We start from the raw sequence: 243,793 nt of genomic DNA on the forward strand, positions 1-243,793 counted from the left end.
CCATTAGCTCTCCTTTGTCTAACCTGCTCATTACCTCCTCAAAGAATTCTAACAGATTTGTCAGGCATGACCTCCCCTTGATGAAATCATGCTGACTTTGCCCGATTTTACCATGCACTTCCAAGTATTCTGAAATCTCATCCTTAATAATGGACTCTAAAATCTTACGAACGACTGAGGTCAGGCTAATCGGCCTGTAATTTCCCATCTTTTGCCTCACTCCCTTCTTAAACAGGGGGATTACATTAGCGATTTTCCAGTCCTCTGGGACCCTCCCTGACTCCATTGATTCCTGAAAGGTCACCACTAACGCCTCCACTATCTCTTCAGCTATCTCCTTCAGAACTAGTCATTTCTACCAAGTGTGACCGCCTTCTGAAACATAGCGTCCAGGTAACTCTCCTCCTCCCGGACGTGCCACAGCGTCCGGAGCTTGGACTCTAGCTTATCAATTCTGAGCCGGAGTTCCTCCTGCAACCAACACTTGCTGCAGATGTAGTCACTGTGGTTCGCAATGGGATCCGCCAGCTCCCACATCATACAGGTACAGCACATCACCTGTCCAGCCATTTCGACTTAGATAATTAGTTTATTAATGAGCTTTGCAGTGTTTTTTCTTTTAAATTTGGTGCAGATTTCCTACCAGCTAATCAGGTCACAGCTTTCCTGTGATGTCACTTTTTCAGTTTTGGCTTCACTTACTCTGTGCCCCAAGGTCACTGCTCCGGTGCTCCTGTCTCCGAGTCTGTTCCCTGGAGACAAGGCTGTGAATCACCAAGGTAAGCTAGATTTATACTCACTGCTCCGGTGCTCCTCCCTCCAAGTTTGCTCCCAGGATTTACTCAACAATCAGCTGCTTTTTCTTTAAAATCCACTTTCAGAAGAGTGTCCCTCACAGGTCTACTGTACTCCTGAAGGCACTGCCTCTTCCTCTCTTTTTTAGGTTTGAGGAGGAGGGAGGGATGGAAATAATACAGCAATGTACTGTTTGGGGTTATTCCGTTCTTTGACAGTGGGTCCTCCTCGATTCCCTTCTAAGTCGCGGTGACTTCTCCCAGAATGCTTCCATCACTTCTCACCAGCGCCCTCTGTTGGATGATCTTCCTCTTGTTGAGTGCAAGAGTCCTTCTCGATTCCCTCCTAAGTCACGCTGGCTCATTGACTTCTCCCCAGCGCCCTCTATTGGATGCTCTTCCTCTTGTTGAGTGCAAAAGTCTTTCTCGATTCCCTCCTAAGTCACGCTGGCTCATTGACTTCTCACCAGCGCCCTCTATAGGATGCTCTTCCTCCTGTCGAGTGCAAGAGTCCTTCTCGATTCCCTCCTAAGTCACGCTGGCTCAGTGACTTCTCCCAGATTGCTTGCGTCACTTCTCACCAGCGTCCTCTGTTGGATTCTCTTCCTTTGTTGAGTGCAAGAGAACTTCTCGATTCCCTCCTAAGTCACGCTGGCTCATTGACTTCTCACCAGCGCCCTCTATTGGATGCTCTTCCTCCTGTTGAGTGCAAGAGTCCTTCTCCTCGATTCCCTCCTAAGTCACTCTGGCTCAGTGACTTTTCCCAGAATGCTTGCGTCACTTCTCACCAGCGCCCTCTGTTGGATTCTCTTCCTCTTGTTGAGTGCAAGAGTCCTTCTCGATTCCCTCCTAAGTCACGCTGGCTCATTGACTTCTCACCAGCGCCCTCTATTGGATGCTCTTCCTCCTGTTGAGTGCAAGAGTCCTTCTCCTTGATTCCCTCCTAAGTCACTCTGGCTCAGTGACTTCTCCCAGAATGCTTGCGTCACTTCTCACCAGCGCCCTCTGTTGGATGCTCTTTCTCTTGTTGAGTGCAAGAGTCCTTCTCGATTCCCTCCTAAGTCACGCTGGCTTAGTGACTTCTCCCAGAATGCTTCTGTCACTTCTCACCAGCGCCCTCTGTTGGATTCTCTACCTCCTGTTGAGTGCAAGAGTCCTTCTCCTCGATTCTCTCCTGAGTTGTGCTGGCTGCAGTGACTTCTCCCAGAATGCTTCAGTCACTTCTTACCAGCGCCCTCTATTGGAGGAGTGGAGCCAGGGAAGGGATCTCCCACACCTGAAATGTTCTCATCGCTACTCCCTTAATACCCAGTAATCTGAACACTGTGATGACCTTGCATATCGGTCAGCGAAGGGCTGGAAATGGGTCCCAGCAGCATTTCCAGCCTGGGCTCCTTTCGGTTTCGTATGCCTGTTACATGACCTATCTTATCTTGAGTAACTGTGGTCTGACTCAGGTAGTTAGTTCAAACAGTTTATTTATACCATCTACACTTTATACATGATGGGCTACTTGGTAGGTACATCTCTCTTGCATACAGACTATTCAACCTGCTCTACAGATCTCCAACATATGACTACTAATATCACTGTTACATATGATCTACACCACTAACTCATTACCATAACTAGTAACCCGTTATACTACACTTTCCTTGCCTCCTTGATGTCCCATTTACATCATATTTTTATTTCTATTTTTAATCCTATTTTATATTTTTAATCCTATTTTTATGTTTACAGCACAGAAGGAGGTCATGTGGCCCATTATGCCTGTCCCTGTAAAGGGGATTGATCTACTTGTCTGTTTGCATTTTTTAGAAGGGGCTATCAACAACTCCCACAAAGTATCATTTACAATCCTCTCCTCCAGTGGGCTACTTTTAACACTCTCCTACTCTCCCCTTTCACAAACTTCAACTTGTCTAAAACTCTACCACACATATTCTAAATTTTTATCTCCCTTGTCCTTGCCGATCTCTTCCCTGTTCCCTATATCCCAGTACACTGAGTTTAAAATCCTCATCATCATCTCACCCCAACACCTCACTCCATCCTATCTTAGCAAACTGCTCTGGGATTATACCCCCCTTTAATATTTTGTTCTTTTGAGTCAGTCTTTTGTTATGTTCCCTTGTCCCTTTGCCCCACCGTTGGTGGTAGAGCTTATAGCCACTTTGATCCTACTCTTTCTGGAACTCCCTTCCTGGACCTCTCTACTTTTCTCTATACTCTGGGTCTAAAATCTCCAGAGTTTAGAAGATTGAGAGGTGAACTCATTTTTGACATACAAGATTCTGAAGGGGATTGACAGGGTAGATGCTGAGAGGCTGGGGAATCTTGAATACAGGGGCACAGTCTCAGGATAAGGGGCTGACCATTTAGGACTGAGATGAGGAGAAATTTCTTCACTTAAAGGGTGGTGAATCTTTGGAATTCTCTACCCCAGAAGGTTGTGGATGCTCCATCACTGAATACATTTAAGGCAGGGATAGACAGATTTTTGGTCTCTCGGGGAATCAAGGGATATGGGGAACGGGCGGGAAAGTGGAGCTGAAGTTTCATCTATTGAATGATGAAGCAGGCTTGATGGTCTAGATGGTTTACTCCTGCTACTATTTTTTATATTCTTCTGTTTATGTTCACTCTACCTCTTTCTCCCCCTTTAAAAACCTTCTGAGAGCCAACACTTTGATCAAGCCTTTGATTACATTTCCTAAACTCTCTTTTCAGATCAGTCTTTTTTTTTAACTCTTTATTGGGAATTGTTTTGGGCTGTGCTTTTAAGGTAAGGAAACCATCGATAAACTGTGATTGCTGTAGCTTTAGATACAACTCTACCTAAATGACTAGTTCTAAATGCATGGATCCACGGTATTTCCTAGGCCTTGGAGGCAAATTCCAGCTGAGCTGTGTCCTGTTATCAGTTTTCTTTGTGATTTATGAACTTCTGAAATATTTATAAAATGAAGAATGTATAAATCCCTGCCAGCAATCGTACTGAAGTACAGGGAATGTTGATCTGAAACTGTTACTGTATATAATTGTTATGACCGATGTAGTTGGTAAAGCAAAGTTATTAAAAATCCCAGAGGGAATCTTTAAACAACTATCATAATCAATAATTTTAAGTGTTATGTTTGAGCTGTGACTCTAAACTTAGGAATCACAGACTACTAGTTCGAGGATTTACATTAAACTAAATGAATCATTTTCTTAATTACACAGGTTAAAATATATACACATGGCTACAAATTACTACTATCATAACTTTTAACAAATTCCCAAAGTAATCTCCATTAAGGCAACAGCAATCCACAGACTTAACCAAAACACCATGCAAAGCATTTTCACCGTACAAATTCAAAATGAGGTTATTTCCACTGTGGAGCCAGTTGGAGGCTTGCAGCTGCCTTTTGATCTTACATTGCCTCTGCTCTGCACACCTGGAGAACTACTGAAATTATACCTACCAACCCCATTGAATGTTAATTCTCATTGTATCAACAGCCTCTTTGAACTTCACCTTTTAACAATGAAACACCTTTTATAATACCAATTTTGTTAGTAATATAAACATATTGCTTGGTAGCTGTCAGAAAGGTGTCAATTTTCACCCCACTTCTTGAATGCTCTGTTCAAAATATGCAAATGCATGCTATCTCCCTGTTTACATCTCAAACTAATACATCAAAGCACCCAGACTAGCTGGCTTTAATCCAATTAATACATACCCACAGACTAAATCTCTATTTTAAAAGAAAAATATTTTCCAAAATATTACAGAGATTAATAACTTCATGACATCCCCCTGCTTATGAAAAAATGAACCATCATAATTCTAAAAGATGGCTTCATTTTAATAACCCATCTCACACTATCTCCTATACTTATTACACTATTACATTACCAGATGCATGCATTAACATAACTATTTTATATATACACACACACACAAGTCCTTGGTATCAACAGAAATCACTTTTGTTCAGTGTCCAGTTTTTTTTTAAATGTCCCAATTTCCTTTAAGCTTCAAACCCTTGATAATGCATCTGCGAACATATTTGCTCTTCCAGCTAAATGGATAATACGTAGATAAAATGGTTGTAATAGTCTGAAAAGACTTGCACTTCTGTCACGAACTTTGTCCAAACACTTCAATGGATTATGGTCTGTATAAACAATTATTTCTGATGAATTGTTTGCAACATAAATTTCAAAATGTTGCAAAGCTAACATCAAACTTAAAGTCTCACAGAATCACACAGTGCAGAAGAGGCCCATCGGCCCATTGAGTCTGCCCCGACACGTGAGAAACACCTGACTTACTTACCTAATCCCATTTACCAGCACTTGGCCCATAGCCTTGAATGCTATGACATGCCAAGTGCTCATCCAGTACTTTTCAAAGGATGTGAGGCAACCCGTCTCCACCACCCTCCCAGGCAGCGCATTCCAGACCATCACCACCCTCTGGGTAAAAAAAGTTTTTCCTCACATCCCCCCTAAACCTCCTGCCCCTCACCTTGAACTTATGTCCCCTTGTGACTGACCCTTCAACTAAGAGGAACAGCTGCTCCCTATCCACCCTGTCAATGTCCCTCATAATCTTGTACACCTTGATCAGGTCCCCCCTCAGTCTTCTCTGCTCCAACGAAAACAAACCAAGTCTATCCAACCTCTCTTCATAACTTAAATGTTTAATCCCAGGCAACATCCTGGTGAATCTCCTCTGCATCCCTTCCAGTGCAATCACATCCTTCCTATAATGTGGTGACCAGAGCTGCACACAGTACTCCAGTTGTGACCTCACCAAGGTCCTATACAACTCCAACCTGACTTCCCTACATTTGTAATCTATGTCTCGATTGATAAAGACAAGTGTCCCATATGCCTTTTTCACCACCCCACTAACATGCCCCTCCGCCTTCAGAGATCTATGGGGACACAAGCCAAGGTCCCTTTGTTCCTCAGAACTTCCTAGTGTCATGCTGTTCATTGAATACTTCCTTGTCAAATTACTCCTTCCAAAGTGTATCACCTCACATTTTTCAGGGTTAAATTCCATCTGCCACTTATCTGCCCGTTTGACCATCCCGTCTATATCTTTCTGTAGCCCAAGACACTCAACCTCACTGTTAACCATCCGGCTAATCTTTGAGTCATCCGCAAACTTATTAATCTCTTTTTCGATCGTTGAATATCTTCTCTGTTGTACATTCAGTTTTCGTGAAAAATACCCTATCGGTTTTTCAATTCTAGTGTCATCTTCTTGTAACAGCGCAACCCCAATAGCTATATTGTGGGTGTTAATGGCCAATTTAAATTGCTAGGCATAATTGGGTACTGCCAACACTGGTGTCGTAGTTAATACAGTTTTCAAACTATCGAATGACTTTTGGCACTCCAGTGTCCATTGAAACTTCTTGTTCTTTTTTGATAGTTCAGTCAGTGGAGCAACCACTCGGCTAAAATTTGGTACAAATTTCCGGTAAGACCCACTCATGCCCAGAAATCTCAAAACTTCTCGTTTTGTTGTAGGCACTGGGAAATTCACGATAACCTTGACTTTCGCATCTCTCGGAGCCACTTTACCATGTCCAATGGTATGGCCTAGATACGTAACTTGTGCTTTTTCAAATTCATTTTTAGCCAAGTTCATCACCAAATTAGCTTCTTGTAGTCTAGTAAATAATTCTGCCAGATGCTGTAAATGCTGCTCCCAAGTCTGGCAGGAAACAGTTATATCATCAACTGTCAAAGTACGCTCTTTCACACATGCCCGAAAATGCTGTCTCAGAGAGATTACTGACAGTGTTTCAAAGTTTAGAAATAGAAAAATAAAAAAATTATTAACATGTTCCCCTCATGTGACAATGTCACATGAGATGGGGCATGTTAATAAATATGACTAAAACTTTATTAAAGTTTTTTAAAACAGACATGAAACCTCGGAGAAGTAGTAGTGGGGAACAAAGAAGTGGCGGAGGAACTGAATAGGTACTTTGCGTCAGTCTTCACAGTGGAAGACACGTGTGACACCCCCAAAGTTCAAGACAGTCAGGGGGCAGAGGTGAATATGGTGGCCATTACCAAGCAGAAGGTGCTAGGAAAACTGAAAGGTCTGAAGAAGGATAAATCACCTGGACCAGATGGATTACACCCCAGAGTTCTGAAGGAGATAGCTGAAGAGATAGTGGAGGTGTTAGTGGTGACCTTTCAGGAATCAATGGAGTCAGAGAGGGTCCCAGAGGACTGGAAAATCGCTAGTGTAATCCCCCTGTTTAAGAAGGGAGTGAGGCAAAAGACGGGAAATTACAGGTCGATTAGCCTGACCTTGGTTGTTGGTAAGATTTTAGAGTCCCTTATTAAGGATGAGATTTCAGAATACTTGGAAGTGCATGGTAAAATCGGGCAAAGTCAGCATGATTTCATCAAGGGGAGGTCATGCCTGACAAATCTGTTAGAGTTCTTTGATGAGGTAATGAGTAGGTTAGACAAAGGAAAGCCGATGGATGTTATCTACTTGGACTTCCAGAAGGCCTTTGACAAGGTGCCACACAGGAGGCTGCTCAGTAAGATAAGAGCCCATGGTGTTAGAGGCAAGGTACTAGCATGGATAGAAGATTGGCTGTCTGGCAGGAGGCAGAGAATGGGGATAAGGGGGTCCTTCTCAGGATGGCAGCCGATGACTAGTGGAGTTCTGCAGGGGTCAGTGTGGGACTACAACTTATCACTTTATACTTTAATGATCTAGATGAAGGAACTGAGGGCATCCTGGCTAAGTTTGCAGATGATACAAAGATGGGTGGAGGGACAGATAGTATTGAGGAGGCGGCAAGGCTGCAGAAGGATTTGGACAGGTTAGGAGAATGGGCAAAGAAGTGGCAGATGGAATACAAAGAGGGTAAGTGTGAGGTCATGCACTTTGGTAGGAAGAATAGAGGCATAGACTATTTTCTAAATGGGGAGAGAATTCAGAAATCTGGAGTCCAAAGGAATTTGGGAGTCCTGGTCCAGGATTCTCTTAAGGTTAACTTGCAGGTTGAGTCGGTAGTTAGGAAGGCAAATGCAATGTTGGCATTTATTTCGAGAGGACTAGAATATAAAAGCAGGGATATGCTGCTGAGGCTTTATAAGGCTCTGGTCAGACCACATTTAGAATATTGTGAGCAATTTTGGGCCCCGTATCTCAGGAAGGATGTTCTAGCCCTGGAGAGAGTCCACAGGAGGTTCATGGGAACAATCCCAGGAATGAAAGGCTGAACATATGAGGAACGTTTGAGGACTCTGGGTCTATACTCGATGGAGCTTAGAAGGATGAGGGGGGATCTGATTGAAACTTACAGAATACTGAAAGACCTGGATAGAGTGGACGTGGGGAAGATGTTTCCATTAGTAGGAGAGACTAGGACCCGAGGGCGCAGCCTCAGAGTAAAGGGAAGACCTTTTAGAACAGAGATGAGGAGAAACTTCTTTAGCCAGAGAGTGGTGAATCTATGGAATTCATTGCCACAGAAGGCTGTGGAGGCCAGGTCATTAAGTGTATTTAAGATCGAGATAGATTCTTGATTGGTAAGGGGATCAAAGGTTACGGGGAGAAGTTGGGAGAATGGGGTTGAGAAACTTATCAGTCATGATTGAATGGCGGAGCAGACACGATGTGCCGTATGGCCTAATTTCTGCTCCTATGTCTTATGGTCTTATGGTCTCCTCCTGCCAGTGGATGAGGTTTCATGTATCATCAGAAGCCCGCTGGGGCTCCTGGCCTGCCCGCCAGCATTAAGGTTGGACGGGCAGGGCCTTTAATTGTCCTAATTACCCTGTCAATGGCATCAATTGGCCATTGACAGGTCGGTGGGCGGACAGCTGATTTCGCTGTCCACCCACCTTCCTGAATATTTAAATGGGGCGGGATGACGTTGGGGATTCCCCCTGATGTCATCCCACGTCATTTTCGCGCCAGTGAGCGGGCCCCGCCCCCAACTCACCGACGGAAAAATTCTGGCCTTTGTGTTCCATCCAGGTTCGGTACCAGTACAACAGGTGAACTCCAATTACTGCAACTAGACTCAATGTTGTCATTTTGAAGCATGAAATCAATTTCTTTTTGCACTTACGTTAACTTTGCCAGATTTAATCTGTAAGGTTGTTGCCTCACTGAAGATGATATTTCTATACTACATCATGTGAAGCTAAATGTGTCTTTCCTAACCTATTTCCTTAAATAGGTTTGTGTGACTGCAATAGTATTTCCAAATTGTTTTGACACTTGCTGGGTAGGTAACTCAACTACCATAGGCATCACCCACATTTGCAATCCAGCCATATCATTACCCAGAATAAACTGAACCCCTGCAATGGGCAATTTTTCCAGCACTCCAACTATAACTTCACCAGCTTCCATCTGCTCTTTGAATTTATCTTCCTCAACGGGATAGATTTTGCATCTCCATGAACCTCACTTATTATTACCTTCTGCTGCACCACTCCCTCTGAACAACAAATATCACTATCCCCCAACATTAAGGATTGACTAGCCCCGGTACCGTAATATTTTAACATCTTTACCTACTCCATCCTGTATACGTGGAACAACTTTCATATACAAAATTGTTAAACATTTCTACAAGCTGCTCCTCAGAATCCTCTTGAGTAAACCGTGAACACATTCCCACTTCTTTACCTTTCACTGATTCTCCCCGTTTCACCTGTACACAAACCACTGGTTTCTCCTGCGCCTGAACCTCAGAACCCACAGTACTTTTACTTCCAGAGCTTTTCTGTACCCCAATAATTCCTACAGATTTTTCCTGCAACCTCCAACACACTGACTTTGTGTGCCCCATCTTATTATAATGAAAACATCTCAATTTTTGAATGTCACTTCTACGTTCGGCACCTTCCTATTTATTCTGAGAAAAAAACTTTCTGGGAACTTCCAGCTACTCCTTCTCTTCCCTGACTACCTGCCTTCCTCTTACCTTCCCACTTTCTATCCTTTTTCAATTTGAAAGGGTGACGGGAGAAAGGTTTAGCTCTATGAACTAACTCATAATCATCAGCTTTCTCTGCTGCTTGGCTTGCAGAATCAACTCTCTGTTCCTCCATATGTGTTCTCACTACTGAAGGGATTGAATCTTTAAACTCTTCCAAAAGAATGACTTCCCTAAGAGCTGCACATGTTGTCTCTATTTTTAATACCTGTATCCACCAGTCAAAATTATTTTGTTTTATTCTTTCAAACTCAGTATAAGTTTGCCCAGGCTGTTTTCTCATATTCCTAAATTATTGCCTGTATGCTTCAGGAACAAACTCATATGCACTCAAAATAACATTTTTTCACACATCATAATTCACTCTCATTTCTTCTGAAAGCAAAGCATATACCTCAAGCCCCCTACCTAATAACTTAGGTTGTAACAATACCGTCCAATTTTCCTGTGGCTGTTTCATCTGTTTAGCTAGCTTCTCAAATAAAATAAAGAATGCTTCAACATCTGTTTCCTCAAACTTTGGTTGTACAAAGCTTGTACACTGGGTTCTACTCTGGAGATAAATCCTTCCTCACCTAGTAAAGTCTCTTTTCTAACTGCCAACATTTTTAGTTGGAATTCTCTTTCTCCCTCTCTTTCTCTTTCCTCCTTCTCCATCTTCGTAAATTCTAATTTCCTTTTAAAAGCATTTCTCTATCCTTTGCTTCTATTTTAAGCTTTTTCATTTGCAACTGAAGTCTCACTACCTCCAGCTGTGATTCACTAGTGTCAGGTTGCACTTCCAACTGTAGATGCTGTGCTATTCTTCTAACTATATCAGATTTCCTAACTCCTGCAGGTAACTCCAATTGTAACTTCTCCGCCAACTCTGTTAACTTTTGGTTATTTGCACCAGCCCATTCAGAGATATCTCTTCTACTCTCAGACAAATCTCACCACTTCTAAAATACCTCACCAACTCCAGAATTCAAAATGTTTCTCGTACTCGTAAACTTTACGATTCACCAATTCCTAACCAATTTTAACAATGAAACCCCTTTCATAATACCAATTTTATTAGTAATATAAACATATTGCTTGGTAGCTGTGAGAAAGGTGTCAATTTTCACCCCACTTCTTGAATGCTCTGTTCAAAAAATGCAAATGCTATCTCCCTGTTTACATCTCAAACTAATACATCAAAGCACCCAGACTAGCTGGCTTTAATCCAATTAATACATACCCACAGACTAAATCTCTATTTTAAAAGAAACATATTTTCAAAAATATTATGTACATTAATAGCTTCATGACAATAATTGAATGGTGTTTTGGAGTTCAGACCACCTCGATGGTTCTGCTTGGCAGCAGAATCCATTTCACGTATTGTTATTGTTTGAATAATTTCTCAGTGGCCCACATGGTTGCCAATTAAGTTCGTGCTAGAGAAACAGGCAAATATTTGATTTTGGGGACTATTTTTAATCTCCTCGATTGAGATAAATTAACACAATCTGATCTGCCTGAATTCCTGGAAGAATAAATACTAACATCCTGTTCTGCTTGTGACTGAGAAAATAAATAGGGTGGTTTTCGGAAAACGTGAGTATAGGCATCTGGACATTGCTAGGGCTCTCGTCGTTGTCTCTACTCAAGTGTATTTATATCTATCACGGTCTGATTGCAGCAACATCCTCTCTAGTTCAGTGTCAGTGCATCACAAGTGATTGCCAAGTTTAAACCCTGCTCAACCTGTTGACTGAAGAAGTCTGTGCCTGAAATCTCTTATATTTCCTTCACTTTTATACAAGAGGTTCATCTCCATTCCCTTTCCTCCCTGTGTATTCTCATTCTCTCTCTTGCTCCATTCCCTCTGCTCCCAATGTATTAAGACCATAAAGACATAAGAGCAGAAGTAGGCCATTCGGCCCGTAGAGTCTGCTCCGCCATTCAATGAGATCATGGCTGATCTGATAATCCTCAACTCCATTTTCCCGCATTATATTCCCTCTACCAAGTTTTTGCCCATTCACTTAACCTGTCTATATCCCTCTGTAGACTTTTTGTGTCATCCTCACCACTTGCCTTTCCAGCTATTTTTGTGTCATCCGCAAAGTTGGCGATAGTACATTCACTTCCCTCATCCAAGTCATTAATAGATATTGTGAATAATTGCAGCCTTAGCACTGATCCCTGTGGCACTCCACTAGTTACCGGCTGCCATCCTGAAAATGCCCCTCTTATCCCAACCCCCTGTCTTCTATTAGTTAGCCAATCCGCTAACCATGCAGTTATACTACCCTAAAAACCATGGGCTCTTGTCTTATTAAGTAGCCCTATGTGTGGTACCTTATCGAATGCCTTTTGGAAATCCAAATATGTTATATCTACTGGTTCTCCTTTATCTATCCTGCTTGTTACCTCAAAGAATTCCAATAACTTTGTCAGGCATGATTTCTCTTCATGAAGCCATGCTGACTCTGCTTGATTATATTATGCATTTCTAAATGCTCTGCTATTACGTCCTTTAGAATTAACTTTAACATTTTCCCTCTGCTCCCTGTGTATCCTCACTTTGTCTCTCTCTCTCCCTGTATATTCTCACTCTCTCCATTCTCCCCCCCCTCCCTGTGTATCCTCACTGTACATTCTCACTCTCTCTCCCCCTGTGTATTATCACTCTCTCTCCCTGTGTATCCTCACTCTCTGTCTCTCTCCATTCTCTCCCTCCCTGTGTATTCCCCCCCACCTCTCTCTCTCTCTTTCTCCCCATTCTCTCACTTCTCTGTGCATTCTCACTCTCTCTCTCCATTCCTTCCCCTCCCTGTGTACCCTGACTTGCTCTCTTCATGTGTATTGTCAGTCTCCCTTCTTTCCCTCCACTGGCTATGTATCCTCACGATCTCTCTCCCTGTGTATTCTCACTCTCTTTCCATTCTCTCTCTTCCCTGTGTATCCTTACTCTCACTCTCTCCATTCTCCCTTTCTGTGCACCCTCACTCACTTACTCTCCATTCTCTCTCCTCATTGTGTACCCTCTCTCCATTCACTGCCCTCCCTGTGTATTCTCACTCTCTCTCTATTCCATCCCCTTCCTGTGTATCTGCACTCTTTGTCTCTTCTTACTTCCCTCCCTGTCTATCTGCACTATATCTCTCTCTATCTCCTCCCTGTATATGCTATTTGACAAATTTGCTAGAGTTCTTTGAGGATGTAACTAGTAGGGTAGATGTTATGATCCCAGTTGGTGTTGATATTATTGCTTCTGCTGGCAACTCCTTTTAACTAAACTGAAACTACCTTTATGTTTTCCTCTGTCGCTGTGGGTCCCTCTCTCTGGGCCCCTGTTGCTTGGCAACAGCACTGTGTTTTCTACATTGTTTTAACTCCCCTAAACCACTACCCCACCCGCCTTGGTAACACAGATCTCCACTTCAAAGGTCATAAAACTCATTAAAAATGCAGGTATACGAACAGATTGCTGTCTCCACTCTAAAATGAAACTAAAATTCAAACACCAAAACGAAACCCTTTGTTAACACACAAATACAGAACCACAAATTAATCTTAAACTCCCTAGTTCCTAACACATCTAAGATTATGAAGGATCTTTACAGGCTAGACACTGAGAGCTACCCCTAGCTGGGGCATCTAGAACATGGGGGCACAGTCTCAGGATAAATTGTGATCATTTAGGACTGAGATGAGGAGAAATTTCTTCACTCAAAGGGTTGTGAATCATTGCAATTCTTTACCTCAGAGGGTTGTGGATGCTCCATCGTTGAATGTATTTAAGGCTGGGATAGTCATATTTTTGGTCTCTTGGAGAATTAAGGGATATGGGGAGGGGGCGGGAAAGTGGAGTTGAGGCCAAAGGTCAGCCATGAACATATTGTATGGCGGAGCAGGGTCGAAGGGCTGTGGGGTCTAGTCCTGCTCCTTTTTCTTATGTCTTTTTGACCTTATCTGCACTCACTCTGTCTGCTCTAGTCCCTGTGTACCTGCAATGTCTCTTTCCAACCCCTGCACTCTCTCTATCCCCCCTTACCCTCTATCTACTTCCCTTTCTGTATGTGCACTTATTTCTCTACTGCATCCCAATATTGGGAATTTCCTCAGGATATGTCCCATTCTGCCACCATAGAAGGAACTTGTTTACATATTTGAATGAGATTTCCACTGAAGTTATGGGGCAAAATGGGAGAAGACCCAAATAATTCTGTACAAGCTGGTCTAAACTTTCTCATTCTCATTTCTTCCTCCTTATGTACCTGATCTCTTGTGCCCATTCCCTCTTTCCCCATCTCTCTCTTCCTTTCTCCTCCTTCCCAAATTCAAACCACTGTATAAGTGAAGCAATGTGACAAAATACAGTTTTCTCAAACCTGGGGTCAAATTTTCATCTGGGTGCAGAGGTGCTTTCCGTACATGACTGGCTACACCTTGATTTTTTTTGGAGGAAATACAATTTTCCTCTGCATTCCTGACCCCACGCCATTTCCCTCATTAAAATGTAATTTTTTGCGGGTTAGGAATACCTAATGTACAAAATGCATGCCTGCCCCTGCTGATGTTGGGTACCTACCTGGCATCACACCTGCACTGAAGTTCACACATGATGTTGCTTGATTGTGTGGTCAGCAGAAAGTCTTTCTGGACTGATGGCAGCATCCTGTTAGTGGAAAATACCACTTGTATTGTCACTACATAGCAGCAGCATGAAACGACTTGCTTAACCTTTCCTTACACATCTTAATGCGGTTCAGTTGGTGCTTAAATTCACTATTCTCGACATGCTAGTTGAGAAATCTGCTAATGGTTTCTCCACTACTGTCTACTGCAAGCCTACCTCCACCAGTCAATATATATGCATTGGGATTCATACAGCTCCATGCTATAAGATTGGCCTTATCAGCAATCTTGTAAATAGGGCCTGAGCTATTTATTCACCTTGCAAGCATAATGCAGAAATAGAACACATCAACGCCAACCTACTTCTGGACCTGAAAAGTGTCTGGTCTACCTCAAATTGCCCTGGAAAGGTGAAGTATCTCAGAAATTTGAACAATGGATTAAGCAAGCTGTTTCATGCTGTTACCATGCAGTAGTTACACAAGTGGTATTTTCCACTAACAGGATACTGCTGTCAGTCTAAAAAGACTTTCTGCCTACCACATAATTGAGCAATATCGTGTATGAACTTCAGTGCAGGTGTGATGCCAGTTAGGTAGGCCGAATGTCCCAGTGATTGGCTGATTGAATCAAACAACACATTCCTCCGGCTGTTTATAATAGGCAGGGTACAGACCGTACTCAACCAGCCTGAGCTTGCAAACCCAAAAGAAAGCATCTACTGTTAGATGTGATTCTGTGACTGGGCAGCACTTGTTGAACAATTCTCAATGCGCTAATAGCTACACTAACAACTAATTTAAGATAATCAGCCAAAGATGTAATGCGGCTCAATTACGCTTGCTAGAAGCAACATACATTCATATGCAGGGACCCGTTCTCTGCAAACAAAAGGAATATGTTCAAGCATTGTGACTTTTTTGGATTACCTCTGGGGACCCTATAGTTCTCTATTGCTTTCTCCATGGCAATGCCTCAGCCAATCAAAGCCGACTTGCCAACTAATCAGCATCCTTTTCTCCTGTAGTATAAACTGCTGTGATTGTTGGAAATTTGGCATTCTTGCATTTGTCCTGATTGAGTGCAAGGTAAAAAGCTTCAGCAATATGTCTCTCTCAGCAATATTGAAGTGAAGTATAAGGATAGTGGATAGGAGAAGGTGCAGTTCAGCAAGATAGGGATCTGAGACAATTTAACTGGGCATAGGTAAAAACTGAAGGTATAGCCTCTCCTGTCTATAGGGGTCACATGATGTTCTTGGAGGCTCTGACCAATAAGCCCTAAGCACGGGCAATCCATGGGGTGGGGCTTCCTGATGAGCATTCCTGATCAAGCATGTAGCATCTGAAAAGTTCCCTGTAATGAAGTTTATTTGTTTCTTGTTGAAACCTGTCCGTTCCGTCAAATCATTACATTTGGCGATGAGGGTAAAATAGCTCTGCTGCTGCACCTCACCTTGTTAACATGGGTACATCGAATCCTAAGGAAAGCGAAAAGCCTACTCACCAGTCATGCCACTTTTAGGCCAAATTGATCCTTACGACGCAACTGTGGAAGACTGGAGTCAGTGTGTAGAGTGCCTTGGTTTTTATTCCATAGTGAACGAAATTACCACAGAGGAGAAGCAGAAAGCAACCCTTTTGAGTGTATGTGATAGCAAGACATACAATCTCATCTGTAGGGGAGGTGATGGCATAGTAGTATTGTCACTGGACTAGTAATCTAGAGACCCAGGATAATGCTCTGGGGACCCAGATTTGATTCCTGCCACAGCAGATGTGAATTTGAGTTCAATAAAAATCTGGAATTAAAACTCTAATATTGACCATGAAATCCATCTGGTGCACCAATGGCCTTTAGGGAAGTAAATCTGCTGGCCTGCATGTGACTCCAAGCAATGCGGTTGACTCTTAATGCCCTCTGAACAAGGGCAGTTAGGGATGGGCAGTAATTGCTGGCCTAGCCGGCGACACCTGCATCCCATGAATGAATTTTTTAAAAGCCTGACAGCCCCACACACACCCTATTCTAAGACCTTTGATGAATTAGTAAACCTCATGAAAACACATTCCCAGCCAAAGCCATCTGTAATAATGCAGCGTTTTAAATTTCATTCCAGAGTTAGGGCTCCAGGAGAGTCCATCGCAACTTATGTAGTGAACCTGAAGCAGTTGACAGAACTGTGACTGCAGGGACACATTAAATGAGGTGTTGCGGGACCGATTAGTTTGTGGACTTTAGGACAGTGCCATACAGCACCATTTACTCGCCGAGGTCAACATCAACTTTAATCCCTAGAATCTCCCTCACCATGGAAAGTGCTGAGAGAGATTCGTAGGCTTTGCAGCATGTACAACATGGCACTGTTAATCATGTGGGGTGGGAACCTACTGCTGAGTGTGGCACAAAAACCAGACCCACAGCATTGAAGCGAGAGGCAATGTCCGCTGTTAAAAACATGAAAAGGCCGAGTAGAAATACTTCAGCAGCGACTCCAACATTAATTTGAGCTGACCATGGAGCGGATGCCTGTAGATTCAAGGAGGCAGAATGCCATTACTGCCATAAGAAAGGTCACATAGTAAGGCAATGAAGGGCGAAGTTGAAACAGCCCGTAAAGCAGCAAACCAACATGATTGAATTAAAGAATACAGCAGAACCTGAAGCTGCTGACGCCGACATTTATTCCCTGTATAACGTAACCGCTGTAAAAACAGAACTTATCACTGTCACAATCCAAGTTAATGGGAAGCCACTAATAATGGAGGTGGATATGGGAACTTCAACCACAGTGGTGGGAGAGCACACTTTCAAATACCTTAATGAAGGCAGACAGCCACTGAATCTGGAGCGGTAAACCGCTAAATTGAAGACATATACTGGAGAATCCAGACAGGTGAAGGACATCGCCACAGTCTTACAGGCAATAAACAGACCAGCTTCCAGTGATCATGGTGACAGATGAAGAACCTAGTCTTCTAGGCCGAGACTGGTTACAAAAATAATCAAGCTCAACTGGTCTGAAATATTTCACCTGAGAACAGGAGTTTCTGAACTGCTAAGTAAATACAACCGTGTATTTCGGGTTGAGTTAGGAGAATTGAAGTACCTTCACATGCTGTAAGGATCCCTCAGGTTAGAGTTGGTTCCTGTGGAAAATCACGAAGGGGAACAAAATGAATTTAGTGCCACTCTGAACAAACTGAAGAAACAGTTGGCAAAGAAGACTCAACAATGTTCAATATTCCAGGAGGAAGCCAAGATTTACAAGAAAGCGACTGAAGAGCTCAAGAATCAGCTGAATGAAACAAAAGAGGCTTTAAAGAGAAGTCTTGGAATTTTCCAAAATGCAAGTGGATAATGAAGCCATGGGTAGCTCAACCACTGGACTGAACCAAGTTAAGGTTTTGCCAGAGAGAAATTTGACCGACTGTGGAATCAAAATGAAAGACAAGGCAAAACTCTGCAGCAAACAGAAAAAGAAAAGGCAGAAATCAGATTAGAAAAGGCTAACCTGACACTGGAGCTCAAGGAGCTAGAATGAAGAACATTGGATGCCACAAACATACTGAAAACCATTAATGGGTTTATTCAGTGAGGATAAGGTCATTCTGCCAACAGCATCAGTAAAAATTCAATGCTGGGCTTTGATATTATCTGCATATGAGTATATCTTTATGCACCGTCCTGGCTTTATTAATGCAATTTTTTAAAAATTCATTCACGGGATGTGGTTTTCGCTGGCTGGGCCAGCGTTTATTGCCCATCTCTAGTTGCCCTTGTGAAGATGTTGGTGAGTTGCCTTCTTGAAGCGCTGCAGTCCATGTGGTGTAGGTACACCCACAGTGCTGTTAGGGAGAGAGTTCCAGGATTTTGACCCAGCAACAGTGAAGGAACGGCGATATGTTTTGGGTCAGGATAGTGAATGACTCCGTTACAGAGATTTAGGCCGGGATTTTCCATTCCCACCAGCATCGGCCGTGTTCGGTGGCATGAGCGGACAGTATAGTGCAATCGGTTTCACAATAGCATGAAACAAGTTTGTGATCATCTGCTTAGCCTGTCAGTAGCGGGCCACATTTCCCGCCATTGGATGTCAGGAACGTCATTGTAATACATCAGCAGGTCATTATTAGGCCTGCCCACCGGAATCGTTCCCCTCCTCCCCGGTTGGATCGTCCGTCCACTTCGGTGAGAAAGCCCGCCGGTGTAGAACACGTCTTGACAACTGTGATGTGCAGAAGTTGGGACTTACCTGCTAGAGCCTTGCTCACATCGCAAACGTCCAAGGAGCAGAAGATGCTGGAGCTCGACAGCAGGTACACTGGAGGAACGTGCATGGCATGCTGGGTGGATCCTCATAGACATGGCTTTGCTGTGAAGCAGCTCATGGAAGTTGGATAGTCACCGTTGAGGCTCACAACGGATGATGGTCGAAGGGGTGGGAGAGGAAAGGCTATGGTCGGCTGGGAGAGGAAGAGGTGTTGGGGTGGTGAGGTTGGGATGGGGGAATGAGGGTGTCAGGGTGGGGTGAGGTTGGGAGGAGGGAGGGAGAAAGGGGGGAGGAGGGGGTAACAGGGGAGAATACCACAACTGGGGAGGTAGTTGTAAGGGGTTGGGAAGGTGCAAGGGAAGGACTGCGGAAAGGGGATGGTGTCCATGGGACGGAAGGGGAGCAGAGAGGGGTGGGTGTCTGTGGAAGGAAGGGGTGCGGAGAGGGGAGGGTGTCTGGGGTGGAAGGCATGCAGAGAGGGGAGGGAGTAAGGGTTGAGGAAGAAGTAAGAGTGGATGAAGGAGTCAGAAAGGGGATAGGAGTAAGGCTGGAGGAAGAAGTGAGGCTGGAGGAAAAAGTCAAGGAAGAGGTAAGACTGCAGAAAGGAATCCGGAAAGGGGAGGGACTAAGTGGAGGGGTGTCCGGGGGTGGGGGCTTGCACAAGGCTCCAAAAAGCCTTGCCACATACACACCTCTAGAATCACTCTTGGGTCGGCTGCTCCCTCTGCTGTGATGGGTCTTCCAGGTTGCTTTTTTCCACCTCTTCACTTGAGGAGGATGAGGATTTGGATGGAGTTGAGGGACCAGCTGGCTGAGGGTGTTAGTCACTTGGCAGAGCTCCCTGTGAACCGAAGCAGAGATAATTAGTGCATGGCAGCAGAGTCAAAATCAGGAGAGAGAGCACTCACAGTTGCATTGAGAGAGGAATGATGTGGTGCAGGATCCTTGGTGGGTGTTCGCCACTGACCTCATCATCGCCGCCGACCTCACCACTGCTGCTGACCTCACCATCGCTGCCAGCCTCATCGTCGCCGCTGACCTCAATGTCGCCGCAGGCAGGGCCCACATCTTCACCAGTCAGTGAGTTGGCATGCTCCTGAAAGTGAGAGACGGGCCTAATGTGGGCCACTCCACCTCTGGTCTGGGACCTCTCCCTGCTGATGTGACCCAGCTTCTCCTGCATGAAAACAGATGGAGAAAATGCAAGAAGGGCACATGGCACTGTTTGTGTGGTGAGCGGAGCCATGGACAGGAATGAGGATGTGAGCTCAAGAGGATATGCGCCTGATGGAAATGTGAGTGTGTGTGAGAGTTAGTGATGTTGTCCCTTAAGGTGTGAGGTCCCTGTGGATGTGTGATGGGCTTGTGAGTGTGAGAGTTGAGAGTGATGAGAAGAGTGTCTTACCCTGGCGGAACAGATGAGACCATTTATGTAGCGGCACTGGATGGATGTCCTCTTTTGCATGGCATTGGCGCTGACCACCACCTCCCAAATTTGGTTGGTCATGCCGCAGCCCATCCTGTGGCCAGAGTGGGGGTAGAGGACATTGCGGAGGGACTCCACAGTGTCCAAAAGGCGTTCCAGTGATGTGTCGATAAACCTGTGGGGGGGGGGGGTTGCTGCAGTATTTTTGCCTTTCGTGAACATCTTCCCCGCAGCAGTCATGGGCTGAAAGCACTGAGGTGCGTGTGCGCAGCTGCACTTTAAATATGGCGTAATGAAATGACGAGGTGATGGCAGGCGGGCAAATTGGAGCCCACCTGCCATGTAAACGGCGTGTTTCCCGGGAATGCATAAATAATGTGGCGAGTTTGGGACGATACGACGTGAAAATCCACCATTGCGGCCGGCGGGTAAAATGTCATTTTACCCACCCGCTACCTCACTTAGTGCAAATCTGGGACGATTCTGCCCTTAATCTTTAATTACCTGAAGTTGTATATATGTATATGTTGTTGGATATTCAGCAATATCCATATGCTAAAGTTGGGGTTAAATATATAAAGATAACCATGAGGAGTATAGAAGTTGTAATGAGGAGGTGAAAAGGGAGATTAGAAGAGTGAAAAGGGAATATGGAAAGGGAGCAGATTATTTAACCGATTTCTGTTAAATAAAGGCTTCTCTGAGGATAAGGAAAGTGAAATAATAGGTTGAGAGGGGACAATTGCTCAGAGTTGGTGATGTGCTACAGTTCACTTAGAATCTGTGGCAACATGTACATTGTTGTCTGGAGCTAGTGATGGTAGAGGCTCCAACTCCCTTTCCATCACATGGCTGGCTAGTAATCTCTCCCACTCTTACTGCCTGCCATTAACATGCATTGGAAGGATTTGCACGTTGATACTCCATCTGCTTGGTCTGGAGTAGGACTTGAATCTGGAGCTGCAGGTTCAGAAGCAAGGGACACTGCGTGCTGCACCACAAGACCTCCTCCACTCAGGAATGAGGTGAATATAATTGTGGGGTATGAAGATATGCCAAAGACATTGCATAACTAGTTAATTCAGAAGTGAGAATGAGATAACCTGAAAAGGAATTGATTCTGAAAAGATTAGCAGGACTCAGGGTGGATCAGCCATTGGGCCTTGATGGCTGTACCGCAGCCTGTTGATGGGAGGCAGAGAGGACACAAAGACACTGGCCATAGCTTTTCAGTCCTTAAACTTGGAAATTTTGTGCCATGAGACTGGAGAGTAACTGGTGTGACACCATTGTTCAAAAATGGGCAAAACAATAAACTGAGTGCAGGTGAAGATCAACGCAAACTGGAGGAACAGCACCTCATCTTCCGACTAGGCACTTTACAGCCTTCTGGACTGAATATTGAATTCAACAACTTTAGATCTTGAACTCCCTCCTCCATCCCCACTCCCTTTCCGTTTCTTCCCCCTCCCTTTTGTTTTTTCCAATAATTTATATAGATTTTTCTTTTCCCACCTATTTCCATTATTTTAAAATCTATACCTCTTATGCCCTGTTAGTCTCATTTCACCCCACCCCCATTAGAGCTGTACCTTGTGTGTCCTGCCATCCATTCTTAATTAGCATATTCTCTTAGATAATATCACCACCTTCAATACCTCTTTGTTCTTTTGTCTGTGACATCTTTTGATTATCTGTTCCTATCACTGCTTGCTTGTTCCCACAACCACCTACCCCCCACTTCTCTCCCCCCAGGCCCCCCCCACCTTAAACCAGCTTATATTTCACCCCTCTCCTAATTTTACTCAGTTCTGTTGAAGGGTCATGAGGACTCGAAACGGCAACTTTGCTCTTCTCCGCCGATGCTGCCAGACCTGCTGAGTTTTTCCAGGTAATTCTGCTTTTGAACTGAGTGCGGCCTCAGAATTTTTTTGACAATTTACCATAGGATAACTTTGGGTAATTTTTAATTAAGATTTTGCTTTTAAATTTAATTGATCAATGCAAAGAACCTACAATGTTTGCAAATGTGGATTAGAATAGAACAGATGGTATTTGACCCAATCAAACCAAGATGGTATTCCTCCTATATTACATTAGTTTGTGACAATGAGATTCATGAACATATTTCTTAGACCAAAGTAACTGTAATATGTTGGCTAGCTTCATTCATGCCAGCCATTGGAGATCCTATCAGGGAAGCTGATTCTATGCAAAGTGGTATCTAATTTGATTGGCAGCTCAATAGCCAATTGCTGAGCTTGGAACTTTGAAATCAGAGGTCAAACCTATGGCTCCCTGTCCAGCTAGTAAGGACACATGGGAAAAATGTTCAGAGAGTTTGAGAGCTGGTAAGGCAATCAAACAGAGAGGCGTCTTACCTTAAATGTAGTTTTGGCTAGATTTTATGATAGCATTTGTCAGAAAGTGCATTTAGCTTGCTAATAGGGTTGATGTGTTATGCTTTGTTTTCTTTTTAGGAATCATTGCAAGATAAGATAAAATTCACCAATTGTTCCCCTGTTCACACAAACAAAATATATTGGCCTACTGGTTTATAGTTGATCTAATGTCACTAGAGAGTTCTTTAGTCTGCACATGGAGGCCACTTACAGGGTTACAGTGTCCAGTTGTTATAAAATTGGGCTATGATATTGTTTGGCAATAAAGATTAGGCAGGAGAGTCCATTTTTGGTATGAGCGGTGATTGGTGCAAATTGCACACAAAAAAATGTTGCCAGTTTTGAAAAGTGTCTTTTTCCAAGTTTCCACTCAAATGAATTTTCATCTTGCCAAACAGTAAGATCTCCTGTAAACCAGTGCAATTGGGCAGTGCTTTAGAATGTGAATAAAATGAAAGTCCTTTATAAAGTTATTTCTTGATATGTTTGGGTGGTATCTTGGTGCAGTTTGATGAAACTGAAAGTGGGTTTAACGCCAAAAAGTAAGCATTTTGAATTAGTGACTAGTCACCATATCTGAGTAAACCAACTTTAAAAAAAAAACTGAAATTGACTTTAAAAAAATATACAGGACAAGTTTCTAGTGTTAGTTACTAGTAGTCAGTTTCGTAATAAATGAAAAAGATTACATTCCAAAGCATGCCTATTAGTGTCCTTGCACCTTAAAGAACTACTTTAATTTTAAGAGCCTCAAAGACCTCCAAACAGGCATGGTTTGTGGAAGATGGCAATGGTAATTAATTTGAATTGGGGTGTGGGGCAGGGAGGCCAGCAGAATTTATTTTTTGAAACCAGTGCTAAAGATTGGGGTTACTTCATTTTCCCTTGTCATCCTGTGATCTTTTGCACTGGTTTGGCCAATACCTTTGTCACTTCTAATTTTGATATCATTTGCAACTTGACCAATTTATATTACACTTTGGAATCCATGTCATTGTAAATTCATAGCAATTCCAGTGTTCTCCACCTTAACAACTTCACCAACAAGTATCATCCTCCACCCCAACATCGCTTCTCCAACAAGTACCTGCTCTTTTCTACCTTCCAGGCATTTAAAAAAAACATCCAGTCCAAGGGTTTCTCCTGAATCCCCTTAGCTTTTGATTTAATCAATAACATCACAATCACAACCTTGTCAAAAGATTTTTGGGTTACCACAGTCCACTTTTTATTTATTCTTTCATAGGATGTGGGAATGGCTGGCAAGGCCAGTGTTTGTTACCCATCCTTAATTGCCCTTGAGCCAAGTGGCTTCCTAGGCCATTTCACAGGGCAGTCAAGAGTCAACCACATTGCAGTGGGTCTGGAGTCACATGTAGGCCAGACCAGATAAGGATAGCAGATTTCCTTCCCCAAAGGATATCAGTGAACCAGATGGGTTTTTATCAATGATTGTGTCATGGTGACTATTACTGAGACTAGATTTCAATGCCAGATTTAATTAATTGAATTTAATTTCCCACCATGTTGGGTTTGAACTCCTGTCCCCAGAACATTAAGCCTGGGCCTCTGGCTTTTTCTTCTGAGATTAAGGAGGTTGGGCAGGTAGGAGCTTCTTCTCCAAATCCAGCTGGTTACAGGGCTATTATAGTGTAGATAACCCTCAAATTTAGTCCGAATAATCAAATCCATTATTTTACAGGAGATTGAAATGAGAAGAGTGGGGGAATGTTTGATTTACGAGCATATGAAATAGCAGCAGGAGAAGGCCATTCGGCCCCTCTAACCTACTCCGCCATTCAATAAGCTCATGGCTGATCTGTTTGTGTTTCGAGTTCCACATTCTCATAACCTCTGATTTCCTTGCCTAACAAGAATCTGTCTACCTCTGCCTTAAAAATATTGTGACCCTGCCTCCACTGCCTTTGGAGGCAGAGAGCTCCAAAGTCGCACAACCCTCTGAGAGAAAACATTTCTCCTCATCTCTGCGCTAAAAGGGTGACCCCTAATTGTAAAACAGTGCCCCCAAGTTCTGGACTTACCCACAAGTGGAATCATCCTTTCCATGTCCACTTTGTCAAGACTGTTCAGGATCTTATATACTTAATCAAGTCACCCCTCGCTCTTCTAAACTCCAGTGGAAACAAATCTAGTCTGTCCAACCTTTCCTCATTCCAGGTATCAATCTAGTAAATCTCCCCCGAACTGCCTCCAATGCATTTAATCCTTCCTTAAATAAAGGAGACCAAAACTGCATACACTGTTCGAGATGTGAAAGTGAACAACACATTTTCCCACATCATACTCTATCTGCCAGATTTTTGCCAACTCTCTCAACTTATCTATATCCGTCCTCAAGCTCCTTATATCTTCTTCACAACATACTTTCCTACCTCTCTGTGTCTCTCTCTTTGAATAAGGACACCATGAGAGAGAATGAAAAGAATCGCCGAGGGAAGGAATGGGGCAGAGAGAGGGGAGAAGGCCAAAAATGTATCTGGATTCTCAGGCCAACATGAAAGAGATCGATTACAACTGTTTGCAATATGGCGTGGACTATAGATAATAACTTTCTATTTATGTAGCGCATTTAACATAAAATGTCCTAAGGCAATTCACAGGAACATTATAAAACAAATTATGACACACAGTAAAATCGGGGATGCACAAGAGGCCAGAATTAGATGAGAGCAGATATCTGAGGGTTGTGGAGCTGGAGGAAATTACAGAGATAGGGAGGGGTGACTTACCAAGTCACTTTCAAATGACACTTTCAAATTCAAACTGTCCAGACAGTGGCTCTCCATTCACCACACCATTTCTGCAGCTACTGTTTTGCTCGCTCACACATTCACCTCCACTTCTGATGCCCTAGTCCCACTAAAATCATTACCCTGTCTTGCCCTAGTCATTCCCCCAGGTACGACTCCAACTCCACTCCCTTAAATCCAAGGGATGCAAACTGCTCATTATTCCAGGAATAATCCTGAATTGCAAAGTCAACCCTTAGTTTTGCTTCTCCTCTACAAAATGCCACCTTAAAGTGTGCTTACTTACCCCACCACCCTCACCTCCAACAACATTGGCAAGGAGCTCATGGATAATCTTTTTCACTAAGATTGAGACAACTTGTTCAACTGCCTCTGCTGCTTCTCTCTCTTCTGCCTGACCACCATGTCAAACTTCTCCTAAGATTTATCCCAGGCATCTTTCTCTCCTATCACCCTATATGCTCTCTGTGAACTCATCTTGTACATGAGACCCCCTTGTTCTCTGACCTATTCTCACCAACCTGCTGACTATTCACCTTTCCTTCTTGATTCCTATGTTAGCTCATTTCCAATGGTTTCCTCTCCTCAGATATTGTGCCCCTCACCTTCAAATCTACCATCAGTATCCCGCTCTTCAAAGAAACCTCACCCTTGACCCCTCTATTCTTACATATTAACACCCCAAATCCAATCTCCCTTTCCTTTTCAAAGCCCTTGAATGTGTCATTGCCTTCCAAATCCGTGCTCACATTTTCCACAACTGTATGTTTGAACCTCTCCAACCATGTTCCTGTTCCAGGTGCTTTAAAAGGTGTTTCCCAGAGTTGTCCATGAACAATGTATTTATTTGTGAGTGCGTATATTTTACCCTTGGAATGAGAAGTTCAATTTAAAATAATCCAGCAGCAAAACCTTTTTACTTAAAAAGGAAAAGGTTAGTTTATTTCACCCTATTACTCTGGAAGTTACTTAAAAAAGAATAAAGTTACTAACGCATACACACACAGATCGGCTACAAATGAGGAAAAAATGATACTTAATTGTAAGTCAAATTTAGTCCGCATACAGTACATTTTGAAGTCTCGATGTTGCATTGGTTGAAGTGAAGGTCTTCGTTGTGGAGTTGTCTGTGCAGTTGTGATGGATTCCCCTGTTGAATTGCCGGAGGTTGCTTTAACAGGTGAGCTTAGTACATGGAATCAGATTTACAGGGAGGAGAGAAAGTTCCTTCCTTCTGTTTTGCAGGTGTGGCACTTTTATCTGCCTAGTTACTTAACAGCAGAATAATGGCTGTTTTTAGGTGCTCCTCACTGCCCACCCTGGTTGAAGCTTCTTCAAGATGGTTCTCTGTGTTATAGTCCGCTTCCTGCTCTTTCCAATGCTTTTTGCATGTAAGCCAAGATGGCCACCATTCCATACAAGAATGCAGTGTCACTTTCCACATAAAGTAAGTGATAGTTTGATTACAGTTATCCAAAGTGTCCTTACCTTTTGTAGTGATCAAAAGGATCAAGATTGTTTACAGCTAACAGTGGCTTATCAGTTACTGTCTTTGTGTTTGGTGGAAAATTCATTAAGTCAGTGAGTTTCTGTTTACTCTTTTGGAACACTTCTTGAATTTTAAATCGATATATTTTGAAGTTGTCTCCTCCTTGCCTGGCTGAAAGGGTTTCAACCCAAATCTACAAGAAGAGAGTCAGTTGACCCTCAGAGTCCATTTTGGAAACAATCTTTAAACTCAGTCCAAGGTTTACAAAATGTGACCTTCAAAAACGTTTTGCTAAAAAAATTGTAATATCATGACTGCACACTGTAACACTGACATAGCCCTGAAATAGTCTTCAGTAAAGTCACAAGTTACATCCTGTGCGATTGTGACTATGCTTAATTGTTCCTCATCATCCTTTTATCATTCTCGATGTGTCTGCAGTCTTTGAAATAGGTGACCACACCTTTTCTCCACTTTCTCTCCTCCATTTTCCTGTTGGTTGGTTCTACCCTCACCTGGTTTTATTCCTACCTATCCAGTCATAGCCAGAGATTCTCCTGAAATGGTTTCTCTTCCTGCTCCTGCACCATTACTTTTGGTGTTCTTCCAAGGATCTATCCTTGGTTCACTCCTATTTCTCATCTACATGCTGCCCCTCAGGGACATCATCTGAAGAGTGCCAGTTTTCACGTATTCTGAAGGCACCTGCTCTACCTCACCACCTTTCTTGATCCTCCTGCTAACTCTGATTTGTCCTGCTACTAAATGTCTGACATTGTCTTTGACCCTCGCCACAAATTTTGTTACACAGCTACCCACTCTGCCACTCTTCCCAGCCACTGTCTGAGATTGAACCAGACTGTTTGAATCTTGGTATCCTGTTGAATCCTGAGCTTAGCGACCAACCCCATATCATCTCCGTCGCTAAGATCACCTGTTTCCACTCATTAACATCACCCGTCACTACTCCTGCCTCTGCCTCAATTCAACTCAACTGAACCCTCATCCGTGTCTTGAGTAACTCCCAACATGACTATTCCAATGCTCTTCTGACCTTCCACCCTGCATCTTCTGTAAACGTGAGCTCATCCAAAATTCTGTTGCCTATGTGCTAACTCACAACAATCACATCTGTGCTCGCTGACCTGTGCTGGCTGCAAGTCTGACAGTGCATTGATTTTAAAATCCTCACCCGTGTTTTCAAATCCATCCATGGCTTCAATCCCCCTCTATCTCTGTGACTGCCTCCAGCCCTTCATCTCGTGGAGTTCTTGTGCTCTGCCAATTTTGGAATCTTGAGTACCCCTGATTTTCAATGCTTCACTGCTGAGGACCATGCCTTCAGCTCTCTTAAACCCCAAGCTCTGGAATTCCCTTCCTAAACCTGCCCTCATCTCCTGTGTCTCCTCCTTTAAGACACTCTGTAAAATTTACCCCTGGACCAAGTCCCTGTCCTAATATCCCTTTTTATGACTCACTAATTTTTGTTTGCTAACATTCCTATGAATTGCCTTGAGATGACTTATGATGTTCCAGGTGATATATAAATGTGAGTCATTGCTGCATCCACAAACTGTTAATCATCATTAGGCTCTCATACAGTGTGACTATCTTTTAAAACAAAATCTTGCTCATTTTCTGTTCTTTAATGATTTTAAAAATAAAGAATGCTTTTTTTTATTAACAAATTTACCCAGCCTTTGTTGTGGCCCATATTTTTTTTCCAACTGATTTTCTCCCTTTGTTTTTCACAGAATACAGCTGAAAAATAAAACGCAACCCCAGGATTTTAAGTTGGCAATAAAATCCTGATTTTATAGTTTATTAGGTAGGGTGTGAATGGGCTAGAGCCTATGGTGTGATGTGACGTGACAAGGAAGATAGGATATGTGCACAGACACTGTGAATATTATCTCCATTAACAGTAATTACACCAGCAGAAACCCACATAATATTTGAGGTGAAATTAGTACAGGTGCACTTTCAAAACTGGCGGTCTAAAAACTGGAGTTGTCCGGAAACCAAACATTTTTAGAATGTGCCATGCTTCGTTTATTTTTTATTTCACGCAATTAAAATTAATTGGACAATTTGGCTAGGCACGACATGGTGCCGGATTTTTTATCTCCTTCGGTACTCGTGCACCGGTCTATTCCCTTGACCCCACGTGACCTGGATTGGCCTGAACCACCTGACCCAAAATCTGGGAAAATCCTAAATAGTCATTTGGTTGTTCAGAACTTGAGTATTGCTGATAAAAGACACATTTTGTCAAAACTTTTCATCTTGTACTCATCAGGAAAATTCTCAAGAATACCAAATTGTAAAACGAACAACAAATTATACTAATATTACTAATAATGCTAATTTGTTAAATTGTTGTTCCCTTTACAATTTGGTATTCTTGTGAGTTGTCCTGATGAGTCCAAGATGAAATGCTTCAACAACATGTCTTATTTCAGCAATGCTCAAAACCTGAAATGCTGCACCACCTTGGTCCTGAGGCTGCTGGTTTTGAGAGTGTACTTGTATCTTTATTGCAACAGTACTTCTTTAAATCCTCATTCCACCATTCCCATCCCACCCTTTCTTCCTATGCCATCCCCGTGCCCCATTGCATCCCTCCCATGCAGCCACTGCCCCCTCATCTGTTCCCCTAATGGGATGGGCTCACCATGAGGTCACCCCCCTCCCCAATTTCTCCACCCAAAGTAAGTTTGTTGTTGGGCTCCCCTTACCTCCTGCTGTTCATTAGCCCTACCAACTCCGGCACTGCCACCAGCCATTGGCAGCCACATGTGGCAGGCCCAAACCAGCAAATCAACCCATCAACTGAACAGTGGTGACAGACAAAACCTGCAGGTACTGTAGTCTAGGAGTTATGATACAGGAGTAATAACCTAGGAGTTGAATTCAAATTCAATCATCGAAGTTGTGAAATTGAATATTAAAAAATCTAGGAACTTTGCCATGGGAACTCCCAGATTATCATCAAAACTGAACTAATGATTGTTCAGACTATCAGTGGCCTAATGACTAACCAAGAACAATTGATCTTGGGTGGGGGTGAATGATGTCACTTTGGGGCTTAGCTGCCTATTGGATAAAGATCTGATAATGAAATTTTGAAATTAAATTAATTGAAATACACTCAATAATTCAATACCTGAGAGACAGAACTTCAGGACTTTGGGCTGGATTTTTGCTGCTAAGGCTGGTAGCTCAAGTCAGGAAATTTCCTGACTTTGCAGGCCCGCCTTGATAGAAAGTGCCCTGTCATACCAAATTTTCTCTTCGGGAGAGCTGATGCGTGTTCAGGATAGAGTTGGGCCCACCACCCACAAAAGCAGATTGCAGATGGCCACGGGGTGGCTAAGTGCTAAAGTGGGATGTGTAGAAGGTTCTCTGGAACTTCTTCCCAATTGTTTGCTTATATATTAGGCCCTCTAGCCACCATCCTCCCGCGTGCCACCCCCCCCCCCCCCCCGCCAACCTCCCCATGCTGCCTTCATACAAACTCATGGCACTTCCATAGCATTCATCCAGTATACACTCTGTACAGAACCAATGACTACCCTATAGCAACAATGGCACGTGTGGAACTGCTTAACAAATAGCCATTCATAATTTTCTTCATAAAAAAACTGCTGTTGCACCAACTGGAAACTCCCCTCCAAGCCACTCACCATCCTGACTAAGAAATATATCATCGTTTCTTCACTGCTGCTGGGCTAAAATCCTGGAACTCCTGCCCTAATAGCACTGTGGGTATACCTATACTACGTGGACTGTAGCGGTTCAAGAAGGCAGCTCACTACCACCAATTTAAGGGCAATTAGGGATGGGCAATAAATGCTGGCCTATCCAGTGATGCCCAGATGGTGAAAATGAATTTAAAAAATTAGGTCCTCTAGCCTCTCACCACCAAACCGCCACTCCTCCCCCCCCAATGCCAACTCGTTCCCCCATCCCACTCCCAATGGCCTTCTCAAACGCTACATGCAAACTCATGGTCCTTCCATAGCATTCACCAAGTATACAAACGGTACAGAACCAATGACTGCCCTGTAGTAACAGTGGCATATGTGGAACTACTTAAAAACAGCCATTCATAATTTTCTTCATAGAAAAACTGCTGTTGCTATAACGCTATAAAAGTGTAAATTAACCTGGTCTTTATCAGGGAGGGAGGTGGGTGGTGCTGGCTTACCCAAGCATGTAGGTGACAATTTGGGATAAATGAGTTGGGATGGCTGAGTATACAGGTGACATGGGTATCTGTGGGGGTACTCCAGGATTGTATGTGTGAGTGGCTGCTTGAAGACTCTGTGTGGGTGGGGTTTTCTTGGACTGTATGTGAGGTGTGTGTGGGTTGGATATTTCAGGACTCTGGCTGTGTGGCTGGGGAGCAGTGCTTGGGTGTATGGATGAAGAGGTCTTGATCGGAATGGTGTGTTGAGAGGTGTGTGGGTGGAGTTGCCTGATCTGTCTGTGTGCATGTGAAGAGAGACTGATTTAAAATTAACAACTGACTCAGCGTTGACTATCACTTGTGAAGAAAATATCAAACTTCTATCACCCTTTGTGCATAGAAATATTTCCAAACTTCAGTCTAGAAAGGTCCGGCTCTTAATGTTTAATCTATGTCTCCTTACCCTCGACTCCTTAATCAATGGAAATAGTTTCTCTTTTATTTATCCTATCTTTTATTTAGTTATTTATTCATGAGGTGTGGGTCTTGCTGGAAATGTCAACATTTATTGCCTATCCCTAATTGCCCTTAAAGGTGGTGGTGAGTTGCTGCCTTGAAACTGTGCAGACCTTGTGGTGTAGGTACACCTCGAGGGCTGTTAGGGAGGGGTTTTCAGAATTGTGGCCCAGAGACAAAGGGACCGGTGATATAGTTCCAAGTCAGGATGATGTGTGGTTGGAGTGGAACTTGCAAGTGGTGGTGCTTCCATGCATCTGCTGCCTTTGTCCTTCTAGGTGGTAGAGGTCATGGGTTTGGAAGGTGCTATCGAAGGAGCCTTGGTGAATTCCTGCAGTGCATCTTGTAGAAGGTATACATAGCTGCTGCTGTGTGTCAGTGGTGGAGGGAGTGGATATTTGACGTGGTGGATGTGATGCTAATCAAACAGGCTGCTTTGCCCTGGATGGTATCAAGCTTCTTGTGTTGTTGGAGCTGCACTCATCCAGGAAAGTGGAGAGTATTCCATCACACTCCTGACTTGTGCCTTGTAGATGGTGGACAGGCTTTGGGGAAGTCAGGAGGTGAATTACTTGCCGCAGGATTCCTAGCCTCTGACCTGCTCTTGTGGCCACAATATTTAAATGGCTAGTCCGGTTCAGTTCCTGATCAATGTTGATCGTGGGGGATTCAGCAATGGTAATTTTTAGGGGGGAATACAGTAAGAATTTATTGAAAGGGAATTACTTAGAATCTCCAGGCAGCCAGTACCATCAAGTACATTAACAGTTAAGGGTTACCAGATGAACCTTGCATACCCTTAGAGCCTGCAATCACCAGAAAGGCCTTGGGAGCCAGACTGGAGATGGAGGATGAAAACAAGATAGATTAAGAGTGTGCTTCAACTGATAAGGAAAGGACAGATGGCCCCAGCTTAGATAGGGGGAGAAGGCTCTGCCTGAGTGAAGGGGGATGTATGTAATGAATCAGAGATATCTGTTCAATGTAATATGCTGATAAGATTGGAATTTGAACAGTGTTCTTGTATGTGATCAGTGAGGTATAAATAAGATGCATACTTGTAATTTGGTAGAGTGCTACCTCAAGCTGCTTTGAGGTGGTTCTCTCCTTGCAATTGCTCGAATAAACAATCGTACCCTGTACCTGAGCCTCCTGTGGCTTATTGTCAAAAATACCACAACGGTAATCCTGTAGAATGTCAGGGGATGGTGGGTAGACTCTCTAGTTGGAGATGGTCATTGCTTGGCATTTGTGTGGCACGTATATCACTTGCATTTATCACCCCAAGTCTGGATATTGTCCAGGTCTTGCTGCATATGGACATGGACTGCTTCAGTATCTAAGGAGTTTCGAATGGTGCTGAACATTATGAAATCATCAGCAAACATCCCCGCTTCTGACCTTATGATGGAAGGAAGGTCATTGATGAAGCAGCTGAAGATGGTTGGGACTAGGGCACTACCCTGAGGAACTCCTGCAGTGATGTCCTGGCACTGAGATGACTGACCTCCAACAAGCACAACCATCTTCCTTTGTGCTAGGTATGACCCCAATCAGCAGAGAGTTTTCTCCTTGATTTCCATTGACTCCAATTTTGCTAGGGCTTCTTGAGGCCACACTCAGTCAAATTGCAGCCTTGATGTCGAGGGCAGTCACTCTCATCTCACTTCTGGAGTTCAGCTCCTTTGTTCATATTTGGACCATGGTTGTAATGTGGTCAGGAACTGAATGGCCCTGGCGGAATCCAAACTGGGCGTCAGTGAGCAGGTTTTTACTGAGTAAGTGTTAGTTGATAGCACTGTCAATGACCCTTTCCATCACCTTGTTGATGGAGAATAGATCAATGGGGTGGTAATTGTCCGGATTCTACTTGTCCTGTTTTTGGACAGGGTATGTCTGGACGATTTTCCACATTCCACATTGTTGGGTAGCTGCCAGTATTTTAGCTGTACTGGAACAACTTAGCAAGGTGAGTGGCTAATTCTGGAGCACAAGTCTTCATTACTACTGCCATAATGTTGTTGCGGTCCATAGCATTTGCTGTAACTAATGCCATCATCTGTTTCTTGATATCACATTGAGTGAATTGGCTGAAGACTGGCATCTGTGATGGTGGGGGCCTCAGGAGGAGGTAGGGATAGCTCCAAATGCTTCAGCCTTGTCTTTTGCACTCGCATGCTAGGCTCTGCCATCGTTGAGAATGGGGATGTTCATTCAATCTCGTCCTCCTGTTGACTGTTTACTGATCCAGAACCATTCTTGCCTGGATGTTGCAGGACTGCAGAGTTTTGATCTGATCTTTTGCTTATGGGAGCACTTCACTTTATCAATAATATGCTGCTTCTGCTGGTAGAATGCATGCCATCATGTGTTGTATCTTCATCAGGTTGGTACCTCCTTTTTAGCTATGTCTGGTGCTGCGCCTGGCATGTCCCCCTGCACTCCACATTGAACCAAGTTGATCCCCATCCGATGCTAATATTTTATTCTGAATTTATTTAAGTCGTTGAGTTTAAATTTCTCAGCTACACACAACAGACAGCCCAACTGCCTGTGATAATTGTAAAAGGGAGGGGCCTTCTGGATTGAGATTGGCTGTAGAAAATAAAATTTGACTGGTCAGAAATATTCCACTTGAAGTCTGATGGAATTCCAGAGCTCTTGAAAAAATAAAACACTGTTTTTCAAGATAATAGGGAAAACTGAAGGGCATGCAAACTAAAATGCATGTCGATCCCTAGGCAACAAGGTGTCTAGGTGTACAATCAATAAAGCAGCAAAGTTAGACAAATATCCCATTCCTAGAATCCCTGCCTTGTACGCCAACTTAGCAGGAGGCAAGTCATATACAAAACTAGACATAATTCATGCCTATCAAAAATTGGAATTGGATAGCCCATCAAGAGAATACGTGACCTATGATACCCATAAGGGCCTCAATAGTACACCTGATGACCTTTTGGAGTTTAATCAGCATGCTCTATTATTCAGCGAGCCATAGAGAGTACAGATGTGGTCGTCTACTTAGGTGATGTTCTCCTCACTGGACTGACCGAAGCTGAACATTTAGCCAACCTTGAGGAAGTGGAAGAATTATGGAAGCAGGTGTGTATTTGAAGCGAGAAAAATGCACAGTTCAAGCATCGGAGGTAACCTACCTAGGTCACAGAGTGGACGCTTATGGGATTGCATCCTGTTGAAGACGAGGTCCAAGCAATTAAAGATGCATCATTACCCTCTAATGTGACAGAGCTTAAATCTTTCTTAGGTATGATTAATTACTGGAGCCGTTTTTTTACCTAATCTATCCACTGTACTGGCACCACTACATTTGTTGCTGAGGAAGAACCACCGTTGGTCATACAAGAAGAAGCCTTTGTAACAGCAAAAAAATCTGCTTCATTCATCATGATTGTTGGTACATTATGACCCATCGAAAGAGCTAATTTTGACTTATGATGCTTCTCCTTGTGGTTAGGAGCCTTTTTATCACATCAAGTGGAGGACAGATCAGAGAGACACATTAACTACGTGCCAAGAATACATTCCCAAGCTGAAAAGGCTGCTCTCAGTTGGAAAAAGAAGGGTTGTCGGTTGTATTTGGTGTCAAGAAGTTTCACCAATACCTACACAGGCAACATTTTACAATTGTGTCTGACCATAAGCCACTGACAAGTTTGTTCAATGAAGATAGAGGTATTCCGTCCATAGCTTCATCAAGAATCCAACATTGGGTTTTGACGCTATCAGCTTACGAGTACACATTCATGTACTACTCTGGCTCGCATATAGCCAATGCAGATGCACTTAGTCATCTTCCGTTACCGGGTAGTCTTGTCAATACACCGTTCCACAAGAGTTAATGTTATTATTAAATTTCTTGGATTCATCACCTGTATGTGCCAAACAGATCAAGAATTGGATGAACAGAGACCCAGTACTGTCTAAAGTCAAAGACTTTGTTTTACAAGGATGGCTAAGAATATTTTTATCTGATGCCTTATGGCCACTTTATTCCAGAAATATTGAACTGAGTTGACAGGATGGAATTTTAATGTGGGTTTCAAAAGTCGTGGTCCCATCACAGGTAAGAGAGTCACTCTTGGCAGAGCTCCACAGTGCACACCTAGGCATATCGAAGATTACGATGCTGGCACGTAGCTATGTCTGGCGACCAGGAATAGACAGTGACATCGAGAGCATGATTAAACACTGTTCCCTTTGCCAGCAACACCAGAAGCTACCTGTTTCAACTCTTCTCTATCCATGGGAATGGCCTGGTCGACCTTTGGTTAGTCTGCATATTGACGGTGGGACCATTTCTGGGCACCATGTTCCTATTAATCATTCAAAATGGCTTGATGTTTATGAAGTAAAAATGCCAAATTCAGCCACAATTATTGAAAAGCTGTGTCATTCCTTCAGCATAAATAGTTTATCTGAGATTATTGTTTCTGATAATGGAACAGCTTTCACCAGCATGGATTTTTTGGCATTTTTAAAATTGTAAATGTAAGAAACTTAAGGGGAGGAAGTGTAGTAACTAGATGTATTGTCCTTCCTGCCTGTCAATCGCTCACCAAATGATGCAATTACGGGGGCTTCGGCCATAAGCTTTTTGTGTGGGTAATCCTGTGGGCGGCGCTTCCAACAGGGAGATCCCGTCTAGAGTGCAAGCATCTCTACATGTCTCCTAAATGAAATTTAAACTTTTCTTCACCAAACTTGCTGCGTCATCAAGTTATTACAATTAGGTTCAGACCTTCGCAGGCAACATCAGCAAAGAGCTGATTCTGAATAATATACAATGTCTCAGAGATTGTCCTATCTTTGTACTTTAGTATTGCATCAAGTTGACCTTTAATCTTTGATTCCTCCTGGAGCTTGGAGAAGGATTGATGAAAGTTGCAGAGTAATTTTTTTGTAGCCATTGAACTCTGTTGATTAAAACTGAGGCTCCGGCTCCTGTATCCAATTTAAGTTCTACATTATGCCCATTGACTTCAATGTTCGTGCTCCACTATTGGCTTTTATTTTCTTTTATTTCTCCTAGGAAGGTGATTTCCTGGTTGTCTGGTCCCTGTATCTCTTGGCTGGAGTTTCCTTTAACTGATTTCTCTTTCTGTTTGTAAACCAGTCTTTTTTGAACGACAAAATGTCTTAAACATGACCAATCTTACCACAGCCTTGGCACTGTACGATTCAGGCAGGGCATTCTTTGTACCCGTGGACCTCCTTCCCCCCACAGCGGGGACATTGGAAAATGGCAGTTGGTTCCTTTGTAGCGTGCTTCCCTGGTTGCTGCCACAATGTACTTTTAGTTTTACAACCCACAAACTGAGTAACTTCATTGGGTTTTTCTTGTGGGAATCCCTCGCATATCTTACAAAGAGTCTATTTTGTCTATGCTCTTTGGCCTGCCTAGCCAGTTGTACAGCTTTACTTCATGTTATATCTTCCCGAGATTGTTAAAAATCAGACAGGTTTTCATCTAAAACTCTTATGACTATCCTATCTCTGATCAAGGCTGATGAATCCTGCTTTGGACACCAGGAAGTAGGCTTCTTAGTCTTGAGTATGTTAACAGCAAGTCTTTATTAACAACTCGTAACTCTATACATGTATACAGTAGAGGGTACAGGTATGGAGCTGACTGCATTCTAGGTCTTTACACAGCTCTGTTCATTTCTAGACTGACCCTGGCTCTGGGTCATGTGCTGCCTTACGTCACTGTGTGGCCGGTACTGTACTCAGTCCCACAGTAACCCTGCATGTATCAGACCCTTGTACTACAACGTTGTCTTTTAGTGTTCCGTACTTACAATTGTCAGCCAACTAGTGGAAGTGGTTGACGAGTGAGGCAATCCCTTCACCCTGTTTTTGATCGCATTGATTAAATTTACCCTCTTAATTTTATTCTCTGTCGAAACATCGTATGAGCCAAAGACTCCGATGACATCCAAATAGGAGGTTATCTCTTCATTCACCCAGCACACCATCCATGATGTTACCGACAGCATATAACATAGTCCTTGTTTTCATTACTTGCAAGACCCGAAGCCTTGCAGTACTGGGTGAAACACCTTCTCCAGTTTTGCCTTTGCTTAGCCTGTCTGGGGCCCTCCTATGTTTTAGAATGATTCTGGGAGAGGTAGGGTAGAGCTAATTTCTTACCATGGGTCAAGGTTCCTGTTTCTCGTACAGCTTTCCTTACTAATTGCTGGGCTATCCTTGTGTTTTTCCTGTCTGGTGTGGTTGGCCTCAAATTCCTTCACCCACTGCTGTCTGCTGCTGCTGGACTTCTCTTCAGGCAGTTTCCCATCATTTTTTACTGTTTCTCTGTGGATGTAGTCACTGCTGCCACCATCTGTTATTGTTGGATTGTCTTGAGAGACAATGGGTTTTGTACACTAGTAAGAGATGTTGCTGGAGTCAAGGGCTTTCCTTCAAAATACTTTCATTTACATAAATAACTATGTACAAGATTGCAGAACATCAGGACAGAGCTACAATTCCTCTCCTAGGTGCTTCTCATTCAGCTCTGTGAGTGACGTCACCATGACTTAGCTCCTTTCGCACAATCTCAGTAGCTATCATTAGAGTTAACCTTTCACTCTACAATATATGAGCAGCAGAAGTAGGCCATTCAGTCCCTCGAGCCTGCTCCACCATTTAATAAGATCATGAATGATCTGATAGTGACCTCAAATCTACATCTCACCTACCCCTGATAACCCATCACCCCCTTGCTTACCAAGAATATCCTATGCCATAAAAGTTTTCAAAGACTCTGCTTCCACTGCCTTTTCAGGATGAGAGTTCCAAAGACGCACAACACTCTGAGAAAATATTTCACCTCATCTCTGTTTTAAATGGGTGACCCCTTAGTTTTAAACCGTGACCCCTAGTTCTAGATTCTCCCACAAGAAGAAATATCCTCTCCACATCCAATCTGTCAAGTCCCCTCAGGATCTTATATGTTTCAATCAAGTCACCTCTTACTCTTCTAAACTCCAATGGATACAAGCCTAGCCTGTCTAACCTTTCTTTACTCATAAGACAACCCACCCATTCCAGGTATTAAGCTGGTAAACCTTCTCTGAACTGCTTCCAATGCATTTACATCTTTCCTTAAATAAGGTGACCAATACTGTACACAGTGCTCCAACTATGGTGCCACTAGCGCCCTGTACAACTGAAGCATAACCTCCCTACTTTTGTATTCAATTCCCCTTGCAATAAATGATAACATTCTATTAGCTTTCCTAATTACTGCTGCACCTGCATACTAGCTTTTTATGACTCTTGCACCAAGACACCCAGATCCCTCTGCATCTCAGAGCTCTGCAATCTCTCACCATTTAGATATGTTTCCCTTTTATTCTTCCTGCCAAAATGGACAATTTCACATATTCCCACATTATACTCTGTCTGCCAGATCTTTACCCATTCACTTAACCTATCCATATCACCCATTAATCTTCTAAATTCCATGGAATACAGCCCTAGTTTGTGCAATCTCTCCTCACAATTCAACCTTTAGTGTACATTGATCATTCTGGTTAATCTATATTGTGCTCCCTCCAAAGCCAGTAAACCCTTCCTAAGGTTTCATACCCAGAACCCTTAAGAGCACCCAGGGGCTGGATGTTACCTGCCTCCGCTTGGCATGTTTTCGGTGGGGGCGGGTGACTGGGGCACATAAAATAGGCTAGATCGCTTTCCCACCACCTTCTTGCCCACCTGTCTGAGCTGACCCCCAGAATACACTAGAATGCCGAGCGCCAAAATCAGCAGCCAGCTTGCCATATGTAAATAAATAATTAAAAATCAATTAAGCTAGTTAGCAAACCTATTGGCCTGAATAATGTGTTGCCCATGCCAAAATATGGTTGCCACAGGCAGGCGGGCGGGAGTCTGGGCCTCTGGATTGCTAGACCAGTGATATTACCACAACACCACCATCTCCCCATCCTCCTTCCTGCAGTCCCAACAGTGTCCACTACTGAGCTGTGGCACTGCTGGAGCTGCTGGCCAATCAGATTGGCTGGCAGATCCTGAGGGTGTGACCTCCTCCCACTGAGAGGCGGAAGCTCCTCCCCTCTCCCCACCCTGTAAAATGCAGCCCCATGTGTGGTCTAACCTGGGCTTTATGTAGCTAAAGCATGACTTCTACCTTTTGTATTCTAGTCCTCTCAATATAAAAGTCTGCATTCCATGAGCCTTTTTGAATATCTTTATAACATTTTAATGATCTGTGTACACTGATTGCTCTCTGGAGGGGTGGTTGAGCACTGAGATTGTTGTGCCGTAGGAGGCTGGATCTTCAGTAGAAAGTGCTGTGTCTGACCATTGGCCCCAGAAACGCTGCTTCCAACGGCAGAAATTCCACTGCAAAGTGGCTTGTTAGATGCAGCTGCACTTTATTTAAGGTCTGCAGACTTGACGCTTTGGAGCTCCTATTCCTGCCCTTTTAGAGATGCCAACTGTGATAAAGTGTATTCCGGAACTGTAAAGAGCCCTTCAGGCTGTACAGCTTAAAATGAATGTCTGCCAATGATTGTAATATTCATTGTTTGTACTGATAAACCTTGTGATTCATGTTGTAAAAGTTGAACCTGATTGTATTTTTGTAATGGTGATATTAAAATGGTTCGAAATGTTTTTGAAGATTTAAGAATAAAGTATATTTTTGCAAAAAAAAAGTATTCCTGGAGGTTTCATCATATGACTTGCCCCCATGCTCCAGCCATTAATCAGCCACCACACCCACCCTTGTGACACACTGACCTCCTACACGAATTGGAAAGCAAAAAGACTCATTGCCCAATTGGATGATGCTTGTGTCAGCCACACAACCTTTTTTAATTCCTTTTTTCGATATTTTTATATCTGGTGAAGAGAAATGCTCAAAGAAAATTAGGAAAAAAAAACAATCTTTTCAAACGCCCCTATGATTTTTCTCCAGGGTTGCACACAGCAGCGGCCCATGGAGATTGATCTTCAATTCCTGGAGGCTCCAGGCCAATCCTGGAGGGTTGGCAACCCTCTGTTCTTTGCAGGCGCTTAATGCAGTTTCAGCCTTTTCAAGAAATTGGAGAATTGCCAACACCAACAAAGCAATCAATACTTTCAACTGCATAGATCTGGGCAGCATTACTGGGAGCAGCAACTAATAATCACCAAAACACTGCAAGAAGCCATTTTCACTATTGAAACACACCATGAATCACAACATCATTCAGCTTATAGCTTGAATGCAAGAATAATAAAGATGATTTAAAAAAGCAATGGAAGATTGAGAGCTTGCAATTCCACCTATCACAACCTTAGGGCATCCCAAAATATTCAACAGCCAATTAAATACTTTTGAATTGTGGTTATGATTGTAATGTAAGCAGATGTAATGAGTTAAGTTCAGTTCCATAGCTTATCTTGGTTACGGTATGATGCATGATTAGGTTTTATTTATTAATTAGCAAAATTCTCCTTTTGTACTAATGTTGCTTTGTAGGATGGTGTGAAAACTGTGAAAACTGAAGATTATTCTATCCTCCAAACCTAAAAAGAATGTCCAGGCTGATCAGAAGGAGATGGGTGTAATATTTCCTGATTATGGATTGTACTGGCCTAGTTAGCTCCTTTTGAGGTATTAGCAGTGGATTCCAGGTTGTACCTGAAGGCACTCAAATTCACAATTGGAAGGTACAGTAGCTTTTATTCCCTTCAGGCAGAACAGTATCACCTGACTGCATTAATGCTGCCTACAAAGGGGACCTTAGGGAGGTTTCAGACTATCGACATGAAGGCACACAATTTGTCTTTTATATGTTTATTTTATTACCTAAAATTATCCTCAATGTCTTGAACTTGTGAGCACACTTGGCTTGCTCAATTGTTAGGGGGAAGGGCTGATAACAGATGTGAGTGGACTCACTTGACTGTGTGCAGGAGATCCCACCACATTCAGGCAGCCCCTGAGAGATCCGACCTGGACACTGCTCTGTGTTTTGTCAAACATCCTCCTGAGTGCTGTAGAGGGTGAGACATCAATCTTGCTGCTGCCTGTGTACAGATTCAATGATGGGATGGGCAGCTACACTGCTACATGGGCTGTTTACATTGTGATTTTGCCAGGATGAATCCTATTTCCTTGTTGTGTAAGGATATTACTGAAATGTGGCTGCGACTGAAGAAAATGACAGGTGCGTTTTGCAGGAGCAGCTTCTATCTGTTACACAGAGATCGAATAACTGCTGGTGTTAAGTATCGCAGGAACTGACGGTGCTTCAGAGGCCAGTAATCATAGGGTTAACTTTGTTTGATGGTGGGATGGTTCTGTCTACTCACTAAAACTGGAGTCAAAATATGTAAAGTAAGTAATGTCCTTATCAATCCTGTCATTCCATCCCTGACTTTAGGGCAGGATCTGGCTGTGTTTGAGTGTTGAAAAGGACCTGTCTGTGCCCCTGACCGTGGGACAGGCTCTGTTTGTGCCTCTGACCGCAGGGCGGGACTCGCCTGAGGCCCTGAACATGGCAAGGGGGTGGGGTGGGGGGGCCCTGACCGCCGGAGGGGGGGGAACCTGCCTGGGGCGTTGACTGTGGGGCTGGCAGGACCTCCATGGGGCGCGTAGCATTTATCCTTTGCTGATCATTTCTCCCAATTTTTAATGATAGCTCTTAGTGCAACTAATCACTTCCAGCTATATTAAAAAGGGCTGTAAAAATCCTTTAGAAATACAAACTATAGATCAAAGCTCTAATATATAACTCAAATCTAGGAATTGCATTAAATTTATATCAACAAGCACGAAGAAAATTAATTTATTAGGATGGTCACTTCATGAACTGATGTGCTGCACTAGGGTTGAGTGTGTGTGGGTGAGCGTGAATGTGCCTTCGTATCTGTGTGCAAGTGTGTCTGTGCATCTGTGTATATTCAGCCACCCACTTTCAGTTGTTTCTTGGAAAATGAGGAAATTATTTGGCATGACGTGACTTTTTATGGTAGTCTTGCTTGATAAATGACCTGACCAGTTAGAGTTTGAATAGGGACAAATACACTGGATCTGGGAGGGGTACAATCTGCCATTATTGAAAGAGTTACCTGTGTTACAGGTTTTGGGTCTTGTTTGATATTATCCTTCGAAGCAGAGTTTCTGCTCTGGACTCAAAGTCATTTGCACATCACTGAATGTAAGTGAAACAGCCCAATCAGGCAGCGCAAACAGTTTTAAAAATAAAGCATTTTGCTTTACAAATAATCCTTAATATATTTAAAAGTACAAACTTGGTAAAGTTTGAGTGATACAACCGACAAGTGCATGTATCTTAAAAAAAAGTCACAGTAGCCATCCACTATTTGTGAGTAACCCAATTTTAAATGACTGAAAATGACTTCTAAAAAATATACAGAATTATCTTCTCATTTTATTGCCATCCTGTAGCATGTTCCTAAGTAAATTTAAAATAAACATTTCATTGAAAACTTTTTAAAATGTGTCCATTAATGTCCTTGTGCCTCAGAGTTTAAATATTGCAGCTTCCTTGAAGGCTTACATTGTGTACAATTAACAAAAAATCCCAGTGGTGATTAATTCACCCTGTGCCGCCAGACAGGGAGCAGGACATGTCATTCCCCATCCCCTGGAATGTGGACTTCGAACATTTAGGGGGACAAACTGCGGCCTTGTAGCGCCTGTATTTTTGGTGCTACGGATGCTAATTTGGGTGCAAAATGACATTTGATATGGGATGGTATGGTCCTTACCAGACTTTGGTAGGTATTAGTGTGGGCTAGAAGAATGTGCCAGAAATATGCCAGATAGGCAAGATCGTGATGCTAGTCAGCATATATGGTTGATTTGATGTTAGCGGTGTCACTTTTGACCTCAGTGTTCCAGCTAACACTCTCTCTTAAATAATCACAGCAAGCATTCAACTGCTTGATGAATGCCACCCACTCCCCCCTCAATGTTTCAACCAACACTTTTGAAAGTGATCAACTATTCTCAGGTGACTTCCTGATTGATTTTTATTGGCACTTGCTGAATTTGTAGAACAGTTTGGTTTAGCCCTTTATATGATGCTCGGGTCTCTCTTGTAATTAACAAGAGCGGACCACTTGACCTCAATGACAGGTTCCGTCGCAGTGATGTTAGCCTCAAACCAGTCTAAAATTTTCTGTTCTTGCTTCCCATATGTTAAGAGTGCATTACTATAGATGGTGTCACAAAGTATGTTCCATTTTGTTTCTGCACTCCGTGTGGGAATGCTGGAGAACACCTGTTTGTTCGAGTCGCGGAACAGTTGGTTTTTACTGGGTAGGCAGTAAGGCTGATGTTGACATGAGGACGGCATTCCTACTTTGAATGAGAAAGTTTGTACCCTAACCCTACATCAGGGAGTGATCTGTATCACAGTCAGCACTGTGGTAGCTCTGTGTGTTGAGAATGATGTTGAGAGAGTTGGGTCTGGTGATGATCAGATCCAGCTGGTGCCAATGTCCTGATCTTGGATGCCCCCAGGAAACCTTGTGGTATGGTTTGTTCTTCAAGATGGTGTTAGCTGCACAAAGCTTGTGGAAGCAGCTCAAGTAGTCTCTGTCCGTTCTCATTTATCTTTCCCAGGCCATGAAGTCTGAGGCAGGAGGGCATGCCACATGATCCACGCCCCAATGTTGAAATCTCCCAGTAGGTAAAGATGTTCTGGCTTAGAGATTCTGCTGATAGCGGTGTCAAACTCCTCAGAGAACTCTGTAGTGGAGCACAGCATTAGAACATAGATACTCATGAGGTTAATTGGCCCTGTTTGAGTTGAGAGGCGGAGGGAGAGAACACCTTCTGAACCACTTGTGAGCAATTCTATCATTGAGAGTAGGTGATCTTACTGAAACATATAAAATTCTGAGGGGGCTTGACAATACAGATGTTGAAAGGATGTTTCTCCCTGTGGGGGAATGTGGAGCTAGGGAGCATAGTTTCAAAATAAGAGGCTGCCCATTTAAGATGGAGATGAGGAGAAATTTCTTCCCTCATAGGCTCATGAATCTTTGGAATTTGAGAGAACAGAGGGAGATCGACTTTGATAAGTAAAACAGAAATACATAGTATTTCTTAAATGGTGAGAGATTGGGAAGTGTTGATTTCCAAAGGGACCTGGGTGTCCTTGTTCATGAGTCGCTGAAAGCTAACATGCCAGTGCAGCAAGCAATTAGGAAGGCAGATGGAATGTTGGCCTTCATTGCAAGGGGATTTGAATACAGGAATAAAGATGCCTTGTTACAATTGTATAGGGCCTAGGTGAGACCACACCGGAGTGTTGTGTACAGTTTTGGCCTCCTTACCTAAGGAAGGATATATTTGCTACAGAGGGAGTGCAACAAAGGTTTACCGGACTGACTCCAGGATGGCGGGATTGTCCTATGAGTTGACATTGAGAAGACTCGGCCTGTATTCCCTAGAGTTTAGAAGAATGAGAGGTGATCTCATTGAAACAGACAAAATTCTTACAAGGTGAGAGGGTAGAAGCAGGAAGGCTGTTTCTGTTGGCTGGGAGTCTAAAACCTGGGGATACAGTCTCAGAATAAGGGGCAGGCCATTTAGGACTGAGATGAGGAGGAATTTCTTCACTCAGAGGATGTTGACCCTTTGGATTTCTCTACCTCAGAGTGATGTGGAGGCTCAGTCATTGAGTATGTTCAAGACTGAGTTCGATAGATTTCTAGATCATAAAGATATCAAGAGATATGGGAATAGTGCGGGAAGATGGCTTCGAGGTAGATGATTAGCCATAATCTAATTGAATGGCGGAGCAGGCTTGAGCCGACTCCTGCTTCTATTCCTTATGTTCTGTATTAACACTGTCTATGCCAGGGCTGGGTAGTGCATTGCATTCTCTGTGACCAGAGAGAAATGGGCAGAAGGTGTACATAACTTTGCCAGAATAGCGGGCTTCCCATGATGCAGGTTGCGCGTATGCAGTATTGTGGTCGCCGCCTCTAAATGCAAAGATATATTGCAACCATGAAGTGTTTCACTCTCTGAATGTGTAGTTGATGTGCGACCATGCTATCAGCACATTATTACAGTAAATGCCTGATACCCTGACAACAGTTATGATGCACTTGTCCTATGTCAGCCTGTAAGCCACCACATTAAACTGAGTGGTGACAACTGGCAATGAGAGCTATCCATTGACCTCTTGGCTCATCACTCCAATATGCAACCATAGCCTGCTTGGACAGCATGCAATTACATTGAGCCATGCTCCCATACAAAGTATCACTGAGCAGACCATTCGAGTACTTAGGCAACGCATTCAGTGCCTGGGGCATTCCAAAGTAGCCCTGCAGTATTCACCAGAGCATGGTGATCTGCTGTATCCTCCACAAATTCACCACTCTGAGGACATAGCCCTTGCTATCAGGTATACAGTGAGCAGCTGAGGAGGCAGAGACGGTGGAGGAAACAAGTACATTCCATCTCCATCTAGGCTGTCCATGATTGACCTCCCTAACTGTGGTACCAGTGAGGAAAACCCCAATTCCTCATTCACCAACCGTCCCACACTACCACCCTCCTGTTGCTGACCATCACAGCATCCTCCTAGACCCAGTGCTGAAATGAAAACCATCAAAAAGCAAGCATTCCACAGCAATCTCTTATCAAACAAACAATCTACAGTCCCATGTGAAAGGCAACTATTCACCCGTATGCATTCCCTTAGTGCCTGTCTTCCATGTGATTCTGTATGCCCTAGTGCTCCTACACTGTGCTACCCCAGTGGCTGCAGCACGGCTGGTGGAAGGCTGCTGACTTTCAGTGGGGGAAACTGAAGATGGCCTGGCAGGACAAGCTAGAGCAGCTCTGGGCCTAGGAGATCTGTCTTCAAACTGCACCAACTCAGCAGCAGTCTTGACTGGCTGGCTGACAGGCAGGGCGTGACAGTGTTAGGAGGTTTGTGCTCTACGGAGCCAATGCCACTCCCCTTGGCTGGTGCCTTGGTAACCCTAGCAACCTATTGGAGGACAGATTGGACTGCGGTAAGTCCCTTGGAAGTTCCTTTGATTACTGGCATCTGCAGCCATGGTGGCAGCAGTCTAAGCCTTATGGCACAAAGCTGCACTTGCTTGGCAGCAAACTGGGATTGCCTGATCTTGGTCTGAGCTTCCTTTGCAGTACTCAGACTTTGTACTGCAATGGAAACTGAAATAGTGGCCATCAGGTCTTGTATCATGATTAGGTCCCCGAGTGTTCTCGTGGGGTTGGCCATCACTTCTACATTGAAAAACCTGGACCCTAATCTCTACACAAAGCCCTGTGCCAATCTGGTGCCAGATTCCTCCCCTGCTGCTTGGAAGTGACAGCAGGTTTTCTGGCAGACCTGCCAATGCACCAAGCATTTCATTGTGTGTGGCCATCAGTCTTTATCATCGAAGTCCCAGTCAGAGTGTCCTGCAGCAGAACATGTCTGCACCCTTGTCCACTGGGGAGCTGGGACTTGCGGGACACTTCCTCCTGGACTGTAGGTCACTCATGCCCGGTTACTCACCAATTGCAGACCCCACCTCCATGCTCCCCTCTAAAGTATGTGCATTGCCACTTCTGAACTGGTGGCTGAGAGTTTGAGACTGGGTGACTGTTTCATCGTTATCTTTTGCCTCCACTTATTCCTGGACTTCATTCTGCTGTGCCAGGTGATCAGGTGGCACTTCCTGGGTATCTGGTAGGGTTAAGTCACAAGATTGTGTTGTGTGGGAAGAGGGAGAAAGCAAGAGGCGGATGCTTACATCATCTGCAGCGGGGCAAGCCGAAGAGATTTTGGGATGATGTGAGGAGGATGAATGGGTTGGAACATACCAATCCTTTCAGCCCGCTGCAGGTAGTTTTCTCAGTCATTCCCACCCCAGTGATGGTGATCATACACCCTGTTGGGTGCTGCTGCCTTGGCTTTGACCTTGTCCAGCAGGAGTGGGAGAAATGTGGCACGGTGAGCTGAATTTTAATTTACCTGACCCATCTGCTCCCTCAACCAGAAGTCCAGATTCCCTTGCATGCTGTGGAATTTTAACTCCACACTGGGTGTGAGATTGACTGACAGACCTCGCACCCTTGGACTGAATGGTGAACAGCCCAGAAGAGGCCAGAGAACCAGATAAGTTCGTGCCCCAGGGGGTGGGGGAGTTATTGATCTCTGGGGGGAGGACAGTGCTGGGTCCTGGTGGCTGAGTATGGAGGTGGGTGGTGCTGGGTGGTTAAAGGTCTTATGGATGGTGGGGGTGACCACCCGCAGGGTTTGCACAGGCAGGCAAGTGTAAAAGCACTTAACCATCTGGATATGACTGTCTTCCCTTGCGCTTCACTGCCAGGTTTCCCTGGAAGCTCTAGAGACTTGGCTGTCTACAGTTAAATTCAAGGAGTTGAATAACTCAGCCTCATTTAAATATTTAAAGTGCCAACCCCTGCTTTCGAGGGATGGGTTGGCCACCCATCACCTGTCCTGAGTCCACCCATTGTTGGAGATTAAATTCCTCCAGTGTGTTCAGGTGATGAGTTTGACATGGTTGAATAGCTGGCAATGTACACAAGGCATGAGACATGGAAGCGAGGCTTACAGTTGTGCTGAGCCTGAGAGGGTGAGGTGATGCTATGAAGCCGAGACATGAGTTGTGATTGGTGGATATTACTAGTAGGTGAATGGCGCATTGAGCATTGTGTGAAGATAGTAGTGCAGTTGGTGGAATTAGGCATTTGAAGATGCATTCGCTGACATTGATCACTCATGTGAGGTCATTGAACTTCTTTCGACACTGTATTTAGGTCCTCGGTTACATTCCTTCATTAACCTCCATGGCTATTTGCTCTGATTGTATTCTCACCTTCTGGCTCCCTGTGAATAGAGGACGTTTATCCCCTTGCACCAAGGCCTCATGCGATGGGCAACTTTGGAGCCCCCTCTCTGCCATGTTGTGCCACTCATGTCTTTTCCAGGTTAAAGTCACTTATGCAATGAACCCCAGTACTTGCTTCAGCCGAATTGCACATCCCCTTCAAAAGATGGAGGCTTGCTTTAAATAATGCAGGGTAGCTTGAACCCAAGCTCGAATCTCAAGGTTTTCTACCCACTGGGCATGCAGCAATTCAATGCTCTTAGCACTGATTGCATGCTGCAATCACCTAACTGAGCAGAGAGCACCAAATTTGCATGCTGCCTGTATCAGACTGAGTTAATCACGCAGAGTGATCCCCATGCCTGTTTACAGCCCTAATGCAGCTTCTCCCCTCCTCAAGATGCACAGGGGCCATCCTGGCTCAGTGGGCCTGGGATATGTCAATATGCCCTGCCCTCAATTTATCATTTTATAACAGAAAACTGCCTCATCTGCTCCAGTCCACATTTTCAATGCCTGCAGCAAGTATTTTTTTTTAAATACCTAGAGTGCTTTCCTTCTTTTCTAGCATTTGTTTCCCATCACTAATTGGTCTTAAGGTGGTGGTGAGCTGCCGCCTTGAACCTCTGCTGTTACAGAGGGAGTTATAGAATTTTGAACCAGCGACAGTGAAGGGACAGCAATATAATTCTAAGTCAGGCTGGTGAGTGGCTTGGAGGGGCACTTGCAGGTGGTGGTGTTCCCATGTGTCTGTTGCCTCTTGCCCTTGTAGGTGGCAGAGGTCATGGGTTTAGAACACACTATTGAAAGAAGCTTGCAAATTCCTGCAGTGCATCTTGCAGATGGTACACACTGCTGCCACTATGTGTTGGTGGTAGAGGGAGTGAATGTTTCATGTGTTGGATGGAGTACCAATCAAACGGGCTGATTTGTCCTGGATGATGTGGAGCTTCTTGAGTATTGTTGGAGCTGTGCTCATCTAGGCAAGCGTAGAGTATTCCATCACACTCCTGACTTGTGCCTTGTAGATGGTAGACAGGCTTTGGGGAGTTAGGAGGTGAGTGACTCGCCACAGAATTCCCAGCCTTTAACCTGCTCTTGTAGCCACAGTATTTATATGGCTGGTCCAGTTCAGTATCTGGTCAACGGCAACCCCCAGGATATTGATAGTGGGGAATTTAGCGATAGTAATGCCATTAAATGTAATGGGGAGATGGTTAGATTCTCTCTTGTTGGAGGTGGTCATTGTCTGGCACTTGTGTGGCGCAAATGTTACTTGTCTCTTGTCAGCCCAAGCTTGGATATTGCCCAGGTCTTGCTGGATTTGGATATGGACTGCTTCAGTATCTGAGGAGTCATGAATGATGCTAAACATTGTGCAATCATTAGTGAACATCCCCACTTTTGACCTTATGATGGGAGAAAGGTCATTGAAGCAGCTGAAGATGGTTGGGCCTTGGATACTACCCTGAGGAACTCCTGCAGTGATGCCCTGGGGCTGAGATGATTGACCTCCAACAACCACAACCATCTTTGAGCTAGGTATGACTCCAATCAGCGGAGAGTTTTCTCCACAGTGTTTGGATCAAGGCTGTAATGACGTCGGAGCTCAGTGGCCCCAATGGAACCCAAACTGCGTGTCAGTGAGCAGGTTATTGCTGAGTAAGTGCTGCTTGATAACACTGTTGACGACCCTATCCATCACTTTACTGATGATGGAGTAGAAAGATGGTGCAGTAATTGGCAGGATTAGATTTGTCCTGCATTTTGTTGACAGGATGTACCTGGGCAATTTTCCACATTGCCAGGTAGATGCCAGTGTTGTAGCTGTACTGGAGCAGCTTGGCTAGGGGCGTGGCTAATTCTGGAGCACCAGTCTTCAGTATTATTGCCAGTATGTTGTCAGGGCCTATAGCCTTTGCAGCATCCTGCCTTCAGCCATTTCTTGATATCACATGGAGTGAATCAAATTGGCTGAAGACTGGCACCTGTGATGCTGGAGATCTCAGGAGGAGGCCGAGCTGGATCATCCACTCGGCATTTCTGGCTGAAGATTGGAGCAAATGCTTCAACCTTTTCTTTTGCACTGATGTGCTGGGCTCTCCCATCATTGAGCATGGGGATACTTGTGGAGCCTCCTTCTCGAATGAGTTGTTTAATTGTCCACCACCTTTCGTGACTGGATGTGGCAGGGCTGCAGAGCTTAGACTGATCCGGTTGGTTGTGGGATTGCTTAACCCTGTCTATTATATGCTGCTAAGGTTGTTTGGCATGCAAGTACTCCTGTGTTGTAGCTTCACTAGGTTGACACCTCATTTTTAGGTATGCCTGGTGCTGCTCTTGGCATGCCCTCCTGCACTTTTCATTGAGCCACGGTTGATCCCCTGGCTTGATGGTAATGGTAGAGTGTGGGATATACTGGGTCATGAGGTTACAGATTGTGGTTGTATACAATTCTGCTGCTGCTGATGGCCCACAGTGCCTCATGGATGCCCAGTTTTGAGCTGTGAGATCTGTTCCAATTCTGTTCCATTTACATACAACACAATATGGGGTATCATCAATGCGAAGATGGAACTTTGTCTCCCAAGGACTGTGTGATGGTCACTCCTACCGATACTGTCGTGGACAGAGGCATCTGCAACAGGCAGGTGGGTGAAGATGAGGTCAATTATGCTTTTCCCTCCTGTTGGTTCCCTCACCACCTGCCGCAGACCCAGTCTAGCAGCTATGCCCTTTAGGACTCAGCCAGCTCAGTCAGTGCTGCTACCGAGCCACTCTTGGTGATGGACATTGACGTCCCCACCAAGAGTACAGTCTACGCCCTTGCCACCCTCAGTGCTTCCTCCAAGTGGTATTCAACATGGAGAAGTACTGATCATCAACTGATTTGGGTGGTATGTGGTAATAAGCAGGTTTCCTTACTCATGTTTGACCTGATGCTGTGAGACTTCTTGGGGTCTGGAGTCAATATTAAGGACTCCCAGGGCCACTCCATCCTGACTCCACACTATTATGCTGAGGGTCTCTGGCGGGTCTGTCCTGGTGGTGGGTCAGGACACACTCAGGATGGTGATGATGGTGTCTGGGACATTATCTGTAAGGTATGATTCTGTGAGTATGACTATGTCAGGCTATTGTTTGACTAGTCTTTGGGACAGCTCTCCCAATTTTGTTCTCAGAAGTTATAAGCAGGTCTTTGCAGGGAATGCCATTATCGTTTCTGCTACTTAAGTTGATGCCAGGTGATTCATCCGGTTTTATTCCTTTTCAAATTTTCCGTAGCAATTTGGTACTACTGAGTGGCTTGCTAGGCCATTTCAGAGGGTAGTTAAGAGTCAACCACATTGCAGTCACATGTTGGTCAGACTAGGTAAGGATGGCAGATTTCCTTCCCTAAAGGGCATTAGTGGACCAGATGGGTCCCAGTGACAATCCGATAGCTTCGTGGTCACCAGTACTGAGCCTAGCTTTTAATTCTAGATTTGTTAATTGAATTTAAATTCCACCAGCTTCTGTGGTGGGATTTGAACCCATGTCTGCCAGCGCATCAATCTGGGCCTCTGGATTACTGATCCAGCACCGCTACACCACGGTCCCACTTAAATCTAAGAGCTTAAACAGAACTCATTCTCAAATCCTGTTGTGATGGAAACAAATTTAATTCAAATTCAATTACTCAAAGTAAAAACCTGGGACATTTGAATATAGTATAAGTGAAAGAGTGATATTTGAAAATGCTACCAGGAAGAGTCAGATCTACTAATGAAGGTAGAAACCTGCGTATGGAAAAGAGATGAGCTGATCCTGACATGTTGTAGTATTTACACCCTTTCAGAATGACCCTAAGACGTAGGAGCAGAAGTGGCCATCTGGCCCATCACATCTGCTCTGCCATTCAATGAGATCATGGCTGATCTGATAATCCTCAATTCCACTTTCCTGCCTTTTCCCCATAACCCTTGATTCCCTTACTGATTAAAAATCTGTCCATCTCAGCCTTGAATATACTTAACGACCCAGCCTCTACAGTGCTCTGTGGTAAAGAATTCTACAGATTCACTGTCCTCTGAGAGAAGAAATTCTCCTCATCTCTGTTTTAAATGAGCAACCCCTTACTCTGAGATTATACCCTGTTAAGCCCCCTAATAATCTTATATGTTTCAATAAGGTCACCTCTCATTCTACTAAACTCTAATAAGTACAGGCCCAACTTACTCAACCTTTCGTAAGAAAATCCCTTCAGACCCAAGACCAACCTAGTGAACCTTCTCTGGACTACCTCCAATGCCAGTATATCTTTCCTTAGAAAAGGGAACCAAACTGTTCACAATATCCTAGGTGTAGTCTGACTAGCGCCTTGTATAGTTTTAGCAAGACCTGCTTATTTTTATACTCCATTCCTTTTGAAATAAAGGCCAACATTCCAATTGCCTTCCCTGTTACCTGCTGAACTTGTATGCTAGCTTTTTGTGATTCATGCACAAGGACCCCCAAATCCCTCTACGCTGCAGCTTTCTTCAGTCTTTCTCCATTTAAATAATATTCAGCTCCTCTATTCCTGCCAAAGTGCATAACCTCACATTTTCCCACATTATATTCCATCTGCCAAGTTTTTGCCCCCGCACTTCATCTGTCTGTACCCTTCTGTAGACTCTCTGTGTCATCCTCACACTTGCCTTCCCATCTATTTTCGTGTCATTTGCAAACTTGGCGATAGCACATTCACTTCCCTCATCCAAGTCATTAATATATATTGTAAATAATTGTGGCCCCAGCTCAGATCGCTGTGGCACTCCACTAGTTACAGGCTGCCATCTTTAAAATCCTCCCCTTATCTAACTCTCTGTCTTCTATTAGTTAACCAATCCTCTATCCACTCTAATATACTACCCCCAACACCATGGGCTCTTATTAAGTAGTCTTGTGTGCAGCACCTTTTTGAATGCCTCTTGGGAATCCAAATATTTTTCATTTACTTGTTCCCATTTATCTATCCTGCTTGTTACCTCCTCAAAGACCCACATGGATTCTACATCTTCCGCTCCAAAATCATTTCTTGCTATCGTACTTATTCCATCTCATTCTAACAAAGTGACCCCACCACCCTTTCCTTCCTACCTGTCTTTTGGAAAAGTCACATATACCTGAATATTTAGTTTTGATCTTGTAACCATGTCTCCGTAATAAGACCATTAACCTCTATTTGTGCCGTTAATTCATTTAATTTGTTCCGAATATTAGGTGCTTTTGAGTAAAGAGCCGTTAATTTTGCCTTTTTAACAATTTCCCCCCCCCCCCCCCGCCTTTGATTGTATTTGCTGCTTTTTTTTATGTTTGTACACTCTGTCCCTTCCTGTCACACTCTGGGTATCATTACCTAAATAGCTGCTCTGCAATGCTGCCATATCCTTTTGCTTTGTAAGCTTGCATATCCTCTCTCCAGAATCCACCCCCACCGCCCCCCAACCCTCTATTTAGTTTAAAGCCCTCTCTACAGCCCTAGTTATTCGATTCACCAGGACAGTGGTCCCAGCACGGTTCAAGTGAAGCCCGTCCCACCGGAACAGCTCCCTTTTTTCCAGCATTGGTGCCAGTGCCCTATGAACTGAAACCCATTCTCCCACCCCAATCTTTGAGCCATGCATTTAATTCCTTGACTTTATTTATCCTATGCCAGTTTGCCCGTAGTTCAGGTTGTAATTCTGGGATTATTACTTTGGAGGTTCTGCTTTTTAATTTATCTCCTTTCAGCAGAACTTCCTTCTAACCCTATTAATGTCGTTGGTACCAACATGGAGGATGATAACTGGATCCCTCCTCTCCCACTCCAAGTTCCTCTCAAGCCCTGAGGAGAAGTCCTTAATCCTGGTACCAAGCAGGCAATGCAGCCTTTGGGACTCACACGGCTGCAGAGAATGTTATCTATCCCCATAATTATACCGTCCCCTACCACTACAACTTTCCTATTTCCTCCCCCCCACTTGAATGGCTCCCTGTACCATGTGGTCAATTCGCTCATCCTCACTGCAGTCCCTGCTCTTGCCCACACAGCTTGCAAGAACTTTGTAATTGTTGGACAATTGCAGGGGCCAAGGCTCCTCGAGCACTACCTCCTGGGTCTACATACCTGCCTCACCTGCAGTCACACTGTCCTGTCCCTGATCATAGACCGCATTTGAATGACCTAATCTGAGGGGTGTGATGTCATGGTCATGTAAATGGAAAATAATTTCAGTGGAGACAAGTGTGAGGTGGTGCATTTTGCTAATAGGAAAAGGGACCCACATGCTCCAGGGAAAATAAAAGACGAAATTGGGAATATGTGCAAAAGGATCTGTAAGTACACATTCACAAATCATGAAAAGTAGAAATGCAAGTCCCTGATGCTGTGAATACTGGAAACAAAGCACTGGTGTTCATTTCCAGAAGAATAGAATTCAAAAGCAGGGAAGTTATGTTAAACTTATATTGAATCTTTGTTATCGACCACTCGGTACAATCTGCGGTTTTGTTTGTACTCCAAAGATGATATCGATGTTAGCATGTTGAAAGTCATTTCGTGAGGGATCTTACTAGAGCCAATCTTTGTCCACATTTATAAGCCTGCAATTCCATGGTCACCATTATTGAGGCTAGCTTTCAATTACAGATTTATTAAATGAATTTTAAATTCCACCAGCTGTCACAGTGAGATTTGAACCCATGTCCCCAGAGCATGAACCTGGGCCTCTGGATTGCTAGTCCAGTGACATTACCACTAGGCCACTGTCTCTCTGCCTGCTTCCCCACTACCTCCCACACCCCACACCCCCCCCTGCAGTTGAAGCCAATAATGTAGACACATTTACAAGAAAGCTGAATATAGTACATAAGGGAGAAATTGGTGTAAGATATGTTGATAGGGTAAGATGAAGTAAATTGGGGAAGGCTCAAGTGGAGCATAAACACTAACATAGACATGTTGGGCTACATGGCCTATTTCTGTGAAATAAACTCTACAAAATTCTATCATCAACATTCCCTGCTCTTACACAGAATAACATGATTTTCTGGGAGGCTTAATCAGAGAAGAAAAGCTGCAAGTTAATTCCAGAAAATACACACTGGTAAATTCCCCTCCAACCACTATATCTACACTATCAAATCCTTCAATTATTTTCAACTCCTCAATTATATAATCCCTTAATCTTCTGCACACAATTCTTGTCTATGCAACCTGTCTTCACAATTTAATGCTTTTAGCCATGGCATCAGTGTGATGAACATGCATTGCATTTCCTCCAAGGCTAATCTATCTTTTCTGAGGTGAGGTGCATGCAACCGAATGCAAAGTTCTGGATGTGTTCTATTCAGAGATTTATGTAACTATAGCAAAAGTTCCACTTTGTATTGCAGCCCCTGCATTGAAATGAAGACTAACATTCCATTAACCTTTTTCATTATTTTTTGTGCCTGCCCACTAGCTTTCAGCAATTTCTACGAATGAACCCCTCATCTCTGTGCTCCTCCAAATTGGCTTCTAATGTTCAGAAAAAACTCTGATCTTTCTTAAATCCAAAGTGGATGACCATGCAGTTCTCTATGATTGCACAGATATCTTGCAAACGAAGTACCTCCTAACATCTCCGCTAGATGTATGCTCTGTAACTCTGTAATCTATTCAACTGGAGTATCCAATTAATTTGGATTGGGTCTAATCCTTTCATTGTGAACCTGAAACAATGAAAGTGGTAATTAAAACTCTTGAATAAAATTGAAAGTAGCAATGATAGTCAGTTATAATGGAAAATGGCAACCTGGGGCAATTTAGCATATCAGAAAGTAAAGCCTTGGACAGTTGAGCCTAATGGACATTTGTATAAAAAACAGTTATAATTGTATGTAGTGCCCGGGATACCCAATATAATTGTTTGTTACATCTATGTAATTGTTTTAATTGCCTTGGTATTAGACTTAACTGAAAGCTGTATCTGGGAAAATTATGTGCAGATGTAATTTGGGAAGTTTGCTAATGTTTCCCACTGAATTGGGCAAGTTGTAACAATACCCAAAAATGAAAGGAGTCCCCTGGGATAGTCAGGTGTGATGGGACAATGGACTTGGGACAATGAGCTATTCTTGAAAGGAGTACCTTGAATTTGTCAGATAGAAAAGATAAAAAAGAATATATGTGTCTGTGTATGCGCCTATCTGTGCGTGTGTGTGTGTGTGTGTGTGTGTGTGTGCACGCTTTTGAAATGAAGTCACTGTTGTTAATTAGGAAATGGGACAGTCAATCTGTGCACTGCAGGCTCCCATAGTTTTTTTGTGAAACAAAAATAGAATTACCTGGAAAAACTCAGCAGATCTGGCAGCATCGGCGGAGAAGAAAAGAGTTGACATTTCGAGTCCTCATGACCCTTCGACAGAACCTGAGTGAATCCAAGAAAGGGGTGAAATATAAGCTGGTTTAAGGTGTGGTGGGGGGGGGGTGGTGGGGAGAGAAGTGGAGGGGGTTGGTGTGGTTGTAGGGACAAACAAGCAGTGATAGAAGCAGATCATCAAAAGATGTCACAGACAACAGAACAAAAGAACACATAGGTGTTAAAGTTGGTGATATTATCTAAACAAATGTGCTAATTAAGAATGGATGGTAGGGCACTCAAGGTATAGCTCTAGTGGGGGTGGGGGGAGCATAAAAGATTTAAAAATATTTAAAATAATAGAAATAGGTGGGAAAAGAAAAATCTATATAATTTATTGGAAAAAACAAAAGGTAGGGGGAAGAAACAGAAGGGGTGAGGATGGAGGAGGGAGCTCAAGACCTAAAGTTGTTGAATTCAATATTCAGTCCAGAAGGCTGTAAAGTGCCTAGTCGGAAGATGAGGTGTTGTTCCTCCAGTTTGAGTTGGGCTTCACTGGAACAATGCAGCAAGCCAAGATCAGACATGTGGGCAAGAGAGCAGGGTGGAGTGTTAAAATGGCAAGCGACAGGGAGGTTTGGGTCATTCTTGCGGACAGACCGCAGTTGTTCTGCAAAGCGGTCGCCCAGTTTACGTTTGGTCTCTCTAATGTAGAGGAGACCACATTGGGAGCAACGAATGACTGAGGGATAAATATTGGCCAGGATACGGGAGATAACTGTCCTGCCTTTTGAAATTGTGCATGTGACATTTTACATCCAGCTGACGGAGGAGGCAGGTTTAGATATATCATCTGAAAGACGACACTTCTGACAAAGGCAGCACTCCCTCTGTACTGCACTGGCCTCTGTCAACCTAGATTTTATGCTCAAGTCTCTGGAGTGGGATTTGAATCTGTGACTTTGTAACTTCTTTGCGAGAGTGCTACCAACTGAGCCATATCTGTCACGGAGAGATGTAATTGAAAACAGTGCCTGGCAGAGTGAGCTTGTAGTTGAAAGTCGTAACTGGGACAGTTATTTAGAAGTGAACCTAGTTTCTGGTATATTCATATATACATTGATGGTAGTATCTGTGAGAACATCTATAATTGAGAGTAGCTTTTGAGAAAATCAAGTATAATTAAACATATGGGCTGTGAGAGTGAGCAAAATGGGACAGTTGGATAAAATTGAAAGTACTAACCTAAGTAGTTAGTTACAGTAATAACTGGGACAGACAACTGTGATTAAATTAGCATCTGAGGAAATCACCTATCATGGAAGATAGTTGCTGGTATGGTAAGCCATAATTGAAAATGGTATGAGAGGCAGGCAGATATAACTAAATTATAATTGAAAGCAATATCTTAGTAAGTCTTAAATATAATCAAAAGGAAGGCTGGGCTATTCGATTATAATTGAAAACTGTATGTGGAAAGTGTCCTATAATTGAAAGGAGCAACTGGTATACTCAGATATAATGCAAGTGCTACATGACACACACTATTTGTCACTGTCAGGCACATTTTGAAATTTATTGAATTTAAATCTACATGAGAATTCTTGTGGTTTAGCATCCCTCCCATTTATAGACACAATGTGCTTTAGGACCAATAGTTTTTTTTACTGCTTAGTATCTGGTTGCACAACCGCACCAGACTGAGAAGGTGACAATAGTGAATCCCCTTCTGCATCCTAGAGTCGCACGGGTGTACCACATGCATTTGGCCAAATATTTGAGAGATGGACTGATTAGGGCGATGAGGCCAAATCTATGTCAAGTGTTAAGCAAACAAAGAGGGTAATAATTATAGTGAGATACAAATATGTTATAGTCATGTATTAATATAATATGTCATGGTGGTTCATAATATATCATGGGGATTAATAACGCACCCCATGGTAAGGAGGTCTGGCAGCATTGTTGAGAGTTATTGAAATGCACCAAGGTAGATTATTAATTGCGATGCACAATTCAAATGCCTCGCTATAATGGTGAATTTTTTGGGTTGTGCCATGGTAGTATTATCGTGCAATTTGTGCTCATGTATTTATATGTTGCACTATGGTAATGTATTAATATGATACATCAGATTTTTTATTCATGTATAGCATAGCCTATTCCTTTGCTGTAATTACAATTTTGCCCAACAGGTCCATTGCTGGTGTTTAAGCTCCACACAAGCCTCCTCCTACCCTCCTTCATCAACATATCCTATTGTGGTGCATAACTTGTCTCCAGACTCCACAAAGCCTCTCCATTTACTTTGATTTCTACATTTTAACTTCCTCCCTTGCTCCTAAAACTCTGACCATGGGACCTTGATAGCTGCCTGCTCGATGTCATTGGTACCAATGTGTACCACAACTTCTGGCCCACTCCTTTCCCCCTGCAGAATATTCTGCACCCTTTCCATGATGTTCTTTACTTGGGCACCAGGAAGGTAACATGTCTGTCTGTCCCCCCTGACTATGGAATCTCCAATAATGACTGCGTTACTACGCTAAGCCATTTCATCCTGTGCAGTCCCTTACCCATTTGTGCTATGGTCTGACTGCACCCCTTCAAGGTGTCCTCAAGTTGTCATCGCTCCCAACAGTTTCCAGTGCTGAGGACCTCTTTGAAAGTGGACACACCCTGAAGACTCTTGTACTTCTTCCACTTCTTGATGGCCACTCATCTATGAACCTGAACTCTTCCTGTCTGCAGGGTGGTCGCCTCCAGGAACATGTGATCCAGGAAGCACTGATCCTCTCTGATGCTCCACAGTGACTCCAGCTGTCCCTCGAGCTCGGAAATTCTGAGCTTGAGCTGAAGCAGTTGGAGACACTTCTACACACGTGATCCCACCCCCGCTCAAGATAGGTGAAGTTCCTGAGGTTCGCACATGCTGCAAGATTGGCAAGCAACAGATCTCAGGAATGATACAAAAAACACACCCGCTATTCCTCATTAACAATCCAGTTAGTGCCTTGATAATGGATTAATTTTAATCAATGCCTCTTCATCTCCTCTATTTGGACTCTTAATAATTGGCTCCTTGTTGGACTAAGCATGATTGAATTTTTAAAATTTCACAGCTCCTAATTGGAATGAATGCCTTAGTTCAGAGACAGAAAGAACAAAATACACATCAATCATCAGTTGCTGCTTCACTGTCAGATCATATTTTGATTTTTCTTTCATATGCTGTGAAATAACTCCCAACTCTTTTATCTTCTCACTGGTCTCACTGAGCTCTCACTCTCGGTGCTGTTGTCACTCTTTTATCCTCCAACAGGTCTCACTGTGCTCTCACAAACGGTGCTGCTGCTGTCACACTTTTATCTTCTTGCTGGTCTCACTATGCTCTCACTCTCGTTTCTGCTGTCACTCTTCTATATTGCTGCTGGTCTCACTTTGCTCTCACTCTCAGTGCTGCTGCTGTCACACTTTTATCTTCCAGCTGGTCTCACTGTGCTCTCACTCTTGGCACCGCTGCTGTCAATCTTTTAACCTTTCGCTAGTCTCACTGTGCTCTCACTCTCGGTTCTGTTGTCACTGTTTTATCGTCCTGCTGGACTCACTTTGCTCTTACTCTCGGTGCTGCTGTCACACTTTTATCCCCTCGCTGGTATCACTGTTCTCTCATTCGCGGTGCTGCTTTTATCACACTTTTATCCTCTCATTGGTCTCACTGTGCTCTCACTCTCAGTGCTGCTGCTGCTACTCTGTTATCCTCTCGCTGGTCTCACTGTGGTCTCACTCTGGGTGCTGCTGCTACTAATCTTATCCTCTCGCTGATCTCACTGTGCTCTCACTCTTGGTGCTGCTGCTATCACTCTTTTATCCTCCCCTTGGTCTCACTGTGCTCTCACACTCGGTGCTGCTGCTGTCACTCCTTTATCCTCCCATTGGTCCCACTGTGCTCTCACTCTGGGTGCTGCTGCTGTCATTCTTTTATCCTTTATTGGTCTCACTGCGCTCTCACACTCGGTGCTGCTGCTGTCAACCTATTATCCTCCTCTTGGTCGCACTCTACTCACTCTTGCTGCTGTCACTATTTAATCCACTTGCTGGTCTCACTGTGCTCTCACTCTCGGTGCTGCTGCTGTCACCCTTTTATCCTGTCGTTGGTCTCACTGTACTCTCACTCTGGGTGCTGCTGCTGTCACTCTTTTATTCACTCGCTGGTCTCACTGTGCTCTCAATCTTGATGCTGCTCCTGTCAATCTTTTAACTTTTTGCTAGTCTCACTTTTCTCTCACTCTCGGTGCTGCTGTCACACTTTTATCCTCTCGCTGGTATCACTGTTCTCTCATTCGCGGTGCAGCTGTTATCACACTTTTATCCTCTCATTGGTCTCACTGTGCTCTCACTCTCAGTGCTGCTGCTGCTACTCTGTTATCCTCTCACTGGTCTCACTGTGGTCTCACTCTGGGTACTGCTGCTGCTACTCTTTTATCCGCTCGCTGGTCTCACTGTGCTCTCACTTTCACTGCTGCTGTCACTCTTTCATCCACTCGCTGGTCTCACTGCGCTCAAACTCTCGGTGCTGCTGCTGTCACTCTTTTATCCTCTCGCTAGTCTGACTGTGCTCTCTCTGTGGGTTCTGCTGCTGTCACACTTTTATCCTCCCCTTGGTCTCACTGTGCTCTCACTCTGGGTGCTGCTGCTGTCACTCTTTTATCTTCTCATTGGTCTCACTGTGCTCTCACTCTCGGTGCTGGTGCTGCCACCCTTTTATCCTCCTCTTGGTCGCACTCTGCTCTCACTCTTGCAGCTGTCACTCTTCTATCCGCTCGCTGGTCTCACTGTCCTCTCACTCTCGGTGCTGGTGCTGTCACCCTTTTATGCTCACGTTGGTCTGACTGTACTCTCACTCTGGGTGCTGTTGCTGTCAATCTTTTATCCTCCCCATGGTCTCACTGTGCTCTCACTCTTGGTGCTGCTGCTGTCACACTTTTATCCTCCCTTTGATCTCAATGTGCTCTCACTCTCAGTGCTGCTGCTGTCATCCTTTTATTCTGCTCTTGACACACTCTGCTCTCAGTCTCGATGCTGTTACTCTTTTATCCTCCCCTTGGTCTCACTGTGCTCTCACTCTGGGTGCTGCTGGTTTCTCTCTTTTATCCTCTCGTTGGTCTCACTGTGCTCTCACTCTGGGTTCTGCTGCTGTCACTCGTTTATCCTGCCCTTGGACTCACTGTGCTCTCACATTCGGTCCTGCTGCTGTCATTCCTTTATCCTCCCTTTGGTCTCACTGTGCTCACATTCTTGGTGCTGCTACTGTCACTCTTTTATCCTCCCCTTGGTCTCACTATACTCTCTCTCTCAGTGCTGCTGCTGTTCTCTTTTATCCTCTCGTTGGTCTCACTGTACTCTCACTCTTGGTGCTGCTGCTGTCACTCTTTTATCCTGCCCTTGGTCTCAATGTGCTCTCACTCTCGGTGCTGCTGCTCTCACTCTTTTATGCTCTCGCTGGTCTCACTGTGCGCTCACTCTCAGTGCTGTTGCTATCATCCTTTTATTCTCCTCTTGGCTCACTCTGCTCTCAATCTGGGTGCTGCTGCTGCCACTCTTTTATCCTCTCGCTGGTCTCACTGTGCTCTCGCTCTCGGTGCAGCTGCCTGTCACTATTTCATCCTCCCCTTGGTCTCACTGTGCTCTCACTCTGGATGCTGCTGCTGTCTCCCTTTTATCCTCCCCTTGGTCTTACTCTGCACTCACTCTCACTGCTGTCATTCTTTTATCCTCTCGTTGGTCTCACTTTGCTCTTACTCTGGATGCGGCTGCTGCCATTCTTTATCCTCCCCTTGGTCTCACTGTGCTCTCACTCTCAGTGCTACTGCTGCCACTCTTATCCTCTCGCTGGTCCCATTGTGCTCTCACTCTTGGTGCTGCTGCTGTCACTACTTTATCCTCCCCTTGCTCTCACTGTGCTCTCACTCTCCGTGCTGCTGCTGTCAACATTTTATCCTCACCTTGGTCTCACTCTGCTCTCACTCTCACTGCTGTCACTGTTTTATCCACTTGCTGGTCTCAGTGTGCTCTCACTGTTGCTGCTCTCACTCTTTTATCCTCTTATTGGTATCAATGTGCTCTCACTCTCGGTGCTGCTGCTGTCACTCTTTTATCCTCTCGCTGGTCTCACTGTGCTCTCACTCTCGATGCTGCTGCTGTCACTCTTTTATCCTCTGCTTGTCTCACTTTGTTCTCACGTTCGATGCTGCTGCTGTCACTGTTTAATCCTCTCGCTGGTCTCACGGTGCTCTCACTCTTGGTGCTGCTGTCATTCTTTTATCCTCTCATTGGTCTCACTGTGCTCTCACCCTGCATGCGGCTGCCATCACTCTTTTATCTTCTCGTTGGTCTCAATGTGCTCTCACTCTCGGTGCTACTGCTGCCACTCTTATCCTCTCGCTGGTCCCATTGTGCTCTCACTCTTGGTGCTGCTGTCCCTACTTTATCCTCCCCTTGCTCTCACTGTGCTCTCACTCTCCGTGCTGCTGCTGTCAACATTTTATCCTCCCCTTGGTCTCACTCTCACTGCTGTCACTCTTTTACCCACTTGCTGGTCTCATTGTGCTCTCACTCTTGGTGATGCTGTCACTACCTTATCCTCCTGCTGTGCTTACTGTGCTGTCACTCTCGGTGTTGCTGCTGTCACTATTTTATCCTCCCCTTATTCTCACTGTGCTCTCAAGCTCAGTGCTGCTGCTGTCACTCTTTATCCTCCCCTTGGTCTCACTGTGCTCCCACTCTCGATGCTGCTGCTGTCACTCTTTTATCCTCTCGCTGGTCTCACTGTGCTCTCACTCTTTCCTGCTGTCACTCTTTTATCCTCCCTCTGGGCTCACTGTGCTCTCTCTCTCACTGCAGCTGCTGTCACTCTTTTGTCCTCTTTCTGGTCTCACTGTGCTCTCATCTTGGTGCTGCTGTCACTCTTTTATCATTCCCTTGCTCTCACTGTGCTCTTTGTCGGTGCTGCTGCTGACAGCCTTTTATCCCCACCTTGGTCTCACTCTGCTCTCACTTTCACTGCTGTCACTCTTTTATCCTCCCGCTGGTCTCACTGTGCTCTCGCTCTCGGTACAGCTGCTGTCACTATTTTATCCACCCCTTGGTCTCACTGTGCTCTCACTCTGGATGCTGCTGCTGTCACTATTTTATCCTCCTCTTGGTCTTACTCTGCACTCACTCTCACTGCTGTCACTCTTTTATCCTCTCGTTGGTCTCACTGTGCTCTCAATCTCTGTGCTACTGCTGCCACTGTTATCCTCTCGCTGGTCCCATTGTGCTCTCACTCTTGGTGCTGCTGTCACTACTTTATCTTCCCCTTGCTCTCACTGTGCTCTCACTCTCCGTGCTGCTGCTGTCAACATTTTATCCTACCATTGGTCTCACTCTGCTCTCACTCTCACTGCTGTCACTGTTTTATCCACTTGCTGGTCTCAGTGTGCTCTCACTCTCGCTGCTGTCAATCTTTTATCCTCTCATTGGTCTCAATGTGCTTTCACTCTCGGTGCTGCTGATGTCACACTTTTATCATCCCCTTGGTCTCACTGTGCTTTCACTCTGGGTGCTGCTGCTGTCACGCTTTCATCCTCTCACTGGTCTCACTGTGCTCTCACTCTCGATGCTGCTGCTGTCACTGTTTTATCCTCCCCTTGGTCTCACTGTGCTCTCACTCTGGATGCTGCTGCTATCTCCCTTTTATCCTCCCCTTGGTCTTACTCTGCACGCACTCTCACTGCTGTCATTCTTTTATCCTCTCGTTGGTCTCACTTTGCTCTTACTCTGGATGCGTCTGCTGCCATTCTTTATCCTCCCTTTGGTCTCACTGTGCTCTCACTCTCGGTGCTACTGCTGCCACTCTTATCCTCTCGCTGGTCCCATTGTGCTCTCACTCTTGGTGCTGCTGCTGTCACTACTTTATCCTCCCCTTGCTCTCACTGTGCTCTCACTCTCCGTGCTGCTGCTGTCAACATTTTATCCTCACCTTGGTCTCACTCTGCTCTCACTCTCACTGCTGTCACTGTTTTATCCACTTGCTGGTCTCAGTATGCTCTCACTGTTGCTGCTCTCACTCTTTTATCCTCTTATTGGTATCAATGTGCTCTCACACTCGGTGCTGCTGCTGTCACTCTTTTATCCTCTCGCTGGTCTCACTGTGCTCTCACTCTCGATGCTGCTGCTGTCACTCTTTTATCCTCTGCTTGTCTCACTTTGTTCTCACGTTCGATGCTGCTGCTGTCACTGTTTAATCCTCTCGCTGGTCTTACGGTGCTCTCACTCTTGGTGCTGCTGTCATTCTTTTATCCTCTCGTTGGTCTCACTGTGCTCTCACCCTGCATGCGGCTGCCTTCACTCTTTTATCTTCTCGTTGGTCTCACTGTGCTCTCACTCTCGGTGCTACTGCTGCCACTCTTATCCTCTCGCTGGTCCCATTGTGCTCTCACTCTTGGTGCTGCTGTCCCTACTTTATCCTCCCCTTGCTCTCACTGTGCTCTCACTCTCCGTGCTGCTGCTGTCAACATTTTATCCTCCCCTTGGTCTCACTCTGCTCTTACTCTCACTGCTGTCACTCTTTTACCCACTTGCTGGTCTCATTGTGCTCTCACTCTTGGTGATGCTGTCACTACTTTATCCTCCTGCTGTGCTTACTGTGCTGTCACTCTCGGTGTTGCTGCTGTCACTATTTTATCCTCCCCTTATTCTCACTGTGCTCTCAAGCTCAGTGCTGCTGCTGTCACTCTTTATCCTCCCCTTGGTCTCACTGTGCTCCCACTCTCAATGCTGCTGCTGTCACTCTTTTGTCCTCTCTCTGGTCTCACTGTGCTCTCACTCTTGGTGCTGCTGTCACTCTTTTATCATTCCTTTGCTCTCACTGTGCTCTTTGTTGGTGCTGCTGCTGACAGCCTTTTATCCCCACCTTGGTCTCACTCTGCTCTCAACTTCACTGCTGTCACTCTTTTATCCTCCCGCTGGTCTCACTGTGCTCTCACTCTCGGTGCAGCTGCTGTCACTATTTTATCCACCCATTGGTCTCACTGTGCTCTCACTCTGGATGCTGCTGCTGTCACTATTTTATCCTCCTCTTGGTCTTACTCTGCACTCACTCTCACTGCTGTCATTCTTTTATCCTCTCGTTGGTCTCACTTTGCTCTTACTCTGGATGCTGCTGCTGTCACTCTTTTATCCTCTCGTTGGTCTCACTATTCTCTCACTCTCTGTGCTACTGCTGCCACTCTTATCCTCTCGCTGGTCCCATTGTGCTCTCACTCTTGGTGCTGCTGTCACTACTTTATCCTCCCCTTGCTCTCACTGTGCTCTCACTCTCCGTGCTGCTGCTGTCAACATTTTATCCTCCCCTTGGTCTCACTCTGCTCTCACTCTCACTGCTGTCACTGTTTTATCCACTTGCTGGTCTCAGTGTGCTCTCACTCTCGCTGCTGTCAATCTTTTATCCTCTCATTGGTCTCAATGTGCTCTCACTCTCGGTGCTGCTGCTGTCACTCTTTTATCATCCCCATGGTCTCACTGTACTTTCACTCTGGGTGCTGCTGCTGTCACCCTTTCATCCTCTCGCTGGTCTCACTGTGCTTTCACTCTCAATGCTGCTGCTGTCACTGTTTTATCCTCCCCTTGGTCTCACTTTGTTCTCACGTTCGATGCTGCTGCTCTCACTGTTTAATCCACTCGCTGGTCTCACTGTGCTCTCACTCTGGATGCGTCTGCTGCCATTCTTTATCCTCCCCTTGGTCTCACTGTGCTCTCACTCTTGGTGCTGCTGCTATCACCACATTATCCTCCCCTTGCTCTCACTGTGCTCTCACTCTCCGTGCTGCTGCTAACATTTTATCCTTCCCTTGGTCTCACTCTGCTCTCACTCTTACTGCTGTCACTCTTTTATCCACTTGCTGGTCTCAGTGTGCTCTCACTCTCGCTGCTGTCACTCTTTTATCCTCTCATTGGTATCAACGTGCTCTCACTCTCGGTGCTGCTGCTGTCACTCTTTTATCCTCTCATTGGTCTCACTGTGCTTTCACTCTGGGTGCTGCTGCTGTCACAATTTTATCCTCTCGCTGGTCTCACTGTGCTCTCACTCTCGATGCTGCAGCTGTCACTCTTTTATTCCCTGCTTGGTCTCACTTTGTTCTCACGTTCGATGTGGCTGCCATCACTCTTTTATCTTCTCGTTGGTCTCACTGTGCTCTCACTCTTGGTGCTGCTGTCAATCTTTTATCCTCCTGCTTGTCTCACTGTTTTCTCACCTTCTGTTCTGCTGTCACTCTTTTATCATTCCCTTGCTCTCACTGTGCTCTTTGTCGGTGCTGCTGCTGACAATCTTTTATCCCCACCTTGGTCTCTCTCTGCTCTCAATCTCACTGCTGTCACTCTTTTATCCTCCCGCTGGTCTCACTGTGCTCTCACTCTCGGTGCTGCTGCTGTCACTCTTTAATCCTCTCGCTGGTATCACTGTGCTCTCACTCTTGGTGCTGCTGTCACTATTTTATCCTCCCGCTGGTCTCACTCTGCTCTCACTCTCGGTGCAGCTGCTGTCACTATTTTATCCTCCCCTCGGTCTCAATGTGCTCTCACTCTCAGTGCTGCTGCTGTCACTCTTTTATCATCCCCTTGGTCTCACTGTGCTTTCACTCTGGGTGCTGCTGCTGTCACCCTTTCCTCCTCTCGCTGGTCTCACTGTGCTCTCACTCTTGATGCTGCTGCTGTCACTCTTTTATCCTCCCCTTGGTCTCACTTTGTTCTCACGTTCGATGCTGCTGCTCTCACTGTTTAATCCTCTCGCTGGTCTCACTGTGCTCTCACTCTTGGTGCTGCTGCAGTCACTCTTTTATCCACCCCTTGATCTTACTGTGCTCTCACTCTCGCTGTAGCTGCTGTCACTCTTTTGTCCTCCTCTTGGTCTTACTCTGCACTCACTCTCACTGCTGTCATTCTTTTATCCTCTCGTTGGTTTCACTTTGCTCTTACTCTGGATGCGGCTGCTGTCACTCTTTTATCCTCTTTTTGGTCTCACTGTGCTCTCACTCTGGGTGCTGCTGCTGCCATTCTTTATCCTCCTCTTGCTCTCACTGTGCTCTCACTCTCGGTGCTAATGCTGCCACTCTTATCCTCTCGCTGGTCCCATTGTGCTCTCAGTCTTGGTGCTGCTGTCACTACTTTATCCTCCCCTTGCTCTCACTGTGCTCTCACTCTCCGTGCTGCTGCTGTCAACATTTTATCCTCCCCTTGGTATCATTCTTTTCTCACTGTCACTGCTGTCACTGTTTTATCCACTTGCTGGTCTCAATGTGCACTCACTCTCGGTGCTGCTGCTGTCACTCTTTTATCATCCCCGTGGTCTTACTGTGCTTTCACTCTGGGTGCTGCTGCTGTCAACCTTTCATCCTCTCGCTGGTCTCACTGTGCTCTCACTCTTGGTGCTGCTGCTGTCACTCTTTTATCCACCCCTTGATCTTACTGTGCTCTCACTCTCGGTGCTGCTGCTGTCACTGTTTTATCCTCTCGTTGGTCTCACTGTGCTCTCACTCTCGGTGCTGCTGCTGTCACTCTTCATCCTCCGCTTGGTCTCAGTGTGCTCTCACTCTCACTACTGTCACTCTTTTATCCTCTCATTGGTCTCACTGTGCTCTCACTCTCAGTGCTGCTGCTGTCACTCTCTTATCCTCTCGCTGGTCTCACTGTGCTCTAACTCTCGGTGCTGCTGCTGTCACTCTTTTATCCTCCGCTTGGTCTCACTTTGTTCTCACGTTCGATGCTGCTGCTGTCACTGTTTAATCCTCTCGTTGGTCTCACGGTGCTCTCACTTTTGGTGCTGCTGTCACTCTTTTATCCTTTTGTTGGACTCACTGTGCTCTCCCTCTCGGTGCTGCTGCTGTCATTCTTTTATCCTCTCGTTGGTCTCACTGTGCTCTCACCCTGGATGCGGTGTCCATCACTCTTTTATCTTCTCGTTGGTCTCACTGTGCTCTCACTCTCTGTGCTGCTGCTGTCACTCTTTATCCTCCCCTTTGTCTCACTGTGCTCTCACTCTCGGTGCTGCTGCTGTCACTCTTATCCTCTCGCTGGTCTCACTGTGCTTTCACACTTGGTGCTGCTGCTGTCAACATTTTATCCTCCCCTTGGTCTCACTCTGCTCTCTCTCTCACTGCAGTCACTCTTTTATCACTTGCTGGTCTCACGGTGCTCTCGCTCTGGGTGCTGCTGATGTCACTCTTTTATCCTCACTTTGGTCTCACTGTGCTCTCACTTTCGGTGCTGCTGCTGTCACTCTTTTATCCGCTTGTTCGTATCACTGTGCTCTCACTCTGGGTGCTGCCGCTGTCACTCTTTTATCCTCCCCTTGGTCTCACTGTGCTGTCACTCTGGGTGCTGCTGCTGTCACTTTTTTATCCTCTCGTTGGTCTCACTGTGCTCTCATTCTCGGTGTTGCTGCTGTCACTCTTCTATCCCCTCGTTGGTCTCACTCTGCTCTCACTCTCGATGCTGCATCTGTCACCCTTTTATCCTCCTCTTTATCACACTCTGCTCTCACTCTTGCTACTGTCACTTTTTTATCCTCCCGCTGGTCTCACTGTGCTCTCCCTCTCGGTGCTGCTGCTGTCACTCTTTTATTCTCCCCTTGCTCTCACTGTGCTCTCACTCTCGGTGCTGCTGCTGTCACTCTTCAATCCTCTCACTGGTCTCACTGTGCTCTCGCTCTCGGTGCAGCTGCTGTCACTACTTTATCCTCCCCTTGGTCTCACTGTGCTCTCACTCTCGGTGCTGCTCCTGTCAACATTTTAACCTCCCCTTGGTCTCACTCTGCTCTCACTCTCACTGCTGTCACTCTTTTTTCCAGTTGCTGGTCTCATTGTGCCCTCCCTCTTGGTTCTGCTGTCACTCATTTATCCTCTCGCTTGTAACACTTTGCTCGCTCTCTGGGTGCTGCTGCTGTCACTCTTTTATCCTCCCCTTGTTCTCACTGTGCTCTTACTCTCGGTGCTGCTGCTGTCGCTCTTTTATCCTCTCGTTGGTCTCAATGTGCTCTCACTCTCGGTGCTGCAGCTGTCACCTTTTTATCCTCCTCTTGATCACACTCTGCTCTCACTCTTGCTGCTGTCACTCTTTTATCCTCCTGCTGGTCTCACTGTGCGCTCACTCTCAGTGCTGCTGCTGTCACTCTTTTATCCTCCCGCTGGTTCTCAGTGTGCTCTCATTTTCGGTGCTGCTGCTGTCACTCTTTTATCCTCCCCTTGGTCTCACTGTCCTCTCACTCTGGGTGCTGCTGCTGTCACTCTTTTATCCTTCCTGTGGCCTCACTGTGCTCTCACAGTCGGTGCTGCTGTAATTCATTTATCCTCCCCTTGGTCTTACTGTGCTCTCAGTCTCGGTGCTGCTGGTGTCACTCTTTTATCCTCTCATTTGTCTCACTATGCTCTCACTCTCTGTGCTGCTGAGTCACACTTTTATCCTCCCCTGGTTTCACCGTGCTCCCACTCTTAATGCTACTGCTGTCACTATTTTATCCTCTCACTGGTCTCACCGTGTTCTCACTGTTGTTGCTGTTGTCACTCTTTTATTCTCCCCTTGCTCTCACTGTGCGCTCACTCTCGGTGCTGCTGCTGTCAACCTTTTATCCTCCCCTTAGTCTCACTGTGCTCTCACTCTCGGTGTTGCTGCTGGCAATCTTTTATCTTCCCCTTGTTCTCACTCTGCTCTCACTTTCACTGCTGTCACTCTTTTATCCGCTCGCTGGTCTCACTGTGCTTTCACTCTTGGTGCTACTACAGTCACACTTTTATCCTCTCGCTGGTCTCACTTTGCTCTCACTCTTGGTGCTGCTGTCACACTTTTATCCCCTCGCTGTTATCACTCTTCTCTCATTCTCGCTGCTGCTGCTGTCAATCTTTTATCCTCCCCTTGGCCTCACTGTGCTCTCACAGTCGGTGCTGCTGTAACTCCTTTATCCTCCCCTTGGTCTCACTCTGCTCCCACTCTCAGTGCTGCTGCTGCTACTCTTTTATCCTCTTGTTTGTCTCACTGTGCTCTCACTCTCGGTGCTGCTGCTGTCACTCTTTTATCCTCCCCTTGGTCTCATTGTGCTCCCACTCTCGATGCTGTTGCTGTCACTCTTTTATCCTCTCTCTGGTCTCACTGTGCTTTCACTCTCGTTGCTACTACAGTCACACTTTTATATTCTCGCTGGTCTCACTTTGCTCTCACTCTTGGTGCTGCTGTCACACTTTTATCCCGTCGCTGTTATCACTCTTCTCTCATTCTCGGTGCGGCTGCTGTCAATCTTTTATCCTCCCCTTGGTCTCACTGTGCTCTCACTCTGGGTGCTGCTGCTGTCACTCTTTTATCCTTCTGTTGGCCTCACTGTGCTCTCACAGTCGGTGTTGCTGTAACTCCTTTATCCTCCCCTTGGTCTCACTCTGATCCCACTCTCAGTGCTGCTGCTACTACTCTTTTATCCTCTTGTTTGTCTCACTGTGCTCTCACTCTCGGTGCTATTGCGGTCACTCTTTTATCCTCCCCTTGGTCTCATTGTGCTCCCACTTTCGATGCTGTTGCTGTCACTCTTTTATCCTCTCTCTGGTCTGACTGTGATCTCATTCTTGGTGCTGCTGTCACTCTTTTATCTTCCCCTTGCTCTCACTGTACTCTCAGTCTTGGTGCTGCTGCTGTCAACCTTTTGACCCCACCTTGGTCTCACTCTGCTCTTACTCTCACTGCTGTCACTCTTTTATCCTCTCGTTGGTCTCACTGTGCTCTCACTCTGGGTGCTGCTGCTGTCACTCTTTTATCCTCTCACTGGTCTCACTGTGCTCTCACTCTTGGTGCTGCTGTCTCTACTTTATCCTCCCCTTGCTCTCACTGTGCTCTGATTTTCGGTGCAGCTGCTGACAACATTTTATCCTCCCCTTAGTCTTACTCTGCTCTCTCTCTCACTGCGGTTACTCTTTTATCCACTTGCTGGTCTCACTGTGCTCTCAATCTCGGTGTTGCTGTCACACTTTTATCCCCTCGCTGGTATCACTGTTCTCTCATTCTCGGTGCTACTGCTATCACTCTTTTATCCTCTCATTGGTCTCACTGTGCTCTCACTCTCAGAGCTGCTGCTGCTACTCTTTTATGCTCCTGTTGGTCTCACTGTGCGCTCACTCTCGGTGCTGCTGCTGTCCCTCTTTTATCCTCCCATTGGTCTCCGTGCTCTCACTCTGTGTGCTGCTGCTGTCACTTCCTTTATCCTTCCACTGGCCGCACTGTCGTCTCACAGTCGGTGCTGCTGTAACTCCTTTATCCTGCCCTTGGTCTTACTGTGCTCTCATTTTCGGTGCTGTTGCTGTCACTCTTTTTCCTATCGTTGGTCTCACTGTGCTCTCACTCTCGGTGCTGCCACTGTCACTCTTTTATCCCCTCGTTGGTCTCACTATGCTCTCTCTCGGTGCTGCAGCTGTCACCCTTTTATCTTCCTCTTGATCACACTCTGCTCTTACTCTTGATGCTGTCACTCTTTTATCCTATCATTGGTCTCACTGTGCTCTCACTCTCGGTGCTGCTGCTGTCACTCTTTTATCCGCCCCTTGGTCTCACTGTGCTCTCACTCTCGGTGCTGCTACTGTCACTCTTTTATCCTCTCGTTGGTCTCACTATGCTCTCTCTCGGTGCTGCAGCTGTCACCCTTTTACCTTCCTCTTGATCACACTCTGCTCTTACTCTTCATGCTGTCACTCTTTTATCCTATCGTTGGTCTCACTGTGCTCTCACTCTCGGTGCTGCTGCTGTCACTCTTTTATCCTCCCCTTGGTCTCACTGTGCTCTCATTCTCGGTGCTGCTGGTGTCATTCTTTTATCCTCTCGTTTGTCTCACTGTGCTCTCACTCTGGGTGCTGCTGCTGTCACTCTTTTATCTTCCCCTGGTCTCACTGTGTTCCCACTCTTGATACTACTGCTGTCACTCTTTTATCCTCTTGCTGGTCTCACTGTGCTCTCACTCTTGATGCTGTTGTCACTCTTTTATACTCCCCTTGCTCTCACTGTGCACTCACTCTTGGTGCTGCTGCTGTCAACCTTTTTTCCTCTCCTTAGTGTCTCTGTGCTCTTACTCTTGGTGCTGCTGCTGTAACTCTTTTATCCTCTCATTCGTCTCACTGTGCTCTCACTCTTGGTGCTGCTCCTGGCAAGCTTTTATCCTCCCCTTGTTCTCACTCTGGTCTCACTCTCACTGCTGTCACTCTTTTATCCACTTGCTGGTCTCAGTGTGTTCTCACTCTCACTGCTGTCACTCTTTTATCCATTCGCTGGTCTCACTGTGATCTCACTCTCGGTGCTACTGCAGTCACATGTTTATCTTCTCGCTGGTCTCACTGTGCTTTCACTCTTGGAGCTGCTGCTGTCACTCTTTTACCCCCTTGCTAGTCTCACTGTGCTCTTACTCTTGGTTCTTTGTCACTCTTTTATCCTTCCGCTGGCCTCACTGTGCTTTCACAGTCGGTGCTGCTGTAACTCCTTTATCCTCCCCTTGGTCTAACTCTGCTCCCACTCTCAGTGCTGTTGCTGTCACGCTTTTATACTCCCGCTGATCTCACTGTTCGCACACTCACGGTGCTGCTGCTGTCACTCTTTTATCCTGCTGCTGGCCTCACTGTGCTCACATTGTCGCTGCTGCTGTAACTCCTTTGTCCTCCCCTTGGTCTTACTGTGCTCTCATTCTAGGTGCTGCTGCTGTCACTCTTTTATCATCTTGTTTGTCTCACTGTGCTCCCACTTTCGATGCTGTTACTGTCACTCTTTTATCCTCTCTCTGGTCTGACTGTGATCTCATTCTTGGTGCTGCTGTCACTCTTTTATCCTCCCCTTGCTCTCACTGTGCTCTCAGTCTTGGTGCTGCTGCTGTCAACTTTTTGACCCCCCCTTGGTCTCACTCTGCTCTTACTCTCACTGCTGTCACTCTTTTATCCTCTCGCTGGTCTCACTGTGCTCTCACTCTGGGTGCTGCTGCTGTCACTCTTTTATCCTCTCGTTGGTCTCACTGTGCTCTCACTCTGGGTGCTGCTGCTGTCACTCTTTTATCCTCTCACTGGTCTCACTGTGCTCTCACTCTTGGTGCTGCTGTCACTACTTTATCCTCCCCTTGCTCTCACTGTGCTCTGATTTTCGGTGCAGCTGCTGTCAACATTTTATCCTCCCCTTAGTCTTACTCTGCTCTCTCTCTCACTGCGGTTACTCTTTTATTCACTTGCTGGTCTCACTGTGCTCTCACTCTTGGTGCTGCTGTCACTCTTTTATCGTCCAGCTGGTCTCTTTGTGCTCTCACTCTGGGTGCTACTGATGTCACTCTTTTATCCTCCCCTTGGTCTCACTTTGCTCTCACTCTCAGTGCTGCTGCTTTCACACTTTTATCTTCCAGCTAGTATCTCTGTGCTTTCACTCTGTGTGTTGTTGCTGTCACTCTTTTATCCACTCGCTGGTCTCACTGTGCTCTCACTTTCGGTGCTACTGCAGTCACACTTTTATCTTCTCTCTGGTCTCACTGTGCTCTCACTGTTGGTGCTGCTGCTGTCACTCTTTTACCCTGTTGATAGTCTCACTGTGCTCTCACTCTTGGTTCCGCTGTCACTCTTTTATCCTCCTGCTGATCTTATTTTGCTCTCACTCTCGGTGTTGCTGTCACACTTTTATCCCCTCGCTGGTATCACTGTTCTCTCATTCTCGGTGCTACTGCTATCACTCTTTTATCCTCTCATTGGTCTCACTGTGCTCTCACTCTCAGTGCTGCTGCTGCTACTCTTTTATGCTGCTGCTGGTCTCACTGTGCGCTCACTCTCGGTGCTGCTGCTGTCCCTCTTTTATCCTCCCATTGGTCTCTCTGTGCTCTCACTCTGTGTGCTGCTGCTGTCACTTCCTTTATCCTTCCACTGGCCGCACTGTCCTCTCACAGTCGGTGCTGCTGTAACTCCTTTATCCTCCCCTTGGTCTTACTGTGCTCTCATTTTCGGTGCTGTTGCTGTCACTCTTTTATCCTATCGTTGGTCTCACTGTGCTTTCACTCTCGGTGCTGCTGCTGTCACTCTTTTATCCTATCGTTGGTCTCACTGCTCACACTCTCGGTGCTGCTGCTGTCACTCTTTTATCCTCTCGTTGGTCTCACTGTGCTCTCACTCTCGGTGCTGCTGGTGTCACTCTTTTATCCTCTCGTTGGTCTCGCTATGCTCTCTCTCGGTGCTGCAGCTGTCACCCTTTTATCCTCCTCTTGATCACACTCTGCTCTCACTCTTGATGCTGTCACTCTTTTATCCTATCGTTGGTCTCACTGTGCTCTCACTCTCGGTGCTGCTGCTGTCACTCTTTTATCCTCCCCTTGGTCTCACTGTGCTCTCATTCTCGGTGCTGCTGGTGTCATTCTTTTATCCTCTCGTTTGTCTCACTGTGCTCTCACTCTGGGTGCTGCTGCTGTCACTCTTTTATCTTCCCCTGGTCTCACTGTGTTCCCACTCTTGATACCACTGCTGTCACTCTTTTATCCTCTTGCTGGTCTCACTGTGCTCTCACTCTTGATGCTGTTGTCACTCTTTTATACTCCCCTTGCTCTCTCTATGCACTCACTCTTGGTGCTGCTGCTGTCAACCTTTTATCCTCTCCTTAGTGTCACTGTGCTCTTACTCTTGGTGCTGCTGCTGTAACTCTTTTATCCTCTCATTTGTCTCACAGTGCTCTCACTCTTGGTGCTGCTGCTGGCAAGCTTTTATCCTCCCCTTGTTCTCACTCTGGTCTCACTCTCACTGCTGTCACTCTTTTATCCACTTGCTGTTCTCAGTGTGTTCTCACTCTCACTGCTGTCACTCTTTTATCCATTCGCTGGTCTCACTGTGATCTCACTCTCGGTGCTACTGCAGTCACATGTTTATCTTCTCGCTGGTCTCACTGTGCTTTCACTCTTGGTGCTGCTGCTGTCACTCTTTTACCCCCTTGCTAGTCTCACTGTGCTCTTATTCTTGGTTCTGCTATCACTCTTTTATCCTCCTGCTGGTCTCACTATGCTCTCACTCTCGGTGCTGCTGTCACACTTTTATCCCCTCGCTGTTATCACTGTTCTCTCATTCTCGGTGCTGCTGCTGTCACTCTTTTATCCTCCCCTTGGTCTCACTGTGCTCTCACTCTCAGTGCTGCTGCTGTCACTCTTTTATCCTTCCGCTGGCCTCACTGTGCTTTCAGTCGGTGCTGCTGTAATTCCTTTATCCTCCCGTTGGTCTCACTCTGCTCCCACTCTCAGTGTTGCTGCTGCTACTCTTTTATCCTCTCGCTGGTCTCACTGTGCTCTCACTCTGGGTGCTGTTGCTGTCACGCTTTTATACTTCCGCTAAATCTCACTGCTCGCGCACTCCCGGTGCTGCTGCTGTCACTCCTTTATCCTGCTGCTGGCCTCACTGTGCTCACATTGTCGGTGCTGCTGTAATTCCTTTGTCCTCCCCTTGGTCTTACTGTGCTCTCATTCTAGGTGCTGCTGCTGTCACTCTTTTATCCTCTCCTTGGTCTCACTCTGCTCTCACTCTCGGTGCTGCTGTTGTCACTCTTTTATCCTCTCGTTGGTCTCACTGTGCTCTCACTCTTGGTGCTGCTGTCACTCTTTTATCGTCCTGCTGGTCTCTTTGTGCTCTCACTCTGGGTGCTGCTGATGTCACTCTTTTATCCTCCCCTTCCTCTCACTGTGCTCTCACTTTTGGTGCCGCTGCTGTCAACCTTTTATCCTCCCCTTGGTCTCACTTTGCTCTCACTCTCAGTGCTGCTGCTTTCACACTTTTATCTTCCAGCAAATGTCTCTGTGCTTTCACTCTGGGTGTTGTTGCTATCACTCTTTTATCCACTCGCTGGTCTCACTGTGCTCTCACTCTCGGTGCTACTGCAGTCACACTTCTATCTTCTCTCTGGTCTCACTGTGCTCTCACTCTGGGTGCTGCTACTGTCACTCTTTTATCCTTCCGCTGGCCTCACTGTGCTCTCACAGTCGGTGCTGCTGTAACTCATTTATCCTCCCCTTGGTCTCACTCTGCTCCCACTGGCAGTGCTGCTGCTGCAACTGTCTTATCCTCTCGCTGGTCGCACTGTGTTCTCACTCTGGGTGCTGTTGCTGTCACGCTTTTATCCTCCCACTAATCTCACTGTTCGCTCACTCATGGTGCTGCTGCTGTCACTCTTTTATCCTCCCCTTGGTCTCATTGTGCTCTCACACTGGGTGCTGCTGCTGTCGCTCTTTTATCCTTCCGCTGGCCTCACTGTGCTCTACAGTCGGTGCTGCTGTAACTCCTTTGTCCTCCCCTTGCTCTCACTGTGCTCTCACTCCCGATGCTGCTGCTGTCAACCTTTTCTCCCACCCTTGGTCTCACTCTGCTCTTACAATCGGTGCTGCTGCTGTCACCCTTTTATCCTCTCGTTGGTCTCACTGTGCTCTCACTCTCGGTGCTGTTGCTGTCACTCTTTTATCCTCTCGTTGGTCTCACTGTGCTTTCATTCTTGGTGCTGGTGCTGTCACTCTTTTATCCTCCCGTTGATCTCACTGTTCACTCACTCACAGTGCTGCTGTAACTCCTTTATCCTCCCTTTGGTCTTACTGTGCTCTCATTTTCGGTGCTGCTGCTGTCACTCTTTTATCCTCTCGGTCTCACTGTGCTCTCACTCTCGTTGCTGCTGCTGTCACTCTTTTATCCTCTCGTTGGTCTGACTGTGCTCTCACTCTTGGTGCTGCTGTCATTCTTTTATCCTCCCCATGCTCTCACTCTCGGTGCTGCTGCTGTCAACCTTTTATCCCCCCCCTTGGTCTCACTCTGCTCTCACTCTCACTGCTGTCACGCTTTTATCCTCTCGCTGGTTTCACTGACCTCTCACTCTTGGTGCTGCTGTTGTCATCTTTTATCCTCTCGTTGGTCTCACTGTGCTCTCACTCGGTGCTGCTGCTGTCACTCTTTTATCTTCTTGTTGGTTTCACTGTGCTCTCACTCTGGGTGCTGCTGCTGTCACTCTTTTATCCTCCTACTGGTCTCACTGTGCTCTCACTCTTGGTGCTGCTGTCACTACTTTATCCTCTCCTTGCTATCACTGTGCTCTCAGTCTCGGTGCTGCTGCTGTCAACATTTTATTCTCCCCTTGGTCTCACTCTTGCTCTCACTCTCACTGTTGTCACTCTTTTATCCACTTGCTGGTCACACTGTGCTCTCTCTCTTGGTGCTGCTGTCTCTCTTTTATTGTCCTGCTTGTCTTACTGTGCTCTCACTCTGGGTGCTGCTGCTGTCACTCTTTTATTCTCCCCTTGGTCTCACTGTGCTCTCACTCTCAGTGCTTCTGCTGTCACTCTTTATCATTCCCTTGTTCCCACTCTGCTCTCACTCTCGATGCTGCTGTCACTCTTTTATCTGCCTGCTGGTCTCAATCTGCTCTCACTCTCACTACTGCTGTCACTCTTTTATCCTTTCGCTGGTCTCACTGTGCTCTCAGACCCGGTGCTGCTGTAACTCCTTTATCCTCTCCTTGGTCTTACTGTGCTCTCATTCTCAGTGCTGCTGTCACTCTTTTATTCTCCCGCTGGTCTCACTGTCCTCTCACATTTGGTGCTGCTGTCATACTTTTATCCTCCCGGTGGTCTCACTGTGCTCTCACTCTGGGTGCTGCTCCTGTCACTCTTTTATCCTTCTGCTGGCCTCACTGTGCTCTCACTGTTGGTGCTGCTGTAACTCCTTTATCCTCCCCTTGGTCTCACTTTGCTCCCACTCACAGTGCTGCTTCTGCAACTGTCTTATCCTCTCGCTGGTCTCACTGTGCTCTCACTCTGGGTGCTGTTGCTGTCTCGCTTTTATCCTCCCGCTGATCTCACTGTTGGCTCACTCACGGTGCTGCTGCTGTCACTCTTTTATCCTCCCCTTGCTCTCACTGCGCCCTCATTCTGGGTGCTGCTGCAGTCACTCTTTTTTCCTCCCCTTGGTCTCACTGTGCGCTCACTCTCGATGCTGCTGCTGTCACTCTTTTATCGTCTCTCTGGTCTCAATGTGCTCTCATTCTCGGTGCTGCTGCTGTCAACCTTTTATCCCACCCTTGGTCTCACTCTGCTCTTACAATCGGTGCCGCTGCTGTCACCCTTTTATCCTCTCGTTGGTCTCACTGTGCTCTCACTCTCGGTGCTGCTGCTGTCACGCTCTTATCCTCCCACTAATCTCACTGTTCGCTCACTCACGGTGCTGCTGTAACTCCTTTATCCTCCCCTTGGTCTTACTGTGCTCTCATTTTCGGTGCTGCTGCTGTCACTCTTTTATCCTCTTGATCTCACTGTGCGCTCACTCTCGGTGCTGCCGCTGTCACTCTTTTATCCTCTCGTTGGTCTGACTGTGCTCTCACTCTTGGTGCTGCTGTCATTGTTATATCCTCCCCATGCTCTCACTGTGCTGTCACTCTTGGTGCTGCTGCTGTCAACCTTTAATCCCCCCTTGGTCTCACTCTGCTCTCACTCTCACTGCTATCACTCTTTTATCCTCTCGTTGATCTCACTGTGCTCTCACTCTTGGTGCTGCTGATGTCACTCTTTTATCATCTCGTTGGTCTCACTGTGCTCTCGCTCTGGGTGCTGCTGCTGTCACTCTTTTATCCTCTCACTGGTCTCACTGTGCTCTCACTCTTGGTGCTGCTGTCACTACTTTATCCTCTCCTTGCTATCACTGTGCTCTCAGTCTCGATGCTGCTGTTGTCAACATTTTATTCTCCCCTTGGTCTCACTCTGCTCTCACTCTCACTGTTGTCACTCTTTTATCCACTTGCTGGTCACACTGTGCTCTCTCTCTTGGTGCTGCTGTCTCTCTTTTATTGTCCTGCTTGTCTTACTGTGCTCTCACTCTGGGTGCTGCTGCTGTCACTCTTTTATTCTCCCCTTGGTCTCACTGTGGTCTCACTCTCAGTGCTGCTGCTGTCACTCTTTATCCTCTTGTTGATCTCACTGTGCTCTCACTCCAGGTGCTGCTGCTGTTACTCTTTATCATCCCCTTGTTCCCACTCTGCTCTCACTCTCGGTGCTGCTGTCACTCTTTTATCTGCTTGCTGGTCTCAATCTGCTCTCACTCTCACTACTGCTGTCACTCTTTTATCCTTTCGCTGGTCTCACTGTGCTCTCAGACTCGGTGCTTCTGTAACTCCTTTATCCTCTCCTTGGTCTTACTGTGCTCGCATTCTCAGTGCTGCTGTCACTCTTTTATCCTCCCGTTGGTCTCACTGTCCTCTCACATTTGGTGCTCCTGTCATTCTTTTATCCTTCCGCTGGTCTTACTCTGCCATCACCCTCGGTGCTGCTGCAGTCAGTTTTTTATCGTCCCACTGCCCTTGCTGTTATCTCACTCTCTGAGCTGCTGTCACTCTTTTATTTTCCAGCTGGCCACGCAGTGCTGTTACTCCTGGTGCTGCTGCTGTCAGTCTTTTATCCTCCCGCTGGTCTCACTCTGTTCGCACACTTGGTGCTGCTGCTGTCACTCTTTTATCCTCTCGCATGTCGTGCTGCTGTTGTCACTCTTTTATCCTCCCTTTTGCATCACTGTGCTCTCACTCTTGTGGCTGCTGCTGTCATTCCATTATCCTTCCTTATGCCTCACTGTGCTCTCACTCTCGGTGTTGCTGCTGTCACTCTTTTATCCTTCCACTGGTTTCAATGTTCTCTCACTCTTGGTGCTGCTTCTGTCACTCTTTTATCCTTCTGCTAGCCCCGCTGTCCTCTCACTCTCAGTGACGCTGCCTGATTTTCCTTATTCTTCCAGCTGGTCTTGCTTTGCTATTGGTGAGGTGAGACTTTCAGGCTAGCCAAGGAAATGTTTCAATGCCTGATCAGCTGGCTGAATCTTGGCATGCTGAGGCATGTTCCTGAGGATTAGTAATCAATAGCTGAAAGCCTTTGATATGGTGGAGGATTCATTTGAGCTGCGGTAGCAGATGATTGGTTTTTCTGAACGACTGTGCGAATATTTGGAGCAAGTTGCTCAACACTCTGATTAGATGTTGTTCTCAATTTTGGATAAGTCTTTTCCATTAAAGAGGTCTCTGAAGGTCGTCATATTGTCAGAGCTGCTTCGTCTAATGAAAGTCTGTTCTGCAAAAGTCTCGGAATCAAATATGCTTGCACCAGAGGATGCTTGTAAATGGGGCAAACCAAATAGAAAAGTGGAAATCGAGGTGGAATGGAATCACTTTGACAGTGGACATTACAAAGGGTAAATTACAATAGGAGCACAAGGTTGTGTGGCCATTCAAGTGTTTCCACCATAGTTTCCAAGGGCCCTTATATTTTATTAGAAGGGTGCAGCAGCAGTGCTTGCAAACCTTGCAAAGGTCACTGAGCTGTCAATTTTAATCAAAGTTTTTGCACCCCTTGGAGTGGATGCCATAGTAGTCCTTCCCTTTAAGCAATATGAAAGTTGTATTGCTGGCTTTTATGGAGCAAGTGGGCTGTGGTGAAGATTTAACCCAGATGCCTTCTACATTGAGAAGTTCAAGTCCTCTTATCTGAGATTAATCCATCCTGTGGAGAGGGAGTTAACAATCTACAACCAAGATAAGAATCATGATCCTAATTACAACGAGTACTGGAATGATGTGTGAGAAGGCACCAAAAATGTTGTGTGGTTATAATGGCATATAGGCACAAATCACTCGTAAAGGATTGTTGTGGGTTCATTTATTAATTCTATGCACATGAGAACAGATATACATGGACAGAAAGCTTGAAGACATCAGCAGCAGAGGTGTGTGTGTGTGTGTGTGTGTGTCTGTATGCTCTGCTCAAAAGCAAAATTGAAACTGAGACTGGATCACAAGACAAACTTCCCTTCTAGTGATGTCAAGCTGCTATCCCTCAAAGGCATATTACAACAAAAAACACTTCCAAATACTCGTGAGGCAGTATCAGTGATCCATTCAGTAGCAGATCTAATAACAGAAGCTAACCCTGGTATTGCCTCTATAAGACCTTGACCCATAGCCTCAATACAATCGGGAGCCTGTCAAATAGTATCCAGTTCAATTTGCAAGAGCAAGTGTTGTGCCCTTTTAATAATGTTCTCAACTGAATAATTAGTTTAAAAAAATCAATTCCATGCTTTGTAACTGGCTAAGAGCTGTCTAGGTTTTCTAAGTTTAATTGGTGTATAAATAAGATTAGGGGCTTAGGAATTCCGAGATCTAGAGGTTTTAATGTGTTGGAGAGTATATCCAAACAGGTGACGTCTTTAAAGGTTTTTATTGTCCCGGTGTCTATGTCCAGACCACAGCCAGAACACCTGGGAGCTGTAATGACCATACAGGATCCATTCCCTAAAGAGAAATGTCACCAGCAATCCAGTTGAACTGGTGTATTGGTGACAGTGCAGTTTGCCTTATCTGAACCACTTCCATATTGCTTATACTTCTCCTCTTTATGGCAGATAAGGAATGCCGGATCAGTACATTCCTCCGCATGAAGGAAATCATGTTCCGTGGAGGTGGAATTAGACTCCAAGCATGGATGAGCCATCCAGTTATACAGATGTTGAACCATTATCAAGGCCCTGAATGATCCTGAGGTCTGAATGAGGACTAGGCTAAGGATCTTCCACTGGTTGTAATAGATCTTGGCCTGTTTTATCAATGGGACTGCAAGGAGGATAGCTAGTCTCCATTGGATAGATTCAACAAACCAAACAGTATCTCTAAGCATGGTCCTCTTGGTGGGAAAGGAAGTAATTTTGTGAAGCATTGCATGGGACGTGAGTTTACTAAAGGCTTTTTTCTCTTCTGACATTGATTGAGGAAGTCTTTGTACCATGATCAAGGGACCTGATTAGATTGGAGTTTTAAAAGGGACATGTGAATAGCTGTCATGAGGCTATTCAGTCTAATGCCTTTGTCTGCAGAGAGAAATTCTTGGTGGGTGGTTCGAAGACCAGTGACTATAAAAGATTTCTGGAGCTTAATGAAATCCTCAATCTTCTTGAGGCTGTGATCTTGATCTCTGTTCCATTGAACATAAGGACCTAAGATATAGGAACAGGAGTAGACTCTGTGACCCAGCGAGCTTGCCCCATCATTCAATACGCTCATGGCTGATCTTGGGCTTAAATTCCTCTCTCCTGCCCACCCCCCATGTCCCTTGATTCCCTGTTCAACGATGGAGCATCCACAACTCTCTGGGGTAGAGAATTCCAAAGATTCGCAACCCTTTGAGTGAAGAAATTTCTCCTCATCTCAGTCCTGAATGGTTGGCCCCTTATCCTGAGATTGTGCCCTGTGTACTAGACTGCCCAGCTAGGGGAAACAATACCTCTGTTTTGACAAAGCCTTTCAGAGTCTTGAATATTTTGATCCAACATGAAGACAGATTCTGCTAGCAGCTTAGAAGACAGTTGGAATGAACGGGTGTTCATGATTGTAGAATGTTTCTTGCGACATCAGATGGAGTCACTCAATTTGATGAAAATTACAAAAGACTGACTTAAAGAGACCTCTGGCTCTATAAACATCAGATTGATTTGTCAGGAGAGAAGTATTATCAAATTTCCTTCCAGACAATGTTGAGCCACAAAGATAATATTTGATGGCTTTTGTTCAATTCTGAATTGGTAAACCATTATTTTTTGTAGTTTACTCTTGACTGTTTCCTAGCCAACATCCTTTCACCTGGAGTAATTCTGATGCAAGAGAATTCAGACGTTCTCGGGTAGAAGTGTCATTGGGAATCTGATCATCTTTATAACAGATGTATGTCCCTCCAGAGGATAACTTTGTGATACAAAGAAGGTTCCTTTCTCTGTGTTTTCCCTTGTACCACCATACTTGACCAAGATTATAGTGAATGTTCCCATCAACATCATTACCACCCATACAGATATGAGATGAGTTAAATCTAGAAAAGTATCTGATTTCCACACTTCAGCAGGAAACTATAGTGTGAAGTGGACATTTTTGGCATTTTGCATGCACTGCCCGTGTCTAGAAATCCTTTAACAAGGAAATTGCCCAGTACCATTGGAATTCCAATGGATCCATCAAGCCTATACTTGTCGTTTGACGAATTGGAATTTTTTTGTCTTATACTTGTCAATCGGTCGATTTCAACCAACTCGTCATAACCCCAGGTATTCTTAAAGAATCAGAGTAAAATTTGGAGGAACAAAATATTATTAAATTGCAAGGAAATCCTCCATTTACAAGGAGTAAAATCATGGGTCTGTCGCGGTGCCAAAGGTTGAATGATGGAGCTTAATTAGGGACATATTGCTGAATAGGGGAAATGGATCCAAACACATCTGATCCTTGGAGTGATTTGCAATGATTCTACATCATTCCCTTATAGGAATATGTCTGTGTCTGTGAAGATGTTTTAGCCTTGTGGAGGGGGAAGCAGTGTTCCGAGAAGTCAGGATGTTTTCTAATCCCGTTGATGTAAGGATAACTTTTCAGTCAATGAAGTCCCAATGCCCCACCTGCTCAGTGCATTGATCGTGTTTGGTTTTTTTCACCAGTCTTCAGCTGGATTTTCTTCTTGAAGGTTCCTTGTGGTTGTGTTGAGCCTTATAAACAGTTCATTTTCTGTTAAACTGATTTAATTTCAAGAGCCTTGGTTAATATTGTGGTGCCTAACTCAGCTTGTATGGGCTGATGAATAAAGCCATGTGGTAACACAAGTGATATGAGGTATTGAAATGATACCAAAAGAAATGGAACCTTGGTAAGGATAGGCATGTCGTTATGAGTCATCCCTTTCTCTAGAAACAGTTGTAGAATTTACAGTAAAGTTTGTACTGCAGCTGTGGGAAGGATGGCCTTCTGTCCAGTCTTCTCTCTCTTGAGTTTGAATATAGGCACCGTATTTAACTATGGTCCATAGGGTAGTAGAAAGATAAGTAAAGCTGAAATAAAGCGACTGCATCTCGGCCTTTTCCTGGGTCGAGGGTTGGTCTTGTTATCTGGAAGCTTTGCCTTCCTTTTTTCCCTGCCTGAGGTTTGGGTGGTTTTCTCCTCTTCTTGACCCTTTTCTTACTTCTCTGTTGTCACTCCTTGATCTCTACTTATTTCGTTTGTGGTTTCTTGTGAAACCAATTTCTGAGGCGTTGCCAAGTATTGTGTTGAGGAGTAGGAATCGGTGACACTGCCTGACCAACTGTCGTCAGAAATTTGATCACTTCTGTTTCCGCATTCTAAGCTGAGCCCTGGATGACAGTATTCCTTCTACTGTTCCTCCATTTTGGTATCGCTCACGACACCTTTTTAGATTGTCTACGGTGACAGTTTTAAGAGTTTGCTTGTCATTTGGTTGATCAGTGAGTATTTCTACAGCTTTTTCATTAATAACTGAATGTATTTGCACATTGGGTCTTAAACTAGGTCTTCATTTGAATTTTCTTTCCTGAACCCACTCCTCTTCTAGGGGTTGCCATACTTTTCAACTGTTTTCGCCTATTTGTCTCTCTTATACTCTGATCTATTTGATGAATCTCGTCTGTTACTTCTTGTTTTAAATCTAACTTTTCCTCTCTGGTCAAGTAGTCAGAGAGTGTAGAGGTAATAAAAGAACCATGGTTAAGTGATGTATGCATCTCAACCTCAAACATTATTTCATATGGAGTCCTAAGGAACACTGTCCCTGATGCAGATGTGGACATATTATTAAGGGATAGTTGCATTTCCGGTATGATTACGGTCCACTTATTTCTGCTGATTCTCAACAGTTTGATCGATAGCTTTTAAAAAATCTCCTGGTTTTTACGTTCTACCAGCCCCGCACAATTTGGATGACATGGTGGACTGCGCTCTAACCCAATCCCCTTTTGTTCACAATAGTCTTTGAAGACCTTGGATCAGGCTCTACCTTGATCGGAGTGTAGGATTTTGGGTGCACCAGCTGCAGTAATGGTGTCAGAAATAGCATCGACAAGCGCATTTCCCAATACTGTTTTTATGGGGACCAGCTAGCAGATGGGAGTGCATCCTTCAACACAAATGAGAACATGTTTCTATCCCAACAAAAGGGAAAGTGGTCCAATGAAATCAATAAGTAATTGTTCCTTTGGTTTAGTAAGCTTTACAGGGGCCAGTGGTGGTGGCTTAATAAGTGATGACTTGTTAAATTGCATGGCTCATAATTAGCCACGTATGTGTTAAGCATGTCTGGTCACCAGTACAAGGAAGTTAATTTGTAGAATGCTGCTTTGGCACCACAGTGTGCTTGACCTATACCCTTGTGAGCTTCTTTTACAAGCTGTTCCCATTTGTGACTCGGGTACTTCTCAGTTTCCTTTGTGCAACTGAACTAGTACATTCTAGTTACCTAGTTACAACTAGTACCAGTCGGGGTTTCCGATACTTTGATGGATATCCTGGTGAATTCTCTTTTACTGGGTCTAATAGCCAAATCAGTTCCTCATCCTGATTAGCTGCCCGTTCTGCTCTTGGTGATAACACTAACTTTGGTAGGTCCTTCTCAAGGGGGTGTCATGTAGACCAAATGTTTTGCTTGTTCATCTGCAAGGCTGTTGCTCTTCGAGTGTGCCGTACCAGTGGTATGCCCATTTAGATGAATTATCTTGACAATTTTATTTTTCTGTCCTCAGAGTATGCCCTCCCACAATGATTTAGGTTTTGTGGGTTTACCCTTAAGATTAGTAGATTTTGTTTGTCCCCTGAACACTAAGTCCTGGTTGTATCCCTGTTTACATTGGTTGCTATCCATTCAGGTCGATGTGGGTTTAATAGAGTCTGCCTTTTCTAGAGCATACGATAGTACTGCTGTTTCAGCATACTGTGCTATCTTACTACAAGTTAATTCTTCCAGATAAAAAGAATAGGAATCTCAAAGTCTATACTGTTATCCCCATTCCCAGCTAAGGATTGTTGGGATGTCCCTTCTGTAGTCATAATTGATGATCCATCACAGTAAATGGTATTCTGTAAGTGACCTCATAGCACTTGTTTAATAACCTCCTCTACCATCATCCTCCACGATGGGAAGCTCTAAGTCATTTTTAAGACTTAAAATGAGTGTGGGATTGTTAAGGATGATGCCCGTTTATCATATTGGAACTGGGTGGCTCTTTTTTCATCAGAGGCCATCATCAATACTGACCTCAAGTCATGTACTTTTGTGTAGTTGGTAATGGGGTATTCCTTTTGCAGGGCTGTTGCCTTAATGAGGGATGATAGACATGGCCCTGTCTTTTTTTATATCCCTCTTTTCAACATTGGAGTTGCCGTTAGAATGGGACTGAATGGGCAAAATGTTCTTTTTCATTGTGAAAAACAGCAGCACTTTAAATGCTGTCCTGATGTGAATATTGAGGGGAAAATGTAAGTCTCTCTCTTCCAGATCTGTGGCCATCTGTGCCTGTCAGCATAATTGATTCAATTTTGAGTAATCATCTGGTGACTATGAATGGTCCTTTTGCCACTTCATCCACCCTAGTCTACAGGAGTGCTGAGAGGAAAGGTTGGCATAAAATATCTAGAAAAATTCAGGAGTCCTAAACTTGTAGTATTCTCAAAGTTCCAGGGTATCAAATGGTGGCCAGTTTCTCTTTATAGCATTGAATTAATCCTTTACTGTTTCTGGTTACTCATAAGGCCAGAAAGGAATCCTCTTTCCTAATTAGTTGACTCGACCTGATGTTGATTAGGTACCCAGCAGTGGTAAGTCACAATAAAACTCTATCAATGCCTTTCAAGTGCTCATGGAAATCGTCTATGTAAGAGTTGACATTGGGCCGGTTTTTAAAAGATCAGTGATGTGAGTGGAGAAGAGAATGGGGCTGTTTTGAAATGCCTGGGGCAACCTGGTCCAGCAGTGCTGATAGCCATCAGGTCCCATCATGGCCATGTTTTGCCAATCAGCCTCTTTAATTGGATTTGACCAAAAGCCATTTGTGAGATCAATACAGGATTTCTATTTTTCCTTCTTAATTCCAGAGAGGAGGGCTGTTGAATTTTGTAATAAAAACAGAAAATGCTGGGAAACTCACCAGGTCTGGCAGCATCTGTGGAGAGAGAAACAGAGTTAACGTTTCGAGTCCGCATGACTCTTCTTCAGAGCTAAAGAGGAGTAGAAATGTGATGGAATTTATACTGTTTAAAAGGGGGTGGAGCCAAATAGAAGGTCAGGGATAGATGGGAGCTCAGGAGAAACTGACAAGCATGTCATTAATGCTGCCTTTGTCTTGTGTTCAATGTAGTGTTAAAGAATAAAAAAGGTGTTAATAGTGACATAAAGGTAAGAGCAGAATATGTTAATAGCAGAACAAGGGTCAACGCTCTGTGAAAGCACAACATAGAAACAAGTGACAGATGGCGTGTGGGAGGGTGGTAATGGTGGGGAAAAAGGGAAAAAAATGCACATTTAAAAAAGAATAAATACAAGATGAAAAAAACAAAAAATGAATAAATAAAAAAAATTTAAACATTGGATTAAAAAAGTGGTAAAGATGGAGGAGCGAGTTCATGTCTGAAGTTGGTGAATTCAATGTTAAGTCATGAAGGCTGTAAAGTGCCTCATCGGAAGATGAGGTGCTGTTTCTCCAGTTTGTGTTGGGTTTCACTGGAACATTGCTACAGGCCTAGGACGGATAAGTGGGCATGAGAGCTGGGTGGTGTGTTGAAATGGCATGCGACAGGAAGGTCTGGGTCGTGCTTGCAGAAAGAGCAAAGGTGTTCCGCAAAGCGGTCACCCAGTCTGCGTTTAATCTCCCCAGTGTAAAGGAGACCACATTGGGAGCAGTGGATGCCATGGACCAAATTGAAGGAAGTGCAATTGAAGTGCTGCTTCACCTGAAATGGGTGTTTGGGCCCTTGGACAGTGAGGAGGGAGGTGGTAAAGAGGCAGGTGTTGCACCTTCTGCGATTGCATGGGATGGGGATGAGGTGTTGGGGTGATGGAGGTGTGGACCAGGGTGTCCCAGAGGGAATGGTCCCGACAGAATGCTGACAGGGTGGGTGAAGGTAAAATGTGCTTTGTGGTGGCATCATGCTGGAGTTGTCAGAGGAAGATCCTTTGAATGTGGAGGCTGGTGGGGTGAACAATGAGGACAAGTGGGACCTTATCATGGTTCTGGGAGGGAAGGGAACGGGTGAGGACAGAGGCGCAGGAGATGGGTCGAGCATGGAGGCCCTGTCAACCACAGGGGGGGAATCCTCGGTTAAGGAAAAAGGAAGACATGTCTGACGCGCTGTTCTGGAAGGTAGAATTTTGTTGTTATGCAGTATGCGGGGAGTTATTTAAGGCTGTATAATCTCACACTAATCTACATCTCCCATCTGGTTTGATAACGCTAAAAAATGGTGAATTGCTTCTCGATCCTATTTTTACTAGGGCAATTTATTCTTTGGGTTCTTTGTTTATAAGGAGATCCAATTTTTCTTCATCCTGGATCGGCCATTTTTTTGGGCTGGTGCCAGCCAGCATCAAGTGAGTGAGGTTTGATGCCCACCTTGCCATATTGATTTGGATATATTAATATGTTGATCTAGAAGGTATTTCTCTCCCTGCTTTTGGAAACTGTGATCTAGTTGAGTCTGAATGAGTTTTTGCCTGCCATTGTAGCCTGTGGATGCTTCTGCAGATCTGGTTGGGATTTTAAGGTTGTGTTTTATATCTGGTTATCTTACAATGAGAGGGCAGGCCAATTTTGGTACCCGTCCTACCTCTAGGGTGGCTATGATTCTGAACATGGTGATAGGTATTCTGTAAAATTCAATTATTTGGGTCTTACATTGTGTTAATCCCCCTAATGGTATTTTGTAAAGTGGGCCCCCAAATCTGCCCATGTAGTTTTTATAATTATTGGGTCCATAATGGTGTAATCAGCTCCTGTATCAAATAGGGCCTCCAGCTGTTCACTGGTGGACCAAGTTGCCAGAGCATAGGGGAATTCACAAAGCCTTGGTTGAGTGCCATGTAAGCCTTCAGTACTGAGATTAGTGATTTTCAGAATCCTGAGTTTCATTTTTGGCTTTGTTGACCATTTTGACTGATTTATGTTGCTCCCTTTTGAGCATGGACATATATTTGAATGTAGTTGTTACACCAGGTTAATGCAGGAGCTGAATCTGGATTTAATATCATTTGTAGGAGTTGCCTTAAATGTTCGGCATTCCAGATCCCTTAGGAGGTCTGAAAAAAAAACAATAATACCTGGAAAAACTCAGCAGGTCTGACAGCATCTGCGGAGAGGAATACAGTTAACGTTTTGAGTCCATACGACCTTTTATCAGAACTAAGAAATATAGAAATGAGGTGGAATATAAGCTGGTTGAAGGGGGTGGGACAGGTAGAGCTGGATAGAGGGCCAGTGATAGGTGGAGGCAAAGAAGAGATTGCCAAAGATGTCATAGACAAAAGGACAAAGGGGTGCTAACGGTGCTGATATTAGCTGAGGAATGTGCTAATGATGACATTAAGAGTAGAAAGCAGGATGGGCAAGTGACAGATAGCCCTAGTGGGAGTGGGGTGGGAGGAAGGGATCGAAATAGGCTAAAAAGTAGAGATAAAACAATAGATGGAAATAAATTTAAAAATAATGGAAATAGGTGGGAAAAGAAAAAAAAATATATAAAAGATTACAAATTATTGGAAAAAGGGAGATCGGAAAGGGGGTGGGGATGGAGAAGAGAGTTCATGATCTAAAGTTGCTGAACTCAATATTAAGTCCGGAAGGCTGTAAAGTGCCTAGTCGGAAGATGAAGTGCTGTTCCTCCAGTTTGCGTTGAGCTTCATTGAAACATTGCAGCAAGCCAAGGACGGACATGTGGGCACGAGAGCAGTGTGGTGTGCTGAAATGGCAAGCGACAGGGAGGTCAGGGTCATGCTTGCGGACAGACCGAAGGTGGCCCACAAGGCGGTCACCCAGTCTGCGTTTGGCCTCTCCAATGTAGAGGAGACCACATTGGGAGCAGCGAATGCAGTAGACTAAGTTGACGGAAGTGCAAGTGAAATGCTGTTTCACTTGAAAGAAGTGTTTGGGTCCTTGGATGGTGAGGAGGGGGGAAAGTAAAGGGGCAGGTATTGCACCTTCTGTGGTTGCATGGGAAGGTGCCGTGGGAGGGGGTTGAGGTGTAGGGGGTGGTGGAGGAGTGGACCAGGGTGTTCCAAAGGGAACGATCCCTGCGGAATGCCGCCGGGGGTGGGGGGGAGGTGGGTGGTGAAGGGAAGACGTGTTTGTTGATGACATCATGCTGGAGTTGGTGGAAAAGGCGGAGGATGATCCTTTGAACGCGGAGGCTGGTGGGGTGATAAGTGAGGACAAGGGGGACCCTATCATGGTTCTGGGAGGGAGAGAAGGGTATGAGGGCAGATGCGTGAGAGATGGACCGGACACGGTTAAGGGCCCTGTCAGCCACTGTGGGTGGAAAACCTCAGTTACGGAAGAAGGAAGACATTTCAGAGGAACTGTTTTTGAAAGTGGCATCATCAGAATAGATGCGACAGAGGCGAAGAAATTGAGAGAATGGGATGGAGTCCTTACAGGAAGCAGGGTGTGAGGAGCTGTAGTCGAGGTAGCTGTGGGAGTTGGTAGGCTTGTAATGAATATTGGTGGACAGTCTATCACCAGAAATTGAGACAGAGAGGTCAAGCAAGGGAAGGGAAGTGTCAGAGATGGACCATGTGAAAATGATGGAGGGCTGGAAATTGGAAGCAAAATTAATAAATTTTTCCAGGTCCAGACGAGAGCATGAAGCGGCACCAAAGCAGTCATCGATGTACCGGAGAAAGAGTTGTGGGAGGGGGCCTGAGTAGGACTGGAACAAGGAATGTTCCACATACGCCATAAAAAGACAGGCATAACTGGGGCCATGCAGGTACCCATAGCCACACCTTTTACTTGGAAGAAGTGAGAGGAGTTTAAGGAGAAATTGTTCATTGAGAGAACAAGTTCAGCCAGACAGAGGAGAGTAGTGGTGGATGGGGATTATTCCGGCCTCTGTTCGAGGAAGAAGCGGAGAGCCCTCAGACCATCCCAGTGGGGAATGGAGGTGTAGAGGGATTGGACGTCCATGGTGAAGAGGAGACGGTTGGGGCCAGGGAACTGGAAATTGTTGATATGACCATACGAGGTCTGTTGGACCGTTTATTAACTCGATGATCTTCCCATCAGAGTTGATGTTGGTCTTGCTGGGAATCCCTTGGATCCCTCTTCCAGTCATCCTGATATCCTCCTATGGCTCTTTGGTAATCTTGACTAGTGTAAAAGTTGTCTGCATAGACATCCCAATGTTCTCTGCCTTCCCTAGGAGATCTGCCCCCCTGTTTATCCCGTCTGTCTGGGGAGAGATCTCTCTCTTGTCAGTGAGTAGGGGGCATGGATCTTCTACAGCACGCCTTTGAGTGTTTGTGCCTGGGTGTAGTGGATCTGAGTCTTGGGCCTAAGTGGTCCTTGTCTCTCTACGTCAGAGGTACTACCTCTGGAATTTCTATCATTAGTTTGATAGAACCCATTACACGCCCTGACTGAGTTGCCATGAGAACATGGGCATATACTTGAATGCAGTTGTTACACTGGTTTAATGCAGGAGCTGAGTCTGGACAATATTATTCCTAGGAGTTGCCTTAAATGTTCAGCATTCCAGCCTTGGCAGCACTTTTCTGACTTTATCAAGGTTGGTTAGAACCCAACTGTTTTTCTTCCTGGTTGGTGTTTCCAGGTTTACCACACATGGTGCATATAGAGTTCATATTTACCTGGCCTGGGTGTAAGTTGCTTGTTTTGACTTACTGAACCAACAAGTCCAGCTTTTCCAGCATTGGCATAAACTTGAGCTAGTGCCTTTCTGCATTGGTTATAATGGGCTCTCAGTTGTTTATAGTCTGCCTGAAGATTTTGTTCATTTATTTCATCCTGAGCTCGCCATCTTAGATGGAATTCATGGCCCCCAGCAGCTACTCTGGGTCCTACTCTTTAGCCATGTTTCCCTCCACATTGAGCGACACTGTGCATCAGGCTTCCCAACAGTGTGGGTGTGTACTTTTATCTTTAAGCACCTTTGTGGGTTTGGAGTATTCGTTTGATTATCTAATTGGATATTTTATATTCCCCGGTTCTGGGGATCAACGTTAATTACAGGGGAGGCGATGGTGAGTGGTATTGTCACTGGGCTAGTAATCCAAAGACTCAGGGTAATGCTCTGGGGACCCGAGTTTGAATCCTGCTGCAGTAGATGGTGGAATTTGAATTCAATAAAAATTTGGAATTAAAAAGTCTAATGATGACCAATGAACCATTGTCAATTATTGTAAAAACTCATTTGGTTCACTAATGTCCTTCAGGAAAGGAAATCTGTCGTCCTTACCTGGTCTGGCCTACATGTGACTCCTTACCCACAGCAATGTGATTGACTTTAAATGCCCTCTAAAATGGCTTAGCAAGCCACTCAGTTGTAACAAACCGCTACAAAAAAAGGAATGAAAACGGATGGACCACCCGGCATCGACCTAGACACCGGAGAAGACGATGTCAAACTCAGCCCTGTCGATCCTGCAAAGTCCTCCTTAGTAACATTTGGGGGCTAGTGCCAAAATTGGGAGAGCTGTCTCAGACTAGTCAAGCAACAGCCTGACATAGTCATCACACCTTAAAGAAAATATCCCAGACACCACCATCACCATCTCTGGGTATGTACTGTCCCACCGGCAGGACAGACCCAGCAGAGGTGGCGGCACAGTTGTATACAGTCATGAGGGATGTCATGGCATCAGATCAAACATGGGCAAGAAAACCTCCTGCTAATTACCATGTATCATCCTCCCTCAGCTGTTGAATCAGCACTCCTCTATGTTGGAGAAGCACTGAGGGTGGCAAGGGCGCAGAATGTACTCTGGGTGGGGAACTTCAATGCCCATCACCAAGAGTGGCTCGGTAGCACCACTACTGACCGAGCTGGCCGAGTCCTAAATGACAGAGCTGCTAGATTGGGTCTGCGGCAGGTGGTGAAGGAAAAACAAAGCTGACCTCATCCTCACCAACCTGCCTGCCGCAGATGCCTCTGTTCATGACAGTATCGTTAGGAGTGACCACCACACCGTCCTTGTGGAGACGAAGTCCTGACTTCACACTGGGGATACCCTCCATTATGTTGTGTGGCACTACCACCGTGTTAGATGGGATAGATTTTGAAAAGATCTAGCAACTCAAGACTGGACATCCATGAGGTGCTGTGGGCCATCAGCAACAGCAGTTTTGTACTCGAACACAATCTGTAACCTCATGTCCCAGCATATCCCCCAATCTACCATTACCATCAAGCCAGGGGATCAACCCTGGTTCAATGAAGAGTGCAGGAGGGTGTGCCAGGAGCAACATCAGGCATACCTAAAAATGAGGTGTCAACCTGGTGAAGCTATAACACAAGACTACTTGCGTGCCAAACAGCATAAGCAGCAAGTGATAGTCAGAGCTAAGGGATCCCACAATCAACGGATCAGATCTAAGCTCTGCAGTCCTGCCACATCCAGTCGTGAATGGTGGTGGATTATTAAACAACTCACTGGAGGAGGAGGTGCCACAAATATCCCCATCCTCAATGATGGAGGAGCCCAGTACATCAATGTAAAAGATAAGGCTGAAGCATTTGCTACAATCTTCAGTCAGAGGTGCCGAGTGGATGACCCATCTCAACCTCCTTCAAAGGCCCACCCAGCATCACAGATGCCAGTCTTCAGCCAATTGGAGTCACTCCACGTGATGCCAAGAAACAGCTGATGGCACTGGATACTGCAAAGGCTATGGGCCCTGACAACATTCCGGCAATAGTACTGAAGACTTGTGTTCCAGACATTGCTGAGCCCTTAGCCAAGCTGTTCCAGTACAGCTACAACACTGGCATCTACCCGACAATGTGAAAAATTGCCCAGGTCAAATCCAACCTGGCCGATTACTGCGCCATCAGTCTGCTTTCAATCATCAGTAAAGTAATGGAAGGGGCCGTCAACAGTGCTATCAAGTGGCACTTGCTTAGCAATAACCTCACTGACACCCAGTTTGGGTTCTGTCAGGGCCACTCAGCTCCTGACCTCATTACAGCCTGGATTCAAACATGGACAAAAGAGGTGAACACCTGAGGTGAGGTGAGAGTGACTGTCCTTGACATCAAGGCAACATTTGACCGAGTGTGGCATCAAGGAGCCCTAGCAAAACTGGAGTCAATGGGAATCAGGGAGAAAACTCTCCACTGGTTGGAGTCTTACCAAGCACAAAGGAAGATGGTTGTGGTTGCTGGAGGTCAGTCATCTTAGCTCCAGGACATCAGTGCAGGAGTTCTTCAGGGTAGTGTCCTAGGCCCGACCATCTTCAGCTGCTTCATCAATGACATTCCTTCCATCATAAGGTCAGAAGTGGGGATGTTCGCTGATGATTGCACAATGTTCAGCAACATTCGCAACTCCTCAAATGCTGAAGCAGTCCATGTCCAAATGTAGCAAGACCTGGACAAAATCCAGGCTTGAGCTGGCAAGTAACATTCGTTCCACACAATTGTCAGGCAATGACCATCTCTAACAAGAGAATCCAATCATCGTCCCTTGATGTTCAATGGCGTTACCATCACTGAGTGCTATACTGTCAACACCCTGGGGGTTACCATTGACCAGAAACTGAACTGGACTAGCCATGTAAATACTGCGGCTACAAGAGCAGGTCAGAGGCTAGGAATCGTGCGACGAGTAACTCACCTCCTGATTCCCCAAAGCCTGTCCACTATCTACAAGGTATAAGTCAGGAGTGTGATGGAATACTCCTCACTTGCCTGGATGAGTGCAGCTCCTCAACACTCAAGAAGCTTGACACCACCCAGGACAAAGCAGCCTACTTGATTGGCATGACACCCACAAACATTCACTCCCTCCACCACCGACGCACAGTAGCAGCAGTGTGTACCATCTACAAGATTCACTGCAGGAACTCAGCAAGCCTCCTTCAACAGCATTTTCCAAACCCATGACTGCCACCATCTAGAAGGACAAGGGCAGCAGATACATGGGAACACCACCACCTGGAAGTTTCCCTCCAAGTCACTCAATATCCTGACTTAGAAATATAACACCGTTCCTTCACTGTCACTGGGTCAAAATCCTGGAACTCCCTCCCTAACAGCACTGTGGGTGTAACTACACCACATGGACTGCAGCAGTTCAAGAAGGCAGCTCACCACCACATTCTGAAGAGCAACTAGGGATGGGAAATAAATGCTGGCCCAGCCAGTGAAGCCCATATCCTGTGGATGAATAAAAAAAAATTGTGCCCTGGGCTCTCATAGCTCCATCAACATCAAAGCATTCTATTCCAAAGACACGTACTTAATCTTGTGGAGGTATTGTGGTCAGAGTATTTTCCAGAACAAGCAATCATTTGGATTTCCTAGTGGAAAGACAGGGCCAATTCTGACAGGGTTTGCCTTTTGTCTGGGTAAAGATTTAATATGAACTTTGAGAAATTTCTAAACCTTAGTGCTATACTGAGGAAGTTCTAATTTCAGTTCTAGAAGGCCTTGTCTCTCAAGACTTAAATCTGGTTAAATCTAAAGACTTAAAACTTGTCCATAATGTACCTCCTCACCAAAGTATATTCAGAGATGGGGTTTATGAGTTAGTGATATAGAAGACTGTGAGAGATAATGTAAGTTCTAAACCATATAGAAGTTTAAAGTACCAAGCATGCGATTCACAGTTGATGAGGCCGTCAACAACAACTTAAACAGTTCTTAGGAAAAGACGAAAAATATTATCTTATTTCTGAAAAGAAGTGACATTTTGTCGAAGCTTTTTGTCTTCCACTCATCAGGAGAGATGCAAGAATATTAAATTTCAAAGGGAGCAACAGTTTATACAACATGAGAAAAGGGTGCTGATTGATGGCAAATCGGCTCTGGACTTAGCAACTCGGGTTGTTAAGTTCAGCTTTTCATGACACCATGCTTACCAAAGAGATGTATCAAATGGGGTTGCTGTGGGGTCCCCTCTAGACCCAGCTTTGCTAACATTTTTGTCAGTTTCCATAAGAGTTGTGTTTTCAATGGAATGATCCCAAACCTCCTACCCTTTGCACATTTCCATGATATGTTGATATAGGTGATACATTTGCTATATTTGAATCTGCAGCTGCATGTGAGAATTTCCTTACATGCCTAAATGTGTTCCATCCCGCAAATTCACCTTTGAAATGGAGCAGTCTAACAAGCTGTCTTTCCTCAACATACTTGTTGAGAAATCTGCTAATGGGTTCTCTACTACTGTCTACTGCAAGTCTACCTTCACTGGTCAATATACAAATTGGGATTCCTACAGCTCCATGCGCTATAAGATTGGCCTTATCGGCAATCTCACAAAAAGGGACCAAGCCATTTGCTCATCATGCAAGCCTGATGCTTAACTAGAATGCATCAAGGCTATACTGCTGGTTAATGGCTGCTCCGATCAGATTGTTGCTTGCTGTGTATTGCACAAACTCACGAGTGATCTATGGCACCTAAGAAGTGCCCAATCTACCTCAAATTACCCTGGAGGCTAAAATATCTCAAATGTTTGGGCAACAGGTGAAGCTAGCCATTTCACACTGCTACTATGCAGTAGCAACACAAGTGGTTTTTGCCACTAACAGGATGCTGCCATCAAGCCAAAAAAGACATTCTGTCTGCCACACAATGAGCAATGTAGTATATAAATTTCAATGCCAGTGTGATGGTCGTACACCTTGACAACTGGCAGATTGTATCAAACAGCATGTTCCTTCGGCTGTTCGCAATAGACTGAGTATTGACCATACTCAACCAGCCCATGTTTGCAAAACTCAGATCATAATCTCTGATGTTAGATGTGATTGGACAGCACTTGCTGAACAATCCAAGCGCGATAAGAATTACACCAGCAAACAGTTTAAAATTATCAATCGGCTCGCAACGTGGCTCACTTATGCTTGCTAGAAGCTACATTTTTATGGCAAAAGGAACATGAGCAGGCACCTTGTTTGAACTAAACAAAAGCATGAAGTCAATAGCTCCCTGGTGCATTCACCATGGCAATCCTCGACCAATCACAGCCGATTTGTCAACTAATCAGCACCCCTTTTCTCATACAGTATAAATTGTTAAACCCTTTGAAAGTTGATATTCTTGCATCTGCCCTGATGAGTACAAGACAAAATGTTTCAACAGCATGTCTCTCTATTCAGCTATACTCAAGTTCTCTACTACCAAGTTAATTATAATCTTATTTAGAGTAGAGAATCCAATTTTGAAATCCAAATATTGGATTACAGTAAAATATTTAAGTAGGATAGTCATCAACTTGCAATGTAACATTTAACTTATATCCCTTACTGCACCCTGCAGTACATCCAGGGACACCTAATTAAATCTGGGCACAGACATCCTCCTTCCTTCTGTATTCTGCATGTACTTCTTCCCATACATACAAACTTCTAACCTCCTTTCCATTGCACCTGTGAACTGGGCCTTTAAATAGTTGCAGTGAAATTGTGTCATGCGAGGCCATGTCACACCCATTCAACAAATAACGGAGACGTGAAACTCAGAAGTAAAATGATAAGAAGCATCCCTGTTGAAAGCAGGCATTCCTATATGTCCTGCATTGCTGCCTGTTTGTAGCCTGCTTTCTCCCTACCCTCCTTCTCAATTCCTATCTTTACATCAATATTGAGACCAAATATCTCCAGATCCCCTCACACACTAAAACTTCCTCTTTGCCATTGCCTGGAATTATATCAATGATTCTATTGCCCTCTAACACAATTTTTGCCTCACCACAACCTCAGTGTATTTATTCCTACTTGATGTGGGCCTTTTTTCTCAACCAAGTCCTTTACTCCAAAGCAAGTTGTTTGCTTCAGCGATCTCCAATACCACTTTATGTCCTTAACTCATTGTACCAAGTGTGAGGCAATCATGAAATTTTCTTGCCCAAGTTCAGGGCCTACCCTTTGCATCTGATCGACCAGCTTTCTCTTCAGTCCTTAGAAGTTGATATCATCAACTTGCCCTTGTTCCCTGGTTTTCTCCCGATCTCATTTAAAGTGGGTGTCGTTGTACCCACCCTTTAAAAAGAAAATCTGCACATGTCGCCCACCTTCTCCGGTCGCCACTTGGCTCAGACCCCACTCCCCCTTTTCTAATATCCTGCAAGACATTTTTGCTTTGCAACTAAGCTCCCACCCCTCTCACCATTACCCATTCAAAGCCCTCCAAATCCAGCTACTGCCAAAGCCACAGTAACGGTAGCACAATAATCAAAACCTCCAATCACCACCTCAACTTGGCAAGATTGGAAATTCCCACCCAGAGTCAACGGATGTTTGGCTGCCTCCAAATTTTCCTGTCTATCCTATCAGACCCCTTCAGAATCTTGTATATTTTAATGAGATCACCTCTCATTCTTTGAAAATATAGGTACAATTTACTCAGCTTCTCCAATAGGACAGCCCCCTCATTCCCAGGTACCAATCTAGCAAAGCTTCACTGTAACGCTTCCCAGGCAAGTACATCCTTCTGTCGATATGGAGACCAAAACTGCACACACTACTCCATGTGTGATATCACCAACTACCCCAGATGTGGTCTCACCAAAACCCTGTACAGTTGTAACAAGATGACTTTATTCTTGCACTCTAATCCCCTTGCAATAAAGGCCAACATGCCATTTGCCTCCCTAATTGTTTGCTGTACTTGTATCCTAACTTTCTGTGTCCCTTGTATGAGCACACTCATGTCTGTCTGAACATCAACTTTTACAAGTTTCACACCTTTTAAAAAATACTCTGCTTTTCTATTCTTATGACCAAAGTTAATAACTTCACATTATACTCCATCTGCCACCTTACCAATTACTTAACCTGCTTATATATCTTTGTATCTTCTTTGTGTCCTCCTCAAAGTTTACATCCTCACCTAGTTTTTATCATTGGGAAACTTCGATACATTACTCTGTCTCTTCGTCTAAGTCATTAAGTGATTGTAAGTAGCTAAGACCCCAGTACTTGCACTCCACTAGTCACAGCCTGCTAACTTGAAAATGCCCCATTTACCTCAACTCTCTTTGTTAATCAATCCTCCATCCAAACTAACACACCCCTAGCTTTGCCCTTATTTTGCAGATTATGACACCTTATAGAAATCCAAGGATGCCATATTTACTGATTCCCCCTTATCTAACCTACCAACTGCATCTGGAAGAAAACTCATAAGTTTGCCAAATGCTATTTTTTTCCCCATGAAACCATGTTGACTTTGTTTAGTGATACTATGATTTGAGAAGTGCATTGTTAAGACTTCCTTAAGAGATTCCAGCATTTTCCTGATGACTGATGTCAGACTAAATGGCCTGTAGTTCCCTGTTTTCTCTATCCTTCCATTCTTGAATAACACTGTTTTACTTGCTATCTTCCAACCTTCTCCGTCCATTCCAGAGTGCAGTGTATTCTGGAACATCATAACCAGCGCATCCACTAACCCTGCAGCTACTTCTTTCAGAACCTAGGATGTAGTCCATTGGCCCCTAGGGATTTGTCAGCTTTTAGCCCCTTAAGCTTCTCTGCTGATATTAATTACTTTAAGTTTCTCACCCTTATTAGCTCCTTGGCTGACCCCTATTTCTGGTAGGCAATTTTTGTTTTTGTCACTGTGAAGATAGTCAAAATATATTCGTCCAGTGGGCGGGATTTTCCAGTCCCACCCGCTGTGGGAATCATTGGCGGCGGGATGGAAAATTTGACGGACCAGCTATAAGTCCGTAGATTTCGGTTGGGAATTTCTGGCCCATAGCAGGCAGAATTGGGAAATCCTACCCAGTGTCTCTGCCATTTCCTCTTCATTCCTCTTGATAGGGAAAATGTTAGGATCCATTATTAAATCCATTGTAGACTTTGCCCCGCAACCTACAAGCTCTGACTTTTACAAGGCAGCTTAACCTGAAGATTCAGAACAGCCGTATATTACTGTATTGCTCATTCTCTTGATATGGATGGATATTTCACATTGAGCAGGGCCTCTCAGGCTGAAGCAGCCTAAGTGTTCCTGTGCGGTTCAATGGAAATACAAAGATTGCAATGATTTGACAGATGGCGGCATAGTGGTAATGTAACTGGATTAGCAATGCAGAGGCCCAGGCTAATGCTCTGGGGATAGGAGTTCAAATCCCACCAAGGCTGTTGATAAAATTTAAGTACAATTAATAAATCTAGGATTGAAAGTTAGTTTCAGTAATGGTCACTATGAAACTATTGTTGATTGTTGTAATAACCCATCTGATTCACTTATGTCCTTCTGGGAAGGAAATCTGCCGTCTTTACCTGATCTGGCCTAACTATGACTCTAGACCCACAGCATTGTGGCTGACTCTTAACTGCCCTCTGAAATGGTCTAGCAGTCGGGTTCCAGGGCTTCACAGCCCATGAAAGAATAAAGAAAAAGGTTATAGCAGGGTTTTTAGGAAATCCTTATTTCAATTAGGTGAAGTCAACATGGTTTTGTGAAAGGGAAATTAATTAATTTATTAGAGTTCTTTGAGGAAGTAAAAAGTAACATGGATAAAGGAGAACCTGTAGATGTAGCATTACATGGATTTCCAAAAGGCAATTGTTAAGGTGCCACACAAGATAAGAGTGCATAGTGTTAGGGATAACAAATTAGCATGGATTGGTTGGCTAACAGGAAGTAGAGAGTAGGGATAAATTGATCATTTTCAGGTTGGCAGGCTGTAGCCAGTGGAATAACACAAGGATGAGTGCTGGGGCCTCAACTATTTACAATCTATATCAATAACTTGGATGAAGGGACTGAATATATGGTTGCTAAATTTGCAGATGACAAAGGCAGGAAAGTAAGTTGAGAGGAGGACATAGAGATTACAAAGGGATTTAGCTAGGTTGAATGAGTGGGCATAAAATTGGCAAATGGAGTATAATGTGAACTTGTCTACTTTGCAGGAAGAATAGAAAAGCAGAATATTATTTAAATAGAGATTGCAGAACTCTGTGGTATAGAGGGATCTGGGTATCTTGGCACATGAATCACAAAATGTTAGTATGCAGGTACAGCAAGTGATTACGAAGGCAAATGGAATGTTGTTTATTTTGAAGGGGAATGGAATATAAAAATAAGGATGTTTTTGCTACAGTTGGTGAGACCACATCTAGGGTACTGTGTACAGTTTCGGTTTCCTTACTTGGGAAATGATATAATTGCATTAGAAACAGTTGAGAGAATTTTCCTTTGACTAATTCCTGGGATTACTTATGAGGAAAGACTTGACAGGTTGGGCCTGTGCCAATTGGAGTTTAGAAGAATGAGATGTGACCTTGTTGAAACATCAAAGATCCTTAGGGAAAATGGAGGTGTGGATGCTGAAAGGATGTTTCCCCTTGAGGGAGAGACTAGAACTAGGGAATACAATTTAAAAATGAGTCTTCCACCAATGTTTTCTGATCCTTGTTATTCCCAATCACCACCCATATTGATTCTACTTTACAACCTTGTCTCTGTAATGGAAATTATAGATCAAACCATTGATTTCTATTTGTGTCTATCTTATTACAAATGCTTTGCGCTTTCAGCTAAAGATCCTTTAGTTTTAATTTCTTATCACTATATTTTGCATGATCTTATTTGCCAATGCAATATTTTCTTTAAAGTCTCCATCCCTTCCTGTCCCGTTTGTTTGTCCTTAACCAAATCACCACATTGCTCCATTGCCTCAACTTTTCTCTTTAGATTTCTAAATCTCCTTCACCTGACCCCTCCCTTCCCCACTTCATTCCACTGAACCCCAAGCTTTCCACCCACAATTAATCAATCACCAAGACCACTTTCTCAATTCTCTTCTGTCTGTACCTTTCCTCATTGCTGCTGAAAGCCTAATCCTTTCCTTTATCACCCCAAGGCTAGATTTCTTCAAAACTCTCCTCACTAGTCTTCTTGTCTCTGCCCTAAATAAGTTATAAACCATTAAACACCTCAGGTTGTGTCCTCTTGCATCAAGCCTCATAGACCCCAGTGACCTATTAATCTCCACTGGTCCTGGAACATTAACTTCAAGGTCCTTGTTCTTATCTTCAGATTCACCTATAGCCTTGTCCTTCCCACTCTTTAACATCTTCTTTAACTGAATGTCCCTGCAGGTGCTCTCTGCTACTCTGTTACTGGCCATCTCTCTTTGCTTTTTCCACTAATAAAGACTGCTGCCTCAGCTGCTGTGCACAGGAATTGGGAAGGCTCTCCTCTCTCAGAAAATCCCCTTGGGCATTTCATTCTTAATTTAAGATCTTGCATTGTTATAGTGCTTTTGGCTCTCTGTACTCCTCCCTTCCTAACTATTGCTCCTTATCCTCTTGCTAATCATCATGCTTTAAGGTGCCATGAGATATATCCCTGTCCATGAGGAGTGCTGCAGAAATGTTCATTGTTTTTTCTATTGCTCAACATTGTATCTTGGTCACATTCTGTGTCAGCTTTGTATTCAATCGTACAACAGCAGCAAATATTCATCGAGTGCCATTGCACTAATTATCTGTGTTCTGTGAAGTACATACCTCACTGTAAAAATATTGTGAGTTAGAAATTGGTTTGCACTTTTTTTTAAGAAGACACAGAGATTGCGGATTGTGATCTCCTTGTGCCTGTTGTGGTGGAGGTAGACAGCTCCTTATTTGAATTATTGTAACATGTAGCATTGGGCCGAATGGAGCTCATGCCGTTGACTGCTTGGGTGATCAGCAGGGGGCTAAGAGGTATGTGCAGCCATCCAAACTTTTTTCATAAAGATTGCAATGATTTGACAGATGGCGGCATAGTGGTAATGTAACTGGATTAGCAATGCAGAGGCCCAGGCTAATGCTCTGGGGATAGGGGTTCAAATCCCACCAAGGCTGTTGATAAAATTTAAGTACAATTAATAAATCTAGGATTGAAAGTTAGTTTCAGTAATGGTCACTATGAAACTATTGTTGATTGTTGTAATAACCCATCTGATTCACTTATGTCCTTCTGGGAAGGAAATCTGCCGTCTTTACCTGATCTGGCCTAACTGTGACTCTTAAAGCGAAGCTGTGCTGGAGGCTGCTGCTGAGTACTTTTGCTGCATTTGTAAACAGAGAAAATCGAACAGCATGGAAGAGAGAAGGGACTCCAGATTCACAGAAATGGCGCTGGAGGCCTTAGTGGTGGTGATAGACAGATGCCACGGTTCTGTAGTATGTATCAGTTGGTCTTGAAATAACCACTCTTGGGGACTCGGAGCAGGTGGTCAGAGAGGTCAGGCTCAGAGGACCCAGCAGCAGTGCCACAAGAAGTCTCATGACTACTCACCTGGGTAGTCAGGGTCAGTGAATGCACCTTCAAATGACGTCTAACCCACTGCTTTGCCAGTCTCTCACACTTACCCATCAGTACTCCCTGGCACTCGGGTCAAACATTCAGATACTCCTTGCTCTTGTGCATATTTCAATGATGAAAACCTCACGCCAACTCCTACGGCTTCCACTGAGCATCAGTTATTGAGCTATGGCAGGCATCTCAAGTCAAGTGCAGTGCAACATAATCATTGAAATTCTTCCCTTCCTCTCTTCTCGGACAAGCTGGCACATAATAGAATGGAACAGAGCGGATCTGGTGGGGGGCGGGGGGGCGGCAGGGGTACCTGCATCTCCTGAGCCTGATGGAAGAGATGGGTCATTGCATCATGGGGCTAACCGTGAGACAGCTGCTACATTGAGGAGGACAGTGTATCCATGCCTTGTGCCCCTTTCTCAACTCCCAGCTGACCCTCATCTGTCAAGATGAGTGATGATGTGTCTATGGGCCGCTTGCTTTCCAACCCAACCACCTCCTTCATTCCAGCCTTCTCCTTTCTGCTTTCAGATGCCCAAGAACTGCCACCTGTGCAGCCAGAACAGACCTGGGGGGAGGAGAGAAAGTAACAACATAGTACTGATGAACGGGTTCTGACACTCGCAGACACCAGTTGGATACTGGCAGTGCACACACTTTAAAGGTTAGCATAGTTGGGATCTAGACATCACTATTCACAACGGAGCTGCAGCCAAGCAAGTGGGAAAGGATAACTCATATGCCAGCACCCCAGAGGATGAGGCTTGGTGGGTTCTGCTTTATGGAAATCAGGTGACCACCTTGAGGGGGCAGTCTACAGGAGAACATTGTCGGGAATGCACACTGATAGAATGGTTGAACTATTTGATCTGCAAGACAGCCCTCTATTTTTATTAAGGAGAATGGCTCCAACATGGGAAAGGACATCACGCTGAGTTTCTATTCTCTGCAGCCTCTTCTCCATCTTGTCGAGACCCTGCAGACCCAGAGTCAGTACAGCTACTGCTGCCCTCATACCTGTTGCAGCCTTTGTGTGCACAGCTCACCTACTCCTCTGCCATCCCTATGAGGATGCAGCAACACTGCCAAATCCAGGAACTAAACACAAAACCTCCAGAAACACTCTGCAAATACTTTCCAGATACTTTGCAATAACAGGTGTCATTCCAAGTACTGCAAGTTGGGCGTCTGGTTTTTTTAAGTAACACTGTACTGGGCACTTCTTGAAGCTGAACTCCTGTCCTTTGTAAGCGACAGACTATTGTGTAAAATGGGCCTGTGTGGTCCAAGTTTACCAGCAGGGCATCCCATCAGCTGGTAGGGTTGAGTGACGTCATGTTAGAACTACTTCAGAAGCTCCTAGTGCATGCAGGGGATGCCTGTGTGAGCAGCCTACCGTGCAAGGGGCCTTGGAAGCAGCTGGCAGTATAGTGTGTTCCACTTGATGGGCCTTTGATTTCCATAGTGCTCCTCCAGTGGCACTGCGGATCTTAATTTAATACCCTAAATGCCTATTTTGGCTGCGATGTTAAAGCCAGGCTCTGTATGCACACTCAGGTGGCTGTAAAAGATCCCATGGCACTATTCAAAGAGCAGGAGAGTTCTAGCTGGTGTCTTGGTTGGTATTTATCCCTGAACTGAAAACAGCTGACCTTGTCCTTAATACTGAGGCAAAAACAGAAAACGCTGGGAAAACTCAGCTGGTCTAACAGCATCTGTGGAGAGGAAAAAAACCGAGTTAACGTTTTGAATCCATATGACTCTTCAGAGCTCTTGAAGAAGAGTCATACAGACTTGGAACGGTAACTCTGTTCTTCTCTTCACAGATGCTGTTAGACCTGCTGAGTTTTTTCAGCATTTTCTGTTTTTGTCTCAGACTTCCAGCATCCACAGTATTTTGCTTTTATTTTGGTCCTTAATACTGTTTATGGAACTTTGATATGCCTACATTGTCTGTCATGTTTCCTACAATACAGCAGTTATCACACTCCAAAAGTACTTTATTAGCTGCAAAACACTTTGTGATAGTCTGAGGTTGTGAAAGGTGCTACGGAAATGTAAGTTCCTTCTTTTCTTAATCCTGTGCAGAGGCATGACTGCAGAAAGCAATGAAGTAGTTCTCCTAGCGTGGGTAGCATATCCCCTGTGTTGTGTTCACATTCAAAATGGGAAGCAGGGACTAATTTGCATGCCATGGTAGAATGGATTCAAATTCACAGGCTGCCTGCTCGATATGTAGAAGCTGCACTGCCTGGGTGTGTAAGTTGCAGCCATTGTCGCAGGCGGCTGGTCGTGACGACTCCCACGAAGTAGACTTGTCATCTTCTTTAAGTTCCTCAGCATAAGGTCTGTGTTTAAATTTAGATTGATATTATAAAGCAGGAAGGAAGCCTGTGCACAAAGAGGCTTCCTTCAGGCAGTGGTGTGCTTGCAGCTCATGTGGTTGAGCCTCTTTATTTTTAAACCGAATGAATGGCAGCCTCAGGTTTACGGGAGTGCTGAACATTGATTCTGCAGACTTTGGGAAACCAGTAATCACCCTTATCTTAGGGTAAGAAGGAGTGAGTTGCTTGGCAACTTGCAGTATCACTGAAGAGTTGAATAAATACAGAATTCTGCTAGGTTGTTCTTAGTTTTAACTTACACTGCTCTGTAAAATTCGAGTGACTGATTAGAACTTTGCGACCTGGTTATTGTCGTGCAGCGGTGAGCTTGTAATTGTAATTTGTTGTCAACAAGTCAACAGACAGAGATTTGCTAATGAATAATGATAAGCAATGAACTGTTCCAAATTTAGGCTGGTGACTTCTTGAAGGAATTTTCACAATCCAATATAAGGTGTTATGTTCATTCAGAAACTGAAGTACTGGTACAGCAACTCTCCATTCTGTTGATTAGAGGGACAATGATCTGCTTACATGAATTGTAATTATCTACTTAAAGCAAGTTCATGGTCATGTAAAGGTGGAAGCAAAATACTGCAGATGCTGGGAATCTGAAATCAAAACATATATGCTGGGAATGCTCATCAGGCCAGGCAGTGTGTGTGAAGAGAGAAACCGAGCTAATGTGGCCTTTGGTGACCTTTCATCAGAAGCAGGAACATTAACTCTTTCTGAGTATTTGCCATGTATAATGTGTTTATTCTTATAAATATGGCAGTGACTGACTAAAACATGACACAATTTATGTGGGAATACTAGCCCAGTGATGAACATCAGAGATTGACTCTAGTGAGGCAACATCAGACAAACACTCTGGCATCATTGGATCAGGCTGCAGTCTGTCAGTTTCTGCTGGATGGATTAAGTTAAATGGGCGAAATGCTGGTCCTCATTTGTATTTATCTTGCAATTTCAAGAACTTTGGATAAACATGTTTTTCTGTACCTTATGACTTTGGAATATTTGAATAGAATTTGCACCTTCTAAGTAATGCAGTACTTTGTTGCTTTATGGTCAACAGTGCCTCAGTTTCTTTTTTTTAAAAAACCTACTTTGAAAGTATTGTGGTTGGAACTGATGTGAATTTGCTATATTTCCTGACCTATTATGTCAGCCTGCTATTCACAAGAGCCAGAAATCACTTCATTTCCATACAGCTGATAATGTAATTAGATTTCAATAGACATCATTCACCAGACAGGTTCTTCCAAGCACACAGTTGTAATAATGCTCAATGAGAAGCTCTTACACCAGTGCACTGTGTCTTAATTAAACACTGCTGATGATATTTATTGCCACAACAATTGACCCATACAGGTTCCGAGCACATAATCTAAACACAGATAACTCTTGCAGTTCAGATCCTCTCCCAAAGGTCCAGCTGCCCGTGTGAGTGGATACTAGGGCACTATTTGCCAAGGAGCAAGGAGTCCCAGCCAGTATTCATGTCTTAACCAACACTGCCAAAACCAGATTAACGGCTCATTTATCCGAGTTGGGAATGTTACTGCTGTAATGGTGACGGGTGCATTGGGAATTGTTAGTGCACTTCAAAAATAATTCATCGTGTGAAGCTTTGGGACATTTCAACATGATGAGCCACTGTGTAAATAATTACAAGTAATTCCCCTCACCAGCACCTTCGATAACTTACACATCCCTTAGACTGTTTTCAAAACAATCCATCTCCCTCCACCCCCACCCCTCCTGCTGTAACCATATACGGCCCACAGTGCTTTGCCCATCTTCTTTCCCCGCCCTCTTCACTTCCAACTACTATTCTCCTTGCACCTCTCTGGTCCTTGCTCCTTTTTGCAACATTCCATTTTTACCTTTCACACACCTCTATCCTCGCTCTCCGCATGCCTTCTCTCCTCATTCTTCTCATGTCTCCCTCCTGGCCCACTTTGCGCCTCCCTCCTCACCCGCTTTGCGCCTCCCTCCTCACCCCCTTTGCGCCTCCCTACTCACCCCCTTTGCACCTCGCCTTCCTTACGCCCTCTTCATTGTGCCTCACCCTCCTTACCCCTCTTTATTGTGTTTCTTACTATCTCTCACGTTATCACCACACATTGTCTTTTCACAACACACCTCTTCCACCCTCTTCACTTCACATCTTACACCTCCCTGCTCCTCACGCCTCTTCCTCGCTCTCTTTACTGCTGTTTGTCCATTGAGGTGAAGGATGGAAACTGTATTTATAGTTTGCTGTGTCACCAAGTTGAAGAGTACTGAGAGGCAGGAGACAGCAGAGTGGGTGGCTAAAAGTCAGGAAGCAGTGGTTCGGGATAGAGCAGCTATTCAGACTGGTGGGAAATGGGGTGCCCACAACTATCAGAGCTGGGACCACTGTTGTTCACAATTTACATTAACAATGTAGAGTTTAGAATCTAAAACACAATTTCCAAATTTGTGGACAATTAGGACCAAATTGGGAGGAATAGGCAACACTGAGGAGGAACAAATTAAAAGAAGGCATTAATAAACTTTCTGAATGGGCACAATGAAATGGGCACATTGATTTTAACATAGATAAGAGTGAGATTAACATTTTGATGAGAGAAACAAACAAGTCCCGTATTAGTTGTAGAATAAGAACCAAAATGGGGTAGAGGAACAAGAAGATCTGGAGACAAATACACAGATCACTAAAAGTTGTGATGCAGGTCAATAAGACCATTAAAACAAAATAAAGTCAAACCAAACACTGTGTTTTAATCCGAGAGGGATAGAATTGAAAACTAGGGAAGTTAAGCTAACCTTGTATTGTATCACAGTATCTTTACAGTGCAGGAGGCCATTTGGCCCATCGAGTCTGCACTGGCTATCTGAAAGAGCATTCTACCTAGTCCCACTCCTTTGCCTTATCCCTGTAACCTTGCACATTCTATCTTTTCAGGTAGCAATCCAATTCCCTTTTGAATTTCTCGATTGAACCAGCCTCCAGCGCCCTTGCAGGAAGTTTGTTCCCGACTCCAACCACACTCTGGGTGAAAAAAAATTTCCTCACATCACATTTACTTATTTTGCCAATTATTTTGAATCTGTGCCCTCAAGTTCTTAATGTTCTCTTGAATGGGAACAGTTTCTCACTATTTGCTCTGCCCATACCCCTCAGGATCTTGAATAGCTCTCTCAAGTCTTCTCTCAGCCTTCTTTTCTCCAAGGAAAACAGTCCCAACTTCCTCAATCTACCTTCATAGCTACAGTTCTTTATCTCGGGAATCATTCTTGTGAATCTCTTCTGTACCCTCTCCAATACCTTCACATCCTTCCTCAAGTATGGTGCCCAGAACTGGACACAGTACTCAAGATAAGGCCTAACTAGTGTCTTATACAAAATCAACATGATCTTCTTACTTTTGTACTCAATGCTCCTATTAATAAAGCCTTGAACCTTGGTTGGACCACATTTAGAGTACAGTATAAAGGTTTGGTTGGCATATCACAAAAAGGATATAAAGACAATGGAAAGAGTGCAGAAAGATTTACAAATATGATACCAGGACCGTTAAGCTATGCCTATCCTAAAAGGATTAACAGGCTGGGTCTTTTTTCCTAACAGTGGTCTTCAAAATTATGAAAGGTTCTGACAGAGAATACACAAGAGTGTTTCCACTTGGAAGGGAAGGGCAAATTTAAAGGCCAGCACTATAAGATGGACACCAAGAAAAGGAATAGGGAATTCAGAAGAAACACCTTTACCTTGAGAGTGGTGAGAGTGCAGAACCCGCTACTACAGGGAGTAGGTGAGGTGAATGGTGCATTCAGGGAGTGGCTAGATAGGCATATGGGAGAGAGTTGACAGAAGAATGTGTTATGCTGTTAGAGTTACATGTGGAAGATAGGAGGAGGCTTACATGAAGCACAAACACCAGCATGGACTGGTTGAGCCGAAAGGCCTGTTTCATACTGTATATTCTCTGTAATCTTATGAAATTATTAAATATACAATACAGATGTTGCATTACCCTTCTGTAGCGTGTTACAATTGAGGCTTATAAGACTTGTGTTTTGACTGTGTCTTTAAATTTAAGTTAAAATCAAGGGGGTCATGTGACCCATTCTGAAATCTGCCTGATGGTAAGCCTGGGTGGTTTAATTGTTAGGGATCAAAGGAAGGATTAGATTGTTTTACTGAGTAGAAAGTGGAAGGCATTTATGCTTGGAGACAGTGGCAGCAGCCTATGTGTTAACAGTATGGACTGAGAGTCTCAAGTCCCAGGAAAGTGTTGAGTTGTAAACAGTTGTGCTTTAAACTGTAAATTTAATTCCAAGATGAAAAAGAATTTGTCTCTCAAAGCTAGCTAATTAGCATCCCTATTAGATACAAGGCCCATACGATTCACATTGTTATGGGGAAGGATGCATAGGAAGCTATCATAAAGATCAGGTGATAGGATTTCCTAGAATATGGCTGGATATCACAGGCAGTGTTTTGAGTCTGCCTGGATCTCAGCGATAAGGGAGCAGCTAGAAGTCAAAAAAGTCTCTGTGGTTCATGACGCAGGAATGCAGGTGGAACTATGGGCTTTGATTGAGAAGACCAAATTCGTAGGTAGTTAAAATGAGGTTGGAAGAGTCATCTAGCTCAGGCTAGAGGAAGAGTCTCTGGGAAAAGAAAACCTCACTATGAAAGATAGAGTTCCAAGGTTTCAAGTTCCAGGGCTGAGGAAAAGGAAAAAACAGGAATAAACCTTCAGAGCTAAAAATCACTTTGGGTCGATTCCAGGAAAATTGAATAAAGGGCATTGTAAAGTATATTTGTGAAGTGTGTCTTTTGGTTGGGCTAAGAATGAGAAGGGGGTATTCCATTCTGTGGTTTTAAGTATAAATTGCCTACAAAGTTAGTGTTTAGCTAATAGCATTTTTAGACATTTGTTACAGTAGACTTTTAAAATGTGAAATCTTGATGTGCAACTTTTTCAGCTATTAACTGGGGGTTCAAATTTCTTTTTAAAAGTTAGGTCCCTACGGGGATTGTAACGAGTGATCAAAAGTTGCAGCATGATACAATACTTGTATAATTAATTATTCTGGGTGCAAGGAACACCAATTTTTCTAAATTTCACCAAGAGTTAATGCTCATTGTTGTTCTGTTTGGTTTTACAGATGAAATCATGCAGCAAGACAACCCTGTATACGCTGCTGAAATCACTAAACAGCTGGCCAAGCAATTCGCTATTCGGTCAGGTAAGAATTCCTGTTTACTCCACCTATCACATCCTCATGGTGCCTTTGTCCCATCGAGATATGTAGTACCAAACTCAGATGGCAGCTACTTTGTGTTCCAGGATGGGAGGCAGCACTTCTAAATATTACAATATGTAACAATACCAAGTTGATTTTTAAAAGCCAGTTATTAAGGGATTATTTTGGAACCTGCGCACGATTCCAATTTGTTATTAAAACTAAAATCAAAATCTGTAAGGGAGTTTGAATGAAGGAAAATCCAGATAGGTTGCAGTAGGCCTTGGTCTGTGCTGTTTGTTAATTTTTTGAAAAATAAAATTCAAATTTTAAAAAGGTGCACCTAAATGTACACAATTTTGTTTATTTATTCTTTCATGGGATGTGGGTGTCGCTGGCAAGCCCAGTGTTTGTTGCCCATCCCTAATTGCCCTTGGATTGAGTGGCTGGCTAGGCCATTTCAGAGGGGAGTTAAAAGTCAACCACATTGCTGTGGGTCTGGCATCATATGTAGGCCAAACCAGGTAAGAACAGCAGATTTCCTTCCCTAAAGGATGTTGGTGAATCAGGTGGGTTTTTAAAACAATTGATGGAAGTTTCATGATCACCATTACTGAGACTAGCTTGTACTTCAGATTTATTATTTGAATTTAAATTCCACAAGCTACCATGGTGGGATTTGAACCCATGTCACCAGGGCTTTAGCCTGGGCCTCTGAATTACTAGTCCAGTGATATTACCACTATGACGCCACACTGTCTCCCCTAACTTGGTCACTGTTTGATTGTATGGAGCTTCCCTCTCCCTTCCACACACACCCCCCCCACCCGCCACCTCAACACTGAAGGTCTTTTACATAACTCCACATAAGGGCAAAATTTAGTGTCAGGTACAGTGGGCCTTTTATACTGCACATGGGGCAGAATTCAGATCAGGATCAGTACCAGGAGTCCTTTATTTACTGCATTTAGATTCAACTAATTTCAAATTAAACTGGAATAAAAAGCTGGTATTGGTAACAGTGACCATCAAGCTACCTGACTCTTATAAAAACCTATCTGGTTCGCCAGTGTCCTTACGGGAAGAAAATCCACTGTCCTTACCTGGTCTGGCCTACAAGCGACTCCAGAAGCACAACAATGTTATTGACTCTTAACTGCCATCTGATATGGCCTAGCAAGTCACTCAGTTAAAGGGCAATTAGAGAGGAGCAACAAATCTGGCCTTGCCAGTGATGCCCTAATCCCATGAAAGAATTTTTTTTAAAAAGTGCAAAACCATTGACACCCTCATCCCATATGTATATTATATATAAAAATCACCGAACAAAACTCAAAACATGATGGGCCCTTTTAATTACTGTACTCGGGGAGAGATCTATCTGCTGTCTGTATCTATGTTAACTTAACATTCATTCACAAGGGTAATATGTCGCAGCCAGATACACAAAAATAGCACTTCAGATATGAGTGAATTACCTTTGTCCAGATATAGAGCTAAGTATGTTAACTCACAAGTTTATATTGGTGACAGAATTGTTTAATATTAGTTGCACATTTGCAATTGATGAATCAAATCAGTAGTGATTTTTCAACATACCTGTTAATGCCAAACATGCAGCTCAAGTTAAGCTTTTCTGCCCCCCATATGAACTTCTTAATTAACACAAATGAATCATCACTTCTGAGAGGGAAAGTAATTATACTTTCACCTATATTTTTGATAAACAGCTCCATGGTTAGAGACTGCTAATTCCAAAAGAGTCAGTAAATGGCCAAGTTGCATTATTAAACTTAGCTCTAATTTTAAAATTGTGCACCGCTTGCTCTGGATTCATCCCCAAAAGAAATAGTTTTGTTGTAGCCATATGTGAAATCCAGGTACGTCACTTCATAAGATCTCATAGTCCACTTGGGTTGTTATTCCCTCATAGAGGTTGATAAGTCAGTCAGACAGAATCTTCTTCTGAATCAACTCTATGCTATGAACAAAGTTATTATACACTTGAACACCAAGTTTGTCAGTTTCATCATTATACAAAGATTGGAACTAAGACTGATATCCTGTGGCCTCCCTGTCTCTTTTGTCACCCATTGTTCAATATGAGAATCACATTAGCATGTTTGTGGCATTGACCATTAAGCATGATCTATATCTTTGTTACTTAAAGACTTGGCTATTCCAACACGCTTCTGGCTAACCTCCCATCTCCCAACCTTCATAAACTTGAAATCATTCAAAACTCAGCTGCCCATTTATTAATTTGTATCAGGTCCCATTCAGACATCACCCCTGTGTGTGCTGCCCTACACTGACTTTCAGTTAAGTAACGCTTCAATTTTAAAATTCTTACCTGTGTTTTCAAATCTATCCATGGCCTTGCCCCTCCAGTCTCTCTAATTCTTTCTGAGCTATTTACAATGTTCCAGTTTTGGCCTCTGTGCATCCCCAATTTTAATCAAGATACAGGTGGCGGCTGTGTCTTCAGCCACCTCAGCCCTAATCTCTGAAATTCCTCCAGTATCTATTGCTTTCCCTTCATCAACCCTTTCTTTTAGTTCTTCACAAAATTCAATTAAAGTAGTCAAGCACGATCTGCCTTTTGCAAATTGGTGCTGGCTATCCTTAATCAACTCAAACCTCTCTAAGTGCCTGTTGATTTTATCCCTGATTATTGTTTCTAAAACCTGATCTGCCATTGATGTTAAACTGTCCAGCCTGTAGTTACCAGGACTGCCCTTACCCCTTTCTTGAATAATGGTGTCACATTTGCCACTTTCTAATCCTCTGGCACCTCCCCCATATCTAGGAAAGATTGGAAGATTAAGATGAGCTGTTTTGTTATCTCCACTCCCACTTCCCTGTGCAAACTGGGATGTAGGCCATCCAGACCAGGCGACTTATCTACTCTAAGCATAGCTGGCCCTTCCAGTACATGCTTCCTATCAATTTTCACTTCATGCATTACCTCTCCCATCTCCGCTCCTACTGATATTTGGTCAGCATCCTTTTCCTTAGTAAATACTGATACAAGTACTCATTAAGTATTCTAGCCTTGCCCTGCACTTCAAGATTTATATCACCCTCTTTGACCCTAATAGGATACACCCTGCCTCTTACTGCCTGCTCACTATTTACTTGCCAGTAGATGATTTTTGCATCCCTTTTATATTAGCTGCCACTCAATTCTCATACTCTTTGCCAGTTTTATTTTTCTCTTCATTTCCCCTTTCAACTTAACATAGGAAATAGGAACAGAAGTATACCATTCGGCTCCTCAAGCCTGTTCCACCATTGAATAAGATCATGGCTACTGTTCTTATGTTTCGATTTCCACATTGCCATCTAACCCCAATAACCTTTGATTCCCTTGCCTAACAAGAATCCATCTACCTTCACCTTAAAAATATTCAATTACCCCGCCTCCACCCTCTTCTGAGGCAGAGTGTTCCAAAGTCGCACAACCCTCAGAGAAAAAAATTCTCCTCAACTCTGTCCCAAAAGGGCAACCTCTAATCGTAAAACAGTGCTTCCTAGTTCTGGACTAACCTACAAGAGGAAACATCCTTTCTACCTCCACCTTGTCAAGATCATTCAGGATCTTGTATACTTCAGTCAAATCACCCCTCACTCTTCTAAACTCCAGTGGAAACAAGCGTAGTCTATCAAACCTTTCCTTGTGAGACAACCCACTTATTCCAGGTATCAATCTAGTAAACCTCCTCTGAATCGCCTTCAATGCATTTACATCCTTCCTTAAATAAGGAGACCAAAACTGCGCACAGTCTTTGAGGTGCTATCTCACCAATTCCCAGTGTAACTGAAGCATAATATCTTTACTTTTATATTCAATCCCTCTTGTAATAAAGGTAGCATTCCATTAGCATTCTTAAATACTTGCTGTACCTGCATACTAACTTTTTGTAACTCATGTCCTAGAACACCTAGATCCCTCTGCACCTCAGAATTATGCAGCCGTTCTCCATTTAAGTAATACTCTGCTTTTTTTGTTCTTTCTACCAAAGTGAACAACTTGACGTTTTCCCACATTAAACTCCATTTGGTAGATTTTTGTCCATTCACTCAACTTATCTATATCCACCTGCAACCTTCTCATGTCCTCTTCACAACGTACTTTTCTACCAATCTTTGTGTCATCTGCAAATTTAGCTACTATGTCTTCACTCCCCTTATCTAAGTCATTGATGTAAATCGTAAAAAGTTGAGGCCCCAGCGCAGACCCCTGTGGGACTCCACTTGTCACATCCTGCCAATCAGAAAAAGACTCATTTATGCATATACTGCTTACTGCCAGCCAGCCAATTTTCTATATATACTAACATGTTACCCCCTACACCATGTGCTTTTATTTTCTGTAATAACCTTTGATGTGGCATCTTAACAAATACCTTCTGGAAATCCAAGTACAGTACATCTACAGGCTCCCCTTTATCCACTGCGCATGTTCAAAAAACTCCAATAAATTAGTTAAACATGATTTTCCTTTCACAAAACCATGCTGACTCTTTCTGGTTGTCCTACGGTCTTCTAAGTGCCCAGCTATGACCTCCTTAATTGTCAATTCTAATAACTTCCCCACGACAGATGGCAAGTTAACTGGCCTATTGATTCCTGCTTTCTGCCTCCCTCCCTTCTTCAATATCTTCAATAGAGGGGTTATATTTGCTACTTTCCAGAATTTAGCAAATTTTGGAAAATTAACACCAGCGCATTGACTACCTCATTAGCCACTTCTTTTAAACCCGAAGATGTAGTCCATCGGGACCCAGAGACTCACCAGCCCACAGCTCCATCAATTTTCTCAGTACCGTTTCCCTGGTGATTTCAGTTTCACCAAGTTCCTCTCTCCTTTTCACCTCCTGATTTGCAGCTATTACAGGAATGTTTTTTGTATCTTCTATATTGTCTACTATTAATTCCCACTGTCACTCACTATAATGTTTGGCTTAGTCCTCATTTGAAGAATTCACTTGACATGCAGTGTGCACCCTCTTTTTTTTGTTTCATCATATTCTCTATCTCCCTGGTCATCCAAGAAGCCCTGGCTTTGGTTCCCTTACCTTGGCCTTTGTTGGAATGTATCTCGCCTGCACATCAACAATCCCCTCCTTAAAGATCACCCATTGTCCCATTAGCTTTTCCTGTCAGTCTTTGGTTCCATTTTACCCTGACTAAATCCCCTCTCAATCCAACTGAAGTTAGCCCTCTTTCAATTTAGACATTCTACTTTAGATTGTTCCTTGTTGTTCTCCGTTACTAATCAAAACCTCATGTACATAGATCACTCTTACCCAAGTGTTCCTTCACAGAACACACAGTCCACATGGCCCACCTCATTCAGCAGCACCAGATCCAGCAATGCTTCCTTCCTGTCTGGACCAAGAACATACTGGTTAAGGAAGTGCCCTGAACACATTTGATGGATAAGTGCACAGCTATCCTCTGTATCTCTCAATATTCTGTGATAGACCCATTAAGGCCTTTGTTGCCTCTTCACAAGCAGAAACCTCAACTACCGGCTTTATCCTCCTCTCTTTCACTGATCAGCCTGCCCATTGAGCTTTGCAAGTGAACCTTCATATTTGTCCTACTCACTGTACTCAGCTCTGCCCACTTTTACTCTGCCACCTGTTCAACAATCATGGCCCATCTCCATATTTCCCTCTAGAATATTCATTCACTTGTGAACAAGTCTCTTTCTATCCACTATCTTATTGTGGGTGGTTACATTGATATCCTGAAAATTTCCCCCTATCTAAGCTTCCTCACCAGACTATGTTTTCCACCAAAATAAAAGCAAAATACTGTGGATGCTGGAAATCTGAAATAAAAATAGAAAGTGCTAGAAAAACTCAGCATGTCTGGCAGCATCTGTGGAGAGTGAAACAGAGTTAACATTTTGAGTCTGTATGACTTTTCTTCAGATCTGAAGAAAAGTAGAAATGTGATGGATATTATACTGTTGAAGAGAGGGGCTGGAGTAGGTGGTGCAAAATAGAAGATCAGGGATAGGTGGAAGTTCAGGACAGATTTGACAAAGATGTCATGGACACAAGACAAAGGGAGTGGTAATGATAGTTGTAGCTGTTGCCCTTTTCCCTCAGAGACCCTCCCCACAGTCAAATTTATGACACCAAATTCGCAAGTGTCTGGTTTGAACAGAATGACCAGTGAGACAAACTTCTTCTGATAATTCACAATTGCTTTATTGAATCACCCACAACCCCACAGTACGAAACCCAAAATTTAAAACAACCTATTCCCAGTATCCAACGCAAAGGCATCACAACTTGGTTAAAACTTACAAAAACACAGGCAAAGCACCATGACCAGCCGTGAAACCTTAAGAAATAAACCCTCAGACCAATATCACCAAGATACAAGTTACAAGGTACCAGCAAAAAACACAAAGCTTTCGCTCCAGACCTTCACAAAACCCTCAGACCAATGTTACTACGATTTGGCTGAAACTTACAATCCCAAACATGGCTGCTCTGTCCAGTTTTGACTGTAGGCCTGAGTCAAGGTGACCAAACTGACCCTTCTTCCAACTGCAGCCCAGAACCTCAGATCTGCTCTTATTTTATAATAATTTAACTCAGACATGTTAAAACATATTTCCTGTTGTCCCAATGTCCATTTAGTTGATTCTGCACAAAGTCCAGAAGAATGTCATCAGCTCCTGCTGCTTGAAACAACAGAGGGTTTTCCATGGAAGGTGTATTCAGATGAATATTATGGGTTGTATGAGCACTTCTCCTGCTGTTTGAGGTGGCATAGTAACAACACCGGGCTCCAAAGTTGATGAGGGTTTGAATGACCCTTCAAGGACGATAGTCTATGATGGTTGAATAATTCCTTGAGTGTACTGTATTAATGATATGTCCTTTGTGCCACTGTATTGGGTAATCAGATTTCTTGATTGCGTTAATCAATGTCCAAACCCTTTTGATGAGCCACTGTGTTTTCCATAAATGTCCAAATTAACTCCTTGCTGCCCAGCCTGTACTGCGGACTGCAGCTTATCTTTTGAGATTAATAGTTCCAATCATGAGGTTAAAATATGTCTGTGGGTTTGAAATTATTCTTCCATAAATTTCCCAGTTGGAGGGGATTTCGATCCTACATCTCCCCCCTTTATCTTTTATACCTTAAATGAGATATTACAGTTTATGAATCTTCTGCTGTGATGAGGTATTGCAGGTCCCAGCCAAACCTTAGATTTTTTTACAGAATCTATACATTTAAACCCATCAACCCAAATCTCCCTTTAAATAACTCTTCCAATTTCATCTGTTTTGCCTTATGTTTTAATTTACATGATAGTATAAGTAGATATAACACCATAATTAACTGTACAATTGTTAATACATGTGATACAATTCAAATCCAAAGGGGGACTTTGATATTGAGACCAATATCCCACCAAGGTGGAGTAGTTAGCTCCCTGATCTTGTCTCTCATTTTACTATTCTCTTGTTGGAGAGTATAATAATGTTTTTGTGAAAGCTTCACCTCTTTTACCACTTGTTAAACACTCGGGTAGTGGCAGGATATCATACCCAAAATGAGATAATACTGCTCGGTCACATGTCTTTTGCCAACCATGGCAACTAAGTGTTTCCTCCCCCTTAACTAAGTTACGTACATATTTATCTAAGCAGTTACTCATTTTACAACATCCCTCTCTTTCTTTGCAGTTGCATATAATCATACAGACATCTGGTTTTCTTACATCTACATTTTCTCAAATCACACAGTAAATATAACACAATAATGAATTGTACAATAACAAAAGTTGAGGAGCAATATAGACCCAGGGATGGACCTGAATATCAGTGCTAAAATCCACCCCTAGTATCACTGATCTCTCTGGGATGAAACAGCTTACCCATTGTAACTTGAATGTGATCTCTGAATAATATCAGCTTAGATTGATACCCTTTTCGGTATGACGCTCCCGACCTGCAGATCACCTCACTCAATATCATCAAAATTACATCATGCACGGTCTTAAAAGATCCTTCAATTCTCCCTTCATCTGTATCCATCTTGTGGTTTCCCACTTGGGGGTTGCTCACCCATCTTGTGGATTCTCATTCTGGGTTCTTGCAATTTCTATGCCTTTGCTTGCCCGTCTTGTAGTTTCCCACTCGGGTCTTGCAAATCCTGTGCTTTTCACATCTCAAAATTGTCCTCAATCTAAGTAACAGTGTTGCTGTTTAGACAGATTTCTTGTAATATTTAATTCACTTCTCCCTCAAAAGAAACCCCTTTTTTATATCCGTTGAAACCACCTAGATGGTCTGTGTATGCCATTTTGATTTCCTAGAATCCCTTTGAATTTCAGATAATTTTTCCTCAAAATGTCTAGAGTACCAACCCATATGAGTTAAGATTAATTAATCAATTCCAGTTTCTTGTGCCCAGACTTACTAGTTTTGAAAAGTCTGACACTCATTGGTCAGTGTATTTATATCAGATTTCCCAAACTCAAGCACTTTGTTTGGGAAATAACCAAGGGGTTAAGACCAAATTCCTCTTAGTTTTCCTTTTTAAAAAAAGTCTTTAGTCCATGACTATTTTGTCGAAGTTACTGCAGATCTTGTTACTTGCAGTTTACCTGTAAGAAAAACACCAAAGATCCATTTTGCTTGGGGCAAAATGGATTAATTTGTCCAAACATATCTGACAATTGAGAAACTTAAAAATTTTGTAATGCCCAATACAAATAAATTTTAAAAAAACAGAAACTGTTTCTACATTTTGAATTCTCATGATATCATTTACACATTTGCTCAGATTTCTTAACATTCTCCTCAGGCGGTATTTTTAAATCACCCTGCCAATTGTTTAAAATTCCAAACTCTCATTTTTATTTCCCATACTTTTGGCAGTCTGAACTCAAGCTCTAATTAGTAGTATCCAATCTCAAAATTTCCTCTCTCCTTGGGACAAAATTCCCAAATCCTTAAACTTTGTAACATGTTTCTAACCCAAAACCAAAACAATTAAGATTAGCCATGATCACTTCAAATATCCCAGCTTCCAATCAACCCAACCAAACATTAAAACTACCTCGCTCTCACGTGTGAATTCATACCCAGATTAAAATTCCCATACGTTTATCAAAATATCCTGGAATCATGATTCTGGCCAGTAATCATTACTCCAGTTTCAAACACCGAAAATTTTACTTCATTAATTCTTAAAAGATAGATATCACAATTTCAGGAGAAATTTTAAAACATTCTCGTCCATGTAGAGTCTTTACCTCACACACATTCTCTCACAATATTACAACTTTTGAAATGCATCAACCAACTGTTAGAAAACTTCATACTAAAACCGATTGCAAGGGGTTAAGCAACTTTTAAGTGACACAGACACTGGCTTGCAGACACACACACGTCAAAAAGACAAAGACCCTCCCTCTCCCTCTCCCTCTCCCTCTCTCAGCACAAGCATACAACACAATTGGATTTGACACTTCCAACATCCACTCATTGACAGGCACTGGAGCACAAATTCAAACAAGGCAGTCTATTAAAACACACAGACAGAAACTGAATCCACTTGTATACATGCAAGGTTTCTTTTACTGTTCACACAGCATTTTAGCTATACTATAGGCAAATCCACTTAATATCTTACTTTCCCCTAATCATTTTCCATGACCCCAAAGTTTCTCTTATACCTCAACCTTATGCAAACAGCTGGACCACGGTCTTGCTGACAGAGGAGCTCATCTCAGCAGGGACCAGTACTTGTTGCCTGCCTGTTTACCCTTTTAAGTTCCAAATTTCCTTGTGTGCCCTGCATCTTATATTCCCTGACTCCTGAAAAACCTTGGCACATTTCTCCTTCATCAAACTACCACTTGTTTGTGAGAGGCTTGTTGCCTCAGGATCTCTACCTCTTGTCTGAGTTTAATACATTCACACTGATCTTTACGGTGTTGATGGTCATATTCATACAACCACACTGCCTTTCCTATCTTATTTCGCCTTTGGAATGACTCAGTCCACCCCTCGATCCACCCTAATCCTCTGAATTAGCTCTTTCCCTTAACCAAGCCTCACTTGGCTTTAGCTTCTCACAGATATACTTCAGTAACCTCACTCCCATTGATTGTCATGGGAGGATCACTTTTCCACCCCCGCTTCGTCCATGAAGCCAAAAACAAAAATTGCTGGAAAAACACAGCAGGTCTGACAGCATCTGTGGAGAGGAAGACAGAGTTAACGTTTCGAGTCCATATGACTCTTCATCAGAACTGAGACACTTCACTTTGCACGAATTGATCCTTCAACCTTTCATTCATTCATTGTGCATCTACTCAGAGGGTCCCATTTTATCATGAAACATCTGACAGGGATGGGTTGGTGCTGGAGATAATTATGTGTTAAACAATAAATTATATAGGGTATTATATAAAGGAGAAATTTAGCAGTTTGGCAAAATGCTCAGCTATGTTATGTGCATGCACTTGGTGAATTATAATCCCTTAAACCTTTTTCAAACTGTGATTGAGATGATTGACTCAAACCACAGCCGCCTTCCTTTGTGTGAGATATGACTCCAACCAGCGGAAAATTTTCCCTCTTCAGAGTGTTTGCTCGGGCTCCTTGATGCCATGCTTGGTCAAATGCTGTCTCAATGTTAAGGATCACACATCCTGGGGGTTATCATTGACCAGAAATTGAACTAGACCTGCCATATAAGTACTATGGGTAAATGGGTAGTAGATCAGAGGCTGGGAATTCGGCAGTGAGTAATTCACCTCCTGATTCCCCAAGTCCACCCACCATCTACAAGGCACAAGTCAGGAGAATGATGGAGTACTCTCCAATTGCCTGCTTGAGCACAAGAAGGTTGTCAGGGCCCATAGCTCTTGCAGTATCTAGTACCTTCAGCTGTTTCTTGGTATCAAGTGGAATGAATTGAATTGCTGAAGACTGGCATCTGTGATGTTTGGGACCTCAGGAGGAGGCCGAGATGGGTTATCTACTTGGCACTCCTAGCTGCAGATTGTCATGAATGCTTTAGTCTTGTCTTTTGCACTGATGTGCTGGGCTCCCCCATCATTGAGGATGGGGATATTTGTAGAGAGTCCTCCTCCAGTGAGCTGTTTAATTGTCCACTATCATTCATGACTGGATGTGGCAGGACTGCAGAGCTTAGACCTGATCCGTTGGTTGTGGAATTGTTTAGCTCTGTTTATCACTTGCTGCTTTTGATGATTTGCACACAAGTGGCCCTTTGTTATAGCTTCACCAGGTTGACACCTAATTTTTAGATATGCCTGGTGCTGTTCTTGTCATGCCCTCCTGCATTTTTCATTGAAACAGAGTTGATTGCCTGGCTTGGTGGTAATGGTAAAGTGGGGATATGCTGGGCCATGAGGTTACAGATTGTGTTTGAGTATAATTCTGCTGCTGCTGAAGGCCCACAGCACCTCCATGGATTCTCAGTTTTGAGTTACCAGATCTGTTCGAAATCTATCCCATTTAGATTGGTGGTAGTGCCACACAACACAATGGATGGCATCCTCAATGTGAAGACAGGACTTCGTTTCCACAAGGACTATGTGCTGGTCACTCTTACCAATACTTTCATGGACAGGTGCACCTGCAGCAGGTAGATTAGGGAGGACAAATAAATTTTTCCCTCTTGTTGGTTCCCTCACCACCTCCCGTAGACCCAGCCTAGCAGCTATGTCCTTTAGGACTGGGCTAGCTCGGTCTGCACTGGTGCTACCGAGCCACTCTTGGTGATGTACATTGAAATGCCCACCCAGGGTATATTCTGTGTCCTTGCCACTCTCGATGCTTCCTCCAAGTGATGTTCAACATGGAGGAGCACTGATTCGTCAGCTGAGGGAAGGTGGTACATGGTAATCAGCAGGAGGGTTTCATTGCCCATATTTGACTTGATGCCATGAGACTTCATGGGGCCCGGAGTCGATGTTGAGGACTCCCAGGCAACTCCCCACTGTATATCACTGTGCTACCCCACTACTCTCTCATGGGTCTGTCCTGCCGGTGGGACAGGGCGTACCCAGGGATGGTGATGGTGGTGTCTGGGACATTATCTGTAAGATGTGATTCCGTGAGGATGACTATGTCAGACTGTTGCTTGACTAGTGTGTGAGACAGCGCTCACAATTTCGACACTAGCCCCCAGATGTTGGTAAGGAGGACTTTGCAAGGTCGACAGGGGTGGGTATGCTGTTGTTTCTGGTGCCTAGTTCAATTCTGGGTGGTCTGTCCGGTTTCAGCCCTTTTAAAAGTTTGTAGCAGTTTGATATAATTGAGCGACTTGCTCGGGCATTTAAGAGTCAACCACATTGTTGTGGATCTGGAGTCACGTGTAGACCAGAACAAGTAAATAAACCAGATGGATTCATGGTCGCTATTCGACTAGCTTTTAATTCTATTTTTGTAGCAATTGTAAGTTAAACCATTTCTTACTGTTATGGGGATCATGTGACTGTATACACCAATCAACCCTAAGTACGGGGAATCTTAGAGGGCGGAGCTTTTTAGCCTTGGCCTTGGAGCAAGCATGTAGCCTCATCTGAAGCCTGTTAATAAAGTTCACGTTTCTTACAAGAAACCCAAATTGATTTTGAATTCCATCAGCTACCATGGTGGGTTTTCAACCCATGTCCCCGGACCATTAGCCTGGGCCTCTGGATTACTAGTCTAGTGATGTTACCAGTACATCACTGTCTTCCCCCCAACTTGTACTTCCTCCTCCTATATGATGCATCTGCTACAGCTTCAGCGGAGATCAAGGCTGGCTACTCACAAAGCCTGCCTCATTGCTGTGACGCTGTTAGACTGCTCCCTTTGGGCTGTGGAGCCCATGACAGTCTCACCAAAGACTGCTCCACCTGCACCTTGTGCAGGGGCCGACTTAGTCAGCATGAGCCAAGGCATCATGTTGGCTGCTGGAGGGGGGACAGCGGGTGAGAAGTGGGAGCGCTTTGAGTGGAGCCCCATTTCCTCTTGCTACCATCCCTCTCACGAGCCAGTGCCACACGACTTCTTTCGCTGTGCTGCAGACCAGGATTCTTTTTAAGACTGTGAAGAAGGAGCTGTTGCTTCACTTTAAGGCAGTGGAAAAGATGGCATCCAAATTCTGCATGGCTTTGGTCATGACCAACACAGACTCATTTGACACTGTGTTTGAAGATCCATGATGGCAACCACTGTCTCCTTGGCAGGCATTCTTGTTCTCCCTGTTTCACAAATCTACTGGCAATATGCCCTTTGGAGAGCCTGGTTGGCATCTCAGCTGGTACTTCACTTGGTTGCAGGTGCATCTTTAGCATTCTCTTCCACAATGGAAACCCATTTGGTTTAGCACCAGGGTGTACAGAGGATTACCCACCCTCCCACCCCAACATGGACTCTCCACATCAGTTTTTTTGACATTAGCCTCTGTCCTTGCTCACGTGAGGTGTGAATCACCAGGTAAAAACCCAACTAATGCAAGTGAAGTCACTAGAGTGTGAGTGTCTGGCCTGGTGTCAGGCTCTAAGTCATGTGATGATGACCCTCCGAAGGAATGGTCTCTTCCGAGGAATCATCCTTGTGGATGTCCTGTAACATTTCCTGTATGTGTGAAGGACCTGGAAGACAAAAGACAGGTATGATTTACTGTGGCAAGGTCGCAATCTTGACAATCACCCGTCCTCAGTCGTCTCGTAGTTCAGTCATAGTGAAATGAGCTGATGTGTGTCAGAGACATTTGTAATTCTGTCACCAGCTCTCTTTTGAGCTCCCTCTCCCTCCATTTCTGACAGAGAGGGATGAGGATGTGTCACTTATCTCCACAGCCTCCTCTGATCAGTGAGCTGGATTATTCGTGTCAGTCTACCCCGTTCCCCCTTGTGTTTTGTGTTTTGTTCGTCTACAGGGGGTGAATAAAGAGGCCTGTGAGTGATTGAAGGTCAGGTATTCACCTAGTGGATGCAGCTTTTTGATGAGGGTGACTATGAGACAGAAGCATCACATTGCATAAGGATTGCCGGTAGCAGATGGATAAATGGGGACTTCAAGAAATGCAAGGAAAGTGAGAGATGGTGCTGCTGAAAGCTGTGAGTGGAAGGTGTGATGTGCTGAAGAACACTTAGCAAGACAGAGCGATGGGGAGGACAGTGCTTAACTCACAGGATGTAGATGAAGCTGCAAATATATTCACTTTCCCTGACCTGGTGAGGTAATTAAACTGCTTCCTTGACTGTGTACAATGCTCCTGCTGTGCACCACCTCAGCTACCTCTAACCACATGAGGGCGCCCATTACTGGGGAAAAATCTGTTTCCCCCCTCCTCCTGTCTGCACACAGCAATCATTCCAAAGATGCATCATAGAGCAAGGACAGCACCCGCATTCAGTGTCCAACATCCATCATGAACACCACCTGGATCCTCGAATTTCCATTTGCTCACTGTCCCTTTAAGTAAATATGAGATTGCGCCATACATATCACACCCACTGAGTAACTTGGAGAAAGGAAACCCAGAAGTCAAAATTGTTACAATTGAGTTGAGATTGCAGATTCCAAATTGCTTGCCTGACATCTGGATTTTCCCCACTCAATTTCTTTGATCCACTCAGAAGCCTCCTTCAGATTAATATTGGGACAATTATTTAAATAGTGACCAAACATGAGGCACATAGGAGCAGGAGTAGGCCATTCACTGCTCAACCCTGCTCCGCCATTTAACTAGATCGTGGCTGATTATCTATCTCAATACCATCTTCCTGCACTATCCCCATATTCCTTGATGACATTAGTGTCTAGAAATCTATGATCTCTGTCTTGAAAATACTAAATGACTGAGCTTCCACAGCCCTCTGGGTTAGAGAATTCCAAAGATTCACCACCCTCTGACTAAAGAAATTACTCCTCACTTCAGTCCTAAATGGCCTGCCCCTTATTCTGAAACTGTGTCTCCTAGTTCTAGACCCCCAGCCAGGGGAAACATCCTTCCTGTATCCACCCTGTCGAGCCCTGTGAGAATTTTTCACACTTCAAAGAGATCACCTCTCATTCTACTAAACGTTAGAGAATACAGGCCCAGTCTCCTCAATCTCTCATAGGACAATCCAGCCATCCCAGGAATCAGTCTGGTGAACCTTTGTTGCACTCCCTCTATGGCAAGTTTATCCTTCCTTGTAAGGAGACCAAAGCTGTACACAATCCCCCAGTCTCACAAAGACTCTATTGATTGTGGAGTCTCCTGAGGCTTGAGCACATAATAGCACAAGCTGACGCTTGTTACAGAGAGAAGAGGGGTTGATTTAAACAGCACTAATTCCTCTCATCCATAAACTGAAAGGCATTTTTGATTTGCCTATCCCTTAATAAGTGGTGGCATGTTTCCCAACCTCTTAGTTTTGGTGTGATCCAATTTCTACTAATAACCCCACAGCAAACTTGAGATAGGATGAACTCAAAGTGTTAGTTTATTTGCATACACTCAAATGTGGGAGGGGATTTGCAACATTTTCCCCTTTGCATTCATACACTAAAAGAGGGATGGGGGAAAGAAAGATTTACAGTGAAGAGACCACAGAGAAAAGAAATGGTGTTTCACGCGTCCAGAATCAAAGCCCAATGAGGCATTCCTTCATGGAAGTTGGCAGGCTAAAAATCAATGCTGTAGAATTTATTTTTCCAGTCGAGTTAACTTCACATGATGAGAGAGGCACACAGAGATGAATCAGCCTTGTAGGTAATGGTACAGATGTTCCAGTCGAAACAGTGTAGATGGGACCAAGTATTCAATCTGAGCAGAGCCCCTTTTTTGTGTTGCTGCTAGTTAGATGATAAAACTTCAGACTGAGATTTCAGAACAGCATTGCAATATTGCTGTATCACTGGTGACACAATCTAGAGGCCGATGTCAAATGACTCCCACTTCTCCACATTGCCTTTGACAAGGGATGTTTATCCTTCATCTGGATTCTCAAGAAGGTTAAAGGTTCCAAACATTAAGATTTGAAAGGAAGGTTGCAATGTCCTTTGTCTTTGCAAGTGAATAGACTCTGGTTAGCCAACCTGGGTTAGAAAATGCAGATGTCCTTTGTATAATTCTCTTTGAATTTGGTCTGTGCAGCCCACAGAGGTGTCTGTTCAGAGATAACAAGGTGCGAGTTTTCCTGATAGTACCAGAGAGCTCCTTTTGTTCAAGGGTCACAGACAGAGATAGCTTCAGCCATTTTAAAAAGTCTTTGTCCGGTTTTTGAAACTTTAGAAATAGTCACGAGGATAACTATATCTATTTTATAAAGAATATACAGGGTGAGGTCGTAGTCACCTCATACACTCCAGTGTGATAGGAGTGCTACATAGAGGTCCGTACTTATGGATGCGATGCCAAACTGATGCTCCTTTGCTCTCAAAGTTGGCTGTTAAAGATCCTATGGCAATATTTGGGAAAGAGCTAGGGCATTTTCCCCTGTGTTCTAGACAAAACTCATCCCTTGACCAACCCACTGAAGTAGATTGCCTGGTATTTGATAAGATGCCAGATCAAAGGCTATTGCAGAAAATAAAATCTCATAGTGTAGAGCTAACATATTAGCATGAATAGAAGATTGGCTGGCTGGCAGAAAATAGAGTATGCATAAATGGGTCTTTTTCCGATTGGCAGTACAGGATGAGTGCAGTCCTGCAGGGTTCTGTGCTGAGACCTCAACTTTTCACAATTTACAGCAATGACTTAGATGAGGGGAGCGATGGCATGGTAGCTAAATTTGCAGATTACACAAAGATAGGAAGGAAAGTATGTTGCGAAGAGGACATAAGGAGGTTGAAGACAGATATGGATAGGTTGAGTGGGTGGTCAAAGATCTGGCAAATGGAGTTCAGTGTGGGAAAATGTGGAGTTATTCACTTTGTCAGGAAGAATAAACGTCTGCAGAATTCTGAGCTGCAGAGGAATCTAGGTATTCTAATGCATGAGTCACAAAAAGTTAGTATGCAGGTAGGCATGTAATTAAGAAGGCTAATGGAATGCTATCCTTTATTACAAGAGGAATTGAATATAAAAGTAAGGATGTTATGCTTCAGTTGTACAGGACATTGGTGAGATCGCATCTTGAATGTGTGCAGTTTTGGTCTCCTTATTTAAGGAAAGATGTAAATGCATTGGAGGCAGTTCAGAGGAGGTTTACTAGATTGATACCGGGAATAAGTGGGTTGTCTAATGAGGAAAGGTTACACAGGCTGGGCTTGTTTCCACTGGAGCTTAGAAGAGTGAGGGGTGATTTGATTGAAGTATACAAGATCCCAAACAGCCTTGACAAGGTGAATGTGGAAAGGATGTTTCCTCTTGTGGGTGAGTCCAGAACTAGGGGGCACTGTTTTAAAATTAGGGGTCGCCCTTTTAGGACAGAGATGGGGAGAACATTTTTTACCTCTGAGGTTCATGCAACTTTGGAACTCTGCCTCAGAAGGTGGTGGAGACAGGATCACTGAATATTTTTAAGGCGGAGGTAGATAGATTCTTGTTAGGCAAGAGAATCAAAGGTTTTTGGGGTAGATGGGAATGTGGAACTCGAAACAGATCAGCCATGATCTAATTGATTGCAGAGTGGGCTCGAGGGGGCTGAATGGCCTACTCTTCCAATTTAATATGTTCTAATGGCCATTACATTGCTATTTATGGGTGTTTACTGTGCAGAAATTGGCTGCCACATTTCCTACATTACAGCAGTAACTACCCTTAAAAAGTACTTCATTAGCTGTAAAGCACTTTGGGTCTTCCTAAGGTTATGGGTTTATATAATTTTTAAAAAACGTATTCATGGGACATTGGTGTTGCTGGAAAGGCCAGCGTTCATTGCCCATCCCTAATTGCCCTTGAGAAGGTGGTGGTGAGCCACCGCCTTGAACCGCTGCAGTCCATGTGGTATAGGTACACCCATAGTGCTGTCAGGGAGGGAGATCTAGGAGTTTGACCCAGAGACGTTGAGGGAATTTAGTTCCAAGTCAGGATGGTGAGTAAATGTAAGTCTTTTTTCTTATGACAGGTTGCACTTTTGGATTGTAACTTGAACCTTTGAAAGGCTTTTGCAGGGGTGGGTGCTGCTCTCCCCCCTGATCAAAATGCAGAACCTTAACTGAAAATATGTTACAGGCTCTGAGATACGACCACAGCCATGACTGCTTAGGAGCACAGCTGGCAACCCATATCTGCCCTCTGCCTACCTTTGTTGCCAAGCTACGAACATACGTACGAACATTCATATGAAATAGGAGTATGCTACTCAGCCCCCCAAGCCTGCTCTGCTATTCAATAAGATCATGGCTGATCTGATTGTGGTCTCAACTCCACATTCCCGCCTACCTCCAATAATCTTTGATTCCCTTGTTAGCCAAGAATCTAGCTACCTCTGCCTTAAAAATATTCCATGACCCTGCCTCCACCGCTCTCTGGGGAAGAGAGTTCCAAAGACTCACGACCCTCTGAGAGAAAATCCTCCTCATCATTGTTTTAAATGGGAGACCCCTTATTCTTAAACTGTCCCTTAGTCCTAGTCTCTTGTACAAGGGAAAACATATTTTCAGCATCCACCTTGTCAAGTCCCCTCAGGATCTTGTATGTTTCAATAAGGTCACCTCTCAGTCTTCTAAACTCCAATGGATACAGGCCCAACCTGTCCAACCTTTCTTGATAAGATAATCCCACATCCTCCCAATCTCAGGAATCAGATGACTGAACTGCTTCTAATGCATTTATATCCTTCCTTAAAGGAGACCAAAACTGTACACAGTGCTCTAGATGTGGTCTCAGCAATGCCCTGTACAACTCTAGCAAAGCATCCCTACTTTTCTATTCCATTCCCCTTGCAATAAACAACAACATTCCATTTACCTTCCTAATCACTTGCTGTACTTGCATACAAACATTTTGTGATTCATGTACCAGGACACCCAGATCCCTCTGTACTGTAGATTTCTGCAATCTCTCTCTATTTAAATAATATGCTACTTTTCTATTCTTCCTGCCAAATTGGACAAGTTCATATTTTCTCACATTATACTCCATCTGCCAAATTAGTGCCCACTCTCTTAATCCATCTATATCCCTTTGCAGATTCCTTACATCCTCCTTACAACTTACTCTCCTACCTTTCTTTGTATCATCAAATTTGACAGCCAAACACTTGGCCCCTTTGTCCAAGCCATTGATGTAAATTGCAAATAGTTGAGACCCCAGCACCGATCCCTGTGGAACTCCAATCGTCACATCTTGCCAACCAGAAAATGACCCATTTATGCTTACTTTCTGTTTCCTATTAGCTAACCAATCCTCTACCCATACTAATGTTACCTCCTATACCATGAGCTCTTATTTTGGATTAACCTGGATGCTGCACCTTGTCAAATGCCTTCTGGAAATCTAAATACAGCACACCCACAGATTCCCCTTTATCCATGTTGCTTGTTACTTTCTCAAAGGACTCCAATAAATTTGTCAAACATGGTTTCCCTTTCAAAAAATCATGTCAACTCTGCCCAATTGCATTGAAATTTGCAAGTGCCCTGCTATAACCTTCTTAATAACACATTCCAGCATTTACCTGCGACTGTTGTTAAGCTAAATGGCCTGTGGTTTCTTGCTTTCTGTCTCCCTCATTTATTGAACGTAGGAGTCACATTTACTATTTTCCAATCTGATGGGACCTTTCCAGAATCTAGTGTACTTTAGGGAAGCTTGTAGATATTGCTGTATTTGTCCTTTGATTGATACAGAAAGTGCATGTAGGACCCCTACCATGAGAGTAAGCACTGCCAAAATGATACTTGAACAAACTTGTGTGACTGCATTATTTCTAGCCTTTGAGTTCCCAGCCTACCTGCCCTGAATAGTTATATTGTTACCGTACAGAGTATTTTAATGCATGGAACACTTCCAGTTGCTGCAGATAAAGGAAACTAAATGTTAAAAATAGCTTTGAATGATGAGGCCTGAGCTGCAGTCACAACCTGCTAAGTGCCTGGGTGAGGCGGTGGGCCAGGAACAAACCCAGTTACCTTTTGGGTCAGTTTGGCTCTGCCTGAGACCAGTGTCTTTTTATGATAACTGTAATGGTTCTCGGTTAAAAAAATAAATTTGGGTGCCCATTTGGGATGGGCAACAAATGCTGGCCTTGTCAGAGGCACTCATATCCCTTCATAATTTTTTTTGAATTCCCTCGGCAGAGTCACAATGCAGCACTCCTTAGTGTTTCACAGGCGCTATGGCCTTGGCTTTGCGCTGCTCCTAAATTTGTGAAGCTGGAATTTTCTCCCCAAAACCAACCTAAAATTAAAAGCTGCTAGTGGCCAAATGCCATATAGAAACCAGAATTGGGGCATTTCCCTTCATTAGGGCAGCAGGGAGATGTAAGTAAAGCGGGTAATATTAATGATCTTGAAGATTAACTGAAGGATTTGATTGTTCAGCTCTCTGCTGGTGACTTGTCCTTCATTGACTCTTCACTCACCTGCCATTTTGTGGATGTTAGAAAGTTTAACAGATAAAATGGACATTTGAGCTCCTCACCATTCTTACTGCTGTGGACACTTCAAGTAAAAAGATCTTTGCAGCCAAAGCTTGGGATTCACTGTCAGGTCCTTCCTATCGAGCCTTTGTCCTCTCCGCTGTCAGGTTAGACTGCCTGAAAGTGCTGGGGATATAGTTCAGAGGGACTGGGGCATGGGTTAGAAACTGGAAGGAGTGAGTAGCTATGATCAAAAAAAACTGGGGCATGTGGGAGCAATGCTCCCCCTCCATTGTGGGTAAGAACCTGGTCATCAGGTGTGAGGCACTCTCGGTGTTGCTGCACCATCCCTCACTCCTGAGTTGTGACGATCACCCGAGCCATCTTCCACTTTATCTGGGGTTGAAAATGGACCATGTTCACAGGGACATGATGTATAAACCTCTAGATAAAGGAGAAAAGGACATACTCAACATCGCCCTCATCCTGATGGCCACCTTTGTGTGTGGCTGCATCAAGCTGTGCATAGACCCTCAGTATGCAAACACCAAGTGTCACTATGTGCTGAGGTTCTACCTGTCTCCGGTGTTGCAAAGGATGCGTCTGGCCACACTGCTGTGGACACCCCAAGTAGTTGGACTGTGCCGTACCCCTATCCCTCGTGGAAAAATTTATGCAGAGAAACACCTTTCACCACAAGTCCATCAGGCAGCGGTGGGCACATAACACCCTGGAGGCCCTGCGGGAAAAGGAGATGGTGGATCCTGTCAGCTGGTTCCCCGAACAGACTGTAAAAGTCATTTGGCAGAATGTCTCATTGCCAGAAATTTCAACAAGCTTGGCTAGTGGTGAGAAAGACCCTCCCCGTCAGACTCTTCTTACATGCCTGGAGCCTCATCCCTTCTGCATGCTGTCCTCGAGGTGGCTGTGGTGGGGAAGAGACTGTTGTCCACCTCATTGTGGAATGTGCCTTTGCAAAGAAGGTCTGTAGAGAGAGGCGGTGGTTTTTGTCAAGGTTCATCCCGAGCAGCTCCGTGGCACAGGACTCTGGGCTCTATGGGCTGTTCCTAAGGATGTACACCGAGACAAACATCAACTGTTGCTGGAGGATCATCAACTCGGTGAAAGACCGAGTTTGGTCTGCCCAAAACATGTTGGTCTTCTCGTGCAAAGAGTTGTCCTCGACCGAGTGTTACAGACTGGCTCATTCCAAGTCCAGGACTATGTGCTGAGGGACGCACTAAAGCTTGGGGCAGCCGGCGCAAAGGTGCAATGGGGAAAGGTTGCTAACTGAGGTCTTTCTGTCATAGTGCAACTAGGGGTGGGAAAATTTGTAGAACCCCTCGAATACGTGCCTCACATTGAATGTAGTTTGCGAATATAAGATTATTGAAATTATATTGAGGCACCTCCAAGAGGAACATGCTGCATGAAGGAAAGTTGAATTTGATTGGCACTTCCTGTCATTTTTGAATTTGAAATGTTTTGCTCCTTGGCCGAATGCCTGATTATGGAATATATATTGAAACTATCAAAGAATTACGATTGTATAGAGGCACCTAAGAGTGGAGAACACTGAATGGAGACAAGTTGAGTTTTATGGCACTTTCTGTAATTTTCAAGTTGAAATATTTTGTAATGTACTTTTACAAATTTTATAAATAAAACATTTTTGATGTTTAAAAAAAATGCCTTTAAAAGGGACTGATTTCCCTGCTTCCTGACCCAATCTGACCAGAACTGGCCTGTATAAGCTGAACTCATGTCATCTGCATCAGTGTGATGTCCCACTGGCACAGGAACCCCTGCCAACTTAACCTTGACAGGAGGCCGTACCTAAAAATGGGAGTATGATTTACTGTCCCGCACATCAGAAGTCAATAGGCAGTAGCAGTGCTCTTGACCTGCTGGCCCCTGTCAAAAAAAAAAGTAACCACAAATCCTCTATCCTCAAAAATCTCAGTACTACTTCGGAAACAAAGGCTTGTGATGTGAGTTGGCTGGGCACAGGCGCTAATGCCCATTACTGTAGGTAACTAAGAGAAATACAGGAAAGGGAAGCAGAAGGTGTGGAGATGCCAGCCAATGCCTTATTAGTGCACTATTTCAATTCTCCTGCCTGCTCCAGGTGCTAGGGCTCTCTCACAAAATTGCATGCCCACACAAAGAGGGCAGAGGCCCTTATCATGAGCCCCTCTCTGTTTTGTGCCACCAGGAAATGAGCATATCCATGTGCAAAGCTTGTTGGCCTCTCCGAGATAAGGTTTAGCATAATGATTGATTGCTGCAACTTAAATCATTGTTACATTCGTTGTTAGACTGTGAATGGACTCTAATGGCTGATGTCCATTTTTAACATTATACAATGGAAGCCACAAATATTAGGTTAGTGGACCTGGTGCCGGATCTGCATGGTAACTAAGGGATACCTTAGTTGCCATGGTTACTGTCTATATTTATCTGTATGCAGATGCAATCCCTCGGAGCAGTTTTAAATCGTGCAGCAACTAAACTGTCATCGGTTGTTTGAGGATGGCTTTAAAATCCATTAGTTTAATTGTGTATTGCATCCATTTTGTTCAACCAGTTACACCGAGAGCATTTTGCTATTTATAATATGTGAGGTGTTTTGTTTCTGCATGTGTGGCTAACCTGAAGGCCAGGACCTCCATCTTGAGAATTTGAGTCATGGGGACCAATTTTTGTTTAGAGGTCAGTCAATGTTTTTGGCCTCTCCCAGGAGATTACAAGGTTGCTGGTGGGTAGACATTGTGATACCTCATGGTACTATGCTTGGATGGGAAAAAGTTGATGGGCAACTGGTCTTTCTCTGCCCATTTTCTTTGTGTGTTTTGCCTGTAGGAGATGTGCAATTTATTGGTGAAAGCTCACTTGTCAAATTATTGATAGCACAAGGTGCACTCTGGTGCACATGGTGAGGACATTCTCTCTCAGTCAAATTTAAAGTGTTAGTGACAATCAGGGGACAGAAATACTTTGAAGAATCTCCTCTGTAACTCAGGCTATGAACACCCAATATGAATTGAGTGAGGAACAACCCCACCAGGGTGTAATGCCACCACCCTTATGTGTGGGGTCACCAATAGGAATGTTTCCTGGGATGAGTGGTACTGATGGGAATATTACCAGGAATGAAACTTCCACAACCAGGAATGGCAAAGCCTTGACATGTGCCCACCAGAGTCGTGAAAATCAAGTGAGATGTCAAGGTGACCAATCACACCAAATTCTGTGGAAATGATGTGGCCATCATTACAGAGTTGTATGCAAAGCAGACAATTTTCCAATTATGTCATTTGTATTGGCTGGTAGTTATGACGGGTTGCGGTGGTGGTGTTTGTGACACTGGTGGGGGCAAAGTTGGCGATGGTGACACTGGTGGTTGTGGCGCAGATGCTTGAAGTTGAAAGTGGGAAGGCTGGCAGGGCAAGGCTGGCATTGGTGATGCTGATGTGAGGCTGGTGGATACAGTGCTGGTGAATGTAAGGCTGGCGATGATGACATTGGCAGTTGTGATGGTGGTTGTACTGCTGGCAGTTATGAAGCTGGGTGGTGGGGAGGTTAGCTGGGGCAAGGCTGGCAGTTGCAAGGATGATGGGATGAGAATGGAAGTGGTGGCTTGCGATGCCCGCGGCTGTGGCACTGTTGAGTGTGTGGCTGCAGGGGAGCAAGGCAAGTGGGTGCAAGGCTGGCAGCTATGCCATTGGTGGCTGGGAGACTGAAGGCCAAGGCCGGCGCTTGTAAGCCTGACAATTGCCGCCTTGATGTTTGAATTGCTGGGTTAATAATGTGCTCACTGAAATTGATGTGGCTTTTGCCAGTAGCTTATTATTACTAGAGGTCTGATGGGATTTCACTTGGCTTTTTATTTCTATGTTTGACATTTTTATTAAAACATTTTGAAGGAAAATAGAGCCCATAAGGCATCCAAACCATTAGAAGCCTGAAGGGTTAGAAGATTTAGAAATGACGGGCAAAATTGATGGATACACAAGTCGAACCAAGTGAAGAAGCAACTGCTGCTGAAATGGAGTGCTTGCTGCATAAGGAGGCTTTGAGGGAATGGTCCCTGTCTGTAACGACAGCGCCTGGTTCGGTTCCTGTCTGTAACAACAGCATCTGGTTCGGTTCCTGTCTGTAACGACAGCGTCTGGTACGGTTCCTGTCTGTAACGACAGCGTCTGGTTCGGTTCCTGTCTTTAACGACAGTGTCTGGCCCAGTTCCCATCTGTAACGACAGTGCCTGGCCCAGTTCCCATCTGTAACGACAGCGCCTGGCCTGGTTCTCGCCTGTAGCTAATGTCTGGCCCGGTTCCCGCCTGTAGCTACAGCGTCTGACCTGCAGTGTTCTCTACCCCATGTTTAAAACTGTCTGCAGTTTGACTGTCTGCTCTAGGAGCCTGTTTGTTACCATCCAGTATCGGGGAGCATACCCAATCTCCTTAAAAAGCTGTTAGTAATTGGTAAGAAACACAGCCAGACTCGAGACATTGAATCAGGATCACCTGAACTGACGTTATTGTGTGGCTTGTAGTTGTTTCCCACCAACTGACCTTTCATAGGATCACCTGAACTGACGTTATTGTGTGGCTTGTAGTTGTTTCCCACCAACTGACCTTTCATATGATCCCTGGGTTTGTTTAGCACACTGTTCCCAGTTCAGAAAAGAAATCTGCTCGACAGGGTCAAATAAATGCTTAGCTGCTTTATTGATTTGAAATGCATAGTTGGTGGAGTAGTGTGTAAATGATGAAAAATGCCATTTCAGTGAAACTCTGCATCAAAACATTAGACCCGCAATCCACAGAGCTATCCCCATCCCAGCTGGTTCACTGGGGCTTACTGCAGGGGCAAACAAAAGAGTGTCTCAGTATTCGTGATGTAGAGTGCTGGCTGCTTGGATTTAATGTCGCTCTCTGTTGTCAAAAATCTCAGTTCTTGAAAGTGAGATGAAATAATTATATTCCCACTAGGGGGAGCTCCAGTGCTGGATACACGTCTGTACAACTACGTATTTTCTATTTAAAGTATTATGGTTAAAATACTTCATCGTTTCAGGAGAGAAGGGAAGTTGAAAGAAAAACTTGCATTTAAGCAGTGCCTCTTATTGACCTCAGGACAAAGCTCAAGGAAGTACTTTAGAAGCGTAGTCATGTTGTAATGTAGGAATGGCAGCAAAATCACAGAACCTCAATGGTTAGAGCGCAGAAGGTGGCCATTTGGCCTGTCCTCTCTGTGCCAGCTCTCCAAAGGAGCAATTCAACTAGTATCACCACCAACACCCACCCACCCTCTCTCCATAGCCTTGCACATTCTTCCTTTTCAGACAATGATCTGATTCCCTCTTGACTGCCTTGACTGAACCTGCCTTCTCCACACTCTCAGGAAAGGCATTCCGGATCCTAACCACTCGCTGCGTGAAGGTGGTTTTCCTCACAGAGCCATTGCTTCTCTTGTCAGTCAACTTAAATCTGTGTCCTCTGGTTCTCGATCCTTCCACCAATGAGAGCAGTTTCTTCCTGTCTATTCTGTCTAGACACCTCATGATTTTAACCACCTCTATCAAATCTCCTCTCAGCCTTCTATTCTCTAAGGAAAACAGTCTCAACTCCTCCAACCTATCCTCATAGCTGAAGTTCCTCATGCCTGGAACCATTCTTGTAAATCTTTTCTGCACTCCCTCCAATGCCTACACAGTAAGCTCCCTCTAACTGCAGTGTGATAGTGACCAGATGTTCCATTTTAGTGTTGTTGGTTAATGATTAAGTATTGGCCAGGAAGCTGGAGAGAGTTCCGCTGCTTTTCTGTAAAGTAGTAATATGGAATCTTTTCCATCCACTTGAGAGGGCAGATTTCAAAGATCTATTTTGGTACAAAGGCCTTTTAACATTTTTTGGGCTGTTTAACTGAATTGCCTTGAGGGTGTGGAACAACAGTGATTTATTAATCTTTATGTTCTTCATTTCAGGTGGCCGAGGAGCAGATGGCTATCCAATTATAACCTTTCCTGAATATCCAAATTTCACAGATATCCCTGAAGAGGAGTTCCAAACTGTTGTAACTTACCTGACCAGTATTCCCAGGTAAGAGTTGGGGAACATGTAGAATTAGCAGTTGGCTGGATATTTTTGGTGTGGGGTATCTCACCATGTACTTTCTTAGTTTGACTTTTATCTGTACCCTTCAGTTCAAAATCACTTTGCTTTGTAACTAGCTGGAAGTACAAGCATTTGATGGCTCAGCATGGGGAATGCAGCATCTGCCACCTCATTGAATGATAGGACCACTAGTCTACTTTCTTAACCAATCAAGTTCAAAGATTAGGAAAAAGCCAGAGGACTGAGAGGAAAGTGGGGTGAATTAGAGTCAAACCAGGTACAAGAAAGGAGATGAAGAGGGGGGGGGGGGGAAAAGAAGATTGTAATAGGAGAGACAGAAAAGAAGAAGTCAGAGAAAACGTAAAAATTGAAAATCAGACATTTCTAAAATCTCCGACAACAATTTACTACCTGCAGAAATGAGACCTTTAAATTGTGCTAAAAACAGAAAATGCTGGAAATCTTCAGGTCCAGCAGCATCTGTGGAGAGGGAAACAGAGTTAACATATCAGATTGGTGATCCTTCATCAGAACTGGAAATGCTTAGGGATTTAATAGTTTTTAAGAAATGAAGGGAAAGGAAGAAGGGGAGGAAATTAAAAATGGGATATTCTGTGAAAGGGTGGAAGGCAGGACTGATTAAATAACAATTGGGTAATGGTACAAAGCCAAAAGAGATGCTAACGGATGAAGTAAACAAACGATAGATCAGGCTAGAGGTAGTATAAATTTACAATTGTAGATTTACCACAGTAAACTGTCAGCCGGTGTAAAGGGGCAAAGGTTCTGGTCTGAAATTGTTGAATTCAATGTAAAGGACATAAAGTGCCTCATTGAAAGATGAGGTGCTGTTCCTCAAGCTTAGGTCTAGCATCATTAGAACAACGTAAGAGGGCAAGCGGTCAGAGTGGGAGTGGAGCAGAGAATTAAAATGACTAGCGACTGAAAGTTCAGGGTCACGATAGTGGTGTTCCGCAAACTGATTGCCAAATCTGTGTTTCAGCTCTCTGTTTGGTGGCTGTTGCTTATTATTTGCCTGTAGGACCCAATCACTGGAATTCCCTCCTTAGATCTCTCCACCATGCTCTCTTACTTTAAATTGTTCCTTAAAGCCTAACTGTTGGACCAAGCTTTTGGTCAACTGTCTGGTTATCTCCCTGGAATTTAGTTTGACAATGTTCCTGTGAAGTGCCATTGGGCTATTTCCTATGTCAGAGGCACTATATAAATTCAGGTTGTTGTTGAGAATCATCTGTGGGGGAGCGGGGCTGCGGTCCATACAGCATACATGCATTTTGCCCTGATTCGAAATCTCTCCCCACGACTACTCGTTTTAAAATCAACACTGTAGTGTGCACAACAATGCTAGCTCCTGAAAGCAGTGCTGATTCTGAAGATGTTCTTCGAGAGTGGTATTTACTGATTGACACCTGACAGGGAGCGCTTTGCATTTCGCGCATAATCCACCACTTTCAGATTCTTTTGAAAATCTCTGGAGTCAGCATTCCTAATTCTTGCCGCTCACTTGTTGCTCTCCCACCCTTCAGTTAGTTTGGGGTGATTACTTTCCAGTTCCCTACGCTGAGGTAGAGTCTACACCACAGACTCGATCCTTTTACTGGCACTGATTGAACTGTGACTGTCATGTATTGCTATACTGACTTGCCACCTCCTAACCAAGATCATTTCTTACTAATGGATGAGGAACAGACAGAGCAGCCATTTCACGTCCCTATTTATCATGAAAGAGTCCAATAAGTTTCTGTGGTAGACCCAATGACAAAGATGATTTCATTTTTTCCCCTCATTTGGAATTAGTGATTATTTTTACGACTGTGTTCCTTGAGATTTTTGGCTCGTGACCTGAATACACCACCTGTGCAGAGCTCCCCGATCACTCCCCATTCCCCCACACTGCAGAGCTCCCTGATCCCTACCCATTCCCCACACACTGCAGAGCTCCCTGATTACTGCCCATTCCCCATACACTGCAGAGCTCCCTAATCACTGCCCATTCCCACACACTGCAGAGCTCCCTGATTACTGCCCATTCCCCATACACTGCAGAGCTCCCTAATCACTGCCCATTCCCACACACTGCAGAGCTCCCTGATTACTGCCCATTCCTCACACACTGCAGAGCTCCCTGATCACTGTCCATTCCTCACACACTGCAGAGCTCCCTAATCACTGCCCATTCCCCATACACTGCAGAGCTCCCTGATCACTGTCCATTCCTCACACACTGCAGAGCTCCCTGATCACTGTCCATTCCTCACACACTGCAGAGCTCCCTAATCACTGCCCATTCCCCCACACTGCAGAGCTCCCTGATCCCTACCCATTCCCCACACACTGCAGAGCTCCCTGATTACTGCCCATTCCCCATACACTGCAGAGCTCCCTAATCACTGCCCATTCCCACACACTGCAGAGCTCCCTGATCACTGTCCATTCCTCACACACTGCAGAGCTCCCTGATCCCTACCCATTCCCCACACACTGCAGAGCTCCCTGATTACTGCCCATTCCCCATACACTGCAGAGCTCCCTGATTACTGCCCATTCCCCATACACTGCAGAGCTCCCTAATCACTGCCCATTCCCACACACTGCAGAGCTCCCTGATCCCTGTCCATTCCTCACACACTGCAGAGCTCCCTGATCACTGTCCATTCCTCACACACTGTAGAGCTCCCCTATCATTACACCATTGCCCACACATTGCAGAGCTCTCTCAATGATTGATCCAGGCAACTGAATTTCAGTATTACCCCCTGCCTCTGTCTTTTAGATTATTCCTCTTCCTGTTTAAACTTGTGTGTCTGTGACCCCAAGCCACGCAATCTGGATACAATCTAGGATGCTCTTTCTGTAAAACCTCTGTTGAGTGTGCCTCAATAGGCTGCTCTGTGACAGTAGGCATAGTCAATATCTGTGATTCAGCTATATCATTCCCTAGATTAATTTGAACTCCTGCAATGGGCAATTTCTCTATTACCCTAACAAATACCTCTCCTGTTTACAAATCAGTTTTTAACTTTATGCAATGAAATGGGTTTGATTCCCCCATTGACCCCATTAATTCTATCTTCTTCAATAGCCCTTCTGGACAACAGATGGCACTGTCCTATAACATTAAGGACTGGCCTAGCCCCTGTGTCCCTTAAAATTTTGACATCCTTTCTAGTTCTTCCTTATAAACATGGATATACTTTCCCTTCACATATAACATCTTTAATCATCCCTGTAACCTGCCCCTTCAGAGCTCCTTTGGGTAATTTGTGAACACATTCCCACTTCTCCAGCTACTACTGTTCCTTCCTTCTCCATCTGTACAAAAACTATTGGTTTGTTGTGCACCTGGATCTCAAGAGCCCATGGTACTCTTACTTACAGATCTCTTCCGAGTTCCTATCACTGACACCAGCCTCCCGTTTAACCTCCAACAGCTTGATCTCATGTGCCCAGCCTTATTTCAATGCTAACATATTAGTTTCCCTCCTTCAACTCTACTTCCCACCTTTCCATCTTTAATAGATCCTTCAGCTTGATCCTTATTGCTAACATTTTTACCATCGCTAAGTTTTCTATATCTCAAATTTCCTTCCCGATTTCCATATGAGCCTTTTCCGACGCTCGACTGTTTATGTGAAATTTCGTACATATTAGCTAAAACAGCAGCTTCCCTGATCTTTTTGCTTCGTTTTTCATCTAAATATGTCTTGACGTTTGCTGGAATGCTGTTTCTGAATTCTTCCATAATCATAACCTCTCTTACATTTTCAGAAGTCTTGTCTAATTTTAATGCCCTGAACCATAGATCCCAGATAATTTATTTTTCTCTTGCAAACTCTACAGAAGTCTTATTAAGTCTCTTTCTTATAGTCCTAAACTTCAACTGATAAACTTCAGGGACAAGCTTATAAGCATTTAACATGGCCTTCTTTACTATCTTGTAAGCTGAAGATTGTTCCTCCGATAAGCTTGCATACACATTCATTGATGTACCTGACAAAACACTGTAACATTATAGTCCAAGCATCTCTTGGCCAATTCAATTTCATAGCTATCTTTTCAAATGAAGTGAAATATCTTTCAACCCCATCCTCTGTAAATTTAGGCACTAAGCGAAGATTCTTAGTTAAATCAAATTCCTCAAAGGAATCCAAGTCACCATCTGAATCACCGTCTCACCTTTCTTCCTTTTTTCCAACTTTCACTTTAGACAATTCATATTGCCTGGCTTCCTTATCTCTCTGAATTTCTCTATCTCTTTCATTCTCCCTTTCCTCAATTGTTAATTTCTCCCTCTTAAATTGAAGTTCAGCTTTCACATTTCTATTTCTTGCATTCACTTTTTTTCCTTTTTCTTTCCCCTCTTTTTCCCATTGAAGCCTTTTTATTTCTATTTCTTTTAGACCATCCCTTTCTTTTCCAAGTTTTTTTTCATTTCCCTTTCTTTTTTTCTTCCGATTCAAGCTATTGCCTTTCTCTATCTCTCTCTACATCAAACTACTTCATTTGCAACTAAAGCCTTATTACCTCTAGGTGTGACACACTAGCTTCAGGTGTCCCTTCGTCTAACTTTAAATGCTCATAATTCTAAAAGATAGCTTCATTTTTATTGACCCATCTTACACTATCTCCTATACTTATCTATATACTTATCCAAATACTTTATTACTTTACCAGATCCATGCATTAACATAACAATATGTATACAAATCCTTAAATCCTTTGTATCAACAGAAATCCTTCAAGTTCAGTGTTCGGGTTTTAAAACGTCCAATGTTCCCTTTAAGCTTCAAACTCATGATAATGCATCTGCAGACAGATTTTCTCTACCAGCGACATGTATAATCTTTAGATTAAATGGTCGCAGTAATAGACTCCACCTGAGTAGCCTTGCACTTTTGTCATGAAATTTTAAAGGATTGTGGTCTGTAAAAACAATTGTTTCCGATGAGTTGTTTGCAACATAAATTTCAAAATGCTGCAATGCTAACACCAAACTCAATGTTTTCTTGTCAATAGTTGAATATCTTCTCTGTTGTACATTCAGCTTCTGTGAAAAATACCCTATCAGTTTTTCAATTCAAGTGTCATCATCTTGTAATAATATGGCCCCAATGCCTGTATTGCTTGTGTCTATGGCCAACTTAAATTGCTTGGCATAATTGGGTACTACCAAAACTGGTGTCATAGTCAATACTGTTTTCAAACTGTCAAATGACTTCTGACACTCCTGTGCCCATTGAAACTCCATGTTCTTTTTTAATAGTTCAGTCAGTGGAGCAACCACACTGCTAAAATTTGGTACAAATTTCTGGTAAAACCCACTCATGCCCAGAAATCTCAAAACTACTTGTCTTGTTGTAGGCACTGGGAAATCCATGATAGACTTGACTTTCACATCTCTCGGAGCCACTTTACCATGTCCAATGGTATGGCCTAGATACATAACATTTGCTTTTGCAAATTCACTTTGAGCTATGTTCATCACCAAATTAGTTCCTTTTAATCGAGTAAGTAATTCTTCCAGATTTCATAAATGCTCATCCCATGTCTGACTGAAAACTATTAAGTCATCAATATAAACAGCACAATTGCTTAGACCTGCAATTAGTTTGTTCGCCAGCCTTTGAAATGTCGCATGTGTATTCTTCATACCAAACGGTATGACTTTAAACTGATGTAATCCATTTGGTGTCACAAAAGCCAATATCTCCTTTGCTGTCTCCAATAATGGTACTAGATAATATCCTTTTAGCAAGTCAATCCTTGTGATAAATTTTGATTGTCCCTCTTTCTCAATATAATCCTCCAACCATGGTATAGGATATGAATCCACTTTTGTCACGGCATTCACCTTTCGATAGTCCACACACAGTCTTTGTGTTCCATTTGGTTTCGGTACCAGTACAACAGGCAAGTTCCAGCTACTGCGACGAGACTCAATGATATCATTTTGAAGCATAAAGACAATTTATTCCTGTTCTTGTGATAACTTTACCAGATTTAATCTATAAGGATGTTGCCTTAGCGAAGGTGAAACTTCTAAAGCCACATCATGTAAGGCTAAATCTGTCCTCTCCAACTTACTTCCACAAATAGATTTGTGTGACTACAATCGCTTTTCCAAATCACTTTGACACTTGTCTGGAAGGTAACTCAATATTACATTTAAATTTTCACGTGCCCCGGCATTATCCAATTTGATGAGAGGAAAATCAATTTCAGAATCCTGCATTTCTACCTCTTTCTTATTATCTACCACCACTAGCACCTCCTTTTGGTGCTCTTCCCTGTCAAAGTACTTTTCCAGCATATTTATTTGACACACCCTCTGCTTCTTTCTTCTTTTTGCAGCATTAATTAAATAATTTGCTTCAGTCAATTTCTTTTCTTCAGGAAATCTGGTAGACACATCCATTATTGCCAGTAAATTTTTATTTCCACTTTTCGTCTTAGGGAGGGGTCCTACACAATCAATCATGACTCTCGTAAAATGTTCTTCAAATGCTGGAATTGGAATTAAAGGTGCCAGCTTAATCACTGCTTGTGGTTTCCCTATCACCTGACGTGTGACATGTTCTGCAGATTTTTACTACATCCCTCTACAATCCAGGCCATTAAAAATATTTTTGCCTGTGTTTTCCTAATTCCTAAATGTCCCCCCATTGGAATTTCATGAGCTATCCTCATAGTCTCATTTCTATAGCTAACCGGGATAACACCTCCCTCCAATTTTCACTTGTTGAGACATGATCTGGCCTCCACTTTCTCATTAAAATATCACCCTTACGGTAATAACATTCTGGAATACATTTTGCCTTTGTTTCTTTATCCCTCTCTCTTGCTTGTAATTCCAGTTCCAGTTTCCTTTCTTTCTCCTGCCTTTCTGTATGCTGCCTTTTCTTTTCCTGCTGCCTCTAGCTCAAGTTTTTTTCATTTCCTTTGCTTGTTCAAGTTTAAACTTCTTCATTTTTGACTGAAGTCTCATTACCTCCAGCTGTGACTCACTAGTGTCAGGTATCACTTCCCACTTTAAATGCTGTGCTATACCTTCAATTATATCTGCTTTCCTAGCCCCTGCAGGTAACCCCAATTGTAATTTATCCACCAACTCTGTTAACTTATTCTTGGATACTTTCTGTAACCCAATCAAAGTTATATCTTCTACTTCCAAAAAAAAAAGATTTAGCCAATGATGTAGCCATTTTTGCAGTCTCACCACTTCAAAAATACCTCACACTCGCTCCTGAATTCAAAGTGCTCCTCATACTTGTAACCTTAAGATTCACCAATTCCAAACCAATCAAGGAATCACAAATATATCTCGCAAAGACTCTTCAATTATTATGGCACAGCTGATGGTAAACGCTGAGTTGTTCAAATCCCAGAGGGATTTGAAACAACTGTCATAACCAATTTTTGCAATTTGTATGTTTTGAGATGCAGGCTTTGAATTGATTGTAATAAGACCATTGAGTCTGAAGAGATTTTTATAAAGCTAAATTAAACATGTATTAATTAAAAGATTGTTAACACAATCATTTGTCTACAAATTGCTACTGGAATAACTTCTAAAAATCCCGTAATTAACCTGACTTACACTTACACCTCCGTTAAGGCAACAGTATAAAACACAGATTTAAACAGATCCCTGGCAAAGCACACTCTGGACAGCTGCATTCAAAATGAGTTTCTTTCAACACTGTGTCCTTGCAGACAGCGGCTTGAGGCTTACAGGCTGGATGCTTTAGATCTTAGAATCCCTCTTCTTTTACCAATAGCCTTCTCTTCCTTTATCCATATTTTCCTCTTTGAGCGCAAATTCTCATTGTATCACTAGGTTTTTGAACTTTGTCTCTTCTAACAATAAAACCCTTTCATAGCACCAATTTTATTAGTAAGCTTTGGAAAAAGTAAATACATTATTTGACTTCTGGCTAGATGTAATATTTCACCCATTCTTTTGAATGGTTTATTTAAAAATGCAAATTGCCCCCTTTACACTTCACCTTCTAACTTTCCTATGTTTACCTAATTAACATTTCAAACCTACTTCTCTTCTATACATCGAAGCCTTTAGACCAGCTAGCTTTAATCCAATTAAGACACACACAGACAACGACACCACTTGAACTCTATTTTAAAATAATTTGCAATAACATTATAAGCATTATTATATCTCCTTGATAGCAGCAAGAAGTCCAATAACACTTTTGAGATTTTAAAAATTAAAAGTAAAAGTTTTATTAACAAGAAGAAAGGAAAACTTTGGCACACACAATTACAGATACAATTAGTGTTACAAAACATTCTCCCAAAAGACTCCCTACTTGTTCAAACCCACAAGTAAACACCTTCCAGGCAAGAGTCCCTTATAGATGTTTATCTATAAAAATCCAGTAATATTACTGAAGGCAAACTGCTTTCCACAGGAACTCTAAAATACCTTTTCCCCCCTTTCATCTCAGGTTATATTGTTCTCACACCTCTTTGAAAGTCAAATCCTTCTAAATATTAAATCTTTCTTGTTTCTTTTTTGTTTCTGCTTTTGGGTCAATAAAATGTAATATACCCTCTTCTGTTTACCTATGGAACTCTTGTGATATGTAAAAGTGTTTCTTGTTACCTCTGACTTCCTTTGATATTCAAACAAACTTTCAACTTACCTAAAAAATGCAATTGTTACACTCAACCTATTTACTTGTACCTTAACCCCATCATAATATCTCATTACAAATCACATCTAAAGCCTTCATCCATTCATGTCTTAACCTCCCAGACTTGCCTCTATTAACCTTTATGGAGCTTAATTAAATCATTTATGCATGCGGAGACATGCACAGACACACAGATGCAGATGCAGACGCAGAGACACGGATGCATTCTGACACAGCCTTCTTCACAGAATAACACACTATTCCCCAAAAATAGTAAAAAAAAACATACATTCTCACACTGCCAATTCCCCACCCATGCAGAGCACCCTGACCACTGCTCATTCCCCACACAATGCAGACATCACTGATCACTATACTCCATTCCCCACACACTGCAGAGCTCCCTGATCACTGCCCACTCCCCACACACTGCAGAGCTCCCTGATCACTGCCCATTCCCCACACACTGCAGAGCTCCCTGATCACTGCCCATTCCCCACATACTGCAGAGCTCCCTGATCACTGCCCATTCCCCACACACTGCAGAGCTCCCTGATCACTGCCCACTCCCCACACACTGCAGAGCTCCCTGATCACTGCCCATTCCCCACACACTGCAGAGCTCCCTGATCACTGCCCATTCCCCACATACTGCAGAGCTCCCTGATCACTGCCCATTCCCCACACACTGCAGAGCTCCCTGATCACTGGCCATTTCCCACATACTGCAGAGCTCCCTAATCACTGCCCATTCTCCACACACTGCAGAGCTCCCTAATCACTGCCCATTCCCCACACACTGCAGAGCTCCCTGATCACTACCCATTTCCCACATACTGCAGAGCTCCGTAATCACTGCCCTTTCCCACACACTGAAGAGCTCCCTGATCACTGTCCATTCCCCACATACTGCAGAGCTCCCTGATCACTGCCCATTCCCCACACACTGCAGAGCTCCCTGATCACTGCCCATTCCCCACACACTGCAGAATTCCCTGATCACTGCCCATTCCCACACATTGCTGTGCTCCCTAATCACTGCCCACTCCCCACACGCTGCAGGGCTGTCTGATCACTGCCCATTCCCACACACTACAGAGCTCCCTAATCACTGCCCACTCCCCACACACTGCAGGGCTGTCTGATCACTGCCCATTCCCCATATACTGCAGTGCTCCCTAATCACTGCCCATTCCCACACACTGCAGTGCTCCATAATCACTGCCCACTTCCCACACACTGCAGAGCTCCCTGATCACTGCCCATTACCACACACTGCAGTGCTCCTTAATCACTGCCCATTCCCCACACACAGCAAAATCACATAATCTCACAGTGCTGAAGAGGCTCTTCAGCCTGTCGAGTCAGCACCGACACTGAGAAACACCTGACCTACCTACATAATCCCATTTACCAGCACTTGGCCCATAGCCTTGAATGTTATGACGTGCCAAGTGCTCATCCAGGTACTTTTTGAAGGATAAAAGCTGGAAGTCTGAAACAAAAAGGAGAATAGCTGGAAAAAGTCAGCAGGTCTGACAGCATCTGCGGAGAGGAATACAGTTAACCTTTCGAGTCCGTATGACTCTTCACCAGAGGATATGAGGCAGCCCGCCTCCATCACCCTCCCAGGCAGCGCATTCCAGATCGTCACCACCCTCCTGGGTAAAAAAGTTTTTCCTCACATCCTCCCTAAACCTCCTGCTCCTCACCTTGTACCTGTGTCCCCTCGTGACTGACCCTTCAACTAAGGGTAACATCTGCTCCCTATCCACCCTGTCCATGCCCCTCATAATCTTGTACATGTTGATCAGGTCACCCCTCAGTCTTCTCTGCTCCAACTAAAACAACCCAAGTCTATACAACTCTCTTCATAACTTAAATGTTTCATCTCAGGCAACATCCTGGTGAATCTCCTCTGCACCCCCTCCAGTGCAATCACATCCTTCCTATAATATGGCAACCAGAATTGCACACACTACTCCAGCTGTGGCCTCACCAAGGTTCTATACAACTCCAACATGACCTCCCTACTTTTGTAATCTATGCCTCGATTGATAAAGGCAAGTGTCCCATATGCCTTTTTCACCACCCCACTAACATGCCCCTCTGTCTTCAGAGATGTATGGATACACATGCCAAGGTCCCTTTGTTCCTCAGAACTTCCTAGTGTCATGCCGTTCATTAAATACTTCCTTGTCAAATTACTCCTTTCAAAGTGTATCACCTCGCACTTTTCACGTTTAAATTCCATCTGTCGCTTATCTACCCATTTGACCATCCTGTCTATATCTTCCTGTAGCCCAAGACGCTCAACCTCACTGTTAACCACCCAGCCAATCTTTGTGTCATCCGTAAACTTACTAATCCTACCCCCCACATAGTCATCTATGTCGTTTATATAAACGACAAATAATAGGGGACCCAGCACAGATCCCTGTGGTACACCACTGGACGCTGGCTTCCAGTCACTGGAGCAGCTTTCTGTCATAACCCTATGTCTCTTACAGCTAAGCCAATTTTGAATCCACCTTATCAAACTACCCTGTATCCCATTTGCGTTTGCCTTCTTTATAAGTCTCCCATGTGGGACCTTGTCAAAGGCTTTGCTGAAATCCATATAAACTACATCAACTGCAGTACCCTCACCTACACACCTGGTCATTCCCCATACACAGCAGAGCTCCCAGAGATCTATACCCCACTCCCCACACACTGTAGAGCTCCCTGATCATTGCCCATTCCCCACACGCCGGAGAGCTCCCTGATCACGATACCCCACTCCCCACACACTGCAGAGCTCCCTGATCACTATACCCCACTCCCCATGCACTACAAAGTTCCCTGATCACTGCCCACCCCTCACACACTGCAGAGCTCCCTGATCACTGCCCATTCCCCCCGCACTGCAGAGTTCCCTGATCACTGCCCATCCCTCACACACTGCAGAGCTCTCTGATCACTCCCCATTCCTATCACACTGCAGAGCCCCCTGGACGTTACCCACGCTAGAGAACTGTGCTGTGGTTTATGGACTATTTGAAAGAGGGAGGAATGTAACTGGTATTTCTTTGTATTACTGTATATTCCTGAATATAATTATATACCCGCACAGTCATTGAAGCTACTCGCAGTGATTTAATGGTGTGGTGTGTTCTATGTTCTGTGAGATGATAGGATCACACAGGCATCTTTCCTGCATTCTCCTTCCGGCGATCACCCATGCATGATTGATCTCTACTACTAAGCCATACATAACAGAGTGAAGTCATGGGTTTCAGTTCACAAGAGATCCATCTACTTATGAGAAATGGGAACAGGATTTTAGATTTAAACCAGAACATAGGGAGCAACAGTTCTCTGGTGCATTCTTCATAGCAAAGCTTCAACCGATCAGAGACAACATGCCAACTAATCAGCACCCCTATTCTCCTGCAGTATAAATTGGTGTTCCCTTTAAAATTTGGTATTCTTGCATTTGTCCTGATGAGTGCAAAATGAAAAGTTTTGGTAACATGTCTCTTTATTCAGCTATATGCAAGTCCTGTACCACCAAATGACTGAAGGTGTAAATGCGAGAACTGTTTTGGATGAAAGCCCAATTGCATTAGAGAGGAGTACTTTGCATGATTGCTAAATTTTACATAACAAGTTGAATGGCTCAATGTTCTTAGTGATATGGAAGTTGATGGACTCCTGAAATCCAGGTGGATCTTCATGTGGATGTGAATATATGGAGCTGCACATTAGAACCACATTCAGATTGGAGATCCAGTACCATTGTTGTTCCCTTTACTGTCAGTTTATCTAGTTAGCTGCCCTGATGAGTGCCAAATGAAAAGCTTCGACAGCATGTCTCTTTTTTTCCGAAATATTCAAATTCTGTATTACCAAACATCCATTTGTAAACTCAATTTATTTCTTGTTTCTCTGTGCCTGTACCTTTATTCTCCCTTGTTTACAGGCAGAAAGGAGCTATTGACTCCCCCAAACAGAGTGTGAGGTGTTTCATTAATTGCTGAGACTATCATGTGAAGGTGTGAAGTTATTTATTTTAACAGTTAGCATTGCTGCACCAACAATGCTGACAGAAACGTTGCATGAGTATGACAAGTGTTTATGCGTGGTCTTCACCTTCAAAAATCACTGATTGATATAATGGTAACCTTTCACTAAGGTGCATTTTTTCAGAAAAAGTGTTTTGATCGCGTTTCAGTTCATTGTTGGATCTTTTGACATACCTACTGAAGGGCTTTGTGTTTTAGAATTTAGGGATGTCGAATATGTCTAGAAATTTCTTGGGAAAGCTGGCCTAGGTGGGTAAAGGATTGTAGTGGTCATTCTCAAGGCTAAAAGCAAGTAACAGCAATGTTTGTATCAGCAATTTGAAATTTTCTGTGGACGCCTGGTACAACTTTCAAGGGGGTGCAGGAACAGAGACATCCGGTGTGGGGGGGTGGGGGTCGGGTGGGGGGTGTGATGTTGGTAGTCGGGGTGGGGGTGCTGGTTATGCACAAATGTGGCAGGACAAATTATTGAGGCTCTTAACAACATACACAGGCTCCTTGGCTTTATAAATAGAGGCATAGAAGACAAAGGCAGGGGCGTTATGCTAAACCTTTGTCAGATCATCTCACCTCAGAACCATTTTCGGAAGAATGTCAAGGCCCTGCAGGGGATGGAGAGGAGATTTAGCTAAATGGCACTAGAGATCGGGGACTTCAGTTACATAGAGCTAAACCACTAAGAATCTGGGATTGTTGATCTTGGAGCAGAGAAGGTTAAAGGGAGATTTAATAGAGACGGTCAAAATAATGTAATGTTTTATACTCCACTGTATAACATTAACACATGCTCAACTGCAGGTAGCCATTATTGAACAACTGCTTTTACACCCCACCAACAGAGAAAGTAGCAGAGTGGATATTACGACAAAGTGCGTGGCTATGACTATATATTACACTCCCTCCCATTTAATAAACACAAATTATACATTAAAATGTGAATGGTACATATGCATGATTTCCCAAAATGCAATCTGATTAAACTAACATCAACAATACCTGAGCAGTGAGTATTATGCAGTGTCTTGTTCAGATATGTGATGCACCGCCTGAAAGGGTCATATGAAGCTGATTTTCGTTTTTAAAAGGGATTTGAAGAAATACTAGAAGGCAAAATCATTTGCAGGGCTATTGGAAAAGAGCAGGGGAATGAGCCTAATTTGAAATCTCTGTCAAAGAGCTTGTTCAAAAAAGATCGTAAAGATAAGCCCAGCAATTACAGACCAGTCAGTTTAACTTCAGTGGTGGGCAGGATTCTAGAAACAATTATTCGGGATAGCATTAGTAGTCGCCTGGAAAAATATGGGTTGATAAGGAAGAGTCAGCATGGGTTTCTAAAAGGGAAATTGTGTTTAACTAACTTGCTGGAGTTTTTTGAAGAGGTAACAGAAAAGGTCGATGAGGTTAATGCTGTTGATGTGGTGTACATGGACTTTCAAAAGGTATTTGATACAGTGCCACACAACAGACTTGTGAGAAAAGTTATTGCTCATGGAATAAATGGGACCGTAGCAATATAGATACAAAATTGGCTGAAAAATAGGAAGCAGAGAGTAATGGTCAATTGATATTTTTCGGGCTAGAGGAAGGTTTCTAGTGGAGTTCCCCAGGGGGTGGTATTGGGACCCTTGCTTTTCCTGATATATATTAATGATCTAAATCTTGGTGTGCAGAGGACAATTTCAAAGTTTGTGGATGATCAAAGCTTGGGAGTTTTGTAAACTGTGAGGAGGACAGTGTAGAACTTCAGAAGGACATAGACAAGTTGGTGGAGTGGGCAGATAGATGGCAGATGATGTTTGATGTGGAGAAGTGTGAGGTGATGTATTTTGGTCGGAAGAACATTGACAGACAATATAAACTGAGGGGTGAAATTTTGAAGAGGGTGCAGGAGGAGAAAGTCTTGGGTGTATATGTGCATAGATCATTGAAGGTGGCAGGACAGGAGGAGAGAAATCAATAAAGCATATAGTATCCTGGGATTTATTAATAGGGGCATAGAGTACAAGAGCAAGAAGGTTAATGCTGAATGTATATAAGACACTTGTTAGACCTCAGCTGGAGTCTTGTGTACAGTTCTGGACACCACAATATAGGAAGGTTGTGAACACATTGGAGAGAATGCAGAAGAGGTTTACAAGGATGGTCCCAGGGATGTGAAATTCAGCTATGAGGATAGATTGGAGAGGTTGGGACTGTTCTCCTTGGAGAGAAGAAGACTAAGAGGACATTTGATAGAGCTTTTCAAAATCATGGGGGTGCGTTGGACAGAGTAGATAGGAAGAAGCTGTTCCTGCTCGTCTCTACTCAGGAGCGAGAGACATAGATTTAAAGTGATTTGCAAAAGAAGCAAATGTGACGTGAGAAAAAATTTTTTCACACGACGAGTAGTTTGGGTCTGGAATGCACTGCCTGGAAGTCTGGTGGAGGCAAGTTCAATCGAGGCATTCAAGAGTGCATTAGATGATTGTTTGGATAGAGACAATCTGCAGGGGTACAGCAAAAAGGCAGGGCAAGGGCACTAGGTCATAATGCTAATTTGGTGAGCCACTGCAGACACGATGGACCGAATGGCTGCCTCCTGTGCTGTTAAAATCCTGTGATTCTAACACAGATATAATGGGCTGAAAATGGCCTCCTTCTGTGCTGTATCACTCTGTGACTCTGATTTCCTTGCCCTGTAATTAAAGCATTTTTTGCAGTTTTAATTTGGAAATGTAAAGAGGGAAGAAGGCATTCCTGCACAGCTTTTCAAACAACACCCATATAATATGGCAAATCTAAAGATAGAGTAACAGGAGTTTTTCTATTGAACAAATTCTGCAGCGGGTGGGCTCCAGCCTATATCTGTCAATTTGTTCTGCAATCATTGAATATAGAGGCAGAATTTTGCAACAAAATAACCCAAAGGAGAAATCATATGAAGCCTGCAGTGTTGTAGTATCAGCAATAGAAGTACTTGCTGGTTATGTACTGGTTCATCTTTACATCCCAATTGTGATTGGCTTGAAGCCAGCTGCTGGCATTGTACAATTGGCTCTGACTTACAAGGACTGGGGTTTGCAGGCTCCTTCGCTTGGTGGTGTGTGTGACACGCATGGTTGAATGAAGCAGGAAAGTGAAGCTGTGTCTGACAGATCACTGCCCTACAGCTTGTGCTGCCTCTGTCTACAGTTAATCTGATCGGAACAGTGAATGTCTCCCTGCCTCTCCACTTGGGAAATTCAGCAATTTCATTTTCTAAAGGATTCAGCAGACCTGATGTGAGGAATTACTTGCGTCTCTCTAAAGACAGTAATTTACAGCTTCTCTTCAACTTCTTCAAACATGCAACTTGATCAGCAGCCATGACTTGTGATGTGTGACAGCTGGTGGTGTAAAACAGAGTACGCTCTTGGCTTGTCTTGTGACTTTGGTCATGGACGAATTTGGCAACAATTTGTTCCTCACTAATGATTGGAGCGGTGGCTTTGATTCCAGCGATCACTATCGGGAGAATTAAAGTCTGCAGAGGGAGCGTGCATCCAGGTGGACTGCTCGTGGGAAGGGCTTGTGTTTTGTAAAGTTATGTAAGAGAAACTGCAGCTTTCTTTTATTTTCAATTTAATTCCTGAACTATTTTCCTTCTTCAGTCTTCAAGACGGTGACATTGGATTCATTCTGCTCGTAGACAGGAGACAAGACAAATGGTCCTCCGTCAAAGCATCTCTGCTGCGAATCACGGTGAGTCACATTGCAGCCCAGATTTCAGCAGCCGCCTCCTGATGAACAATGTGGTACCTTTAAGACAGCTGCTGAATAACAAACATGTAAATTAAAGCATAGTCATCTTTGACACATCAGCTCAGCGTGGGATGGAGATCAGTGTGCTTCGTCGCCCTTCATCAGGGCTCAGACAGCCCATGGTACACATTGAGCTGACTTCAAGGGTCAGATAGCCAGTGATGCTGAAGCAGTACAGGATAAATTCACTACTCTTTCTCTCTCTCCCTCAAAGGAAGCCTGCCTCAGAGATTGGAAACACCAAGACATAAATGCTTCCTGCTGGGAGGGCAGGATCATTGATTTGATCCTACATTTGTGAAACAGTGACTATGATCTAATCCTTTTGAGTGTTCGTGTATGCCAATAAGTGCTCCTTTCGTAAATAATGTGCAGTCATTATCAGTAACACAAAGTGTGCTCTCTCACTCGTTTTAGGTCTGTGTTGCATTCACTGACTAAATCTAAATCTCATTGATGTTTGAAATATTAAATGCCAGGGCTGAGATGTGGAAACATTTCCTGAGTTTCACACCTGGAATGCACCAAGGAATTTGTGGAATATTGTTGTGATATTGGAAATGTGAAAATACAATTCCTATACAATTTGTTTTATATTTTGTGGGGGCAAAGTATTGAACACAAAGGATTCCCACCTTATGAGATGTCAAGGCTTTCATTTATTGCTTCTGAATATCAGGATAACTTATTATTGATTTCTAGTTCCAACTATCAAAACATAAAAGCCATTGTTTAATTTTTTTTGCTATTCCAGTGGACTGCTAATGTTAACATCAGCACACGCACCACTCAATTTTTAAAAAATTAATTTTTCATGAGATGTAGGCATCACTGGCAAGACCAGCATTTGTTGCCCATCTCTAATTGCCCTTGAACTGAGTGCCTTGCTCGGCCATTTCAGAGATCAGTTAAGAGTCAACCACATTACTGTGGGGTTGGAGTCACATCTACATGATTCGATAAGGATGGCAGATTACCTTTCCTCAAGGACATTAGTGAACCAGATGGGTTTTTACGACTATCGATGATTGTTACTCTCGCCATTACTGAGACTAACTTTAAGTTCCAGATTTATTAATTGAATTTAAATTCCACCAGCTGCCATAGTGGGATTTGAACCCATGTCCCCAGAGCATTAGCCTTGGCCTCTAGATTACTAGTCCAGTGACATTACCCCTAGTCTCCCTTCTGACTTCAAATTCGTTCAGGACCTTGATCTGCTGTGTCCCAGCCCAATGCTATAATTTCCAGGATGGTCAAATCTCTGCTTGCATATCAACATAGGAACAGAGGCAGGCCATTCAGCCCCTCATGCTTGTTATGCCATTCATCAAGATCATCATTGATTTTTGCCTTGGTTTTACTTACATGTTATACCTCCTTATCCCTTACTTAACAAAAACCTCTCAATATCAAGTCTTGAAATTTTCCATTGATGTTCAGTGCCCACATCCTGTTTGGGTGGTGGGGGGTTGGTGAAGGCGAGGGGGGGCTGGGGGTGTTCCAGTTTCCCATGACCTTTCGGGTGATTGGCCTCATCTCACTCCTAAGTGGCCTAACTTAACAGGGTTGGGTCTGGGACAGGGGTTTTCCAAGTCAACAGTCCCCACACATTGGAGGTGTTCATGTGTTTGGTCTTGGTGGAGAACAGGAGAAAATTTAACATGTTGTCCTCACAGTCACATTCCAGTCAGTAATCACCATTAAGACTCACCAGGATGGTGGGGAGGGTGGTAGGCAGTTGTGCTGCAGTGAGAGCCACTGCCTGTAGTCAGTTACCCAGGTATCGAGGGGAAAGGATTCAGAATCTTTGGGAAATGAAAATTAGGGCAAGGAGAATATGGGATAGATTATTTTTTTCTAAACAGCACTGCTGAAGTTGTTCAACACGTTTGTTACATTGACAGGATGCTTTCTAGATTCATGGCTGAGAACTTATTTCCCAGTTCCTACTGTTCCATTGTAATACACCACCAATCAAATGCAGCACTGGAGGGAATCTCTGTCCATGTTCCTGCTCCTGACTGGCACATGTAGCCACTCATGAAGGGTTCCCACCCAACATAGGAACTTGTCTTTTCTCTTTCCAAGTGTTGACTGACCTGTGTATTTCTTGCATTTTCCATTTCTCCTCTTGGGGATATACCATGATCCTACAGCATTACTTTGAACAGAGCAGGGAATTATTCCAGTGCCACAACCATCTCTTACCTTTCATGCAACACTACCAAAAACACATTCACTGGTCATTTATCGTATTGCTGTTGGTAGGATCCTACTATGTGCAAATTGGCTGCCCATTTCCCTATGTTGCAAGTGCCTAGTCTTTGAAAGTATTTAATTGGCTGTGAGGTGTTCTGGGACATACTAGGTACATGAAAGATGTTGTATTATTGCGTTATTTCTTTTCTTTCTGTTCTGTCACCCTGAGAAACATTCACGCTGCTATACTCTTCAACTGTTAGTTTCATTCTCAAACCTATTACCAACAAATAGACAGTCAATGTGCCAGCACTGGGCATTTTACCTATTGATAACTATCATCTTCTGCAATAAAAGCAAAATATTGTAGATGCTGGAAATCTGAAATAAAAACAGAAAATGCTGGAAAAACTTAGCAGGTCTGGCAGCATCTGTGGAGAGAGAAAGGGAGTTAATGTTTTAAGTCCGAGCTCTGGAGAGGAGTCATACTGACTCGAAATGTTAACTCTTTTTCACTTGCCACAGATGCTGCCAGACCTGCTGAGCTTTCTCAATATTTCCTATTTTTATTACCTTCTGTGAGTCTGTCTCCATTTTCTGACGGGGCTTTTTGGGAATTAATTCTTCACTCAAAGGGTTGTGAATCTTTGGAATTCTCTACCCTAGAGGGCTGGAGAAGCTCCATTGTTGACAATATCTAAGGCAGGGAGAGACAGATTTTTTTGTCTCCCAGGGAATCAAGGGAGATGGAGGGAGGGTGTGAAAGTGAAATTGAAGCTGAAAATATTCAATGAATGGTAGAGCTGTCTTGACAGGCTGAATGGCCTGCTCCTCCTAATTCTTCTGTTCTTATGTTTTGTTTCTCATTCTAGGGATCATTCCCAGGAAACCTTCAATTAATTCTCGTCCTTCGACCTTCAGGAATCTTTCAGAGAACTATCTCTGACATTGCCCTTCGATTTAATCGAGATGATTTTAAGCTGAAGGTACCGGTAAGTGAGTTTTCAAATAATTAGGTGAGATCTTTGGGCAAATGAGAATTTTTTTTAACCAATAAAACAATGACCCAAAGTATTAACCAAGGATTCTGCTTAGTCTAGCTTTAAGTGATGCCTAGCCGATCCTGCATGGTGTTGTACAAGAGAAGTTAAAACCAAGTGTAACCTTCAGGTGAATCAGAGTTAGGAGGCAGGGATAATTATACTGATGTAATTCAATGTCCAATTGAACGCCAATCGGCCCAATATTAAGGGGAGGTGGGAAGGGTGTCGTGGAAGCCAATAGTGGGTATAGAACCTAGCCTGCGGTTGTAGGGGTCCTGCTGATTATTAATGGCAAGGCCTTATTTCAGTCATTTTAAGCTGAGTCCCATCTAACAGCCAGACAGATTGACTGCCTGGCCAGCAAATGGGAACAGTAAGTAATTGCAGGGTGCTGTGGCTGAGATCCCATAGGGGCAATACCTTTTAGTCAGTAGACTGGGGATGTAGAAGAGTGGAGCTGGGTGGCTTCCTTGTTAGGCTAGGGGGGAGCACCCCTGCCCCTCCTGGACAAGAAGTGCGAAAAGGAGCTGATCTTCTGTACTTACCTTGGCCAGTTAACATCTCATGATGCTGTTGATCAGCGCGGACTCCCCTTGACCTACAGTTAAATTTACCAGGCCACAGCTTCTGAATGTTAATTAGGGCCACCACCTGCCTTCTTTGGGAGCCTTGTCAATCAATTGTCTAGTTTGGGTTTGTAAAATATAAACAGTAGGAGTTAAAATTGAGGCCACACATCCTAACATAAATATTAGTACAAGGTAATTATACCCTCCTGCCAATGGTGGTGTTGCTGCACCTCCAAGGTGGGAGTGGTGATATATTTGCATTGGCAGTTTCCATAGGAATTTGTAATGGAGAATGTTGGCAGGAAGTACAAACAGATATTACACTTGTTATCATGAGTCAACCACCCATGGAACACAGGGATTCAAGACTAAATGTAATCTTCAGGAGTGGGGTTAGAGCGCAGGAAAGGGATTGGGCTGGGATGTGCAGACATCAGTCTTTATTTGAAAGGCACACGTTCTGTCCTTTATTTTTCATATGAAGTCCACATTTATAACGGGAACTGCCTATGTAAGCATGTATATATTATCTACTGTAGAAAGATGTAATCTGTTTGGCCAGCCTTATGCACTTACCATGTTACTATTTGGTCACCCTTCTTAATATATCACGTGACAGACCAGTCTTGTGAATATATGATGTGACTGCTTGGTCAGTCTTAAGTAATATACATTTTGTAGAGAACGGAATGCACCTTAACCCGAACAAGTGTGTAATTGTTGATGGTTACTTTGCTTGGAACAAAACGCCCCCTCTCAATCTGTTTCTGAATGACTTCACAATTCAACATCATTACACTGCCTGATTGTTGGTTTTTGTTACATGGGATGTGGGCATCGCTGGCTAAGCCAGCATTTGTTGCCCATCCCTAATTGCCCTCGCGAAGGTGGTGGTGAGCTGCCTTCTTGAACCGCTGCAGTCCATGTGGTGTAGGTACACCCACAGTGCTGTTAGGGAGGGAGTTCCAGGATTTTGACCCAGCGATAGTGAAGGAATGGTGTCATATTTCCAAGTCAGGATGGTGTGTAGCTTGGTGAAAGGGAATGCAAGGAAGGAACACTGGCCTTGGAAGAAATCCATGAAAGCCTGAATACCAATGAGGGACAAAAAGTTATTTTCAGAATAGCAGCTGCTAGAGATAGCATTAATAAAAGTATATCTCCAGTCAAGGATGGAGGCGGAGTAAGCTTAGTGAGAGAAGATGAAATCAAAGTGAGGTAGGGCCAATACTTTAATTGGCTTATGCGCAAGGAAAACCCGAGAACAAAGACAGAGAGTTAGCTGCAAATCAAAGAATGACAACTAGCATCAATCTGGAAGAAATCAGAACACAGCTGAAAGGAATGAAAAATGCCAAAGCAGTGGGACTGGATGAGATAGCAGAGGAAGTATGGACGTGCAGAGGTGAATATGAAGTCCAGGTCCTGAACAAGCTACTCAATTGTGTCACAATAAGAGAGAAAATCCCAAAGGCATAGAGGCAAAGCATTTTGATACCAATATTCAAAGGAAAGGAAGACATTCAAGATTGCAGAAACTATTGAGGAATTAAAGTCCTACCATATCCCTTCAAGATATAAGAGTGAGTAATGGATCAGAGACTGGGAAAATTAGTAGAAATCCATGAAGGTCAGTTCGGATTCATGCCCAGAAGAAGCATCACTGATGCTATTTTTCTTTTGAGACTAATGTTAGAGAAATATCGGGAAAGCTAATTGCAAAATGAAGATTGTATTCATCGATCTAGGCATCTACGACCAGGCGTCTAGGGAGGAACTTACAATCTCATGACAACCTTGGTCCAAACATGGACAAAAGAACTGAATTTCTGAGGTAATGTGAGAGTGACTGCCCTTGACATCAAGGTAGCACTTGGCCAAGTGTGGCATCAAGGAGCCCTAGCAAATCTGGAGTCACTGGGAATCAAGGGGAAAGCTCTTCGCTGGTTGGAGCCATACATAGCACAAAGGAAGATGGTTGTGGTTGTTGGAGGTCAATCATCTCAGCTCCAGGACATCATTGCAGGAGTTCCTCAGGGTAGTGCCCTGGGCCCAATCATCTTCAGCTGCTTCATCAATGACCTTCTTTCCAACATAAGGTTAGAAGTGGGGATGTTCGCTGATGATTGCACAATGTTCAGCCCCATTCGCAACTCCTCAAATACTGAAGCAATCCATGCCCACTTGCAGGAAAATCTGGACAATATCCAGGCTTGGACTGACAACTGGCAAGTAACATTTGCGCCACACAAGTGCCATGCAATGGCCACCTCCAAGAAGAGAGCATCTAAATATCTCCCCTTGACATTCAATGGCATTACTATCACTGAATCCCCCACTATCAACATCATGGGGGTTACCATTGACTAGAAACTGAACTGGACTAGCCATATAAATACTGTGGCTACAAGAGCAGGTCAGAGGCTAGGAATCCTGCAGTGAGTAACTCACCTCCAACTCCCCAAAGCCTGTCCACCATCTACAAGGCACAAGTCAAGAATGTGATGGAATACTCCCCACTTGCCTGGATGAGAGCTGCTCCAACAACACTGTAGAAGCTTGACACCATCCAGGACTAAGCCGCCCCCTTGAGTGGCACCCCATCCACAAACACACACTCCCTCCACCACCGACGCACAGTAGCAACAGTGCATACCATCTACAAGATGCACCACAGCAACTCACCAAGGGTCCTTAGACAGCCTTCCAACCCATGACCATTACCATCTAGAAGGACAAGGGCAGCAGACACATGGGAACATCACCACCTGCAAATTCCCCTCCAAGTCACTCACCATCCTGACTTGGAAATATATCGCCATTCCTTCACTGCTGTTGGCTCAAAATCCTGGAACTCCCTCCCTAACAGCACTGTGGGTGTACCTACACCACATAGACTGCAGCCCAAAGGCAACTCACCACCACCTTCTCAAGGGCAATTAGAGTTGGGCAATAAAAATGCTGGCCTAGCCAGCGACTCCACATCCTGTGAAAAGAATAATTAAAAATAAAAGTCTGGAGATGTGCTAGAGTTTGTGGAGTCCCTGAGAAGTATGTCCGACTATTACAGGACATGTAGGAGTGTCAGCCAAAGGTAAAAAGCAGAATGGGGGACAGCAATAGTTTCGAAGCTAAAGTTGGATTACACCAAGGATCGACACTGAGCCCCTTTTCCTTCTGATTGTCGTGAATGTTCTAACTGAGCAAGTGAGATGGGAAGCGTAATGTTCAATGATGTTTGCAGATGACATTGAGCTATATTTGGGGTGGGGGGGGTGGGGGGTGGGTGTTGGGGGGGGTAGAGGGGAGGTGGTCATAAGAACATGACCAAGTATCTGGAAAACTGGAGAAAAGCAGTGGAAGATAGGGGTATGAAGATCAGCAGACCAAAGACCGAATTTATGGATGGTCAGTTTGAGCCTAGGGAAGAGGATCAGAGTGAAGGTGTAAAGATTATGGGTGAAGACTTGGAGAAAGTGAATAGTTTCAAGTCCCTGGGGTCAGCGATGGGAGAAGATGGAAGTATGGAAATGGTGATTAAACAATGGATTCTTAGCTCTAGGTGGAGTCATTTAATGAAATGCAGTGGAGTGTAATGTGATAGAAAAGTATCACTGAATCTGAAAGGAACAATCTACAAAATAATTGTGAGACCTTGTTAGCGCAGAAACTTGGGCAACATCAAGAAGAGAGGACAACTGGATGCTAATGAGATGCAGATGCTGAGATGGATGCATGGAGTGATAAGAAAGGAGAATGGAGAAGGCTGGTCAACCATCATTGTGATGTCACTTTTATTAATATATAAATTGACTGGTCAGCCAGTTTTATTAATATATTAATGTTACATACTGAGCTAAGTTTCAATACTGCAGATTGTCGTCAGTTTAAATTGCATCACAATTCTGTCCAAAATATGAAACAGGAAGTTTCCAAGGTGAACAGTGAGAGTGCATCGTCACTGTATTCACCAAAGTTGCAGCATATTACTGCAAGTGGAATTAATAAAGTTAGTGACAAACTGATAGCTCAGCTTGGAAATTAAATGTGTGGACAAAACAGCACATTGCCCCCACCTGGTGGCGTTGGGTTAAAAATGCCTGCTGACTGTGTCTGATAACATTCCAGCTACACAATAAAACCCTAATACAGGCCACCTGTAGGAATAACAGGCTACTGCAGACACATGTGAACACTTAAAATGCATTTCCAATAGAGGTGAACTCCAAACACATGAACTTCAAATGTTAGTCTCCCAGCAGTTTTATTATGTAATAAATGTGACTGTCTAATAAAATATCATGGGACTGTTTGATCAAACTTATTAATGGGGGATGTGGGCATCGTGTCTTGGCCAACATTTATTGCCCATCTCTAATTGCCCTCGAGAAAGTGGTGATGAGCTACCTCCTTGAACTGCTGCAGTCCATGTGGTGTAGGTACAGCCACAGTGCTGTTAGGGAGAGAGTTCCAGGATTTTGACCCAGTGACAGTGAATGAACGGCGATATATTTCCAAGTCAGGATGGTGAGTGGCTTGGAGGGGAACTTCCAGGTGGTCGTGTTCCCATGTGTCTATTGCCCTTGTCCTTCTAGGTGATAGAGGTTGTGGGTTTGGAAGGTTCTGTCAAAGGAGCCTTGGTGAGTTCCTGCAGTGCATTTTGTAGATGGTACACACTGCTGCTACTGTGCATTGGTGATGGAGGGAGTGAATGTTTGTGGATGTGGTGCCAATCAAGCAGACTACTTGTCCTGGATGGTGTCCAGCTCCTTGAGTGTTGTGGGATCTGCACTCATCTAGACAAGCAGAGAGTTTTCCATCACTTTCCTGACTTGTGCCTTGTAGATGGTGGACAGGCTTTAGGGAGTCAGGAGGTGAGTTACTTTCCTCACAATTCCTTGCCTCTGACCTGCTGCTTTAGCCACAGTATTTATATAGCTGGTTCAGTTCAGTTTCTGTCTAGCTGGCCTTTACTGCTTTCCCCCACTTCCCCTTACCAACCAAGTCAAAGGCTTTTGCAGACCTACATTCTAGCACTGAACATGCATTACTTCCTAATATAAAAGGAAAATACTGCGGATGCTGGAAATCTGAAAAAAAAACAGAAAACGCTGGCAAAACTCAGCAGGCCTGGCAGCATCTGTGGAGAGAAAAACAGTTAATATTGAGTCTGTAAGACTCTTCAGAGCAATTAAAGCTCTGAAGAATCATACAGGCTCAAAACGTTAACTCTGTTTCTCTCTCCACAGATGCTGCCAGACCTCCTGAGTTTTTCCAGCATTTTCTGTTTTTATTATGCATCACTCCCTATTTTGTAACCCTTCTTTGTCCATTCCCTCTTCAAGCTCAACTCTATAGAATTCATTGCCACAGAAGGCTGTGGAGGCCAGGTCATTGAGTGTATTTAAGACCGAGATAGATAGGTTCTTGATTGGTAAGGGGATCAAAGGTTATGGAGAGAAGGCGGGAGAATGGGGTTGAGAAACTTATCAGCCATGATTGAATGGTGGAGCAGACTCGATGGGCCGATTGGCCTAATTTCTGCTCCTATGTCTTATGGTCTAACTCAGTTGCAATACCCATCCACTGGTCCCTTGATCTCATTTCTGTTAAACTGCTGCCATCCATATTCCTTTCCTGAGTCTCATCGTAGCGGACGTTGTGAATGGTTCCAACTTCTCAGGTACATATCTCCCTGCTTTCAAAATCCATGTCTTCATCGCCTCCTTAAAAACCCTTGGCTGCTTATAAACTACTGCCCCACCTCCTGCCTCTCTCTCTTCTCCACATTGCTGTGGGCCTGAAGTCACATGTGGATCAGACCAGGTAAGGATGGCAGATTTCCTTCCCTAAAGGACATTAGTGAACCAGATAGATTTTACAACAATCGAAATTAATTGTCATGGCCACCATTACTGATACTAACTTTATATCCAGATTTATTAAATGAATTTAAACTCCACCATCTGTTGTTGTTAGGATTTGAACCCATGCCCCCAGAGCATTGGCTGGTGAGCCTCCTGGATTACTAGTCCAGTGACATTAACACAACGCCAACATCCTCCCTTTTTGATTGCCCTATTGTGAGCACTGTTTCCCAGTGCAATAAATCTTTGGCCGTTTCAGGGACAGGTCATTCCATCACATCGTAACCATAACCAGCAGCATAGTGCAGTCATATCACACAATCTCTCTGACAAATCTCATATTTCATTATTACAGTAAGTCATACAAGACTGCTAACATTCCCTCCCAGTGTTCCAGCCTTTTTTCTAGTACATGTTCCTAAGGTCTAACGGTGCTCATTGAGGGTCAGGGGACTGAGGCAGATAGCTAGAATGTTTCCACTAGAGTCTTTGAGGAGAGAGGTGACACTCAGCTCAGTGATGCTGCTGCCCTTGAAGAATCTGCTTCTAGCTATACGTCTCTTGCAATTACATAGATTTTGAGAACTTGACATAAAGCTCCCTTGTACATTGGCACCAAAGGGGACAAAAGGAAGATGCTTCAGGATCACTATCCTGGGAGACAGCAACATTTTTTATCACTCCTGACAGCGCATTGGTAATGGACACAGGTGCATTTGGGCTATTAGTTGGTATGAGAACCGACCCATTAATCTCAATTAATAATTGACAACCCAGAGCAAGACATTCTTAATGGTGTCTTGCAAGGATTCTATGGAAACAGATGTAGCTGCCAATCCAGAAGTCAGTGATGCCTCAAGAACCACGTTCTGATGCCCTGGTTATTGCAAATGGGCTGCTACATTTTCCAGGGATTTCTGCATGGACTGGCAGTGTTACAGATACAGGTAGTGGAAATTCTCTACCCAGTTTCCCCTACCCTCTTGTGCATGGAGTGAGTTGTGGCTGGTTCCTCCTCTTCCACTTCTTACCTTCTCTCTCCCTCTCTCTCACTCTCTCTGTTTACTACTCATGTGGCTGCACCTAGATACATGAATAAGCAATATGTCACAATGGATTTGGTCCTGGAGCAGGAGTTTTTTGCAGCAGAGCTGATTTTCAAATAGGTCATCTTCAGTAAGCCCAGCTTCTAGGATGGTGAAGTCTCACATGTGACTTGGAAGAAGTGATGTGACAATGATAGGAGACTTATTGTCATGTTTTTATAATGATATAAAAGCACCAATTGCTCATAAGGGATTTGTTGAACACATTGTGGGTTCATTTATTTAGACCATGAGTATGAGAACAGATATACCTGGACAGAAAGCTTGAAGACATCAGAGATGCAGAGCTGTGTGTGTGCTCTGCTGAAAGCAAAAATGAAAGTAAAACTTGACTGCATGACATTTCCTTTCTGGCGAAGTCATGCTGCAATCCCTTAAAGGCATATTACAACACTTATTGCCATTCTGGTGGTAACTCTGCGAAAGGAAGAAATTCCAGGAATTATCTGTCATGTTTTTATAAATAAGCAAATGGGTTGACACGCAAGCCGAAAGCTTAGAGGTAGTACTTATGGGATATTCTATGTTTGCACTCTAGCTAGGAAGTTTTGCCCTTTGGGAGCATAACTTACAATTTAGGGCATATTCCCGATATGCGTTCTTGGAGGTTGCAGTTTTGCATCTCGACCCAAATCCATAAACTTGCACGTACAACTCTAATATTATTTGGGTTTTCCATCAGTAATACCAGTGAACATATGTACAACACCATTTAAGCGTTATTCCTTTTTTTTCAAATGATTTGGTGTTCAAAAGCAGACCTATAGATGGGAAAAATCTGAAATCAATTTACTTTTAATCTTGGATATACCTCAGAAATATTAGTAAACACACCTTTAAATCATCCAGTTTGCTTTATTTAGTTTCACTAGCCATTCGCAGTTTTCTGAAAAATGCTGCATGTTTAGCAGAAATGTCATTGATTTATTCTTGTCAAGAAACCTTTGATTTTTGCAGTGTGTTGGAGACTCAGTGTATTTAAGGACCTTCTCTTGCAGGTCATAATGCTGAATTCAGTAACGGAATTATATAGTTACATCGATAAAACACAGCTGACTCAGGAACTTGGAGGTACCCTGGAATATTCCCACAGTCAGTGGTTCTGTCACCGGACTGTGAGTAGCAAACAACATTTTGGTATACTAGCAGACCTCCCATTCTATTACTTATGGCAAATTGGAAGATATAAAGGGCTGGATTTTTCTAGAGTGGGGATTCTCATGACATGTCCCAGTTGTTAGGCTTGTTTCTGCATATTCAGATTTTAAGATTTTCTTGTGGGGGAGCACAAATTTGCTGGAGTACGAGCTGGTCACAGTGTGACCAAGACATCTGGGACTGTGGGTGAATGATGGAACCAGTTTATTTCCTTAACCAGTGAGATTTAAGATCGAAAAAGAAACAGATGAACATTGAGGAGGGTGAGTTAGAATGGGTGATTTCAATGTGAAATCAGGTACCAAAAGAGAAATGAAGAGAGGGAAAGATAGATAAAAGGCAGAAAGGAACAGTAAGAATTTATTTTAAAGACCAAAATTTGGCATTTTCAAAATCTCCTAAAACAATTCACAACCTGAAGGAATGAAGATTCATATTTATAATTGTTCATTTTCTGGGCCAGAAGGCTGGCAGTCAGAAACAATTATCACATTGTTAAATTCATACTTACACTATTAACTGCTTGGCTTTCTGTGGTGAATTTACTTTGTGAAAATCCCAGCAAAGCTTAACATCATTAAGATGCCATTTTTGCAAAGCTAATGGTAGGGTGACGCAAATCTGCCAGCAATTTGTGGCAAAATCGCAATGGGGGTATAACTTTGTTACTATAGGATGCTGGCCGATCTGTGCTTTAATGCCATGCGTTAGTCAGAAACTGTTACATTTTCTACAAAATCTGGCTCGGTATTTGATAACAGTAGGAGTATCATCAACAAAGTATATTCAAGAGTGTATGATAGGAATTAAGTGTGACAGTTAGACACACCATTGCATCTTCAATCTCGATAACCTCCCCTATCCATGTTCTCATCTTTCACCTCCACCCCCTCCCACTCGCTTCCTCCAAGGGGGAATGCTGAGAGGTCAGAGGGCCCTAGCCTCTCAACCATTTCTCCCCTCCCTTTCTATTTCCCTCAAAACGGCTGGGTTTGCTTTCAACATTCAACTTTTATATGATGAGGAAAGAAATAGACTGCTTCTCTTACAGATGTAACCCGTAAACTGTTTCTAAGGGCAGAATCTTGTTGAGGTGTCAGGGGTTTCATCTGTCAGCTGGAGAGCCGGTGAGAAACCCCCATTGCCTCTTTTCGGGAAGGCCCGCCAAACCAGAAGCCAATCGGGCAGGGACGAGACCAGCAGAGGGGGCTTTCTGCTGGAATCAATACCCTGGGGCCAGAAGTTTTGCCTGCTGAGAGCTGTGAGCCAATCAGAGGCTGACAGCTTTTGCATTCTGCAGCACCACTGGGGAGGCTGTGGCTGCTGCCGGAAGGACAGGCACTGGAGCCCCAGGATCGCAGAGCATCCCAGGCCACAGGTAAGTAATGTGCTCAGGGGGAGGGGAGCAGGGGAGTTTCATAGTATGGGAGTCAGCAGCAAGGACAGTGGGGTGGCTTTTAGCAGCCCCTTCTTCCCGATGTTGAGTCCGTCGATCAGGCACTGATTCCAACCCCCGAGAACTGAACTGACAAGCCGGCTGCGGAATTGTAGCTGCCGTGCACGCCACATGGTGGCAGGCCCACCTGCAGCTGGGTTAATACCAGCGGTGGTGGGATGAGGCCCTCTAGTGGTCACTTAACGGCCACAATTGACGGTGGGACAGGAAGGCTGACCATGAGCGTTCCCGCCCTGAAACTGATTCTGGCGGAGATGGGAAGACAGAGGGGTTCTGGAATGCCACCATCCCGACTAAGTAAATCCCCTTCCTGTTCCCAAACTCGCCACCAGAGAGAGGAGATGATTCCGCTCATGCTATCAACAAAAACAGACGGTTGATATTTTTGAAAACTGTGTGAAGGCACTCTTCCATTCCTCTTCCCTCTCTCTCTCATTCACTTTCTCAAGTTAATCGAATACAAAACGAAAGTGACCTTCAGGTCTGCAATTAGTCCACGCAGCGTTTTTCTGATTCTCAAGCTCTGTCTACCTGAAAATACACACTCAATATAAATTTGTACTCGAACTAAACTTTGGAGTTTTATCCACTTAATGTTTCAATGTGGACGAGAAACGCTCAGCAACAAGTTGAAACTGAGGAAATCTCAACTGGTATCTCCTGAAAAATGTACATCCTCTGTACATGAGAGAATTGTACAATCCAAACTGAGTTACAGAGGCACCGTGGTAGACAAAAACATCGGCTTTGAGAGCAGCTGAGACTTTCAAATGGAAATTGAAATGAAAGCACTGACATTAAAAAAAAAGACAATTCAGAGGATAAACATGATCATGTAAAGATGAAACGGGTAAGGATGTATTTTTGTTTCTGGTTTATTTTAGCCTTTAGCTTAGATAAAAGTCATTTTTTCTGTTAGGGAAACAGAGGGTCGTCAATCTAAAATTGTTAGTGAGACTGAGAAAAGGGATTTAAGAAGTGATTCTGTACACAGAGGGCAGTGGAGCGTGGAAGGTTTTACCACCAGAAATGGTTGAGGCAGAAAGTATTGTTTCCTCAAAAGGAAAATTAGATAAATAATTGAAGCGGAGAAATATATAGAGCTATTGGAGAGTGTGGGAGAATGGGTTCAGTTTTAGACCAGTCTGGCAACGAGCCAGTACAGATGTAATGGGTAACAGGCCCCTCTATGGTTTTATAGTTACTGATTGTCCAGCTGCCATATTTGGCTATTTCCACGTGAATAATTATATTTTTACTGTTTGTGTTAAAGAATTCTACTGAATAAAAACAGTCAGGTTTGAGTGATTTCTGTTGTTTAACAATAAATCAAAGGTAGACGATCTTACCTTGGCGCTGAGGAGGCACCCTGATGGTGAGGTGCAATGTGTCCTCTGCTTGAGAGGAAGAAAGTGCACTAGTGTGTGAAATTAGTTCAGATTTGAACTCCGATGGAGATTGGTCACCTGAAGGCCAGAATTCCACTGAAACATGGTCTTAAATTCTGCCCATTGCTTTTGAATTTTAGTTAGTACTCTTCGCCCATGAGGAGTTTGGTAGCAGGGTGTGGGAGGGGGCATTTAATCAGGTGGGAGGGTGGCAGGTGCAGACCCCACCACCTTCCCGCCTCCACCCTGATTGAGTGTATGGCAGGTAGGCCCATGAATGTCCGCCCCACCGCACCGCCAGTTGAGGCCTTTAAGTGGGAAATTAATGCCTAATTAAGGGCCTCATCCTGCCACTGCTGGTATTAACCCAGTGGAGGGCAGGGGGATCGGCCTGCAGAGTGGGGGTGGTCTCTTGTTCAAGGACACTCGGTTTCTAATTGAGGGACCCAGCATTGGGAAGGAGAGCCCACTGAGAACCCACCCCCCTGCCCTTGCTGCTAACCAACCCCCTCCCCCATGACACCCCTCCTGTTATCATTCACCTCTGGCCTGGGATCCAGCATACTAGGCCTTGAGTGGGTGTTGTACGGCAGCAACCACCGGCTCCCACATGGCGCTGCCATTCAATAGAGCTGCCAGCCTCTGATCAACTGGCAGCTCCTGGCAGGCGGGGCATTCATCCCTCCCCCCCATCTCCCCCCGGGATCCTTGATCCTGGGGCAAGCTCACCACTATCTGGTTAAGTGCTTGAATGGCACTTAATACAGCAGGCCTTTCTTAAAGGAGATGACACAGAGCTCTTGCTGGCTCTCCAGCTGGTGGGTGAGACCCCCGTCACCTCCATTAAATGCCACCCAATATTTCTGCCTTTCCAAAGCCAGCCCCTGAAAGCCTTGTTGAAGCCTTGGTTGGCAGGGGTTTCTGTAGTTGGCGAGGATGCACAGGGATGCCCAGTGATTAACGAAAAAGAAATGAAGCAGGAAGCCAAAAATGTTCCCTCTTTCCTTACGGGCCTAGCTGTGTGATAGGCACAGGTCGGGTTAAGGCTCCTGGGGAAATCCCAGGAAATCCTGGAGGCTCCCAGTTGGTGTGATTATTTGACTCTTCTTTTCTTCACTTGTAATTTTTTATTTTTGTTTTGCCTTTTTTCTAGTGTTGTCGAGAAAATGTTTGAATAGCTTTCAGCATCTGCGCAGTTATTCAATAGACTTCTAGTTTTAAACCACCTTTTCAAGACTGTGACGCTCAGTCTGGTGTCCTTCAGTTGGAACTGATATTGAATTTCTAAGCTTCATATTGCTTTTGGCCCTGTCCCATGACTGAAGCAGTGATTACATACATTGTGTCAAAATCTCCTGGAAAATTAGTTGCGTGTTGCTGATGATTGCTATTATTAATGTACAAATCAGCCAGTGAGCTCAGGGGATTGAAGAGACTCTCTGAAAGTGGCAAATGTCTGTAACATGTTGCTCAATTTGCGCCACTCTACCTTGTTTTAAGGACTTCCTGGATTCGCATTTTATTTGCCCATTAAACGAACAGAAAGTTAGGGGTTAGGGATCCTACTTAAGTACTCTTTTAGCAACATGACAATTGTTGGTGCAATGCCATTCAAACTCTCTGGCTCAAAAATGGAACAATTTAAACTCTTGAGTATCATTCCTGCAGGTAGTAAATTCTTCTTAGAGATTTTCAAAATGTAAAATGTTTTTTTTTAAACTTAATGTTCCTTTCTGTCTCTTTTAATCCAATCTTTCTTTCTCGCTCTGGGCCTGATTTTAACTCTGTGCAGGTGGGTAGGTCTTGGGTGAGTTAAAAGCTCACCCTTTATTTCTATCTCTGTACCTAATTTAACTCTAGTTCACCCTATTTCCTTCTGGTCATTCCTCTATGTGATTATATTTCATGGGTTAGGGAGATGCACTGTTATATCCACCACTCACAGATCCCTCGTACCATGCTGTCCTCGCTGTGCTCTTATTAGCTCGCATTTTCAGCACGTTATGATGCAAATGATAAACTCTGAACAGCAGGGCACGTCTCAAGTAAAAGCTATAATTGTTGAGACTTAAAAATTATATTGAGTTATTGTCTTAAGTTTGCACATCAGACCAGTTAGCTCAGTTGGATGGCTGGCTAGAGTGTGATGAAGAATGATGCCAACAGCGTGGGTTCAGTCCCAGTACCGGCTGTGGTAGTTTGTGGAGGTCTGCCTCCTCACCTTGACCCACGCTTGTGGAGTGGTGCCCCTCCAGCTATGCAACTCTCTAACAGAAAGTGATGCCAATGACCCTTTGTGGATTATGGCTAATTCCCTTACATAAGGTACCAAAACTGAAGTATATCTTCAGTGATTGTTGAGGCTGGTTATATGGAAAAAAAGGGAAAAACTGGGTAACCTTAAACTAGCAAGCGGAAAACATCTGAGGTTTCAGTACAATGACATGGACAAAGTTTGTCTCTTTCTTTTCCTGTCTTCTCTCTTCCTGAAATGCCCACTGATTATAGAATAAATTGTCACTCGATGCATGGTGCCTGTGCTAATTTTGACTCCGCAAGGTGGTGTAGCAGTTTCACAAGCACCGTTGACCACCAATACCTCACCCGAGTAACTATTCATCATGTGATTGTAGTACCTGTTGACAAGCTATTTGACCATGTAAGAAGCACTAGTGACCCTGGATGATATTTCAGCTACCCCACCCCCCCACTTTCCAATGGCTATAGAGCTTGATTCTACTACCTTTGCTGTCATCCGAGATCAGATAAAATAATGCAACAGAGATCATTAATTGAACATAGAACATTTTGGCTTCTTCTGACACACTATCCATAAGAACTGATCCATTCAGGGGAGCACACACAAACTTATCTAAAGCGCAACTTGTAATGCGCATAATCTTTCTCTAATTCTACATTGCTTTAGTACAGCAGTGGAGCAAACTAACATCAGCAGCATGTACTAACAGGGGCATGTCTTTAACTTCCCTGACTACAGGCTCATAAAACAATTTGCACCTTATTCATGTGAGTGAATTTGAAAGTATCATGCATTTTGATACTAATGCCACAATTGTGAGCACTTTCGATAACAGGATGCATTTATTCTGAGGCACATTTTCCTTGTTGGTTACTCGGAGTCTGCATTCAATTTTATAATATTGTATTTAAAGGCGTATATACCTTAATTAGCCTGATTCATTCTAATACATATTTGCTATGTCTTGTACATTAGGGTATTGAGAGCTTTGCTGTAACCGTGAAGGAAACTGCACAAATGCTCCAGGCCTTTGGAACAGAATTGGCTGAAACTGAACTGCCAAATGATGTGACAACTACTCTTGGTCTTTTAACAATACACAGGGAAAAGCGAGTCAAGATGAAGGTAATGTAGAGCATACGACGAAGGTAGTGCATATTTATGCAAAAGGGACTATATAACCGCATAACACGCTGTAATGCATACTCACAGTGAAGGGACTATATAACTAAGCCTACCATGAAGGGATCACATGGTGTATTGCGATGGCCTGTGAAGTGACTGCACAACTCCAAGCCACTTTTTATACCCATGATTTTCCATATGAGTACTTTGATAATACTGGTAAACATTAGTGTGACAAAGAAGATCAAAACTCAAATTCATTAAAACAGCCATGCTAGAACTTTAGTTATATCATTAGCAACCTCATAATAACAGGAAACAGCAAATAAACATTTTTTTCAATGGCAAGTTTACGAAAACTGCATTGGAACACACATCCTGTGCTAGGTAACATTTATCATTTGGTGTCCCCCAGTGAAACTACAAGCATATCATTTTTCTAAAAGCCGTCTATGCTGATAGATTGCCCTTCTTCATGTTGTAACATGAATTGCATAATCAAACTTTCCTTCATATAATCTTATCATGTTAGATGAACATCTGAAAAAAAGAACATGTGTTACAGCAATAACGGAGACATCAAATATCTACCAACTTTACAGTTGTTATTTGGGATTCATGATGCTTCACCTTACAGACAGTTTTTTTTAACCTCAGGTTTTATAAAGATCAGCATCACTATCTCTTAAAGTACCTCCAAATTCAAATGCTAGCTTGTACATGTAACATATGTCACAGAAAAGTTTGAGACATACGGGAGACCATGTAAAAATATCAAATGAGCTAAACTATAATCATATCCCATTGTAATCATCTGAATGGAAATGCTATCAAAATGATGACCAGACACATTATTTCAAAAGGGCAATAAACTGGAACAGCCGGGAATTTGCTTTCACTTCAAGTCTATCCTGATAATGGGTGTTATGTGCTTGGACATGAACAACAACCTTTACAAAGAACACAAGAATTAGGAGCAGGAGTAGGCCATTTGGCCCCTCAAGTCTACTCCACTATTCACTAAAGTTATGGCTAATCTGATTGTGGTCTTAACTCCAACAAAGTTTTTCTCATCTTATATCTTGGTAGTCATTTGTAACACATGTCTTTTTCCAGGGTTATTGGTTACTCTGATCACATCGTTTTCCTATTGTGTTTTGTTTCAGCTGCCTTCTAATGAATTATCTTAATTGCATTGAAGTTTAAATGTCACATATTGGTGTCTATCTTTAATGAAAACTAGAGTGTAATCGAATTACCACAAATAGAGTATTACTTTAACGTACACGCTATCTCAGTTATGTATATCATATATGCAAATTATAAATCAATTCTAATGTCCTTTACTCCAACATTCATTTCAGGTCAGTTTTATACTTAATTATTAAAATCTTCCCATTATTAAAGAAGTATCCATACGCTCACTTTGTTGGGAGGAACTGGTGGGCTTGTGAATTTGGCTTTGGAATACACAGATAATAGTTTTCTTTGAAAGTAGAGAAGATATTCTCTCCCCTCAGTCTATTCTTGCCATAGTGTTTCTACTGCCTTTTTTTTGAGTTGGAAACAGTACAGCCAATGTAGCAAGCATGCTGTGGATATTTCCAGAAGGTCCCCCTTGAGGGTGATGTGTCTGGAACTGAAGATGAACTAGTTTCAGATAACCCAATATCAACAGAAAACACTAACACCAACAAGGAGTCAAATCAGTAAAAAAAATCTTCACACTGACTCAAATATCAGAGTGAAATCAGCAACAAATCTTCACACTGACTCCAATATCAGTGGTCAGCAACAAATCTTCACATTGACTGATATCAGAGTGAAGTCAGCAACAAATCTTCACACTGACTCCAATATCAGAGTGAAATGAGCTACAAATCTTCTCACTGACCCTGATATCAGAGTCAAATCAGCAACATTACTTGTTCTCAGTTAGAAAACATTAGAATCCTATAACTTAAGCTGGAATTCTGATTTTGCCCATCAGTTTTTAATTGTTTTTACCCTCTCTCTTCGAAAGGACGATATAAATAATGCACGAAGGCACGGCTCCTCCCTCCTCTCCAGCATTCTGGAACCAGTTGACACCAATCCAGATCATAAATTGAACACAGATGAATTGGATAATAAGGCCACTGTGGAGAGGTGAGCTGTGAGGTACACGTACTGCATGTCGAGACCAGATCATTAATTGCTAAAACATCGGTTGCCACTGCTCTTTCTGGCGTAGGACACCATGTCTGAGAATGATGATACCGAATGAGGGCCCGAACAGCTCACAGCAGAGGCCAGGATCAATGTTTCTGGACCCTGACTTCTTTTGGGGATCTTGAATTGCATTGCTGTCAGAGATATAATTGTAGTGTACTGAAAGGGTGTCTCAACTTTAATTCTGTCTGCTGCACAAAGCAGTAATGTGCATAACTATATGGAACTGATCTGTCAGGAGGTGAATAAAACATCATAGCTGATTGTTTCCTAATCCTGAAAAAGAATGTGTTGGAACCAAGCAATTACTAGTCAGCATATGGAAAGAGAAAAACACAGGCTAATGTTTGGGTTTGATCAAGGCTCCAATCCAAACATGAACTTGCCTGTTCTCTCTACAGATACTGTGCGCTTCCAGGTTTTTCTCTTTTTGCTTCATATTTCTGATGTTTGTAGGTTTTTATTTGTATTATATTACTAACATTACCCTGGACAGAAATAGTTAGTTGTGTTAATAGGATCCAAGCCAGTTGAAGTCAAAAGCAAGGCACAGAGCTTTCCTTTATTAAGTTTATTGACTTGTTCAGTCCCACAGCTCTCCTTCCACTCTGCCCAGTGTCCCAGCTATCCCCTATTTAGATGTGGTCAAAGACAATTAATACAATCACCTATTTCTCTTAACCTTAACAATGTAACTGACAAGACATTAACAACTTGGTTCAAGTGGTCTATGTTGGTTTTTATGTTGCACATGAAGCTCTTCCCACCCTTCTTCATCTCACACTATGTTCTTAAAGTTGAAACACCACTGCCCTGGAAAAACACACTCCCACTGTACCTTTTACAGCATGGCAGTGATTCTGTTTTGTGTTGACAAAGACTGTGATTGAAAGGATCACATTGAAAGGGAGCAGCATTTTTAATATCAGTGCAGTGGTGATTGATAACATCTCTGGACGGACAGTTCATACATTGTGCTGAGCCCTCTTGGGCCATGAATGCGGCTGTGTTGAACACTGCTCCATGATTACTGAGAACCACATCTATAAATAGCGATGGGTATCTCTGGGGAGCAGGGGGCCGGTGCATGGTGGCAATGTCACTGGTAGTAACCCAGACACTCAAGCTAATGCTGTGGGGATATGGGTTCAAATCTCACCATGGTAGCTGGTGGAACTTAAGTTCAATTAATAAAAAAAAATGGAATTGAAAACTAGTCTCAGTAAAGGTGACCATGAAACCATTGTTGGTTGTCATAACAATCCACCTGTTTCACTTATGTCCTTTAGGGAAGGAAATCTGTCATCCTTACCTAGTCTGGTCTACATATGACTCCAGACTCACTCTTAACTGCCCTCTGCTATGATCTGGCAAGTCACTCAGTTCAAGGACTTTTAGGGATGGGCAGTAAATGCTGGCCTTGCCAGTGATACCCACATCCCATGAAAGAATAAGGAAAAAATATATAGCTTTTCAGCTTTGTGTTCCCACTAGTTTAGGGCTTGGATACCAAATGCAAGTGGGAATGTGACAGAGTTTATTTAATAACAGTCCTACAGAGATTCACAAACTGGTATTTTATTTCCCATTAATCTTAAGCAGATGGTTCAGGGTCTGTCTCTTATCTTTTCCTTCTGTTTGTAGGTTGCTTGTTCAGTTGAATGAGACTGAAATAGCCTTTGATGAGTTTTGGAATAAGCACCAGCTAAAGCTCAAACAATGCCTACATCTCCGACGCTTTGAGCAAGATTTCCGAGAGGTGAGTGCTGAGCACCCCCTCCCCCCCCAACAACACATTCTCCCCACCCCCCAACAATACCCCTCCATGTGAGAGCAGTGAGTGCTGAGCCCTACCCCACTCCCAGCCCCTGTCACATTGTGCGTGCAGCAGAATGATAATTCCACATATCAGACAGCATGTCTCTAGTAATGAAACAGCTCATTGAATACAGACTGTTCAGAATGCCCAGAGAAAGTGCTTGCAGCAATGCATCTCTTCTGATCAACGTCAGTGGTCTCTTTTTAACATTTACAACACAAATTACTTTTACAAACAGAATAACAGTGATTGTACGGAGTTGTACTGCAGAGACCAATCCATAACTTAATCCTGTGTTCTCCCTCTAGCCCATTTGTTTCACATGTTTAACTCTTAAGGGGGTGATTTTCCTTGTATACTTCAGGCACTAAAGAAACTCTGACATGGCCAAGGTAGAATCTTGAGCTGCAACATCTGTATAAACCATCTTTAGTGCAAGGCACCATCTTGGTACAGGAATTAAAGTGCTAGAAACTCTCGGTCTGAGGATGGTCAATGGCCTGAAGACAATTATAATGCAGGCTAGCACATATTAAAGAGACTGCACAGGATCTTGGTGGCTAATGCTTCATTTACCGAGCTTTCCTGACAGTGACGTAGCAAAACAAGAGTAAGCAGGTTGTTGTTGAGTGCCATTTGAAGCTACGCTCAGCTTTCATTATTCACTTACTGGGGTGCCCCCCACCCCCTGCACCCAGTGGGGAAAAGACATCCCTCTTCCACCAGGCTTTCAGTGCAAGAACCTATGACCCTTCTCCCTCAGCCCTTGAGCCTTCCTGGTGTCAGAGATTAATCACACCAAGGCATTGTTTTGTACGTAGAAACCCCATTTATTGTGCACAAGGGAGACAACACAATGAGAGCTACTGTACCGTCTCGTAGCAGAATACACGCAGACCTGTTAAAAGCATTTTTACAGCCAATCAGTAAATTTTGCACAAACCTATCCGCTTATTTGCATACGTTAACTGACCAATCCATGTTCCAGTAAATTTCCATTCCCCTCACAACACATGTTGTGCTTACGCACATGCTTATCACAACCCTGATTACATTCGGCCTGGGAAAGAACAAAATGGAATGTCTCAGGGCTCATCCTACAACTGTGGTCAGACAAGATGGTATTGTTCTCAAGGCTGCAGTATTTTTCTCTTAGGCCTAGGTGTATAATTCAACTTCTCCATTAACCCTTTTAGCACTAAATGGGTTCCCTGTAGTTGCCTAGGCCACCACACTGGAACGCACCACCGTGTATCAATCAACACAATCGACACCTTCAGTGGAACTGAGTGCGTGGAGGCTACATACGCTGCTCCAAGAAAATTACTTCTAATCAGCATTTGAATGTTCAACCTGCTGGTATGTGGTTTACTGTCTACAGGCAAGTTTGAATCATAGTACGAACATACAAACAAGAAGCAGGAGTGGGCCACTCGGCCTCTTGAGCCTGCTCCGCCATTTAATAAGATCATGGATGATCTGATAGTAATCTCAAATCTGCATCCTGCCTATCCCCGATAACCTATCACCCCTTTGCTTACCAAGAGTCTATTCACCTCTGCCTTAAAAATATTCTGCTTCCCCTGCCTTTTCACGAAGAGAGTTCCAAAGACTCACGACTCTCCAAGAGAGAAAATTTTACCTCATCTCTGTTTTAAGTGGGTGATCCCTTATTTTTAAACAGTGACCCCTAGTTCTAGATCCTCCAAGAGGAAACACCCTCTCCACATCCACCCTGTCAAGACCTCTCAGGATCTCATCAATCAAGTTGCTTTTTACTCTTCTAAACTCCAGCAGATACAAGCCTAGCCTGTCCAACCTTTTCTCATAAGACAACCCACCCATTCTAGGTATTAGTCTGGAAAACCTTCTCTGAACTGCTTCCAATGCTTTCACATCCCTCCAGATGTGTTTGCCCAGGATCATCCTGGTATCTAGAAGCTCCCATATCCTGCAATCACAACACATCACCTGCCCTGCCACCTCCAATATGTGCTAATTAATAATTGCTAATTAATTAATTATAATCAATAAACCTACACCTCCCAATAGGTTTCGGCACTGTAAATAAACCTTACAATACAGTACTCACAATACTGATAAAACTAATAATACCAGTTTCTGGTTTACCTGCTCCTGCAGTAGAGTGGAAATCAAATACTGGAGGTTGAAAAAGAGTTGAAGAGAAAAGCACCCCCTCCCCCGCCCTTCACTGAACTCCCCACTCAGCACACTTTACTTCTTGCAGTAAACTTTATCTAAAGCACCTCCCCGCCCCCCCCCCACACCCCCCCCCCCCCCCCCCCCCATGCAGCAAATTCCTACTTTGATTCAAATTCCCAAACATACTCACTCGGCCTCTGTCTCACTCAGGTGAAGTCTCCCTCACTGACCGCATGCCTCTTACTGACTGTGCGCTTTAAAGTCATTTTCTTATTTAGAGCTGTGATGAGTCACTTTCTAGCTTAGCTTTCTGCTACAGTAGCCATCATTTAGCCTCCAAACTGCAAGCTAAAACCAGAGTTTCAAACAGGCCTGTCATATGAGTACAGAACCTAGATAGCGTCTGTTTTCACCCTTTCACCAAAATAAACTGCCAAGTGTTTTAACTGCACCAACACTCACTATGGAGCATCATGTCTGATGTCTGGATGCTGTTGAGGAACTGGAGGATTAATCTTTCAGGCCTGTTCCCTTATGTTTATATTACCAAATCCTACTCCGATTAATATTGCCAGTTGGAATAAACCAAGCTATACAGTCAGAATGTTAGCATATTGAAAATCTAGGAACATTTATGCACACTTGCAGTTTAAATTCTCCCATTCTAAATTGATGGTTTAAAAAGCCATCACCTGACATAAGTGACTTGCAATTCTGTGACAAAGTTCACATAGAGACACCTCAGCAACAACAGGAACTTACATGTGTGAAGTGCATTTATGCAGTCAAACATCCCAAGGCAGTTCACAGGAGCATTCTCAAACTGCATTTGAGACCAAGACTATTTAAGGAGATAATAGGGCAGGTGGCCAAACAATTGGTCAAGTAGGTTTGCAAGGAGCACTGCAAAGGAGGAAATGTTGTCATATGCCTTTGAGGGATATCAGCATGAAGGGAAGTGTGTCATGTGATCCAGTCTTAGTTCACTTTTGCTTTGAGCACGCACACACACAGCTCTGATGTCTTCAAGTTTTATGCCGACGTGTATCTGTTCTCATGTGCCTAGTCTTAATAAATGAATCCACAATGTGTTTACCCAATCCCTTATGAGTGATTGGTATCTTGTACAGTGACTAAGCTCAAGACGTTGTATCATTATAGTAACACAGCAGGAAAGTGGTGAAAATGTGTGCAAGGGGTTAGAAGTAGAGGAACACAGAGCTCGGTGCGGCTGTAAGGTTAAAAGAAGCTACAGTGATAGGAAGGATGAGAAATTTAAAATTGAGATGTCGTCAAACTACGAGTGAGTGTAAGTCAGGGAGCACAAGGTTGGTCGAACAGGATTTGGTGCAAGTTAGAATATGGGCAGCAGAGTTTTGGGTGACTTCAAGTTTATGGAGGGTTCAGGGTGGTAGGCTGGCTTGGAACAGATGAGTTGAGGGAAAATGAAAGTGGCAGCAAAGGCATGGATGAGTGTTTCTGTAGCATGCCAGGCCAGGCATGAGACAGGCCAGAGTTGGTGCTGTTATAGAGGGCTGGCCGATGTTAGGCCAGTGGTTTTAGTTACAGAGAAGAAACTGGGCTTGAAGCTCAGCTCAGTGTCAAAAAAAGGCACCAAGTTTGTGAATGGTCTTGTTTAGCTTCAGAAGGTGGCTGGTGAGTGAGTTGGAGGCAATGGCAAAGCAAAGGAGTTAGCGGCAAGGACCGGAGACCAGGCTTTGGTCTTTTCAATGTTCAGTTGGAGGAAACTTCTGCTTGTTCAATACTGGATGTCAGACAAGCAGCGTGACAATTTGAGACATTACCCCCAATACTGTGAGCTCCAGTCTTGTGCAATGATCTTTTATGTGGCACCTTATCAAATGTCTTCTGGAAATCCAAATACTATACATCTACCGGTTCCCCTTTATCAACTCTGCTTGTTATATCCTCAAAGAAGAGTGTACATGTGGAACCTGCTGTGTTTTCATATGATGTTGCTGAGGAAAAGCATGTAGATTAGAAGTAGGAGGGGGCCAAGGATAGATCCTTGGAGGATTCAATCCAGAGTGTGCAAGTGGGAAAAGAAGCCATTTCAGGTGATTCTCAGGATGGACTGAATAGATAAGAATGGATCCAGGCATGTGCAGTCTCACTCAGCTGGCTGACTAAGGAGAGGCATTGGAGGATAGTCTGTTCCATTGTGTCAAAGGCTGCAGACAGGTTGATAGGTGTGAGGAGGGAAAGTTTACCACAGCCACGATCACATGGAATATAATTTGTGACTTTGATAAAGACCATTTTAGTGCTGTGGTGGGGACAGAAACCTGATTGGAAGGAAGCAAGCGTGGAGTTGCAGGAAATATGGGCATGGATTTGAGACGCGACAGTATGTTCAGGTATTGAGAGGAAAGGGAGGTTGGAGGTGAGGCGATGGTTTACCAGGGCAGAGAGGTCAATGATGGATTATTTGGGTGGGGAGAAGATTGCAGATTTGAAGGAGAAGTAGCTGTATATTCAGCCCCTTCAATCCCTCAAACACTTCACTTCTCTGTCTATTTTTAAAAAAAGACTTTTCTGATCAATATTTTGGCCATATCTCCTTTGAATCAGCATCCAGGTGGTTTCATTACTCTTCTGTGAAGCACTTTGTGTTTCTATGTTAAAGTTAAGAATTATATAAATGGAGTATATAGTTTACTGTGTCCTGCATTCTTGCTCATGGACTCTTGGCTGATTTGCTGATACTCACTGTTCCCAAGCGATCCAGTTCACCTGAGTACAGACCCAGGAATAAGTTCCCTAGCATGCAGGCAAGAGAAAAATCTGGAGTGACTTCATAAGCTGGGCAAAAGGAGCTCACTAGCGAAATTTGACCAATAGGACAGCTTGGGCATCTCCCATCTGATGAATGAAGCGATGCATCTGTGAAAACTTTCAGCAAATACTGGCAAAACATCAAAAGTTGTGTATAAATTTTTAACATACACAGCTGGAATGGATGTGTCGTATCTGTACCTGTCATTGGAGATATCCAATATCAAACTCCGATGACCATCCAAATCTTTGCTGGATTTGGAGAACTTGCAACATTTAACACATCCCTTTATTTCCTTGCTTTTTTAGGTCAAGGCAGCTTTGGGTGTTGTAACTGAACGACACAGCACCTTCACGGATATGGGAAACAGCTCCTCCCATGTGGGCCACATTGTCAGGAACCTTTGTAACCTTGAAGAAAAGTCTCAGGTAATTGTTATAATACAAGCCTGTTAAAATATAATTGGGAAGTTGTTGCATTTCAGGGCCTTTTAACCTACTTGCCACAGGAAGGATTTGGAAACAGGTCACATTTAAGTGTGGGGTCGGCTTTGCTAAAGTGTACCTGCACAATTTTTATTCTCCCATTAGGCATGCCTGATATTAGTGTTCAATAAGTGAATGAACAAAGGTGTGTCCCACAGCCACCAGGTATGCTAACTCATTCATGATCTCATCGCAGTATCTCATCAGGCATTCACGTTAAAATTGGGAAAGGTAGAACACAACAAACCCAACCAACAGGAGTTGTCAACTGATAATCCAATTGGGGCGCTGGGAGCCAGACAGGAAGGGAAGCAGGTAATTGATAGACAAGTGCCAGGCAATGACCATCTCCAACAGGAGAGAATCCAAACATCTTCCGTTGACATTCAGTGGCATTGCCATCGCTAAACCACATAACACCAACCCCCACCCCGCCCCACCCCAACACCCCCACCCCAACCCGACTGACAGAATCCTGGGGGTTACCATTGACTAGAAACTGAACTGGACTCACCATATAAATACTGTGGCTACATGAGCAGGTCAGATGCTGGGAATTCTGCGGCAAGTAACTTACCTCCTAACTCCCTAAGGTCTGTCCACCATCTGCAAAAATGTGAAGTATTTAAGGATTGCCAAAGGGGTAACTCTCCTGAGTTCCTAGCAATAGAATTGCATATTCTGTGAAAATGGGCCCAGAATTTAATGTCAATTAGGTGAAATATGTTTATTAAATACCCCAATGAATTTATACAAATTACATTATGTCAATTTCTGCATGGTTTTTGTTAAGCAAAGCTCGCACTCACTTTCTAAATTATAAAAACGCTTTGAAAATCGAGTATTCAAAGGAAAACACCAAAATAGTAGCGCTTTGGAAAACCTGCTGTTTATGTTGTAACAGGAAGCACTGGAGAGAGCTGAAGACTTGGCTGTCCAAGGAGATCAGCTGATAGAGGACAATCACTACGCTGTGGATTCAATACTCCCCAAATGCATTGAGCTGAGAACTGTCTGTGCCAACCTAGTGAACGGAATAAAAACCAAGAAGGAACTGCTTAATCAATCAATGGAGTTGCACAAGAGGCTGGAACAGGTAAATGTATTGCTGAACTACAGAGAAAATTAAGAATGGTATACAATGCAAGCATGGGTTTTAAGGGTATCTTCTACAATAGAGTGCTTCAGGCAGCACTCACCTACTGGGGTTAGTTATGGCAAATTACTTTTATATACATTTAATGCTCATCATACTATTTAGTAATTAAAATTGCACATTCCTGACACACCTCAAGTCAAAATGCACATACTTTGAAGAGATAATCGAATCACAGGTAGATTTCTAACCTAATCCAACCAGGAGCGTAGATTGAGATCTTTACTCAGTGGTTGAAAGACTGGGGTAGGTGATGGTTGAAATAGGGTTTTGTGCCTGTTATATATTTTATATCCCTTAGAGCAATGCAGAGGTGACAGCAGTCTCCATGTGTGTAACAGGTTTTATTCGCAGTGCTTTAAAATATCTGCTCCATGCTTCAGCTTCAGCTTCCAGCTCTTTTTCCAGCTTTGTTTACTTTTCCCTGAGTCCGCACCCAGGTTTAACTAACCAAGCACTGTGAGCATCAATTGTAAACAGACTCATAATCAAACACAGAACATTGAACCATTGAACACTGTAGTTCCTGCTTCAGTTCTTCAGCTTTTTGAAGTCACTGAACTGTATTCTTCATTCCTGATGACGTGAGTTATAGCCATCAACCCCAATGATGACGCTGAGGTGAGTTTGGAATTCACATAAAGTTGGGAAGAATGAAACATAACATTCGTAAAAAGCATGACAGAATAGATGCCAGGAGGTTGCTTCCCCTGGCCAAAGAATCTAGACCAAAGGGTCATTGTTTCAGAATAAGGGATCGGCCAGTTAGAACTGAATCATCTTCACTCAAAAGGCTGTGAACCTTTGGAGCTCTTAATTCTGGTGAGCTAATGGATTTAATCTTTTATTAAATTAATCTTTGAGTACATTCAGGTCAGAGATGAATTGATTTTTTGATTATAAGGCAATCAAGAGATATGGAGATAATGCAGGAAGGTTCAGCGGAGGTAGAAGACTCAGCATGATCTTATTGAATGGCAAAGCAGGCTCTAAGGGCTGAGTGACTTATTCCTGCTTTGATTTCTTACATTCTTAAGAAGTTTTAATAGTTTAGTGTGGTCCTAGCTAAATTATTCTCAAACCTACATGTGATTATCGCTAAAGAGACTTAAACCCTAGTCACAGTTCACCCTTACCCTCCCACAGATTATCATCATGGTTATCATCACTAGCCATCTTATTTTGCTCTTAAAATGCCCCTCTCACAATCGTGAAACACCTCCATGTGAATCTGCTGCTTTTCTTGCAGCTTTGAAGACCTGTTTCTCATTGAATCTTCCTGCCTTTACTGGTGCAGGCAATTGCTGATGTTGAGGTTGCACATTTTGTGATGCCAACACATGTGGTGCAGACACAGTTATGGCGTTTTTGTTGCGAGCAGCATTGCCCCATGTATGGAACATGAGCCGTGAGAACTCAGTGCAGGAGGGGGGCTCTGTCTCACATTCTCCAGAGGACCAGGCTGCGCTACAAAAACAGCCCTTTTGCCTCAGGATTGCTGAACTCCTGATGGAAAGGGAATACGAGAGGAATGAATAGAGTTAACAAGCAACAATCAGACTCTGATTAGCTAGAGAAGCAGGGAATAAAAGCTTGCATCCATTTTTAACTGTGTCACACCAATGTGAGGTGGCAAAGCTGTTACAAACCAACACTTCTGAATCACCCTGAGTCCCCACACACTGGCCAACTGGTGACCGTGGATCAACTCTCATCAGGTGGTTGGCTCATAGCTTACTTTCATGTCACCACACCCCACCCCGTTGCTGCACCTGAGGGAGGGGGACAGGGCTAAGTTTTGGGGAAGATGCTTTGCAAGAAACAAATCTGGCAGCAGCCAGTTAAAAAAGCACAACCAGGAGCCTGAACAGGATGTTGTTAGTATTCCAGGTGGAAAGGAAGCATAACAGCGAGGCACAAATACCACAAGCTGAGCTGGAAGGCCAATTTTTAAATGATTTAGTTACAAAGTTCATCTACAAAGCTATTGAATTTTAAATATTTATGATTAAAAATAAAATAAGTTCAAGTCAAATTGATTAATTCTCACCTTGAGGAACGTTAAGAAAATCAGAATGTCAGCTGAATTAGCACAGAAAGCCGTAAATATGCAATCAACATGGCCAGGTAAAATCCAGTCTAAAGTGTCAAAATAGAAACTCATGAAGGAAAAATGTCACAGAAAGTATGGCAGCAGGAAGTCAAGTGATGCATAAGTTTTTTAAATAAGTTATAAACAATGTGTATAATCTATTTTAAACAGTTTAGTTAGGATATGGATACGCTATTATATTAAATAGAAATGGTAATTGGAGGAAGGGGGCTAATTCGGCTAGACTGAGTATACTTTAGCTGGGAAACACATGCAATTGAGTCCCCAGTTTGAAGTCATACATTCTTTTTTTAATATTATTTGATTTTAAAATATTGTTTATAGTTAGAAAGGAAAACCTAGAGCTGTTTGGGAAACAGAGAAGTAAAGTGGTTTGGGGCATTGGGCATTCTTTGCAGTGCACGCTGATTTGCTAGAGATGTAAAGCTGAAGCATGTTTAAGTTATCATATGTATATTAAGAATACAAGAACACAAGAAATAGGAGTAGACCACATGGCCCATTGAACCTGCTCCGCCATTCAATATGATCATGGCTGACCTTGGGCTTCAACTCCATTTCCCCGTCTGCTCCCCATATCCCTTCATTCCCTGAGAGACCAAAATCTGTCTATCCCAGCCTTAAATACATTCAGTGCTGGAGTATCCACAACCTTCTGGAGTAGAGACTTCTTAAGATTCGCAACTCTTTGAGTGAAGTAATTTCTCCTCACCTCAGTCCTAAATGATTATCCTGAGACTGTGCCCCCATGTTTCAGACTTCCTGACCAGCGGAAACAATCTCTCAGCATCCACACTATCTTGGCCCCTTCAGAAATTTGTAGGTTTCAATGGGATCATCTCTCATTTTTCTAAACTCCAGTAGATATAGACCCAGTTTATTCAGCCTCTCATCATAGGACAACCCCCTCATCCCAGGGACCAATTTAGTGAACCTTCACTGTACCACCTCCAATGCAAGTACATCCTTACTTAAATATGGAATCCAAAACTACACACAGTACTCCAAATGTGGTCTCACCAAAATCCTGTACAACTCTAGCAAGACTTCTTCATTCTTGCACTCCAATCCCCTTGCAATAAAGGCCAACATGCCATTTGTCTTCCTAATTGCTGTTGCACCAGCTTAACTTCCTGCATTCCTTGTGTGAGCACATTCAAGTTTCTTTGAACATCAACAGTTATAAGTTTCACACCTTTTAAAAATATTCTGCTTTTCTATTATGACCAAAGTGAATAACTTCACATTTCCCCACATTATACTCCATCTGCCATCTTGTTACCCACTCACTTAACTTGTCTATATCTCTTTGCAGCCTCTCTGTGTCTTCCCCACAGCTTATCTTTCCACCTAGCTTGGTATCATCAACAAACTTTGATACATTACTCTCTTGTCTCTTCACCTAAGTCATTAATATATTATATATAACAGTTAATATAATATTATAAATAGCTAAGGCCCCAATACTGATCCTTGCGGCACTCCACTATTCACTACCTACCAACTTCAAAAATCCCTGTTTACGTCCACTCTCTGTTTTCTACCCATTAACCCATCCTCTATATATGCTAATATATCACCCCCAACTCCATGAGCTCTTATCTTGCCTATTTACCTTTTGTGCGGCACCTTATCAAATGCCTTTTGGAAATCCAGGTATACTACATCTATTGGTTTCCCCTTATCGATCCTACTAGTTACATCCTCGAAAAACTAACATATTTGTCAAACGGGGTTTTCTTTTAGTAAAACCATGTTGACTTGTTCTAATCATAGTCTTATGACTGAAATATAATGGGCCGTAACTTGCGTGGAGTGGCAATCAAGGTTGGATTGCCACTCCATTCCTAGTCACTTACCCTGAAATGCAGTTGCACTTATCTTACTCAATTTTCAGACTGGGGGTGGGTGAGAAAGGTGCAGTGCAGCAGGTTGCCAAGGGCAGCTGAGTTGGAGATAAGGAAGACGCATCCCCTTTTTTTACTGCACTAGCTGCCATAAAGCAGATAGGTCCACTTAGAAAAGCCAAGGAGAAAGTAGTCGGGGGGATGGGGGATGGTTTAGTCAGGGGGGGTTTAGTCGGGGTGGATGTGGGGGTTTAGTCAGGGGCTTGGGGGGGATAGTCAGTGGGGGTTTAGTATTGGGGTGGAGAGGGTAGTAGGTGGGGGCTGGGGGTTTAGTTGGGGGATGTGGAGGGTACCCAGGGGGCTGGGGAAGGCAGTGGGCAGCCCTTGGGGGTGTCTGAGGAGGGTGGGCGTTAGTTGGGGACGGTTGGGGGGAATGGTCGGGGGTTCCCATGAAGAGTCAGTAAGTGGGCAGCAAGGGGGTTGTGGGGGGAGCGGTGGGTGGAGGGGGGAGTCCTATGGGGTTTGAGGTGGGTTGGTACAATATTTACCCAGTAGCTAGAAGTAGTTTTAATTCTTCTAACCTGTTCAAGATAACTATTGCTGTAATACAGTCCAAACTATCCGAAAACTGTGATTTAGATCGGAGTTTCGGATGGCTCCCAGTGAAGGGTAATTTCTCAGTGGAAGTTTGAACTTCCTGGGCAATTGCCATGCAATCCTTACCCTGGGGAATTCTGGGGGGTGGGGGAGTACCCCAGCTCATCTTTGGGATGTCGCTCAGTTATGTCGCCCTGGAGCTCGGAGTTTATGGGCCAGTATAATTTTATATTTTATTTACTTAATAAAAGTACATGCTTCTAAGTTAATTGTGTCTTTGAGTATGCTTATTTTTCAAATAGTCCTTCGTCTGATGATTATACACCTCATTGCATTGACAGCAGTCTCATCATACGACCCTAGCAGACTACAATCTGTCTGCCTAGAGGCATCTCTATTTTGGGAAACATTGCTTGTCCCCAACAAAGCCATCTGCAGTGGCCTCTAACCTATGGAAGACTTTGCAAAGCTCTGAAGACCTAATTAAAGAAATTGGCTCAGATTTTGCTGTAAAAATAATTGAGACTCCTGGCATTCACGTTATTTATGCGTAAAGAGTACTGCAAATTTAGTTGAGGGATAGATGTGCGGTTAAACTTAAGTGCCGCTCCACCAGTAGCTTTGCGATAAAGCTATCTTTCTGTCAGCTTTATCATTAAAATGCATAGAGTTGTTTGATGTTGCTGTATTTGGGTGATTGGTGTAAACTAAACGCGATATAGGAAGATAAAGTCTTGTCCATTCCGGTTTAAGTACCCTGTAAACAGCGCGGTATATGTTAGTTACTGTCAACTGACCTTTCTGACACTGAGAATTGATTTTAAATTTAAACTTTCAATTAAAATTTCTTCTTTACTTTTCCTTTCTGTCGTTTTTTTCCTCTCAATCCAATATTTTATTCCGCTCTTTATTTCTCTATCTGTTGCTGATTTAGGTTGAATTAACCCACACTGATTTACAGTTCCTCCTCAGTCCTTGTGCTATTAGTCTCATAATCTTTCATCTGCTTGGTTAAGGTGGTACACGGTTGATTGCCTTGTTGGTTCAGGCCCCAGATGTGTTGTTTCCTTCACTGCACTGTTATCAGCTTGCACCTCCAGCAACTTGCCCCACACACAATTCAAAAAATTAAATGTGCAAGAGCATATCTAATTAATGGCAGATGTCAATAGATACTCTGCTATAGAAAAATCTGGTCCATTAATGATTATGCAGTTACAAAAAAGAAATTCAGCTTGGTAGAAGAGGCCACACTCACTTGGGTGCACACACACACACACACATACAAACATACATGCACACGTATTAAATATAGGCAGACTTGGGGGCATTCTCTTTGATTGTGATGACAGATGGGATTGCCAAAGTTAAATGAATTCAATGCCCTGGGTAACATGCTCTTCATAATAATGTGAAGCCCTGCACCATGATTTTCACCAGCAAAGAGTGATTTCATTACAGTACAATCTGTTATCCAGCATGTGCAGGGGAAACAAATAGATGCAGCTGGTTAATTTACCCATGGAACACAGCACAACACTTGTAACATGAACTAGTATGCAAGCACTCCGCAAGTTAAGAACAGTGTTCTTTTTACCGCTAACCTTCAACAATACATTAAAACATAAATTAAAGTGTACAATAATACAGTATACAGGAGAGGGCTCCGGATATCTTTCTAATTGCGTCTGGTTGGTGATTTGTGTTAGGGGAACATCAGAAATTTTGGTTGGTAGAGTGGTGGATAACAGAAACTTCAATATTAAAGCAAAACACTGGATGCTGGAAATCTGAAACAAGAGTAGAACTTGCTGGAGAAACTCAGCAGGTCTGACAGCATCTGTGGAGGGAGATACAGAGTTAATGTTTCGAGTCCATATTACCCTTCTTCAGAGTTGAAGAAAATGTTTCCTGCTAAATAGTTCCCATGTAAATGAGTGAAAGATATATCTCTACCTAACTCGCTTCCTTTCCCATTGGGCTCTTCCCATTTTACATAGGCTCTGCATGATGCTGGTTGATCACTCCTTCATATCAACTATGTGGTTTTGGCTTAGGCGGATGTCTTTTCTCTCTCCATTATCCCGGGCTACGGATTGGCACCAATACATTTTGGCTTGTCTCCACCAGTGGCTGGGTGAAAGTTATATCTCTACCAAGCCATTTGATTTTGATGACTTGCTGTGTCTGTACTGATTGCACCATCTCTTCTTTCCCATAGGCCATGCACTGGTGTGATTCTGGGATTTACCTGCTAGCCTCACAACCTGTTGATAAATGCCAGTCCCAGGATGGGGCAGAGGCAGCCCTGCAGGAGATCGAGAAATACCGGGACACAGCCTCAGGCCAGAAGCTGGAGGATCTTAGTAAGATCAGTGATGAGTATGGAGCTATCCTTAGGGGTGAACTCATGGTAATTATTTTAAAGTATTGGAGAGTAAGCTTTGGAAACATGGTGAGACTGACTCATTTTTCACCTGTAAATTATGAGGAATTTCTTCTCTTAGAGGATTATTAGTGTTGGGAATTCTCTTCCTCAGAGAACAGTAGAGGCTGGGTCATTGAATATATTCAAGGCTGGGTTGGACAGTGTTTTGATCAACCAAGGGTGGTGGGCAGACAGGAGAGTGGAGATAAAGTCACAATCAGATCAGCCATGATCTTACTCCATGGAGTAGGCACAAAGGCCCAAATGGCCTACTCCTCCTATTTCTTATGTGCCGACTTCTGAACTCAAGTGTCTGCACAGGGCCTTGGGGTGAGGGGGAGGGGTAGAATTTGCCCAGGCTCCCTACTTACCCCTGATTCCAGTCACAGTCCCGTTCACCTCCTGAGTAAGAGGTCAATCTTAATAATGTATAATCTACCTCCCATTTCTCGCACCAGGGAGCTTCCTTGAGGTGCAGCCCACCAGAACCCCCACTGTGGAGGTCACTACACTTCACCTTACTGCTACAGTGGCTCACAGTAGGCCACAGGAGTGGGAACCCCCAGCACAAGTAATCCCTGCTGCCTCTTCTGCCCCTCACCACCAGACCTGTTATTTGCCTTCGATGGGTGTTTAAAACCTCCACAAGGCATGTAAAACAAAAAGAGGGTCCATGATGCATTTGGATTTCTGATGTGTTCAGAGGGGCTCAACCAGAATCCCTTCAAAAGTTCGCCTGGAACTGTCAGCACCTGACAGAGTCCCCGCTCCCTCGTCCCTCAGCACCCTGAGGAGTTCCCTCTCCCTTGCCCCTCAGCACCCTGAGGAATCCCCTCTCCCTTGCTCCTCAGCATCCTGATGAATTCCCTCTCCCTCGCTTCTCGGCACCCTGAGGAGCCCCCTCTGCTCTGCCCCTCAGCACCCTGAGGAATTCCCTCTTCTTAGAATAATCCAAAAGGTAGCTGAAGGAATTTGCATTTCCTGAAACATTGCAACATTTAAAAAAAAACAAATAGAGACAGTAGATTAATATCTCTGACCTGAGCTGTTAAACCTGGTAATTTTTAACTTCTAACTGAATACCTTTCTTTATTGCTAGATCACTTATGTCAGTGTGAAATAGCATATAGGAGAGTATGGTGTAAAGAGAGAAAGCAAACAATAAAGAACAGTATGTAGGAGGGAATAATAAACAATAAGGAATAGTATTTTATTTATACTTATTTACGGGATGTGGGCTTCACTGGCTGCGCTAGCATTTATTTCCCTTGAGAAGGTGGTGGTGAGCTGCCTTCTTGAACCGCTGCAGTCCATGTGGTGTAGGTACACCCACACTGCTGTTAGGGAGGGAGTTCCAGGATTTCGACTCAGCGACAGTGAAGGAACAGAGATATATTTCCAAGTCAGGATGGTGAGTGACTTGGAGGGAAACTTCCAGGCGGTCGTGTTCCCATCTATGCGCTACCTATGTCCTTCTAGGTAGTAGAGGTTGCGGGTTTGAAAGTATACAAGATAAATAATATACATAAGAGAATGATGTATAGCTGACCATTCTGGCTGGAGGAGTGTGACAGAAATCCTTGCACATAAGAACATTGGAGGTGAGGGAGTGTTACGGAGATTCATGCACACTGGAACATTCTAAGAGAAGCAGGAAAATAGCAAATGGATGTGACAGGGAACAATGAAGGAATCAAATGTAAGAATTGAGCTAAGAGCTATGACTTCTTGTCCTTATGTGAGCATAATGTCTCCATTCATTTTGCAGGCACACGTCCTAAAAATCTTCCAGAAACAAGAGGAGATGGAGGAAATGTTTGAAAAGCGGCAAATAAGCCTCAGGAAGCTGGCTGCTAAACAAACCCGCCCAGTGCAACCAGTGGCCCCTCGACCTGAGGGAGTCCCAAGATCCCCCATTCCCCTCCCCAGGACAGGTATTTTTTGGCTTTTTCAATATAAAAGCCATTACCATCTTTTGGCATGTGATTTAAAGTCAATTAAATATTTGATAGCACTTGTAGGTCCTGTAGTTTAACCTGAGCTTACCTCTGGTAACTGCGCATTCACACTGTCACTGCGTCAATTGTGTTTGCAGTTCAGGAAGTGTTGAACAACCTTACATTCAATTAGACTAAAAACTAAAAAGATCCAGCAAATGCACAAGAGTTATTAATCCTCCACATTTAATGAAACAGCCAGTTTCATGTATTCTGCCTGATGTTTCTAAGTCCCCTTATTAACAGGGCATCTGCCCTGAATTTGCTGTTAATTGAAACTGTGAAAACAGAAATGATGCCCAAGCTTTTATTTTTAGTACTGGGGAGAGTGGCCATGATCGTGCCACAGCTGTTTACAGGCCCTAAGTTTTCCTTCCTTTGGAAGACCATCTCCCAGAGGTCGACCAATCACGTCTCTCAAATCAGCAAATGGCCATTTGCACATCTGGCAGTATTTTTCGTTTCAAGCAATCAAGGCAGCCTGGCTCTGAAAACATCTGCCTGTGTCAGCTGTGTCGTTTGATTTTGCTGCCTGGCTGTTAACCCTGTAAAGTTGTTGCCGGTTGATGCAGTTTTGAACTGAATGATTTTAGTCGGTTTTAGATAGCATTTCTCATCCAGATGTAGCCCCTCGGTGATATCGTCAGAAGAGATAGCAATAGTTTTCACCATCTACCCTGTTGACACCCAGCTGTACCTCACTGCCACCTCTCTTCACCCCTCCACTATTGATAAATTATCAGACTGTTTTTCTCACATCCAGTACTGGATAAGGAAAAATTTCCACCAATTAAATACTGGGAAGACTGAAGCCATTATCTTTTGGCCCCCACTCCAAACTCCATTCCCTAGCTACTGACTCCATTCCTCTCTCTGGCAATTGTCTGGGATTAAGCCCAGTTTGTTTGCAATTTAGGTATCACAATCCCAAAATGGGCTTCCGACCACATATTCGCATCATCACTAAGATCGCTTAATTCCACCCCTATCACATCACCTGACTTTGCCTCTTTCTCAGCTTACCTGCTACTGAAAGCCTCGTCCATGCCTTCGTTACGCCTAGACTTGATATTCCAACACCTTCCTGGCTGGTCTCTCACATTCTACCCTGAGTAAACCTGAGATCATCAAAAACTCTGCTGCCTATGTCCTTACTCACAGCAAGCCCTGTTCCCCTATCACTGCTGCGCTCTCTGACCTGCCCTGGCTCCTGGGCTTGATTTTAAATTTTTCATCCTTGTTTTCAAATCCCTCCATGGCCTCCATCCTACCTATCTTTGTAATCTCCTCCAGCTCCACAGTCCTCTGAGGTATCTATGCCTATGCGCATTCCCAATTATAATTGCTCCACCATAGGTGGACATGTCTTCAGCTGCCTAGGCTCCAAGCTCTTTAATTCTCTCCTGAAACCCCTCTGCCTGTCCACCTTGCTTTCCTCCTTGAAAACACCCAAAAAAACCTACCTCTTTGATCAAGCTTTAGGTCACTTGACCTAATATCACCTTATGTTCTGTGTTTGTTTATGCTTCTGAGAAGAGCCTTGGCTGTTTCATTATGTTAAAGAAAGTATATAAATGTAAGTGGTTGTTGATTCAGACAGAAATGGACTGTTGCATCCAGTTTCCACTTGTTACCTCACTGGCATCAGATTAAGATACAAATTTGGGTGGGTAGACAACACATAAGTTGGCCAAGTGGATAACTGTATAAATTCAATCTAAACAAGGTAATTAAAGGGATGTCACACTAAAGTGACAAAAGTAGTGACAGCTCTTAGAGAGCCTCAAAATGCGTGGCAACCCAGTAGATGGCATAAGAAGCAAAGGGCAAAAATGTTGGGACAGGAAACCAGAGGTGCAAACAAATTATAGGCAGCCCAGCACTGTTTAAAATGGAGGGGCTGCTGTGTTAGGTGGAGATGAAGAGAGCTGTCGTCTTGTGTCACTCGACAATACTAACAGCATGTTTGCAAGGAGGTGCAACAAGCTTCAGGCCACAGTTGGAAATTACTGGCACTGGATGTGCAAGCCCAGCACTGCAGAATAGGTGCAGATGTACTGGCAGCAGATGGCATGGCTCTGCCTCTCAGACAACCAGAGCCCAAGACAGACAAACCCAGTGGTCATTGGCAAGTACATGCAGCAGAGCCTGTAGATATGCTTAGAGGCAGTTTGTGAGTGTGCCAATCAGAGTCTATGTCTGCTGATCATATAGGTCACCAAAACACAAATGACGTAAAACAATTAGCTAGGAAGTGGCTGAAATGGTCTTTCTGTAATCCCACCATGCTCTGTTCATAACTACCTGTTAATCACTGCTGCCATACCCAGGCCTTGTCCCCTCCTGCTCAAGGTATGTGTGCCAGCAGTTGGTTCATTAAAATCATTGCTATGTTGTTTGAAGTTGAAATTAATGAGTCTGTCAGTAAGTGCACCAGTCTACTCTGTATTAATCACCATTACCACCTCTTCATGACCAGGGTTTCCTGCCTGACTGTCCCAATGGAATGGTCCAGGTTTACTGTCTTGTTGGTTTTGCAGATCAATCTACCTTTGGAAGGCTATCCAGACGGGCAGTTCCTTTGAGTGATGGGCCTGAATTTTACCTGGGGCGGGTGTGTGCAATTGGCGGACCTGAGAGCGATTGGGAAATGGACCGCCGGCCGCAATTTCACGCTGGCTGGTCAATTAACAGCCAGCTAGCATGAAACGCTGAAACGCTCAGCACTACCAGGGTGGGAGCAGGAAAAGGGCGGGCAATGACGTTTCTGCAGGCATGGGTGTGCACTGCGAGAAAGCTCCCTGAAGGCAGACAGCTGCCTCAGGGAGCTGCAGACCTGAAAATGTTAAAGTAAAGGTTTAAAAAACTGCAAAAAAATGTCTATACACCACAATTAATTACCTGAAAATATTGCTGATAAAAATACAGCCTGCAGATATTTATTTTTATTTTGTTTCATAAATTTCATCCCGGCCTTGGATGAGGTTTGATGAAAAGTGCAAAGGCCGCCTGGTTGATTCACCCGTCCGCCAACCATAAAGTTGGACGGGCCGTGAAAAATCGGAGACAATTATGCTGTTAATGAGCTTAATTGGCCTCTTAATTGTCGGTAGGCACGTGTCCAACTTTTTTGCGCTCCCGCCGAGCAAAATATTTTGGGAGCGCGCAATGACATTGGGACACTCTCCCAACGATTTCTCGTGCAATTTTACACCCGATCAGGTTGGGTGTGCACCCAACTGTGGAACATAAAATTCAGCCCATTGTACTAATGGTTGGTTTACCTGGTTAGTTTGCCAATGGGTAGTTACCCAGGTTAGCTTACCAAAGGATAGTTACCCAAATTATTTTACCAATGGATAGATACCCAGGTTAGTTTATCAATGGATAGATACCCAAGTTGGCTATAGCATGGCTGACAGTAACTATTTGGTACCCATCGAAAATGTGCCTTTTGTAGGAACAGCCCTAAATTTCATTTGACTTTCTTATCTTTCAGATCACAGGAAAGGACATGATCCCAATTTCAGCCACAAAGCAAATGTGACTCAGATTAATCTGTTCAAAAGAAACAAAAGTCTTTCAAAGGTACACCCATATTTGCAGCTAAATTTCATAAGCAATGAGCATTGTTATCTCTGAGGCATGGGTTAGTGGGACAGAGCTGCAGCATAATTTTATTTGCAATGTTCAACATGTACCCATCACAAAGTTATTTATGTGGTTGGGTAACAGTCCTTTCCTAGCCAGTCACCTCACTTGCTTGCCACCCAATTTAGCTCCCAGATGGACATCCACATATTGAACCATTCACATGGAAGTGAAACACTGGAAAGGTGCATTATCCTTCTTGATTCTCATCTCCTGCCCAACAATTTGGGGAATGGATGATAGCCAATGCAAAATTCATGGGGAAGTCTTGTCCTCAGTAGGTAGAAGATGATGATGGCAAACAATTTAATTTAACACAAGATGAAGGGAGACGGTGAGGGGAGTGAGGTCAAGATCTTTCTGACTTTATTGTGGGTGATTTTTGTGGTCTCTGCTGTCACATTTTGAATTGAAGCACAGGATGGTGCAGTTGAAATTACCACTCCAAGCGGCCATGTTGACTTAGTGCCAATTTCCTTGCCGTTCCGATGGACCCAATCTATGCAGCCAAATTTCCTCAGTGGAAACAGGCTGGAGTCTCTTTAATGGGTGCTAATTATGAGCATATGAGGGAGCTACAATGCTGAACAGTTGCATTCTCTCAGCCCAAATACTAGTCTTTGTTCTTTCCCACAAACTGCAGCCGCTGTAAGTTAGGAGACAGTCATTTCCAATGATATCTGGAGATCCTCAGATACTCCCAGGTAAAACAGGAAAATGTTTGGAAGGCATCTTGCTTGTTTGATATGGTGTTTATTTTTGCTGCTTAGACAGTTTGTAATTAGAGTCACAGGATGGCTACAGAACAGAAAGTGGCTCCTCGGCCCATCCTGTCTGTCCTGGCTCCCTGCAAGAACAACTCAGCTAGTTCCACTCCCCTGCCCTTTCCCTGTAAACCTGCAAGTTTCCTCTTTGGGTGCTTATTGGACTCCCTTTGAAAGCTCACCTCCACCATATTCATAGGGCATTCCAGATCCTGAGGAGATTAGGTAAGAGAAGAAAAGGAAGGGGGGGTATCCAAACAACCTGTTGTGCCTGGTCTCCAGCCTGACCCTCTCCGACACAGTGTGGTTGGCTCCATTGACATTTTTTACTGCCTCCCTCGATGTTAACAGATTTGGCTTGGAACCCATTGTCCCTCCACTGGGAAGCGAACCTCCTTCCTGCTGCTCATTATCCAATCAGCATTCCCCCACTGCCTGAGGGAATCTCTGTGTAATGTCCAGAATAATTTTGCAGCTGCAGCGCAATCCTGCTGGCTGCTGTCACCCATGATACAAAGTACCTCTCATCTAAGGCGCTGGACCTTCCCTTTAAGGAGTTACTCAAGAGTACTGGCTGCCTTGCCAGGTTTTCCACTCTCTCAATCGTCAAGCTGGCCAAAGAGATCACATTTTGCGCTGGCAGCTCGCCAAATTAATTTATATGAGTCACAGAAATACAAGAGGCCCCCCCATCTATCCCCCAACTAATATACATCCCCCAGGAAAATATATGAGAGAAAGTTTGTGGAATTCAGTGTGCTGCTTTGAATAGAATTCCACAAGGCAATATATAACAGAGGATTGCTGAGAAAGTTACATAGCACGTTTAATGAACATGTCTGAATTTTATGGGCATGTTGCAATGGAACTACATTGCTGGTTGGTGAAAATGATAGAAATTCAGTGTGTGAAAGTGATAACATATCTACTACTAAAGCTGCTATGTACTTCAAATGGCCGATTAGTGATTACAGGGGGAAGAGAGTCTAACCAATTTACTCATACATTACTGATTGGGGGAACCACACTCATCTTATTGAATTCAAATTTCACATATACTTTAGGTCCTGATTGGTATTTAGCTGGTAGTTTTTATTTTAATCTTCATTAGAGTATACGGTATTCTCTGAGGCATTGGGTGATTTTAATCTGATACTATTGCTAATGTTGCCAACATTTATTGCCATTGTAGTAGATTTGCCGAATTCTGGTGGTATTTTTCCTTCTTTCTGCAGATTGAGATGAAAGAGCATGGTGAGGGAAGGAAATGTTCCTCTTCTGATGATGATGAGAACCTTGCAGTGTTAAGAAGGTGAGAGCAGCAAATAGTAAGGGGTGATGGTACAGAGATGTAAAAGAAAAATGTATGTCTCTGCTCTATGACGTGACCTGCACACTGCTCATCACTGGTTTATGAATTTCCCGTAAACACTGTCTATCTCTGTTTCCTGTCACCCAGGCAACTTTAGATCTGTGCTGCCACTGCTATGGGCTTCAGCTTCACTAACGAATCTGTTATGTAGCACGTTATCAAATGTTTATTGGAAATCTATGCATGACAAAACAGCAGTATTACCCATGTTGACCCTCTCTTCTACTTCATCAGAAAACTCAATCATGTTAGTTAAACACCATTTGCCTTTAACAAATTCAGATGAACCTGAGCTTGAGAAAGCTGTTCACCTCCAACAGTGCGAGGTAGCCGAGTTTGGACCTGATGAATGAGTTATTTTGCGCAATGGCAACCCTAGTTGTTTTGGTGAAGTTGACTTCTCTATGACCCCCCCTCCCCCCTATCCTGTTTGGTTTCTTCCTTTTCCAGCAAACATGAAGAGAGAGGGAGTGCTGAATTTTTCTTTATTCATTCATGGGATGTGGGCACCACTGGCTAGGCCAGCATTTATTGCTCATCCCTAATTGCCTTTGAGAAGGTGGTGGTGAGCTGCCTTCTTGAACTGCTGCAGTCCATGTGCTGTAGGTACACCCACAGTGCTGTTAGGGAGGGAGTTCCAGGATTTTGACCCAGCGACATGAAGGAACGGAGATATATTTTCAAGACAGGATGGTGAGTGACTTGGAGGGGATCTTGGCAGTGTTCCATCTATCTGCTGCTCTTTTCCTTCTAGATGGTAGAGGTCACATGTTTGAAAGGTGCTGTCGAATGTGGCACCCATTACTTTGAGTTCAGTTGAAGCCAGTAATGAATAGAGTTATGTAGTAATAATTAAGATTCTTGAAGGTCAGAATGTAACAAGTTGAGGCTGTGTGTACACAACCTAACCTGAAGGGTTTTGAGTGTTGGTCCAGCTACCCCTTTTGTTACATGTGATTTAAAAGGGCTTTTGGCACATTTTGTATATGACACTGTTTGACAATCAGGGTGGAAAGAAAAGAAAGATTTGGTTTTATAAAATGCCTTTCATGACCTCAGGTTGTCACAAAACAGTTTATTGTCATTGAAGTACTTTTTGAAGTGCAATCCTTGTTTTAATGTAGGAAAAGCTGCAGCCAGTTTGCTAATTTTTTGAGTCCAAAAGTTGTATGTTCAAGCCTCACTGTCAAGACTTCAGCACAACAGTCTTGGCTGACCCTCCATTGCTGTATTGAGGGAGTTCTGCACTGTCAGACATGCCATCTTTTGGATGAGATGTTAACTTGAGGCCCTCTCTGCTATCTCAGGTGGATGTAAAAAAGCCCTTTGTCCCATTTTTAAAAAGAGCAGGGAAAATATCCCATGTCTTGGTCAATATTTATCCCTCAATCAACATCACTAAAAACAGGTTATAAAATCATTAGAACATTGCTGATTTTGGGAGCTTGCTGTGCGCAAAATGACTGCCATATTTCCTAGTTCAGGGGCTGCACTAAAAAATGTACTTTGTTGGCTGTGAAGATCTTTGAGATGTACTGAGGCCATAAAAGATGCTATAGAAATGCAAGCCTTTATTTCTTTTAAGTTGTACCATTATTGAGCTAAATCTCTTAAAAAGTAATGTTTGAAAATAAATACAGGTGTCCTCTTACACAGCAATGTGCTTTCTTACCTGCTAGAATTCAAGATTATTTTTATCAAAAAGTGAGTCTAGAAGCTCTTAAACTTAGTGCCTGATCACAATCACAGAACATGGCACGACGCTTCACAAATAATGAATTACTGCGGGAATTGCAACCACTGTTGTTCTGCAGGCAAAAGTGGGCGTACTTCTGCTGATATATGCTGTTCTTGCTATCTCAGTGTACATACCCTAGTTTGATAAAGTGGCAAGATTATCTCATTCTTTTTTTCCCCACAGCCATGTCATGAATGAGCTGATTGAAACAGAAAGAGCCTATGTAGAAGAACTGCTTTGCGTGCTGGAGGTAAGTCACTTTGCGATGAGTGTTGCTATCCTTAGCCTCATGACAGCTGTTCTAACTGGACAGTGACAGTTACAGTAAAGCAATCGGCCTGCTCTATTGCCGATCTTACTATCTAAACCATCAGCAACAGCACTTGCATTTATATGGTGCCTTTAACATAGTTAAGCCGCTTCACAGAAACCATTATGAAACAAAATTTGACAATGAGCTTCATAATGGGATATTAGGCCAGATGGCCAAAAGCTTTGCAAGGATAATAAAGGCAAAATATTGCAGATGCTAGAAATCTGAAACAAAAACAAAAAATGCTTGGAAAACTCAGCAGGTCTGACAGCATCTGTGAAGAGAGAGACAAAGATAATGGCTCGAGTCCATATGACTCTTCTTCAAGTCCTTCATTCGTTACATTACATTATCTCAGTCTCTCTGTCTCCACAGATGGTGAGAGACCTGCTGAGTTTTCCCAGCATTTTTTGTTTTCGTTTCAACTTTGTCAAGGAGGTAGGTTTTAAAAGGTGTCATAAACAAAGAAAGAGAATAGAAAGCTGGAAAGGTTTAGAGAGTGGATCCCAGGCCTATGAACAATTGAAGGCACAGCTGCAATGATAGAACAATGAAAATGGAGCATGTGCAAGAGGCCAGAATAGGGGCATGCAGATAGAGGGTTATGGGTTGGAGGATGTTAAAGAGATAGGGAGAGACATGGAGGAATTTGGAAACAATGAGGTGAATTTTAAAATCATGGCATTGCATAACTGGGAGCCAATGTAAATTAGTGAACTTGGGGGTGAATGTGAACAGAACTTGGTACAAGTTAGGATACAGCTGGTGGAGTTTTGGATTAAGTTGTATTGGGCTGAACTTTATGGTGGTTGAAAGATGGGAGGCTGATCCAGAGTGCCTTGGAATATTCAAATCCAGAGAGAAGTTCCTCACCTTTTTCAAGGTAGTCAAAGGAATAAGTCCTTGCTAAAAGCAAAGTACTGCAGATGCTGGAAATGGTTAGCAAGTTAAGTAGCATCTGTGATGACAGACTCCAACTTGCAGGGTGATGATCTTTCATCATCAGAATTGGAAAAAGTTAGAGATGTAACACATTCTGTGGAAATACAAAGGAAGGAAAAAGGGGGACCCAGAGGAAAGGGTAGAAACACAAGTAATTAAATGATGAGAGCATGACCTAGGCTTGCATATACAAATTCAGAATTTGCAGATGACACCTAACTTGCAGGTGTTACGAGCCTTGAGGAGAATAGTGATAGACTTCAAGGCTGGTAGAATGGACATGTGCCAGATGAAACTTAATGAGAAGCGTGAAGTGGTTCATTTTAGTTGGGGGATTGGGAAGAGGCAATTTAAAATCAAGGGTATAGAGTAATTCTAAAGGCAGTGCAGGAACAAAGAGAACTGAAGATATATGTCCACAAATTGTTGAAGGTGGCAGGTCAGATTGAGAAAGTGGTTAAAAAGACATACAGGACCTGCGGCTTAATAGTTAGTATACAAAAGCAAAGAGAAAGGTAGAGAGGAACTATTCTTTTGTATTTATTGATTTATGGGATGTGGAAAACGCTGGCTAGGCCAGTATTTATTGTCCATCCCTAATTGCCCTTGAGAAGGTGGTGATGAGCTGCCTTCTTGAACCACTGCAGTCCATGCGGTGTAGGTACATCCCCAGTGCTGTTAGGGAGGGAGATCCAGAATATTGACCCAGCAATTTTGACCTCATTTGTGGAAAGGCCAAAAACCAGAGGACACTGATTTAAAGTGATTGGCAAAAGAATGAACAGCTACACAAGGAGAAATCTTTTTTTACACAGTGAGTGCTTAGGATCTGGAATGCAGTGCCTGAGAGTGTGGTGGAGACAGGTTCAAACATGGCTTTCAAAAAGGAATTGGATAAATTCCTGAGGAGAGAGGATTTGTAGCGCTACAGAGAAAAAGCAGAGGATGTGAACTATGAGTTGTTTTTGCAGGGGGCCAGCATATGACATGTTGAATGGCTTTGTTCTTTGCTGAAACCATTCTGTGCTCCTGTGATTGTGCAAGGCAAAAGGGCCTAGTATTGAAGACGTGTAAGTGGAAACAGCTGAATTATTGCCAACAGCCGCTGACTGAGAAAGGGAGCAGTGGTTTTGATGGGAAACATTTGAATTCAGCATTGAATTTGGAAGGCAATGAAGTGCCAAATTGAAAGATGAGGTGCCGTTCCTCGAGCTTGCTTTAAGTTTTATTGGAACTGTGTCGGAGGCTGAGGACAGTGACGTCAGAGTGAGAGTGGAGCAAAAAATTAAAATGACAGACAACTGGATGCTCAGGGTTATGTCTGCAGACTAAGTGAGGACGTTCTGAAAAATGTTCACTCAATCTGCATTGATCTCCCCAGTGTACAGGAGACAGGGTTGTGAGCAACAAATACAATGTAGTGAAAGAAGTATAAGTAAAACGTTTTTTCACACGAAAAGACTGTTTGGGACCAATGAATGGTGAAAAGGGAGGAGTTAAAAGCAGCTGTTACATCTCCTACACTTGCATGGGAAGGCACTGTGGGAAGGGGGTGTTGGGGGTGATTGAGGAGTAGACCGGGCTGTTGAGGAGGAGATTATCCCTCTGGAATGCTGAAAGGGGAGGGGAGAGGAGGGGAAGATGTGTTTGGTGCTGACATCACACTGGAAGCGATGAAAATGGCAGAGAGTAATCTGTTGAATCTGGAAGCTGATGAGGTGGAAGGTGAGAATATCATGGTTCTGGGAGGGGCTGAAGGAATCAGACCAGATATGTGGAAAATGGAACAGACAGCCTAGAGCCTGTCAACCAAGGCGGAGTGTAGTCCTTGTTTGAAGAGAAAGGAAGCACGTATCTGAAAGGTGGCAACATCAGGATGAATGCAATGAAGACAAGAAACTGGGAGAATAGAGTAGAGCCCTTAACAGGAAGCGTAGTGTGAAGGAATGTAGTTCGGATAGATGCAGGAGTCACTATGGTGGAATTTTACAATCCTGTCGTGGTGGGGGCGGGCCAGAAATGTGGCGAGCCGTTTAAAACCCCATTGACTTTGGAGGGACTGGAAGATCCCACTGGTGGGATGGTGTGTAAAACTTTTCCCTATGTTCTTATTGTGTAATCTTTGAGGGAAGAGGTTGATGTTCTTTTCATGGGAGATGCTGAGGAGCTTCATTAACTGTGGACTATTTAAAGAAGAGAAAAAGGACAGACAAGGAGCTCAGTGGTTTATTTAATAATGAAAGGGTCAATCGAGTGAAGCTGGGCCTCACTGACTTGTACCAAGGTCTGCTCTAACATATTGTGCTTTCAAGAAAATCGCAAAACTGATTTTGCAGTCAGTTTATATGGTGATATCAGAAAAAGTTTTTATTGCATTTTGGAATCATCACGACCAAACAGTTCACCATATTGTGAATGATCGTGGCCTACGAAAATTTGCAAAAGGAATTAAGGAAATCCACCTAAGAGCACATAGTGCTGTGATTGGGGTGTCCAACTTGGATATAGGCTTGTAAAGCTGTAAGTTGTTCACAGAACGACTACTATCAAGAGTACTGTGTACAGTTTTGGTCTCCTTATTTAGGAAAGAATATAAATGCATTAGAAACAGTTCAGAGAAGGCTCACGCGACTGATACCTGGATGGGGGTGTTTCTTATGAGGAAAGGTTGGACAGGCTGGGCCTGTATCCATTGGAGTTTAGAAGAATGAGAGGTGATCTTATTGAAACATGTAAGATTCTGAGGGAGTTGACAGGATGGATGCCGAAAGAATGTTTCCCCTTGTGGGACAGACTAGAACTGGGGGGCACTGCTTAAAAATAAGGGATCTCCCATTTAAGGCAGAGATGGGAAGAAATTTTTCCTCAGAAGGTCGTGAGTCTTTGGAACTCTCTTTCCCAGAGAGCAGCAGAAGCAGGGTCAATGAATATTTTTTAAGGCAGAGGTAGATAGATTCTTGACTAACAAGGGAGTCAAAGGATATCAGGGGTAGGCGGAATTTGGAGTTGAGTCTTTAATCAGACCAGCCATGATCTGATTGAATGGCGGAGCAGGATCAAGGGGCCAAATGGCCTACTTCTGCTCCTAATTCGTATGCTTGTAGAACATTACAAAGAAAAGTAACAGCCATACACAGGATTAAAATCACATTTAAATAAAGGCGTTTACAAAGGTATGAAGACAGTTGGCTAAAGTGAACTGGGAAAATGGGTTTAATGGTAAGATCGCAGAGAAGCAGTGGCAGACATTTAAGGAGACATTTAATCACTCTCAACAAAGATATATTTTATTGAGAAAGAAGACTCTACAAGAATGCAATCATGACCAATTAAGGAAGTTAAGGATGGTATCAAATTGAAAGAAAGGCTGTGAGGATTCGTGGTAGGCCAGAAGATTGAGAACGTTTTAGAAACCAGCAAAGGATGACTAAAAATAAATGAAGAAGATGGAATGAAAGAGTAAGCTGGCAAAAAGTATCAAAACAGACAGGAAGAACCTCTACAAGTATACAAAAAGGAAGAGTAGCTTAAGTGAATGTTGGTCTCTTAGAAGGTGACACTGGGGAATTAATAATGGGAAACTAGGAAATGGTAAAATTTTGAACAAGCATATTGTGTCTGTCTTCACAGTAGAAACATCCCAATAAGAATAGTGGTAAAAGGAGCAAGAAGGAGAAAGGCACTTAAAATAATCACAATCACTAGAGAAAAAAATATTAGGAAAACCAATGGGACTGAAAGCTGAGAAGGCCCCTGGACCTGATGGCCTACTTTGTTATCTTCCAAGATTCTCTAGATTCTGGAAAGGTTCTAGTAGATTGGAAAAGAGCAATAATTAACATGGTTAGAGGACTGGCTAACTAACAGGAAACAGAGAGTGTAGATAATTGGTTATCTTCAGGTTAGCAAACTGTAACTAGTGGAGTGCCACAGGGATTAGTGCTGGGGCCTCAACTATTTACAATCTATAAGAATGATTTGGGTGAAGGGACTGACTGTTGCCAAGTTTATTGAACATACAAAGACAGGTAGGAAAGCAAGTTTTGAGGATGACACAATGAGACTACAAAAGGATACAGATGAATGACTGGGCAAAAATTTGGCAGATGGGGTATAATGTGTGAAAATCAGAAGTTACCCATTTTGATGGGTAGAGTATTATTTAAATGGGAGAGCCTGCAGAATGCTGAGGTACAGAGGGATCTGGGTGTCCTTGTACATGAATCTCAAAGTGCCAACATGCGGATATAGCAAGTAATTAGGAAGGCAAATGGATGTTAGCCTTTATTGCAAGGAGCATGGAGTATAAAAGTAACAAAGTCTGAATACAACAGTGCAAGGCATTAGTGAGACCACACCTAGAACACTGGGTGCAGTTTTGGTCTCCTTACTTAAGGAGTGATATACTTGCATTGGAGGCAGTTCAGAGAAGGTTCACTAGGTTGATTCCTGGGACGAAAGGGTTGTCTTATGAGGAAAGATTGTGCAGGTTGGGCCCATACTCATTGACGTTCAGAAGAATGAGAGGTGATCTTATTGAAACATATATGATTCTAAGGGGGCTTGAAGGATAGATGCTGGGAGGATGTTTCCCCTAATGGGAGAATCTAGAACTAGGGGTCACAGTTTAAAAATAAGGGGTCTACCATTTAAAATGGCGATGATGGGGACTTTCTTCTCTGAGGGTCATTGGTCTGTGGAATTCTCTTCCACAGAGAGCAGTGGAGGCTGGGTCATTGAATATGTTTGAGGCTGAGTTGGATACATTTTTGATCTATGAGAGAGTTAAGAGTTATGGGGTGGTGGGGCAGACAGGAAAGAGGAGCTCAGCTCGCAATCAGATCAGCTGTGATCTTAATGAATGGCAGAGTGGGCTTGAGGAGCCAAATGTCCTGCTCCTCCAATTTCTTCTGTTTTTATGTTAATTCACAGGGCTTAGCAAGCTTCTTAATTACACTGAGATTTATGCAAAATATACTCACAGCTAAGGGTGCATTTTACCTGTCGAATTAATTCCCAGCCAAGATAAACCAACCCGTAATCCAGGTCCCAAGGCTAGTGTAGGAAGGCTGAAGAGCAACCTCAAGTAGCCCTGACATAACTTTCACATTTAAAAATGCTGAAATGAAACTACTAATAAACTGAGGAGGCTCTATTGTTAATGGCTGTGCGCAGGAAGTCTCTTCTGCTGGTCAGTGTCAGAACAGATTTGGTTTTTAATCCCGTTGTCTTTTTGTCTTCCAGGGGTATGCTGCTGAGATGGAAAATCCTGCGATGATTCCATTTATCCCAGTGGTTCTGCAGAAGAAGAGAGATGTGCTGTTTGGAAACATGCCTGATATCTATGACTTTCACAACAGGTAGAAGCAGTATATGGCCAGTGTATGAAGCATGGGCCTCTACGATGTGTTGGGTCAGTGGGAGGGTATCGTATTTACACAAAGTCACTGGGCACTCACGTTTCTGTGGCTACATTTCCAGTGTCAACTTACTTGTGCGACCAGAATATTTGATGCCCATATGACTGCCCCACCCCCACTCCCACCCCTGTCCCCGCCAACTGCTTTCAGGACCCCAAAGGGCCAATCCACCTTTCTTCAGGGTGTTGGGTCACTCTGCTTGCCTATACCCATCAAAATCAGGCTCACTTGAACCCACATGGGGGTAGATGTATCTTGTCTCTGTCAAAGTATCAACCAGCAATAACACTTATGCCTTAGGGGTTGTGCTCTCATCTCTGAGTCACAAGGGAGTGGATTCTAGTTCCACTCCAGTGACCTAAGTACAAAATCTAAGCTGACACTCCCAGTGGGAGTGCTATACTAATGGAGCTGCCATCTTTTGGATGAGACATTGACCTCCCTCTATCCTCTGGGTTGAACAGGTCTCAGGGCACTGTTCAAAGAGGAGGTGAGAGTTCTCACCAATGTTTTGGCCAATATTTATCTCTCAAAATCCATCACTAATGCAGATTATCTGGTCATTCATGTCATTGTTGTTTGTGGGAGTTTGCTGTGTGCAAATTGACGGTGTTTCCTAAATCACAACAGTGGCTACACTCCAAAAGTATTTGAATGGCTGCGGAGTGCTTTAGTACATTTTGAGTTCATGAAAGGCACTATATAACTGCATAACTTCTTACTGAGCTGGAGAAATGGTAAAATATCAGCATAGATAGTCCAAGGCCAGGTTCTGCCCTCTTTTGTATCATGGGCCTTGTAAGCAATGGACATCGATGTTCCACAACTGCAAGGGTGACCAAGATCATTGTCAGGAAGATATAATAATTCTCATAATATTATTGGAATTTATTGTAAAATAGAGTAATAGTGGGATGTGTGTGTGTGTGTGTGTGTGTGTGTGTGTGTGTGTGTGTGTGTGTGTGTGTGTGTGTGTGTGTGTGTGTGTGTGTGTGTGTGTGTGTGTGTGTGTGTGTAAGACTTAATTGAATTAAAGGCAGCTGGTCTGGTGCTTTGATGCAGGAAGAGAAGTTAAGTTTGAAATGTTAAATAGGTAAACATGGGAAAGTTTAGAAACATAGGTGTCAAAGGAACATTTGCATTTTGAAATGAACTAAACTAGATTGTTTTCAAAGGAGGGGCAAAATGTGTCACCTAGCCAGGTGAAGTCTAGAAACAATGTGTTTATTTTTCCTAAAGATTACTGGTAAAACTTAGGGCTAGGAAAAGCTTTTATTATCAGGAAGATAAAGTTCAAAGACATAGTGAAACAATGGGTATTTGCATTCAAAGAGGAAAATATGTATAAAGGAGCAAAGGCTAGGTGTAAGGAAAGGCATTTTAAGATCATAGAAGTGTGTGAAAAGCCTTCAGCATCTGTGCCTCAAGCTGCTGTCTTCAAAGAACTGAAGTTAAGAAAACTCACTTTGCATTCGACTTGTCCAGGGTATCATGATCTTTGCCAGGGCCTTTTAAAATCTGTGTGTCTTACTGTTGCCTTAATGAAATTGTAACTGGGAGTTAGTTTAATTAGGTGATTTAGAAGCTATCATTGTAGTAATTTGTAGATCTATGTATGTATTTAAAATCATTTATCTTAATAAATGTTTAACCTAGTTTTATAAAAACCTATAAAACTTAACGATCTTATTACTGCTGAATTCAGGGCACACATATCAAAATTTATACAAATTGCAAAACAAGTTGTGGCAGTTGTTTCAAGTTTCCCTTTGGGATTTGAACAACTCAGCATTTACCATTGGCTGTGTCATAATAACCACCCAGAATAAATAGAGTTTCACATCACCCTGGAGATAATTCAAGGGCTGGAGATAATTCAAGGGCCCTTATTTTTTTTAGAGAATTTTAAAAGCCCAACCTGAGTGGTTGTGTTTCCTTCTTTCTGTTTAGGATATTCCTGAGGGAGTTGGAAAATTACATAGACTGTCCGGAGTTGGTGGGACGGTGTTTCCTGGAACGGGTATGTAAAGTCAGTTTGAGTAATGCTGCATTGTATCAGTATTTCAGTACTGTCATTGCCATACACAGGACTGGCCTCAGGTAGCTACAAGCTGCTATTATAGAGCGCACAATTTCACCACATCGTTTTGAATCTATAACCTCATGACAAATGCATCTGCATGGTCATTGTGCTCACTTCCATTCTCTCTCCCATTGCCATTCTGACACTCACTATCCCATTCACACTCCTATCTCTCTCCTGTGCTCACCCCTTTATTCCCTCTCCCCTATTCCCTTCCCCTTTACACTAGATGGATTGCAGCAGTTCAAGGAAGTGGCTTACCACCGCCTTCTCAAGGGCATTTAGGACAGTAAATACTGCCTTTGCTGGCAACATTCACATCCCTAGGACAAGTAAAAAAAAAAATTGTCTCCCATTCCCATTAACTCTCCCACTCCTTCTCCTAACAAAATGGAGAAGCACACATTTCCCACATTTTACTCCATCTGTCAAATTTTTGTCCACTCACTTAATCCATCTATATCCCTTTCCAAACTCTCTGTATCCTCCTCACAACTTGCTTTCCTAACTATCTTTGTACTGTCATTAAGATTGTTTGTAAATAGCTGAGGCCCCAGCACTGATTTTCTGTGGCACTCCACTAGTTACAGTTTACCAGACTGAAAATGACCAGTTTATCCCCACTCTGTTTTCTGTTAGTTAGCCAGTCCTCTATCCATGTTAATATATTACCCGCAACACCATTAGTAAGCTTTTATGTGATACCTTATTGAACACCTTTTGGAAATTCAAATGCATTACATCTACAGGTTCCCCTTTATCCAGCATGCTGGTTATATCCTCAAAGAGTTCGAATAAATTTGTCAAGCACTATTTCCCTTTATTAAAACCATGTTGACTCTTAATTGATTGCATTATGATTTTCTAAATGACCTGCTATAACCTCCTTAATAATGGATTCTCACATTTTCCGAATGGCAGATGTTAGGCTAACTGGCCTATAGTTTCCTGCTTTTAGTCTCCTTTCTTGAGTAGATCTGTTACATATATGGTTTTCCAATCTGCTGGGACCTTTCCAGAATCTAGGGAATTTAGAAAATGGCAACAAATCATCCACCATCTCTGCAGTCACTTCCTTTAACACCCTAGCATGCAGGCCGCTAGGTCCAGGGGGCTTGGCAGCCTTTTGTTCGAATAGTTTTCCTAGTAATTTTTCCTCTAGTGATCGTGGTTGTTCCACCGCATGTTAGTTAGAATCATGTAGAGGCGCCAGGGTTCTCGCCTGCCAGCTGGACAGCCAGTGAGAGACCTGTGCTGCCTCTGTCTCAGAAGGCCCACTGAGCCACAAGCCAATCAGGCAATGGCGAGGCCAGAAGCTGGTCTTCCCCTCAAATCAAGACCCCTGGGGGAGGGGGGCAGTGTTGCGTACCAAGAACTACCAACCAATCAGAAACCTGCAACTCTTATGCTCAGCAGCACCACAGTGGAGGCTGTGGCTGCTGCCGCAAGGACAGGAACCGGAGTCCCAGGATTGCAGAGCGACCCAGACCACAGGTTAGTAATGCTTGGGTGGGGGGTGGAGTTTGTAGGGTGAGGGTCATAGGGGGAGGGGTGCAGGGTGTGCTGGCAGCAAGGGCAGGGGACTACCTCCCAGTGGGCACCCCCCCCAATTCCTGATGCTGAGTCCCTTAAGGGACCCCCCACCCACCCACCCACCGGAGGTGACAAGCATGCTGTACAGGTTCACCTATTGTGCATGCCGCATGGTGACAGGACCCCCTGCAGCTGGTTTAATACCACTGACTTCAGAGTGAGGCCCCTAAGTGGTCATTACTGGGCCCCTTAAGAGCCTCAATTGGTGGTGAGACAGGAAGATCGACCATGGGCCTCCTGCCCAGAACTTAATTCTGGCAGAGGCGGGAAGGTACTGGGGTTCCAGTATGGCACCGTAGAGTTCATTGTTCCAGGAAACTGTTGTGAAAGCGTTTTCCAAATACCTTCCAGGACCATCTTTGCCATTTGATTTGTCCAGTCTATATGAAGATTTAAGTCTCCCATGATTATTGCGATGCCTTTGTTATGAGCTCCAATTAATTCTTGCTTACTGCTGTCTATAATGGTAGAAACGTCAACTCTTTTCTTCTCCGCCGATGCTGCCAGACCTGCTGAGTTTTTCCAGGTAATTCTGTTTTTGTTTTTGTTATGGTATAACTACTGTTAGGAGGCCAAAAAAACCACTCGCACCAACGTTTTCTGACCCTTGTTATTCCTAATTTCCACCCATACTGATTCTACTTCCTGACCTTCTGAGCTAAGATCCTTTCTCACCAATGTCCTTATAAGGGCATAGTGGGAATGAGGTAAAATAAGATAAAATCATTCCACTGCAAAGATTCAGGATTCAGTTCCAAGATGTGTATATGTGCCCACACCTGTTGTTGATGAGGTAGCTTATGGGAAAAATATTGCCGGTCATTAGCCAAGTAGTAAACTAATTGTGCATGACAGTTATTTCCCAACAGTTAACAATCTTTGAAGTGATGAAAGTCTTGAAATAAGACCATTTCTATTTGTAGATGGAAGACCTTCAGATTTATGAGCGGTACTGTCGAAATAAACCCCGCTCAGAAAGCTTGTGGAGGCAGTGTTCAGACTGCATCTTCTTCCAGGTACTTGGATCTGTTCTAACTGACTCATCCTCCTGCTGTTTATTTGTTTATTATTAAACTGTTCGGACTGTGAAGGTGGTTAAGACGCGAGGCAGGTTGTGTTAGAGGACTATGCTATCGTCTAACTGCAATTCAGTTGACTCTGGGGGGCCTTTCCTTTGCTGCCCCAATCTTCCGAAGGTTGCATTCACCAAACCTATTTTGCATTTCATGATTTTTCTTATCACAGGGATACAGTGGAGCCTGCCTCTGTTGACTGCAGTTCAATATTGAAGTAACGCTATGTTCAAGATGGCCATATTGTTCATTCATGAAATGCCAGTGGGTTGCTGGCTAGGCCAGTATTTGTTGCCTATCCCCAATTGCTCTTGAGAAGGTAGTGATGAGCCACTTTCTTGAACTACTGTGGTCCGTGTAGTGTAGGTGCACCCACAGTGCTGTTAGGGAGGGAATTCCAGGATTTTGACCCAGCGACAGTGAACGAACAGAGATATGTTTCTAAGTCAGGATGGTATGTTTCCATCTGTCTGCTCCCTTTGTCTTCTTGCTGGTAGAGATCCTGGATTTAGAAGGTGCTTTTTCGCAAATTGCTGCAATGCACCTTGTAGATGGTATGCACTGCAGCCACGGTGTGCCGATGTTGGAGGGAGTGAATGTTTAGGGTGGTCAGTGGGATGGCAAACGATGGGCTGCTTTCTCCCGGATGGTGTTGAGCTTCCTGAGTGTTGTTGGAGCTGTACTCATGCATGTGAGTGGAGAGTATTTCATCACACTCCTGACTTGTGCCTTGTAGATGGACAGGATTTGGGGAGTCAGGAGTTACTCTTTGCAGAATTTCCAACCTCTGACCTCTTGTAACCAGAGTATTTATATACTGTTAAGTTTGATTGATGTTGACTCCTGGAGTGTTGATGGTGAGGGGTTCAGCGATAGTAATGTCCTTGAATGTCAGGGGGAGATGGTTAAGCTCTCTCATTGAAATGGTCATTACCTGGTACTTGTGTGGCATGAACATAACCCTATATTATGGATTTACCTAAGGGACTACCAGAGAATATGCTGTCCACAGATCAAAGCAGCCAGGTTCATAATGAATGAGAGCTCATCCTTCACTTTTACACTGATAATCCAACAGGTCTATATGTTCTATATGAACTGTGTCCTGCATGGGGCCCCATATAGTTGGTCCCTGCCTGTAATTCTAAAGGGGGCAGATCATATGCAAAGTGACATTTCTAGGAGCTCTCTGTAAGGGACATGTTTTGTTTTCAGTAAAAACAGCATGGAGAGATCAAGGAGGATTAGGACAGAAGATTGCACCCTGGCCGTAGTTACAGAGGATGCCCTTCATGGTCTTTGACAGGATGGCAACTCTGCTATAGGCAGGATAGGGGGACAGTGCTGTTGTGGTAATGTCACTGGACTAGTAATCCAGAGGGCCAGGCTAATTGTCTCGGGACACGGGTTCAAATCCCACCAAGACAGCTGGTGGAATTTAAATTCAGTTAATAAAATCTGGAATTGAAAGCTAGTAATAGTGATCATGAAGCTATTATCAATTATTGTAAAAACTTTTCTTGTTCATTAATGCCCTTTAGGGAAGGAAATCTGACCTACATGTGACTATTGACTTGCAACAATGTGGTTGACTCTTAACTGCTGCTCCGTTCAAGGGCAGTTAGGGATGGGCAACAATTACTGGCCTTGCCAGCGATGCCCACATCCCATGAAAGAATAAATTTTAAAAAAAGACAGTGGAGCCAGGTTCAAGGTATTTTGTATTTGGGAGAAGTGGCAGGTGCCCGTGATTTCATTGTCTATGGAAAGTAAAGGGAGGTTAGATGTGTAAAAGGCTCAGGAGAGATGGTTGAGTGAATACAGAATGTCACACTACAACAAACTGGCAACAAGGATAAATCAAGATAAATCGGAATAGGTACTGTACCTCGCCCAGTGATTGTGAGTTTCAATGTCCGGTTAAAATAACAGAAGATATACTCACCCAAAATGCTACTCTTTCGTAGAATCAATCCCTTTGAGCCAGCCACAGGCGATTGGTCTCAGTATATTGAATGCCTCGCGTTCTTCTTTCAAGTGAACTGGACAGGTACCCCATTCTCAAAATTGAAGACCTATATGCCAAGCTAGCAGGAGAGACAATGTAACTCTTTCAGGTACAAACATGTTTCCATCTGTTCCTATTCAGATGAAGTTACATTGTTTCATAGTTTGCCATTGTGAGAGTTGAACTCTTGATCTTGGGGTTACAAACCCAGTACCATAACCACTTGGCTATTTAGGCCAAGCCAGGAGGGACAATGTATACAAAGCTTGACATGAGCCATGCATATCAGCAATTAGAGTTGGATGACACCTCTTGGGAATTTGTCACAATTAATACCCACAAAGGGTTGTACCAATACACAGACTTGCCTTTTGGTGGTTCCTCAGCCTGTGCCATCTTTCAGAGAACAATGGAGAGCTTATTGCAGGGACAACCCCAGGTTGTAGCATATTTAGATGATGTGCTGATCACTGGATCCACTGAAAAGAAACATTTGGCTAACCTAGAGGAAATCCTAAAATGCTTTTTACGAGCAGGAGTGCAATTGAAAAGGAAAAAATACGCTTTTCAAGCAAAGGAGTAATCTATTTGGGTCACTGGGTAGATTCTCAGGGGTTACACCCGGTTGAGGTGAAGGTTAAAGCAATAAGAGAGGCACCTGCACCCAAGAATGCTTCTGAACTGAAATCATTTTTAGAGATCATAAATTATTATGGGCGATTTTTACCAAATTTATCTACAGTTCTGGCCTCTGCGTCCAGTGCTTAAAAAAAAAACCAGTGTTGGTTTTGGGAGGCACCCCAAAAAGAAGCCTTCCTGAAAGTGAAACAGCTCTTACACTCATCCAATCTGTTAGTGCATTGTGACCAGACGAAGGAATTGATGCTAACATGATGCGTCTCCCTATGGAGTGGAAGCAGTACTACCCCATAAAATGGATGACAGTACAGAGCGGACAATAGGTTATGTATCCAGGACACTTACCACAACCGAAAAAGGATATTCTCAGATTGAAAAGGAGGGTCTGTCAATTATTTTTCGTGTAAAAAAAATTTTTTTTTACCAATATGTGCACGGGCGACATTTCACAATTGTATCAGGCCACAAACCACTGGGTTTGTTTAGTGAGGAAAAGGCTTTGCCACCCATAGCCTCAGCAAGAATACAACAATGGGCCCTAATTTTGGCAGCTTATGAATAGACTTTTGAACATAGGCCTGGCATTCACATCACAAATGCCGATGTCCTGAGTCACCTGCCCTTGCAAGAGAATGACAAACATGTTCCAGTTCCACCAGAACCCCTTTTACTGTTAAATTTTCTCGATTCCTCGCCAGTATGTGTCAAACAGATCTGAGACTGGCCAAGTCGAGACACAGTCCTATCTCAAGTGCGAGACCAAGTGTTACATGGTTGGTCCCAGGAGCCAGTCTGCAATGAAATGAAATCATTCTTTAACTGAAGACGTGAGATGAGCAGTCAAGATAGCATTCTATTGTGGGGTGCTCGGGTAATAGTTCCTCCACAGGGAAGGGAGCTACTTTTACTCGAGCTACACATTGCCCGTCCAGGGATCTCCTGATTTAAGACCATAGTGCGTAGTTATCAATGGTAGCTGAGGATGGGTAGCGATATTGTAAATTTGGTAAAGCACTGTGTGCAATGTCAGCAGCTGCAAAAGTTTCCGGTGACAGCTCCATTACACCCATGGAAGTGGCCTGGTAGACCCTGGGTACAGTTACACATCAACTATGTTGGACCCTTCCTTGGGACCATGTTTTTACTGATTATAGATGCTCATTCCAAGTGGTTAGATGTTTGAGGTGAAATCGCCAATGTCGGGCGCTATAATAGAAGAACTATGTCAGAGCTTCACCATCTACAGACTACGAGAAGTAGTTGTATCTGATAATGGCACTACATTTACGAGTGCTAAGTTCCAATGATTTATCAGCCTCAACGGTATCACCCATGTGAAGACTGCATCATACGGACTGTGGAAACTTTTAAGGTGGGCATGAAGAAGTTAACAGGTGATTCGTTGGAAACCAAACTTGCACACTTTGTTTTTCACTACAAAACAGCCCCCACACGATGACAGGCACTACATCTGCAGAATTGTTGATGAGACACCGTCTTAGGATACAACTGAGCCTAATATTTCCAAATTTAGAGGGGAAGATGGAGAACAGTCAAGGAAACCAAAAAGCTGTGCATGACTTGCATAGTTGTGAGAGACAATTTACTGTTGGAGAAGCAGTACCTGTAAAGAATTTTGGTGGAGGACCGAAGTGGTTACCTGGTAAAGTAAGCTCAGTGACCAGACCATTATCATACCACGTGGAAGTGGAAGGTCGGATCACCTGCAAGCATGCGGACCATTTAAGAAAAAGAGAGATACCGCAACAAGATATGGTTCCACCTGTAACCATTACTGAGCCAATGTTCCCAATTGAAGATGTCTGAAGTCTCTATCAGAGTGGAACATACGAACCGCAAGCGCCCATCAAAGTACCTGATGTTCATGTAGTTCTAGAGAATGTGGTTCCTGAGAGAGAATCTGAAGTTGTGGAACTGCGACGTTCCCCATGAATCAGTAAACCACCTGAAAGACTGAATTTGTAAATTTCATGACCTGTGTAAATATAATAATGTCACGTGATAAATATACTTGTAAATACAATATGTACAGCAAAGTTAAAGGGTGACGAATGTAGTAATTATGGTTTTGTTAAATGTTGGACTGTGCCTTTGAGAATAGTCCTGTGATGTAAGATCACATGATCCGTATAAACCAATGTGTTAGCAGTGCGGGCTACCTCCACAGGCAGTGTAGAGATGGAGTTGAAAGCACACGTGTAGTTGCTGCAGGCTGTATTGTAAATCAACCTAATGTTTCCACTTAGAAAGTTGCCTGCAGATCAACTCTATTACAAATAGGCGACTCGGCCATGCTACAACAGGGACGTTGATTGTAAAGGAGAGAGGATGAAGATAATATTGATAAAGGTTAGCGGGATATAAGATACTAAGTGAATGTTAATTCTCAGCACTTTTTCAAGTTAAATCAGAACCACAAGACAAGGGAAAATGTGAGGAAAATCTGGGCATAAGTAAGTTCAGAACTGATTTGAGAAAACATTCTTCACATGGTGATCAATGGGTTCTGAGTACAAAAGGGAGAGCAAAACCTTGGGCCATTCAAGAAGCTATAATTGGGATAGCATGGGTTTCTTTGGAAGGGTGAATTAGAGGGACTGAATGCCCTCCCTCCTCAATGTGATCAACGAAACTCTTCGTAACATTGTGTTGTATGCTGAGTGAAGTTCCCTCGAGTGCATGAAAAATGCATTATTTCAGTGCAATTGATATTGCATCAGAGTTTTTACATGAGTAGATGCAGATTTCTCATCAGTACATTGGTTCAGTAGCAACTCTCAAACCACAACATTTGTTCAACTTCTCATTTGTTGTGCGAACCCATTATATGTTTCAGGAATGTCAGAAAAAGCTGGAACACAAGCTGGGCTTGGACTCCTATTTGTTGAAGCCTGTGCAGCGGATAACAAAGTACCAGTTACTGCTGAAGGTAAGGTCTGGCAACAGTGCAAAGCAGAAAAGAACTTGAAGGAAGCATTAAAAGTGGCATTGAGCAAAAAAGTGCTGTTGCAAAAACAGATTCACCAGCAGGCAATCAGTGCAGGTTGATAAATGAGTGTCCTTCGAAGTGCTATGGAGTAGCACCAACTTCTCATGTAATCAGCAAATGATGATGGCATCATGGTTAGGAATGGGCCAATTTGATTGAACCGACCTTCTCCGAGGGAAGTTTCAGCTACAAGATGTGTTGATTTGACAGCTCCACACTCAAATTTGCTGATCCCTGCAAGTCACTACCATGGATAGATTATCAACTGAGGTACCAAACTTCTGACAACTTTAGGCAGAAAGGCCCTCTGAATTATCCTGTATATCTGGAAAATGAGAACATCATTGTTATTCCACAGTCTATCTGGCCACTGGCTTTGGCCCTTGCTAGCAGCATTCAAGAAATCAGCACTTCAACTTTCAGCAAAGTTTTTAAAAAATTAACAGGAACATGGAAATGAAAGCTGGATTTGGAGCTGGTAATCGTTAACCTTTAATTGAGTGTATTAGATGCTGACAAGAGATTTTTTAAAGAATAGAACACAGACTCAAACCACAACCAGGACACGAGTGTGAAATCCAGAGGGAAACCTGGCCATAAATACACAACTACCACAAAAAACAAATTATTCACACAAAAACCAAATATCTTGTGTAAAAACCAGTGCGTTCACTCAAAGACCTGGGCCATTCACTCAAAGACCTGGGCCATTCACTCAAAGACCTGGGCCATTCACTCAAAGACCTGGGCCATTCACTCAAAGACCTGGGCCATTCACTCAAAGACCTGGGCCATTCACTCAAAGACCTGGGCCATTCACTCAAAGACCTGGGCCATTCACTCAAAGACCTGGGCCATTCACTCAAAGACCTGGGCCATTCACTCAAAGACCTGGGCCATTCACTCAAAGACCTGGGCCATTCACTCAAAGACCTGGGCCATTCACTCAAAGACCTGGGCCATTCACTCAAAGACCTGGGCCATTCACTCAAAGACCTGGGCCATTCACTCAAAGACCTGGGCCATTCACTCAAAGACCTGGGCCATTCACTCAAAGACCTGGGCCATTCACTCAAAGACCTGGGCCATTCACTCAAAGAAACCAGACCAACATCCAAGAAAACGGCTGAAAAGAAACTGGGGGTATGATTTTAACACCATTAAAAAATCTCACCAGGTGTGTGAAAACGGCACAAACCAGGCTACATGTAAAACAAAAAAGACTTCTGTTGCTTCGTTATTGAAAGACACGCTTTTCTAAATAGATGCTCAAGCTGAAAATCAGATGGTCGGTGACCCAGATATAAAGGAGGCAAATTCCATTCCTCCGTTGTTGTCCAATCTCAACTTTTCATGTGTCCTGGGATCCATTGGAGATGCTGGAAAGCTTAGCCTTTCTTCCTGTTACTCTTATCTTGAGTAGAGTAGGAAGCAATGGGAATCCCAAAGGAAACAGCAGCAGTCATAAGTCTCTCTGCAAACTCCTTCAGAGATCTTCATTATACACTGATAACTGCAACTTTCAAATTCAATGTACAACCTGGCAAATTGTGAGGAGCCATTATTTTTTAATTGCTCAGCCATTGAGTGCTGGACTGGAATAGGATGACAAGGGACTTTCTTTGTACAAACAGGCTGATGATTGTCTGCCAGTATCTCAGAATTGCGTTTTACTTAAGGAATTGATGAGTGTGTCTGGTTTTCAACAGGAGTTGTTGAAGTACAGCAAGAACTCTGAGGGAGCTGAGGACCTGCAGGAAGCACTGGCAGCCATCTTGGGAATTCTGAAAGCTGTGAATGACTCGATGCACCAGATCGCCATCACAGGGTATGAGGTAAGACACAAGCTGACCTCAATGAGAGCTGTGTGGTGACATGATGCCACGTGGTTCCCACACGTACAAGGTAGATCCTCTTCCTTGAACACTGTACATGAGGCATTGTACAATTAGTGATAAATTGCCAACTATTTTCTTTCATGACTAGTAAGTCAGACCACACCGCCAGTTAATAGCAACATTTTGTCAAGATTAACAATGCTTCATATTTGCCAGGTTTACTTAATTACCAAGAGGTTATTGAAATCATTCACTGTGAGGCTATGGAAGCCAGGGCCCTTGCTGGCAAGCGGCAGAAAATTCTAGAGAGATATGCGGAGAGGGCTGATCCACCAGCTGATTGACAAGAGGGTTGTGCTTAAGTTGGCGAGGTTAGTCCCAACTGGCATGGTGGGTGGGAAATTCAATAAGAAAGAAGGATTGAGCAGTTGGGCTGTTGCTTGTAAAGAGGCAGTGAAAGGAATCAGCATTGACACTTTGGGGAATGCCTTGGGAATAATGCGGGTGTGTTCAACTCTGACTGGTGGCAGGAGTGTAAGAAGGTGGAGGAGTAGTGTTGGATTGGGGTAGGCTCTGGGAAAGAGAGAGAGAAAGGGTGCCGGAAAGAGCCTGAGAGCAGAAGCAGTAGGGACGGGAAGAGGCGAGAGATAGGAGCTAAGAGAATGGAATTAGAAAAAATAAATTAGGATCCTCTGCAGCAGTCAAAATAGCCATGTTGAATGGATACAGAGAATTTGGACATTTTAGTAAGTTAGAACATCCTCAACTATTAGGGGTTTTAAGTGCATATTTTCTGGAAGGCCGCATGCAGCTAGGTTTGGGTCAGCTTAAAATTGCTACTTTAAGTTGCAATATTTGTGGCTCCATCAAAGATAGCAGGGAATCAAAGAATATCAGATAAACTGGACAGATTTGCTTAGCATGAACTAGTCTATTAGCTGTGATAGACATTGTACATGGGTCAGTCTGCTAGCTGTGATTTACACTGTACATGAGGCTGGCTGCTTTCTGTGATTTACCCTGTGCATGGGTCAATCTGCTATCTGTGATTCACACTGTACATGGCTCAGTCTGCTAGTTGTGGTTAAAATTTACATGGGTCAGTCTGAAAGCTTAATTTACACTATACATGGGTTACTCTGGTAGCTGTGATATATAGTGTACATGGCTCACCCTGCTAGCTGTGATTATATTCTACATGTGTCAGTCTGCTAGCTGTAATTCACAATGTGCTTGAGTCAGTGTGCTAGCTGTAATTTATTCTATATGGGCCAGTCTGATAGCTGTGATTTACCCTGTACATGGGTCAGTCTGCTACCTGTAATTATAATGTATATGGTTCAGCCTGCTAGCTGTGATTTACACTGTACATGAGTCAGCCTGCTAGCTATGATTTACACTGTACATGGTTCAGTCTGCTAGATGTGGTCACATTGCACATGGGTAAGTCTGCTAGCTGTGGTTGCATTGTACATGGGTCAGTCTGCTAACTGCGATTACACTGTACACAGGTCAGTCTGCTGGCTGTGATTTGCACTGTACATGGGTCAGTCTGCTAGCTGTGATTTACACTACAAGAGTCAGCCTGCAAGCTATGATTTACACTGTACATGGTTCAGTCTGCTAGATGTGGTACATAGCACATGGGTAAGTCTGCTAGCTGTGGTTGCATTGTACATGGGTCACTCTGCTAACTGCAATTACACTGTACATGGGTCAGTCTGCTGGCTGTGAATTGCACTGTACATGGGCCAGCCTGCTAGCTGTGATTTACACTGCATTTGGGTTAGCCTGCTAGCTATGATAGACAATGTGCATACGTCAATCTGCTAGCTGTGAGTTACACCGTACATGGGTCACTCTGCTAGCTGCGATTTACACTGTACATGGTCACTCTGCTAGTTGTGATTTACTCTAGATGGGTCAGTCTGCTAGTTATGATTTACACTGTCCATGGGTCAGTCTGCTAGTTGTGATTTACACCGTACATGGGTCAGTCTCTTAACTATGGTTTCATTGTACATGGGTCAGTCTGCCAGCTATGATTTACACAGTACATGGGTCAGTCTGCTAGCTGTGATTTACACTGTACCTGGGTCACTCTTTCTGTGATTTTCACTACATGGGTATTTCTGCTAGCTGTGCTTTGTGCTGTACATGGGTCATTCTACTACCTGCAATTTACACTATGGGTCAGTCTGCTTGGTGTAATGTGCACTTTGGGTCAGTATGTTAGCTGTAATTTGCAATGTATATGGGTCAGTATGGCTGTGATTTTCACTAGATGGGTCTTTTTCTAGCTGTGCTTTGTGCTGTACATCTGAGTTCTTGGGAAAACTGGAGACTTTGGATGATTTGATTAAATAATTTTCTGTTGCTTCCAAGTGTGATGGTAAGTTCTTGTCAGGATCCGTTGATGCCTTTGATAATGGGTGTTTGTCTGGCATATTTCCTCAATTTATGTTACTTTCTCATATCTCAAAATGTCACAGATTTCATTCCTTTAGGTTCGGGAGGCTACTCTCACCTCTGAATTCATTGACCAAAGTTTAAGCTTTTCGAGGAATTTCAAGCAAATGATCTGAGACTTGGGGTGATCAAGTTCTTTGAGGCCAAACTGTGATTCTTGAGCTACAGAAGTGATTTTGTGTTTTCTTTGTACTGTATAATAATTGGGGTAAAATACAAACTCGAGGCAGGAAGCTTCATTTGAAGCGAATGCTTTTCAGGGATGAGGTTACACTTCTCCAACACACCTCAAAGTACATGGATCACTGGATAAACCTCATTGTACCTGCACTATGCTGGAGGAATAAAAGTTTGAGGATATTAAGCTGCTTGCATTCAGTGGATCATAAAAATGTTTCGTTAAATTGTATTTGGATCATTTGAATTTTTAAGCATAGGCCTTTGATTTCTTTTTTCTAACAGGGGAATTTAAATGAACTTGGTAAGCTTTTAATGCAAGGTTCATTCAATGTCTGGACAGACCATAAGAAGGGTCACGCTAAAGTCAAAGACCTGGCACGATTCAAACCAATGCAGAGGCACCTATTCCTCCATGAGAAAGCATTGCTTTTCTGCAAGAGAAGAGAAGAAAATGGGGAAGGGTATGAGAAAGCCCCTTCCTACAGTTATAAACAATCCTTGCATGTAAGTAATTGTGGTAACCTGATGTGTAATATACTTTTAAGTTATAATGTTATAATGGAAGATCCAGTAGCAGCATAGTGCAGGCTACCTCTGTAGTTAGTAGTCTGTAGTCAGTAGCAGCAGTAGTGTAGAGAAAGAGTTTGAAGTGTTAGCATGTGTTTAGTTGCTACTGAGTGTTTTTGTAAATAAACATCGAGTTTCTACCTATGAAGTGTCTGCTACTCAACTCTTATCATTAGTACCAAATTGGCCACCCCTTACAACAAGTGTGTGAACAGGATCCAACAAACCTGTGACCAGGATCCAACTGTAATATCCACTTAACATAGAACAGAACAATTCAGGTAATGTTTCCCTCCCTGTGAGACTGTCTTTGCTTTTGCTGCGAGGTTTCATCAGTGCTGCCTTCAAACTTGCTCAAGCTTCACCACAAAGTACTGTGTTCCTCTAACTTTAAACAGGTTTGCGTATGCAGACTAAACTAAAACTCTGAAATGTAGTCATTCACAATCAAACTGGAGCATGAAGTCGATGTGAAATCAAACTGATTTCCGGTTTTTAATTTTCCAGTTTGATTGTTCTACATAAAAGCGAAATACTGCGGTGCTGGAGGTCGGAAATAAAAGCAGAAGATACTGGAAAGACTCAGCAGGTCTGGCAATGTCTGTAGAGTGTGAAACAGAGTTAACGTTTTAACTCCAATGTGACTGTTCTCGAGTTCCGAAGAAGAGTCACATTGGACTCGAGAAGTTAACTCTGTTCCTCTCCACAGATGCAACCAGACGTGTTGTGTTTTACCAGCAATTTCTGTTTTTATTTCATTATTCTACATTTTGTCTAAGCGTTTTGATTCTTTTTTAATAAGAAAGGACTGGCATTTGTGTAGAACATTTTGTTACTCAAACTCCCAAAGCATTGTCCAGGTCGAGTATCCTTTATCCATAATCCGAAAACCAAACACATCCAAAAACTGCACCTCAGAGCACCTCAAACCACTCACAGCTAGCGTATTGCGTGCAGTTCTGGAATCCGCATTGTAGGAAGGATGTGATTGCACTAGGGAGAGTGCAGAGGAGATTTACCAGGATGTTGCCTGGGCTGGAGAGTTTTAGTTATGAGGAGAGATTGGATAGACTGGGGTTATTTTCCCTGGAGCAGAGGAGATTGAGGGGGGAACATGATTGAGGTCTATAAAATTGAGAGGTATAGATAAGGTAGACAGGAAGGAATTTTTCCCCTTGGTGGAGGGATCAATAACCAGGGAGCATAGATTTAAGGCAAGGGGCAGGAGGTTTAGAGGGGATGTGAGGAAGAATTTTTTCACCTAGAGGGTGGTGGGAATCTGGAACCACTGCCTGAAAGGGTGGTAGAGGCAGAAACCCTCATAACATTTAAAAAGTATTTGGATGTGCACTTGCGATGCCATGGCATAGTGCTGGAAAATGAGATTAGAATAGTTAGGTACTTGTTTGACCGGCACAGACTCGATGGGCTGAAGGGCCTTTCTCTGTGCTGTAGACCTCTATGACTCCGTGACTTTTTTGAACCTCATCGACCTTTAGCATGGGAAATCTGTGACCCAAGCCGACGTGACCCGAGCTGACACGAACCTCGCCGACTGCACCTGACCTTTAGCGCAGGAAGTCTAGTTGTTTGTCTGCACTATTCACCTTACGAGCTCCTTCCTACAAGCAGAATCGCAGATGGTGCCACAGGTGGGAACTTATTATAGTTATCCTGTATGTATTATTCATCTTACTTTTCTAGCCATTTTATTTACTTTACGCTATAGCTAGCCTAGACTTTGGCCATTGTAATTTAAGTACTCCTCAGCCTATATGTGGTATCTGAAATGCGAAATTATCTGAAACCCCAAACACACTCTGCCCTGAGGATTTTGGACAAAGGATACTCGACCTGTACCACAAATGAAGTCATTTTGAAATCTAGCCACTGTTGTAATGTAAGAAACACAACAGCCACTATGCACACAGCAAAGTCACACAAGCAGCAATATGATAATGACCAGGTAATTTATTTAGTGATGTTGGTTGAGTGATAAACGTTAGGCAGGACATCAGAAGAATGTCTTGCTCTTTAAATAGTGACATGGTTTCGTTTAGATCCACCTGAGAGGGTAGCTAGGACCTTAGTTTAATATCTCATTTGAAAAAAGGCACTTTCTAGAAGGGGAAACAGCCTCTCAGCATTCACCTGCCAAGTGTCCTTAGAATCTTATATGTTTTGATAAGATCACCTATGAACTCCATTGGATACAACCCAACCTTTCCAAAATTTTCTCATAACATAACTCTCCCATCTCAGGTATGAGTCTGAAGAACTGCTTCTGATGCGTTTATATCCTTTCTTAAATAAAGAGATCAAAACTGTACACAGTACTCCAGATGTAGTCTCACCAACACCCTGTACAACTGTAGTAAAACATCCGTGCTTGTATAATGAAAACAGAAAATGCTGGAAAAACTCAGGTCTGGCAGCATCTGTGGAGAGAGAAACAGAGTTAACGTTTCGAGTTCCTTATGACTCTTCTTTGGAACTTTTATTTTATCCCGACTTTTATATTCCCCTTGCAATAAACAACAACATTCCATTTACTTTCCTAATCACCTGTTGCACCTTCATGCTAACTTTTCCTGATTCATGTACCAGGACACCCAGACCCCTCTGTACTGCAATTTTTGAGTGAGATATATCCTGGACACTAGGAGCAGTCAGGAAACGTCTCGGTGATCAATGCCAGTCCTGCACATTCCGATGTTTCTTTGTAATGTGGCCTTTGTAATGCAGAAACATTGTTACATGACTTCTCTTTTACAGATGGCCACTGTTGGTATCACTGAGAATGTTAAGGGGGATAATAAGAAGTTTGAAATTTGGTATAATGCAAGAGAAGAGGTTTATATTGTACAGGTAAGTGTGAGCCAAGGATATAAGAATGTTAGGCATTAAAAGGCAAATACACTGGTTTAATGATCCATTCAAATCAACTGCGTTCAACTGCTGGCCTTTGGAAAAATGCAGCATTGTTGCCACACGCACTACAGCACTATTTCTTCACTATTCAAAGCGTTTTGTTGATAAATGAAAAGCTCATTGGTCCCAGATTTCCGCACGTTGGGTTCCTGTCTATTTTGCCAAGGCCACACCCCCTGATATTTTTCCATGCTGCCCCCTACCAGAGTTTGCAGGGGCTGAGGGGAGGCATGGCATTTGCATAGGGCAGTCGACTCCACTTTGGGGCGAGTTGTTTGTCCCTGGCTATCTCATGCCAGTGGAAATTCAGCCATTACAAGCCTGCTCATGACGGGGTGGGTGTTTACCAGATTCCCCCCACCCCTCTCCTCTCTTCAAGAGCCTGGGCCACACGCACCCCTGTTAAATCCAGTCTACCTCATCTTTTTCAGTATACTAGCCACTTAGTGTGTTGGATTCAATTGAGGTTCGGAAGCAGGGACTTGTGACGTTCCCCCGCCCCACTCCTGGCATGTTATTTGCCTTATAAGAGTGGGTTAAAGGTTGAGTTGGCACTAAAGAAATTTGCAGTGACAGTGGAGAACCAAGGTGATTGGTTCTGCCCTGTTCTTGGATCCCTGGTTTTCTCTGAAGATACAGTGGCAGTCAGGTCTGAACCCCCATGAGATTTCAGTGCCATCACATTTTTCCAATGACACTTGGCACCTTCAGTCCTTGAGGAAGGAGCAGCTTCCTATCATGGGAGCAATCGAATAGTTAAATATAAGGATGTGACTCATTTTAATACCATAATTTTAGACACTTGGAGATAAACACACAATTGTCAGCTTTCCCCTTGGTGTTTTTGGTGGTGGTCTCTCTCTACACAACTAGGCAGCTCAGCTACTGCAATGCATCTTTAAATGATGGAGTGGCACTTAACAGTATCACAGAGAGGGTAGTAACCTGGGCCCAATGGCCCTGAAGTTCTCTGGAATCACAGTGTGCATCTGCGAGATGTAAGAATGAACTTGTTTCTCCTTCTTTAGGCAGCAACACATGAAGTTAAAAATATCTGGGTCAACGAAATAAGAAAAGTCTTAACAGGTCAGCTGGAAGCTCGTAGAGGTAAGGAGCACTCGTGAAACTTTGTGAGCAAGTTACTAATGTCCTGTAATAGCAAGTTGCTGGTCTATTTCTGTAAAATTAAAAACAATGGAGGAAAGGTATTTACAGTTGATGATTTTCCTATCGTGAAAAATATGAGCAAATGCAAAAATTTAGAAATCGTGATAGTTCTATAACTGAAGCCACTGAACCTGTCAGTCAGATAGACGGAGCTCAGTTCGAGCCCCAGGACTCTGCATTCCCGTTAACTGCTGATGTTCGGGAGTTGTAAATTTTGCTTATTTGCTGTGTTAGATGGTATATCAAACTATGATAGGAAGAGAGAAGGCATATGGCAAAGTTCCTATTTATCCCCAAACTGCGACTGCCCCCTCTCAATGAAGAGCATTGAGTGCTGCAGTGATACACAGCCCAATTAGGTATTGGTCGTAGGATTTAGAACTTAATCAGGCAGATCTTTTTGTTTCTACACGGGGGCTATTGGATCAGTTAGGTGCAGAGACTAAAGGAAAATGGTGCCGGCAGGATTGCAGACCATTTATTCAGTGCATCCAGCTGATCTAGTAGTCTGTATGGTTGGTTATTTACTGATTTATGAAGCGTTTTATTTCTTTACAAGGTATGGTGAGTGATGTATGTAATTTTGTTAAATCCCAGTTTAAAGCTTTGCAAATACACAAGCATTTGTTTCATAAAACATCACATTCCCATCACAACGTTAACATTGGTGTTAGCCATTTGGATCATCATTGATTGTCTCTGAGACCCATAATAAACATTGTATAGTAAATCAGGCCCAAACTGATTCCAGAGTGAATTGAAGTGACACTACCTGCATTGCCCTAGCATCAGATCTGGCCCTGATTTGTATTCAGGCTACATTTACAGTCAAGCTGCAGTATTAGCACTATATAAAACCATCTATTATCAATGCTACAATTACAGTGGGAATTGGGTCTTATCATATGGATAGCAGATTGAGAGCTGGCTATTTCTTCCACTTCTCACATTCATCTCAACGCTCTGGGTTCAGTGAATAGTTCCATTTGTAATCTTTACTTCCCACACTCCATTAACCCATTGAACCCCATTATTCCTCCCAGAAATACAAATCCTTCAGGTTTTGAGTGTTTTCCTCCAGGCTGCAGGGAACTTTTCCCAGAGAGTGATGATGTGTCTGAACTGAAAGAAGGAATCGCACAGAATGACCTTGTCATTTGTCACTGCCCAATACACTGCATTTCTGCTTACCTCACAATTCGATTTGAGGCTGCAGGGGCTGAATGGCCTGCTCCTGTTCCTATGTTCCTGAGTGCCTACCCCAAAGGCAAGTGTGCTTTGCTCTCTCCATGCACCTATTATCTCTCTAGCTCACTGTCTAATGCTGATGTAATGTTATTAAAGCTAACCCTCTCCTCCACTCCCACTGGATTTAACTTCAAAACTATTCAAAGCCCATATAGGGGCTCATTTCAAAGCATGACCTAAAAGAGCTGGCATCCCCTGTGAGTCCGTGTTGGGCTCCTCATTTTACACAAAGTGCTGTGCCCTGTCCTTCCCAATAAGTCTGCACTTCAGTACACCAGACAATGGTTTGTAACTGTGGTCACCTGTATACCATCCAAAATCTCCCACCTTTCACCAAGTAAGAATGGGAGAGAAATAATCGTCATTCTACCTGAATGCAGCTGTCAAACTCCCAGTTCATTCTGTTATTTCTTTGATGGATAGTCAGCTTTACAGATGTTTAATGACAAGATTTTGGTCCAGTGCCTGTTGAAATTTGTGTTGTCGCAGATATTTATTGTAAAGCACAAACAAATTTTGTTTTCCAGTTTCTAGCCAGCATCAAAAGTTAGAACATATTTCTGTGGCCCCTTTAGCTCTACCTATTAATACCAGGTAAGTACTTTACACATTACATTTAATGTACCTTAATGTAATCTGATGTTCATAATGTAATCATGTGTAACTGACAAACACTGGAAACTTTGATTAGTTGAGGCAGTAAATTGTTTCCACTCATTAAGTATCGTAGCAATGCAGTGTTAATTTCTGCACATGGCAATTCTGCTGCAGGTGCTTTTTAATACAGTTGCCCTCTTTCTGTGAAAGCAGTAGGACTCAACTTATTAATAGTACACAGTATATTGAAGCAGGGTGCAGTGCTGGGTTTGTTCCTCACTGGGTAGGACAGGTCGCAGCATATGTAACACAAAGGAAGATGGTTGTGGTTGTTGGATGTCAATCATCTCAGCTCCAGGACATCACTGCAGGAGTTCCTCAGGGTACTATCCTCGGCCCAACCATCTTCAGCTGCTTCATCAATGACCTTCCTTCCATCATAAGGTCAGAAGTAGGGATGTTCGCTGATGATTGCACAATGTTCAGCACCTCAGGTACTGAAGCAGCCCATGTCCAAATGCAGCAAGATCTGGACTTGGGCTGACAAGTGGCAAGCAACATTCACACCACACAAGTTCCAGGCAATGACCATCTCCAACAAAAGAAAATCTAACCATCACCCCTTTATGTTCAATGGCATTACCATCACTGAATCTCCCATTATCAACATCCTGGGGATTACCATTGACCAGAAACTGAACTGGACTTGCCATATAAATACAGTGGCTACAAGAGCAGGTCAGAGGCTAGGAATCCTGCAACGAGTAACTCACCTCCTGACTCCCCAAAGCCTGTCCACCATCTACAAGGCACAGGTCAGGGGTGTGATGGAACACTCCCCACTTGCCTGGATGAGTGCAGCTCCCACAGCACTCAAGAAGCTTGACACTGTCCAGGACAAAGCAGCCCACTTGATTGGCACCCCATCCACAAACATTCACTCCCCCCACGACTGATGCACTGTAGCAGCAGTGTGTACCATCAACAAGATGCACCGCAAGAATTCACCAAGGCTCCTTAGACAGCACCTTCCAAACCCATGACCACTACCATCTAGAAGGACAAGGGCAGCAAAGAGGTGGAAACATCACCACCTCGAAGTTCCCCTCAAAGTCACTCACCATCCTGACTTGGAAATATATCACCATTCTTTCACTGTCGCTGGGTCAAAATCTTGGAACTCCCACCTAATAGCACTGTGGGTGTACCTACACCACATGGACTGCAGCAGTTCAAGAAGGCAGCTCACCAACCTCTCAAGGGCAACTAGGGATGAGCAATAAATGCTGGCCCAGCCAGCGAAGCCCACATCCCGTGAATGAATTTAAAAAAGACTGCCAGTCAAGCGGGTTGCTTTGTCCTGGACGGTGTCAAGCTTCTTGAGTGTTGTGGGAGCTGCACTCATCCAGGCAAGTGGACAGTATTCCTTCACGTTCCTGACTTGTGCCTTGTAGATGGTGAACCGGCTTTGGGGAGTCAGGAGGTGAGCTACTCGCTGCAGAATTCGCAGCCTGTGACCTGACTTGTAACTGCAGTTTTTATATGGCTAGTCAGTTCAGTTTCTAGTCAATGGTAACCCCCAAGATGTTGATAGTGGGGTATTCAGTGATGGAAATGCGAGGAATGTCAAGGGGCAATGGTTTGATTCTCTCTTGGAGATGGTCATTGTCTGGCCCTTGTGTGATACGAATGTTACTTGCCACTTATCAGCCCAAATCTGGGTATTGTCCAGGTCTTGCTGCATTTGGAGATGTACTGCTTCAGCATCTGAGGAGCTGATGTGAATGGAAAGAAGACGTTCTTTCTGATGCAGATGAATTCCATGTTTTGGTGTTGCTATTTATATTGGCTGAGTTGGATTAATACAATGGTTTATATTTGGTTCATTTTTGCTTGATGTCATATTTGAGCTTTTAAGCTTGCTGCCCCCTCCCTGTTTAGCTTGTGATAATACTTGTTTCCGCATGCCCCTTTTTTATCCTACTTTTTATAATCTGTCAGAATCTACGTGTATTTTAGTCTCTTTACACTTCAAACAGACTAACTGCTTGGCATGTACCTCTTTCCTACCTTGTTTTTCCTTCCTAAACTACTTGATTTTCCTGTTTGTGTCAAACCCCACGCCCCACTTCTAGCCATATGACAAGGTGGACATGCCTCTCCTATCTCGTTTGCATCTGTTCTCTAGAGCTCCACTTGTGGCTCCTGTCATAAACTGTACAACACAACTAACTGGATAATAGTATCAAGATATAAAAACAAAAAACTGCGGATGCTGGAAATCCAAAACAAAAACAGAACCACCTGGAAAAACTCAGCAGGTCTGGCAGCATCGGTGGAGAAGAAAAGAGTTGATGCCTCGAGTCCTCATGACCCCTCAGCAGAACTGCTATTCTGCTGAAGGGTCATGAGGACTCGAGGCGTCAACTCTTCTCTTCTCCGCCGATGTTGCCAGACCTGCTGAGTTTTTCCACGTGGTTCTGTTTTTGTTTTGGATAATAGTATCATTTGGAAACAGGAGTTTTATACTTCAGAAATTAGCTGGTGTTTTTACTTTAGATAGATATAATCTGCTTTTAAACCACATCCTTTTCAGAGAAATTTATGTATTCACTGCTCATTTCTTCTTACTTGGTTGCAATTTTTGCATACTCTATTTTACTCTTTTGCCAGCCCTCTGCGGAGCCCCCAGAAAGTGATAAGAGCTGAGATTGTGAGCCCAGAAAATCACAGCATTTCAGTCACCTCACCAAAGAGACAAGGAAAAGGGAAAGGTAAAGAATGATATATGATGGAAGGGAAGAATGTGGTGTGGTATATGATAAAAAGGGAAGGATGCAGTGTGGTATATGATAAAAAGGGAAGGATACAGTGTGGTATATGTTACAGGAAAAGGTATGATGTGACATAAAAAGGAAGTCCTGCATCACCACAAGACTTCCCAAAACCTTTTGCAGCCAATGAAGTGTTGTCACTGTTGTAATTTAGGAAATACAGCAGCCAATTTGTGCACAGCAAGCTCCCACAAACAGCAATGTGATATGGCCAAATTATCTGTACTTGAAATGTTGACTGAGGGATAAATATTGGCCAGGACACTGGGTATAACTCTGCTTATCTTCAAATTAGTGCCATTGGATTTTTTATGTCCACTGAGAGGGCCTCGGTTTAACACCTCATCTGAAAGACGGAATCTCTAAATTTGCACCATTCCCTCATTACCGCAGTACAGTGTCAGCTTTGATTTTCCTCTCAAGCCCTGGAGAGGACTGAGTTCAATTTATACAATAGTTTTTGATCTAGTGACAGTGAAGGAATGCCAATATAGTTCCAAGTCAGGATGGTGTGTGGTTTGGAGGGGAACTTGCATGTGATGGTGCTCTCATGCGCCTGCTGCCCTAGTCCTTCAAGGTGGTAGAGTTTACGTGTTTGGAAGGTGCTGTCGAAGGAGCCTTGGTGAATTGTTGCAGTGCAACTTATAGATAGTACACACTGTTGCCACTGTGCATTGGTGGTAGAGGGAGTGAATGTTTAAGCTGTTGAATGGGTGCCAATTCTGGATGGCATTGAGTTTCTTCAGTGTTGTTGAAGCTACACTTATCCAGGCTAGTGGAGAGTATTCCACCTCAAACATGATGAAAGGGAATGGTGTAGTGCTATACGAAGAACGGGAAAGGGTATAGTGTGATATATGAAAGGGAATGGCGTGGTAGGTTAGATGTTGAAAAGAAAGGGTACAATGTGCCCTGATTGACTGTGGCTCTTCGTCTCTTTTTTTTATCTCCCGGTGTTGGAAAGTGTAGCAACGTCCCAACAAACGGGGTGTGATGTACGTCATCAATTGTCAAGGCAGGTGAAGCACCTATTGTCTCTTCACCATTTTAAAATTTTGTGTGAATGCACTTTGCTTCAAACCCCAAAACTTAAAAGTAACTCTTTTCCAATCCTTTTGTGGAAAAGTGGTCAGAGTGGGTTTAAAAGTGGATAAATCCCCAGGCCCAGATGGGTTGTATCCCAGGCTACAATGTGAGGCAAGGGAAGAGATTGCAGGGGCTCTAACTCCAATTTACAAATCCTCTCTGGCCACAGGAGAGGTGCCAGAGCACTGGAGGACAGCTAATGTGGCACCATTATTCAAGAAAGGTGATAGGGATAAACCAGGTAATTACAGGCCAGTAAGTCTAACATCAGTGGTAGGGAAATTAATGGAAAAAGTTCTGAGGGATAGGATTAATCTCCACTTGGAGAGGCAGGGATTAACTGGGAATAGTCAGCTTGGCTTTGTCAGAGGGAGATCATATGTAACAAATTTGATTGAATTTTTCGAGGAGGTGACTAGTTGTGTAGATGAAGTTGGTGCAGTTGATACAGTCTACATGGACTCATAAGGCTTTTGACAAGGTCCCGCATGGAGAATGGTCAAGAAGGTAAGAGCCCATGGGATCCAGGGCATTTTGGCAAATTGGATCCAAACTTGGTTAGTGGCAGGATGCAGAGGGTGATGGTCGAAGGTTGTTTTTGCGATTGGAAGCCTGTAACGAGTGGTGTATCACAGGGATCGATGCTGGGACCCTTGATGTTTGTGGTATACATTAAAGATTTAGGTGTGAATATAGGAGGTATGATCGGTAAGTTCGCAGATAACACGAAAATTGGTGGTGTTGTAAATAGTGAGGAGGAAAGCCTTAGATACAGAACAATATAGCTGGGTTGGTAAGATGGGCAGAGCAGTGGCAGATGGAATTTATTCCTGAGAAGTGTGAGGTGATGCATTTTGGGAGGGCTAACATGACAAAGGAATACACAATGAATGGTAGGGCTCTAGGAAGTACAGAGGATCTTTTGTGTACATGTCCATAAATCCCTGAAGGCAGCTGCACAAGTAGATAAGATGGTTAAGAAGATATATGGGATACTTGCCTTTATTAGCTGAGGTATAGAATATAAGAGCAGGGAGGTTATGTTGGAACTGTATAAAACGCTAGCTCGGCCACAGCTGGAGTACTGAGTACAGTTCTGGTCGCCGCATTATAGGAAGGATGTGATTGCACTGGAGAGGGTGCAGAGGAGATTCACCAGGATGTTGTCCGGGCTGGAGTGTTTCAGCTATGAAGAGAGACTGGATAGGCTAGGGTTGTTTTCCTTAGAGCAGAGAAGGCTAAGGGGGTCCTGATAGAGGTATACAAAATTATGAGGGGCATAAATAGGAAGAAACTTTTCCCCTTGGTGGAGGTGTCAATAACTAGGGGGCATCAATTTAAGATAAGGGGCAGGAGATTGAGGGGATTTGAGGAAAAGTTTTTTACCCAGGGGGTGGTTGGAATCTGGAACACACTGCCTGAGGGAGTGGTAGAGGCAGGAACCCTCACAACATTTAAGAAGCATTTAGATGAGCACTTGAAATGCCATAGTATACAGGGATATGGGCCAAGAGCTGGAAAATGGAATTAGAATAGATAGGTGCTTGATGGCTGACATGGACATGATGGGCCGAAGGGCCTGTTTTTGTGCACTATGATTCTGTGATTCTCTAACATCCTGAAATGTACAATTTTAAAGGGGGTGCAGAAAAAGAGACCTGGGGGCTTCTCATATGCAAATCTTTGAAGATGGCAGAACAAGTTGATAAGACTGTTTATGAAGCATTTGGGATCCTTGATTTAGTGGAATTGACTACAAAAGCAAGAAAGTCTTGGCAAACCTTTAAGACACTGAGTGGGCCTCAGCTAGAGTAATGTTTCCAATTCTGGGCACCACCCTTTACAAAGGAGTCTGCTTGTTCAACACCCAATCCACCACTTTAAACATTCACTCCCATCAAGCCTTGGAGAGAGGGCAGAGTAAATTTACAAGAATCATGCTGGGGTGAGGGACTTATGTTATATGTAGAGTTTAGAGAAACTGGAATTCTTCTGCTTGGAGCAGAGGGGAGATTTAATAGAGGTGTTTAAAATTGGGGTGTTTTAATAAGAGGCAAGGGGATGTTCTTTCCACTGGCAGGGGACTTGATATATGGTAAATGGGGAGAGGTGAGAATCTTTTTCATGCAGTGAGTTATGATCCAGCCTGAAAGGGTGATAAAGCAGTTTTAACAGAAACTTTCAAAAGGGAACTGGAAAAATACTTAATGAGAAAAATTTGCAAGTCTGTGGGGAGTGGGACCAAGTAACTAGATCCTTCAATGAGCAACACAAGCATGATAGGCCGGATGACACGGCCCAACCCACCCCCCGCTCTGTGTATTCGGATTTTCGGATTTTATCGTTTTCAAAGCAAAATAGGCATGGGCCTTAAACACTGGCCTTGCCAGGGGTACCCACTCCCCCAGAACCTTAGATGTTTGAAATGCTCTGTTAAATGAGATTGTTGCTCTTAGTTTCTCAGTTTGCATTTTTTTAATGTGCTTTACCATGTTGTTAAGAACCATTTTATGGCATCAAGCAACTCTGTTTAAATTCTCTAGTCAGTAGATGTATTTGTACTGCAGGTTGGACCAAAATGTCTAATTCCCTTGATGTACCAGAAGAAAACAACGATGGATGGTCCAGTGCTGATGACCAACTCAATTCATCAGATTGTGAAGAGGAAGCTAGTAGAAAGCTGGTAGGTACAAGCTCTAGCTGCCATTAATGGGTGAGCCGCTTCCTTTGAATGTAGCTGCTTGGGCGTCTTTACACCCGCTGCCTACGTTGAAGATCCGAGGCGCATTGTAAGCCTCAGGATTCCCCTTCTGTTTCTCTCATTAGTGAACGCACCATGTATTTAAGTGCACTGTATTATTGGCTCCCTTGTCTGGTCAGTAATGGTTCTTTGAGCTGATCAAGGCCATCAGCTGTCCCACAGTTGCAGCAACCCTAGATCAGCAATTGGAGGATTCTCCAACAGTTGACAATATTCATAGTTTTACTGCCGTTGTAAAATTATCCTACGGCAAGCCAACAGAATCTTTTATGGAGAGTATGTATATTGGTTATTTTCCCACTTGGGGAAATCTCAGACACGAAGCTCATCGTCCGTGGATGGAATCACACCAATCTCAGCGTCATGGGGGAATCACACACATTAAGCTCATCGACCATGGGGCGATTCACATGCACTGAGCTCATGGGCCATGGGGAGAAAGTCATACACCAAGCTCATTAGCACCAAGATGAATCTCACACACTGAGCTCTTTGACCATGGTGGGAGCTTACAGCATAGGCTTCTGAGAGAGATGAGCAAGCAGTGAATTAGATGCAAGTGCCGACATTTGTTCACCTGAAGTGCTTTGGATTTCAGTCCAAAATAAAACAGAGGCAAGAGGTGTAATGGGTGGTCTATCTGCAAAATCTGGGGTGCAGAGGCTGGACAATCAGGCCAGGAACTTGCATCTTGTTCAGCCGAGTGGGATAATCCTGAGAAAAGAGATTAATTTTGTGGTAAATCAATGGCAGGAATTTGTTCACGTAAATTGAGGGCTGTTGGGATAAGCTTTATCAATGGGACTGAAAACCATTTCTAGTGAATTTTAAACGTAAAGGAGAAACTTGTGCCCTCCACAAACATAGTTTACAAAATATTTTCATTTAAAACATCTAGTTCCTTAAATTCCCACATTCCTTGTTTTTAGTTCCTAATATTCCCACACTCCCTGCCTAATTACTGTAAACTCCTGGATTTAAAAAATCCTTTCAAGGTATCGGATTGGGCCACTGAATAATTTTATGCCAAAGAAATTGTTTTAGTGAAATTATTTTGTAAATGAGAGTCCATTTATTTTACATAATAAAATTGGTTGGTTTTATTAACAAGGAAATGTCTGGAGCTACAGAATAATTTTTCTGCAATTTTATTAAATAATTGTACATCCTAAAGTCCCTTGAACCTACTCAAAGGTTTTCTGGAGTCTTAACAGTTTTCAGTTGGCAAAACTAAACCAATTTAGTGCAAATTCCTTTTAATTTTTTTTTTCTTCCACCTGCACTGGGGTTTCTCTGACTCAACCTGAGAAAACCTGTAATTGTGCAGCTCAGTTCAGACGACCCTGCAGTTCAACAGAGCCAATGGATTTCCCTTGAAGACTTTTGTACAATATAAGTCATCTCCATAGCCTTGCCTCTCTTCAATAACAGCTGCTTCACTTGCTGTACTAAAAGTGCAAGTTTGAAATGTTTTGAGTGGTTAAAAGGTCCTTTACTTTGGTCTTTTGTCACATATTGCCCGTTTTGATATGGTTGCCAAATGCGACGTGATAAAAAGGATTTTTTCACCCAGTGAATGGTTTGGGTCTGGAATACACTGCCTGGAAGTGTGGTGGAGGCAGGTTTAACCGAGGCATTCAAGGAGGCATTAAATGATTATTTGAGTAGAAACAATGTGCAAGGGTACGGGGAAAAGGAAGGAGAATGGCACCAAGTCATAATGCTCATTCGGAGAACCGGTGTGGACATGATAGGCCAAATGGCCTCCTTCTATGTCGTAATGATTCTGTGGTTACAGCACAGGTGGCCATTTGGGCCCTTGCCTTGGTCTTTCTCTTTTTCTCCCTCTCCATACATTTGCATCTTCCTCTGTTTCAAATATATATTCAATTTTTCCTTTAAAAAATCTATCTCAACCGTTCCCCCTGTTGCTTGCTCCAGTGAGAGCTTTCATGAGGAAAGTCTGACTGTTGCTCTCACCAGTGTGACTCAGTCCCGGGTTTTCATTTTCTCATTCCAGCTTCCAGGAAAGTACACAGTGATAGCAGATTATGGGAAATCAGGTGGAGACGAACTGACTGCACATACTGGTGATCTGTTACAACTAGTTCATGAGAGCCAAGACGGAAGATGGTAAGTTTAAAGACCTCTTGGTTCTTTATATTTAATCTGCTGTATGTTTTGTAACAGCGCATGTTCTAGGGTACTGATGCTCCATTAGTTCAGAAAGTCTGTTCTCTAACGTAGTTCAAAGTCTTTTAATTCATATGAATTTCATATACATCTGCACAAAATTAATTCTGATTCTAAATTTAAAAAACAATTGCAGCAAAGACCCTAGATAACAGCAAACTGTGCTTCACATTGCTTGGTGAGAGTGAATGCTTTGGATGTATTTTGCACAGACAATGCTTGATTGATATTAAAGGGTAGATAGTGGAGTGGTGGGGCTCGTTTCTGGTCAGTTCTGTCAAATATAATCAACCAAATATTAATCTCTTTGCAATTTGTTTCCCAGCCAGAGATTGAGTCTGTAGGCCAGGTAGGTCTACAGCATTAGGCTGGAAGTGGAGGGAGGGAGGGAGAGAGACCGGGGGTTGATTAGGAGCTCAATGGGGGTCCAGAGAAATGGGGATTATTTTGGGAGGGGGCGGGGGAGGGGGCGGGGTGAGGGGGGGGCGTAGTGGTGGCGGTGGTGGGAGGAGTGGATCCGAGCACTGGGGATGTTAGGTTGGGGGCTGGAGAGGAGCACTTCTGTTCCTCTTGGCCCACCAGCTGTGCTGGAAAAGCATTAACCTCTTCAGTGCAGCAGCCCTTACCTCCCTTTCACTTCCTGGTTTTCCTGAAGCCTAGGAAACTTAGCTGGCCAAAACTAAATAGGGGGATAAAATCTGAGCCGTGCAGCCTTATTAGCATATTTAAATTAGCATCTTACCTCGTGGGAGTGGGTCGCTTGCCCATCAGGCCATCATTAAAACTGGAAGTGGATGGGTTTGAAGTGGGTTGGGTTCGCTTTGAGAATTTTTTCACTTTCACTTTTCATGCACCCTAAACTGACCTGTTTTTGTGGGTGGAGGTGGAGGTTTAAAAGACCCCCTCTATGTCAGAACCAGCATTTATAAAGACAATAATGTGTCCAAATGGCCACAGGGTATTAATCTTAGTGAAAGTGCTGGGATCTGCCCTCTGATAATCTCTGTCATGGATCCACCAATGTGCCCAGGGTCAAGCAGATGCCTCATCACTGTAGAGACATCCTAAATGCCCGTTCGAGTCCTGAGGTTGAAGAATTAGCAATAAGTGGCCATTGAATGGGTCTGCAACTGCAACAACCTCAACTGCTATTTTAAGGGGTCCTTGCAGGTAGACTTCTTTGAGTCTCCAGACTTAGGCCCTAGTTGAGTTCCACATCAGCTGAGCCTGGATCCTAGTTAAGCTACACATACACTGGGCATCGGTCTAGTTAAGCTCCACATGCATTGTTTCTGGGCCCTGGTTAAGCTCCACATACTCTGGTCATGGACTGCAGTTAACTCACAAACAGCAGGCCTTGGCCCTAGCTAAGCTGCACATGTATTGGGTCTGGTCGTGGACTGCAGTTAAGCTCCATGTCCATGTTGGACAGGTCACCTTGTCTCTCCTGATTTACCAGCCACCTGGAGAAATTCAAAGGAATTCCCAGCCTGGGAACGCCCTCCCATGACGTAAGTGATCATGTCTCTGACAGGCAGAGATCCAACTCCAACAGGCACCACTGGAATCTTGAAGTACAAGCTGTGACCTGATGTCTTCACGGATTACTTCAATTTGTCGCACCCAGAGAATTTACGCTGCGTGTGCACCAGAAATTTTTAAGGAAATTCAGACCAATATGTTTATTCTTTCATGGGATATGGGCATCGCTGGTAAGGCCAGCATTTGTTGTCCATCCCTAATTGCCCCTGGCCTGAGTGGCTTGCTTGGTCATTGCAGAGGGCAATTAAGAGTCAACCACATTGCTGTGGGCCTGGTGTCGCAGTAGACCAGACCAGGTAAAGATGGCAGGTTTCTTGTTGTCTCCTACCTGCAAAGTATTAATAGATAATGCAAGCCACCACAGTCCCAGAGGACTATTGGCTGCTCTTTAATCACAAAACAAGCTGTCCAGCCAACTGAGCTAACTGACCCCAATATAAATAGATAAATTAGGTAGGGGGAGAAGGTGACATAGTGGATCAGTAAACCAGAGGCCCAGGTTATTGCTGTGGGGATATGGGTTCAAATCCCCTCATGGCAGCTGGTGGAATTTAAATTTAATTAATAAATCTATAAATCTAAAGTTAGTCTCAGTAATGGTGACCGTGACAACTATCATCAATTGTCGTAAAAGCCCATCTGGTTCACTAATGTCCTTTAAGGAAGGAAATCTGCCATCCTTACCTGGTCTGGCCTACATGTGACTCCAGACCCACAGCAATGTGGTTGACTGTTAACCGCCCTCAGAAATGACCTAGCAAGCCAGTCAGTCCAGGAGCAATTAGGGATGGGCAAAAAATGCTGATTTTGCCTGTATCTCATTAAAGAATTTTTTAAAAATTAGTGAGTTATGCTACAAAGAATTACGTAACATTATATGAAATGACATAGAAATTACAGCAAAGGAAGAGGCCATTCGGCCCGACAGTCCTTTGCCAGTGTTTATGCTCTGTGTGACCCCCCCTCCTCTCCTCCTTTAATCGACCGTATCACCAAAGCTTTCTGTTACCTTCTCCCTCATCCACTTACCTAGTTTCCCCTGAATGAATCTATGCTATTTGCCTTAGCCACACCATTTGCGAATTAATTCCACACTCTTGCCTCTCTCTGAGTAAGGACATTCCTCTTGAATTCCTCCTTGGCGATTATCTTGCATTTCTGTCCTGTACTTATGAACTGCCCCACAAGTGGAAACATCTCCACTGCTACCCTATTGAATCTATTCACTGTTTTTAAAAAAAACCTCTTTCTGATGATTCTCAGCCTTTTTCTTTTCTAGAGAAAAGAGCCCCAGCCTGTTCGATGTTTCTCATCGATGTACTCCCTCAGTTGTGGTATCATCCTTATAAGTCATTTTTTTCACCTCCTGCAGTGTTTCTATATCCGTTTTGTAATAAGGAGAGCAGAACTCCGCACAATACTCTTTTTGTGGCCTAACCAAGGTCCTATACAAGTTTAACAAATCTGTTCCTCTAGAAAGGAATCCCAGAAATTTGTACTTTTTATGGCTTTGTTAACCTGCATTACTACTGTTACTATGGTTACTATGCCAGTAATCAGGGTGCCTGTTCCCTTGCTGTTGAACTGGGGCTGATGCTCATTCAATTTTTATTTTACTCTTAGGCTTGTCAGAAATCTTAGCACAAGTAAAGAGGGCTGGGTCTCAGCTACAAACCTGCAGACACTGATCGGGGATTCCAGCTCTTCTCAATCAATAAGTAGCTCAGGTAAGAAAACAAATGAGAGGCCTCAGATTGGCCGTTAGTTGAGGGGCTGCATTATTAACACTCAGCCGACCATTGGTGTCTGACCACACCAGTGGTTATTGGAATGCCCTCAATTGGTTCGTTGTGCATACCATCAGTACATTGTCCACCCCATTTGCACATTTTCCCCCTCCATTGGCATGTTACCCACCCTATTATTGTGCTGCCCCCATCCCTTTAATGTGCTTCCTACCATATTAGTGTGCTAACTCCCAGCCCATTACTGTCCTGCCCCTCTCCCTGTCAGTGCACTGTGATCCTATTAGTGCAGTGATGCACCCTTCCTAACATCGTTAACTGCAGTCTGGCCCAAGATTCTGGTGTCAGGACAAAACCAGAATGAAAACGTGGATGGGACTTTGAATGGGTGGTGGTGTGGCATAATCAATCACATTATATCTTTTCAATGAGTTACTGTTCTTTCTGCCCATTAGTCAGGTATGAGCAATTGGAAAGTCTTTCTGATGTTCTGTGTCAAAGTAAAAAAGACTTTGTTTCCTGTCCATTGATATTTGAAGGGTTGACTTATCCTTCATCATACTGAATATAATTCTTTTGCCTTTCAATCTCTTTTCCAACCCAGAGTCGGCCAGTGCTTCAAGTACCCTGAGTTCCTCGTCAAGTTGTACTGAACATTGCACTGCTAACACCACCAGCGTCGTAGATATTAAGGGCTAATGAGTCTCTTTGATGTGTGGCAGTTTTTCTGGAAGCCCTCCCTCTTTCTAAACTAACCAGCCTTGAAGTAGAAGGTCACATGATAGCATCTTCGTCCTGCTTCATCCTCGTTTTCGCCTGGACCTGTGGTTGGTGCCAGCAGTGGCTTTAACTTTTTATGCAAAGCATTCCTTGGATCGGAGGTTACTGCTGATGTCTGTTGAGCTGTGACTGAGACCTTGAGAACGGGGAGCACATGGTTCACGGACCTATCCATTGACACCTCCTCATTCCTGCCGAAGGCACTGTGTGGATTTAATCACGGTGGTGCCACCATCATTTCCTGACGGACAAGCAATGGAATAATTAAGAAATAGGCCCATGCCAAAGCCTTAGAGATTGGAGTGGAATATTATTACAGTGCAATTTCATAATGAGGACAATTCTGAGTAATATGAAACCAGTTGGAGGAAAACAAACATTGGCAACACACATCGAAGCAACAGCAGTGATAACAGCACAAAAGTACCAAAGTGAAGGTACCTTTATCAAGACCTTTAGATAGCACATTTCAGAGCAACTGGCAGGGATATTGAGCTGCACTTTATGAAGTTATAACTCAGAGCTTGACTGTGCTTTTTAAATGCTTCTTAATGCATGTGGTCATCACATGCACTTGTTCCTTGGATCTAATGCACAATCAACAGCTTAGTCATAGAACTTTCCTTCCTAGTTACCACTGTGAGAGAATTTGACCTTTAAGCCCCAGAATAATGTTTTCAACTTTGAGTATGTCACTTGCAGGTGAAGTACTTCTGTGATACATAACCATCTGATTAGCTTATTTGTTAGTAATTGGTTTTCCAATGCCACCTTGTTTCATAGGTTTGTTGGAACAACTTGCGTGTGTCCGCAACTGCTCTGTAACTTTACTGTGAAGCCATTAGCTCCTGACATACTGCGCTGGGAAGAATATTGCAAATGTCAATTGATATACAAAGTATTTGACCAGTTTGTATAAATGCCCTTGTGCAAGGAGTGTGTATTTTGAAAGTGCATCATTCCTTACAGTGTCCATGAACCCTGGTGTTTGGAGTATATTTTGAGGGGCACATGATGTGCTTGGTTGGTGAGCTGTTGTAACGCTTTCTAGAAGCTCTGGATTGTTTGGGTATTATTCACACAGGGGAGAGGTCCACCTTCCCCTCACCCAACGAATGCAGACACTTGGTGTCACTTTCAACACCAGCTAAATCAGTTTTGGTTGAGCATTGACAGTCTTCATGGTGGCTGATATCATGACTGTCTCCTACTACCTTGTTAGATTTTACTGGGACTGATATTTTAATGTGACTCTTGACCTAAGTGGTTTATTCCTGGTACCTCTTAAAATATTACACTTTAGATGATGCAGTGCAGCACATTTCATGGCACTTTATACAGCACTTTCTGCTCATTTTTATTGGCAGTGTCCATGAACTTTAGAAGCTGTTCTAGATGTGTCTTTCTGTATTGTGCATGCGGAAGCATGAGTACAATAAAGGGAGCAATAATAACTGATTTCTATTGTTTTAATGGTTCTCAATTCTTGCTTTTTGCATCAGTTGCGATTTACAATGATAGCATTCGATAAAACTGAAAAAGGAAGCAACTCAACGAGTAAGCTTAATGTTCAGGTTTGTGCATGCCACCCAGTTTCTCCTCCCATTCTTGCTGGAGCGCTGTTTACTAACTCTATTCCAAATCATTAACTGATAGCGAGTATGAGAGCAAGAAATTCCACTATCGCTGCATAGCTATTCAGGTTCATGGTCTGTAAGAATCTGAGCAAAGCAACACCTCGACAGCTCACTCATACATACCTAGGCTTGTAAACTGTGATTAAATGTATTCCTGGAGGTTTCATCGCATGACTTGCCCCAATGCTCCAGCCATTAGTCTGCCAACATATCCATTCTTGTGACCCACTGCCTTCATACTCCAATTGGAAAGCAAAAAGACTCATTACCCAATTGGATGGTGCCTGACCTTCAGCCAAACAACCTTTTATCCTCCCTATTTTCAATATCTCTGTATCTATTAAAGAGAAATGTTCGAAGAAAATGACAAACAAGAAATCATTTATTAATATCCTGATGATCTTTTCTCCAGGGTTACACACAGCAGTGTCCTGGAGATTGATCTTCAATTCCTGGAGACTCCAGACCAATCCTGGAGGGTTGTCAACCCTACTCACACTGGCAGCAAGCTGCGCCAATTAGTGAACGTTTTCAATAATGCAATCCATTCATCAAATTGAAAGCTGCAACATACAATGTCCACTTCCTCAAGACAATAATAAATTAAATTAGAGACACACACTATGAACAGAATCAGACAAACAGATGCACCAGCACACACGCACACTCCTAAAGCATACATGCATTCTTACATGGGCATATTCCAACACACACACATTTCTATACAGACACATATCCTTCCTCACAGACTTAACATTTCAGGTCTGTGGCCTCCCATCAGAAAATGAAAAAGTTAGAAATCTAATAGGTTTAATCAAGTAAAAGGAGGTGGAGGGAGAACATAAGAAATAGGAGCAGGAGTAGACCATATGGCCTGTCAAGCCTGCTCTGCCATTCAATAGGATCATGGCTGATCTT

General features: G+C 43.6%; 1 protein-coding gene across 1 annotated transcript; it reads left to right on the forward strand.

Moving 5' to 3' along the window:
- The first annotated feature begins 41,577 nt into the window (after positions 1 to 41,577).
- mcf2la (mcf.2 cell line derived transforming sequence-like a) lies at positions 41,578 to 242,696 on the forward strand. The gene is made up of 30 exons (XM_041211957.1): positions 41,578 to 41,675; positions 111,659 to 111,739; positions 138,256 to 138,370; positions 154,757 to 154,847; positions 157,982 to 158,101; positions 166,693 to 166,809; positions 172,932 to 173,081; positions 175,105 to 175,229; positions 176,937 to 177,051; positions 182,380 to 182,499; positions 183,461 to 183,652; positions 190,491 to 190,682; positions 192,466 to 192,631; positions 196,194 to 196,282; positions 198,345 to 198,421; positions 200,403 to 200,469; positions 206,719 to 206,834; positions 208,845 to 208,914; positions 211,494 to 211,586; positions 217,148 to 217,240; positions 219,010 to 219,135; positions 222,070 to 222,291; positions 225,130 to 225,222; positions 226,314 to 226,392; positions 228,228 to 228,294; positions 230,971 to 231,071; positions 234,785 to 234,900; positions 236,999 to 237,111; positions 240,337 to 240,440; positions 241,063 to 242,696. The coding sequence occupies exons 1-30, from the start codon at positions 41,579 to 41,581 to the stop codon at positions 241,155 to 241,157; spliced, it is 3,402 nt and encodes a 1,133-aa protein (XP_041067891.1). The 5' UTR covers position 41,578; the 3' UTR covers positions 241,158 to 242,696.
- The last annotated feature ends 1,097 nt before the right edge of the window (positions 242,697 to 243,793 follow it).

The sequence above is a fragment of the Carcharodon carcharias genome, chromosome 18 (genome assembly GCF_017639515.1).
Source record: "Carcharodon carcharias isolate sCarCar2 chromosome 18, sCarCar2.pri, whole genome shotgun sequence".
Taxonomy (NCBI): Eukaryota; Metazoa; Chordata; class Chondrichthyes; order Lamniformes; family Lamnidae; genus Carcharodon; species Carcharodon carcharias.

What these genes read in the sequence shown, in the direction of transcription:
- mcf2la (XM_041211957.1), top strand. Translation starts at nt 41,579, where the DNA reads ATGGGCTGTTTACATTGTGATTTTGCCAGGATGAATCCTATTTCCTTG. An exon ending in CATTCCCCTCCCCAGGACAG is followed by an intron (nt 192,632 to 196,193) that starts GTATTTTTTGGC and finishes CTTATCTTTCAG; the next exon opens with ATCACAGGAAAGGACATGAT. An exon ending in AACCTTGCAGTGTTAAGAAG is followed by an intron (nt 198,422 to 200,402) that starts GTGAGAGCAGCA and finishes TTTTCCCCACAG; the next exon opens with CCATGTCATGAATGAGCTGA.